We start from the raw sequence: 245793 nt of genomic DNA, 5'->3' as shown, positions 1-245793 counted from the left end.
TAAGATAAAGCCATAAACATGTTTGTCTGAGTCTTCTATCAAAAGTTACAGCGATTTATATGAAGTTGTTCAAAAACGCTTTATTTCGCCAAGACAATGCGTTTCTCACTGTTACATGCATTTGAATGGGAAACTCGCCTGAAACAAAGTATAGGTTTTCATTATGTGAATAATTTTAAAATCTTAGCTCAAACGGCTGCAAAACCTGTTTGCCCAGCACGGGGATATTGAGTTCTATAAGATAAAGCCATATGTTTGTCTGAGTCTTCTATCAAAAGTTACAGCGATTTATATGAAGTTGTTCAAAAACGCTTTATTTCGCCAAGACAATGCGTTTCTCACTGTTACATGCATTTGAATGGGAAACTCGCCTGAAACAAAGTATAGGTTTTCATTATGTGAATAATTTTAAAATCTTAGCTCAAACGGCTGCAAAACCTGTTCTGTTTGCCCAGCACGGGGATATTGAGTTCTATAAGATAAAGCCATAAACATGTTTGTCTGAGTCTTCTATCAAAAGTTACAGCGATTTATATGAAGTTGTTCAAAAACGCTTTATTTCGCCAAGACAATGCGTTTCTCACTGTTACATGCATTTGAATGGGAAACTCGCCTGAAACAAAGTATAGGTTTTCATTATGTGAATAATTTTAAAATCTTAGCTCAAACGGCTGCAAAACCTGTTTGCCCAGCACGGGGATATTGAGTTCTATAAGATAAAGCCATAAACATGTTTGTCTGAGTCTTCTATCAAAAGTTACAGCGATTTATATGAAGTTGTTCAAAAACGCTTTATTTCGCCAAGACAGTGTGTTTCTCACTGTTACATGCATTTGAATGGGAAACTCGCCTGAAACAAAGTATAGGTTTTCATTATGTGAATAATTTTAAAATCTTAGCTCAAACGGCTGCAAAACCTGTTTGCCCAGCACGGGGATATTGAGTTCTATAAGATAAAGCCATAAACATGTTTGTCTGAGTCTTCTATCAAAAGTTACAGCGATTTATATGAAGTTGTTCAAAAACGCTTTATTTCGCCAAGACAATGCGTTTCTCACTGTTACATGCATTTGAATGGGAAACTCGCCTGAAACAAAGTATAGGTTTTCATTATGTGAATAATTTTAAAATCTTAGCTCAAACGGCTGCAAAACCTGTTTGCCCAGCACGGGGATATTGAGTTCTATAAGATAAAGCCATAAACATGTTTGTCTGAGTCTTCTATCAAAAGTTACAGCGATTTATATGAAGTTGTTCAAAAACGCTTTATTTCGCCAAGACAATGCGTTTCTCACTGTTACATGCATTTGAATGGGAAACTCGCCTGAAACAAAGTATAGGTTTTCATTATGTGAATAATTTTAAAATCTTAGCTCAAACGGCTGCAAAACCTGTTTGCCCAGCACGGGGATATTGAGTTCTATAAGATAAAGCCATAAACATGTTTGTCTGAGTCTTCTATCAAAAGTTACAGCGATTTATATGAAGTTGTTCAAAAACGCTTTATTTCGCCAAGACAATGCGTTTCTCACTGTTACATGCATTTGAATGGGAAACTCGCCTGAAACAAAGTATAGGTTTTCATTATGTGAATAATTTTAAATCTTAGCTCAAACGGCTGCAAAACCTGTTTGCCCAGCACGGGGATATTGAGTTCTATAAGATAAAGCCATAAACATGTTTGTCTGAGTCTTCTATCAAAAGTTACAGCGATTTATATGAAGTTGTTCAAAAAAAACTTTATTTCGCCAAGACAATGCGTTTCTCACTGTTACATGCATTTGAATGGGAAACTCGCCTGAGACAAAGTATAGGTTTTCATTATGTGAATAATTTTAAAATCTTAGCTCAAACGGCTGCAAAACCTGTTTGCCCAGCACGGGGATATTGAGTTCTATAAGATAAAGCCATAAACATGTTTGTCTGAGTCTTCTATCAAAAGTTACAGCGATTTATATGAAGTTGTTCAAAAACGCTTTATTTCGCCAAGACAATGCGTTTCTCACTGTTACATGCATTTGAATGGGAAACTCGCCTGAAACAAAGTATAGGTTTTCATTATGTGAATAATTTTAAAATCTTAGCTCAAACGGCTGCAAAACCTGTTTGCCCAGCACGGGGATATTGAGTTCTATAAGATAAAGCCATATGTTTGTCTGAGTCTTCTATCAAAAGTTACAGCGATTTATATGAAGTTGTTCAAAAACGCTTTATTTCGCCAAGACAATGCGTTTCTCACTGTTACATGCATTTGAATGGGAAACTCGCCTGAAACAAAGTATAGGTTTTCATTATGTGAATAATTTTAAAATCTTAGCTCAAACGGCTGCAAAACCTGTTTGCCCAGCACGGGGATATTGAGTTCTATAAGATAAAGCCATAAACATGTTTGTCTGAGTCTTCTATCAAAAGTTACAGCGATTTATATGAAGTTGTTCAAAAACGCTTTATTTCGCCAAGACAATGCGTTTCTCACTGTTACATGCATTTGAATGGGAAACTCGCCTGAAACAAAGTATAGATTTTCATTATGTGAATAATTTTAAAATCTTAGCTCAAACGGCTGCAAAACCTGTTTGCCCAGCACGCCGATATTGAGTTCTATAAGATAAAGCCATAAACATGTTTGTCTGAGTCTTCTATCAAAAGTTACAGCGATTTATATGAAGTTGTTCAAAAACGCTTTATTTCGCCAAGACAATGCGTTTCTCACTGTTACATGCATTTGAATGGGAAACTCGCCTGAAACAAAGTATAGGTTTTCATTATGTGAATAATTTTAAAATCTTAGCTCAAACGGCTGCAAAACCTGTTTGCCCAGCACGGGGATATTGAGTTCTATAAGATAAAGCCATAAACATGTTTGTCTGAGTCTTCTATCAAAAGTTACAGCGATTTATATGAAGTTGTTCAAAAAAAACTTTATTTCGCCAAGACAATGCGTTTCTCACTGTTACATGCATTTGAATGGGAAACTCGCCTGAAACAAAGTATAGGTTTTCATTATGTGAATAATTTTAAAATCTTAGCTCAAACGGCTGCAAAACCTGTTTGCCCAGCACGGGGATATTGAGTTCTATAAGATAAAGCCATATGTTTGTCTGAGTCTTCTATCAAAAGTTACAGCGATTTATATGAAGTTGTTCAAAAAAAACTTTATTTCGCCAAGACAATGCGTTTCTCACTGTTACATGCATTTGAATGGGAAACTCGCCTGAGACAAAGTATAGGTTTTCATTATGTGAATAATTTTAAAATCTTAGCTCAAACGGCTGCAAAACCTGTTTGCCCAGCACGGGGATATTGAGTTCTATAAGATAAAGCCATAAACATGTTTGTCTGAGTCTTCTATCAAAAGTTACAGCGATTTATATGAAGTTGTTCAAAAACGCTTTATTTCGCCAAGACAATGCGTTTCTCACTGTTACATGCATTTGAATGGGAAACTCGCCTGAAACAAAGTATAGGTTTTCATTATGTGAATAATTTTAAAATCTTAGCTCAAACGGCTGCAAAACCTGTTTGCCCAGCACGGGGATATTGAGTTCTATAAGATAAAGCCATATGTTTGTCTGAGTCTTCTATCAAAAGTTACAGCGATTTATATGAAGTTGTTCAAAAACGCTTTATTTCGCCAAGACAATGCGTTTCTCACTGTTACATGCATTTGAATGGGAAACTCGCCTGAAACAAAGTATAGGTTTTCATTATGTGAATAATTTTAAAATCTTAGCTCAAACGGCTGCAAAACCTGTTTGCCCAGCACGGGGATATTGAGTTCTATAAGATAAAGCCATAAACATGTTTGTCTGAGTCTTCTATCAAAAGTTACAGCGATTTATATGAAGTTGTTCAAAAACGCTTTATTTCGCCAAGACAATGCGTTTCTCACTGTTACATGCATTTGAATGGGAAACTCGCCTGAAACAAAGTATAGGTTTTCATTATGTGAATAATTTTAAAATCTTAGCTCAAACGGCTGCAAAACCTGTTTGCCCAGCACGGGGATATTGAGTTCTATAAGATAAAGCCATAAACATGTTTGTCTGAGTCTTCTATCAAAAGTTACAGCGATTTATATGAAGTTGTTCAAAAACGCTTTATTTCGCCAAGACAATGCGTTTCTCACTGTTACATGCATTTGAATGGGAAACTCGCCTGAAACAAAGTATAGGTTTTCATTATGTGAATAATTTTAAAATCTTAGCTCAAACGGCTGCAAAACCTGTTTGCCCAGCACGGGGATATTGAGTTCTATAAGATAAAGCCATAAACATGTTTGTCTGAGTCTTCTATCAAAAGTTACAGCGATTTATATGAAGTTGTTCAAAAACGCTTTATTTCGCCAAGACAATGCGTTTCTCACTGTTACATGCATTTGAATGGGAAACTCGCCTGAAACAAAGTATAGGTTTTCATTATGTGAATAATTTTAAAATCTTAGCTCAAACGGCTGCAAAACCTGTTTGCCCAGCACGGGGATATTGAGTTCTATAAGATAAAGCCATAAACATGTTTGTCTGAGTCTTCTATCAAAAGTTACAGCGATTTATATGAAGTTGTTCAAAAACGCTTTATTTCGCCAAGACAGTGTGTTTCTCACTGTTACATGCATTTGAATGGGAAACTCGCCTGAAACAAAGTATAGGTTTTCATTATGTGAATAATTTTAAAATCTTAGCTCAAACGGCTGCAAAACCTGTTTGCCCAGCACGGGGATATTGAGTTCTATAAGATAAAGCCATAAACATGTTTGTCTGAGTCTTCTATCAAAAGTTACAGCGATTTATATGAAGTTGTTCAAAAACGCTTTATTTCGCCAAGACAATGCGTTTCTCACTGTTACATGCATTTGAATGGGAAACTCGCCTGAAACAAAGTATAGGTTTTCATTATGTGAATAATTTTAAAATCTTAGCTCAAACGGCTGCAAAACCTGTTTGCCCAGCACGGGGATATTGAGTTCTATAAGATAAAGCCATAAACATGTTTGTCTGAGTCTTCTATCAAAAGTTACAGCGATTTATATGAAGTTGTTCAAAAACGCTTTATTTCGCCAAGACAATGCGTTTCTCACTGTTACATGCATTTGAATGGGAAACTCGCCTGAAACAAAGTATAGATTTTCATTATGTGAATAATTTTAAAATCTTAGCTCAAACGGCTGCAAAACCTGTTTGCCCAGCACGGGGATATTGAGTTCTATAAGATAAAGCCATAAACATGTTTGTCTGAGTCTTCTATCAAAAGTTACAGCGATTTATATGAAGTTGTTCAAAAACGCTTTATTTCGCCAAGACAATGCGTTTCTCACTGTTACATGCATTTGAATGGGAAACTCGCCTGAAACAAAGTATAGGTTTTCATTATGTGAATAATTTTAAAATCTTAGCTCAAACGGCTGCAAAACCTGTTTGCCCAGCACGGGGATATTGAGTTCTATAAGATAAAGCCATAAACATGTTTGTCTGAGTCTTCTATCAAAAGTTACAGCGATTTATATGAAGTTGTTCAAAAACGCTTTATTTCGCCAAGACAATGCGTTTCTCACTGTTACATGCATTTGAATGGGAAACTCGCCTGAAACAAAGTATAGGTTTTCATTATGTGAATAATTTTAAAATCTTAGCTCAAACGGCTGCAAAACCTGTTTGCCCAGCACGGGGATATTGAGTTCTATAAGATAAAGCCATAAACATGTTTGTCTGAGTCTTCTATCAAAAGTTACAGCGATTTATATGAAGTTGTTCAAAAACGCTTTATTTCGCCAAGACAATGCGTTTCTCACTGTTACATGCATTTGAATGGGAAACTCGCCTGAAACAAAGTATAGGTTTTCATTATGTGAATAATTTTAAAATCTTAGCTCAAACGGCTGCAAAACCTGTTTGCCCAGCACGGGGATATTGAGTTCTATAAGATAAAGCCATAAACATGTTTGTCTGAGTCTTCTATCAAAAGTTACAGCGATTTATATGAAGTTGTTCAAAAACGCTTTATTTCGCCAAGACAATGCGTTTCTCACTGTTACATGCATTTGAATGGGAAACTCGCCTGAAACAAAGTATAGGTTTTCATTATGTGAATAATTTTAAAATCTTAGCTCAAACGGCTGCAAAACCTGTTTGCCCAGCACGGGGATATTGAGTTCTATAAGATAAAGCCATAAACATGTTTGTCTGAGTCTTCTATCAAAAGTTACAGCGATTTATATGAAGTTGTTCAAAAACGCTTTATTTCGCCAAGACAATGCGTTTCTCACTGTTACATGCATTTGAATGGGAAACTCGCCTGAAACAAAGTATAGGTTTTCATTATGTGAATAATTTTAAAATCTTAGCTCAAACGGCTGCAAAACCTGTTTGCCCAGCACGGGGATATTGAGTTCTATAAGATAAAGCCATAAACATGTTTGTCTGAGTCTTCTATCAAAAGTTACAGCGATTTATATGAAGTTGTTCAAAAACGCTTTATTTCGCCAAGACAATGCGTTTCTCACTGTTACATGCATTTGAATGGGAAACTCGCCTGAAACAAAGTATAGGTTTTCATTATGTGAATAATTTTAAAATCTTAGCTCAAACGGCTGCAAAACCTGTTTGCCCAGCACGGGGATATTGAGTTCTATAAGATAAAGCCATAAACATGTTTGTCTGAGTCTTCTATCAAAAGTTACAGCGATTTATATGAAGTTGTTCAAAAACGCTTTATTTCGCCAAGACAATGCGTTTCTCACTGTTACATGCATTTGAATGGGAAACTCGCCTGAAACAAAGTATAGGTTTTCATTATGTGAATAATTTTAAAATCTTAGCTCAAACGGCTGCAAAACCTGTTTGCCCAGCACGGGGATATTGAGTTCTATAAGATAAAGCCATAAACATGTTTGTCTGAGTCTTCTATCAAAAGTTACAGCGATTTATATGAAGTTGTTCAAAAACGCTTTATTTCGCCAAGACAATGCGTTTCTCACTGTTACATGCATTTGAATGGGAAACTCGCCTGAAACAAAGTATAGGTTTTCATTATGTGAATAATTTTAAAATCTTAGCTCAAACGGCTGCAAAACCTGTTTGCCCAGCACGGGGATATTGAGTTCTATAAGATAAAGCCATAAACATGTTTGTCTGAGTCTTCTATCAAAAGTTACAGCGATTTATATGAAGTTGTTCAAAAACGCTTTATTTCGCCAAGACAATGCGTTTCTCACTGTTACATGCATTTGAATGGGAAACTCGCCTGAAACAAAGTATAGGTTTTCATTATGTGAATAATTTTAAAATCTTAGCTCAAACGGCTGCAAAACCTGTTTGCCCAGCACGGGGATATTGAGTTCTATAAGATAAAGCCATAAACATGTTTGTCTGAGTCTTCTATCAAAAGTTACAGCGATTTATATGAAGTTGTTCAAAAACGCTTTATTTCGCCAAGACAATGCGTTTCTCACTGTTACATGCATTTGAATGGGAAACTCGCCTGAAACAAAGTATAGGTTTTCATTATGTGAATAATTTTAAAATCTTAGCTCAAACGGCTGCAAAACCTGTTTGCCCAGCACGGGGATATTGAGTTCTATAAGATAAAGCCATAAACATGTTTGTCTGAGTCTTCTATCAAAAGTTACAGCGATTTATATGAAGTTGTTCAAAAACGCTTTATTTCGCCAAGACAATGCGTTTCTCACTGTTACATGCATTTGAATGGGAAACTCGCCTGAAACAAAGTATAGGTTTTCATTATGTGAATAATTTTAAAATCTTAGCTCAAACGGCTGCAAAACCTGTTTGCCCAGCACGGGGATATTGAGTTCTATAAGATAAAGCCATAAACATGTTTGTCTGAGTCTTCTATCAAAAGTTACAGCGATTTATATGAAGTTGTTCAAAAACGCTTTATTTCGCCAAGACAATGCGTTTCTCACTGTTACATGCATTTGAATGGGAAACTCGCCTGAAACAAAGTATAGGTTTTCATTATGTGAATAATTTTAAAATCTTAGCTCAAACGGCTGCAAAACCTGTTTGCCCAGCACGGGGATATTGAGTTCTATAAGATAAAGCCATAAACATGTTTGTCTGAGTCTTCTATCAAAAGTTACAGCGATTTATATGAAGTTGTTCAAAAACGCTTTATTTCGCCAAGACAATGCGTTTCTCACTGTTACATGCATTTGAATGGGAAACTCGCCTGAAACAAAGTATAGGTTTTCATTATGTGAATAATTTTAAAATCTTAGCTCAAACGGCTGCAAAACCTGTTTGCCCAGCACGGGGATATTGAGTTCTATAAGATAAAGCCATAAACATGTTTGTCTGAGTCTTCTATCAAAAGTTACAGCGATTTATATGAAGTTGTTCAAAAACGCTTTATTTCGCCAAGACAATGCGTTTCTCACTGTTACATGCATTTGAATGGGAAACTCGCCTGAAACAAAGTATAGGTTTTCATTATGTGAATAATTTTAAAATCTTAGCTCAAACGGCTGCAAAACCTGTTTGCCCAGCACGGGGATATTGAGTTCTATAAGATAAAGCCATAAACATGTTTGTCTGAGTCTTCTATCAAAAGTTACAGCGATTTATATGAAGTTGTTCAAAAACGCTTTATTTCGCCAAGACAATGCGTTTCTCACTGTTACATGCATTTGAATGGGAAACTCGCCTGAAACAAAGTATAGGTTTTCATTATGTGAATAATTTTAAAATCTTAGCTCAAACGGCTGCAAAACCTGTTTGCCCAGCACGGGGATATTGAGTTCTATAAGATAAAGCCATAAACATGTTTGTCTGAGTCTTCTATCAAAAGTTACAGCGATTTATATGAAGTTGTTCAAAAACGCTTTATTTCGCCAAGACAATGCGTTTCTCACTGTTACATGCATTTGAATGGGAAACTCGCCTGAAACAAAGTATAGGTTTTCATTATGTGAATAATTTTAAAATCTTAGCTCAAACGGCTGCAAAACCTGTTTGCCCAGCACGGGGATATTGAGTTCTATAAGATAAAGCCATAAACATGTTTGTCTGAGTCTTCTATCAAAAGTTACAGCGATTTATATGAAGTTGTTCAAAAACGCTTTATTTCGCCAAGACAATGCGTTTCTCACTGTTACATGCATTTGAATGGGAAACTCGCCTGAAACAAAGTATAGGTTTTCATTATGTGAATAATTTTAAAATCTTAGCTCAAACGGCTGCAAAACCTGTTTGCCCAGCACGGGGATATTGAGTTCTATAAGATAAAGCCATAAACATGTTTGTCTGAGTCTTCTATCAAAAGTTACAGCGATTTATATGAAGTTGTTCAAAAACGCTTTATTTCGCCAAGACAATGCGTTTCTCACTGTTACATGCATTTGAATGGGAAACTCGCCTGAAACAAAGTATAGATTTTCATTATGTGAATAATTTTAAAATCTTAGCTCAAACGGCTGCAAAACCTGTTTGCCCAGCACGGGGATATTGAGTTCTATAAGATAAAGCCATAAACATGTTTGTCTGAGTCTTCTATCAAAAGTTACAGCGATTTATATGAAGTTGTTCAAAAACGCTTTATTTCGCCAAGACAATGCGTTTCTCACTGTTACATGCATTTGAATGGGAAACTCGCCTGAAACAAAGTATAGGTTTTCATTATGTGAATAATTTTAAAATCTTAGCTCAAACGGCTGCAAAACCTGTTTGCCCAGCACGGGGATATTGAGTTCTATAAGATAAAGCCATAAACATGTTTGTCTGAGTCTTCTATCAAAAGTTACAGCGATTTATATGAAGTTGTTCAAAACGCTTTATTTCGCCAAGACAGTGTGTTTCTCACTGTTACATGCATTTGAATGGGAAACTCGCCTGAAACAAAGTATAGGTTTTCATTATGTGAATAATTTTAAAATCTTAGCTCAAACGGCTGCAAAACCTGTTTGCCCAGCACGGGGATATTGAGTTCTATAAGATAAAGCCATAAACATGTTTGTCTGAGTCTTCTATCAAAAGTTACAGCGATTTATATGAAGTTGTTCAAAAACGCTTTATTTCGCCAAGACAATGCGTTTCTCACTGTTACATGCATTTGAATGGGAAACTCGCCTGAAACAAAGTATAGGTTTTCATTATGTGAATAATTTTAAAATCTTAGCTCAAACGGCTGCAAAACCTGTTTGCCCAGCACGGGGATATTGAGTTCTATAAGATAAAGCCATAAACATGTTTGTCTGAGTCTTCTATCAAAAGTTACAGCGATTTATATGAAGTTGTTCAAAAACGCTTTATTTCGCCAAGACAGTGTGTTTCTCACTGTTACATGCATTTGAATGGGAAACTCGCCTGAAACAAAGTATAGGTTTTCATTATGTGAATAATTTTAAAATCTTAGCTCAAACGGCTGCAAAACCTGTTTGCCCAGCACGGGGATATTGAGTTCTATAAGATAAAGCCATAAACATGTTTGTCTGAGTCTTCTATCAAAAGTTACAGCGATTTATATGAAGTTGTTCAAAAACGCTTTATTTCGCCAAGACAATGCGTTTCTCACTGTTACATGCATTTGAATGGGAAACTCGCCTGAAACAAAGTATAGGTTTTCATTATGTGAATAATTTTAAAATCTTAGCTCAAACGGCTGCAAAACCTGTTTGCCCAGCACGGGGATATTGAGTTCTATAAGATAAAGCCATAAACATGTTTGTCTGAGTCTTCTATCAAAAGTTACAGCGATTTATATGAAGTTGTTCAAAAACGCTTTATTTCGCCAAGACAATGCGTTTCTCACTGTTACATGCATTTGAATGGGAAACTCGCCTGAAACAAAGTATAGATTTTCATTATGTGAATAATTTTAAAATCTTAGCTCAAACGGCTGCAAAACCTGTTTGCCCAGCACGGGGATATTGAGTTCTATAAGATAAAGCCATAAACATGTTTGTCTGAGTCTTCTATCAAAAGTTACAGCGATTTATATGAAGTTGTTCAAAAACGCTTTATTTCGCCAAGACAATGCGTTTCTCACTGTTACATGCATTTGAATGGGAAACTCGCCTGAAACAAAGTATAGGTTTTCATTATGTGAATAATTTTAAAATCTTAGCTCAAACGGCTGCAAAACCTGTTTGCCCAGCACGGGGATATTGAGTTCTATAAGATAAAGCCATAAACATGTTTGTCTGAGTCTTCTATCAAAAGTTACAGCGATTTATATGAAGTTGTTCAAAAACGCTTTATTTCGCCAAGACAATGCGTTTCTCACTGTTACATGCATTTGAATGGGAAACTCGCCTGAAACAAAGTATAGGTTTTCATTATGTGAATAATTTTAAAATCTTAGCTCAAACGGCTGCAAAACCTGTTTGCCCAGCACGGGGATATTGAGTTCTATAAGATAAAGCCATAAACATGTTTGTCTGAGTCTTCTATCAAAAGTTACAGCGATTTATATGAAGTTGTTCAAAAACGCTTTATTTCGCCAAGACAATGCGTTTCTCACTGTTACATGCATTTGAATGGGAAACTCGCCTGAAACAAAGTATAGGTTTTCATTATGTGAATAATTTTAAAATCTTAGCTCAAACGGCTGCAAAACCTGTTCTGTTTGCCCAGCACGGGGATATTGAGTTCTATAAGATAAAGCCATAAACATGTTTGTCTGAGTCTTCTATCAAAAGTTACAGCGATTTATATGAAGTTGTTCAAAAACGCTTTATTTCGCCAAGACAATGCGTTTCTCACTGTTACATGCATTTGAATGGGAAACTCGCCTGAAACAAAGTATAGGTTTTCATTATGTGAATAATTTTAAAATCTTAGCTCAAACGGCTGCAAAACCTGTTCTGTTTGCCCAGCACGGGGATATTGAGTTCTATAAGATAAAGCCATAAACATGTTTGTCTGAGTCTTCTATCAAAAGTTACAGCGATTTATATGAAGTTGTTCAAAAACGCTTTATTTCGCCAAGACAATGCGTTTCTCACTGTTACATGCATTTGAATGGGAAACTCGCCTGAAACAAAGTATAGGTTTTCATTATGTGAATAATTTTAAAATCTTAGCTCAAACGGCTGCAAAACCTGTTCTGTTTGCCCAGAACGGGGATATTGAGTTCTGTAAGATAAAGCCATAAACATGTTTGTCTGAGTCTTCTATCAAAAGTTACAGCGATTTATATGAAGTTGTTCAAAAACGCTTTATTTCGCCAAGACAATGCGTTTCTCACTGTTACATGCATTTGAATGGGAAACTCGCCTGAAACAACGTATAGGTTTTCATTATGTGAATAATTTTAAAATCTTAGCTCAAACGGCTGCAAAACCTGTTTGCCCAGCATGGGGATATTGAGTTCTATAAGATAAAGCCATAAACATGTTTGTCTGAGTCTTCTATCAAAAGTTACAGCGATTTATATGAAGTTGTTCAAAAACGCTTTATTTCGCCAAGACAGTGGGTTTTAGAGTCTTCATCATTAAATCTCTGGTTGCTTCATTTTTCTATCCTATATCAGATATTTTAAAGGTTATCTTAGGTAAAGTTCCATTCTCATGGTGAGGCAAAGTGCTTTATGTGTGTGTGTGCCCGTGTCATGAACGGCTATAAAAGGCCTATAATTAAAGAACAAAGCGGGGTTTGAGTTCGAGTTGCGGCAGACTGTCACTACTTGTAAATGGAACGCAGCCTTCCTACGGCGGACAGCTAATAACAGGAATCGGACGCGGTCCAGCCAAGTCCACAGCAACCACCATAGCAACCGCCTAGCATGACCTTAAAAACATATTCTGTCTTCATAACTATCAAAATCGTGAAATGATTTGCAAAGTGTGAAAGTGTTACAGCTGCAGAGAGCTATGGCGGTATCTATGGAAGCTGTTTACATAGCTAATAATATACGATGTAACCATGGAGACAGTCAGTCACTTGAGCTAGCGGTGCATGTTTACTACAGTGAATAAGGTGATTGAGTGCACAGCGTCCACACTCTGCAGGGGGTAAAGACATTACTTCAATATTGTTTTATATTGATATATATTAGCCTTCTGTTGACCATCACCTCAGGTTCACCATTACAGTTTCAGATTACAGATGCACACTGTCTAAACACATTCAAAAACTCATGTCTCAGAAATAAGCACAGCTGTTCATGTTTGTCATTAGAGTTTTATTTGTAAGAAAATTATGAACTTCATATTGTGCATTAAATAAAAGAACATTTCACAACTCTGAGTCAACAGAAACAGGTAACAGAAATGTCTCTAATGTGTACAGTGTAGTGTAAGCATTAAAAGATCATAAAGGAAAAACTAACATTTATGTGAAACTAATTGTAATAAAAAATGAGCAGGTGCTTTATAGATTTAAAAGAAAGAATCTGAAAACAACACTTTTTTGGTCTAAGTGATCAAAGTAGAAAACAGAACTGATGTTCAAGAACAAACCGTAGCTGCACTAATATTACACATCTCGATCGTTGTACTGAACAGACATGTTGCTTTTAAAACCACATGCAGTGTGTGACCATGACTGTTCACTGAGACCATGAACGCCACTTCGCTGAAGCATTCTTCTTCTTCTTCTTGCCATTAAATTGGAAGCAGAAGCAGCACGAGCTGATTTGATCTACTGAAAGGAAAAAGCAGAACATCTGAGTTGAAACCAGTCAGCTGAAATCATTAAGACAGGAACAAATTCAATGCAGTGTCTCAAGTGGCTTAGCCTGTTACAACTGTTGATACAAGCTAAATACGGTTAACACACAGTGTCAGGGAGCTCCAGTGTGGGAACTAGTGGCTTTAGGTTTGTAGTCATTTAACTTTCATCCATTCATTCGTTTAATTCAGGAGGAAGAAATGCCAGGTTGGTGCAGGCTGGTTACATGCATTTGGTCCCATGCTGTCTTTAATTAAATGACTTGGTTCATTTTATGGCTGGGCTGTATGTGGGGTTATATCATGTTATTTGGGCAGGAGTACCTGTCCCCTGTTAGACTTAGAAAGTTTCTCCATAAGTAGAGTTTCTAACTCTTCTAGCACATCTGTGGCTGACAGCTTTTTGGTGGCTCTTTTTACCCCACACTGGTTGTGAGTGTGTAAATAGCCCCACTAGTTATTTTGGGTTGCAGTTAACTAGGGAGGAAGGGGTGGGTATGCCATGATTAGGTGAATAACAATTATATGTGATACATAAATTTCACAATGCATGCATATATCTCTATCAATTAAACCTGGCCTGAGGGCTGCCATTTTTTACATTCAGTTATTTCTCTTAGAAATGTTGGAACTAAATAATGAATGTGTTACAGTTAAAGTGAAACACTGGTCAGTGTAAATGGCTCATTGGGACACAGAAACCTTTAAATTAAACCTGATATCTAGTGTCAAACAATATCAAAGCTGTAAAAGATGTTTACATTCAGAATTTATAAAACTATTATTGTAAATAAATTCAAACAAGTGAGCTTTTCTCTTTGTGCTGAATATCAACACTGTGGTTTCTTAGACTGTAAGCTGTACTTTAGTGCAACCAGTTGCAGAAGCTGCCACTCCAAATGTCTTTTGATAACAAGAAAAAAATACCTTTTCAGTACACGGCCTGAAGTTCTTCTCCGAAATCTTCTGCAATCGGCTTTGTCTGCTGGTTTGAAGACAATAAACCATAAAAAAGATGATTTAGTCACTTTGTCTGTGTCATGCAGCTCTAGCTCCTGTAATAGAAATTTTATGTTATTCTCATTTAAAGCATTTAAGTGCTTATGCATATGCTTAGTTGTGACACTGTTATAGACTGTTCAATGAAGGTTTCTAAAACTAGATGAACTTACTTCAGCAGTTTGAGAAAACAACTCCCTTTACAGGTGCTGATAACGTCAAGGGCACAAAACAGCATAACCATTGATCCGTTAGGTTTCATAGCGAGACACGTGAAGTGGCAGAGCTGACATGACTGAACTGTGATGTTTGATGTGTGTTTGCTCTCCTGTGCACAGTAATAAATAGCATGATCACAGCTCTTTCTGTGTTGCAGACTTTATTAAAAAAATTCCATGACATCTACTATAACTGAACCAACCTGGTGCTCTTCATTTATGGAGGCTGTTGAGTCTGAATGTTGGATGTTGTGTATCTCGTGTTCTCTGGGCTTTGTTGTCCTCAGTCTTTTTGCAGGATCAGAAAACAAAACCGGGAGGCGCGTAAATGTTTCTTCTCCATGATGTTTCTTCAAATGTTTCTTCTGGATGATGATATGACCGTGACACGGGATGCCACCTTTGGTCTTGTGACGAAGCAAAGCTCAGGAAGAAGTGTGATTAAATGGTACCCACATGTTGAGAAGGATGTACAGGGCACCTGCAGCCAAATCCAAGCTTCAGCTTAGTTGTAGTTGCAGAATGCTATAGGACTGAGACATCTAAGGCATCAAATGTTTGATTAAACGGATGAAAAAGAGAAGTTTTTTCCCTATAATTATCACTTCTTAAAATCTGTAGCAACTTCAAGTCTGTCAGCATGCTGAGCATGCTCAGAATGTGACAATATATTTTTGTTCAATATTTAATTTCTTTCAGTTGCAATTGTTAAATGAAAAAATATATATTCTTATAATTTAGCAAACGAATTTATAAAAAAAAAAATACATATATCTGTATTAGTTTTAGTAAATTAATTTGACACCTGTATTGAAAATACCATATTGTATTCATACAGAATCAGTATGGTATCATTGTTTGTCTGTTCACTGATTGTTGAAGCTAAGAGCTACTTTGATCTGTTTAGATCTAAAGTATCCAAAGTTGAGTTCTAATGTTTCTTCACCCCTGTGTGTGTGATATGTGATTTCCTACATGCTGGCAGAGCAGAGCAGCAGTTTGTGCTCACAGATGGTGACGGTGTGGAGAGACGGTGGTATTTCCTCAGAAGAACCAGCAGAGTCACAAAGGACACCAGTCCATCTCACCACCTTGACTTGCTGACTGATGTTCGTCTACACTGCACAGAGGAAATCAACTGACCGAGGTTTGTCCAGTGACGTGTTATGAAATGTATATTTGTTTTATGCTTACAGATATGTTTTTCTTGACAGAGGCTCTGCAGAGGTTAGACAAAGCAGAGAAAACATGTGCTTTACATTTTACTGTGATTTATTGAGATATTTGTTGCCTGATGTTCAGCAGGAATGGAGAAATAGAATCAAAGGGAGATGTTTTTCCTGTTTTTGTAATGATGTAAGTAAATTTTCAATATTATTTATTTGCTTGGTTATATTAGGAGCGTTTCTGAGTGAGGGGGAGAGGAGTCATCATCCAGGTAAAGTGACGTGGATCAGTGGATACACTTGTCTCCCCTTTAAAGGAGACGATCCAAGTCATCCTTAAATGTTAGCGCTTTCAAATACACAAACATTTTTAAAGGACAAAAATGAACATCCAACTTTGACTGTAATACAAAATAAATCTTTGCATGTGTGTTTTCAAACTCTCAGATGGGCAGTATATCAGTCTTGGACTGTCTAACCTGCCGGAGCAGCACTGAATGACCACCGCACGAGCATGTTCCTGCAACATTCAGCATCTGATCCTTCATCTGTGTGCTTCTGCTTTTGGTAAGTAGAGTTACCCAACTCCAGTAACTCTAAACACATGCCATCCATTTCTAACGGCCTGGTTACTTCCTGTCAGTTACTTTAGAAACCATGTGGTCACCTGACCTAACACTGTTTCTTCTTCTTCTCCTTAATGTTGAAGTGTCAAATGTCAAACAGCTGGAGAGGAAACTACACCAGTGTACTGGGATGTTTCAGCAACACGTGCCAGATGCTGTTCCTTCATGGTGACATCACCAGAGACAGTCCCGCCCACCTCAGGACCCATTGATTATGATGATCTGATCCATCAAACCCCCAGCAGGTGAACTTTATTCATGACATAACACCGCAACAATGTAAAAAATTAAACAGCAACAGTCTAAATGTAAAGTGCATTCTAAAGTCCTCTTCAATAAATTGTATGCAAAGAGTCATTCAGGTCACTACAGAACCCAGCTTTTCTCTTTGTGCTGAATATCAACACTGTGGTTTCTTAGACTGTAAGCTGTACTTTAGTGCAACCAGTTGCAGAAGCTGCCACTCCAAATGTCTTTTGATAACAAGAAAAAAATACCTTTTCAGTACACGGCCTGAAGTTCTTCTCCGAAATCTTCTGCAATCGGCTTTGTCTGCTGGTTTGAAGACAATAAACCATAAAAAAGATGATTTAGTCACTTTGTCTGTGTCATGCAGCTCGAATGTGTCGTGTAACGATGTTGAATAGCCGTCGTTATCCCTCTGCTGCGTCAGTAGGATTGTACTGTACAGCATCTCATTGATATGTGAGGAATGCTAATGTAACACGATAACAGACTTACATCATTAAAATATAAAGTGCAGGAGATATTTAGATATTTTTTATATTTATATTACATTTTATAGCTGACGGATATTACTAAATAGATAGAATTTACTAAATAGCTGGATGAACATGAAAAATATGTCTATAATAACAAATGACCATGAGAGCCAGTAGAATTAATTCAGCTGGACACTCAAAAGACGTCCTTAAATGCTCTTTAAGTGGCAGAACAGATGAACAAACAGTTAATCGCTTACTTGAGATGAAATCTGCTCAGCTACTTTGAAAACAGCTTCTAACTGGTTCCTCCTTTAACAGGATGACTGCTCAGGGGTAAGGCCATCATGCAATCCAGCAACCTTTATGGTTCTGCTTTGATTCACCAGGAACTATTAGGGAAACCTTCCAGCGCCTCCTGTGAAAGACACAGGCATAAACACACAAACATTTATTAACATGTTCCACAGTGTTCCAGTTTGATTTTCTTATCCTGTGGACAACAACGTACATGGATGCAGGTTTATTGTTAACTTTTGTAAGGTTTATTTAATGAACATATCCAGCTGCAGCTCCACTGTGATCCTGAACTGGATAAGCACTTAAGAAAATGTGTCAATAAATGGACAAACATCAACTTACTATATTTATCCAAACAGACGGGACCAATAATGCTTCGCTGAGTTAGAGACTTTAACAGACTCTTCTATGTAAGAATGTCTCGTGCTGATATACCTGCAAACTTGACAACAAAGGTTTTTCAGACTACATGTAGCTGTCCTCTATGTCAGCTAACACATTTACATTTATGTCACACTTATTTCTGCTTTCCCATTTTATAATTATTACTTACATTTTGATTAGATACCTTGAGTTTGTAAATGATCAGATTACATAATTGGAATACAATGTATCCAATTCAGGGTTGCGGGAGGATGAAGCCTATCCCAGCTGATACAGGACAAAGACAGGCTGCCAGTTTATTGCAGGGCTAATACAATATGTGTAACAGAAAATCCACTTAAATGTTTGATATTTCTTATAATAATCATAATTATGACTATTATTTAAAGGTTTCTTCATAAATACATTTTGATTTTTTATAACCCCTAAAATATAAACCTGAGCTGTTTCAGATTCTGACCTCTGACCTCAGTGACCTGGCTGTGTCCTCACTGCAGCTCCCTCTTGGAAGTACGTCTGCTTCTTGTCTTCCCCCAGTGTTGACCGCCTGATATCAAGATATCACGTACTGTAACTGAGGAACAAAAAAGGACAAACACTTGCCTTCATTTAAAAGTACATTCATACAGAGATAATCTATGGAAACACACTAGTTCACAGTTTGGGAGGAACCAGTTCCTGTGAAACATTTCTGTATATGAACATCATGTGGAGAATGAATGAAATGAGTTCTTCAGGTGACTCAGCAGTCCCACACTGACAAATGAAATCTAGTTAAACTATTAAGCATATTTGCTCTTCTGAAATCTGTGTTAAACAACAACAAACATAAATTAGTAACAAAAACTACAGCTGAGTATAGGCTTTACAAACCACCAGCAGCCATAATGCTAAATTTTAATCTTCAAATGTTTCTGAGCTGTCTTCAACCTGCTTTTAGCACATTAAAGTCTCAATAAATAAAGTCAATGCAGACTCAATCCTAAATGTTCAGCACACAGAGACACAGAGGTACTGTTTAAAGTTTAGTGTTAACTTGAGTCACTGATCATTCACAGTATTACAGAGTCTGGCAGTCTTTGCATGATGTCCACGTCACTGTAAGTTTCTAGCTGACTCTCAGGTGTGCCAGCAGGAAAGAGTAATAATAACCTGCATCCTGAGGTTTGTCATGCAGGATTAAAGGAGCCAAGCTTTGTTCACACAGCTAGGATTGTATTTTACACTGACCCTGGGTCAGTATCAACTTCAAGAAGACAGCTGTAACTGTTGATAGAAGAATCACACACACATATTTATGGCTTTGCCTTATAGAATTCAGCATCTCAGTGCTCAGGAAATAGGTTTTGCAGCTGTTTGAGCTAAGATTTTCAAGTTATTCACAAATTAAAACCTATACTTTGTGTCGGGCAAGAACTAAATTCAAATGCATGTAACAGTGAGAAACGCGTTTCTCATCAACTTCATAGAGCTTGCTGTAACTTTTGATAGAAGACTCAGACAAACATATTCATGGCTTTATCTTATAGACTTCAATATCCCCCCAATGTGTGTGTGAGTCTTCTCTCAAAATTTACAGCTGTCTTTATGAAGTTTATGGAAAAACACTTTATTTCACCACGTTAGTGCGTTTCTCGCTATTACATGCATTTGAATGGAGTTCTCGCCCGACACAAAGTATAGGTTTTCAATTTGTGAATAACTTGAAAATCTTAGCTCAAACAGCTGCAAAACCTATTTCCTCAGCACGGAGATGCTGAATTCTATAAGGCAAAGCCATAAATATGTGTGTGTGTGAGTCCTCTATCAAAAGTTACAGCTGTCTTCATGAAGTTGATACTGACCCAGGGTCAGTGTAAAATACAAGTTATTCACATAATGAAAACTTATACTTTGTTTCGTGCAAGAACTCCATTCAAATGCATGTAATAGTCAGAAACGCACTGTCTCGGCGAAATGAAGCCTTTTTGTACAACTTCATGAAGTTAGCTGTAACTTTTGATAAAAGGCTCAAAGCAGAGGGATAACGACGGCTATTCAACATCGTTACACGACACATTCGAGCTGCATGACGCAGACAAAGTGACTAAATCATCTTTTTTGTGGTTTATTGTCTTCAAACCAGCAGACAAAGCCGATTGCAGAAGATGTCGGAGAAGAACTTCAGGCCGTGTACTGAAAAGGTATTTTTTTCTTGTTATCAAAAGACATTTGGAGTGGCAGCTTCTGCAACTGGTTGCACTAAAGTACAGCTTACAGTCTAAGAAACCACAGTGTTGATATTCAGCACAAAGAGAAAAGCTCACTTGTTTGAATTTATTTACAATAATAGTTTTATAAATTCTGAATGTAAACATCTTTTACAGCTTTGATATTGTTTGACACTAGATATCAGGTTTAATTTAAAGGTTTCTGTGTCCCAATGAGCCATTTACACTGACCAGTGTTTCACTTTAACTGTAACACATTCATTATTTAGTTCCAACATTTCTAAGAGAAATAACTGAATGTAAAAAATGGCAGCCCTCAGGCCAGGTTTAATTGATAGAGATATATGCATGCATTGTGAAATTTATGTATCACATATAATTGTTATTCACCTAATCATGGCATACCCACCCCTTCCTCCCTAGTTAACTGCAACCCAAAATAACTAGTGGGGCTATTTACACACTCACAACCAGTGTGGGGTAAAAAGAGCCACCAAAAAGCTGTCAGCCACAGATGTGCTAGAAGAGTTAGAAACTCTACTTATGGAGAAACTTTCTAAGTCTAACAGGGGACAGGTACTCCTGCCCAAATAACATGATATAACCCCACATACAGCCCAGCCATAAAATGAACCAAGTCATTTAATTAAAGACAGCATGGGACCAAATGCATGTAACCAGCCTGCACCAACCTGGCATTTCTTCCTCCTGAATTAAACGAATGAATGGATGAAAGTTAAATGACTACAAACCTAAAGCCACTAGTTCCCACACTGGAGCTCCCTGACACTGTGTGTTAACCGTATTTAGCTTGTATCAACAGTTGTAACAGGCTAAGCCACTTGAGACACTGCATTGAATTTGTTCCTGTCTTAATGATTTCAGCTGACTGGTTTCAACTCAGATGTTCTGCTTTTTCCTTTCAGTAGATCAAATCAGCTCGTGCTGCTTCTGCTTCCAATTTAATGGCAAGAAGAAGAAGAAGAATGCTTCAGCGAAGTGGCGTTCATGGTCTCAGTGAACAGTCATGGTCACACACTGCATGTGGTTTTAAAAGCAACATGTCTGTTCAGTACAACGATCGAGATGTGTAATATTAGTGCAGCTACGGTTTGTTCTTGAACATCAGTTCTGTTTTCTACTTTGATCACTTAGACCAAAAAAGTGTTGTTTTCAGATTCTTTCTTTTAAATCTATAAAGCACCTGCTCATTTTTTATTACAATTAGTTTCACATAAATGTTAGTTTTTCCTTTATGATCTTTTAATGCTTACACTACACTGTACACATTAGAGACATTTCTGTTACCTGTTTCTGTTGACTCAGAGTTGTGAAATGTTCTTTTATTTAATGCACAATATGAAGTTCATAATTTTCTTACAAATAAAACTCTAATGACAAACATGAACAGCTGTGCTTATTTCTGAGACATGAGTTTTTGAATGTGTTTAGACAGTGTGCATCTGTAATCTGAAACTGTAATGGTGAACCTGAGGTGATGGTCAACAGAAGGCTAATATATATCAATATAAAACAATATTGAAGTAATGTCTTTACCCCCTGCAGAGTGTGGACGCTGTGCACTCAATCACCTTATTCACTGTAGTAAACATGCACCGCTAGCTCAAGTGACTGACTGTCTCCATGGTTACATCGTATATTATTAGCTATGTAAACAGCTTCCATAGATACCGCCATAGCTCTCTGCAGCTGTAACACTTTCACACTTTGCAAATCATTTCACGATTTTGATAGTTATGAAGACAGAATATGTTTTTAAGGTCATGCTAGGCGGTTGCTATGGTGGTTGCTGTGGACTTGGCTGGACCGCGTCCGATTCCTGTTATTAGCTGTCCGCCGTAGGAAGGCTGCGTTCCATTTACAAGTAGTGACAGTCTGCCGCAACTCGAACTCAAACCCCGCTTTGTTCTTTAATTATAGGCCTTTTATAGCCGTTCATGACACGGGCACACACACACATAAAGCACTTTGCCTCACCATGAGAATGGAACTTTACCTAAGCTAACCTTTAAAATATCTGATATAGGATAGAAAAAATGAAGCAACCAGAGATTTAATGATGAAGACTCTGGGTTCTGTAGTGACCTGAATGACTCTTTGCATACAATTTATTGAAGAGGACTTTAGAATGCACTTTACATTTAGACTGTTGCTGTTTAATTTTTTACATTGTTGCGGTGTTATGTCATGAATAAAGTTCACCTGCTGGGGGTTTGATGGATCAGATCATCATAATCAATGGGTCCTGAGGTGGGCGGGACTGTCTCTGGTGATGTCACCATGAAGGAACAGCATCTGGCACGTGTTGCTGAAACATCCCAGTACACTGGTGTAGTTTCCTCTCCAGCTGTTTGACATTTGACACTTCAACATTAAGGAGAAGAAGAAGAAACAGTGTTAGGTCAGGTGACCACATGGTTTCTAAAGTAACTGACAGGAAGTAACCAGGCCGTTAGAAATGGATGGCATGTGTTTAGAGTTACTGGAGTTGGGTAACTCTACTTACCAAAAGCAGAAGCACACAGATGAAGGATCAGATGCTGAATGTTGCAGGAACATGCTCGTGCGGTGGTCATTCAGTGCTGCTCCGGCAGGTTAGACAGTCCAAGACTGATATACTGCCCATCTGAGAGTTTGAAAACACACATGCAAAGATTTATTTTGTATTACAGTCAAAGTTGGATGTTCATTTTTGTCCTTTAAAAATGTTTGTGTATTTGAAAGCGCTAACATTTAAGGATGACTTGGATCGTCTCCTTTAAAGGGGAGACAAGTGTATCCACTGATCCACGTCACTTTACCTGGATGATGACTCCTCTCCCCCTCACTCAGAAACGCTCCTAATATAACCAAGCAAATAAATAATATTGAAAATTTACTTACATCATTACAAAAACAGGAAAAACATCTCCCTTTGATTCTATTTCTCCATTCCTGCTGAACATCAGGCAACAAATATCTCAATAAATCACAGTAAAATGTAAAGCACATGTTTTCTCTGCTTTGTCTAACCTCTGCAGAGCCTCTGTCAAGAAAAACATATCTGTAAGCATAAAACAAATATACATTTCATAACACGTCACTGGACAAACCTCGGTCAGTTGATTTCCTCTGTGCAGTGTAGACGAACATCAGTCAGCAAGTCAAGGTGGTGAGATGGACTGGTGTCCTTTGTGACTCTGCTGGTTCTTCTGAGGAAATACCACCGTCTCTCCACACCGTCACCATCTGTGAGCACAAACTGCTGCTCTGCTCTGCCAGCATGTAGGAAATCACATATCACACACACAGGGGTGAAGAAACATTAGAACTCAACTTTGGATACTTTAGATCTAAACAGATCAAAGTAGCTCTTAGCTTCAACAATCAGTGAACAGACAAACAATGATACCATACTGATTCTGTATGAATACAATATGGTATTTTCAATACAGGTGTCAAATTAATTTACTAAAACTAATACAGATATATGTATTTTTTTTTTTATAAATTCGTTTGCTAAATTATAAGAATATATATTTTTTCATTTAACAATTGCAACTGAAAGAAATTAAATATTGAACAAAAATATATTGTCACATTCTGAGCATGCTCAGCATGCTGACAGACTTGAAGTTGCTACAGATTTTAAGAAGTGATAATTATAGGGAAAAAACTTCTCTTTTTCATCCGTTTAATCAAACATTTGATGCCTTAGATGTCTCAGTCCTATAGCATTCTGCAACTACAACTAAGCTGAAGCTTGGATTTGGCTGCAGGTGCCCTGTACATCCTTCTCAACATGTGGGTACCATTTAATCACACTTCTTCCTGAGCTTTGCTTCGTCACAAGACCAAAGGTGGCATCCCGTGTCACGGTCATATCATCATCCAGAAGAAACATTTGAAGAAACATCATGGAGAAGAAACATTTACGCGCCTCCCGGTTTTGTTTTCTGATCCTGCAAAAAGACTGAGGACAACAAAGCCCAGAGAACACGAGATACACAACATCCAACATTCAGACTCAACAGCCTCCATAAATGAAGAGCACCAGGTTGGTTCAGTTATAGTAGATGTCATGGAATTTTTTTAATAAAGTCTGCAACACAGAAAGAGCTGTGATCATGCTATTTATTACTGTGCACAGGAGAGCAAACACACATCAAACATCACAGTTCAGTCATGTCAGCTCTGCCACTTCACGTGTCTCGCTATGAAACCTAACGGATCAATGGTTATGCTGTTTTGTGCCCTTGACGTTATCAGCACCTGTAAAGGGAGTTGTTTTCTCAAACTGCTGAAGTAAGTTCATCTAGTTTTAGAAACCTTCATTGAACAGTCTATAACAGTGTCACAACTAAGCATATGCATAAGCACTTAAATGCTTTAAATGAGAATAACATAAAATTTCTATTACAGGAGCTAGAGCCTGTCCCAGTAGTCATAGGTAGAGCACACCTGGACAGGTCACCAGTCTGTCAGAGGACTAACACAGATGCAGCCTGACTCAATCCTAAATGTTCAGCACACAGAGACACAGAGGTACCGTTTAAAGTTTAGTGTTAACTTGAGTCACTGATCATTTGCAGTATTACAGAGTCTGGCAGTCTTTGCATGATGTCCACGTCACTGTAAGTTTCTAGCTGACTCTCAGGTGTGACAGGTGTGCCAGCAGGAAAGAGTAATAATAGCCTGCATCCTGAGGTTTTTCATGCAGGATTAAAGGAGCCAGGCTTTGTTCACACAGCTAGGATTGTATTTTACACTGACCCTGGGTCAGTATAAGTATCATACAGTTTAAACGAAGCACTGAAACTTGCACATATTTATTACAGATGCACTGAAGCTAATCGAGATATTTGCTGTCAGTCTGTGGCTGCGATTAAACACTTTACTGGAAACTTTATTAACTAGTAACTTCGTCAGTCATGACAGAAGCTAATATTTCTGTGCTAACATCGTTTAAACAGTAACAGCTTTACTCCAATATAAGCTAACGTTTACACCGTAACTTTAAGCTAGCACCATAAAGACGGTAAAACACGTAATAACATCTACAAATGCATCTTAAAGCTGTTATATTAGCACTCGGTGTATTACTAACATAACCACATTAACATTATTGACACTCGCTGGTCTGACTTTTAATAGTCATTCTATAAATGCTGTCCGTTTAAACGGTCTTACCTGTACACACTCCTGTATCCACCGGATTGCAGCCAGAGTGGATTCTGGAGTCTTCCCACGCTCCTGTTAGTGATCCTCCATCTGGATGGATGATAACAACCTTCTGAACAATCTAGCAGGAGATGGTCCATATCTAGGGGATATGGACTGACAACAGCCGAAGCGGGTGAATAAAGTCACCCAGTCGCTAGCTGTGCGATTACCCAGCATACACCAGCACAATATTAGGCACAGCACCACCATAGACATTTTCAGTGGTTTTGAATGCAGGACATGGTTATCTTACCTTGTAAAATGCATGACAATAAAACAGCTAACCACCATAAAATGGTATTGTGTATGTATGTATGTGCATGTGTGTGTGTGTGTGTGTGAGAGAGAGAGAGAGAGAGAGGGGGGGGGGGGGGGGAGAGATCAAAGGCGTGCGCTTATGTTTTTTCTTGATCAAGAGTGTGCCTCCTCTCTCTTATTGGATGTATGGTATAGCATGTTTATTCAGGTGCACCTTTGAAGTCTATGAGAATACTTTGCAGCCTGGTCTGAGTGGTCATTTCTGCACAGACACAATGAAGCGTGCACTCAGTTTAGAGGAGGCTGTTGCTGCAGTTTTGCACTCTCCACAAGCAGTGGAGATACTTCTGACAGCGAAGAAGAATTTTTGCCAGGCACCGAGGAGCTTTGCAGCTCATGTGCGGAGGAGGAGAAGGAGAAGGAGGAAGAAGAGCAGGAGGAAGAGACAAGACTGGAGGATGGCCAGTGGAGATCTAAAAATGGAGAAATCATGTGGCAACCCACACACGAAGAGGTCCTGCCATTTTTTCCTCCCCCCATTTTAACCCCAGGACCAACCCATTATGCAATTCGTATAGGATCAGCAGCCCTGTGAGCACTTTCCATCTTTTTTTTTGCAGAGGACATTATGCAGCTAATCCTGCATTTCACCAACCTGCAGGGGCAACAGGTCAGTAAAAGACTGGAAGATGAGGAGTTGCAGGCTTACATGGGGCTTGTGATGCTGGCTGGCCTGTACAGGTCTCAACATGAAACGACAACAAGCCTGTGAAATGGGGAGACAGGGCTCTTCTGTTTCATGCTACCATGTCAAAAAAAAAATGATTTGAGCAAATTAATCGGGCAGTAAGATTCGATGATCGTCTCTCCCGTCCAGGTCGCTACAGGGGGGGCAAGGCTGTGGTTTCCTACATCCCCAAGCAAAGAAAAAAGGTTGTCTTATTGAGCACCAGGCACCGTGAGCTACAAGTCCAGGACTCTGGGAAGAGAAAGCCCCACATCATCCTGGATTATAACAAATGCAAAGGGACTGTGGATCATTTGGACCAGGTAAGCACAATTATAAGTAATTTATTTGCCAAATTGTTTACCGTTTCTCATTGTTATAACTGATAAAGTCAGATAATGTGATTATAATAGTTTTGATATGAGATGATAGTTTTAGACTATGATAGTTTTGATAGTTACAGTAAGGAGGGGGGGGGGGGGGGGTCCAGTTTGACGCCCACAGGCAGGAAGAATCTCTTGCTTATGGCTGTATAAATCTGTTCATGTCACCTGATCATTTCTTTTTGTTTTGCAGGTTTGTGGCAACTACTCCTGCCGTAGAAGGACACGTAGGTGGCCCATGTGTCTGTTCTACCACATGATCGAGGTAAGCTGCTATAATGCTTTCATTCAAGACAGCTGTAACTTTTGATAGAAGACGCATATAAACATATTTATGGCTTTATCTTTTAAAGTTCGATATCCCCGTGTTGGGCAAACAGGTTTTGCAGCTGTTTGATCTAAGATTTTCAAGTTATTCACAAAATGAATACCTATACTTTGTTTCGTGCGACAACTCCATTCAAATGCATGTAATAGTCAGAAACGCACTGTCTTGGCGAAATAAAGCGTTTACAACTTCATGAAGACAGCTCTAACTTTTGATAGGAGACTCAGATATGCGTATTTATGGCTTTATCTGATCGAATTCAATATCCCCGTGTTGAGCAAACAGTTTTAAAGCTATGTGAGCTAAGATTTTCAAGTTATTCACAAGATGAAAACCTATACTTTGTTTCGTGCGAGAACTCCATTCAAATGCATGTAATAGTCAGAAACGCACGGTCTCGGCGAAATAAGGTGTTTTTGTACAGCTTGAAGTTACCTGTAACTTTTGATAGAAGGCTCAGACACACATCAATATGGCTTGGCCTTATACAATTCAGCATCTCCGTGCTGGGGAAACAGGTTTTGCAGCTGTTTGAGCCAAGAGCTTCCAGTTATTGAAAAAATGAAAGCCTATACTTTGTTTCGTGCGAGAACTCCATTCAAATGCATGTAAAAGTCAGAAACGCACTGTCTCGGCGAAATAAAGGGTTTACAACTTCATGAAGACAGCTGTAACTTTTGATAGGAAACTCAGATATACGTATTTATGGCTTTATCTTATAGAATTCAATATCCCCGTTGAGCAAACAGTTTTAAAGCTATGTGAGCTAAGATTTTTAAGTTATTCACAAAATAAAAAGCTATACTTTGTTTCGTGTGAGAACTCCATTTATGTTACGCCCCTAATCTAGGCGTGTAGGGACGCACATAAGGTTGGAGGAGAGAGATACAAATCCCCGCCCTGGTTCCCAAGCCAAACATCCAAACCAGTTGTGAGTAAAAAAAAGGTGATTTTATTTAAGGACAAGAAGCATAGCTCCAGGGTGAGCCCAGGCCAAAATAATAAACAAAACCAACTAAGACCCACCAGCAAAGACTAACTAAACCCTAGGAAAGAAAAAGAACAAACAAATGACAGAGCTATCCCTCGCTCCCTGACCAAGAAAACAGGAGAAAACGATTCCAAAAGAAAAGGCAGCTCACCCCTTCCGCTTCAGCCCACGAGTGCCTAAGCTCTCAGCTAATGCACTAGGAGCGGCTTTTACAATTCACCCTCACACAAATACACAAAATAAGCACAGGCTGGGAAAACCATGGTCAGGACCGCGACGGCTTTCAGGCTACTCGCTCGTTGCACACACTCTCTCCCTCTCTCCCCTCTGGAGCTGTCAGAGCGGCTTTTTGAACGTGGTCACCTGTTCCATGGTCCAATCAGCTGCTCACTACTCTTCATTAGGGGAGGGACCTGTAAAGTGTCTTAAACACAGTAAAGAGACACGTCTCGCATGTAATAGTCAGAAACGCACTATCTTTGCAAAATAAAGCCTTTTTGTACAACTTCATGAAGTTAGCTGTAACTTTTGATAGAAGATTCAGATTTACGTAGTTATGGCTTTATCTTATAATATTCAGTATCCCCGTGTTGAGCAAACAGGTTTGAGCTAAGATTTTCGAGTTATTCACATAATGAAAACCTATACTTTGTTTCGTGCGAGAACTGCATTCAAATGCATGTAATAGTCAGAAACGCACTGTCTCGGCGAAATAAAGTGTTTTTGTACAGCTTCATGAAGACAGCTGTAACTTTTGATAGAAGGCTCAGATTGATGTATTTATGGTTTTATCTTATAGAATTCAATATCCCCGTGCTGGGAAAACAGATTTTGCAGCTGTGTGAGCTAAGATTTCCAAGTTATACACATAATGAAAATCTATACTTTGTTTCGGTCGAGTTCCCCATTCAAATGCATGTAACAGTGAGAAACGCACTGTCTTGGCGAAAGAAAGCGTTTTTGTACAACTTCATATAAATAGCTGTAACTTTTGATAGAAGACTCGGATACACATGTTTATGGCTTTATCTTATAGAACTCAAGGTCCCCGTGCTGGGAAAACAGGTTTTGCAGCCGTTTGAGCTAAGATTTCCAAGTTATACACATAATGAAAACCTATACTTTGTTTCGGTCGAGTTCGGTCGAGTTTCGGTCCCCATGCTGGGAAAACAGGTTTTGCAGCTGTTGGATCTAAGATTTTCAAGTTATACACATAATGAAAACCTATACTTTGTTTCGGTCGAGTTCCCCATTCAAATGCATGTAACAGTGAGAAACGCACTGTCTTGGCGAAAGAAAGCGTTTTTGTACAACTTCATATAAATAGCTGTAACTTTTGATAGAAGACTCAGACAAACATGTTTATGGCTTTATCTTATAGAACTCAAGGTCCCCGTGCTGGGAAAACAGGATTTGCAGCTGTTGGAGCTAAGATTTTCAAGTTATACACATAATGAAAACCTATACTTTGTTTCGGTCGAGTTCCCCATTCAAATGCATGTAACAGTGAGAAACGCACTGTCTTGGCGAAAGAAAGCGTTTTTGTACAACTTCATATAAATAGCTGTAACTTTTGATAGAAGACTCAGACAAACATGTTTATGGCTTTATCTTATAGAACTCAAGGTCCCCGTGCTGGGAAAACAGGATTTGCAGCTGTTGGAGCTAAGATTTTCAAGTTATACACATAATGAAAACCTATACTTTGTTTCGGTCGAGTTCGGTCGAGTTTCGGTCCCCATGCTGGGAAAACAGGATTTGCAGCTGTTGGAGCTAAGATTTTCAAGTTATACACATAATGAAAACCTATACTTTGTTTCGGTCGAGTTCCCCATTCAAATGCATGTAACAGTGAGAAACGCACTGTCTTGGCGAAAGAAAGCGTTTTTGTACACTGAAAAAAAGGGACTGGCCATCTCTTGGATTTATGTAAGCATCTTGCATGTATTTAACACAATTGCCTCATGTTTTAAAGTTAAATGTAAATATATAGTGTAAAAACTACATGATATGCAGAAAGGGTGTATTAAATTGTTCATATAATGTTCAGGTGAAGTAAGTCAATAAGATAGCAACGTTAAATCTCGTGAAACCACGCGTGATTTCATCTCGCGGGCTTTGGATCGTGGTTTAAAAAAGGCATCCATCTCAGTCAAGTCGAGCAGCCAACTCTACGTTTTTGGTATGTCTTGATTTTTTGAATTAATATTTACCATATTTCAGACAAATGTAGTTAAACGTCTAGAGTGTCGCCATGTAACATGCTAAAAAAGAGCCGTTAGCTTATTTGCTGTTTTATCTGTTGTCAAAGAATTGGCGCTTTTTCATTTGAATTTGTCTTTGGCACAAGAGCCGTAATATCACATTAAACCTAATTACGAGGCACTCATAACATAATTTGTGTGTGAATAGATTTGCCAACTGACTCTTCAGTTACATTGTGTATTTACTGCACCGTGGTGTTAGTGAGATTTTGGACATTGAACAGCTTTAGCTAATATCATCAGCGGCATTATGCTAGCTTACATCCCTACCCCTCCTGGCCTCACCTGCTGTCCTTTTGTTTTTGTTTTTTTTTGCTGCACATTGAGAGACGACCTCTATTCTGCATTTCACCAGGAGTCAGCTGATGGATTGTGGGTTCAAGGTGTTATGGTAAGAAAGTATATTCTATTTTCGTTTCTGTAACTTAATTATAATGGGTTTTTTATAATTATTAGGTGCATGCATACTCACCCTATTAATACAACTGAGAAATCCAAAATCTGCCATAGGTTTAACTTATACCTGTATGTATTGCCAGAAAGGTGATTACTGGACTCGCATTAATGCACACTTGAACTGAAATGAGGTTGTAACTTGTGGGTTGTTGGGTTGCAAATCAGAAACAAACATCTTTGGATTTTTTTTTAATCCCATAAGATCTGGAAACACAGTTTTTATTCAACAAAACATTACTGATTAACCAAGCACAGTGCCTGCTGTTATTTCAAAATAATTTTATGTCATTTCAGATAAAATGCAGCATTCCAGTGCATCCCAACCATGCCTTTGCAGTCAAGGTTTCTGACGGAGCTGAGTTTCTCTCTGACAGTCTGCTGAAAGTGTTTGCAAAGTGATCGGGGGAACAGGGCACAAAGCTAAAGGATGTAGCTGCCATTATGACAGTAAGAACTTTAAAATTCTTTAACTACAAAGTGTATATGTATTGCATTAGGTCAGTAAAATTTTTATGCTACATCCATTGAAACAGTCAACTATTACCTGTGAGTAATGATTCCACTAAAAGGATGCCATAATTTTCGTCATGCATTTACTGGCCCACTGAGAAAAATTTATCTTTTTTTAAAAATAAATGTTCTGGAAACTATATATCCATAAAGTTGATGTCAAACAGGAACTTTTGATATTGCTTTGTAGATGCTGGTGTTGCATGTTGACTGGTTTAAAAAGTCAAGAGTTTTTGTCTGGGATCATTTTCTTCTGTGCTACTGAAAAGTTCACAAATCTCTGTTTTCTTTGTTATAATAGTCAAGGATGACATTAATGCTCGGAGTCCCTCATCAAAGTGCTCCGCATCTGTGTGAAAGACAATTGCAACATCTTGGTGCAGGAGTTCATGGTGAGTGTTTTATGAGTAGATTGTGGCTTTGCAACCTTTAAAAATGCATTTAGTTATCCACTTGATCCTCATTGGACTGGTTAGGACCAGTAGTCCTCTTTAATAATTTGAAGTTCACATGAGGCCTGGTAGTGAACTCGGCCGCCGGCCCTTGAGGCCCCACCCCCACCCCTGTATTAGGGGTCACATCAGTGTGAAAAAAACTTTAAATTTGTCATTCTAATGAACAAAGGAAAATCCCACCAATATTTACATTAGCTTTTGTTTGAAAAAAAAAAAAAAAAAAAAGACCAACTGACCAACAGCTAACCAAATTGTGGGGCTGAAAGTCTAAATTCTAACATCTTCTGAGTGACATAACCTGGATTTCTGATGGGCCGGTGTCTTTCTAACAAAAACTAATGTAAAGCATTTGAAATTATTATGTTTTTCACCCTCTCTTAGAAACTCTGTTAGACCATGAATGGCAGCATGGCAGGCCACTCTTTGGCTATAGCTATTTACTATGTTGCTTGCATTGGTTTAAATTACTCTAACATTAGAACTGGTAGATTCAAAAGAGATGAGTTTAAAAAGGAATCTTAAAGAAATGTTTTGTGTTTAACCAGGACTTGACTGAGGCCACTGCACAGATTGAGAAAACCACAATGAACATCTGTCTCCAGAGATGCGCCAGGCAATGACTTTTCTGATGTTGTTCTTCAAGATCTGGATAACGTGACCTTTGCAGTAGCCATGCTGTTTGGACCTTTTTTATTCCTTCAACATGAGTTACCCATCACAACTCTGCTACACTTTTGAGGTGATTCAATGGGTGGTAATGGAGTTGGATGCAACTCAGCTCTCAAGAAAAGCTCACAACTAAGACAAAACTGCTCCTGCAACGAAGCTCACTGTTATGCATGTGAGGTGACCAGCTCTAGGTGAGAGGACATTTAAATCTCACACTTGTTCTGCTGCATTTTTGAAGCTCAATTCCAGGAACGGATCGCAGGGTTCATTTTTATATACTCTGCAACTGCCATGAGGACGAGCTGTTTTTTGTTGTTGTTTGTTTTTCCTTTTGCTCTGTACAAGTTCTCTGTCTGTTTGGCAGCATTTTTAAATTTCTCTTTGTATTTTTTCTTTCTTTTACTAGTGAAGAGATGTAGCGTGAACAGTTATACAGTCTAAATATCCCATATGGGTCGTGTGAAATGGTATTTTCAGTTTCATTCAGTTGAAGTAAAGAACGTTGAATATTTCTAAGTGTGCTGTTTTGAACCAAGACTGTAATTTTTGACAGTCACTGTATCAATGTTATTTTTGCGTCTTTTGAATAAAGTTTTTGACCTGCAAGTGCTAATTTCTTTAGTTATTGGGGTAAAATGGGTAGTGTCAATAGGAAGGTGTTTGCCAATTCAGTAACCTAATTTAATGTTAATGGAAACTAACATTACCTCAAATTGTTTAGTTATAATTGTTGTTTAACTGAATCTTGACGTCAGAGGCCTTAAATAGAATGTTTTGTATTGTTCTTTCCCAACATTTTTCAAAAGAAACAGTCTAATTTCTTTGCTGCGATTGATTCCAGAGAACACGGAAGAACTGACATTATTTAACTGTTGATTTATATAGATTCAGTAGAGGAGTAATGTCAGTTTAATTCTTTACCTACTGCAGTGAAATTAGACATGTTGTTTTGAAAGGTTACTGGTGGATGCCAGCAACCATCTTGGAAGAGAACAATACAATCTGTTATAAGGCCTCCATTTGAAAATTGTGTATTTGATACTAGAATATAATAGCAAAATGTAATTTGAAGATAACATGTAGTATTTAAGTGACCAAGTAGTATTGGGTAAAAGTTATTGAATCGTGTTGGGATAACGTGAGAAAATTGTGAAGGATTAAAATATTCCAAGAGCTCAAATTACTTCATCAAAACATGTTTAAGTCACATTTTATCAACACAAATTGCACAGGTTTATTGAACATGAATAAATTGTGTTAATTTAACTCAATGGTTTAAGTTGCTGCCAAAGCAAAACATCTGTGTGCAACAAATGTCCACCATTGAATTAAGTAAATCCAACAACATATTTTTTTCAGTGTACAACTTCATATAAATAGCTGTAACTTTTGATAGAAGACTCAGACAAACATGTTTATGGCTTTATCTTATAGAACTCAAGGTCCCCGTGCTGGGAAAACAGGATTTGCAGCTGTTGGAGCTAAGATTGTCAAGTTATACACATAATGAAAACCTATAATTTGTTTCGGTCGAGTTCCCCATTCAAATGCATGTAACAGTGAGAAACGCACTGTCTTGGCGAAAGAAAGCGTTTTTGTACAACTTCATATAAATAGCTGTAACTTTTGATAGAAGACTCAGACAAACATGTTTATGGCTTTATCTTATAGAACTCAAGGTCCCCGTGCTGGGAAAACAGGATTTGCAGCTGTTGGATCTAAGATTTTCAAGTTATACACATAATGAAAACCTATACTTTGTTTCGGTCGAGTTCCCCATTCAAATGCATGTAACAGTGAGAAACGCACTGTCTTGGCGAAAGAAAGCGTTTTTGTACAACTTCATATAAATAGCTGTAACTTTTGATAGAAGACTCAGACAAACATGTTTATAGCTTTATCTTATAGAACTCAAGGTCCCCGTGCTGGGAAAACAGGATTTGCAGCTGTTGGAGCTAAGATTTTCAAGTTATACACATAATGAAAACCTATACTTTGTTTCGGTCGAGTTCCCCATTCAAATGCATGTAACAGTGAGAAACGCACTGTCTTGGCGAAAGAAAGCGTTTTTGTACAACTTCATATAAATAGCTGTAACTTTTGATAGAAGACTCAGACAAACATGTTTATGGCTTTATCTTATAGAACTCAAGGTCCCCGTGCTGGGAAAATAGGATTTGCAGCTGTTGGAGCTAAGATTTTCAAGTTATACACATAATGAAAACCTATACTTTGTTTCGGTCGAGTTCCCCATTCAAATGCATGTAACAGTGAGAAACGCACTGTCTTGGCGAAAGAAAGCGTTTTTGTACAACTTCATATAAATAGCTGTAACTTTTGATAGAAGACTCAGACAAACATGTTTATGGCTTTATCTTATAAAACTCAAGGTCCCCGTGCTGGGAAAACAGGTTTTGCAGCTGTTTGAGCTAAGATTTCCAAGTTATACACATAATGAAAACCTATACTTTGTTTCGGTCGAGTTCCCCATTCAAATGCATGTAACAGTGAGAAACGCACTATCTTGGCGAAGGAAAGCGTTTTTGTACAACTTCATATAAATAGCTGTAACTTTTGATAGAAGACTCAGACAAACATGTTTATGGCTTTATCTTATAGAACTCAATATCCCCGTGCTGGGCAAACAGGTTTTGCAGCCGTTTGAGCTAAGATTTTAAAATTATTCACATAATGAAAACCTATACTTTGTTTCGGTCGAGTTCCCCATTTAAATGCATGTAACAGTGAGAAACGCACTGTCTTGGCGAAAGAAAGCGTTTTTGTACAACTTCATATAAATAGCTGTAACTTTTGATAGAAGACTCAGACAAACATGTTTATGGCTTTATCTTATAGAACTCAAGGTCCCCGTGCTGGGAAAACAGGATTTGCAGCTGTTGGAGCTAAGATTTTCAAGTTATACACATAATGAAAACCTATACTTTGTTTCGGTCGAGTTCCCCATTCAAATGCATGTAACAGTGAGAAACGCACTGTCTTGGCGAAAGAAAGCGTTTTTGTACAACTTCATATAAATAGCTGTAACTTTTGATAGAAGACTCAGACAAACATGTTTATGGCTTTATCTTATAGAACTCAAGGTCCCCGTGCTGGGAAAACAGGTTTTGCAGCCGTTTGAGCTAAGATTTTAAAATTATTCACATAATGAAAACCTATACTTTGTTTCGGTCGAGTTCCCCATTCAAATGCATGTAACAGTGAGAAACGCACTGTCTTGGCGAAAGAAAGCGTTTTTGTACAACTTCATATAAATAGCTGTAACTTTTGATAGAAGACTCAGACAAACATGTTTATAGCTTTATCTTATAGAACTCAAGGTCCCCGTGCTGGGAAAACAGGATTTGCAGCTGTTGGAGCTAAGATTTTCAAGTTATACACATAATGAAAACCTATACTTTGTTTCGGTCGAGTTCCCCATTCAAATGCATGTAACAGTGAGAAACGCACTGTCTTGGCGAAAGAAAGCGTTTTTGTACAACTTCATATAAATAGCTGTAACTTTTGATAGAAGACTCAGACAAACATGTTTATGGCTTTATCTTATAGAACTCAAGGTCCCCGTGCTGGGAAAATAGGATTTGCAGCTGTTGGAGCTAAGATTTTCAAGTTATACACATAATGAAAACCTATACTTTGTTTCGGTCGAGTTCTCCATTCAAATGCATGTAACAGTGAGAAACGCACTGTCTTGGCGAAAGAAAGCGTTTTTGTACAACTTCATAGAAATAGCTGTAACTTTTGATAGAAGACTCAGACAAACATGTTTATGGCTTTATCTTATAGAACTCAAGGTCCCCGTGCTGGGCAAACAGGTTTTGCAGCTGTTTGAGCTAAGATTTCCAAGTTATACACATAATGAAAACCTATACTTTGTTTCGGTCGAGTTCCCCATTCAAATGCATGTAACAGTGAGAAACGCACTGTCTTGGCGAAAGAAAGCGTTTTTGTACAACTTCATAGAAATAGCTGTAACTTTTGATAGAAGACTCAGACAAACATGTTTATGGCTTTATCTTATAGAACTCAAGGTCCCCGTGCTGGGAAAACAGGTTTTGCAGCTGTTTGAGCTAAGATTTCCAAGTTATACACATAATGAAAACCTATACTTTGTTTCGGTCGAGTTTCCCATTCAAATGCATGTAACAGTGAGAAACGCACTATCTTGGCGAAAGAAAGCGTTTTTGTACAACTTCATATAAATAGCTGTAACTTTTGATAGAAGACTCAGACAAACATGTTTATGGCTTTATCTTATAGAACTCAATATCCCCGTGCTGGGCACACAGGTTTTGCAGCCGTTTGAGCTAAGATTTTAAAATTATTCACATAATGAAAACCTATACTTTGTTTCGGTCGAGTTCCCCATTTAAATGCATGTAACAGTGAGAAACGCACTGTCTTGGCGAAAGAAAGCGTTTTTGTACAACTTCATATAAATAGCTGTAACTTTTGATAGAAGACTCAGACAAACATGTTTATGGCTTTATCTTATAGAACTCAAGGTCCCCGTGCTGGGAAAACAGGTTTTGCAGCCGTTTGAGCTAAGAGTTTAAAATTATTCACATAATGAAAACCTATACTTTGTTTCAGGCGAGTTTCCCATTCAAATGCATGTAACAGTGAGAAACGCACTGTCTTGGCGAAAGAAAGCGTTTTTGTACAACTTCATATAAATAGCTGTAACTTTTGATAGAAGACTCAGACAAACATGTTTATGGCTTTATCTTATAGAACTCAAGGTCCCCGTGCTGGGAAAACAGGATTTGCAGCTGTTGGAGCTAAGATTTTCAAGTTATACACATAATGAAAACCTATACTTTGTTTCGGTCGAGTTCCCCATTCAAATGCATGTAACAGTGAGAAACGCACTGTCTTGGCGAAAGAAAGCGTTTTTGTACAACTTCATATAAATAGCTGTAACTTTTGATAGAAGACTCAGACAAACATGTTTATGGCTTTATCTTATAGAACTCAAGGTCCCCGTGCTGGGAAAACAGGATTTGCAGCCGTTTGAGCTAAGATTTTAAAATTATTCACATAATGAAAACCTATACTTTGTTTCGGTCGAGTTCCCCATTTAAATGCATGTAACAGTGAGAAACGCACTGTCTTGGCGAAAGAAAGCGTTTTTGTACAACTTCATAGAAATAGCTGTAACTTTTGATAGAAGACTCAGACAAACATGTTTATGGCTTTATCTTATAGAACTCAAGGTCCCCGTGCTGGGAAAACAGGATTTGCAGCTGTTGGAGCTAAGATTTTCAAGTTATACACATAATGAAAACCTATACTTTGTTTCGGTCGAGTTCCCCATTCAAATGCATGTAACAGTGAGAAACGCACTGTCTTGGCGAAAGAAAGCGTTTTTGTACAACTTCATATAAATAGCTGTAACTTTTGATAGAAGACTCAGACAAACATGTTTATGGCTTTATCTTATAGAACTCAAGGTCCCCGTGCTGGGAAAACAGGATTTGCAGCTGTTGGAGCTAAGATTTTCAAGTTATACACATAATGAAAACCTATAATTTGTTTCGGTCGAGTTCCCCATTCAAATGCATGTAACAGTGAGAAACGCACTGTCTTGGCGAAAGAAAGCGTTTTTGTACAACTTCATATAAATAGCTGTAACTTTTGATAGAAGACTCAGACAAACATGTTTATGGCTTTATCTTATAGAACTCAAGGTCCCCGTGCTGGGCAAACAGGTTTTGCAGCTGTTTGAGCTAAGATTTCCAAGTTATACACATAATGAAAACCTATACTTTGTTTCGGTCGAGTTCCCCATTCAAATGCATGTAACAGTGAGAAACGCACTGTCTTGGCGAAAGAAAGCGTTTTTGTACAACTTCATATAAATAGCTGTAACTTTTGATAGAAGACTCAGACAAACATGTTTATGGCTTTATCTTATAGAACTCAAGGTCCCCGTGCTGGGAAAACAGGATTTGCAGCCGTTTGAGCTAAGATTTTAAAATTATTCACATAATGAAAACCTATACTTTGTTTCGGTCGAGTTCCCCATTTAAATGCATGTAACAGTGAGAAACGCACTGTCTTGGCGAAAGAAAGCGTTTTTGTACAACTTCATAGAAATAGCTGTAACTTTTGATAGAAGACTCAGACAAACATGTTTATGGCTTTATCTTATAGAACTCAAGGTCCCCGTGCTGGGAAAACAGGATTTGCAGCCGTTTGAGCTAAGAGTTTAAAATTATTCACATAATGAAAACCTATACTTTGTTTCAGGCGAGTTTCCCATTCAAATGCATGTAACAGTGAGAAACGCACTGTCTTGGCGAAAGAAAGCGTTTTTGTACAACTTCATATAAATAGCTGTAACTTTTGATAGAAGACTCAGACAAACATGTTTATGGCTTTATCTTATAGAACTCAAGGTCCCCGTGCTGGGAAAACAGGATTTGCAGCTGTTGGAGCTAAGATTTTCAAGTTATACACATAATGAAAACCTATACTTTGTTTCGGTCGAGTTCCCCATTCAAATGCATGTAACAGTGAGAAACGCACTGTCTTGGCGAAAGAAAGCATTTTTGTACAACTTCATATAAATAGCTGTAACTTTTGATAGAAGACTGGGATACACATGTTTATGGCTTTATCTTATAGAACTCAAGGTCCCCGTGCTGGGAAAACAGGATTTGCAGCTGTTGGAGCTAAGATTTTCAAGTTATACACATAATGAAAACCTATAATTTGTTTCGGTCGAGTTCCCCATTCAAATGCATGTAACAGTGAGAAACGCACTGTCTTGGCGAAAGAAAGCGTTTTTGTACAACTTCATATAAATAGCTGTAACTTTTGATAGAAGACTCAGACAAACATGTTTATGGCTTTATCTTATAGAACTTGCAGCTGTTTGAGCTAAGATTTCCAAGTTATACACATAATGAAAACCTATACTTTGTTTCGGTCGAGTTCCCCATTCAAATGCATGTAACAGTGAGAAACGCACTATCTTGGCGAAAGAAAGCGTTTTTGTACAACTTCATATAAATAGCTGTAACTTTTGATAGAAGACTCAGACAAACATGTTTATGGCTTTATCTTATAGAACTCAATATCCCCGTGCTGGGCACACAGGTTTTGCAGCCGTTTGAGCTAAGATTTTAAAATTATTCACATAATGAAAACCTATACTTTGTTTCGGGCGAGTTCCCCATTTAAATGCATGTAACAGTGAGAAACGCACTGTCTTGGCGAAAGAAAGCATTTTTGTACAACTTCATATAAATAGCTGTAACTTTTGATAGAAGACTGGGATACACATGTTTATGGCTTTATCTTATAGAACTCAAGGTCCCCGTGCTGGGAAAACAGGATTTGCAGCTGTTGGAGCTAAGATTTTCAAGTTATACACATAATGAAAACCTATAATTTGTTTCGGTCGAGTTCCCCATTCAAATGCATGTAACAGTGAGAAACGCACTGTCTTGGCGAAAGAAAGCGTTTTTGTACAACTTCATATAAATAGCTGTAACTTTTGATAGAAGACTCAGACAAACATGTTTATGGCTTTATCTTATAGAACTCAAGGTCCCCGTGCTGGGCAAACAGGTTTTGCAGCTGTTTGAGCTAAGATTTCCAAGTTATACACATAATGAAAACCTATACTTTGTTTCGGTCGAGTTCCCCATTCAAATGCATGTAACAGTGAGAAACGCACTGTCTTGGCGAAAGAAAGCGTTTTTGTACAACTTCATATAAATAGCTGTAACTTTTGATAGAAGACTCAGACAAACATGTTTATGGCTTTATCTTATAGAACTCAAGGTCCCCGTGCTGGGAAAACAGGTTTTGCAGCTGTTTGAGCTAAGATTTCCAAGTTATACACATAATGAAAACCTATACTTTGTTTCGGTCGAGTTCCCCATTCAAATGCATGTAACAGTGAGAAACGCACTGTCTTGGCGAAAGAAAGCATTTTTGTACAACTTCATATAAATAGCTGTAACTTTTGATAGAAGACTGGGATACACATGTTTATGGCTTTATCTTATAGAACTCAAGGTCCCCGTGCTGGGAAAACAGGATTTGCAGCTGTTGGATCTAAGATTTTCAAGTTATACACATAATGAAAACCTATAATTTGTTTCGGTCGAGTTCCCCATTCAAATGCATGTAACAGTGAGAAACGCACTGTCTTGGCGAAAGAAAGCGTTTTTGTTCAACTTCATATAAATAGCTGTAACTTTTGATAGAAGACTCAGACAAACATGTTTATGGCTTTATCTTATAGAACTCAAGGTCCCCGTGCTGGGCAAACAGGTTTTGCAGCTGTTTGAGCTAAGATTTCCAAGTTATACACATAATGAAAACCTATACTTTGTTTCGGTCGAGTTCCCCATTCAAATGCATGTAACAGTGAGAAACGCACTGTCTTGGCGAAAGAAAGCGTTTTTGTACAACTTCATATAAATAGCTGTAACTTTTGATAGAAGACTCAGACAAACATGTTTATGGCTTTATCTTATAGAACTCAAGGTCCCCGTGCTGGGAAAACAGGTTTTGCAGCTGTTTGAGCTAAGATTTCCAAGTTATACACATAATGAAAACCTATACTTTGTTTCGGTCGAGTTCCCCATTCAAATGCATGTAACAGTGAGAAACGCACTATCTTGGCGAAAGAAAGCGTTTTTGTACAACTTCATATAAATAGCTGTAACTTTTGATAGAAGACTCAGACAAACATGTTTATGGCTTTATCTTATAGAACTCAATATCCCCGTGCTGGGCACACAGGTTTTGCAGCCGTTTGAGCTAAGATTTTAAAATTATTCACATAATGAAAACCTATACTTTGTTTCGGGCGAGTTCCCCATTTAAATGCATGTAACAGTGAGAAACGCACTGTCTTGGCGAAAGAAAGCATTTTTGTACAACTTCATATAAATAGCTGTAACTTTTGATAGAAGACTGGGATACACATGTTTATGGCTTTATCTTATAGAACTCAAGGTCCCCGTGCTGGGAAAACAGGATTTGCAGCTGTTGGAGCTAAGATTTTCAAGTTATACACATAATGAAAACCTATAATTTGTTTCGGTCGAGTTCCCCATTCAAATGCATGTAACAGTGAGAAACGCACTGTCTTGGCGAAAGAAAGCGTTTTTGTACAACTTCATATAAATAGCTGTAACTTTTGATAGAAGACTCAGACAAACATGTTTATGGCTTTATCTTATAGAACTCAAGGTCCCCGTGCTGGGCAAACAGGTTTTGCAGCTGTTTGAGCTAAGATTTCCAAGTTATACACATAATGAAAACCTATACTTTGTTTCGGTCGAGTTCCCCATTCAAATGCATGTAACAGTGAGAAACGCACTGTCTTGGCGAAAGAAAGCGTTTTTGTACAACTTCATATAAATAGCTGTAACTTTTGATAGAAGACTCAGACAAACATGTTTATGGCTTTATCTTATAGAACTCAAGGTCCCCGTGCTGGGAAAACAGGTTTTGCAGCTGTTTGAGCTAAGATTTCCAAGTTATACACATAATGAAAACCTATACTTTGTTTCGGTCGAGTTCCCCATTCAAATGCATGTAACAGTGAGAAACGCACTGTCTTGGCGAAAGAAAGCATTTTTGTACAACTTCATATAAATAGCTGTAACTTTTGATAGAAGACTGGGATACACATGTTTATGGCTTTATCTTATAGAACTCAAGGTCCCCGTGCTGGGAAAACAGGATTTGCAGCTGTTGGAGCTAAGATTTTCAAGTTATACACATAATGAAAACCTATAATTTGTTTCGGTCGAGTTCCCCATTCAAATGCATGTAACAGTGAGAAACGCACTGTCTTGGCGAAAGAAAGCGTTTTTGTACAACTTCATATAAATAGCTGTAACTTTTGATAGAAGACTCAGACAAACATGTTTATGGCTTTATCTTATAGAACTCAAGGTCCCCGTGCTGGGCAAACAGGTTTTGCAGCTGTTTGAGCTAAGATTTCCAAGTTATACACATAATGAAAACCTATACTTTGTTTCGGTCGAGTTCCCCATTCAAATGCATGTAACAGTGAGAAACGCACTGTCTTGGCGAAAGAAAGCGTTTTTGTACAACTTCATATAAATAGCTGTAACTTTTGATAGAAGACTCAGACAAACATGTTTATGGCTTTATCTTATAGAACTCAAGGTCCCCGTGCTGGGAAAACAGGTTTTGCAGCTGTTTGAGCTAAGATTTCCAAGTTATACACATAATGAAAACCTATACTTTGTTTCGGTCGAGTTCCCCATTCAAATGCATGTAACAGTGAGAAACGCACTATCTTGGCGAAAGAAAGCGTTTTTGTACAACTTCATATAAATAGCTGTAACTTTTGATAGAAGACTCAGACAAACATGTTTATGGCTTTATCTTATAGAACTCAATATCCCCGTGCTGGGCACACAGGTTTTGCAGCCGTTTGAGCTAAGATTTTAAAATTATTCACATAATGAAAACCTATACTTTGTTTCGGGCGAGTTCCCCATTTAAATGCATGTAACAGTGAGAAACGCACTGTCTTGGCGAAAGAAAGCATTTTTGTACAACTTCATATAAATAGCTGTAACTTTTGATAGAAGACTGGGATACACATGTTTATGGCTTTATCTTATAGAACTCAAGGTCCCCGTGCTGGGAAAACAGGATTTGCAGCTGTTGGAGCTAAGATTTTCAAGTTATACACATAATGAAAACCTATAATTTGTTTCGGTCGAGTTCCCCATTCAAATGCATGTAACAGTGAGAAACGCACTGTCTTGGCGAAAGAAAGCGTTTTTGTACAACTTCATATAAATAGCTGTAACTTTTGATAGAAGACTCAGACAAACATGTTTATGGCTTTATCTTATAGAACTCAAGGTCCCCGTGCTGGGCAAACAGGTTTTGCAGCTGTTTGAGCTAAGATTTCCAAGTTATACACATAATGAAAACCTATACTTTGTTTCGGTCGAGTTCCCCATTCAAATGCATGTAACAGTGAGAAACGCACTGTCTTGGCGAAATAAAGCGTTTTTGTACAACTTCATATAAATAGCTGTAACTTTTGATAGAAGACTCAGACAAACATGTTTATGGCTTTATCTTATAGAACTCAAGGTCCCCGTGCTGGGAAAACAGGTTTTGCAGCTGTTTGAGCTAAGATTTCCAAGTTATACACATAATGAAAACCTATACTTTGTTTCGGTCGAGTTCCCCATTCAAATGCATGTAACAGTGAGAAACGCACTGTCTTGGCGAAAGAAAGCGTTTTTGTACAACTTCATATAAATAGCTGTAACTTTTGATAGAAGACTCAGACAAACATGTTTATAGCTTTATCTTATAGAACTCAAGGTCCCCGTGCTGGGAAAACAGGATTTGCAGCTGTTGGAGCTAAGATTTTCAAGTTATACACATAATGAAAACCTATACTTTGTTTCGGTCGAGTTCCCCATTCAAATGCATGTAACAGTGAGAAACGCACTGTCTTGGCGAAAGAAAGCGTTTTTGTACAACTTCATATAAATAGCTGTAACTTTTGATAGAAGACTCAGACAAACATGTTTATGGCTTTATCTTATAGAACTCAAGGTCCCCGTGCTGGGAAAACAGGTTTTGCAGCCGTTTGAGCTAAGAGTTTAAAATTATTCACATAATGAAAACCTATACTTTGTTTCAGGCGAGTTTCCCATTCAAATGCATGTAACAGTGAGAAACGCACTGTCTTGGCGAAAGAAAGCGTTTTTGTACAACTTCATATAAATAGCTGTAACTTTTGATAGAAGACTCAGACAAACATGTTTATGGCTTTATCTTATAGAACTCAAGGTCCCCGTGCTGGGAAAACAGGATTTGCAGCTGTTGGAGCTAAGATTTTCAAGTTATACACATAAAGAAAACCTATACTTTGTTTCGGTCGAGTTCCCCATTCAAATGCATGTAACAGTGAGAAACGCATTGTCTTGGCGAAAGAAAGCGTTTTTGTACAACTTCATATAAATAGCTGTAACTTTTGATAGAAGACTCAGACAAACATGTTTATGGCTTTATCTTATAGAACTCAAGGTCCCCGTGCTGGGAAAATAGGATTTGCAGCTGTTGGAGCTAAGATTTTCAAGTTATACACATAATGAAAACCTATACTTTGTTTCGGTCGAGTTCCCCATTCAAATGCATGTAACAGTGAGAAACGCACTGTCTTGGCGAAAGAAAGCGTTTTTGTACAACTTCATATAAATAGCTGTAACTTTTGATAGAAGACTCAGACAAACATGTTTATGGCTTTATCTTATAGAACTCAAGGTCCCCGTGCTGGGAAAACAGGTTTTGCAGCCGTTTGAGCTAAGAGTTTAAAATTATTCACATAATGAAAACCTATACTTTGTTTCAGGCGAGTTTCCCATTCAAATGCACGTAACAGTGAGAAACGCACTGTCTTTGCGAAAGAAAGCGTTTTTGTACAACTTCATATAAATAGCTGTAACTTTTGATAGAAGACTCAGACAAACATGTTTATGGCTTTATCTTATAGAACTCAAGGTCCCCGTGCTGGGAAAACAGGATTTGCAGCTGTTGGAGCTAAGATTTTAAAATTATTCACATAATGAAAACCTATACTTTGTTTCGGTCGAGTTCCCCATTCAAATGCATGTAACAGTGAGAAACGCACTGTCTTGGCGAAAGAAAGCGTTTTTGTACAACTTCATATAAATAGCTGTAACTTTTGATAGAAGACTCAGACAAACATGTTTATGGCTTTATCTTATAGAACTCAAGGTCCCCGTGCTGGGAAAACAGATTTTGCAGCTGTTTGAGCTAAGATTTCCAAGTTATACACATAATGAAAACCTATACTTTGTTTCGGTCGAGTTCCCCATTCAAATGCATGTAACAGTGAGAAACGCACTGTCTTGGCGAAAGAAAGCGTTTTTGTACAACTTCATATAAATAGCTGTAACTTTTGATAGAAGACTCAGACAAACATGTTTATGGCTTTATCTTATAGAACTCAAGGTCCCCGTGCTGGGAAAACAGATTTTGCAGCTGTTTGAGCTAAGATTTCCAAGTTATACACATAATGAAAACCTATACTTTGTTTCGGTCGAGTTCCCCATTCAAATGCATGTAACAGTGAGAAACGCACTGTCTTGGCGAAAGAAAGCGTTTTTGTACAACTTCATATAAATAGCTGTAACTTTTGATAGAAGACTCAGACAAACATGTTTATGGCTTTATCTTATAGAACTCAAGGTCCCCGTGCTGGGAAAACAGGATTTGCAGCTGTTGGAGCTAGGATTTTCAAGTTATACACATAATGAAAACCTATAATTTGTTTCGGTCGAGTTCCCCATTCAAATGCATGTAACAGTGAGAAACGCACTGTCTTGGCGAAATAAAGCGTTTTTGTACAACTTCATATAAATAGCTGTAACTTTTGATAGAAGACTCAGACAAACATGTTTATGGCTTTATCTTATAGAACTCAAGGTCCCCGTGCTGGGAAAACAGGATTTGCAGCTGTTGGAGCTAAGATTTTCAAGTTATACACATAATGAAAACCTATACTTTGTTTCGGTCGAGTTCCCCATTCAAATGCATGTAACAGTGAGAAACGCACTGTCTTGGCGAAAGAAAGCGTTTTTGTACAACTTCATATAAATAGCTGTAACTTTTGATAGAAGACTCAGACAAACATGTTTATGGCTTTATCTTATAGAACTCAAGGTCCCCGTGCTGGGAAAATAGGATTTGCAGCTGTTGGAGCTAAGATTTTCAAGTTATACACATAATGAAAACCTATACTTTGTTTCGGTCGAGTTCCCCATTCAAATGCATGTAACAGTGAGAAACGCACTGTCTTGGCGAAAGAAAGCGTTTTTGTACAACTTCATATAAATAGCTGTAACTTTTGATAGAAGACTCAGACAAACATGTTTATGGCTTTATCTTATAGAACTCAAGGTCCCCGTGCTGGGAAAACAGGTTTTGCAGCTGTTTGAGCTAAGATTTCCAAGTTATACACATAATGAAAACCTATACTTTGTTTCGGTCGAGTTCCCCATTCAAATGCATGTAACAGTGAGAAACGCACTATCTTGGCGAAAGAAAGCGTTTTTGTACAACTTCATATAAATAGCTGTAACTTTTGATAGAAGACTCAGACAAACATGTTTATGGCTTTATCTTATAGAACTCAATATCCCCGTGCTGGGCACACAGGTTTTGCAGCCGTTTGAGCTAAGATTTTAAAATTATTCACATAATGAAAACCTATACTTTGTTTCGGTCGAGTTCCCCATTTAAATGCATGTAACAGTGAGAAACGCACTGTCTTGGCGAAAGAAAGCGTTTTTGTACAACTTCATATAAATAGCTGTAACTTTTGATAGAAGACTCAGACAAACATGTTTATGGCTTTATCTTATAGAACTCAAGGTCCCCGTGCTGGGAAAACAGGTTTTGCAGCCGTTTGAGCTAAGAGTTTAAAATTATTCACATAATGAAAACCTATACTTTGTTTCAGGCGAGTTTCCCATTCAAATGCACGTAACAGTGAGAAACGCACTGTCTTTGCGAAAGAAAGCGTTTTTGTACAACTTCATATAAATAGCTGTAACTTTTGATAGAAGACTCAGACAAACATGTTTATGGCTTTATCTTATAGAACTCAAGGTCCCCGTGCTGGGAAAACAGGATTTGCAGCTGTTGGAGCTAAGATTTTCAAGTTATACACATAATGAAAACCTATAATTTGTTTCGGTCGAGTTCCCCATTCAAATGCATGTAACAGTGAGAAACGCACTGTCTTGGCGAAATAAAGCGTTTTTGTACAACTTCATATAAATAGCTGTAACTTTTGATAGAAGACTCAGACAAACATGTTTATGGCTTTATCTTATAGAACTCAAGGTCCCCGTGCTGGGAAAACAGGATTTGCAGCTGTTGGAGCTAAGATTTTCAAGTTATACACATAATGAAAACCTATACTTTGTTTCGGTCGAGTTCCCCATTCAAATGCATGTAACAGTGAGAAACGCACTGTCTTGGCGAAAGAAAGCGTTTTTGTACAACTTCATATAAATAGCTGTAACTTTTGATAGAAGACTCAGACAAACATGTTTATGGCTTTATCTTATAGAACTCAAGGTCCCCGTGCTGGGAAAATAGGATTTGCAGCTGTTGGAGCTAAGATTTTCAAGTTATACACATAATGAAAACCTATACTTTGTTTCGGTCGAGTTCCCCATTCAAATGCATGTAACAGTGAGAAACGCACTGTCTTGGCGAAAGAAAGCGTTTTTGTACAACTTCATATAAATAGCTGTAACTTTTGATAGAAGACTCAGACAAACATGTTTATGGCTTTATCTTATAGAACTCAAGGTCCCCGTGCTGGGAAAACAGGTTTTGCAGCCGTTTGAGCTAAGAGTTTAAAATTATTCACATAATGAAAACCTATACTTTGTTTCAGGCGAGTTTCCCATTCAAATGCATGTAACAGTGAGAAACGCACTGTCTTGGCGAAAGAAAGCGTTTTTGTACAACTTCATATAAATAGCTGTAACTTTTGATAGAAGACTCAGACAAACATGTTTATGGCTTTATCTTATAGAACTCAAGGTCCCCGTGCTGGGAAAACAGGATTTGCAGCTGTTGGAGCTAAGATTTTAAAATTATTCACATAATGAAAACCTATACTTTGTTTCGGTCGAGTTCCCCATTCAAATGCATGTAACAGTGAGAAACGCACTGTCTTGGTGAAAGAAAGCGTTTTTGTACAACTTCATATAAATAGCTGTAACTTTTGATAGAAGACTCAGACAAACATGTTTATGGCTTTATCTTATAGAACTCAAGGTCCCCGTGCTGGGAAAACAGGATTTGCAGCTGTTGGAGCTAAGATTTTCAAGTTATACACATAATGAAAACCTATACTTTGTTTCGGTCGAGTTCCCCATTCAAATGCATGTAACAGTGAGAAACGCACTGTCTTGGCGAAAGAAAGCGTTTTTGTACAACTTCATATAAATAGCTGTAACTTTTGATAGAAGACTCAGACAAACATGTTTATGGCTTTATCTTATAGAACTCAAGGTCCCCGTGCTGGGAAAACAGGTTTTGCAGCTGTTTGAGCTAAGATTTCCAAGTTATACACATAATGAAAACCTATACTTTGTTTCGGTCGAGTTCCCCATTCAAATGCATGTAACAGTGAGAAACGCACTGTCTTGGCGAAAGAAAGCGTTTTTGTACAACTTCATATAAATAGCTGTAACTTTTGATAGAAGACTCAGACAAACATGTTTATGGCTTTATCTTATAGAACTCAAGGTCCCCGTGCTGGGCAAACAGGTTTTGCAGCTGTTTGAGCTAAGATTTCCAAGTTATACACATAATGAAAACCTATACTTTGTTTCGGTCGAGTTCCCCATTCAAATGCATGTAACAGTGAGAAACGCACTGTCTTGGCGAAAGAAAGCGTTTTTGTACAACTTCATATAAATAGCTGTAACTTTTGATAGAAGACTCAGACAAACATGTTTATGGCTTTATCTTATAGAACTCAAGGTCCCCGTGCTGGGAAAACAGGATTTGCAGCCGTTTGAGCTAAGATTTTAAAATTATTCACATAATGAAAACCTATACTTTGTTTCGGTCGAGTTCCCCATTTAAATGCATGTAACAGTGAGAAACGCACTGTCTTGGCGAAAGAAAGCGTTTTTGTACAACTTCATAGAAATAGCTGTAACTTTTGATAGAAGACTCAGACAAACATGTTTATGGCTTTATCTTATAGAACTCAAGGTCCCCGTGCTGGGAAAACAGGATTTGCAGCCGTTTGAGCTAAGAGTTTAAAATTATTCACATAATGAAAACCTATACTTTGTTTCAGGCGAGTTTCCCATTCAAATGCATGTAACAGTGAGAAACGCACTGTCTTGGCGAAAGAAAGCGTTTTTGTACAACTTCATATAAATAGCTGTAACTTTTGATAGAAGACTCAGACAAACATGTTTATGGCTTTATCTTATAGAACTCAAGGTCCCCGTGCTGGGAAAACAGGATTTGCAGCTGTTGGAGCTAAGATTTTCAAGTTATACACATAATGAAAACCTATACTTTGTTTCGGTCGAGTTCCCCATTCAAATGCATGTAACAGTGAGAAACGCACTGTCTTGGCGAAAGAAAGCATTTTTGTACAACTTCATATAAATAGCTGTAACTTTTGATAGAAGACTGGGATACACATGTTTATGGCTTTATCTTATAGAACTCAAGGTCCCCGTGCTGGGAAAACAGGATTTGCAGCTGTTGGAGCTAAGATTTTCAAGTTATACACATAATGAAAACCTATAATTTGTTTCGGTCGAGTTCCCCATTCAAATGCATGTAACAGTGAGAAACGCACTGTCTTGGCGAAAGAAAGCGTTTTTGTACAACTTCATATAAATAGCTGTAACTTTTGATAGAAGACTCAGACAAACATGTTTATGGCTTTATCTTATAGAACTTGCAGCTGTTTGAGCTAAGATTTCCAAGTTATACACATAATGAAAACCTATACTTTGTTTCGGTCGAGTTCCCCATTCAAATGCATGTAACAGTGAGAAACGCACTATCTTGGCGAAAGAAAGCGTTTTTGTACAACTTCATATAAATAGCTGTAACTTTTGATAGAAGACTCAGACAAACATGTTTATGGCTTTATCTTATAGAACTCAATATCCCCGTGCTGGGCACACAGGTTTTGCAGCCGTTTGAGCTAAGATTTTAAAATTATTCACATAATGAAAACCTATACTTTGTTTCGGTCGAGTTCCCCATTTAAATGCATGTAACAGTGAGAAACGCACTGTCTTGGCGAAAGAAAGCGTTTTTGTACAACTTCATATAAATAGCTGTAACTTTTGATAGAAGACTCAGACAAACATGTTTATGGCTTTATCTTATAGAACTCAAGGTCCCCGTGCTGGGAAAACAGGTTTTGCAGCCGTTTGAGCTAAGAGTTTAAAATTATTCACATAATGAAAACCTATACTTTGTTTCAGGCGAGTTTCCCATTCAAATGCACGTAACAGTGAGAAACGCACTGTCTTTGCGAAAGAAAGCGTTTTTGTACAACTTCATATAAATAGCTGTAACTTTTGATAGAAGACTCAGACAAACATGTTTATGGCTTTATCTTATAGAACTCAAGGTCCCCGTGCTGGGAAAACAGGATTTGCAGCTGTTGGAGCTAAGATTTTCAAGTTATACACATAATGAAAACCTATAATTTGTTTCGGTCGAGTTCCCCATTCAAATGCATGTAACAGTGAGAAACGCACTGTCTTGGCGAAATAAAGCGTTTTTGTACAACTTCATATAAATAGCTGTAACTTTTGATAGAAGACTCAGACAAACATGTTTATGGCTTTATCTTATAGAACTCAAGGTCCCCGTGCTGGGAAAACAGGATTTGCAGCTGTTGGAGCTAAGATTTTCAAGTTATACACATAATGAAAACCTATACTTTGTTTCGGTCGAGTTCCCCATTCAAATGCATGTAACAGTGAGAAACGCACTGTCTTGGCGAAAGAAAGCGTTTTTGTACAACTTCATATAAATAGCTGTAACTTTTGATAGAAGACTCAGACAAACATGTTTATGGCTTTATCTTATAGAACTCAAGGTCCCCGTGCTGGGAAAATAGGATTTGCAGCTGTTGGAGCTAAGATTTTCAAGTTATACACATAATGAAAACCTATACTTTGTTTCGGTCGAGTTCCCCATTCAAATGCATGTAACAGTGAGAAACGCACTGTCTTGGCGAAAGAAAGCGTTTTTGTACAACTTCATATAAATAGCTGTAACTTTTGATAGAAGACTCAGACAAACATGTTTATGGCTTTATCTTATAGAACTCAAGGTCCCCGTGCTGGGAAAACAGGTTTTGCAGCCGTTTGAGCTAAGAGTTTAAAATTATTCACATAATGAAAACCTATACTTTGTTTCAGGCGAGTTTCCCATTCAAATGCATGTAACAGTGAGAAACGCACTGTCTTGGCGAAAGAAAGCGTTTTTGTACAACTTCATATAAATAGCTGTAACTTTTGATAGAAGACTCAGACAAACATGTTTATGGCTTTATCTTATAGAACTCAAGGTCCCCGTGCTGGGAAAACAGGATTTGCAGCTGTTGGAGCTAAGATTTTAAAATTATTCACATAATGAAAACCTATACTTTGTTTCGGTCGAGTTCCCCATTCAAATGCATGTAACAGTGAGAAACGCACTGTCTTGGTGAAAGAAAGCGTTTTTGTACAACTTCATATAAATAGCTGTAACTTTTGATAGAAGACTCAGACAAACATGTTTATGGCTTTATCTTATAGAACTCAAGGTCCCCGTGCTGGGAAAACAGGTTTTGCAGCTGTTTGAGCTAAGATTTCCAAGTTATACACATAATGAAAACCTATACTTTGTTTCGGTCGAGTTCCCCATTCAAATGCATGTAACAGTGAGAAACGCACTGTCTTGGCGAAAGAAAGCGTTTTTGTACAACTTCATATAAATAGCTGTAACTTTTGATAGAAGACTCAGACAAACATGTTTATGGCTTTATCTTATAGAACTCAAGGTCCCCGTGCTGGGAAAACAGGATTTGCAGCTGTTGGAGCTAAGATTTTCAAGTTATACACATAATGAAAACCTATACTTTGTTTCGGTCGAGTTCCCCATTCAAATGCATGTAACAGTGAGAAACGCACTGTCTTGGCGAAAGAAAGCGTTTTTGTACAACTTCATATAAATAGCTGTAACTTTTGATAGAAGACTCAGACAAACATGTTTATGGCTTTATCTTATAGAACTCAAGGTCCCCGTGCTGGGAAAACAGGTTTTGCAGCTGTTTGAGCTAAGATTTCCAAGTTATACACATAATGAAAACCTATACTTTGTTTCGGTCGAGTTCCCCATTCAAATGCATGTAACAGTGAGAAACGCACTGTCTTGGCGAAAGAAAGCGTTTTTGTACAACTTCATATAAATAGCTGTAACTTTTGATAGAAGACTCAGACAAACATGTTTATGGCTTTATCTTATAGAACTCAAGGTCCCCGTGCTGGGCAAACAGGTTTTGCAGCTGTTTGAGCTAAGATTTCCAAGTTATACACATAATGAAAACCTATACTTTGTTTCGGTCGAGTTCCCCATTCAAATGCATGTAACAGTGAGAAACGCACTGTCTTGGCGAAAGAAAGCGTTTTTGTACAACTTCATATAAATAGCTGTAACTTTTGATAGAAGACTCAGACAAACATGTTTATGGCTTTATCTTATAGAACTCAAGGTCCCCGTGCTGGGAAAACAGGATTTGCAGCCGTTTGAGCTAAGATTTTAAAATTATTCACATAATGAAAACCTATACTTTGTTTCGGTCGAGTTCCCCATTTAAATGCATGTAACAGTGAGAAACGCACTGTCTTGGCGAAAGAAAGCGTTTTTGTACAACTTCATAGAAATAGCTGTAACTTTTGATAGAAGACTCAGACAAACATGTTTATGGCTTTATCTTATAGAACTCAAGGTCCCCGTGCTGGGAAAACAGGATTTGCAGCCGTTTGAGCTAAGAGTTTAAAATTATTCACATAATGAAAACCTATACTTTGTTTCAGGCGAGTTTCCCATTCAAATGCATGTAACAGTGAGAAACGCACTGTCTTGGCGAAAGAAAGCGTTTTTGTACAACTTCATATAAATAGCTGTAACTTTTGATAGAAGACTCAGACAAACATGTTTATGGCTTTATCTTATAGAACTCAAGGTCCCCGTGCTGGGAAAACAGGATTTGCAGCTGTTGGAGCTAAGATTTTCAAGTTATACACATAATGAAAACCTATACTTTGTTTCGGTCGAGTTCCCCATTCAAATGCATGTAACAGTGAGAAACGCACTGTCTTGGCGAAAGAAAGCATTTTTGTACAACTTCATATAAATAGCTGTAACTTTTGATAGAAGACTGGGATACACATGTTTATGGCTTTATCTTATAGAACTCAAGGTCCCCGTGCTGGGAAAACAGGATTTGCAGCTGTTGGAGCTAAGATTTTCAAGTTATACACATAATGAAAACCTATAATTTGTTTCGGTCGAGTTCCCCATTCAAATGCATGTAACAGTGAGAAACGCACTGTCTTGGCGAAAGAAAGCGTTTTTGTACAACTTCATATAAATAGCTGTAACTTTTGATAGAAGACTCAGACAAACATGTTTATGGCTTTATCTTATAGAACTTGCAGCTGTTTGAGCTAAGATTTCCAAGTTATACACATAATGAAAACCTATACTTTGTTTCGGTCGAGTTCCCCATTCAAATGCATGTAACAGTGAGAAACGCACTATCTTGGCGAAAGAAAGCGTTTTTGTACAACTTCATATAAATAGCTGTAACTTTTGATAGAAGACTCAGACAAACATGTTTATGGCTTTATCTTATAGAACTCAATATCCCCGTGCTGGGCACACAGGTTTTGCAGCCGTTTGAGCTAAGATTTTAAAATTATTCACATAATGAAAACCTATACTTTGTTTCGGGCGAGTTCCCCATTTAAATGCATGTAACAGTGAGAAACGCACTGTCTTGGCGAAAGAAAGCATTTTTGTACAACTTCATATAAATAGCTGTAACTTTTGATAGAAGACTGGGATACACATGTTTATGGCTTTATCTTATAGAACTCAAGGTCCCCGTGCTGGGAAAACAGGATTTGCAGCTGTTGGAGCTAAGATTTTCAAGTTATACACATAATGAAAACCTATAATTTGTTTCGGTCGAGTTCCCCATTCAAATGCATGTAACAGTGAGAAACGCACTGTCTTGGCGAAAGAAAGCGTTTTTGTACAACTTCATATAAATAGCTGTAACTTTTGATAGAAGACTCAGACAAACATGTTTATGGCTTTATCTTATAGAACTCAAGGTCCCCGTGCTGGGCAAACAGGTTTTGCAGCTGTTTGAGCTAAGATTTCCAAGTTATACACATAATGAAAACCTATACTTTGTTTCGGTCGAGTTCCCCATTCAAATGCATGTAACAGTGAGAAACGCACTGTCTTGGCGAAAGAAAGCGTTTTTGTACAACTTCATATAAATAGCTGTAACTTTTGATAGAAGACTCAGACAAACATGTTTATGGCTTTATCTTATAGAACTCAAGGTCCCCGTGCTGGGAAAACAGGTTTTGCAGCTGTTTGAGCTAAGATTTCCAAGTTATACACATAATGAAAACCTATACTTTGTTTCGGTCGAGTTCCCCATTCAAATGCATGTAACAGTGAGAAACGCACTGTCTTGGCGAAAGAAAGCATTTTTGTACAACTTCATATAAATAGCTGTAACTTTTGATAGAAGACTGGGATACACATGTTTATGGCTTTATCTTATAGAACTCAAGGTCCCCGTGCTGGGAAAACAGGATTTGCAGCTGTTGGATCTAAGATTTTCAAGTTATACACATAATGAAAACCTATAATTTGTTTCGGTCGAGTTCCCCATTCAAATGCATGTAACAGTGAGAAACGCACTGTCTTGGCGAAAGAAAGCGTTTTTGTTCAACTTCATATAAATAGCTGTAACTTTTGATAGAAGACTCAGACAAACATGTTTATGGCTTTATCTTATAGAACTCAAGGTCCCCGTGCTGGGCAAACAGGTTTTGCAGCTGTTTGAGCTAAGATTTCCAAGTTATACACATAATGAAAACCTATACTTTGTTTCGGTCGAGTTCCCCATTCAAATGCATGTAACAGTGAGAAACGCACTGTCTTGGCGAAAGAAAGCGTTTTTGTACAACTTCATATAAATAGCTGTAACTTTTGATAGAAGACTCAGACAAACATGTTTATGGCTTTATCTTATAGAACTCAAGGTCCCCGTGCTGGGAAAACAGGTTTTGCAGCTGTTTGAGCTAAGATTTCCAAGTTATACACATAATGAAAACCTATACTTTGTTTCGGTCGAGTTCCCCATTCAAATGCATGTAACAGTGAGAAACGCACTATCTTGGCGAAAGAAAGCGTTTTTGTACAACTTCATATAAATAGCTGTAACTTTTGATAGAAGACTCAGACAAACATGTTTATGGCTTTATCTTATAGAACTCAATATCCCCGTGCTGGGCACACAGGTTTTGCAGCCGTTTGAGCTAAGATTTTAAAATTATTCACATAATGAAAACCTATACTTTGTTTCGGGCGAGTTCCCCATTTAAATGCATGTAACAGTGAGAAACGCACTGTCTTGGCGAAAGAAAGCATTTTTGTACAACTTCATATAAATAGCTGTAACTTTTGATAGAAGACTGGGATACACATGTTTATGGCTTTATCTTATAGAACTCAAGGTCCCCGTGCTGGGAAAACAGGATTTGCAGCTGTTGGAGCTAAGATTTTCAAGTTATACACATAATGAAAACCTATAATTTGTTTCGGTCGAGTTCCCCATTCAAATGCATGTAACAGTGAGAAACGCACTGTCTTGGCGAAAGAAAGCGTTTTTGTACAACTTCATATAAATAGCTGTAACTTTTGATAGAAGACTCAGACAAACATGTTTATGGCTTTATCTTATAGAACTCAAGGTCCCCGTGCTGGGCAAACAGGTTTTGCAGCTGTTTGAGCTAAGATTTCCAAGTTATACACATAATGAAAACCTATACTTTGTTTCGGTCGAGTTCCCCATTCAAATGCATGTAACAGTGAGAAACGCACTGTCTTGGCGAAAGAAAGCGTTTTTGTACAACTTCATATAAATAGCTGTAACTTTTGATAGAAGACTCAGACAAACATGTTTATGGCTTTATCTTATAGAACTCAAGGTCCCCGTGCTGGGAAAACAGGTTTTGCAGCTGTTTGAGCTAAGATTTCCAAGTTATACACATAATGAAAACCTATACTTTGTTTCGGTCGAGTTCCCCATTCAAATGCATGTAACAGTGAGAAACGCACTGTCTTGGCGAAAGAAAGCATTTTTGTACAACTTCATATAAATAGCTGTAACTTTTGATAGAAGACTGGGATACACATGTTTATGGCTTTATCTTATAGAACTCAAGGTCCCCGTGCTGGGAAAACAGGATTTGCAGCTGTTGGAGCTAAGATTTTCAAGTTATACACATAATGAAAACCTATAATTTGTTTCGGTCGAGTTCCCCATTCAAATGCATGTAACAGTGAGAAACGCACTGTCTTGGCGAAAGAAAGCGTTTTTGTACAACTTCATATAAATAGCTGTAACTTTTGATAGAAGACTCAGACAAACATGTTTATGGCTTTATCTTATAGAACTCAAGGTCCCCGTGCTGGGCAAACAGGTTTTGCAGCTGTTTGAGCTAAGATTTCCAAGTTATACACATAATGAAAACCTATACTTTGTTTCGGTCGAGTTCCCCATTCAAATGCATGTAACAGTGAGAAACGCACTGTCTTGGCGAAAGAAAGCGTTTTTGTACAACTTCATATAAATAGCTGTAACTTTTGATAGAAGACTCAGACAAACATGTTTATGGCTTTATCTTATAGAACTCAAGGTCCCCGTGCTGGGAAAACAGGTTTTGCAGCTGTTTGAGCTAAGATTTCCAAGTTATACACATAATGAAAACCTATACTTTGTTTCGGTCGAGTTCCCCATTCAAATGCATGTAACAGTGAGAAACGCACTATCTTGGCGAAAGAAAGCGTTTTTGTACAACTTCATATAAATAGCTGTAACTTTTGATAGAAGACTCAGACAAACATGTTTATGGCTTTATCTTATAGAACTCAATATCCCCGTGCTGGGCACACAGGTTTTGCAGCCGTTTGAGCTAAGATTTTAAAATTATTCACATAATGAAAACCTATACTTTGTTTCGGGCGAGTTCCCCATTTAAATGCATGTAACAGTGAGAAACGCACTGTCTTGGCGAAAGAAAGCATTTTTGTACAACTTCATATAAATAGCTGTAACTTTTGATAGAAGACTGGGATACACATGTTTATGGCTTTATCTTATAGAACTCAAGGTCCCCGTGCTGGGAAAACAGGATTTGCAGCTGTTGGAGCTAAGATTTTCAAGTTATACACATAATGAAAACCTATAATTTGTTTCGGTCGAGTTCCCCATTCAAATGCATGTAACAGTGAGAAACGCACTGTCTTGGCGAAAGAAAGCGTTTTTGTACAACTTCATATAAATAGCTGTAACTTTTGATAGAAGACTCAGACAAACATGTTTATGGCTTTATCTTATAGAACTCAAGGTCCCCGTGCTGGGCAAACAGGTTTTGCAGCTGTTTGAGCTAAGATTTCCAAGTTATACACATAATGAAAACCTATACTTTGTTTCGGTCGAGTTCCCCATTCAAATGCATGTAACAGTGAGAAACGCACTGTCTTGGCGAAATAAAGCGTTTTTGTACAACTTCATATAAATAGCTGTAACTTTTGATAGAAGACTCAGACAAACATGTTTATGGCTTTATCTTATAGAACTCAAGGTCCCCGTGCTGGGAAAACAGGTTTTGCAGCTGTTTGAGCTAAGATTTCCAAGTTATACACATAATGAAAACCTATACTTTGTTTCGGTCGAGTTCCCCATTCAAATGCATGTAACAGTGAGAAACGCACTGTCTTGGCGAAAGAAAGCGTTTTTGTACAACTTCATATAAATAGCTGTAACTTTTGATAGAAGACTCAGACAAACATGTTTATAGCTTTATCTTATAGAACTCAAGGTCCCCGTGCTGGGAAAACAGGATTTGCAGCTGTTGGAGCTAAGATTTTCAAGTTATACACATAATGAAAACCTATACTTTGTTTCGGTCGAGTTCCCCATTCAAATGCATGTAACAGTGAGAAACGCACTGTCTTGGCGAAAGAAAGCGTTTTTGTACAACTTCATATAAATAGCTGTAACTTTTGATAGAAGACTCAGACAAACATGTTTATGGCTTTATCTTATAGAACTCAAGGTCCCCGTGCTGGGAAAACAGGTTTTGCAGCCGTTTGAGCTAAGAGTTTAAAATTATTCACATAATGAAAACCTATACTTTGTTTCAGGCGAGTTTCCCATTCAAATGCATGTAACAGTGAGAAACGCACTGTCTTGGCGAAAGAAAGCGTTTTTGTACAACTTCATATAAATAGCTGTAACTTTTGATAGAAGACTCAGACAAACATGTTTATGGCTTTATCTTATAGAACTCAAGGTCCCCGTGCTGGGAAAACAGGATTTGCAGCTGTTGGAGCTAAGATTTTCAAGTTATACACATAAAGAAAACCTATACTTTGTTTCGGTCGAGTTCCCCATTCAAATGCATGTAACAGTGAGAAACGCATTGTCTTGGCGAAAGAAAGCGTTTTTGTACAACTTCATATAAATAGCTGTAACTTTTGATAGAAGACTCAGACAAACATGTTTATGGCTTTATCTTATAGAACTCAAGGTCCCCGTGCTGGGAAAATAGGATTTGCAGCTGTTGGAGCTAAGATTTTCAAGTTATACACATAATGAAAACCTATACTTTGTTTCGGTCGAGTTCCCCATTCAAATGCATGTAACAGTGAGAAACGCACTGTCTTGGCGAAAGAAAGCGTTTTTGTACAACTTCATATAAATAGCTGTAACTTTTGATAGAAGACTCAGACAAACATGTTTATGGCTTTATCTTATAGAACTCAAGGTCCCCGTGCTGGGAAAACAGGTTTTGCAGCCGTTTGAGCTAAGAGTTTAAAATTATTCACATAATGAAAACCTATACTTTGTTTCAGGCGAGTTTCCCATTCAAATGCACGTAACAGTGAGAAACGCACTGTCTTTGCGAAAGAAAGCGTTTTTGTACAACTTCATATAAATAGCTGTAACTTTTGATAGAAGACTCAGACAAACATGTTTATGGCTTTATCTTATAGAACTCAAGGTCCCCGTGCTGGGAAAACAGGATTTGCAGCTGTTGGAGCTAAGATTTTAAAATTATTCACATAATGAAAACCTATACTTTGTTTCGGTCGAGTTCCCCATTCAAATGCATGTAACAGTGAGAAACGCACTGTCTTGGCGAAAGAAAGCGTTTTTGTACAACTTCATATAAATAGCTGTAACTTTTGATAGAAGACTCAGACAAACATGTTTATGGCTTTATCTTATAGAACTCAAGGTCCCCGTGCTGGGAAAACAGATTTTGCAGCTGTTTGAGCTAAGATTTCCAAGTTATACACATAATGAAAACCTATACTTTGTTTCGGTCGAGTTCCCCATTCAAATGCATGTAACAGTGAGAAACGCACTGTCTTGGCGAAAGAAAGCGTTTTTGTACAACTTCATATAAATAGCTGTAACTTTTGATAGAAGACTCAGACAAACATGTTTATGGCTTTATCTTATAGAACTCAAGGTCCCCGTGCTGGGAAAACAGATTTTGCAGCTGTTTGAGCTAAGATTTCCAAGTTATACACATAATGAAAACCTATACTTTGTTTCGGTCGAGTTCCCCATTCAAATGCATGTAACAGTGAGAAACGCACTGTCTTGGCGAAAGAAAGCGTTTTTGTACAACTTCATATAAATAGCTGTAACTTTTGATAGAAGACTCAGACAAACATGTTTATGGCTTTATCTTATAGAACTCAAGGTCCCCGTGCTGGGAAAACAGGATTTGCAGCTGTTGGAGCTAGGATTTTCAAGTTATACACATAATGAAAACCTATAATTTGTTTCGGTCGAGTTCCCCATTCAAATGCATGTAACAGTGAGAAACGCACTGTCTTGGCGAAATAAAGCGTTTTTGTACAACTTCATATAAATAGCTGTAACTTTTGATAGAAGACTCAGACAAACATGTTTATGGCTTTATCTTATAGAACTCAAGGTCCCCGTGCTGGGAAAACAGGATTTGCAGCTGTTGGAGCTAAGATTTTCAAGTTATACACATAATGAAAACCTATACTTTGTTTCGGTCGAGTTCCCCATTCAAATGCATGTAACAGTGAGAAACGCACTGTCTTGGCGAAAGAAAGCGTTTTTGTACAACTTCATATAAATAGCTGTAACTTTTGATAGAAGACTCAGACAAACATGTTTATGGCTTTATCTTATAGAACTCAAGGTCCCCGTGCTGGGAAAATAGGATTTGCAGCTGTTGGAGCTAAGATTTTCAAGTTATACACATAATGAAAACCTATACTTTGTTTCGGTCGAGTTCCCCATTCAAATGCATGTAACAGTGAGAAACGCACTGTCTTGGCGAAAGAAAGCGTTTTTGTACAACTTCATATAAATAGCTGTAACTTTTGATAGAAGACTCAGACAAACATGTTTATGGCTTTATCTTATAGAACTCAAGGTCCCCGTGCTGGGAAAACAGGTTTTGCAGCTGTTTGAGCTAAGATTTCCAAGTTATACACATAATGAAAACCTATACTTTGTTTCGGTCGAGTTCCCCATTCAAATGCATGTAACAGTGAGAAACGCACTATCTTGGCGAAAGAAAGCGTTTTTGTACAACTTCATATAAATAGCTGTAACTTTTGATAGAAGACTCAGACAAACATGTTTATGGCTTTATCTTATAGAACTCAATATCCCCGTGCTGGGCACACAGGTTTTGCAGCCGTTTGAGCTAAGATTTTAAAATTATTCACATAATGAAAACCTATACTTTGTTTCGGTCGAGTTCCCCATTTAAATGCATGTAACAGTGAGAAACGCACTGTCTTGGCGAAAGAAAGCGTTTTTGTACAACTTCATATAAATAGCTGTAACTTTTGATAGAAGACTCAGACAAACATGTTTATGGCTTTATCTTATAGAACTCAAGGTCCCCGTGCTGGGAAAACAGGTTTTGCAGCCGTTTGAGCTAAGAGTTTAAAATTATTCACATAATGAAAACCTATACTTTGTTTCAGGCGAGTTTCCCATTCAAATGCACGTAACAGTGAGAAACGCACTGTCTTTGCGAAAGAAAGCGTTTTTGTACAACTTCATATAAATAGCTGTAACTTTTGATAGAAGACTCAGACAAACATGTTTATGGCTTTATCTTATAGAACTCAAGGTCCCCGTGCTGGGAAAACAGGATTTGCAGCTGTTGGAGCTAAGATTTTCAAGTTATACACATAATGAAAACCTATAATTTGTTTCGGTCGAGTTCCCCATTCAAATGCATGTAACAGTGAGAAACGCACTGTCTTGGCGAAATAAAGCGTTTTTGTACAACTTCATATAAATAGCTGTAACTTTTGATAGAAGACTCAGACAAACATGTTTATGGCTTTATCTTATAGAACTCAAGGTCCCCGTGCTGGGAAAACAGGATTTGCAGCTGTTGGAGCTAAGATTTTCAAGTTATACACATAATGAAAACCTATACTTTGTTTCGGTCGAGTTCCCCATTCAAATGCATGTAACAGTGAGAAACGCACTGTCTTGGCGAAAGAAAGCGTTTTTGTACAACTTCATATAAATAGCTGTAACTTTTGATAGAAGACTCAGACAAACATGTTTATGGCTTTATCTTATAGAACTCAAGGTCCCCGTGCTGGGAAAATAGGATTTGCAGCTGTTGGAGCTAAGATTTTCAAGTTATACACATAATGAAAACCTATACTTTGTTTCGGTCGAGTTCCCCATTCAAATGCATGTAACAGTGAGAAACGCACTGTCTTGGCGAAAGAAAGCGTTTTTGTACAACTTCATATAAATAGCTGTAACTTTTGATAGAAGACTCAGACAAACATGTTTATGGCTTTATCTTATAGAACTCAAGGTCCCCGTGCTGGGAAAACAGGTTTTGCAGCCGTTTGAGCTAAGAGTTTAAAATTATTCACATAATGAAAACCTATACTTTGTTTCAGGCGAGTTTCCCATTCAAATGCATGTAACAGTGAGAAACGCACTGTCTTGGCGAAAGAAAGCGTTTTTGTACAACTTCATATAAATAGCTGTAACTTTTGATAGAAGACTCAGACAAACATGTTTATGGCTTTATCTTATAGAACTCAAGGTCCCCGTGCTGGGAAAACAGGATTTGCAGCTGTTGGAGCTAAGATTTTAAAATTATTCACATAATGAAAACCTATACTTTGTTTCGGTCGAGTTCCCCATTCAAATGCATGTAACAGTGAGAAACGCACTGTCTTGGTGAAAGAAAGCGTTTTTGTACAACTTCATATAAATAGCTGTAACTTTTGATAGAAGACTCAGACAAACATGTTTATGGCTTTATCTTATAGAACTCAAGGTCCCCGTGCTGGGAAAACAGGTTTTGCAGCTGTTTGAGCTAAGATTTCCAAGTTATACACATAATGAAAACCTATACTTTGTTTCGGTCGAGTTCCCCATTCAAATGCATGTAACAGTGAGAAACGCACTGTCTTGGCGAAAGAAAGCGTTTTTGTACAACTTCATATAAATAGCTGTAACTTTTGATAGAAGACTCAGACAAACATGTTTATGGCTTTATCTTATAGAACTCAAGGTCCCCGTGCTGGGAAAACAGGATTTGCAGCTGTTGGAGCTAAGATTTTCAAGTTATACACATAATGAAAACCTATACTTTGTTTCGGTCGAGTTCCCCATTCAAATGCATGTAACAGTGAGAAACGCACTGTCTTGGCGAAAGAAAGCGTTTTTGTACAACTTCATATAAATAGCTGTAACTTTTGATAGAAGACTCAGACAAACATGTTTATGGCTTTATCTTATAGAACTCAAGGTCCCCGTGCTGGGAAAACAGGTTTTGCAGCTGTTTGAGCTAAGATTTCCAAGTTATACACATAATGAAAACCTATACTTTGTTTCGGTCGAGTTCCCCATTCAAATGCATGTAACAGTGAGAAACGCACTGTCTTGGCGAAAGAAAGCGTTTTTGTACAACTTCATATAAATAGCTGTAACTTTTGATAGAAGACTCAGACAAACATGTTTATGGCTTTATCTTATAGAACTCAAGGTCCCCGTGCTGGGCAAACAGGTTTTGCAGCTGTTTGAGCTAAGATTTCCAAGTTATACACATAATGAAAACCTATACTTTGTTTCGGTCGAGTTCCCCATTCAAATGCATGTAACAGTGAGAAACGCACTGTCTTGGCGAAAGAAAGCGTTTTTGTACAACTTCATATAAATAGCTGTAACTTTTGATAGAAGACTCAGACAAACATGTTTATGGCTTTATCTTATAGAACTCAAGGTCCCCGTGCTGGGAAAACAGGATTTGCAGCCGTTTGAGCTAAGATTTTAAAATTATTCACATAATGAAAACCTATACTTTGTTTCGGTCGAGTTCCCCATTTAAATGCATGTAACAGTGAGAAACGCACTGTCTTGGCGAAAGAAAGCGTTTTTGTACAACTTCATAGAAATAGCTGTAACTTTTGATAGAAGACTCAGACAAACATGTTTATGGCTTTATCTTATAGAACTCAAGGTCCCCGTGCTGGGAAAACAGGATTTGCAGCCGTTTGAGCTAAGAGTTTAAAATTATTCACATAATGAAAACCTATACTTTGTTTCAGGCGAGTTTCCCATTCAAATGCATGTAACAGTGAGAAACGCACTGTCTTGGCGAAAGAAAGCGTTTTTGTACAACTTCATATAAATAGCTGTAACTTTTGATAGAAGACTCAGACAAACATGTTTATGGCTTTATCTTATAGAACTCAAGGTCCCCGTGCTGGGAAAACAGGATTTGCAGCTGTTGGAGCTAAGATTTTCAAGTTATACACATAATGAAAACCTATACTTTGTTTCGGTCGAGTTCCCCATTCAAATGCATGTAACAGTGAGAAACGCACTGTCTTGGCGAAAGAAAGCATTTTTGTACAACTTCATATAAATAGCTGTAACTTTTGATAGAAGACTGGGATACACATGTTTATGGCTTTATCTTATAGAACTCAAGGTCCCCGTGCTGGGAAAACAGGATTTGCAGCTGTTGGAGCTAAGATTTTCAAGTTATACACATAATGAAAACCTATAATTTGTTTCGGTCGAGTTCCCCATTCAAATGCATGTAACAGTGAGAAACGCACTGTCTTGGCGAAAGAAAGCGTTTTTGTACAACTTCATATAAATAGCTGTAACTTTTGATAGAAGACTCAGACAAACATGTTTATGGCTTTATCTTATAGAACTTGCAGCTGTTTGAGCTAAGATTTCCAAGTTATACACATAATGAAAACCTATACTTTGTTTCGGTCGAGTTCCCCATTCAAATGCATGTAACAGTGAGAAACGCACTATCTTGGCGAAAGAAAGCGTTTTTGTACAACTTCATATAAATAGCTGTAACTTTTGATAGAAGACTCAGACAAACATGTTTATGGCTTTATCTTATAGAACTCAATATCCCCGTGCTGGGCACACAGGTTTTGCAGCCGTTTGAGCTAAGATTTTAAAATTATTCACATAATGAAAACCTATACTTTGTTTCGGGCGAGTTCCCCATTTAAATGCATGTAACAGTGAGAAACGCACTGTCTTGGCGAAAGAAAGCATTTTTGTACAACTTCATATAAATAGCTGTAACTTTTGATAGAAGACTGGGATACACATGTTTATGGCTTTATCTTATAGAACTCAAGGTCCCCGTGCTGGGAAAACAGGATTTGCAGCTGTTGGAGCTAAGATTTTCAAGTTATACACATAATGAAAACCTATAATTTGTTTCGGTCGAGTTCCCCATTCAAATGCATGTAACAGTGAGAAACGCACTGTCTTGGCGAAAGAAAGCGTTTTTGTACAACTTCATATAAATAGCTGTAACTTTTGATAGAAGACTCAGACAAACATGTTTATGGCTTTATCTTATAGAACTCAAGGTCCCCGTGCTGGGCAAACAGGTTTTGCAGCTGTTTGAGCTAAGATTTCCAAGTTATACACATAATGAAAACCTATACTTTGTTTCGGTCGAGTTCCCCATTCAAATGCATGTAACAGTGAGAAACGCACTGTCTTGGCGAAAGAAAGCGTTTTTGTACAACTTCATATAAATAGCTGTAACTTTTGATAGAAGACTCAGACAAACATGTTTATGGCTTTATCTTATAGAACTCAAGGTCCCCGTGCTGGGAAAACAGGTTTTGCAGCTGTTTGAGCTAAGATTTCCAAGTTATACACATAATGAAAACCTATACTTTGTTTCGGTCGAGTTCCCCATTCAAATGCATGTAACAGTGAGAAACGCACTGTCTTGGCGAAAGAAAGCATTTTTGTACAACTTCATATAAATAGCTGTAACTTTTGATAGAAGACTGGGATACACATGTTTATGGCTTTATCTTATAGAACTCAAGGTCCCCGTGCTGGGAAAACAGGATTTGCAGCTGTTGGATCTAAGATTTTCAAGTTATACACATAATGAAAACCTATAATTTGTTTCGGTCGAGTTCCCCATTCAAATGCATGTAACAGTGAGAAACGCACTGTCTTGGCGAAAGAAAGCGTTTTTGTTCAACTTCATATAAATAGCTGTAACTTTTGATAGAAGACTCAGACAAACATGTTTATGGCTTTATCTTATAGAACTCAAGGTCCCCGTGCTGGGCAAACAGGTTTTGCAGCTGTTTGAGCTAAGATTTCCAAGTTATACACATAATGAAAACCTATACTTTGTTTCGGTCGAGTTCCCCATTCAAATGCATGTAACAGTGAGAAACGCACTGTCTTGGCGAAAGAAAGCGTTTTTGTACAACTTCATATAAATAGCTGTAACTTTTGATAGAAGACTCAGACAAACATGTTTATGGCTTTATCTTATAGAACTCAAGGTCCCCGTGCTGGGAAAACAGGTTTTGCAGCTGTTTGAGCTAAGATTTCCAAGTTATACACATAATGAAAACCTATACTTTGTTTCGGTCGAGTTCCCCATTCAAATGCATGTAACAGTGAGAAACGCACTATCTTGGCGAAAGAAAGCGTTTTTGTACAACTTCATATAAATAGCTGTAACTTTTGATAGAAGACTCAGACAAACATGTTTATGGCTTTATCTTATAGAACTCAATATCCCCGTGCTGGGCACACAGGTTTTGCAGCCGTTTGAGCTAAGATTTTAAAATTATTCACATAATGAAAACCTATACTTTGTTTCGGGCGAGTTCCCCATTTAAATGCATGTAACAGTGAGAAACGCACTGTCTTGGCGAAAGAAAGCATTTTTGTACAACTTCATATAAATAGCTGTAACTTTTGATAGAAGACTGGGATACACATGTTTATGGCTTTATCTTATAGAACTCAAGGTCCCCGTGCTGGGAAAACAGGATTTGCAGCTGTTGGAGCTAAGATTTTCAAGTTATACACATAATGAAAACCTATAATTTGTTTCGGTCGAGTTCCCCATTCAAATGCATGTAACAGTGAGAAACGCACTGTCTTGGCGAAAGAAAGCGTTTTTGTACAACTTCATATAAATAGCTGTAACTTTTGATAGAAGACTCAGACAAACATGTTTATGGCTTTATCTTATAGAACTCAAGGTCCCCGTGCTGGGCAAACAGGTTTTGCAGCTGTTTGAGCTAAGATTTCCAAGTTATACACATAATGAAAACCTATACTTTGTTTCGGTCTAGTTCCCCATTCAAATGCATGTAACAGTGAGAAACGCACTGTCTTGGCGAAAGAAAGCGTTTTTGTACAACTTCATATAAATAGCTGTAACTTTTGATAGAAGACTCAGACAAACATGTTTATGGCTTTATCTTATAGAACTCAAGGTCCCCGTGCTGGGAAAACAGGTTTTGCAGCTGTTTGAGCTAAGATTTCCAAGTTATACACATAATGAAAACCTATACTTTGTTTCGGTCGAGTTCCCCATTCAAATGCATGTAACAGTGAGAAACGCACTGTCTTGGCGAAAGAAAGCATTTTTGTACAACTTCATATAAATAGCTGTAACTTTTGATAGAAGACTGGGATACACATGTTTATGGCTTTATCTTATAGAACTCAAGGTCCCCGTGCTGGGAAAACAGGATTTGCAGCTGTTGGAGCTAAGATTTTCAAGTTATACACATAATGAAAACCTATAATTTGTTTCGGTCGAGTTCCCCATTCAAATGCATGTAACAGTGAGAAACGCACTGTCTTGGCGAAAGAAAGCGTTTTTGTACAACTTCATATAAATAGCTGTAACTTTTGATAGAAGACTCAGACAAACATGTTTATGGCTTTATCTTATAGAACTCAAGGTCCCCGTGCTGGGCAAACAGGTTTTGCAGCTGTTTGAGCTAAGATTTCCAAGTTATACACATAATGAAAACCTATACTTTGTTTCGGTCGAGTTCCCCATTCAAATGCATGTAACAGTGAGAAACGCATTGTCTTGGCGAAATAAAGTTTTTTTTGAACAACTTCATATAAATCGCTGTAACTTTTGATAGAAGACTCAGACAAACATGTTTATGGCTTTATCTTATAGAACTCAAGGTCCCCGTGCTGGGAAAACAGGATTTGCAGCTGTTGGAGCTAAGATTTTCAAGTTATACACATAATGAAAACCTATACTTTGTTTCGGTCGAGTTCCCCATTCAAATGCATGTAACAGTGAGAAACGCACTGTCTTGGCGAAAGAAAGCGTTTTTGTACAACTTCATATAAATAGCTGTAACTTTTGATAGAAGACTCAGACAAACATGTTTATGGCTTTATCTTATAGAACTCAAGGTCCCCGTGCTGGGAAAACAGGTTTTGCAGCCGTTTGAGCTAAGAGTTTAAAATTATTCACATAATGAAAACCTATACTTTGTTTCAGGCGAGTTTCCCATTCAAATGCATGTAACAGTGAGAAACGCACTGTCTTGGCGAAAGAAAGCGTTTTTGTACAACTTCATATAAATAGCTGTAACTTTTGATAGAAGACTCAGACAAACATGTTTATGGCTTTATCTTATAGAACTCAAGGTCCCCGTGCTGGGAAAACAGGATTTGCAGCTGTTGGAGCTAAGATTTTCAAGTTATACACATAAAGAAAACCTATACTTTGTTTCGGTCGAGTTCCCCATTCAAATGCATGTAACAGTGAGAAACGCATTGTCTTGGCGAAAGAAAGCGTTTTTGTACAACTTCATATAAATAGCTGTAACTTTTGATAGAAGACTCAGACAAACATGTTTATGGCTTTATCTTATAGAACTCAAGGTCCCCGTGCTGGGAAAATAGGATTTGCAGCTGTTGGAGCTAAGATTTTCAAGTTATACACATAATGAAAACCTATACTTTGTTTCGGTCGAGTTCCCCATTCAAATGCATGTAACAGTGAGAAACGCACTGTCTTGGCGAAAGAAAGCGTTTTTGTACAACTTCATATAAATAGCTGTAACTTTTGATAGAAGACTCAGACAAACATGTTTATGGCTTTATCTTATAGAACTCAAGGTCCCCGTGCTGGGAAAACAGGTTTTGCAGCCGTTTGAGCTAAGAGTTTAAAATTATTCACATAATGAAAACCTATACTTTGTTTCAGGCGAGTTTCCCATTCAAATGCACGTAACAGTGAGAAACGCACTGTCTTTGCGAAAGAAAGCGTTTTTGTACAACTTCATATAAATAGCTGTAACTTTTGATAGAAGACTCAGACAAACATGTTTATGGCTTTATCTTATAGAACTCAAGGTCCCCGTGCTGGGAAAACAGGATTTGCAGCTGTTGGAGCTAAGATTTTAAAATTATTCACATAATGAAAACCTATACTTTGTTTCGGTCGAGTTCCCCATTCAAATGCATGTAACAGTGAGAAACGCACTGTCTTGGCGAAAGAAAGCGTTTTTGTACAACTTCATATAAATAGCTGTAACTTTTGATAGAAGACTCAGACAAACATGTTTATGGCTTTATCTTATAGAACTCAAGGTCCCCGTGCTGGGAAAACAGATTTTGCAGCTGTTTGAGCTAAGATTTCCAAGTTATACACATAATGAAAACCTATACTTTGTTTCGGTCGAGTTCCCCATTCAAATGCATGTAACAGTGAGAAACGCACTGTCTTGGCGAAAGAAAGCGTTTTTGTACAACTTCATATAAATAGCTGTAACTTTTGATAGAAGACTCAGACAAACATGTTTATGGCTTTATCTTATAGAACTCAAGGTCCCCGTGCTGGGAAAACAGGATTTGCAGCTGTTGGAGCTAGGATTTTCAAGTTATACACATAATGAAAACCTATAATTTGTTTCGGTCGAGTTCCCCATTCAAATGCATGTAACAGTGAGAAACGCACTGTCTTGGCGAAATAAAGCGTTTTTGTACAACTTCATATAAATAGCTGTAACTTTTGATAGAAGACTCAGACAAACATGTTTATGGCTTTATCTTATAGAACTCAAGGTCCCCGTGCTGGGAAAACAGGATTTGCAGCTGTTGGAGCTAAGATTTTCAAGTTATACACATAATGAAAACCTATACTTTGTTTCGGTCGAGTTCCCCATTCAAATGCATGTAACAGTGAGAAACGCACTGTCTTGGCGAAAGAAAGCGTTTTTGTACAACTTCATATAAATAGCTGTAACTTTTGATAGAAGACTCAGACAAACATGTTTATGGCTTTATCTTATAGAACTCAAGGTCCCCGTGCTGGGAAAATAGGATTTGCAGCTGTTGGAGCTAAGATTTTCAAGTTATACACATAATGAAAACCTATACTTTGTTTCGGTCGAGTTCCCCATTCAAATGCATGTAACAGTGAGAAACGCACTGTCTTGGCGAAAGAAAGCGTTTTTGTACAACTTCATATAAATAGCTGTAACTTTTGATAGAAGACTCAGACAAACATGTTTATGGCTTTATCTTATAGAACTCAAGGTCCCCGTGCTGGGAAAACAGGTTTTGCAGCTGTTTGAGCTAAGATTTCCAAGTTATACACATAATGAAAACCTATACTTTGTTTCGGTCGAGTTCCCCATTCAAATGCATGTAACAGTGAGAAACGCACTATCTTGGCGAAAGAAAGCGTTTTTGTACAACTTCATATAAATAGCTGTAACTTTTGATAGAAGACTCAGACAAACATGTTTATGGCTTTATCTTATAGAACTCAATATCCCCGTGCTGGGCACACAGGTTTTGCAGCCGTTTGAGCTAAGATTTTAAAATTATTCACATAATGAAAACCTATACTTTGTTTCGGTCGAGTTCCCCATTTAAATGCATGTAACAGTGAGAAACGCACTGTCTTGGCGAAAGAAAGCGTTTTTGTACAACTTCATATAAATAGCTGTAACTTTTGATAGAAGACTCAGACAAACATGTTTATGGCTTTATCTTATAGAACTCAAGGTCCCCGTGCTGGGAAAACAGGTTTTGCAGCCGTTTGAGCTAAGAGTTTAAAATTATTCACATAATGAAAACCTATACTTTGTTTCAGGCGAGTTTCCCATTCAAATGCACGTAACAGTGAGAAACGCACTGTCTTTGCGAAAGAAAGCGTTTTTGTACAACTTCATATAAATAGCTGTAACTTTTGATAGAAGACTCAGACAAACATGTTTATGGCTTTATCTTATAGAACTCAAGGTCCCCGTGCTGGGAAAACAGGATTTGCAGCTGTTGGAGCTAAGATTTTCAAGTTATACACATAATGAAAACCTATAATTTGTTTCGGTCGAGTTCCCCATTCAAATGCATGTAACAGTGAGAAACGCACTGTCTTGGCGAAATAAAGCGTTTTTGTACAACTTCATATAAATAGCTGTAACTTTTGATAGAAGACTCAGACAAACATGTTTATGGCTTTATCTTATAGAACTCAAGGTCCCCGTGCTGGGAAAACAGGATTTGCAGCTGTTGGAGCTAAGATTTTCAAGTTATACACATAATGAAAACCTATACTTTGTTTCGGTCGAGTTCCCCATTCAAATGCATGTAACAGTGAGAAACGCACTGTCTTGGCGAAAGAAAGCGTTTTTGTACAACTTCATATAAATAGCTGTAACTTTTGATAGAAGACTCAGACAAACATGTTTATGGCTTTATCTTATAGAACTCAAGGTCCCCGTGCTGGGAAAATAGGATTTGCAGCTGTTGGAGCTAAGATTTTCAAGTTATACACATAATGAAAACCTATACTTTGTTTCGGTCGAGTTCCCCATTCAAATGCATGTAACAGTGAGAAACGCACTGTCTTGGCGAAAGAAAGCGTTTTTGTACAACTTCATATAAATAGCTGTAACTTTTGATAGAAGACTCAGACAAACATGTTTATGGCTTTATCTTATAGAACTCAAGGTCCCCGTGCTGGGAAAACAGGTTTTGCAGCCGTTTGAGCTAAGAGTTTAAAATTATTCACATAATGAAAACCTATACTTTGTTTCAGGCGAGTTTCCCATTCAAATGCATGTAACAGTGAGAAACGCACTGTCTTGGCGAAAGAAAGCGTTTTTGTACAACTTCATATAAATAGCTGTAACTTTTGATAGAAGACTCAGACAAACATGTTTATGGCTTTATCTTATAGAACTCAAGGTCCCCGTGCTGGGAAAACAGGATTTGCAGCTGTTGGAGCTAAGATTTTAAAATTATTCACATAATGAAAACCTATACTTTGTTTCGGTCGAGTTCCCCATTCAAATGCATGTAACAGTGAGAAACGCACTGTCTTGGTGAAAGAAAGCGTTTTTGTACAACTTCATATAAATAGCTGTAACTTTTGATAGAAGACTCAGACAAACATGTTTATGGCTTTATCTTATAGAACTCAAGGTCCCCGTGCTGGGAAAACAGGTTTTGCAGCTGTTTGAGCTAAGATTTCCAAGTTATACACATAATGAAAACCTATACTTTGTTTCGGTCGAGTTCCCCATTCAAATGCATGTAACAGTGAGAAACGCACTGTCTTGGCGAAAGAAAGCGTTTTTGTACAACTTCATATAAATAGCTGTAACTTTTGATAGAAGACTCAGACAAACATGTTTATGGCTTTATCTTATAGAACTCAAGGTCCCCGTGCTGGGAAAACAGGATTTGCAGCTGTTGGAGCTAAGATTTTCAAGTTATACACATAATGAAAACCTATACTTTGTTTCGGTCGAGTTCCCCATTCAAATGCATGTAACAGTGAGAAACGCACTGTCTTGGCGAAAGAAAGCGTTTTTGTACAACTTCATATAAATAGCTGTAACTTTTGATAGAAGACTCAGACAAACATGTTTATGGCTTTATCTTATAGAACTCAAGGTCCCCGTGCTGGGAAAACAGGTTTTGCAGCTGTTTGAGCTAAGATTTCCAAGTTATACACATAATGAAAACCTATACTTTGTTTCGGTCGAGTTCCCCATTCAAATGCATGTAACAGTGAGAAACGCACTGTCTTGGCGAAAGAAAGCGTTTTTGTACAACTTCATATAAATAGCTGTAACTTTTGATAGAAGACTCAGACAAACATGTTTATGGCTTTATCTTATAGAACTCAAGGTCCCCGTGCTGGGCAAACAGGTTTTGCAGCTGTTTGAGCTAAGATTTCCAAGTTATACACATAATGAAAACCTATACTTTGTTTCGGTCGAGTTCCCCATTCAAATGCATGTAACAGTGAGAAACGCACTGTCTTGGCGAAAGAAAGCGTTTTTGTACAACTTCATATAAATAGCTGTAACTTTTGATAGAAGACTCAGACAAACATGTTTATGGCTTTATCTTATAGAACTCAAGGTCCCCGTGCTGGGAAAACAGGATTTGCAGCCGTTTGAGCTAAGATTTTAAAATTATTCACATAATGAAAACCTATACTTTGTTTCGGTCGAGTTCCCCATTTAAATGCATGTAACAGTGAGAAACGCACTGTCTTGGCGAAAGAAAGCGTTTTTGTACAACTTCATAGAAATAGCTGTAACTTTTGATAGAAGACTCAGACAAACATGTTTATGGCTTTATCTTATAGAACTCAAGGTCCCCGTGCTGGGAAAACAGGATTTGCAGCCGTTTGAGCTAAGAGTTTAAAATTATTCACATAATGAAAACCTATACTTTGTTTCAGGCGAGTTTCCCATTCAAATGCATGTAACAGTGAGAAACGCACTGTCTTGGCGAAAGAAAGCGTTTTTGTACAACTTCATATAAATAGCTGTAACTTTTGATAGAAGACTCAGACAAACATGTTTATGGCTTTATCTTATAGAACTCAAGGTCCCCGTGCTGGGAAAACAGGATTTGCAGCTGTTGGAGCTAAGATTTTCAAGTTATACACATAATGAAAACCTATACTTTGTTTCGGTCGAGTTCCCCATTCAAATGCATGTAACAGTGAGAAACGCACTGTCTTGGCGAAAGAAAGCATTTTTGTACAACTTCATATAAATAGCTGTAACTTTTGATAGAAGACTGGGATACACATGTTTATGGCTTTATCTTATAGAACTCAAGGTCCCCGTGCTGGGAAAACAGGATTTGCAGCTGTTGGAGCTAAGATTTTCAAGTTATACACATAATGAAAACCTATAATTTGTTTCGGTCGAGTTCCCCATTCAAATGCATGTAACAGTGAGAAACGCACTGTCTTGGCGAAAGAAAGCGTTTTTGTACAACTTCATATAAATAGCTGTAACTTTTGATAGAAGACTCAGACAAACATGTTTATGGCTTTATCTTATAGAACTTGCAGCTGTTTGAGCTAAGATTTCCAAGTTATACACATAATGAAAACCTATACTTTGTTTCGGTCGAGTTCCCCATTCAAATGCATGTAACAGTGAGAAACGCACTATCTTGGCGAAAGAAAGCGTTTTTGTACAACTTCATATAAATAGCTGTAACTTTTGATAGAAGACTCAGACAAACATGTTTATGGCTTTATCTTATAGAACTCAATATCCCCGTGCTGGGCACACAGGTTTTGCAGCCGTTTGAGCTAAGATTTTAAAATTATTCACATAATGAAAACCTATACTTTGTTTCGGGCGAGTTCCCCATTTAAATGCATGTAACAGTGAGAAACGCACTGTCTTGGCGAAAGAAAGCATTTTTGTACAACTTCATATAAATAGCTGTAACTTTTGATAGAAGACTGGGATATACATGTTTATGGCTTTATCTTATAGAACTCAAGGTCCCCGTGCTGGGAAAACAGGATTTGCAGCTGTTGGAGCTAAGATTTTCAAGTTATACACATAATGAAAACCTATAATTTGTTTCGGTCGAGTTCCCCATTCAAATGCATGTAACAGTGAGAAACGCACTGTCTTGGCGAAAGAAAGCGTTTTTGTACAACTTCATATAAATAGCTGTAACTTTTGATAGAAGACTCAGACAAACATGTTTATGGCTTTATCTTATAGAACTCAAGGTCCCCGTGCTGGGCAAACAGGTTTTGCAGCTGTTTGAGCTAAGATTTCCAAGTTATACACATAATGAAAACCTATACTTTGTTTCGGTCGAGTTCCCCATTCAAATGCATGTAACAGTGAGAAACGCACTGTCTTGGCGAAAGAAAGCGTTTTTGTACAACTTCATATAAATAGCTGTAACTTTTGATAGAAGACTCAGACAAACATGTTTATGGCTTTATCTTATAGAACTCAAGGTCCCCGTGCTGGGAAAACAGGTTTTGCAGCTGTTTGAGCTAAGATTTCCAAGTTATACACATAATGAAAACCTATACTTTGTTTCGGTCGAGTTCCCCATTCAAATGCATGTAACAGTGAGAAACGCACTGTCTTGGCGAAAGAAAGCATTTTTGTACAACTTCATATAAATAGCTGTAACTTTTGATAGAAGACTGGGATACACATGTTTATGGCTTTATCTTATAGAACTCAAGGTCCCCGTGCTGGGAAAACAGGATTTGCAGCTGTTGGATCTAAGATTTTCAAGTTATACACATAATGAAAACCTATAATTTGTTTCGGTCGAGTTCCCCATTCAAATGCATGTAACAGTGAGAAACGCACTGTCTTGGCGAAAGAAAGCGTTTTTGTTCAACTTCATATAAATAGCTGTAACTTTTGATAGAAGACTCAGACAAACATGTTTATGGCTTTATCTTATAGAACTCAAGGTCCCCGTGCTGGGCAAACAGGTTTTGCAGCTGTTTGAGCTAAGATTTCCAAGTTATACACATAATGAAAACCTATACTTTGTTTCGGTCGAGTTCCCCATTCAAATGCATGTAACAGTGAGAAACGCACTGTCTTGGCGAAAGAAAGCGTTTTTGTACAACTTCATATAAATAGCTGTAACTTTTGATAGAAGACTCAGACAAACATGTTTATGGCTTTATCTTATAGAACTCAAGGTCCCCGTGCTGGGAAAACAGGTTTTGCAGCTGTTTGAGCTAAGATTTCCAAGTTATACACATAATGAAAACCTATACTTTGTTTCGGTCGAGTTCCCCATTCAAATGCATGTAACAGTGAGAAACGCACTATCTTGGCGAAAGAAAGCGTTTTTGTACAACTTCATATAAATAGCTGTAACTTTTGATAGAAGACTCAGACAAACATGTTTATGGCTTTATCTTATAGAACTCAATATCCCCGTGCTGGGCACACAGGTTTTGCAGCCGTTTGAGCTAAGATTTTAAAATTATTCACATAATGAAAACCTATACTTTGTTTCGGGCGAGTTCCCCATTTAAATGCATGTAACAGTGAGAAACGCACTGTCTTGGCGAAAGAAAGCATTTTTGTACAACTTCATATAAATAGCTGTAACTTTTGATAGAAGACTGGGATACACATGTTTATGGCTTTATCTTATAGAACTCAAGGTCCCCGTGCTGGGAAAACAGGATTTGCAGCTGTTGGAGCTAAGATTTTCAAGTTATACACATAATGAAAACCTATAATTTGTTTCGGTCGAGTTCCCCATTCAAATGCATGTAACAGTGAGAAACGCACTGTCTTGGCGAAAGAAAGCGTTTTTGTACAACTTCATATAAATAGCTGTAACTTTTGATAGAAGACTCAGACAAACATGTTTATGGCTTTATCTTATAGAACTCAAGGTCCCCGTGCTGGGCAAACAGGTTTTGCAGCTGTTTGAGCTAAGATTTCCAAGTTATACACATAATGAAAACCTATACTTTGTTTCGGTCGAGTTCCCCATTCAAATGCATGTAACAGTGAGAAACGCACTGTCTTGGCGAAAGAAAGCGTTTTTGTACAACTTCATATAAATAGCTGTAACTTTTGATAGAAGACTCAGACAAACATGTTTATGGCTTTATCTTATAGAACTCAAGGTCCCCGTGCTGGGAAAACAGGTTTTGCAGCTGTTTGAGCTAAGATTTCCAAGTTATACACATAATGAAAACCTATACTTTGTTTCGGTCGAGTTCCCCATTCAAATGCATGTAACAGTGAGAAACGCACTGTCTTGGCGAAAGAAAGCATTTTTGTACAACTTCATATAAATAGCTGTAACTTTTGATAGAAGACTGGGATACACATGTTTATGGCTTTATCTTATAGAACTCAAGGTCCCCGTGCTGGGAAAACAGGATTTGCAGCTGTTGGAGCTAAGATTTTCAAGTTATACACATAATGAAAACCTATAATTTGTTTCGGTCGAGTTCCCCATTCAAATGCATGTAACAGTGAGAAACGCACTGTCTTGGCGAAAGAAAGCGTTTTTGTACAACTTCATATAAATAGCTGTAACTTTTGATAGAAGACTCAGACAAACATGTTTATGGCTTTATCTTATAGAACTCAAGGTCCCCGTGCTGGGCAAACAGGTTTTGCAGCTGTTTGAGCTAAGATTTCCAAGTTATACACATAATGAAAACCTATACTTTGTTTCGGTCGAGTTCCCCATTCAAATGCATGTAACAGTGAGAAACGCACTGTCTTGGCGAAAGAAAGCGTTTTTGTACAACTTCATATAAATAGCTGTAACTTTTGATAGAAGACTCAGACAAACATGTTTATGGCTTTATCTTATAGAACTCAAGGTCCCCGTGCTGGGAAAACAGGTTTTGCAGCTGTTTGAGCTAAGATTTCCAAGTTATACACATAATGAAAACCTATACTTTGTTTCGGTCGAGTTCCCCATTCAAATGCATGTAACAGTGAGAAACGCACTATCTTGGCGAAAGAAAGCGTTTTTGTACAACTTCATATAAATAGCTGTAACTTTTGATAGAAGACTCAGACAAACATGTTTATGGCTTTATCTTATAGAACTCAATATCCCCGTGCTGGGCACACAGGTTTTGCAGCCGTTTGAGCTAAGATTTTAAAATTATTCACATAATGAAAACCTATACTTTGTTTCGGGCGAGTTCCCCATTTAAATGCATGTAACAGTGAGAAACGCACTGTCTTGGCGAAAGAAAGCATTTTTGTACAACTTCATATAAATAGCTGTAACTTTTGATAGAAGACTGGGATACACATGTTTATGGCTTTATCTTATAGAACTCAAGGTCCCCGTGCTGGGAAAACAGGATTTGCAGCTGTTGGAGCTAAGATTTTCAAGTTATACACATAATGAAAACCTATAATTTGTTTCGGTCGAGTTCCCCATTCAAATGCATGTAACAGTGAGAAACGCACTGTCTTGGCGAAAGAAAGCGTTTTTGTACAACTTCATATAAATAGCTGTAACTTTTGATAGAAGACTCAGACAAACATGTTTATGGCTTTATCTTATAGAACTCAAGGTCCCCGTGCTGGGCAAACAGGTTTTGCAGCTGTTTGAGCTAAGATTTCCAAGTTATACACATAATGAAAACCTATACTTTGTTTCGGTCGAGTTCCCCATTCAAATGCATGTAACAGTGAGAAACGCACTGTCTTGGCGAAATAAAGCGTTTTTGTACAACTTCATATAAATAGCTGTAACTTTTGATAGAAGACTCAGACAAACATGTTTATGGCTTTATCTTATAGAACTCAAGGTCCCCGTGCTGGGAAAACAGGTTTTGCAGCTGTTTGAGCTAAGATTTCCAAGTTATACACATAATGAAAACCTATACTTTGTTTCGGTCGAGTTCCCCATTCAAATGCATGTAACAGTGAGAAACGCACTGTCTTGGCGAAAGAAAGCGTTTTTGTACAACTTCATATAAATAGCTGTAACTTTTGATAGAAGACTCAGACAAACATGTTTATAGCTTTATCTTATAGAACTCAAGGTCCCCGTGCTGGGAAAACAGGATTTGCAGCTGTTGGAGCTAAGATTTTCAAGTTATACACATAATGAAAACCTATACTTTGTTTCGGTCGAGTTCCCCATTCAAATGCATGTAACAGTGAGAAACGCACTGTCTTGGCGAAAGAAAGCGTTTTTGTACAACTTCATATAAATAGCTGTAACTTTTGATAGAAGACTCAGACAAACATGTTTATGGCTTTATCTTATAGAACTCAAGGTCCCCGTGCTGGGAAAACAGGTTTTGCAGCCGTTTGAGCTAAGAGTTTAAAATTATTCACATAATGAAAACCTATACTTTGTTTCAGGCGAGTTTCCCATTCAAATGCATGTAACAGTGAGAAACGCACTGTCTTGGCGAAAGAAAGCGTTTTTGTACAACTTCATATAAATAGCTGTAACTTTTGATAGAAGACTCAGACAAACATGTTTATGGCTTTATCTTATAGAACTCAAGGTCCCCGTGCTGGGAAAACAGGATTTGCAGCTGTTGGAGCTAAGATTTTCAAGTTATACACATAAAGAAAACCTATACTTTGTTTCGGTCGAGTTCCCCATTCAAATGCATGTAACAGTGAGAAACGCATTGTCTTGGCGAAAGAAAGCGTTTTTGTACAACTTCATATAAATAGCTGTAACTTTTGATAGAAGACTCAGACAAACATGTTTATGGCTTTATCTTATAGAACTCAAGGTCCCCGTGCTGGGAAAATAGGATTTGCAGCTGTTGGAGCTAAGATTTTCAAGTTATACACATAATGAAAACCTATACTTTGTTTCGGTCGAGTTCCCCATTCAAATGCATGTAACAGTGAGAAACGCACTGTCTTGGCGAAAGAAAGCGTTTTTGTACAACTTCATATAAATAGCTGTAACTTTTGATAGAAGACTCAGACAAACATGTTTATGGCTTTATCTTATAGAACTCAAGGTCCCCGTGCTGGGAAAACAGGTTTTGCAGCCGTTTGAGCTAAGAGTTTAAAATTATTCACATAATGAAAACCTATACTTTGTTTCAGGCGAGTTTCCCATTCAAATGCACGTAACAGTGAGAAACGCACTGTCTTTGCGAAAGAAAGCGTTTTTGTACAACTTCATATAAATAGCTGTAACTTTTGATAGAAGACTCAGACAAACATGTTTATGGCTTTATCTTATAGAACTCAAGGTCCCCGTGCTGGGAAAACAGGATTTGCAGCTGTTGGAGCTAAGATTTTAAAATTATTCACATAATGAAAACCTATACTTTGTTTCGGTCGAGTTCCCCATTCAAATGCATGTAACAGTGAGAAACGCACTGTCTTGGCGAAAGAAAGCGTTTTTGTACAACTTCATATAAATAGCTGTAACTTTTGATAGAAGACTCAGACAAACATGTTTATGGCTTTATCTTATAGAACTCAAGGTCCCCGTGCTGGGAAAACAGATTTTGCAGCTGTTTGAGCTAAGATTTCCAAGTTATACACATAATGAAAACCTATACTTTGTTTCGGTCGAGTTCCCCATTCAAATGCATGTAACAGTGAGAAACGCACTGTCTTGGCGAAAGAAAGCGTTTTTGTACAACTTCATATAAATAGCTGTAACTTTTGATAGAAGACTCAGACAAACATGTTTATGGCTTTATCTTATAGAACTCAAGGTCCCCGTGCTGGGAAAACAGGATTTGCAGCTGTTGGAGCTAGGATTTTCAAGTTATACACATAATGAAAACCTATAATTTGTTTCGGTCGAGTTCCCCATTCAAATGCATGTAACAGTGAGAAACGCACTGTCTTGGCGAAAGAAAGCGTTTTTGTACAACTTCATATAAATAGCTGTAACTTTTGATAGAAGACTCAGACAAACATGTTTATGGCTTTATCTTATAGAACTCAAGGTCCCCGTGCTGGGAAAATAGGATTTGCAGCTGTTGGAGCTAAGATTTTCAAGTTATACACATAATGAAAACCTATACTTTGTTTCGGTCGAGTTCCCCATTCAAATGCATGTAACAGTGAGAAACGCACTGTCTTGGCGAAAGAAAGCGTTTTTGTACAACTTCATATAAATAGCTGTAACTTTTGATAGAAGACTCAGACAAACATGTTTATGGCTTTATCTTATAGAACTCAAGGTCCCCGTGCTGGGAAAACAGGTTTTGCAGCCGTTTGAGCTAAGAGTTTAAAATTATTCACATAATGAAAACCTATACTTTGTTTCAGGCGAGTTTCCCATTCAAATGCATGTAACAGTGAGAAACGCACTGTCTTGGCGAAAGAAAGCGTTTTTGTACAACTTCATATAAATAGCTGTAACTTTTGATAGAAGACTCAGACAAACATGTTTATGGCTTTATCTTATAGAACTCAAGGTCCCCGTGCTGGGAAAACAGGATTTGCAGCTGTTGGAGCTAAGATTTTAAAATTATTCACATAATGAAAACCTATACTTTGTTTCGGTCGAGTTCCCCATTCAAATGCATGTAACAGTGAGAAACGCACTGTCTTGGTGAAAGAAAGCGTTTTTGTACAACTTCATATAAATAGCTGTAACTTTTGATAGAAGACTCAGACAAACATGTTTATGGCTTTATCTTATAGAACTCAAGGTCCCCGTGCTGGGAAAACAGGTTTTGCAGCTGTTTGAGCTAAGATTTCCAAGTTATACACATAATGAAAACCTATACTTTGTTTCGGTCGAGTTCCCCATTCAAATGCATGTAACAGTGAGAAACGCACTGTCTTGGCGAAAGAAAGCGTTTTTGTACAACTTCATATAAATAGCTGTAACTTTTGATAGAAGACTCAGACAAACATGTTTATGGCTTTATCTTATAGAACTCAAGGTCCCCGTGCTGGGAAAACAGGATTTGCAGCTGTTGGAGCTAAGATTTTCAAGTTATACACATAATGAAAACCTATACTTTGTTTCGGTCGAGTTCCCCATTCAAATGCATGTAACAGTGAGAAACGCACTGTCTTGGCGAAAGAAAGCGTTTTTGTACAACTTCATATAAATAGCTGTAACTTTTGATAGAAGACTCAGACAAACATGTTTATGGCTTTATCTTATAGAACTCAAGGTCCCCGTGCTGGGAAAACAGGTTTTGCAGCTGTTTGAGCTAAGATTTCCAAGTTATACACATAATGAAAACCTATACTTTGTTTCGGTCGAGTTCCCCATTCAAATGCATGTAACAGTGAGAAACGCACTGTCTTGGCGAAAGAAAGCGTTTTTGTACAACTTCATATAAATAGCTGTAACTTTTGATAGAAGACTCAGACAAACATGTTTATGGCTTTATCTTATAGAACTCAAGGTCCCCGTGCTGGGAAAACAGGATTTGCAGCTGTTTGAGCTAAGATTTTAAAATTATTCACATAATGAAAACCTATACTTTGTTTCGGTCGAGTTCCCCATTCAAATGCATGTAACAGTGAGAAACGCACTGTCTTGGCGAAAGAAAGCGTTTTTGTACAACTTCATATAAATAGCTGTAACTTTTGATAGAAGACTCAGACAAACATGTTTATGGCTTTTTCTTATAGAACTCAAGGTCCCCGTGCTGGGAAAACAGGATATGCAGCTGTTGGAGCTAAGATTTTCAAGTTATACACATAATGAAAACCTATACTTTGTTTCGGTCGAGTTCCCCATTCAAATGCATGTAACAGTGAGAAACGCACTGTCTTGGCGAAAGAAAGCGTTTTTGTACAACTTCATATAAATAGCTGTAACTTTTGATAGAAGACTCAGACAAACATGTTTATGGCTTTATCTTATAGAACTCAAGGTCCCCGTGCTGGGAAAACAGGATTTGCAGCTGTTTGAGCTAAGATTTCCAAGTTATACACATAATGAAAACCTATACTTTGTTTCGGTCGAGTTCCCCATTCAAATGCATGTAACAGTGAGAAACGCACTGTCTTGGCGAAAGAAAGCGTTTTTGTACAACTTCATATAAATAGCTGTAACTTTTGATAGAAGACTCAGACAAACATGTTTATGGTTTTATCTTATAGAACTCAAGGTCCCCGTGCTGGGAAAACAGGATTTGCAGCTGTTGGAGCTAAGATTTTCAAGTTATACACATAATGAAAACCTATACTTTGTTTCGGTCGAGTTCCCCATTCAAATGCATGTAACAGTGAGAAACGCACTGTCTTGGCGAAAGAAAGCGTTTTTGTACAACTTCATATAAATAGCTGTAACTTTTGATAGAAGATTCAGACTCACATATTTATGGCTTTATCTTATAGAATTCAATATCCCCGTGCTGGGCAAATAGGTTTTGCAGCTGTTTGAGCTAAGATTTTCAAGTTATTCACAAAATGAAAAGTACTTTGTTTCGGTCGAGTTCCCCATTCAAATGCATGTAACAGTGAGAAACGCACTGTCTTGGCGAAAGAAAGCGTTTTTGTACAACTTCATATAAATAGCTGTAACTTTTGATAGAAGACTCAGACAAACATGTTTATGGCTTTATCTTATAGAACTCAAGGTCCCCGTGCTGGGCAAATAGGTTTTGCAGCTGTTTGAGCTAAGATTTTCAAGTTATACACATAATGAAAACCTATACTTTGTTTCGGTCGAGTTCCCCATTCAAATGCATGTAACAGTGAGAAACGCACTGTCTTGGCGAAAGAAAGCGTTTTTGTACAACTTCATATAAATAGCTGTAACTTTTGATAGAAGACTCAGACAAACATGTTTATGGCTTTATCTTATAGAACTCAAGGTCCCCGTGCTGGGAAAACAGGTTTTGCAGCTGTTTGAGCTAAGATTTCCAAGTTATACACATAATGAAAACCTATACTTTGTTTCGGTCGAGTTCCCCATTCAAATGCATGTAACAGTGAGAAACGCACTGTCTTGGCGAAAGAAAGCGTTTTTGTACAACTTCATATAAATAGCTGTAACTTTTGATAGAAGACTCAGACAAACATGTTTATGGCTTTATCTTATAGAACTCAAGGTCCCCGTGCTGGGAAAACAGGATTTGCAGCTGTTGGAGCTAAGATTTTCAAGTTATACACATAATGAAAACCTATACTTTGTTTCGGTCGAGTTCCCCATTCAAATGCATGTAACAGTGAGAAACGCACTGTCTTGGCGAAAGAAAGCGTTTTTGTACAACTTCATATAAATAGCTGTAACTTTTGATAGAAGACTCAGACAAACATGTTTATGGCTTTATCTTATAGAACTCAAGGTCCCCGTGCTGGGAAAACAGGATTTGCAGCTGTTTGAGCTAAGATTTTCAAGTTATACACATAATGAAAACCTATAATTTGTTTCGGTCGAGTTCCCCATTCAAATGCATGTAACAGTGAGAAACGCACTGTCTTGGCGAAAGAAAGCGTTTTTGTACAACTTCATATAAATAGCTGTAACTTTTGATAGAAGACTCAGACAAACATGTTTATGGCTTTATCTTATAGAACTCAAGGTCCCCGTGCTGGGAAAACAGGATTTGCAGCTGTTGGAGCTAAAATTTCCAAGTTATACACATAATGAAAACCTATACTTTGTTTCGGTCGAGTTCCCCATTCAAATGCATGTAACAGTGAGAAACGCACTGTCTTGGCGAAAGAAAGCGTTTTTGTACAACTTCATATAAATAGCTGTAACTTTTGATAGAAGACTCAGACAAACATGTTTATGGCTTTATCTTATAGAACTCAAGGTCCCCGTGCTGGGAAAACAGGTTTTGCAGCTGTTTGAGCTAAGATTTTCAAGTTATACACATAATGAAAACCTATACTTTGTTTCGGTCGAGTTCCCCATTCAAATGCATGTAACAGTGAGAAACGCACTGTCTTGGCGAAAGAAAGCGTTTTTGTACAACTTCATATAAATAGCTGTAACTTTTGATAGAAGACTCAGACAAACATGTTTATGGCTTTATCTTATAGAACTCAAGGTCCCCGTGCTGGGAAAACAGGATTTGCAGCTGTTGGAGCTAAGATTTCCAAGTTATACACATAATGAAAACCTATACTTTGTTTCGGTCGAGTTCCCCATTCAAATGCATGTAACAGTGAGAAACGCACTGTCTTGGCGAAAGAAAGCGTTTTTGTACAACTTCATATAAATAGCTGTAACTTTTGATAGAAGACTCAGACAAACATGTTTATGGCTTTATCTTATAGAACTCAAGGTCCCCGTGCTGGGAAAACAGGTTTTGCAGCTGTTTGAGCTAAGATTTCCAAGTTATACACATAATGAAAACCTATACTTTGTTTCGGTCGAGTTCCCCATTCAAATGCATGTAACAGTGAGAAACGCACTGTCTTGGCGAAAGAAAGCGTTTTTGTACAACTTCATATAAATAGCTGTAACTTTTGATAGAAGACTCAGACAAACATGTTTATGGCTTTATCTTATAGAACTCAAGGTCCCCGTGCTGGGAAAACAGGATTTGCAGCTGTTGGAGCTAAGATTTTCAAGTTATACACATAATGAAAACCTATACTTTGTTTCGGTCGAGTTCCCCATTCAAATGCATGTAACAGTGAGAAACGCACTGTCTTGGCGAAAGAAAGCGTTTTTGTACAACTTCATATAAATAGCTGTAACTTTTGATAGAAGACTCAGACGAACATGTTTATGGCTTTATCTTATAGAACTCAAGGTCCCCGTGCTGGGAAAACAGGATTTGCAGCTGTTGGAGCTAAGATTTCCAAGTTATACACATAATGAAAACCTATACTTTGTTTCGGTCGAGTTCCCCATTCAAATGCATGTAACAGTGAGAAACGCACTGTCTTGGCGAAAGAAAGCGTTTTTGTACAACTTCATATAAATAGCTGTAACTTTTGATAGAAGACTCAGACGAACATGTTTATGGCTTTATCTTATAGAACTCAAGGTCCCCGTGCTGGGAAAACAGGATTTGCAGCTGTTTGAGCTAAGATTTCCAAGTTATACACATAATGAAAACCTATACTTTGTTTCGGTCGAGTTCCCCATTCAAATGCATGTAACAGTGAGAAACGCACTGTCTTGGCGAAAGAAAGCGTTTTTGTACAACTTCATATAAATAGCTGTAACTTTTGATAGAAGACTCAGACAAACATGTTTATGGCTTTATCTTATAGAACTCAAGGTCCCCGTGCTGGGAAAACAGGATTTGCAGCTGTTGGAGCTAAGATTTCCAAGTTATACACATAATGAAAACCTATACTTTGTTTCGGTCGAGTTCCCCATTCAAATGCATGTAACAGTGAGAAACGCACTGTCTTGGCGAAAGAAAGCGTTTTTGTACAACTTCATATAAATAGCTGTAACTTTTGATAGAAGACTCAGACAAACATGTTTATGGCTTTATCTTATAGAACTCAAGGTCCCCGTGCTGGGAAAACAGGATTTGCAGCTGTTGGAGCTAAGATTTCCAAGTTATACACATAATGAAAACCTATACTTTGTTTCGGTCGAGTTCCCCATTCAAATGCATGTAACAGTGAGAAACGCACTGTCTTGGCGAAAGAAAGCGTTTTTGTACAACTTCATATAAATAGCTGTAACTTTTGATAGAAGACTCAGACAAACATGTTTATGGCTTTATCTTATAGAACTCAAGGTCCCCGTGCTGGGAAAACAGGTTTTGCAGCTGTTTGAGCTAAGATTTCCAAGTTATACACATAATGAAAACCTATACTTTGTTTCGGTCGAGTTCCCCATTCAAATGCATGTAACAGTGAGAAACGCACTGTCTTGGCGAAAGAAAGCGTTTTTGTACAACTTCATATAAATAGCTGTAACTTTTGATAGAAGACTCAGACAAACATGTTTATGGCTTTATCTTATAGAACTCAAGGTCCCCGTGCTGGGAAAACAGGATTTGCAGCTGTTGGAGCTAAGATTTCCAAGTTATACACATAATGAAAACCTATACTTTGTTTCGGTCGAGTTCCCCATTCAAATGCATGTAACAGTGAGAAACGCACTGTCTTGGCGAAAGAAAGCGTTTTTGTACAACTTCATATAAATAGCTGTAACTTTTGATAGAAGACTCAGACAAACATGTTTATGGCTTTATCTTATAGAACTCAAGGTCCCCGTGCTGGGAAAACAGGATTTGCAGCTGTTGGAGCTAAGATTTTCAAGTTATACACATAATGAAAACCTATACTTTGTTTCGGTCGAGTTCCCCATTCAAATGCATGTAACAGTGAGAAACGCACTGTCTTGGCGAAAGAAAGCGTTTTTGTACAACTTCATATAAATAGCTGTAACTTTTGATAGAAGACTCAGACAAACATGTTTATGGCTTTATCTTATAGAACTCAAGGTCCCCGTGCTGGGAAAACAGGATTTGCAGCTGTTGGAGCTAAGATTTCCAAGTTATACACATAATGAAAACCTATACTTTGTTTCGGTCGAGTTCCCCATTCAAATGCATGTAACAGTGAGAAACGCACTGTCTTGGCGAAAGAAAGCGTTTTTGTTCAACTTCATATAAATAGCTGTAACTTTTGATAGAAGACTCAGACAAACATGTTTATGGCTTTATCTTATAGACCTCAAGGTCCCCGTGCTGGGAAAACAGGATTTGCAGCTGTTGGAGCTAAGATTTCCAAGTTATACACATAATGAAAACCTATACTTTGTTTCGGTCGAGTTCCCCATTCAAATGCATGTAACAGTGAGAAACGCACTGTCTTGGCGAAAGAAAGCGTTTTTGTACAACTTCATATAAATAGCTGTAACTTTTGATAGAAGACTCAGACAAACATGTTTATGGCTTTATCTTATAGAACTCAAGGTCCCCGTGCTGGGAAAACAGGTTTTGCAGCTGTTTGAGCTAAGATTTCCAAGTTATACACATAATGAAAACCTATACTTTGTTTCGGTCGAGTTCCCCATTCAAATGCATGTAACAGTGAGAAACGCACTGTCTTGGCGAAAGAAAGCGTTTTTGTACAACTTCATATAAATAGCTGTAACTTTTGATAGAAGACTCAGACAAACATGTTTATGGCTTTATCTTATAGAACTCAAGGTCCCCGTGCTGGGAAAACAGGATTTGCAGCTGTTGGAGCTAAGATTTCCAAGTTATACACATAATGAAAACCTATACTTTGTTTCGGTCGAGTTCCCCATTCAAATGCATGTAACAGTGAGAAACGCACTGTCTTGGCGAAAGAAAGCGTTTTTGTACAACTTCATATAAATCGCTGTAACTTTTGATAGAAGACTCAGACAAACATGTTTATGGCTTTATCTTATAGAACTCAAGGTCCCCGTGCTGGGAAAACAGGTTTTGCAGCTGTTTGAGCTAAGATTTTCAAGATATACACATAATGAAAACCTATACTTTGTTTCGGTCGAGTTCCCCATTCAAATGCATGTAACAGTGAGAAACGCACTGTCTTGGCGAAAGAAAGCGTTTTTGTACAACTTCATATAAATAGCTGTAACTTTTGATAGAAGACTCAGACAAACATGTTTATGGCTTTATCTTATAGAACTCAAGGTCCCCGTGCTGGGAAAACAGGATTTGCAGCTGTTGGAGCTAAGATTTCCAAGTTATACACATAATGAAAACCTATACTTTGTTTCGGTCGAGTTCCCCATTCAAATGCATGTAACAGTGAGAAACGCACTGTCTTGGCGAAAGAAAGCGTTTTTGTACAACTTCATATAAATAGCTGTAACTTTTGATAGAAGACTCAGACAAACATGTTTATGGCTTTATCTTATAGAACTCAAGGTCCCCGTGCTGGGAAAATAGGATTTGCAGCTGTTTGAGCTAAGATTTCCAAGTTATACACATAATGAAAACCTATACTTTGTTTCGGTCGAGTTCCCCATTCAAATGCATGTAACAGTGAGAAACGCACTGTCTTGGCGAAAGAAAGCGTTTTTGTACAACTTCATATAAATAGCTGTAACTTTTGATAGAAGACTCAGACAAACATGTTTATGGCTTTATCTTATAGAACTCAAGGTCCCCGTGCTGGGAAAACAGGATTTGCAGCTGTTTGAGCTAAGATTTCCAAGTTATACACATAATGAAAACCTATACTTTGTTTCGGTCGAGTTCCCCATTCAAATGCATGTAACAGTGAGAAACGCACTGTCTTGGCGAAAGAAAGCGTTTTTGTACAACTTCATATAAATAGCTGTAACTTTTGATAGAAGACTCAGACAAACATGTTTATCACTGGAATTCCCAGCTTCTACCGTTCTACCTTTAAAAGCCGGAGAGCAGTCAAGTCAAGAAGGCTTCTACCTGAGACCCCCGCGGAGTCATCATTTTGCGTTTCTACCTTTAAAAGCCGGAGAGCAGTCAAATGCTGGAAGTGGAAGCTAAATTGGCTAGTCATTCATATGTATATTGGGTCGTTACCTAGGAATTCTGGAGGGAGGGGATTGGGGGAGAAATCAACACACATGAGTCTAGGTCCTTTGTTGCTGACATTTATTGATAAAAACAGTAGTTTCATTTCATGTTATTTCCTTTTTCATTTCAAGCAAGGAAGTGGATGTAGTTAGTAAGTAAGATATTTCAGACATTATTCTGACACAGAGGAGGAGATACTGGAATTATAATTAGTATCTATGCATGCATTTGTGATTTTGTTTGACCTTCCCATTGCTCACAATTTGAATTTGTTCACACTGCAGATGAGTGTCTCAGTCCCCAAACAAGCTCTCTTTTTCGGTGGAGAAGCAGTCTCCTCATCCGCAGTGAGTGTGGAGAAATCAACACACATGAGTCTAGGTCCTTTGTTGCTGACATTTATTGATAAAAACAGTAGTTTCATTTCATGTTATTTCCTTTTTCATTTCAAGCAAGGAAGTGGATGTAGTTAGTAAGTAAGATATTTCAGACATTATTCTGACACAGAGGAGGAGATACTGGAATTATAATTAGTATCTATGCATGCATTTGTGATTTTGTTTGACCTTCCCATTGCTCACAATTTGAATTTGTTCACACTGCAGATGAGTGTCTCAGTCCCCAAACAAGCTCTCTTTTTCGGTGGAGAAGCAGTCTCCTCATCCGCAGTGAGTGTGGAGAAATCAACACACATGAGTCTAGGTCCTTTGTTGCTGACATTTATTGATAAAAACAGTAGTTTCATTTCATGTTATTTCCTTTTTCATTTCAAGCAAGGAAGTGGATGTAGTTAGTAAGTAAGATATTTCAGACATTATTCTGACACAGAGGAGGAGATACTGGAATTATAATTAGTATCTATGCATGCATTTGTGATTTTGTTTGACCTTCCCATTGCTCACAATTTGAATTTGTTCACACTGCAGATGAGGAGACTGCTTCTCCACCGAAAAAGAGAGCTTGTTTGGGGACTGAGACAGCGAAAGATGGCACAGTGTGGCGTGAAGAACATGTGGGGACCCGTCTCCCTTTCACCCCTATAGAACCGTACGCTGCAGATGGAGAGCCAACGGCTAAGGCCAGGAGAAGTATCTTGAGTCGCCTTCAGAGCTTCCTGTGTTTCATCACTCTTGACATGCTTCGTAGCATTCAAGAATGGACTATTCAACATGCACAGCAAACGGAGCATGTTTGTTGGTTCATGGACCTCCCTGAACTAATGGCATTTATTGCTATTGTCATCTTGCGGGGGGTTTACAGGGTTCCATCTGTAAATGACTGCTGGTCAGCAAACCTGGGAAACCCACAGATAATTGGAACTATGGCACGAAACCGCTTCCAAGACATCATGCAACACCTACGCTTTGATGACAAGTCCACCCGCTGTGATCGAGCAAAGACTGATAAGTTCGCAGCAATTTCCAGTGTGTGGGGATCATTTGTCACCAACTGCATCACGTGCTACAACCCTGGTCTACATATCACCGTTGATGAACAGCTTTTCCCATCAAAAACTCGGTGCAGTTTCCTGCAGTATATTGCCAGTAAACCGGACAAGTTTGGGATCAAGTTTTGGGTGGCTTGCGACCTAAAATCCAAGTACATTTGCAATGTCTTCCCATATCTTGGCAAGGACCCCAATCGTCCCACTGGGGAGAGACTTTCCGAAAATGTAGTTATGAGGCTGATGGAACCATTCCTGGACAAGGGCAGAAATGTTACCACTGACAATTTTTTCACATCGCTTTCACTTGCGCAAAAACTTCTTAGACGGAAAACCACCATCCTCGGCACAGTCAACAAGATTCGCAGGGAAATTCCTCAATCCACTAGACAGACAGATCGCAATGAATTCACCACTCAGGTATGTTGCAGGTCTTTTGTGGTTCTATGTTTATGTGTTTCATTGTGTGTAAAAGGGCTATGGAATTAACAATTTATCTTATTTCTTAGGTGTTTTCAACCTCTGCTGCCACGCTGACGGCGTATGCGGCCAAACGGAAGAAGACAGTATATATTCTTAGCAGCATGCACAGCGTGGTTCAGACCGAAAACACTACCAAAAGGAAGCCAAACACTGTCACCCTTTACAACAAGACAAAGTGTGGCGTGGATGTGATGGACCAGATGGTTCGGGAGTACACTGTCCGCAAAGGAACACGGCGCTGGCCAGTTGCCGTGTTTTATAACATGATTGACATGGCAGCACTGAATGCACATGTGCTGTATCAAGAATGCACCGGGACGAAGGAAAGACGGGTGGACTTCCTGGTAGCCCTTGCAACCGAATTGGCTCACTCTCATGTAGCTGCGAAGAAGGAAAGAAAAGAACAGTTGCTTCGGACACAACCCTCCACACCGAGCCCTGGAAAAAGGGCCACGTGTCAGGTCAAACACAGATGCAAAAAAAATCAGGCCACTGTGCGATGTGTTCACTGCTACAGGTACACATGTGGTAAATGCAGGCGACAGATACCGTGGCAGTGCCAGGATTGTGAGTGATTGCTGAAAATGTTGTAATGTACTCACTCAATTTTTGTTATTATTTGTAAACATGTGTACAAACGGTTGGTTTTTTTTCTATTTTCATCAATAAATGTCAGCAACAAAGGACCTACATGTGTGTTGAGTTCTCCCTAAGATGGCATACTGAAACACTCCAAGTGTTTGCAAGTAAACCTGACAAGTTTGGGATCAAGTTTTGGGTGGCTTGCAACCTAAAATCCAAGTACATTTGCAATGTCTTCCCATATCTTGCTGGTACTATTGTACCAGTGCTCTGAATGGTGCCACAATGGACCACTGATCAACGACCACTGAACGACGGGGTGACGGGTTGCAGTGTTGCACTCACTTTTTATTATTATTAGTACATATGTGTACAAATGGTTGGTTTTTTGTACTGTAAGCAATGGGAAGGTCAAACAAAATCACAAATGCATGCATAGATACTAATTATAATTCCAGTATCTCCTCCTCTGTGTCAGAATAATGTCTGAAATATCTTACTTACTAACTACATCCACTTCCTTGCTTGAAATGAAAAAGGAAATAACATGAAATGAAACTACTGTTTTTATCAATAAATGTCAGCAACAAAGGACCTAGACTCATGTGTGTTGATTTCTCCACACTCACTGCGGATGAGGAGACTGCTTCTCCACCGAAAAAGAGAGCTTGTTTGGGGACTGAGACACTCATCTGCAGTGTGAACAAATTCAAATTGTGAGCAATGGGAAGGTCAAACAAAATCACAAATGCATGCATAGATACTAATTATAATTCCAGTATCTCCTCCTCTGTGTCAGAATAATGTCTGAAATATCTTACTTACTAACTACATCCACTTCCTTGCTTGAAATGAAAAAGGAAATAACATGAAATGAAACTACTGTTTTTATCAATAAATGTCAGCAACAAAGGACCTAGACTCATGTGTGTTGATTTCTCCCCCAATCCCCTCCCTCCAGAATTCCTAGGTAACGACCCAATATACATATGAATGACTAGCCAATTTAGCTTCCACTTCCAGCATTTGACTGCTCTCCGGCTTTTAAAGGTAGAAACGCAAAATGATGACTCCGCGGGGGTCTAAGGTACTACCCCGAAATGACTGCTCTCCGGGGGTGTAAGTGTTATGGCTTTATCTTATAGAACTCAAGGTCCCCGTGCTGGGAAAATAGGATTTGCAGCTGTTTGAGCTAAGATTTTCAAGTTATACACATAATGAAAACCTATACTTTGTTTCGGTCGAGTTCCCCATTCAAATGCATGTAACAGTGAGAAACGCACTGTCTTGGCGAAAGAAAGCGTTTTTGTACAACTTCATATAAATAGCTGTAACTTTTGATAGAAGACTCAGACAAACATGTTTATGGCTTTATCTTATAGAACTCAAGGTCCCCGTGCTGGGAAAACAGGATTTGCAGCTGTTGGAGCTAAGATTTCCAAGTTATACACATAATGAAAACCTATACTTTGTTTCGGTCGAGTTCCCCATTCAAATGCATGTAACAGTGAGAAACGCACTGTCTTGGCGAAAGAAAGCGTTTTTGTACAACTTCATATAAATCGCTGTAACTTTTGATAGAAGACTCAGACAAACATGTTTATGGCTTTATCTTATAGAACTCAAGGTCCCCGTGCTGGGAAAACAGGTTTTGCAGCTGTTTGAGCTAAGATTTTCAAGATATACACATAATGAAAACCTATACTTTGTTTCGGTCGAGTTCCCCATTCAAATGCATGTAACAGTGAGAAACGCACTGTCTTGGCGAAAGAAAGCGTTTTTGTACAACTTCATATAAATAGCTGTAACTTTTGATAGAAGACTCAGACAAACATGTTTATGGCTTTATCTTATAGAACTCAAGGTCCCCGTGCTGGGAAAATAGGATTTGCAGCTGTTTGAGCTAAGATTTTCAAGTTATACACATAATGAAAACCTATACTTTGTTTCGGTCGAGTTCCCCATTCAAATGCATGTAACAGTGAGAAACGCACTGTCTTGGCGAAAGAAAGCGTTTTTGTACAACTTCATATAAATAGCTGTAACTTTTGATAGAAGACTCAGACAAACATGTTTATGGCTTTATCTTATAGAACTCAAGGTCCCCGTGCTGGGAAAACAGGATTTGCAGCTGTTGGAGCTAAGATTTCCAAGTTATACACATAATGAAAACCTATACTTTGTTTCGGTCGAGTTCCCCATTCAAATGCATGTAACAGTGAGAAACGCACTGTCTTGGCGAAAGAAAGCGTTTTTGTACAACTTCATATAAATCGCTGTAACTTTTGATAGAAGACTCAGACAAACATGTTTATGGCTTTATCTTATAGAACTCAAGGTCCCCGTGCTGGGAAAACAGGTTTTGCAGCTGTTTGAGCTAAGATTTTCAAGATATACACATAATGAAAACCTATACTTTGTTTCGGTCGAGTTCCCCATTCAAATGCATGTAACAGTGAGAAACGCACTGTCTTGGCGAAAGAAAGCGTTTTTGTACAACTTCATATAAATAGCTGTAACTTTTGATAGAAGACTCAGACAAACATGTTTATGGCTTTATCTTATAGAACTCAAGGTCCCCGTGCTGGGCAAACAGGATTTGCAGCTGTTGGAGCTAAGATTTCCAAGTTATACACATAATGAAAACCTATACTTTGTTTCGGTCGAGTTCCCCATTCAAATGCATGTAACAGTGAGAAACGCACTGTCTTGGCGAAAGAAAGCGTTTTTGTACAACTTCATATAAATAGCTGTAACTTTTGATAGAAGACTCAGACAAACATGTTTATGGCTTTATCTTATAGAACTCAAGGTCCCCGTGCTGGGAAAACAGGATTTGCAGCTGTTGGAGCTAAGATTTCCAAGTTATACACATAATGAAAACCTATACTTTGTTTCGGTCGAGTTCCCCATTCAAATGCATGTAACAGTGAGAAACGCACTGTCTTGGCGAAAGAAAGCGTTTTTGTACAACTTCATATAAATAGCTGTAACTTTTGATAGAAGACTCAGACAAACATGTTTATGGCTTTATCTTATAGAACTCAAGGTCCCCGTGCTGGGAAAACAGGATTTGCAGCTGTTGGAGCTAAGATTTCCAAGTTATACACATAATGAAAACCTATACTTTGTTTCGGTCGAGTTCCCCATTCAAATGCATGTAACAGTGAGAAACGCACTGTCTTGGCGAAAGAAAGCGTTTTTGTACAACTTCATATAAATAGCTGTAACTTTTGATAGAAGACTCAGACAAACATGTTTATGGCTTTATCTTATAGAACTCAAGGTCCCCGTGCTGGGAAAACAGGATTTGCAGCTGTTGGAGCTAAGATTTTCAAGTTATACACATAATGAAAACCTATACTTTGTTTCGGTCGAGTTCCCCATTCAAATGCATGTAACAGTGAGAAACGCACTGTCTTGGCGAAAGAAAGCGTTTTTGTACAACTTCATATAAATAGCTGTAACTTTTGATAGAAGACTCAGACAAACATGTTTATGGCTTTATCTTATAGAACTCAAGGTCCCCGTGCTGGGAAAACAGGTTTTGCAGCTGTTTGAGCTAAGATTTCCAAGTTATACACATAATGAAAACCTATACTTTGTTTCGGTCGAGTTCCCCATTCAAATGCATGTAACAGTGAGAAACGCACTGTCTTGGCGAAAGAAAGCGTTTTTGTACAACTTCATATAAATAGCTGTAACTTTTGATAGAAGACTCAGACAAACATGTTTATGGCTTTATCTTATAGAACTCAAGGTCCCCGTGCTGGGAAAACAGGATTTGCAGCTGTTGGAGCTAAGATTTCCAAGTTATACACATAATGAAAACCTATACTTTGTTTCGGTCGAGTTCCCCATTCAAATGCATGTAACAGTGAGAAACGCACTGTCTTGGCGAAAGAAAGCGTTTTTGTACAACTTCATATAAATAGCTGTAACTTTTGATAGAAGACTCAGACAAACATGTTTATGGCTTTATCTTATAGAACTCAAGGTCCCCGTGCTGGGAAAACAGGATTTGCAGCTGTTGGAGCTAAGATTTTCAAGTTATACACATAATGAAAACCTATACTTTGTTTCGGTCGAGTTCCCCATTCAAATGCATGTAACAGTGAGAAACGCACTGTCTTGGCGAAAGAAAGCGTTTTTGTACAACTTCATATAAATAGCTGTAACTTTTGATAGAAGACTCAGACAAACATGTTTATGGCTTTATCTTATAGAACTCAAGGTCCCCGTGCTGGGAAAACAGGATTTGCAGCTGTTGGAGCTAAGATTTCCAAGTTATACACATAATGAAAACCTATACTTTGTTTCGGTCGAGTTCCCCATTCAAATGCATGTAACAGTGAGAAACGCACTGTCTTGGCGAAAGAAAGCGTTTTTGTACAACTTCATATAAATAGCTGTAACTTTTGATAGAAGACTCAGACAAACATGTTTATGGCTTTATCTTATAGACCTCAAGGTCCCCGTGCTGGGAAAACAGGATTTGCAGCTGTTGGAGCTAAGATTTCCAAGTTATACACATAATGAAAACCTATACTTTGTTTCGGTCGAGTTCCCCATTCAAATGCATGTAACAGTGAGAAACGCACTGTCTTGGCGAAAGAAAGCGTTTTTGTACAACTTCATATAAATAGCTGTAACTTTTGATAGAAGACTCAGACAAACATGTTTATGGCTTTATCTTATAGAACTCAAGGTCCCCGTGCTGGGAAAACAGGTTTTGCAGCTGTTTGAGCTAAGATTTCCAAGTTATACACATAATGAAAACCTATACTTTGTTTCGGTCGAGTTCCCCATTCAAATGCATGTAACAGTGAGAAACGCACTGTCTTGGCGAAATAAAGCGTTTTTGTACATCTTCATATAAATAGCTGTAACTTTTGATAGAAGACTCAGACAAACATGTTTATGGCTTTATCTTATAGAACTCAAGGTCCCCGTGCTGGGAAAATAGGATTTGCAGCTGTTTGAGCTAAGATTTTCAAGTTATACACATAATGAAAACCTATACTTTGTTTCGGTCGAGTTCCCCATTCAAATGCATGTAACAGTGAGAAACGCACTGTCTTGGCGAAAGAAAGCGTTTTTGTACAACTTCATATAAATAGCTGTAACTTTTGATAGAAGACTCAGACAAACATGTTTATGGCTTTATCTTATAGAACTCAAGGTCCCCGTGCTGGGAAAACAGGATTTGCAGCTGTTGGAGCTAAGATTTCCAAGTTATACACATAATGAAAACCTATACTTTGTTTCGGTCGAGTTCCCCATTCAAATGCATGTAACAGTGAGAAACGCACTGTCTTGGCGAAAGAAAGCGTTTTTGTACAACTTCATATAAATAGCTGTAACTTTTGATAGAAGACTCAGACAAACATGTTTATGGCTTTATCTTATAGAACTCAAGGTCCCCGTGCTGGGAAAACAGGTTTTGCAGCTGTTTGAGCTAAGATTTCCAAGTTATACACATAATGAAAACCTATACTTTGTTTCGGTCGAGTTCCCCATTCAAATGCATGTAACAGTGAGAAACGCACTGTCTTGGCGAAAGAAAGCGTTTTTGTACAACTTCATATAAATAGCTGTAACTTTTGATAGAAGACTCAGACAAACATGTTTATGGCTTTATCTTATAGAACTCAAGGTCCCCGTGCTGGGAAAACAGGATTTGCAGCTGTTGGAGCTAAGATTTTCAAGTTATACACATAATGAAAACCTATACTTTGTTTCGGTCGAGTTCCCCATTCAAATGCATGTAACAGTGAGAAACGCACTGTCTTGGCGAAAGAAAGCGTTTTTGTACAACTTCATATAAATAGCTGTAACTTTTGATAGAAGACTCAGACGAACATGTTTATGGCTTTATCTTATAGAACTCAAGGTCCCCGTGCTGGGAAAACAGGATTTGCAGCTGTTGGAGCTAAGATTTCCAAGTTATACACATAATGAAAACCTATACTTTGTTTCGGTCGAGTTCCCCATTCAAATGCATGTAACAGTGAGAAACGCACTGTCTTGGCGAAAGAAAGCGTTTTTGTACAACTTCATATAAATAGCTGTAACTTTTGATAGAAGACTCAGACGAACATGTTTATGGCTTTATCTTATAGAACTCAAGGTCCCCGTGCTGGGAAAACAGGATTTGCAGCTGTTTGAGCTAAGATTTCCAAGTTATACACATAATGAAAACCTATACTTTGTTTCGGTCGAGTTCCCCATTCAAATGCATGTAACAGTGAGAAACGCACTGTCTTGGCGAAAGAAAGCGTTTTTGTACAACTTCATATAAATAGCTGTAACTTTTGATAGAAGACTCAGACAAACATGTTTATGGCTTTATCTTATAGAACTCAAGGTCCCCGTGCTGGGAAAACAGGATTTGCAGCTGTTGGAGCTAAGATTTCCAAGTTATACACATAATGAAAACCTATACTTTGTTTCGGTCGAGTTCCCCATTCAAATGCATGTAACAGTGAGAAACGCACTGTCTTGGCGAAAGAAAGCGTTTTTGTACAACTTCATATAAATAGCTGTAACTTTTGATAGAAGACTCAGACAAACATGTTTATGGCTTTATCTTATAGAACTCAAGGTCCCCGTGCTGGGCAAACAGGATTTGCAGCTGTTGGAGCTAAGATTTCCAAGTTATACACATAATGAAAACCTATACTTTGTTTCGGTCGAGTTCCCCATTCAAATGCATGTAACAGTGAGAAACGCACTGTCTTGGCGAAAGAAAGCGTTTTTGTACAACTTCATATAAATAGCTGTAACTTTTGATAGAAGACTCAGACAAACATGTTTATGGCTTTATCTTATAGAACTCAAGGTCCCCGTGCTGGGAAAACAGGTTTTGCAGCTGTTTGAGCTAAGATTTCCAAGTTATACACATAATGAAAACCTATACTTTGTTTCGGTCGAGTTCCCCATTCAAATGCATGTAACAGTGAGAAACGCACTGTCTTGGCGAAAGAAAGCGTTTTTGTACAACTTCATATAAATAGCTGTAACTTTTGATAGAAGACTCAGACGAACATGTTTATGGCTTTATCTTATAGAACTCAAGGTCCCCGTGCTGGGAAAACAGGATTTGCAGCTGTTTGAGCTAAGATTTCCAAGTTATACACATAATGAAAACCTATACTTTGTTTCGGTCGAGTTCCCCATTCAAATGCATGTAACAGTGAGAAACGCACTGTCTTGGCGAAAGAAAGCGTTTTTGTACAACTTCATATAAATAGCTGTAACTTTTGATAGAAGACTCAGACAAACATGTTTATGGCTTTATCTTATAGAACTCAAGGTCCCCGTGCTGGGCAAACAGGATTTGCAGCTGTTGGAGCTAAGATTTCCAAGTTATACACATAATGAAAACCTATACTTTGTTTCGGTCGAGTTCCCCATTCAAATGCATGTAACAGTGAGAAACGCACTGTCTTGGCGAAAGAAAGCGTTTTTGTACAACTTCATATAAATAGCTGTAACTTTTGATAGAAGACTCAGACAAACATGTTTATGGCTTTATCTTATAGAACTCAAGGTCCCCGTGCTGGGAAAACAGGTTTTGCAGCTGTTTGAGCTAAGATTTCCAAGTTATACACATAATGAAAACCTATACTTTGTTTCGGTCGAGTTCCCCATTCAAATGCATGTAACAGTGAGAAACGCACTGTCTTGGCGAAAGAAAGCGTTTTTGTACAACTTCATATAAATAGCTGTAACTTTTGATAGAAGACTCAGACAAACATGTTTATGGCTTTATCTTATAGAACTCAAGGTCCCCGTGCTGGGAAAACAGGATTTGCAGCTGTTGGAGCTAAGATTTCCAAGTTATACACATAATGAAAACCTATACTTTGTTTCGGTCGAGTTCCCCATTCAAATGCATGTAACAGTGAGAAACGCACTGTCTTGGCGAAAGAAAGCGTTTTTGTACAACTTCATATAAATAGCTGTAACTTTTGATAGAAGACTCAGACAAACATGTTTATGGCTTTATCTTATAGAACTCAAGGTCCCCGTGCTGGGAAAACAGGATTTGCAGCTGTTGGAGCTAAGATTTTCAAGTTATACACATAATGAAAACCTATACTTTGTTTCGGTCGAGTTCCCCATTCAAATGCATGTAACAGTGAGAAACGCACTGTCTTGGCGAAAGAAAGCGTTTTTGTACAACTTCATATAAATAGCTGTAACTTTTGATAGAAGACTCAGACAAACATGTTTATGGCTTTATCTTATAGAACTCAAGGTCCCCGTGCTGGGAAAACAGGATTTGCAGCTGTTGGAGCTAAGATTTCCAAGTTATACACATAATGAAAACCTATACTTTGTTTCGGTCGAGTTCCCCATTCAAATGCATGTAACAGTGAGAAACGCACTGTCTTGGCGAAAGAAAGCGTTTTTGTACAACTTCATATAAATAGCTGTAACTTTTGATAGAAGACTCAGACAAACATGTTTATGGCTTTATCTTATAGAACTCAAGGTCCCCGTGCTGGGAAAACAGGATTTGCAGCTGTTGGAGCTAAGATTTTCAAGTTATACACATAATGAAAACCTATACTTTGTTTCGGTCGAGTTCCCCATTCAAATGCATGTAACAGTGAGAAACGCACTGTCTTGGCGAAAGAAAGCGTTTTTGTACAACTTCATATAAATAGCTGTAACTTTTGATAGAAGACTCAGACAAACATGTTTATGGCTTTATCTTATAGAACTCAAGGTCCCCGTGCTGGGAAAACAGGATTTGCAGCTGTTGGAGCTAAGATTTTCAAGTTATACACATAATGAAAACCTATACTTTGTTTCGGTCGAGTTCCCCATTCAAATGCATGTAACAGTGAGAAACGCACTGTCTTGGCGAAAGAAAGCGTTTTTGTACAACTTCATATAAATAGCTGTAACTTTTGATAGAAGACTCAGACAAACATGTTTATGGCTTTATCTTATAGACCTCAAGGTCCCCGTGCTGGGAAAACAGGATTTGCAGCTGTTGGAGCTAAGATTTCCAAGTTATACACATAATGAAAACCTATACTTTGTTTCGGTCGAGTTCCCCATTCAAATGCATGTAACAGTGAGAAACGCACTGTCTTGGCGAAAGAAAGCGTTTTTGTACAACTTCATATAAATAGCTGTAACTTTTGATAGAAGACTCAGACAAACATGTTTATGGCTTTATCTTATAGAACTCAAGGTCCCCGTGCTGGGAAAATAGGATTTGCAGCTGTTTGAGCTAAGATTTTCAAGTTATACACATAATGAAAACCTATACTTTGTTTCGGTCGAGTTCCCCATTCAAATGCATGTAACAGTGAGAAACGCACTGTCTTGGCGAAAGAAAGCGTTTTTGTACAACTTCATATAAATAGCTGTAACTTTTGATAGAAGACTCAGACAAACATGTTTATGGCTTTATCTTATAGAACTCAAGGTCCCCGTGCTGGGAAAACAGGATTTGCAGCTGTTGGAGCTAAGATTTCCAAGTTATACACATAATGAAAACCTATACTTTGTTTCGGTCGAGTTCCCCATTCAAATGCATGTAACAGTGAGAAACGCACTGTCTTGGCGAAAGAAAGCGTTTTTGTACAACTTCATATAAATCGCTGTAACTTTTGATAGAAGACTCAGACAAACATGTTTATGGCTTTATCTTATAGAACTCAAGGTCCCCGTGCTGGGAAAACAGGTTTTGCAGCTGTTTGAGCTAAGATTTTCAAGATATACACATAATGAAAACCTATACTTTGTTTCGGTCGAGTTCCCCATTCAAATGCATGTAACAGTGAGAAACGCACTGTCTTGGCGAAATAAAGCGTTTATGTACCGAAACAAAGTATAGGTTTTCATTATGTGTATAACTTGAAAATCTTAGCTCCAACAGCTGCAAATCCTGTTTGCCCAGCACGGGGACCTTGAGTTCTATAAGATAAAGTCATAAACATGTTTGTCTGAGTCTTCTATCAAAAGTTACAGCGATTTATATGAAGTTGTACAAAAACGCTTTATTTCGCCAAGACAGTGCGTTTCTCACTGTTACATGCATTTGAATGGGGAACTCGACCGAAACAAAGTATAGTTTTTCATTATGTGTATAACTTGAAAATCTTAGCTCCAACAGCTGCAAATCCTTTTTGCCAGCACGGGGACCTTGAGTTCTATAAGATAAAGCCATAAACATGTGTATCCGAGTCTTCTATCAAAAGTTACAGCTATTTATATGAAGTTGTACAAAAACGCTTTCTTTCGCCAAGACAGTGCGTTTCTCACTGTTACATGCATTTGAATGGGGAACTCGACCGAAACAAAGTATAGGTTTTCATTATGTGTATAACTTGGAAATCTTAGCTCAAACAGCTGCAAATCCTGTTTTCCCAGCACGGGGACCTTGAGTTTTATAAGATAAAGCCATAAACATGTTTGTCTGAGTCTTCTATCAAAAGTTACAGCGATTTATATGAAGTTGTACAAAAACGCTTTCTTTCGCCAAGACAGTGCGTTTCTCACTGTTACATGCATTTGAATGGGGAACTCGACCGAAACAAAGTATAGGTTTTCATTATGTGTATAACTTGGAAATCTTAGCTCAAACAGCTGCAAATCCTGTTTTCCCAGCACGGGGACCTTGAGTTCTATAAGATAAAGCCATAAACATGTTTGTCTGAGTCTTCTATCAAAAGTTACAGCTATTTATATGAAGTTGTACAAAAACGCTTTCTTTCGCCAAGACAGTGCGTTTCTCACTGTTACATGCATTTGAATGGGGAACTCGACCGAAACAAAGTATAGGTTTTCATTATGTGTATAACTTGAAAATCTTAGCTCCAACAGCTGCAAATCCTGTTTGCCCAGCACGGGGACCTTGAGTTCTATAAGATAAAGTCATAAACATGTTTGTCTGAGTCTTCTATCAAAAGTTACAGCTATTTATATGAAGTTGTACAAAAACGCTTTCTTTCGCCAAGACAGTGCGTTTCTCACTGTTACATGCATTTGAATGGGGAACTCGACCGAAACAAAGTATAGGTTTTCATTATGTGTATAACTTGGAAATCTTAGCTCAAACAGCTGCAAATCCTGTTTTCCCAGCACGGGGACCTTGAGTTCTATAAGATAAAGCCATAAACATGTTTGTCTGAGTCTTCTATCAAAAGTTACAGCTATTTATATGAAGTTGTACAAAAACGCTTTCTTTCGCCAAGACAGTGCGTTTCTCACTGTTACATGCATTTGAATGGGGAACTCGACCGAAACAAAGTATAGGTTTTCATTATGTGTATAACTTGAAAATCTTAGCTCCAACAGCTGCAAATCCTGTTTGCCCAGCACGGGGACCTTGAGTTCTATAAGATAAAGTCATAAACATGTTTGTCTGAGTCTTCTATCAAAAGTTACAGCTATTTATATGAAGTTGTACAAAAACGCTTTCTTTCGCCAAGACAGTGCGTTTCTCACTGTTACATGCATTTGAATGGGGAACTCGACCGAAACAAAGTATAGGTTTTCATTATGTGTATAACTTGAAAATCTTAGCTCCAACAGCTGCAAATCCTTTTTTCCCAGCACGGGGACCTTGAGTTCTATAAGATAAAGCCATAAACATGTGTATCCGAGTCTTCTATCAAAAGTTACAGCTATTTATATGAAGTTGTACAAAAACGCTTTATTTCGCCAAGACAGTGCGTTTCTCACTGTTACATGCATTTGAATGGGGAACTCGACCGAAACAAAGTATAGGTTTTCATTATGTGTATAACTTGAAAATCTTAGCTCCAACAGCTACAAAACCTGTTTTCCCAGCACGGGGACCTTGAGTTCTATAAGATAAAGCCATAAACATGTTTGTCTGAGTCTTCTATCAAAAGTTACAGCTATTTATATGAAGTTGTACAAAAACGCTTTCTTTCGCCAAGACAGTGCGTTTCTCACTGTTACATGCATTTGAATGGGGAACTCGACCGAAACAAAGTATAGGTTTTCATTATGTGTATAACTTGAAAATCTTAGCTCCAACAGCTGCAAATCCTGTTTGCCCAGCACGGGGACCTTGAGTTCTATAAGATAAAGCCATAAACATGTTTGTCTGAGTCTTCTATCAAAAGTTACAGCTATTTATATGAAGTTGTTCAAAAACGCTTTATTTCGCCAAGACAGTGCGTTTCTCACTGTTACATGCATTTGAATGGGGAACTCGACCGAAACAAAGTATAGGTTTTCATTATGTGTATAACTTGAAAATCTTAGCTCCAACAGCTGCAAAACCTGTTTTCCCAGCACGGGGACCTTGAGTTCTATAAGATAAAGCCATAAACATGTTTGTCTGAGTCTTCTATCAAAAGTTACAGCGATTTATATGAAGTTGTACAAAAACGCTTTATTTCGCCAAGACAGTGCGTTTCTCACTGTTACATGCATTTGAATGGGGAACTCGACCGAAACAAAGTATAGGTTTTCATTATGTGTATAACTTGAAAATCTTAGCTCCAACAGCTACAAATCCTGTTTTCCCAGCACGGGGACCGTGAGTTCTATAAGATAAAGCCATAAACATGTTTGTCTGAGTCTTCTATCAAAAGTTACAGCTATTTATATGAAGTTGTACAAAAACGCTTTCTTTCGCCAAGACAGTGCGTTTCTCACTGTTACATGCATTTGAATGGGGAACTCGACCGAAACAAAGTATAGGTTTTCATTATGTGTATAACTTGGAAATCTTAGCTCAAACAGCTGCAAATCCTGTTTTCCCAGCACGGGGACCTTGAGTTCTATAAGATAAAGCCATAAACATGTTTGTCTGAGTCTTCTATCAAAAGTTACAGCTATTTATATGAAGTTGTACAAAAACGCTTTCTTTCGCCAAGACAGTGCGTTTCTCACTGTTACATGCATTTGAATGGGGAACTCGACCGAAACAAAGTATAGGTTTTCATTATGTGTATAACTTGAAAATCTTAGCTCCAACAGCTGCAAATCCTGTTTGCCCAGCACGGGGACCTTGAGTTCTATAAGATAAAGTCATAAACATGTTTGTCTGAGTCTTCTATCAAAAGTTACAGCGATTTATATGAAGTTGTACAAAAACGCTTTATTTCGCCAAGACAGTGCGTTTCTCACTGTTACATGCATTTGAATGGGGAACTCGACCGAAACAAAGTATAGTTTTTCATTATGTGTATAACTTGAAAATCTTAGCTCCAACAGCTGCAAATCCTTTTTTCCCAGCACGGGGACCTTGAGTTCTATAAGATAAAGCCATAAACATGTGTATCCGAGTCTTCTATCAAAAGTTACAGCTATTTATATGAAGTTGTACAAAAACGCTTTCTTTCGCCAAGACAGTGCGTTTCTCACTGTTACATGCATTTGAATGGGGAACTCGACCGAAACAAAGTATAGGTTTTCATTATGTGTATAACTTGGAAATCTTAGCTCAAACGGCTGCAAATCCTGTTTTCCCAGCACGGGGACCTTGAGTTTTATAAGATAAAGCCATAAACATGTTTGTCTGAGTCTTCTATCAAAAGTTACAGCTATTTATATGAAGTTGTACAAAAACGCTTTCTTTCGCCAAGACAGTGCGTTTCTCACTGTTACATGCATTTGAATGGGGAACTCGACCGAAACAAAGTATAGGTTTTCATTATGTGTATAACTTGAAAATCTTAGCTCCAACAGCTGCAAATCCTGTTTGCCCAGCACGGGGACCTTGAGTTCTATAAGATAAAGTCATAAACATGTTTGTCTGAGTCTTCTATCAAAAGTTACAGCGATTTATATGAAGTTGTACAAAAACGCTTTATTTCGCCAAGACAGTGCGTTTCTCACTGTTACATGCATTTGAATGGGGAACTCGACCGAAACAAAGTATAGTTTTTCATTATGTGTATAACTTGAAAATCTTAGCTCCAACAGCTGCAAATCCTTTTTTCCCAGCACGGGGACCTTGAGTTCTATAAGATAAAGCCATAAACATGTGTATCCGAGTCTTCTATCAAAAGTTACAGCTATTTATATGAAGTTGTACAAAAACGCTTTCTTTCGCCAAGACAGTGCGTTTCTCACTGTTACATGCATTTGAATGGGGAACTCGACCGAAACAAAGTATAGGTTTTCATTATGTGTATAACTTGGAAATCTTAGCTCAAACGGCTGCAAATCCTGTTTTCCCAGCACGGGGACCTTGAGTTTTATAAGATAAAGCCATAAACATGTTTGTCTGAGTCTTCTATCAAAAGTTACAGCGATTTATATGAAGTTGTACAAAAACGCTTTCTTTCGCCAAGACAGTGCGTTTCTCACTGTTACATGCATTTGAATGGGGAACTCGACCGAAACAAAGTATAGGTTTTCATTATGTGTATAACTTGGAAATCTTAGCTCAAACAGCTGCAAATCCTGTTTTCCCAGCACGGGGACCTTGAGTTCTATAAGATAAAGCCATAAACATGTTTGTCTGAGTCTTCTATCAAAAGTTACAGCTATTTATATGAAGTTGTACAAAAACGCTTTCTTTCGCCAAGACAGTGCGTTTCTCACTGTTACATGCATTTGAATGGGGAACTCGACCGAAACAAAGTATAGGTTTTCATTATGTGTATAACTTGAAAATCTTAGCTCCAACAGCTGCAAATCCTGTTTGCCCAGCACGGGGACCTTGAGTTCTATAAGATAAAGTCATAAACATGTTTGTCTGAGTCTTCTATCAAAAGTTACAGCGATTTATATGAAGTTGTACAAAAACGCTTTATTTCGCCAAGACAGTGCGTTTCTCACTGTTACATGCATTTGAATGGGGAACTCGATCGAAACAAAGTATAGTTTTTCATTATGTGTATAACTTGAAAATCTTAGCTCCAACAGCTGCAAATCCTTTTTTCCCAGCACGGGGACCTTGAGTTCTATAAGATAAAGCCATAAACATGTTTGTCTGAGTCTTCTATCAAAAGTTACAGCTATTTATATGAAGTTGTACAAAAACGCTTTATTTCGCCAAGACAGTGCGTTTCTCACTGTTACATGCATTTGAATGGGGAACTCGACCGAAACAAAGTATAGGTTTTCATTATGTGTATAACTTGGAAATCTTAGCTCAAACAGCTGCAAAACCTGTTTTCCAGCACGGGATCCTTGAGTTCTATAAGATAAAGCCATAAACATGTTTGTCTGAGTCTTCTATCAAAAGTTACAGCTATTTATATGAAGTTGTTCAAAAACGCTTTCTTTCGCCAAGACAGTGCGTTTCTCACTGTTACATGCATTTGAATGGGGAACTCGACCGAAACAAAGTATAGGTTTTCATTATGTGTATAACTTGAAAATCTTAGCTCCAACAGCTGCAAATCCTGTTTGCCCAGCACGGGGACCTTGAGTTCTATAAGATAAAGCCATAAACATGTTTGTCTGAGTCTTCTATCAAAAGTTACAGCTATTTATATGAAGTTGTTCAAAAACGCTTTATTTCGCCAAGACAGTGCGTTTCTCACTGTTACATGCATTTGAATGGGGAACTCGACCGAAACAAAGTATAGGTTTTCATTATGTGTATAACTTGAAAATCTTAGCTCCAACAGCTGCAAAACCTGTTTTCCCAGCACGGGGACCTTGAGTTCTATAAGATAAAGCCATAAACATGTTTGTCTGAGTCTTCTATCAAAAGTTACAGCGATTTATATGAAGTTGTACAAAAACGCTTTATTTCGCCAAGACAGTGCGTTTCTCACTGTTACATGCATTTGAATGGGGAACTCGACCGAAACAAAGTATAGGTTTTCATTATGTGTATAACTTGAAAATCTTAGCTCCAACAGCTGCAAATCCTGTTTGCCCAGCACGGGGACCTTGAGTTCTATAAGATAAAGCCATAAACATGTTTGTCTGAGTCTTCTATCAAAAGTTACAGCTATTTATATGAAGTTGTTCAAAAACGCTTTATTTCGCCAAGACAGTGCGTTTCTCACTGTTACATGCATTTGAATGGGGAACTCGACCGAAACAAAGTATAGGTTTTCATTATGTGTATAACTTGAAAATCTTAGCTCCAACAGCTGCAAAACCTGTTTTCCCAGCACGGGGACCTTGAGTTCTATAAGATAAAGCCATAAACATGTTTGTCTGAGTCTTCTATCAAAAGTTACAGCTATTTATATGAAGTTGTACAAAAACGCTTTCTTTCGCCAAGACAGTGCGTTTCTCAATGTTACATGCATTTGAATGGGGAACTCGACCGAAACAAAGTATAGGTTTTCATTATGTGTATAACTTGGAAATCTTAGCTCAAACAGCTGCAAATCCTGTTTTCCCAGCACGGGGACCTTGAGTTCTATAAGATAAAGCCATAAACATGTTTGTCTGAGTCTTCTATCAAAAGTTACAGCTATTTATATGAAGTTGTTCAAAAACGCTTTCTTTCGCCAAGACAGTGCGTTTCTCACTGTTACATGCATTTGAATGGGGAACTCGACCGAAACAAAGTATAGGTTTTCATTATGTGTATAACTTGGAAATCTTAGCTCAAACAGCTGCAAATCCTGTTTGCCCAGCACGGGGACCTTGAGTTCTATAAGATAAAGCCATAAACATGTGTATCCGAGTCTTCTATCAAAAGTTACAGCGATTTATATGAAGTTGTACAAAAACGCTTTCTTTCGCCAAGACAGTGCGTTTCTCACTGTTACATGCATTTGAATGGGGAACTCGACCGAAACAAAGTATAGGTTTTCATTATGTGTATAACTTGGAAATCTTAGCTCAAACAGCTGCAAATCCTGTTTTCCCAGCACGGGGACCTTGAGTTCTATAAGATAAAGCCATAAACATGTGTATCCGAGTCTTCTATCAAAAGTTACAGCGATTTATATGAAGTTGTACAAAAACGCTTTCTTTCGCCAAGACAGTGCGTTTCTCACTGTTACATGCATTTGAATGGGGAACTCGACCGAAACAAAGTATAGGTTTTCATTATGTGTATAACTTGGAAATCTTAGCTCAAACAGCTGCAAATCCTGTTTTCCCAGCACGGGGACCTTGAGTTCTATAAGATAAAGCCATAAACATGTTTGTCTGAGTCTTCTATCAAAAGTTACAGCTATTTATATGAAGTTGTTCAAAAACGCTTTATTTCGCCAAGACAGTGCGTTTCTCACTGTTACATGCATTTGAATGGGGAACTCGACCGAAACAAAGTATAGGTTTTCATTATGTGTATAACTTGAAAATCTTAGCTCCAACAGCTGCAAAACCTGTTTTCCCAGCACGGGGACCTTGAGTTCTATAAGATAAAGCCATAAACATGTTTGTCTGAGTCTTCTATCAAAAGTTACAGCTATTTATATGAAGTTGTACAAAAACGCTTTCTTTCGCCAAGACAGTGCGTTTCTCACTGTTACATGCATTTGAATGGGGAACTCGACCGAAACAAAGTATAGGTTTTCATTATGTGTATAACTTGGAAATCTTAGCTCAAACAGCTGCAAATCCTGTTTTCCCAGCACGGGGACCTTGAGTTCTATAAGATAAAGCCATAAACATGTTTGTCTGAGTCTTCTATCAAAAGTTACAGCTATTTATATGAAGTTGTTCAAAAACGCTTTCTTTCGCCAAGACAGTGCGTTTCTCACTGTTACATGCATTTGAATGGGGAACTCGACCGAAACAAAGTATAGGTTTTCATTATGTGTATAACTTGAAAATCTTAGCTCCAACAGCTGCAAATCCTGTTTGCCCAGCACGGGGACCTTGAGTTCTATAAGATAAAGCCATAAACATGTTTGTCTGAGTCTTCTATCAAAAGTTACAGCGATTTATATGAAGTTGTACAAAAACGCTTTCTTTCGCCAAGACAGTGCGTTTCTCACTGTTACATGTATTTGAATGGGGAACTCGACCGAAACAAAGTATAGGTTTTCATTATGTGTATAACTTGAAAATCTTAGCTCCAACAGCTGCAAATCCTGTTTGCCCAGCACGGGAACCTTGAGTTCTATAAGATAAAGCCATAAACATGTTTGTCTGAGTCTTCTATCAAAAGTTACAGCTATTTATATGAAGTTGTTCAAAAACGCTTTCTTTCGCCAAGACAGTGCGTTTCTCACTGTTACATGCATTTGAATGGGGAACTCGACCGAAACAAAGTATAGGTTTTCATTATGTGTATAACTTGGAAATCTTAGCTCAAACAGCTGCAAATCCTGTTTGCCCAGCACGGGGACCTTGAGTTCTATAAGATAAAGCCATAAACATGTGTATCCGAGTCTTCTATCAAAAGTTACAGCGATTTATATGAAGTTGTACAAAAACGCTTTCTTTCGCCAAGACAGTGCGTTTCTCACTGTTACATGCATTTGAATGGGGAACTCGACCGAAACAAAGTATAGGTTTTCATTATGTGTATAACTTGGAAATCTTAGCTCCAACAGCTGCAAATCCTTTTTTCCCAGCACGGGGACCTTGAGTTCTATAAGATAAAGCCATAAACATGTTTGTCTGAGTCTTCTATCAAAAGTTACAGCTATTTATATGAAGTTGTACAAAAACGCTTTATTTCGCCAAGACAGTGCGTTTCTCACTGTTACATGCATTTGAATGGGGAACTCGACCGAAACAAAGTATAGGTTTTCATTATGTGTATAACTTGGAAATCTTAGCTCAAACAGCTGCAAAACCTGTTTTCCAGCACGGGATCCTTGAGTTCTATAAGATAAAGCCATAAACATGTTTGTCTGAGTCTTCTATCAAAAGTTACAGCTATTTATATGAAGTTGTTCAAAAACGCTTTCTTTCGCCAAGACAGTGCGTTTCTCACTGTTACATGCATTTGAATGGGGAACTCGACCGAAACAAAGTATAGGTTTTCATTATGTGTATAACTTGAAAATCTTAGCTCCAACAGCTGCAAATCCTGTTTGCCCAGCACGGGGACCTTGAGTTCTATAAGATAAAGCCATAAACATGTTTGTCTGAGTCTTCTATCAAAAGTTACAGCTATTTATATGAAGTTGTTCAAAAACGCTTTATTTCGCCAAGACAGTGCGTTTCTCACTGTTACATGCATTTGAATGGGGAACTCGACCGAAACAAAGTATAGGTTTTCATTATGTGTATAACTTGAAAATCTTAGCTCCAACAGCTGCAAAACCTGTTTTCCCAGCACGGGGACCTTGAGTTCTATAAGATAAAGCCATAAACATGTTTGTCTGAGTCTTCTATCAAAAGTTACAGCGATTTATATGAAGTTGTACAAAAACGCTTTATTTCGCCAAGACAGTGCGTTTCTCACTGTTACATGCATTTGAATGGGGAACTCGACCGAAACAAAGTATAGGTTTTCATTATGTGTATAACTTGAAAATCTTAGCTCCAACAGCTGCAAATCCTGTTTGCCCAGCACGGGGACCTTGAGTTCTATAAGATAAAGCCATAAACATGTTTGTCTGAGTCTTCTATCAAAAGTTACAGCTATTTATATGAAGTTGTTCAAAAACGCTTTATTTCGCCAAGACAGTGCGTTTCTCACTGTTACATGCATTTGAATGGGGAACTCGACCGAAACAAAGTATAGGTTTTCATTATGTGTATAACTTGAAAATCTTAGCTCCAACAGCTGCAAAACCTGTTTTCCCAGCACGGGGACCTTGAGTTCTATAAGATAAAGCCATAAACATGTTTGTCTGAGTCTTCTATCAAAAGTTACAGCTATTTATATGAAGTTGTACAAAAACGCTTTCTTTCGCCAAGACAGTGCGTTTCTCAATGTTACATGCATTTGAATGGGGAACTCGACCGAAACAAAGTATAGGTTTTCATTATGTGTATAACTTGGAAATCTTAGCTCAAACAGCTGCAAATCCTGTTTTCCCAGCACGGGGACCTTGAGTTCTATAAGATAAAGCCATAAACATGTTTGTCTGAGTCTTCTATCAAAAGTTACAGCTATTTATATGAAGTTGTTCAAAAACGCTTTCTTTCGCCAAGACAGTGCGTTTCTCACTGTTACATGCATTTGAATGGGGAACTCGACCGAAACAAAGTATAGGTTTTCATTATGTGTATAACTTGGAAATCTTAGCTCAAACAGCTGCAAATCCTGTTTGCCCAGCACGGGGACCTTGAGTTCTATAAGATAAAGCCATAAACATGTGTATCCGAGTCTTCTATCAAAAGTTACAGCGATTTATATGAAGTTGTACAAAAACGCTTTCTTTCGCCAAGACAGTGCGTTTCTCACTGTTACATGCATTTGAATGGGGAACTCGACCGAAACAAAGTATAGGTTTTCATTATGTGTATAACTTGGAAATCTTAGCTCAAACAGCTGCAAATCCTGTTTTCCCAGCACGGGGACCTTGAGTTCTATAAGATAAAGCCATAAACATGTGTATCCGAGTCTTCTATCAAAAGTTACAGCGATTTATATGAAGTTGTACAAAAACGCTTTCTTTCGCCAAGACAGTGCGTTTCTCACTGTTACATGCATTTGAATGGGGAACTCGACCGAAACAAAGTATAGGTTTTCATTATGTGTATAACTTGGAAATCTTAGCTCAAACAGCTGCAAATCCTGTTTTCCCAGCACGGGGACCTTGAGTTCTATAAGATAAAGCCATAAACATGTTTGTCTGAGTCTTCTATCAAAAGTTACAGCTATTTATATGAAGTTGTTCAAAAACGCTTTATTTCGCCAAGACAGTGCGTTTCTCACTGTTACATGCATTTGAATGGGGAACTCGACCGAAACAAAGTATAGGTTTTCATTATGTGTATAACTTGAAAATCTTAGCTCCAACAGCTGCAAAACCTGTTTTCCCAGCACGGGGACCTTGAGTTCTATAAGATAAAGCCATAAACATGTTTGTCTGAGTCTTCTATCAAAAGTTACAGCTATTTATATGAAGTTGTACAAAAACGCTTTCTTTCGCCAAGACAGTGCGTTTCTCACTGTTACATGCATTTGAATGGGGAACTCGACCGAAACAAAGTATAGGTTTTCATTATGTGTATAACTTGGAAATCTTAGCTCAAACAGCTGCAAATCCTGTTTTCCCAGCACGGGGACCTTGAGTTCTATAAGATAAAGCCATAAACATGTTTGTCTGAGTCTTCTATCAAAAGTTACAGCTATTTATATGAAGTTGTTCAAAAACGCTTTCTTTCGCCAAGACAGTGCGTTTCTCACTGTTACATGCATTTGAATGGGGAACTCGACCGAAACAAAGTATAGGTTTTCATTATGTGTATAACTTGAAAATCTTAGCTCCAACAGCTGCAAATCCTGTTTGCCCAGCACGGGGACCTTGAGTTCTATAAGATAAAGCCATAAACATGTTTGTCTGAGTCTTCTATCAAAAGTTACAGCGATTTATATGAAGTTGTACAAAAACGCTTTCTTTCGCCAAGACAGTGCGTTTCTCACTGTTACATGTATTTGAATGGGGAACTCGACCGAAACAAAGTATAGGTTTTCATTATGTGTATAACTTGAAAATCTTAGCTCCAACAGCTGCAAATCCTGTTTGCCCAGCACGGGAACCTTGAGTTCTATAAGATAAAGCCATAAACATGTTTGTCTGAGTCTTCTATCAAAAGTTACAGCTATTTATATGAAGTTGTTCAAAAACGCTTTCTTTCGCCAAGACAGTGCGTTTCTCACTGTTACATGCATTTGAATGGGGAACTCGACCGAAACAAAGTATAGGTTTTCATTATGTGTATAACTTGGAAATCTTAGCTCAAACAGCTGCAAATCCTGTTTGCCCAGCACGGGGACCTTGAGTTCTATAAGATAAAGCCATAAACATGTGTATCCGAGTCTTCTATCAAAAGTTACAGCGATTTATATGAAGTTGTACAAAAACGCTTTCTTTCGCCAAGACAGTGCGTTTCTCACTGTTACATGCATTTGAATGGGGAACTCGACCGAAACAAAGTATAGGTTTTCATTATGTGTATAACTTGGAAATCTTAGCTCAAACAGCTGCAAATCCTGTTTTCCCAGCACGGGGACCTTGAGTTCTATAAGATAAAGCCATAAACATGTTTGTCTGAGTCTTCTATCAAAAGTTACAGCTATTTATATGAAGTTGTTCAAAAACGCTTTATTTCGCCAAGACAGTGCGTTTCTCACTGTTACATGCATTTGAATGGGGAACTCGACCGAAACAAAGTATAGGTTTTCATTATGTGTATAACTTGAAAATCTTACCTCCAACAGCTGCAAAACCTGTTTTCCCAGCACGGGGACCTTGAGTTCTATAAGATAAAGCCATAAACATGTTTGTCTGAGTCTTCTATCAAAAGTTACAGCTATTTATATGAAGTTGTACAAAAACGCTTTCTTTCGCCAAGACAGTGCGTTTCTCACTGTTACATGCATTTGAATGGGGAACTCGACCGAAACAAAGTATAGGTTTTCATTATGTGTATAACTTGGAAATCTTAGCTCAAACAGCTGCAAATCCTGTTTTCCCAGCACGGGGACCTTGAGTTCTATAAGATAAAGCCATAAACATGTTTGTCTGAGTCTTCTATCAAAAGTTACAGCTATTTATATGAAGTTGTTCAAAAACGCTTTCTTTCGCCAAGACAGTGCGTTTCTCACTGTTACATGCATTTGAATGGGGAACTCGACCGAAACAAAGTATAGGTTTTCATTATGTGTATAACTTGGAAATCTTAGCTCAAACAGCTGCAAATCCTGTTTGCCCAGCACGGGGACCTTGAGTTCTATAAGATAAAGCCATAAACATGTGTATCCGAGTCTTCTATCAAAAGTTACAGCGATTTATATGAAGTTGTACAAAAACGCTTTCTTTCGCCAAGACAGTGCGTTTCTCACTGTTACATGCATTTGAATGGGGAACTCGACCGAAACAAAGTATAGGTTTTCATTATGTGTATAACTTGGAAATCTTAGCTCAAACAGCTGCAAATCCTGTTTTCCCAGCACGGGGACCTTGAGTTCTATAAGATAAAGCCATAAACATGTTTGTCTGAGTCTTCTATCAAAAGTTACAGCTATTTATATGAAGTTGTTCAAAAACGCTTTCTTTCGCCAAGACAGTGCGTTTCTCACTGTTACATGCATTTGAATGGGGAACTCGACCGAAACAAAGTATAGGTTTTCATTATGTGTATAACTTGGAAATCTTAGCTCAAACAGCTGCAACACCTGTTTTCCCAGCACGGGGACCTTGAGTTCTATAAGATAAAGCCATAAACATGTGTATCCGAGTCTTCTATCAAAAGTTACAGCTATTTATATGAAGTTGTACAAAAACGCTTTCTTTCGCCAAGACAATGCGTTTCTCACTGTTACATGCATTTGAATGGGGAACTCGACCGAAACAAAGTATAGGTTTTCATTATGTGTATAACTTGAAAATCTTAGCTCCAACAGCTGCAAATCCTGTTTGCCCAGCACGGGGACCTTGAGTTCTATAAGATAAAGCCATAAACATGTTTGTCTGAGTCTTCTATCAAAAGTTACAGCGATTTATATGAAGTTGTACAAAAACGCTTTATTTCGCCAAGACAGTGCGTTTCTCACTGTTACATGCATTTGAATGGGGAACTCGACCGAAACAAAGTATAGGTTTTCATTATGTGTATAACTTGGAAATCTTAGCTCAAACAGCTGCAAAACCTATTTTGCCAGCACGGGGACCTTGAGTTCTATAAGATAAAGCCATAAACATGTTTGTCTGAGTCCTCTATCAAAAGTTACAGCTATTTATATGAAGTTGTTCAAAAACGCTTTCTTTCGCCAAGACAGTGCGTTTCTCACTGTTACATGCATTTGAATGGGGAACTCGACCGAAACAAAGTATAGGTTTTCATTATGTGTATAACTTGAAAATCTTAGCTCCAACAGCTGCAAATCCTGTTTGCCCAGCACGGGGACCTTGAGTTCTATAAGATAAAGTCATAAACATGTTTGTCTGAGTCTTCTATCAAAAGTTACAGCGATTTATATGAAGTTGTACAAAAACGCTTTATTTCGCCAAGACAGTGCGTTTCTCACTGTTACATGCATTTGAATGGGGAACTCGACCGAAACAAAGTATAGGTTTTCATTATGTGTATAACTTGAAAATCTTAGCTCCAACAGCTGCAAATCCTTTTTTCCCAGCACGGGGACCTTGAGTTCTATAAGATAAAGCCATAAACATGTGTATCCGAGTCTTCTATCAAAAGTTACAGCTATTTATATGAAGTTGTACAAAAACGCTTTCTTTCGCCAAGACAGTGCGTTTCTCACTGTTACATGCATTTGAATGGGGAACTCGACCGAAACAAAGTATAGGTTTTCATTATGTGTATAACTTGAAAATCTTAGCTCCAACAGCTGCAAATCCTGTTTGCCCAGCACGGGGACCTTGAGTTCTATAAGATAAAGCCATAAACATGTTTGTCTGAGTCTTCTATCAAAAGTTACAGCTATTTATATGAAGTTGTTCAAAAACGCTTTATTTCGCCAAGACAGTGCGTTTCTCACTGTTACATGCATTTGAATGGGGAACTCGACCGAAACAAAGTATAGGTTTTCATTATGTGTATAACTTGAAAATCTTAGCTCCAACAGCTGCAAAACCTGTTTTCCCAGCACGGGGACCTTGAGTTCTATAAGATAAAGCCATAAACATGTTTGTCTGAGTCTTCTATCAAAAGTTACAGCGATTTATATGAAGTTGTACAAAAACGCTTTATTTCGCCAAGACAGTGCGTTTCTCACTGTTACATGCATTTGAATGGGGAACTCGACCGAAACAAAGTATAGGTTTTCATTATGTGTATAACTTGAAAATCTTAGCTCCAACAGCTACAAATCCTGTTTTCCCAGCACGGGGACCGTGAGTTCTATAAGATAAAGCCATAAACATGTTTGTCTGAGTCTTCTATCAAAAGTTACAGCTATTTATATGAAGTTGTACAAAAACGCTTTCTTTCGCCAAGACAGTGCGTTTCTCACTGTTACATGCATTTGAATGGGGAACTCGACCGAAACAAAGTATAGGTTTTCATTATGTGTATAACTTGGAAATCTTAGCTCAAACAGCTGCAAATCCTGTTTTCCCAGCACGGGGACCTTGAGTTCTATAAGATAAAGCCATAAACATGTTTGTCTGAGTCTTCTATCAAAAGTTACAGCTATTTATATGAAGTTGTACAAAAACGCTTTCTTTCGCCAAGACAGTGCGTTTCTCACTGTTACATGCATTTGAATGGGGAACTCGACCGAAACAAAGTATAGGTTTTCATTATGTGTATAACTTGAAAATCTTAGCTCCAACAGCTGCAAATCCTGTTTGCCCAGCACGGGGACCTTGAGTTCTATAAGATAAAGTCATAAACATGTTTGTCTGAGTCTTCTATCAAAAGTTACAGCGATTTATATGAAGTTGTACAAAAACGCTTTATTTCGCCAAGACAGTGCGTTTCTCACTGTTACATGCATTTGAATGGGGAACTCGACCGAAACAAAGTATAGTTTTTCATTATGTGTATAACTTGAAAATCTTAGCTCCAACAGCTGCAAATCCTTTTTTCCCAGCACGGGGACCTTGAGTTCTATAAGATAAAGCCATAAACATGTGTATCCGAGTCTTCTATCAAAAGTTACAGCTATTTATATGAAGTTGTACAAAAACGCTTTCTTTCGCCAAGACAGTGCGTTTCTCACTGTTACATGCATTTGAATGGGGAACTCGACCGAAACAAAGTATAGGTTTTCATTATGTGTATAACTTGGAAATCTTAGCTCAAACGGCTGCAAATCCTGTTTTCCCAGCACGGGGACCTTGAGTTTTATAAGATAAAGCCATAAACATGTTTGTCTGAGTCTTCTATCAAAAGTTACAGCGATTTATATGAAGTTGTACAAAAACGCTTTCTTTCGCCAAGACAGTGCGTTTCTCACTGTTACATGCATTTGAATGGGGAACTCGACCGAAACAAAGTATAGGTTTTCATTATGTGTATAACTTGGAAATCTTAGCTCAAACAGCTGCAAATCCTGTTTTCCCAGCACGGGGACCTTGAGTTCTATATGATAAAGCCATAAACATGTTTGTCTGAGTCCTCTATCAAAAGTTACAGCTATTTATATGAAGTTGTTCAAAAACGCTTTCTTTCGCCAAGACAGTGCGTTTCTCACTGTTACATGCATTTGAATGGGGAACTCGACCGAAACAAAGTATAGGTTTTCATTATGTGTATAACTTGGAAATCTTAGCTCAAACAGCTGCAAATCCTGTTTGCCCAGCACGGGGACCTTGAGTTCTATAAGATAAAGCCATAAACATGTGTATCCGAGTCTTCTATCAAAAGTTACAGCGATTTATATGAAGTTGTACAAAAACGCTTTCTTTCGCCAAGACAGTGCGTTTCTCACTGTTACATGCATTTGAATGGGGAACTCGACCGAAACAAAGTATAGGTTTTCATTATGTGTATAACTTGGAAATCTTAGCTCAAACAGCTGCAAATCCTGTTTTCCCAGCACGGGGACCTTGAGTTCTATAAGATAAAGCCATAAACATGTTTGTCTGAGTCTTCTATCAAAAGTTACAGCTATTTATATGAAGTTGTTCAAAAACGCTTTCTTTCGCCAAGACAGTGCGTTTCTCACTGTTACATGCATTTGAATGGGGAACTCGACCGAAACAAAGTATAGGTTTTCATTATGTGTATAACTTGGAAATCTTAGCTCAAACAGCTGCAACACCTGTTTTCCCAGCACGGGGACCTTGAGTTCTATAAGATAAAGCCATAAACATGTGTATCCGAGTCTTCTATCAAAAGTTACAGCTATTTATATGAAGTTGTACAAAAACGCTTTCTTTCGCCAAGACAATGCGTTTCTCACTGTTACATGCATTTGAATGGGGAACTCGACCGAAACAAAGTATAGGTTTTCATTATGTGTATAACTTGAAAATCTTAGCTCCAACAGCTGCAAATCCTGTTTGCCCAGCACGGGGACCTTGAGTTCTATAAGATAAAGCCATAAACATGTTTGTCTGAGTCTTCTATCAAAAGTTACAGCGATTTATATGAAGTTGTACAAAAACGCTTTATTTCGCCAAGACAGTGCGTTTCTCACTGTTACATGCATTTGAATGGGGAACTCGACCGAAACAAAGTATAGGTTTTCATTATGTGTATAACTTGAAAATCTTAGCTCCAACAGCTGCAAATCCTTTTTTCCCAGCACGGGGACCTTGAGTTCTATAAGATAAAGCCATAAACATGTGTATCCGAGTCTTCTATCAAAAGTTACAGCTATTTATATGAAGTTGTACAAAAACGCTTTCTTTCGCCAAGACAGTGCGTTTCTCACTGTTACATGCATTTGAATGGGGAACTCGACCGAAACAAAGTATAGGTTTTCATTATGTGTATAACTTGAAAATCTTAGCTCCAACAGCTGCAAATCCTGTTTGCCCAGCACGGGGACCTTGAGTTCTATAAGATAAAGCCATAAACATGTTTGTCTGAGTCTTCTATCAAAAGTTACAGCTATTTATATGAAGTTGTTCAAAAACGCTTTATTTCGCCAAGACAGTGCGTTTCTCACTGTTACATGCATTTGAATGGGGAACTCGACCGAAACAAAGTATAGGTTTTCATTATGTGTATAACTTGAAAATCTTAGCTCCAACAGCTGCAAAACCTGTTTTCCCAGCACGGGGACCTTGAGTTCTATAAGATAAAGCCATAAACATGTTTGTCTGAGTCTTCTATCAAAAGTTACAGCGATTTATATGAAGTTGTACAAAAACGCTTTATTTCGCCAAGACAGTGCGTTTCTCACTGTTACATGCATTTGAATGGGGAACTCGACCGAAACAAAGTATAGGTTTTCATTATGTGTATAACTTGAAAATCTTAGCTCCAACAGCTACAAATCCTGTTTTCCCAGCACGGGGACCGTGAGTTCTATAAGATAAAGCCATAAACATGTTTGTCTGAGTCTTCTATCAAAAGTTACAGCTATTTATATGAAGTTGTACAAAAACGCTTTCTTTCGCCAAGACAGTGCGTTTCTCACTGTTACATGCATTTGAATGGGGAACTCGACCGAAACAAAGTATAGGTTTTCATTATGTGTATAACTTGGAAATCTTAGCTCAAACAGCTGCAAATCCTGTTTTCCCAGCACGGGGACCTTGAGTTCTATAAGATAAAGCCATAAACATGTTTGTCTGAGTCTTCTATCAAAAGTTACAGCTATTTATATGAAGTTGTACAAAAACGCTTTCTTTCGCCAAGACAGTGCGTTTCTCACTGTTACATGCATTTGAATGGGGAACTCGACCGAAACAAAGTATAGGTTTTCATTATGTGTATAACTTGAAAATCTTAGCTCCAACAGCTGCAAATCCTGTTTGCCCAGCACGGGGACCTTGAGTTCTATAAGATAAAGTCATAAACATGTTTGTCTGAGTCTTCTATCAAAAGTTACAGCGATTTATATGAAGTTGTACAAAAACGCTTTATTTCGCCAAGACAGTGCGTTTCTCACTGTTACATGCATTTGAATGGGGAACTCGACCGAAACAAAGTATAGTTTTTCATTATGTGTATAACTTGAAAATCTTAGCTCCAACAGCTGCAAATCCTTTTTTCCCAGCACGGGGACCTTGAGTTCTATAAGATAAAGCCATAAACATGTGTATCCGAGTCTTCTATCAAAAGTTACAGCTATTTATATGAAGTTGTACAAAAACGCTTTCTTTCGCCAAGACAGTGCGTTTCTCACTGTTACATGCATTTGAATGGGGAACTCGACCGAAACAAAGTATAGGTTTTCATTATGTGTATAACTTGGAAATCTTAGCTCAAACGGCTGCAAATCCTGTTTTCCCAGCACGGGGACCTTGAGTTTTATAAGATAAAGCCATAAACATGTTTGTCTGAGTCTTCTATCAAAAGTTACAGCGATTTATATGAAGTTGTACAAAAACGCTTTCTTTCGCCAAGACAGTGCGTTTCTCACTGTTACATGCATTTGAATGGGGAACTCGACCGAAACAAAGTATAGGTTTTCATTATGTGTATAACTTGGAAATCTTAGCTCAAACAGCTGCAAATCCTGTTTTCCCAGCACGGGGACCTTGAGTTCTATATGATAAAGCCATAAACATGTTTGTCTGAGTCCTCTATCAAAAGTTACAGCTATTTATATGAAGTTGTTCAAAAACGCTTTCTTTCGCCAAGACAGTGCGTTTCTCACTGTTACATGCATTTGAATGGGGAACTCGACCGAAACAAAGTATAGGTTTTCATTATGTGTATAACTTGAAAATCTTAGCTCCAACAGCTGCAAATCCTGTTTGCCCAGCACGGGGACCTTGAGTTCTATAAGATAAAGTCATAAACATGTTTGTCTGAGTCTTCTATCAAAAGTTACAGCGATTTATATGAAGTTGTACAAAAACGCTTTATTTCGCCAAGACAGTGCGTTTCTCACTGTTACATGCATTTGAATGGGGAACTCGACCGAAACAAAGTATAGGTTTTCATTATGTGTATAACTTGAAAATCTTAGCTCCAACAGCTGCAAATCCTTTTTTCCCAGCACGGGGACCTTGAGTTCTATAAGATAAAGCCATAAACATGTGTATCCGAGTCTTCTATCAAAAGTTACAGCTATTTATATGAAGTTGTACAAAAACGCTTTCTTTCGCCAAGACAGTGCGTTTCTCACTGTTACATGCATTTGAATGGGGAACTCGACCGAAACAAAGTATAGGTTTTCATTATGTGTATAACTTGAAAATCTTAGCTCCAACAGCTGCAAATCCTGTTTGCCCAGCACGGGGACCTTGAGTTCTATAAGATAAAGCCATAAACATGTTTGTCTGAGTCTTCTATCAAAAGTTACAGCTATTTATATGAAGTTGTTCAAAAACGCTTTATTTCGCCAAGACAGTGCGTTTCTCACTGTTACATGCATTTGAATGGGGAACTCGACCGAAACAAAGTATAGGTTTTCATTATGTGTATAACTTGAAAATCTTAGCTCCAACAGCTGCAAAACCTGTTTTCCCAGCACGGGGACCTTGAGTTCTATAAGATAAAGCCATAAACATGTTTGTCTGAGTCTTCTATCAAAAGTTACAGCGATTTATATGAAGTTGTACAAAAACGCTTTATTTCGCCAAGACAGTGCGTTTCTCACTGTTACATGCATTTGAATGGGGAACTCGACCGAAACAAAGTATAGGTTTTCATTATGTGTATAACTTGAAAATCTTAGCTCCAACAGCTACAAATCCTGTTTTCCCAGCACGGGGACCGTGAGTTCTATAAGATAAAGCCATAAACATGTTTGTCTGAGTCTTCTATCAAAAGTTACAGCTATTTATATGAAGTTGTACAAAAACGCTTTCTTTCGCCAAGACAGTGCGTTTCTCACTGTTACATGCATTTGAATGGGGAACTCGACCGAAACAAAGTATAGGTTTTCATTATGTGTATAACTTGGAAATCTTAGCTCAAACAGCTGCAAATCCTGTTTTCCCAGCACGGGGACCTTGAGTTCTATAAGATAAAGCCATAAACATGTTTGTCTGAGTCTTCTATCAAAAGTTACAGCTATTTATATGAAGTTGTACAAAAACGCTTTCTTTCGCCAAGACAGTGCGTTTCTCACTGTTACATGCATTTGAATGGGGAACTCGACCGAAACAAAGTATAGGTTTTCATTATGTGTATAACTTGAAAATCTTAGCTCCAACAGCTGCAAATCCTGTTTGCCCAGCACGGGGACCTTGAGTTCTATAAGATAAAGTCATAAACATGTTTGTCTGAGTCTTCTATCAAAAGTTACAGCGATTTATATGAAGTTGTACAAAAACGCTTTATTTCGCCAAGACAGTGCGTTTCTCACTGTTACATGCAGTTGAATGGGGAACTCGACCGAAACAAAGTATAGTTTTTCATTATGTGTATAACTTGAAAATCTTAGCTCCAACAGCTGCAAATCCTTTTTTCCCAGCACGGGGACCTTGAGTTCTATAAGATAAAGCCATAAACATGTGTATCCGAGTCTTCTATCAAAAGTTACAGCTATTTATATGAAGTTGTACAAAAACGCTTTCTTTCGCCAAGACAGTGCGTTTCTCACTGTTACATGCATTTGAATGGGGAACTCGACCGAAACAAAGTATAGGTTTTCATTATGTGTATAACTTGGAAATCTTAGCTCAAACAGCTGCAAATCCTGTTTTCCCAGCACGGGGACCTTGAGTTCTATAAGATAAAGCCATAAACATGTTTGTCTGAGTCTTCTATCAAAAGTTACAGCTATTTATATGAAGTTGTACAAAAACGCTTTCTTTCGCCAAGACAGTGCGTTTCTCACTGTTACATGCATTTGAATGGGGAACTCGACCGAAACAAAGTATAGGTTTTCATTATGTGTATAACTTGGAAATCTTAGCTCAAACAGCTGCAAAACCTGTTTTCCAGCACGGGATCCTTGAGTTCTATAAGATAAAGCCATAAACATGTTTGTCTGAGTCTTCTATCAAAAGTTACAGCTATTTATATGAAGTTGTTCAAAAACGCTTTCTTTCGCCAAGACAGTGCGTTTCTCACTGTTACATGCATTTGAATGGGGAACTCGACCGAAACAAAGTATAGGTTTTCATTATGTGTATAACATGAAAATCTTAGCTCCAACAGCTGCAAATCCTGTTTGCCCAGCACGGGGACCTTGAGTTCTATAAGATAAAGCCATAAACATGTTTGTCTGAGTCTTCTATCAAAAGTTACAGCTATTTATATGAAGTTGTTCAAAAACGCTTTATTTCGCCAAGACAGTGCGTTTCTCACTGTTACATGCATTTGAATGGGGAACTCGACCGAAACAAAGTATAGGTTTTCATTATGTGTATAACTTGAAAATCTTAGCTCCAACAGCTGCAAAACCTGTTTTCCCAGCACGGGGACCTTGAGTTCTATAAGATAAAGCCATAAACATGTTTGTCTGAGTCTTCTATCAAAAGTTACAGCGATTTATATGAAGTTGTACAAAAACGCTTTATTTCGCCAAGACAGTGCGTTTCTCACTGTTACATGCATTTGAATGGGGAACTCGACCGAAACAAAGTATAGGTTTTCATTATGTGTATAACTTTAAAATCTTAGCTCCAACAGCTGCAAAACCTGTTTGCCCAGCACGGGGACCTTGAGTTCTATAAGATAAAGCCATAAACATGTTTGTCTGAGTCTTCTATCAAAAGTTACAGCTATTTATATGAAGTTGTACAAAAACGCTTTCTTTCGCCAAGACAGTGCGTTTCTCACTGTTACATGCATTTGAATGGGGAACTCGACCGAAACAAAGTATAGGTTTTCATTATGTGTATAACTTGGAAATCTTAGCTCAAACAGCTGCAAATCCTGTTTTCCCAGCACGGGGACCTTGAGTTCTATAAGATAAAGCCATAAACATGTTTGTCTGAGTCTTCTATCAAAAGTTACAGCTATTTATATGAAGTTGTTCAAAAACGCTTTCTTTCGCCAAGACAGTGCGTTTCTCACTGTTACATGCATTTGAATGGGGAACTCGACCGAAACAAAGTATAGGTTTTCATTATGTGTATAACTTGGAAATCTTAGCTCAAACAGCTGCAAATCCTGTTTGCCCAGCACGGGGACCTTGAGTTCTATAAGATAAAGCCATAAACATGTGTATCCGAGTCTTCTATCAAAAGTTACAGCGATTTATATGAAGTTGTACAAAAACGCTTTCTTTCGCCAAGACAGTGCGTTTCTCATTGTTACATGCATTTGAATGGGGAACTCGACCGAAACAAAGTATAGGTTTTCATTATGTGTATAACTTGGAAATCTTAGCTCAAACAGCTGCAAATCCTGTTTTCCCAGCACGGGGACCTTGAGTTCTATAAGATAAAGCCATAAACATGTTTGTCTGAGTCTTCTATCAAAAGTTACAGCTATTTATATGAAGTTGTTCAAAAACGCTTTCTTTCGCCAAGACAGTGCGTTTCTCACTGTTACATGCATTTGAATGGGGAACTCGACCGAAACAAAGTATAGGTTTTCATTATGTGTATAACTTGAAAATCTTAGCTCCAACAGCTGCAAATCCTGTTTGCCCAGCACGGGAACCTTGAGTTCTATAAGATAAAGCCATAAACATGTTTGTCTGAGTCTTCTATCAAAAGTTACAGCTATTTATATGAAGTTGTTCAAAAACGCTTTCTTTCGCCAAGACAGTGCGTTTCTCACTGTTACATGCATTTGAATGGGGAACTCGACCGAAACAAAGTATAGGTTTTCATTATGTGTATAACTTGGAAATCTTAGCTCAAACAGCTGCAAAACCTGTTTTCCCAGCACGGGGACCTTGAGTTCTATAAGATAAAGCCATAAACATGTGTATCCGAGTCTTCTATCAAAAGTTACAGCTATTTATATGAAGTTGTACAAAAACGCTTTCTTTCGCCAAGACAATGCGTTTCTCACTGTTACATGCATTTGAATGGGGAACTCGACCGAAACAAAGTATAGGTTTTCATTATGTGTATAACTTGAAAATCTTAGCTCCAACAGCTGCAAATCCTGTTTGCCCAGCACGGGGACCTTGAGTTCTATAAGATAAAGCCATAAACATGTTTGTCTGAGTCTTCTATCAAAAGTTACAGCGATTTATATGAAGTTGTACAAAAACGCTTTATTTCGCCAAGACAGTGCGTTTCTCACTGTTACATGCATTTGAATGGGGAACTCGACCGAAACAAAGTATAGGTTTTCATTATGTGTATAACTTGGAAATCTTAGCTCAAACAGCTGCAAAACCTATTTTGCCAGCACGGGGACCTTGAGTTCTATAAGATAAAGCCATAAACATGTTTGTCTGAGTCCTCTATCAAAAGTTACAGCTATTTATATGAAGTTGTTCAAAAACGCTTTCTTTCGCCAAGACAGTGCGTTTCTCACTGTTACATGCATTTGAATGGGGAACTCGACCGAAACAAAGTATAGGTTTTCATTATGTGTATAACTTGGAAATCTTAGCTCAAACAGCTGCAAAACCTATTTTGCCAGCACGGGGACCTTGAGTTCTATATGATAAAGCCATAAACATGTTTGTCTGAGTCTTCTATCAAAAGTTACAGCTATTTATATGAAGTTGTACAAAAACGCTTTCTTTCGCCAAGACAGTGCGTTTCTCACTGTTACATGCATTTGAATGGGGAACTCGACCGAAACAAAGTATAGGTTTTCATTATGTGTATAACTTGGAAATCTTAGCTCAAACAGCTGCAAAACCTGTTTTCCCAGCACGGGGACCTTGAGTTCTATAAGATAAAGCCATAAACATGTGTATCCGAGTCTTCTATCAAAAGTTACAGCTATTTATATGAAGTTGTACAAAAACGCTTTCTTTCGCCAAGACAGTGCGTTTCTCACTGTTACATGCATTTGAATGGGGAACTCGACCGAAACAAAGTACAGGTTTTCATTATGTGTATAACTTGAAAATCTTAGCTCAAACAGCTGCAAAACCTATTTTGCCAGCACGGGGACCTTGAGTTCTATAAGATAAAGCCATAAACATGTTTGTCTGAGTCTTCTATCAAAAGTTACAGCTATTTATATGAAGTTGTTCAAAAACGCTTTCTTTCGCCAAGACAGTGCGTTTCTCACTGTTACATGCATTTGAATGGGGAACTCGACCGAAACAAAGTATAGGTTTTCATTATGTGTATAACTTGGAAATCTTAGCTCAAACAGCTGCAAAACCTATTTTCCCAGCACGGGGACCTTGAGTTCTATAAGATAAAGCCATAAACATGTGTATCCGAGTCTTCTATCAAAAGTTACAGCGATTTATATGAAGTTGTACAAAAACGCTTTCTTTCGCCAAGACAGTGCGTTTCTCACTGTTACATGCATTTGAATGGGGAACTCGACCGAAACAAAGTATAGGTTTTCATTATGTGTATAACTTGGAAATCTTAGCTCAAACAGCTGCAAAACCTATTTTGCCAGCACGGGGACCTTGAGTTCTATATGATAAAGCCATAAACATGTTTGTCTGAGTCTTCTATCAAAAGTTACAGCTATTTATATGAAGTTGTACAAAAACGCTTTCTTTCGCCAAGACAGTGCGTTTCTCACTGTTACATGCATTTGAATGGGGAACTCGACCGAAACAAAGTATAGGTTTTCATTATGTGTATAACTTGGAAATCTTAGCTCAAACAGCTGCAAAACCTATTTTGCCAGCACGGGGACCTTGAGTTCTATATGATAAAGCCATAAACATGTTTGTCTGAGTCTTCTATCAAAAGTTACAGCGATTTATATGAAGTTGTACAAAAACGCTTTATTTCGCCAAGACAGTGCGTTTCTCACTGTTACATGCATTTGAATGGGGAACTCGACCGAAACAAAGTATAGGTTTTCATTATGTGTATAACTTGGAAATCTTAGCTCAAACAGCTGCAAAACCTGTTTTCCAGCACGGGATCCTTGAGTTCTATAAGATAAAGCCATAAACATGTTTGTCTGAGTCTTCTATCAAAAGTTACAGCTATTTATATGAAGTTGTACAAAAACGCTTTCTTTCGCCAAGACAGTGCGTTTCTCACTGTTACATGCATTTGAATGGGGAACTCGACCGAAACAAAGTATAGGTTTTCATTATGTGTATAACTTGAAAATCTTAGCTCAAACAGCTGCAAATTCTGTTTTCCCAGCACGGGGACCTTGAGTTCTATAAGATAAAGCCATAAATATGTTTGTCTGAGTCTTCTATCAAAAGTTACAGCTATTTATATGAAGTTGTTCAAAAACGCTTTCTTTCGCCAAGACAGTGCGTTTCTCACTGTTACATGCATTTGAATGGGGAACTCGACCGAAACAAAGTATAGGTTTTCATTATGTGTATAACTTGGAAATCTTAGCTCAAACAGCTGCAAAACCTGTTTTCCCAGCACGGGGACCTTGAGTTCTATAAGATAAAGCCATAAACATGTGTATCCGAGTCTTCTATCAAAAGTTACAGCTATTTATATGAAGTTGTACAAAAACGCTTTATTTCGCCAAGACAGTGCGTTTCTCACTGTTACATGCATTTGAATGGGGAACTCGACCGAAACAAAGTATAGGTTTTCATTATGTGTATAACTTGGAAATCTTAGCTCAAACAGCTGCAAAACCTATTTTGCCAGCACGGGGACCTTGAGTTCTATAAGATAAAGCCATAAACATGTTTGTCTGAGTCTTCTATCAAAAGTTACAGCTATTTATATGAAGTTGTTCAAAAACGCTTTCTTTCGCCAAGACAGTGCGTTTCTCACTGTTACATGCATTTGAATGGGGAACTCGACCGAAACAAAGTATAGGTTTTCATTATGTGTATAACTTGAAAATCTTAGCTCCAACAGCTGCAAATCCTTTTTTCCCAGCACGGGGACCTTGAGTTCTATAAGATAAAGCCATAAACATGTGTATCCGAGTCTTCTATCAAAAGTTACAGCTATTTATATGAAGTTGTACAAAAACGCTTTATTTCGCCAAGACAGTGCGTTTCTCACTGTTACATGCATTTGAATGGGGAACTCGACCGAAACAAAGTATAGGTTTTCATTATGTGTATAACTTGGAAATCTTAGCTCAAACAGCTGCAAAACCTGTTTTCCAGCACGGGATCCTTGAGTTCTATAAGATAAAGCCATAAACATGTTTGTCTGAGTCTTCTATCAAAAGTTACAGCTATTTATATGAAGTTGTTCAAAAACGCTTTCTTTCGCCAAGACAGTGCGTTTCTCACTGTTACATGCATTTGAATGGGGAACTCGACCGAAACAAAGTATAGGTTTTCATTATGTGTATAACTTGAAAATCTTAGCTCCAACAGCTGCAAATCCTGTTTGCCCAGCACGGGGACCTTGAGTTCTATAAGATAAAGCCATAAACATGTTTGTCTGAGTCTTCTATCAAAAGTTACAGCTATTTATATGAAGTTGTACAAAAACGCTTTCTTTCGCCAAGACAGTGCGTTTCTCACTGTTACATGCATTTGAATGGGGAACTCGACCGAAACAAAGTATAGGTTTTCATTATGTGTATAACTTGGAAATCTTAGCTCAAACAGCTGCAAATCCTGTTTTCCCAGCACGGGGACCTTGAGTTCTATAAGATAAAGCCATAAACATGTTTGTCTGAGTCTTCTATCAAAAGTTACAGCTATTTATATGAAGTTGTTCAAAAACGCTTTCTTTCGCCAAGACAGTGCGTTTCTCACTGTTACATGCATTTGAATGGGGAACTCGACCGAAACAAAGTATAGGTTTTCATTATGTGTATAACTTGGAAATCTTAGCTCAAACAGCTGCAAATCCTGTTTGCCCAGCACGGGGACCTTGAGTTCTATAAGATAAAGCCATAAACATGTGTATCCGAGTCTTCTATCAAAAGTTACAGCGATTTATATGAAGTTGTACAAAAACGCTTTCTTTCGCCAAGACAGTGCGTTTCTCACTGTTACATGCATTTGAATGGGGAACTCGACCGAAACAAAGTATAGGTTTTCATTATGTGTATAACTTGGAAATCTTAGCTCAAACAGCTGCAAATCCTGTTTTCCCAGCACGGGGACCTTGAGTTCTATAAGATAAAGCCATAAACATGTTTGTCTGAGTCTTCTATCAAAAGTTACAGCTATTTATATGAAGTTGTTCAAAAACGCTTTCTTTCGCCAAGACAGTGCGTTTCTCACTGTTACATGCATTTGAATGGGGAACTCGACCGAAACAAAGTATAGGTTTTCATTATGTGTATAACTTGAAAATCTTAGCTCCAACAGCTGCAAATCCTGTTTGCCCAGCACGGGGACCTTGAGTTCTATAAGATAAAGCCATAAACATGTTTGTCTGAGTCTTCTATCAAAAGTTACAGCGATTTATATGAAGTTGTTCAAAAACGCTTTCTTTCGCCAAGACAGTGCGTTTCTCACTGTTACATGTATTTGAATGGGGAACTCGACCGAAACAAAGTATAGGTTTTCATTATGTGTATAACTTGAAAATCTTAGCTCCAACAGCTGCAAAACCTGTTTTCCCAGCACGGGGACCTTGAGTTCTATAAGATAAAGCCATAAACATGTGTATCCGAGTCTTCTATCAAAAGTTACAGCGATTTATATGAAGTTGTTCAAAAACGCTTTATTTCGCCAAGACAGTGCGTTTCTCACTGTTACATGCATTTGAATGGGGAACTCGACCGAAACAAAGTATAGGTTTTCATTATGTGTATAACTTGGAAATCTTAGCTCAAACAGCTGCAAAACCTATTTTGCCAGCACGGGGACCTTGAGTTCTATAAGATAAAGCCATAAACATGTTTGTCTGAGTCCTCTATCAAAAGTTACAGCTATTTATATGAAGTTGTTCAAAAACGCTTTCTTTCGCCAAGACAGTGCGTTTCTCACTGTTACATGCATTTGAATGGGGAACTCGACCGAAACAAAGTATAGGTTTTCATTATGTGTATAACTTGGAAATCTTAGCTCAAACAGCTGCAAAACCTATTTTGCCAGCACGGGGACCTTGAGTTCTATATGATACAGCCATAAACATGTTTGTCTGAGTCTTCTATCAAAAGTTACAGCTATTTATATGAAGTTGTACAAAAACGCTTTCTTTCGCCAAGACAGTGCGTTTCTCACTGTTACATGCATTTGAATGGGGAACTCGACCGAAACAAAGTATAGGTTTTCATTATGTGTATAACTTGGAAATCTTAGCTCAAACAGCTGCAAAACCTGTTTTCCCAGCACGGGGACCTTGAGTTCTATAAGATAAAGCCATAAACATGTTTGTCTGAGTCTTCTATCAAAAGTTACAGCTATTTATATGAAGTTGTACAAAAACGCTTTATTTCGCCAAGACAGTGCGTTTCTCACTGTTACATGCATTTGAATGGGGAACTCGACCGAAACAAAGTATAGGTTTTCATTATGTGTATAACTTGAAAATCTTAGCTCAAACAGCTGCAAAACCTGTTTTCCCAGCACGGGGACCTTGAGTTCTATAAGATAAAGCCATAAACATGTGTATCCGAGTCTTCTATCAAAAGTTACAGCTATTTATATGAAGTTGTACAAAAACGCTTTCTTTCGCCAAGACAGTGCGTTTCTCACTGTTACATGCATTTGAATGGGGAACTCGACCGAAACAAAGTACAGGTTTTCATTATGTGTATAACTTGAAAATCTTAGCTCAAACAGCTGCAAAACCTATTTTGCCAGCACGGGGACCTTGAGTTCTATAAGATAAAGCCATAAACATGTTTGTCTGAGTCTTCTATCAAAAGTTACAGCTATTTATATGAAGTTGTACAAAAACGCTTTCTTTCGCCAAGACAGTGCGTTTCTCACTGTTACATGCATTTGAATGGGGAACTCGACCGAAACAAAGTATAGGTTTTCATTATGTGTATAACTTGAAAATCTTAGCTCCAACAGCTGCAAAACCTGTTTTCCCAGCACGGGGACCTTGAGTTCTATAAGATAAAGCCATAAACATGTTTGTCTGAGTCTTCTATCAAAAGTTACAGCTATTTATATGAAGTTGTACAAAAACGCTTTATTTCGCCAAGACAGTGCGTTTCTCACTGTTACATGCATTTGAATGGGGAACTCGACCGAAACAAAGTATAGGTTTTCATTATGTGTATAACTTGAAAATCTTAGCTCCAACAGCTGCAAATCCTGTTTGCCCAGCACGGGGACCTTGAGTTCTATATGATAAAGCCATAAACATGTTTGTCTGAGTCTTCTATCAAAAGTTACAGCTATTTATATGAAGTTGTACAAAAACGCTTTCTTTCGCCAAGACAGTGCGTTTCTCACTGTTACATGCATTTGAATGGGGAACTCGACCGAAACAAAGTATAGGTTTTCATTATGTGTATAACTTGGAAATCTTAGCTCAAACAGCTGCAAAACCTATTTTGCCAGCACGGGGACCTTGAGTTCTATAAGATAAAGCCATAAACATGTTTGTCTGAGTCTTCTATCAAAAGTTACAGCGATTTATATGAAGTTGTACAAAAACGCTTTATTTCGCCAAGACAGTGCGTTTCTCACTGTTACATGCATTTGAATGGGGAACTCGACCGAAACAAAGTATAGGTTTTCATTATGTGTATAACTTGGAAATCTTAGCTCAAACAGCTGCAAAACCTATTTTGCCAGCACGGGGACCTTGAGTTCTATATGATAAAGCCATAAACATGTTTGTCTGAGTCTTCTATCAAAAGTTACAGCTATTTATATGAAGTTGTACAAAAACGCTTTCTTTCGCCAAGACAGTGCGTTTCTCACTGTTACATGCATTTGAATGGGGAACTCGACCGAAACAAAGTATATGTTTTCATTATGTGTATAACTTGAAAATCTTAGCTCAAACAGCTGCAAATCCTGTTTTCCCAGCACGGGGACCTTGAGTTCTATAAGATAAAGCCATAAATATGTTTTTCTGAGTCTTCTATCAAAAGTTACAGCTATTTATATGAAGTTGTTCAAAAACGCTTTCTTTCGCCAAGACAGTGCGTTTCTCACTGTTACATGCATTTGAATGGGGAACTCGACCGAAACAAAGTATAGGTTTTCATTATGTGTATAACTTGGAAATCTTAGCTCAAACAGCTGCAAAACCTGTTTTCCCAGCACGGGGACCTTGAGTTCTATAAGATAAAGCCATAAACATGTGTATCCGAGTCTTCTATCAAAAGTTACAGCTATTTATATGAAGTTGTACAAAAACGCTTTATTTCGCCAAGACAGTGCGTTTCTCACTGTTACATGCATTTGAATGGGGAACTCGACCGAAACAAAGTATAGGTTTTCATTATGTGTATAACTTGGAAATCTTAGCTCAAAGAGCTGCAAAACCTATTTTGCCAGCACGGGGACCTTGAGTTCTATATGATAAAGCCATAAACATGTTTGTCTGAGTCTTCTATCAAAAGTTACAGCTATTTATATGAAGTTGTACAAAAACGCTTTCTTTCGCCAAGACAGTGCGTTTCTCACTGTTACATGCATTTGAATGGGGAACTCGACCGAAACAAAGTATAGGTTTTCATTATGTGTATAACTTGGAAATCTTAGCTCAAACAGCTGCAAAACCTATTTTGCCAGCACGGGGACCTTGAGTTCTATAAGATAAAGCCATAAACATGTGTATCCGAGTCTTCTATCAAAAGTTACAGCTATTTATATGAAGTTGTACAAAAACGCTTTCTTTCGCCAAGACAGTGCGTTTCTCACTGTTACATGCATTTGAATGGGGAACTCGACCGAAACAAAGTATAGGTTTTCATTATGTGTATAACTTGGAAATCTTAGCTCAAACAGCTGCAAAACCTATTTCGCCAGCACGGGGACCTTGAGTTCTATATGATAAAGCCATAAACATGTTTGTCTGAGTCTTCTATCAAAAGTTACAGCTATTTATATGAAGTTGTACAAAAACGCTTTCTTTCGCCAAGACAGTGCGTTTCTCACTGTTACATGCATTTGAATGGGGAACTCGACCGAAACAAAGTATAGGTTTTCATTATGTGTATAACTTGGAAATCTTAGCTCAAACAGCTGCAAAACCTATTTTGCCAGCACGGGGACCTTGAGTTCTATATGATAAAGCCATAAACATGTTTGTCTGAGTCTTCTATCAAAAGTTACAGCTATTTATATGAAGTTGTACAAAAACGCTTTCTTTCGCCAAGACAGTGCGTTTCTCACTGTTACATGCATTTGAATGGGGAACTCGACCGAAACAAAGTATAGGTTTTTATTATGTGAATAACTTGAAAATCTTAGCTCAAACAGCTGCAAAACCTGTTTTCCCAGCACGGGGACTTTGAGTTCTATAAGATAAAGCCATAAACATGTGTATCCGAGTCTTCTATCAAAAGTTACAGCTATTTATATGAAGTTGTACAAAAACGCTTTCTTTCGCCAAGACAGTGCGTTTCTCACTGTTACATGCATTTGAATGGGGAACTCGCCCGAAACAAAGTATAGGTTTTCATTATGTGTATAACTTGAAAATCTTAGCTCCAACAGCTGCAAATCCTGTTTGCCCAGCACGGGGACCTTGAGTTCTATAAGATAAAGCCATAAACATGTTTGTCTGAGTCTTCTATCAAAAGTTACAGCTATTTATATGAAGTTGTTCAAAAACGCTTTATTTCGCCAAGACAGTGCGTTTCTCACTGTTACATGCATTTGAATGGGGAACTCGACCGAAACAAAGTATAGGTTTTCATTATGTGTATAACTTGGAAATCTTAGCTCAAACAGCTGCAAAACCTGGTTTCCCAGCACGGGGACCTTGAGTTCTATATGATAAAGCCATAAACATGTTTGTCTGAGTCTTCTATCAAAAGTTACAGCTATTTATATGAAGTTGTACAAAAACGCTTTCTTTCGCCAAGACAGTGCGTTTCTCACTGTTACATGCATTTGAATGGGGAACTCGACCGAAACAAAGTATAGGTTTTCATTATGTGTATAACTTGGAAATCTTAGCTCAAACAGCTGCAAATCCTGTTTTTCCAGCACGGGGACCTTGAGTTCTATAAGATAAAGCCATAAACATGTTTGTCTGAGTCTTCTATCAAAAGTTACAGCTATTTATATGAAGTTGTTCAAAAACGCTTTCTTTCGCCAAGACAGTGCGTTTCTCACTGTTACATGCATTTGAATGGGGAACTCGACCGAAACAAAGTATAGGTTTTCATTATGTGTATAACTTGAAAATCTTAGCTCCAACAGCTGCAAATCCTGTTTGCCCAGCACGGGGACCTTGAGTTCTATAAGATAAAGCCATAAACATGTTTGTCTGAGTCTTCTATCAAAAGTTACAGCTATTTATATGAAGTTGTTCAAAAACGCTTTCTTTCGCCAAGACAGTGCGTTTCTCACTGTTACATGCATTTGAATGGGGAACTCGACCGAAACAAAGTATAGGTTTTCATTATGTGTATAACTTGAAAATCTTAGCTCCAACAGCTGCAAATCCTGTTTGCCCAGCACGGGGACCTTGAGTTCTATAAGATAAAGCCATAAACATGTTTGTCTGAGTCTTCTATCAAAAGTTACAGCTATTTATATGAAGTTGTTCAAAAACGCTTTCTTTCGCCAAGACAGTGCGTTTCTCACTGTTACATGCATTTGAATGGGGAACTCGACCGAAACAAAGTATAGGTGTTCATTATGTGTATAACTTGGAAATCTTAGCTCAAACAGCTGCAAAACCTGTTTTCCCAGCACGGGGACCTTGAGTTCTATAAGATAAAGCCATAAACATGTGTATCCGAGTCTTCTATCAAAAGTTACAGCTATTTATATGAAGTTGTACAAAAACGCTTTCTTTCGCCAAGACAGTGCGTTTCTCACTGTTACATGCATTTGAATGGGGAACTCGACCGAAACAAAGTATAGGTTTTCATTATGTGTATAACTTGAAAATCTTAGCTCCAACAGCTGCAAATCCTGTTTGCCCAGCACGGGGACCTTGAGTTCTATAAGATAAAGTCATAAACATGTTTGTCTGAGTCTTCTATCAAAAGTTACAGCGATTTATATGAAGTTGTACAAAAACGCTTTATTTCGCCAAGACAGTGCGTTTCTCACTGTTACATGCATTTGAATGGGGAACTCGACCGAAACAAAGTATAGGTTTTCATTATGTGTATAACTTGGAAATCTTAGCTCAAACAGCTGCAAAACCTGTTTTCCCAGCACGGGGACCTTGAGTTCTATAAGATAAAGCCATAAACATGTGTATCCGAGTCTTCTATCAAAAGTTACAGCTATTTATATGAAGTTGTACAAAAACGCTTTATTTCGCCAAGACAGTGCGTTTCTCACTGTTACATGCATTTGAATGGGGAACTCGACCGAAACAAAGTATAGGTTTTCATTATGTGTATAACTTGAAAATCTTAGCTCCAACAGCTGCAAATCCTGTTTGCCCAGCACGGGGACCTTGAGTTCTATAAGATAAAGCCATAAACATGTTTGTCTGAGTCTTCTATCAAAAGTTACAGCTATTTATATGAAGTTGTTCAAAAACGCTTTCTTTCGCCAAGACAGTGCGTTTCTCACTGTTACATGCATTTGAATGGGGAACTCGACCGAAACAAAGTATAGGTGTTCATTATGTGTATAACTTGGAAATCTTAGCTCAAACAGCTGCAAAACCTGTTTTCCCAGCACGGGGACCTTGAGTTCTATAAGATAAAGCCATAAACATGTGTATCCGAGTCTTCTATCAAAAGTTACAGCTATTTATATGAAGTTGTACAAAAACGCTTTCTTTCGCCAAGACAGTGCGTTTCTCACTGTTACATGCATTTGAATGGGGAACTCGACCGAAACAAAGTATAGGTTTTCATTATGTGTATAACTTGGAAATCTTAGCTCAAACAGCTGCAAAACCTATTTACCCAGCACGGGGACCTTGAGTTCTATAAGATAAAGCCATAAACATGTGTATCCGAGTCTTCTATCAAAAGTTACAGCGATTTATATGAAGTTGTACAAAAACGCTTTCTTTCGCCAAGACAGTGCGTTTCTCACTGTTACATGCATTTGAATGGGGAACTCGACTGAAACAAAGTATAGGTTTTCATTATGTGTATAACTTGGAAATCTTAGCTCAAACAGCTGCAAAACCTATTTTGCCAGCACGGGGACCTTGAGTTCTATATGATAAAGCCATAAACATGTTTGTCTGAGTCTTCTATCAAAAGTTACAGCTATTTATATGAAGTTGTTCAAAAACGCTTTCTTTCGCCAAGACAGTGCGTTTCTCACTGTTACATGCATTTGAATGGGGAACTCGACCGAAACAAAGTATAGGTTTTCATTATGTGTATAACTTGGAAATCTTAGCTCAAACAGCTGCAAAACCTATTTTCCCAGCACGGGGACCTTGAGTTCTATAAGATAAAGCCATAAACATGTGTATCCGAGTCTTCTATCAAAAGTTACAGCGATTTATATGAAGTTGTACAAAAACGCTTTCTTTCGCCAAGACAGTGCGTTTCTCACTGTTACATGCATTTGAATGGGGAACTCGACCGAAACAAAGTATAGGTTTTCATTATGTGTATAACTTGGAAATCTTAGCTCAAACAGCTGCAAAACCTATTTTGCCAGCACGGGGACCTTGAGTTCTATATGATAAAGCCATAAACATGTTTGTCTGAGTCTTCTATCAAAAGTTACAGCTATTTATATGAAGTTGTACAAAAACGCTTTCTTTCGCCAAGACAGTGCGTTTCTCACTGTTACATGCATTTGAATGGGGAACTCGACCGAAACAAAGTATAGGTTTTCATTATGTGTATAACTTGGAAATCTTAGCTCAAACAGCTGCAAAACCTATTTTGCCAGCACGGGGACCTTGAGTTCTATATGATAAAGCCATAAACATGTTTGTCTGAGTCTTCTATCAAAAGTTACAGCTATTTATATGAAGTTGTACAAAAACGCTTTCTTTCGCCAAGACAGTGCGTTTCTCACTGTTACATGCATTTGAATGGGGAACTCGACCGAAACAAAGTATAGGTTTTCATTATGTGTATAACTTGAAAATCTTAGCTCCAACAGCTGCAAATCCTGTTTTCCCAGCACGGGATCCTTGAGTTCTATAAGATAAAGCCATAAACATGTTTGTCTGAGTCTTCTATCAAAAGTTACAGCTATTTATATGAAGTTGTACAAAAACGCTTTCTTTCGCCAAGACAGTGCGTTTCTCACTGTTACATGCATTTGAATGGGGAACTCGACCGAAACAAAGTATAGGTTTTCATTATGTGTATAACTTGAAAATCTTAGCTCAAACAGCTGCAAATCCTGTTTTCCCAGCACGGGGACCTTGAGTTCTATAAGATAAAGCCATAAACATGTTTGTCTGAGTCTTCTATCAAAAGTTACAGCTATTTATATGAAGTTTTACAAAAACGCTTTCTTTCGCCAAGACAGTGCGTTTCTCACTGTTACATGCATTTGAATGGGGAACTCGACCGAAACAAAGTATAGGTTTTCATTATGTGTATAACTTGAAAATCTTAGCTCCAACAGCTGCAAATCCTGTTTTCCCAGCACGGGGACCTTGAGTTCTATAAGATAAAGCCATAAACATGTGTATCCGAGTCTTCTATCAAAAGTTACAGCTATTTATATGAAGTTGTACAAAAACGCTTTCTTTCGCCAAGACAGTGCGTTTCTCACTGTTACATGCATTTGAATGGGGAACTCGACCGAAACAAAGTATAGGTTTTCATTATGTGTATAACTTGGAAATCTTAGCTCAAACAGCTGCAAAACCTGTTTTCCCAGCACGGGGACCTTGAGTTCTATAAGATAAAGCCATAAACATGTTTGTCTGAGTCTTCTATCAAAAGTTACAGCTATTTATATGAAGTTGTACAAAAACGCTTTCTTTCGCCAAGACAGTGCGTTTCTCACTGTTACATGCATTTGAATGGGGAACTCGACCGAAACAAAGTATAGGTTTTCATTATGTGTATAACTTGGAAATCTTAGCTCAAACAGCTGCAAAACCTGTTTTCCCAGCACGGGGACCTTGAGTTCTATAAGATAAAGCCATAAACATGTTTGTCTGAGTCTTCTATCAAAAGTTACAGCTATTTATATGAAGTTGTACAAAAACGCTTTCTTTCGCCAAGACAGTGCGTTTCTCACTGTTACATGCATTTGAATGGGGAACTCGACCGAAACAAAGTATAGGTTTTCATTATGTGTATAACTTGAAAATCTTAGCTCCAACAGCTGCAAATCCTGTTTGCCCAGCACGGGGACCTTGAGTTCTATAAGATAAAGCCATAAACATGTTTGTCTGAGTCTTCTATCAAAAGTTACAGCTATTTATATGAAGTTGTTCAAAAACGCTTTATTTCGCCAAGACAGTGCGTTTCTCACTGTTACATGCATTTGAATGGGGAACTCGACCGAAACAAAGTATAGGTTTTCATTATGTGTATAACTTGGAAATCTTAGCTCAAACAGCTGCAAAACCTGGTTTCCCAGCACGGGGACCTTGAGTTCTATATGATAAAGCCATAAACATGTTTGTCTGAGTCTTCTATCAAAAGTTACAGCTATTTATATGAAGTTGTACAAAAACGCTTTCTTTCGCCAAGACAGTGCGTTTCTCACTGTTACATGCATTTGAATGGGGAACTCGACCGAAACAAAGTATAGGTTTTCATTATGTGTATAACTTGGAAATCTTAGCTCAAACAGCTGCAAATCCTGTTTTTCCAGCACGGGGACCTTGAGTTCTATAAGATAAAGCCATAAACATGTTTGTCTGAGTCTTCTATCAAAAGTTACAGCTATTTATATGAAGTTGTTCAAAAACGCTTTCTTTCGCCAAGACAGTGCGTTTCTCACTGTTACATGCATTTGAATGGGGAACTCGACCGAAACAAAGTATAGGTTTTCATTATGTGTATAACTTGAAAATCTTAGCTCCAACAGCTGCAAATCCTGTTTGCCCAGCACAGGGACCTTGAGTTCTATAAGATAAAGCCATAAACATGTTTGTCTGAGTCTTCTATCAAAAGTTACAGCGATTTATATGAAGTTGTACAAAAACGCTTTCTTTCGCCAAGACAGTGCGTTTCTCACTGTTACATGTATTTGAATGGGGAACTCGACCGAAACAAAGTATAGGTTTTCATTATGTGTATAACTTGAAAATCTTAGCTCCAACAGCTGCAAATCCTGTTTGCCCAGCACGGGAACCTTGAGTTCTATAAGATAAAGCCATAAACATGTTTGTCTGAGTCTTCTATCAAAAGTTACAGCTATTTATATGAAGTTGTTCAAAAACGCTTTCTTTCGCCAAGACAGTGCGTTTCTCACTGTTACATGCATTTGAATGGGGAACTCGACCGAAACAAAGTATAGGTTTTCATTATGTGTATAACTTGGAAATCTTAGCTCAAACAGCTGCAAAACCTGTTTTCCCAGCACGGGGACCTTGAGTTCTATAAGATAAAGCCATAAACATGTGTATCCGAGTCTTCTATCAAAAGTTACAGCTATTTATATGAAGTTGTACAAAAACGCTTTCTTTCGCCAAGACAGTGCGTTTCTCACTGTTACATGCATTTGAATGGGGAACTCGACCGAAACAAAGTATAGGTTTTCATTATGTGTATAACTTGAAAATCTTAGCTCCAACAGCTGCAAATCCTGTTTGCCCAGCACGGGGACCTTGAGTTCTATAAGATAAAGCCATAAACATGTTTGTCTGAGTCTTCTATCAAAAGTTACAGCGATTTATATGAAGTTGTACAAAAACGCTTTATTTCGCCAAGACAGTGCGTTTCTCACTGTTACATGCATTTGAATGGGGAACTCGACCGAAACAAAGTATAGGTTTTCATTATGTGTATAACTTGGAAATCTTAGCTCAAACAGCTGCAAAACCTGTTTTCCAGTACGGGATCCTTGAGTTCTATAAGATAAAGCCATAAATATGTTTGTCTGAGTCTTCTATCAAAAGTTACAGCTATTTATATGAAGTTGTTCAAAAACGCTTTCTTTCGCCAAGACAGTGCGTTTCTCACTGTTACATGCATTTGAATGGGGAACTCGACCGAAACAAAGTATAGGTTTTCATTATGTGTATAACTTGGAAATCTTAGCTCAAACAGCTGCAAAACCTGTTTTCCCAGCACGGGGACCTTGAGTTCTATAAGATAAAGCCATAAACATGTTTGTCTGAGTCTTCTATCAAAAGTTACAGCGATTTATATGAAGTTGTACAAAAACGCTTTCTTTCGCCAAGACAGTGCGTTTCTCACTGTTACATGCATTTGAATGGGGAACTCGACCGAAACAAAGTATAGGTTTTCATTATGTGTATAACTTGAAAATCTTAGCTCCAACAGCTGCAAATCCTGTTTGCCCAGCACGGGGACCTTGAGTTCTATAAGATAAAGCCATAAACATGTTTGTCTGAGTCTTCTATCAAAAGTTACAGCGATTTATATGAAGTTGTACAAAAACGCTTTATTTCGCCAAGACAGTGCGTTTCTCACTGTTACATGCATTTGAATGGGGAACTCGACCGAAACAAAGTATAGGTTTTCATTATGTGTATAACTTGGAAATCTTAGCTCAAACAGCTGCAAAACCTGTTTTCCAGTACGGGATCCTTGAGTTCTATAAGATAAAGCCATAAATATGTTTGTCTGAGTCTTCTATCAAAAGTTACAGCTATTTATATGAAGTTGTTCAAAAACGCTTTCTTTCGCCAAGACAGTGCGTTTCTCACTGTTACATGCATTTGAATGGGGAACTCGACCGAAACAAAGTATAGGTTTTCATTATGTGTATAACTTGGAAATCTTAGCTCAAACAGCTGCAAAACCTGTTTTCCCAGCACGGGGACCTTGAGTTCTATAAGATAAAGCCATAAACATGTTTGTCTGAGTCTTCTATCAAAAGTTACAGCGATTTATATGAAGTTGTACAAAAACGCTTTCTTTCGCCAAGACAGTGCGTTTCTCACTGTTACATGCATTTGAATGGGGAACTCGACCGAAACAAAGTATAGGTTTTCATTATGTGTATAACTTGAAAATCTTAGCTCCAACAGCTGCAAATCCTGTTTGCCCAGCACGGGGACCTTGAGTTCTATAAGATAAAGCCATAAACATGTTTGTCTGAGTCTTCTATCAAAAGTTACAGCTATTTATATGAAGTTGTTCAAAAACGCTTTCTTTCGCCAAGACAGTGCGTTTCTCACTGTTACATGCATTTGAATGGGGAACTCGACCGAAACAAAGTATAGGTGTTCATTATGTGTATAACTTGGAAATCTTAGCTCAAACAGCTGCAAAACCTGTTTTCCCAGCACGGGGACCTTGAGTTCTATAAGATAAAGCCATAAACATGTGTATCCGAGTCTTCTATCAAAAGTTACAGCTATTTATATGAAGTTGTACAAAAACGCTTTCTTTCGCCAAGACAGTGCGTTTCTCACTGTTACATGCATTTGAATGGGGAACTCGACCGAAACAAAGTATAGGTTTTCATTATGTGTATAACTTGAAAATCTTAGCTCCAACAGCTGCAAATCCTGTTTGCCCAGCACGGGGACCTTGAGTTCTATAAGATAAAGTCATAAACATGTTTGTCTGAGTCTTCTATCAAAAGTTACAGCGATTTATATGAAGTTGTACAAAAACGCTTTATTTCGCCAAGACAGTGCGTTTCTCACTGTTACATGCATTTGAATGGGGAACTCGACCGAAACAAAGTATAGGTTTTCATTATGTGTATAACTTGGAAATCTTAGCTCAAACAGCTGCAAAACCTGTTTTCCCAGCACGGGGACCTTGAGTTCTATAAGATAAAGCCATAAACATGTGTATCCGAGTCTTCTATCAAAAGTTACAGCTATTTATATGAAGTTGTACAAAAACGCTTTATTTCGCCAAGACAGTGCGTTTCTCACTGTTACATGCATTTGAATGGGGAACTCGACCGAAACAAAGTATAGGTTTTCATTATGTGTATAACTTGAAAATCTTAGCTCCAACAGCTGCAAATCCTGTTTGCCCAGCACGGGGACCTTGAGTTCTATAAGATAAAGCCATAAACATGTTTGTCTGAGTCTTCTATCAAAAGTTACAGCTATTTATATGAAGTTGTTCAAAAACGCTTTCTTTCGCCAAGACAGTGCGTTTCTCACTGTTACATGCATTTGAATGGGGAACTCGACCGAAACAAAGTATAGATGTTCATTATGTGTATAACTTGGAAATCTTAGCTCAAACAGCTGCAAAACCTGTTTTCCCAGCACGGGGACCTTGAGTTCTATAAGATAAAGCCATAAACATGTGTATCCGAGTCTTCTATCAAAAGTTACAGCTATTTATATGAAGTTGTACAAAAACGCTTTCTTTCGCCAAGACAGTGCGTTTCTCACTGTTACATGCATTTGAATGGGGAACTCGACCGAAACAAAGTATAGGTTTTCATTATGTGTATAACTTGGAAATCTTAGCTCAAACAGCTGCAAAACCTATTTACCCAGCACGGGGACCTTGAGTTCTATAAGATAAAGCCATAAACATGTGTATCCGAGTCTTCTATCAAAAGTTACAGCGATTTATATGAAGTTGTACAAAAACGCTTTCTTTCGCCAAGACAGTGCGTTTCTCACTGTTACATGCATTTGAATGGGGAACTCGACTGAAACAAAGTATAGGTTTTCATTATGTGTATAACTTGGAAATCTTAGCTCAAACAGCTGCAAAACCTATTTTGCCAGCACGGGGACCTTGAGTTCTATATGATAAAGCCATAAACATGTTTGTCTGAGTCTTCTATCAAAAGTTACAGCTATTTATATGAAGTTGTTCAAAAACGCTTTCTTTCGCCAAGACAGTGCGTTTCTCACTGTTACATGCATTTGAATGGGGAACTCGACCGAAACAAAGTATAGGTTTTCATTATGTGTATAACTTGGAAATCTTAGCTCAAACAGCTGCAAAACCTATTTTCCCAGCACGGGGACCTTGAGTTCTATAAGATAAAGCCATAAACATGTGTATCCGAGTCTTCTATCAAAAGTTACAGCGATTTATATGAAGTTGTACAAAAACGCTTTCTTTCGCCAAGACAGTGCGTTTCTCACTGTTACATGCATTTGAATGGGGAACTCGACCGAAACAAAGTATAGGTTTTCATTATGTGTATAACTTGGAAATCTTAGCTCAAACAGCTGCAAAACCTATTTTGCCAGCACGGGGACCTTGAGTTCTATATGATAAAGCCATAAACATGTTTGTCTGAGTCTTCTATCAAAAGTTACAGCTATTTATATGAAGTTGTACAAACACGCTTTCTTTCGCCAAGACAGTGCGTTTCTCACTGTTACATGCATTTGAATGGGGAACTCGACCGAAACAAAGTATAGGTTTTCATTATGTGTATAACTTGGAAATCTTAGCTCAAACAGCTGCAAAACCTATTTTGCCAGCACGGGGACCTTGAGTTCTATATGATAAAGCCATAAACATGTTTGTCTGAGTCTTCTATCAAAAGTTACAGCTATTTATATGAAGTTGTACAAAAACGCTTTCTTTCGCCAAGACAGTGCGTTTCTCACTGTTACATGCATTTGAATGGGGAACTCGACCGAAACAAAGTATAGGTTTTCATTATGTGTATAACTTGAAAATCTTAGCTCCAACAGCTGCAAATCCTGTTTTCCCAGCACGGGATCCTTGAGTTCTATAAGATAAAGCCATAAACATGTTTGTCTGAGTCTTCTATCAAAAGTTACAGCTATTTATATGAAGTTGTACAAAAACGCTTTCTTTCGCCAAGACAGTGCGTTTCTCACTGTTACATGCATTTGAATGGGGAACTCGACCGAAACAAAGTATAGGTTTTCATTATGTGTATAACTTGAAAATCTTAGCTCAAACAGCTGCAAATCCTGTTTTCCCAGCACGGGGACCTTGAGTTCTATAAGATAAAGCCATAAACATGTTTGTCTGAGTCTTCTATCAAAAGTTACAGCTATTTATATGAAGTTTTACAAAAACGCTTTCTTTCGCCAAGACAGTGCGTTTCTCACTGTTACATGCATTTGAATGGGGAACTCGACCGAAACAAAGTATAGGTTTTCATTATGTGTATAACTTGAAAATCTTAGCTCCAACAGCTGCAAATCCTGTTTTCCCAGCACGGGGACCTTGAGTTCTATAAGATAAAGCCATAAACATGTGTATCCGAGTCTTCTATCAAAAGTTACAGCTATTTATATGAAGTTGTACAAAAACGCTTTCTTTCGCCAAGACAGTGCGTTTCTCACTGTTACATGCATTTGAATGGGGAACTCGACCGAAACAAAGTATAGGTTTTCATTATGTGTATAACTTGGAAATCTTAGCTCAAACAGCTGCAAAACCTGTTTTCCCAGCACGGGGACCTTGAGTTCTATAAGATAAAGCCATAAACATGTTTGTCTGAGTCTTCTATCAAAAGTTACAGCTATTTATATGAAGTTGTACAAAAACGCTTTCTTTCGCCAAGACAGTGCGTTTCTCACTGTTACATGCATTTGAATGGGGAACTCGACCGAAACAAAGTATAGGTTTTCATTATGTGTATAACTTGGAAATCTTAGCTCAAACAGCTGCAAAACCTGTTTTCCCAGCACGGGGACCTTGAGTTCTATAAGATAAAGCCATAAACATGTTTGTCTGAGTCTTCTATCAAAAGTTACAGCTATTTATATGAAGTTGTACAAAAACGCTTTCTTTCGCCAAGACAGTGCGTTTCTCACTGTTACATGCATTTGAATGGGGAACTCGACCGAAACAAAGTATAGGTTTTCATTATGTGTATAACTTGAAAATCTTAGCTCCAACAGCTGCAAATCCTGTTTTCCCAGCACGGGGACCTTGAGTTCTATAAGATAAAGCCATAAACATGTTTGTCTGAGTCTTCTATCAAAAGTTACAGCTATTTATATGAAGTTGTTCAAAAACGCTTTCTTTCGCCAAGACAGTGCGTTTCTCACTGTTACATGCATTTGAATGGGGAACTCGACCGAAACAAAGTATAGGTTTTCATTATGTGTATAACTTGGAAATCTTAGCTCAAACAGCTGCAAATCCTGTTTTTCCAGCACGGGGACCTTGAGTTCTATAAGATAAAGCCATAAACATGTTTGTCTGAGTCTTCTATCAAAAGTTACAGCTATTTATATGAAGTTGTTCAAAAACGCTTTCTTTCGCCAAGACAGTGCGTTTCTCACTGTTACATGCATTTGAATGGGGAACTCGACCGAAACAAAGTATAGGTTTTCATTATGTGTATAACTTGAAAATCTTAGCTCCAACAGCTGCAAATCCTGTTTGCCCAGCACGGGGACCTTGAGTTCTATAAGATAAAGCCATAAACATGTTTGTCTGAGTCTTCTATCAAAAGTTACAGCGATTTATATGAAGTTGTACAAAAACGCTTTCTTTCGCCAAGACAGTGCGTTTCTCACTGTTACATGTATTTGAATGGGGAACTCGACCGAAACAAAGTATAGGTTTTCATTATGTGTATAACTTGAAAATCTTAGCTCCAACAGCTGCAAATCCTATTTGCCCAGCACGGGAACCTTGAGTTCTATAAGATAAAGCCATAAACATGTTTGTCTGAGTCTTCTATCAAAAGTTACAGCTATTTATATGAAGTTGTTCAAAAACGCTTTCTTTCGCCAAGACAGTGCGTTTCTCACTGTTACATGCATTTGAATGGGGAACTCGACCGAAACAAAGTATAGGTTTTCATTATGTGTATAACTTGGAAATCTTAGCTCAAACAGCTGCAAAACCTGTTTTCCCAGCACGGGGACCTTGAGTTTAATAAGATAAAGCCATAAACATGTTTGTCTGAGTCTTCTATCAAAAGTTACAGCGATTTATATGAAGTTGTACAAAAACGCTTTATTTCGCCAAGACAGTGCGTTTCTCACTGTTACATGCATTTGAATGGGGAACTCGACCGAAACAAAGTATAGGTTTTCATTATGTGTATAACTTGGAAATCTTAGCTCAAACAGCTGCAAAACCTATTTTGCCAGCACGGGGACTTTGAGTTCTATAAGATAAAGCCATAAACATGTTTGTCTGAGTCTTCTATCAAAAGTTACAGCTATTTATATGAAGTTGTTCAAAAACGCTTTCTTTCGCCAAGACAGTGCGTTTCTCACTGTTACATGCATTTGAATGGGGAACTCGACCGAAACAAAGTATAGGTTTTCATTATGTGTATAACTTGGAAATCTTAGCTCAAACAGCTGCAAAACCTATTTACCCAGCACGGGGACCTTGAGTTCTATAAGATAAAGCCATAAACATGTGTATCCGAGTCTTCTATCAAAAGTTACAGCGATTTATATGAAGTTGTACAAAAACGCTTTCTTTCGCCAAGACAGTGCGTTTCTCACTGTTACATGCATTTGAATGGGGAACTCGACCGAAACAAAGTATAGGTTTTCATTATGTGTATAACTTGGAAATCTTAGCTCAAACAGCTGCAAAACCTATTTTGCCAGCACGGGGACCTTGAGTTCTATATGATAAAGCCATAAACATGTTTGTCTGAGTCTTCTATCAAAAGTTACAGCTATTTATATGAAGTTGTTCAAAAACGCTTTCTTTCGCCAAGACAGTGCGTTTCTCACTGTTACATGCATTTGAATGGGGAACTCGACCGAAACAAAGTATAGGTTTTCATTATGTGTATAACTTGGAAATCTTAGCTCAAACAGCTGCAAAACCTATTTTCCCAGCACGGGGACCTTGAGTTCTATAAGATAAAGCCATAAACATGTGTATCCGAGTCTTCTATCAAAAGTTACAGCGATTTATATGAAGTTGTACAAAAACGCTTTCTTTCGCCAAGACAGTGCGTTTCTCACTGTTACATGCATTTGAATGGGGAACTCGACCGAAACAAAGTATAGGTTTTCATTATGTGTATAACTTGGAAATCTTAGCTCAAACAGCTGCAAAACCTATTTTGCCAGCACGGGGACCTTGAGTTCTATATGATAAAGCCATAAACATGTTTGTCTGAGTCTTCTATCAAAAGTTACAGCTATTTATATGAAGTTGTACAAAAACGCTTTCTTTCGCCAAGACAGTGCGTTTCTCACTGTTACATGCATTTGAATGGGGAACTCGACCGAAACAAAGTATAGGTTTTCATTATGTGTATAACTTGAAAATCTTAGCTCCAACAGCTGCAAATCCTGTTTTCCCAGCACGGGATCCTTGAGTTCTATAAGATAAAGCCATAAACATGTTTGTCTGAGTCTTCTATCAAAAGTTACAGCTATTTATATGAAGTTGTTCAAAAACGCTTTCTTTCGCCAAGACAGTGCGTTTCTCACTGTTACATGCATTTGAATGGGGAACTCGACCGAAACAAAGTATAGGTTTTCATTATGTGTATAACTTGGAAATCTTAGCTCAAACAGCTGCAAATCCTGTTTTTCCAGCACGGGGACCTTGAGTTCTATAAGATAAAGCCATAAACATGTTTGTCTGAGTCTTCTATCAAAAGTTACAGCTATTTATATGAAGTTGTTCAAAAACGCTTTCTTTCGCCAAGACAGTGCGTTTCTCACTGTTACATGCATTTGAATGGGGAACTCGACCGAAACAAAGTATAGGTTTTCATTATGTGTATAACTTGAAAATCTTAGCTCCAACAGCTGCAAATCCTGTTTGCCCAGCACGGGGACCTTGAGTTCTATAAGATAAAGCCATAAACATGTTTGTCTGAGTCTTCTATCAAAAGTTACAGCGATTTATATGAAGTTGTACAAAAACGCTTTCTTTCGCCAAGACAGTGCGTTTCTCACTGTTACATGTATTTGAATGGGGAACTCGACCGAAACAAAGTATAGGTTTTCATTATGTGTATAACTTGAAAATCTTAGCTCCAACAGCTGCAAATCCTGTTTGCCCAGCACGGGAACCTTGAGTTCTATAAGATAAAGCCATAAACATGTTTGTCTGAGTCTTCTATCAAAAGTTACAGCTATTTATATGAAGTTGTTCAAAAACGCTTTCTTTCGCCAAGACAGTGCGTTTCTCACTGTTACATGCATTTGAATGGGGAACTCGACCGAAACAAAGTATAGGTTTTCATTATGTGTATAACTTGGAAATCTTAGCTCAAACGGCTGCAAAACCTGTTTTCCCAGCACGGGGACCTTGAGTTTAATAAGATAAAGCCATAAACATGTTTGTCTGAGTCTTCTATCAAAAGTTACAGCGATTTATATGAAGTTGTACAAAAACGCTTTATTTCGCCAAGACAGTGCGTTTCTCACTGTTACATGCATTTGAATGGGGAACTCGACCGAAACAAAGTATAGGTTTTCATTATGTGTATAACTTGGAAATCTTAGCTCAAACAGCTGCAAAACCTGTTTTCCAGCACGGGATCCTTGAGTTCTATAAGATAAAGCCATAAACATGTTTGTCTGAGTCTTCTATCAAAAGTTACAGCTATTTATATGAAGTTGTACAAAAACGCTTTCTTTCGCCAAGACAGTGCGTTTCTCACTGTTACATGCATTTGAATGGGGAACTCGACCGAAACAAAGTATAGGTTTTCATTATGTGTATAACTTGGAAATCTTAGCTCAAACAGCTGCAAAACCTATTTTGCCAGCACGGGGACTTTGAGTTCTATAAGATAAAGCCATAAACATGTTTGTCTGAGTCTTCTATCAAAAGTTACAGCTATTTATATGAAGTTGTTCAAAAACGCTTTCTTTCGCCAAGACAGTGCGTTTCTCACTGTTACATGCATTTGAATGGGGAACTCGACCGAAACAAAGTATAGGTTTTCATTATGTGTATAACTTGGAAATCTTAGCTCAAACAGCTGCAAAACCTATTTACCCAGCACGGGGACCTTGAGTTCTATAAGATAAAGCCATAAACATGTGTATCCGAGTCTTCTATCAAAAGTTACAGCGATTTATATGAAGTTGTACAAAAACGCTTTCTTTCGCCAAGACAGTGCGTTTCTCACTGTTACATGCATTTGAATGGGGAACTCGACCGAAACAAAGTATAGGTTTTCATTATGTGTATAACTTGGAAATCTTAGCTCAAACAGCTGCAAAACCTATTTTGCCAGCACGGGGACCTTGAGTTCTATATGATAAAGCCATAAACATGTTTGTCTGAGTCTTCTATCAAAAGTTACAGCTATTTATATGAAGTTGTTCAAAAACGCTTTCTTTCGCCAAGACAGTGCGTTTCTCACTGTTACATGCATTTGAATGGGGAACTCGACCGAAACAAAGTATAGGTTTTCATTATGTGTATAACTTGGAAATCTTAGCTCAAACAGCTGCAAAACCTATTTTCCCAGCACGGGGACCTTGAGTTCTATAAGATAAAGCCATAAACATGTGTATCCGAGTCTTCTATCAAAAGTTACAGCGATTTATATGAAGTTGTACAAAAACGCTTTCTTTCGCCAAGACAGTGCGTTTCTCACTGTTACATGCATTTGAATGGGGAACTCGACCGAAACAAAGTATAGGTTTTCATTATGTGTATAACTTGGAAATCTTAGCTCAAACAGCTGCAAAACCTATTTTGCCAGCACGGGGACCTTGAGTTCTATATGATAAAGCCATAAACATGTTTGTCTGAGTCTTCTATCAAAAGTTACAGCTATTTATATGAAGTTGTACAAAAACGCTTTCTTTCGCCAAGACAGTGCGTTTCTCACTGTTACATGCATTTGAATGGGGAACTCGACCGAAACAAAGTATAGGTTTTCATTATGTGTATAACTTGGAAATCTTAGCTCAAACAGCTGCAAAACCTATTTTGCCAGCACGGGGACCTTGAGTTCTATATGATAAAGCCATAAACATGTTTGTCTGAGTCTTCTATCAAAAGTTACAGCTATTTATATGAAGTTGTACAAAAACGCTTTCTTTCGCCAAGACAGTGCGTTTCTCACTGTTACATGCATTTGAATGGGGAACTCGACCGAAACAAAGTATAGGTTTTCATTATGTGTATAACTTGAAAATCTTAGCTCCAACAGCTGCAAATCCTGTTTTCCCAGCACGGGATCCTTGAGTTCTATAAGATAAAGCCATAAACATGTTTGTCTGAGTCTTCTATCAAAAGTTACAGCTATTTATATGAAGTTGTACAAAAACGCTTTCTTTCGCCAAGACAGTGCGTTTCTCACTGTTACATGCATTTGAATGGGGAACTAGACCGAAACAAAGTATAGGTTTTCATTATGTGTATAACTTGAAAATCTTAGCTCAAACAGCTGCAAATCCTGTTTTCCCAGCACGGGGACCTTGAGTTCTATAAGATAAAGCCATAAATATGTTTGTCTGAGTCTTCTATCAAAAGTTACAGCTATTTATATGAAGTTGTTCAAAAACGCTTTCTTTCGCCAAGACAGTGCGTTTCTCACTGTTACATGCATTTGAATGGGGAACTCGACCGAAACAAAGTATAGGTTTTCATTATGTGTATAACTTGGAAATCTTAGCTCAAACAGCTGCAAAACCTGTTTTCCCAGCACGGGGACCTTGAGTTCTATAAGATAAAGCCATAAACATGTGTATCCGAGTCTTCTATCAAAAGTTACAGCTATTTATATGAAGTTGTACAAAAACGCTTTATTTCGCCAAGACAGTGCGTTTCTCACTGTTACATGCATTTGAATGGGGAACTCGACCGAAACAAAGTATAGGTTTTCATTATGTGTATAACTTGGAAATCTTAGCTCAAACAGCTGCAAAACCTATTTTGCCAGCACGGGGACCTTGAGTTCTATATGATAAAGCCATAAACATGTTTGTCTGAGTCTTCTATCAAAAGTTACAGCTATTTATATGAAGTTGTACAAAAACGCTTTCTTTCGCCAAGACAGTGCGTTTCTCACTGTTACATGCATTTGAATGGGGAACTCGACCGAAACAAAGTATAGGTTTTCATTATGTGTATAACTTGGAAATCTTAGCTCAAACAGCTGCAAAACCTATTTTGCCAGCACGGGGACCTTGAGTTCTATAAGATAAAGCCATAAACATGTTTGTCTGAGTCTTCTATCAAAAGTTACAGCTATTTATATGAAGTTGTACAAAAACGCTTTCTTTCGCCAAGACAGTGCGTTTCTCACTGTTACATGCATTTGAATGGGGAACTCGACCGAAACAAAGTATAGGTTTTCATTATGTGTATAACTTGGAAATCTTAGCTCCAACAGCTGCAAATCCTGTTTTCCCAGCACGGGGACCTTGAGTTCTATAAGATAAAGCCATAAACATGTGTATCCGAGTCTTCTATCAAAAGTTACAGCTATTTATATGAAGTTGTACAAAAACGCTTTATTTCGCCAAGACAGTGCGTTTCTCACTGTTACATGCATTTGAATGGGGAACTCGACCGAAACAAAGTATAGGTTTTCATTATGTGTATAACATGGAAATCTTAGCTCAAACAGCTGCAAAACCTGTTTTCCCAGCACGGGGACCTTGAGTTTAATAAGATAAAGCCATAAACATGTTTGTCTGAGTCTTCTATCAAAAGTTACAGCGATTTATATGAAGTTGTACAAAAACGCTTTATTTCGCCAAGACAGTGCGTTTCTCACTGTTACATGCATTTGAATGGGGAACTCGACCGAAACAAAGTATAGGTTTTCATTATGTGTATAACTTGGAAATCTTAGCTCAAACAGCTGCAAAACCTGTTTTCCAGCACGGGATCCTTGAGTTCTATAAGATAAAGCCATAAACATGTTTGTCTGAGTCTTCTATCAAAAGTTACAGCTATTTATATGAAGTTGTACAAAAAAACTTTATTTCGCCAAGACAATGCGTTTCTCACTGTTACATGCATTTGAATGGGAAACTCGCCTGAAACAAAGTATAGGTTTTCATTATGTGAATAATTTTAAAATCTTAGCTCAAACGGCTGCAAATCCTGTTTGCCCAGCACGGGGATATTGAGTTCTATAAGATAAAGCCATAAACATGTTTGTCTGAGTCTTCTATCAAAAGTTACAGCGATTTATATGAAGTGGTTGAAAAACGCTTTATTTCGCCAAGACAGTGCGTTTCTCACTGTTACATGCATTTGAATGGGGAACTCGACCGAAACAAAGTATAGGTTTTCATTATGTGTATAACTTGGAAATCTTAGCTCAAACGGCTGCAAATCCTGTTTTCCCAGCACGGGGACCTTGAGTTCTATAAGATAAAGCCATAAACATGTTTGTCTGAGTCTTCTATCAAAAGTTACAGCTATTTATATGAAGTTGTTCAAAAACGCTTTCTTTCGCCAAGACAGTGCGTTTCTCACTGTTACATGCATTTGAATGGGGAACTCGACCGAAACAAAGTATAGGTTTTCATTATGTGTATAACTTGGAAATCTTAGCTCAAACAGCTGCAAAACCTGTTTTCCCAGCACGGGGACCTTGAGTTCTATAAGATAAAGCCATAAACATGTGTATCCGAGTCTTCTATCAAAAGTTACAGCTATTTATATGAAGTTGTACAAAAACGCTTTCTTTCGCCAAGACAGTGCGTTTCTCACTGTTACATGCATTTGAATGGGGAACTCGACCGAAACAAAGTATAGGTTTTCATTATGTGTATAACTTGGAAATCTAAGCTCCAACAGCTGCAAATCCTGTTTTCCCAGCACGGGGACCTTGAGTTCTATAAGATAAAGCCATAAACATGTGTATCCCAGTCTTCTATCAAAAGTTACAGCTATTTATATGACGTTGTACAAAAACGCTTTCTTCCGCCAAGACAGTGCGTTTCTCACTGTTACATGCATTTGAATGGGGAACTCGCCCGAAACAAAGTATAGGTTTTCATTATGTGAATAATTTTAAAATCTTAGCTCAAACGGCTGCAAAACCTGTTCTTTTTTCCCAGCACGGGGACCTTGAGTTCTATAAGATAAAGCCATAAACATGTGTATCCCAGTCTTCTATCAAAAGTTACAGCTATTTATATGAAGTTGTACAAAAACGCTTTATTTCGCCAAGACAGTGCGTTTCTCACTGTTACATGCATTTGAATGGGGAACTCGACCGAAACAAAGTATAGGTTTTCATTATGTGTATAACTTGGAAATCTTAGCTCAAACAGCTGCAAAACCTGTTTTCCCAGCACGGGGACCTTGAGTTTAATAAGATAAAGCCATAAACATGTTTGTCTGAGTCTTCTATCAAAAGTTACAGCTATTTATATGAAGTTGTACAAAAACGCTTTCTTTCGCCAAGACAGTGCGTTTCTCACTGTTGCATGCATTTGAATGGGGAACTCGCCCGAAACAAAGTATAGGTTTTCATTATGTGAATAATTTTAAAATCTTAGCTCAAACGGCTGCAAAACCTGTTCTTTTTTCCCAGCACGGGGACCTTGAGTTCTATAAGATAAAGCCATAAACATGTGTATCCGAGTCTTCTATCAAAAGTTACAGCTATTTATATGAAGTTGTACAAAAACGCTTTCTTTCGCCAAGACAGTGCGTTTCTCACTGTTGCATGCATTTGAATGGGGAACTCGCCCGAAACAAAGTATAGGTTTTCATTATGTGTATAACTTGGAAATCTTAGCTCAAATAGCTGCAAAACCTGTTTTCCCAGCACGGGGACCTTGAGTTCTATAAGATAAAGCCATAAACATGTGTATCCGAGTCTTCTATCAAAAGTTACAGCTATTTATATGAAGTTGTACAAAAACGCTTTCTTCCGCCAAGACAGTGCGTTTCTCACTGTTACATGCATTTGAATGGGGAACTCGAACGAAACAAAGTATAGGTTTTCATTATGTGTATAACTTGGAAATCTAAGCTCCAACAGCTGCAAATCCTGTTTTCCCAGCACGGGGACCTTGAGTTCTATAAGATAAAGCCATAAACATGTGTATCCCAGTCTTCTATCAAAAGTTACAGCTATTTATATGAAGTTGTACAAAAATGCTTTCTTTCGCCAAGACAGTGCGTTTCTCACTGTTGCATGCATTTGAATGGGGAACTCGCCCGAAACAAAGTATAGGTTTTCATTATGTGAATAATTTTAAAATCTTAGCTCAAACGGCTGCAAAACCTGTTCTTTTTTCCCAGCACGGGGACCTTGAGTTCTATAAGATAAAGCCATAAACATGTTTGTCTGAGTCTTCTATCAAAAGTTACAGCTATTTATATGAAGTTGTACAAAAACGCTTTCTTTCGCCAAGACAGTGCGTTTCTCACTGTTGCATGCATTTGAATGGGGAACTCACCCGAAACAAAGTATAGGTTTTCATTATGTGAATAATTTTAAAATCTTAGCTCAAACGGCTGCAAAACCTGTTCTTTTTTCCCAGCACGGGGACCTTGAGTTCTATAAGATAAAGCCATAAACATGTGTATCCGAGTCTTCTATCAAAAGTTACAGCTATTTATATGAAGTTGTACAAAAACGCTTTATTTCGCCAAGACAGTGCGTTTCTCACTGTTACATGCATTTGAATGGGGAACTCGACCGAAACAAAGTATAGGTTTTCATTATGTGTATAACTTGGAAATCTTAGCTCAAACAGCTGCAAAAGCTGTTTTCCCAGCACGGGGACCTTGAGTTCTATAAGATAAAGCCATAAACATGTGTATCCGAGTCTTCTATCAAAAGTTACAGCTATTTATATGAAGTTGTACAAAAACGCTTTCTTCCGCCAAGACAGTGCGTTTCTCACTGTTGCATGCATTTGAATGGGGAACTCGAACGAAACAAAGTATAGGTTTTCATTATGTGTATAACTTGGAAATCTAAGCTCCAACAGCTGCAAATCCTGTTTTCCCAGCACGGGGACCTTGAGTTCTATAAGATAAAGCCATAAACATGTGTATCCCAGTCTTCTATCAAAAGTTACAGCTATTTATATGAAGTTGTACAAAAATGCTTTCTTTCGCCAAGACAGTGCGTTTCTCACTGTTGCATGCATTTGAATGGGGAACTCGCCCGAAACAAAGTATAGGTTTTCATTATGTGAATAATTTTAAAATCTTAGCTCAAACGGCTGCAAAACCTGTTCTTTTTTCCCAGCACGGGGACCTTGAGTTCTATAAGATAAAGCCATAAACATGTTTGTCTGAGTCTTCTATCAAAAGTTACAGCTATTTATATGAAGTTGTACAAAAATGCTTTCTTTCGCCAAGACAGTGCGTTTCTCACTGTTGCATGCATTTGAATGGGGAACTCGCCCGAAACAAAGTATAGGTTTTCATTATGTGAATAATTTTAAAATCTTAGCTCAAACGGCTGCAAAACCTGTTCTTTTTTCCCAGCACGGGGACCTTGAGTTCTATAAGATAAAGCCATAAACATGTTTGTCTGAGTCTTCTATCAAAAGTTACAGCTATTTATATGAAGTTGTACAAAAACGCTTTCTTTCGCCAAGACAGTGCGTTTCTCACTGTTGCATGCATTTGAATGGGGAACTCACCCGAAACAAAGTATAGGTTTTCATTATGTGAATAATTTTAAAATCTTAGCTCAAACGGCTGCAAAACCTGTTCTTTTTTCCCAGCACGGGGACCTTGAGTTCTATAAGATAAAGCCATAAACATGTGTATCCGAGTCTTCTATCAAAAGTTACAGCTATTTATATGAAGTTGTACAAAAACGCTTTATTTCGCCAAGACAGTGCGTTTCTCACTGTTACATGCATTTGAATGGGGAACTCGACCGAAACAAAGTATAGGTTTTCATTATGTGTATAACTTGGAAATCTTAGCTCAAACAGCTGCAAAAGCTGTTTTCCCAGCACGGGGACCTTGAGTTCTATAAGATAAAGCCATAAACATGTGTATCCGAGTCTTCTATCAAAAGTTACAGCTATTTATATGAAGTTGTACAAAAACGCTTTCTTCCGCCAAGACAGTGCGTTTCTCACTGTTACATGCATTTGAATGGGGAACTCGAACGAAACAAAGTATAGGTTTTCATTATGTGTATAACTTGGAAATCTAAGCTCCAACAGCTGCAAATCCTGTTTTCCCAGCACGGGGACCTTGAGTTCTATAAGATAAAGCCATAAACATGTGTATCCCAGTCTTCTATCAAAAGTTACAGCTATTTATATGAAGTTGTACAAAAATGCTTTCTTTCGCCAAGACAGTGCGTTTCTCACTGTTGCATGCATTTGAATGGGGAACTCGCCCGAAACAAAGTATAGGTTTTCATTATGTGAATAATTTTAAAATCTTAGCTCAAACGGCTGCAAAACCTGTTCTTTTTTCCCAGCACGGGGACCTTGAGTTCTATAAGATAAAGCCATAAACATGTTTGTCTGAGTCTTCTATCAAAAGTTACAGCTATTTATATGAAGTTGTACAAAAACGCTTTCTTTCGCCAAGACAGTGCGTTTCTCACTGTTGCATGCATTTGAATGGGGAACTCACCCGAAACAAAGTATAGGTTTTCATTATGTGAATAATTTTAAAATCTTAGCTCAAACGGCTGCAAAACCTGTTCTTTTTTCCCAGCACGGGGACCTTGAGTTCTATAAGATAAAGCCATAAACATGTGTATCCGAGTCTTCTATCAAAAGTTACAGCTATTTATATGAAGTTGTACAAAAACGCTTTATTTCGCCAAGACAGTGCGTTTCTCACTGTTACATGCATTTGAATGGGGAACTCGACCGAAACAAAGTATAGGTTTTCATTATGTGTATAACTTGGAAATCTTAGCTCAAACAGCTGCAAAAGCTGTTTTCCCAGCACGGGGACCTTGAGTTTAATAAGATAAAGCAATAAACATGTTTGTCTGAGTCTTCTATCAAAAGTTACACCGATTTATATGACGTTGAACAAAAAAGCTTTATTTCGCCAAGACAGTGCGTTTCTCACTGTTACACGCATTTGAATGGGGAACTCGACCGAAACAAAGTATAGGTTTTCATTATGTGTATAACTTGGAAATCTTAGCTCAAACAGCTGCAAAACCTGTTTTCCCAGCACGGGGACCTTGAGTTTAATAAGATAAAGCCATAAACATGTTTGTCTGAGTCTTCTATCAAAAGTTACAGCTATTTATATGAAGTTGTACAAAAACGCTTTATTTCGCCAAGACAGTGCGTTTCTCACTGTTACATGCATTTGAATGGGGAACTCGACCGAAACAACGTATAGGTTTTCATTATGTGAATAATTTTAAAATCTTAGCTCAAACAGCTGCAAAACCTGTTTTCCCAGCACGGGGACCTTGAGTTCTATAAGATAAAGCCATAAACATGTGTATCCGAGTCTTCTATCAAAAGTTACAGCTATTTATATGAAGTTGTACAAAAACGCTTTCTTCCACCAAGACAGTGCGTTTCTCACTGTTACATGCATTTGAATGGGGAACTCGAACGAAACAAAGTATAGGTTTTCATTATGTGTATAACTTGGAAATCTAAGCTCCAACAGCTGCAAAACCTGTTTTCCCAGCACGGGGACCTTGAGTTTAATAAGATAAAGCCATAAACATGTTTGTCTGAGTCTTCTATCAAAAGTTACAGCGATTTATATGAAGTTGTACAAAAACGCTTTATTTCGCCAAGACAGTGCGTTTCTCACTGTTACATGCATTTGAATGGGGAACTCGACCGAAACAAAGTATAGGTTTTCATTATGTGTATAGCTTGGAAATCTTAGCTCAAACAGCTGCAAAACCTGTTTTCCAGCACGGGATCCTTGAGTTCTATAAGATAAAGCCATAAACATGTTTGTCTGAGTCTTCTATCAAAAGTTACAGCTATTTATATGACGTTGTACAAAAACGCTTTCTTTCGCCAAGACAGTGCGTTTCTCACTGTTACATGCATTTGAATGGGGAACTCGACCGAAACAAAGTATAGGTTTTCATTATGTGTATAACTTGGAAATCTTAGCTCAAACAGCTGCAAAACCTATTTTGCCAGCACGGGGACTTTGAGTTCTATAAGATAAAGCCATAAACATGTTTGTCTGAGTCTTCTATCAAAAGTTACAGCGATTTATATGAAGTTGTACAAAAACGCTTTATTTCGCCAAGACAGTGCGTTTCTCACTGTTACATGCATTTGAATGGGGAACTCGACCGAAACAAAGTATAGGTTTTCATTATGTGTATAACTTGGAAATCTTAGCTCAAACAGCTGCAAAACCTGTTTTCCAGCACGGGATCCTTGAGTTCTATAAGATAAAGCCATAAACATGTTTGTCTGAGTCTTCTATCAAAAGTTACAGCTATTTATATGAAGTTGTACAAAAACGCTTTCTTTCGCCAAGACAGTGCGTTTCTCACTGTTACATGCATTTGAATGGGGAACTCGACCGAAACAAAGTATAGGTTTTCATTATGTGTATAACTTGGAAATCTTAGCTCAAACAGCTGCAAAACCTGTTTTCCAGCACGGGATCCTTGAGTTCTATAAGATAAAGCCATAAACATGTTTGTCTGAGTCTTCTATCAAAAGTTACAGCTATTTATATGAAGTTGTTCAAAAACGCTTTCTTTCGCCAAGACAGTGCGTTTCTCACTGTTACATGCATTTGAATGGGGAACTCGACCGAAACAAAGTATAGGTTTTCATTATGTGTATAACTTGGAAATCTTAGCTCAAACAGCTGCAAAACCTATTTACCCAGCACGGGGACCTTGAGTTCTATAAGATAAAGCCATAAACATGTGTATCCGAGTCTTCTATCAAAAGTTACAGCGATTTATATGAAGTTGTACAAAAACGCTTTCTTTCGCCAAGACAGTGCGTTTCTCACTGTTACATGCATTTGAATGGGGAACTCGACCGAAACAAAGTATAGGTTTTCATTATGTGTATAACTTGGAAATCTTAGCTCAAACAGCTGCAAAACCTATTTTGCCAGCACGGGGACCTTGAGTTCTATATGATAAAGCCATAAACATGTTTGTCTGAGTCTTCTATCAAAAGTTACAGCTATTTATATGAAGTTGTTCAAAAACGCTTTCTTTCGCCAAGACAGTGCGTTTCTCACTGTTACATGCATTTGAATGGGGAACTCGACCGAAACAAAGTATAGGTTTTCATTATGTGTATAACTTGGAAATCTTAGCTCAAACAGCTGCAAAACCTATTTTCCCAGCACGGGGACCTTGAGTTCTATAAGATAAAGCCATAAACATGTGTATCCGAGTCTTCTATCAAAAGTTACAGCGATTTATATGAAGTTGTACAAAAACGCTTTCTTTCGCCAAGACAGTGCGTTTCTCACTGTTACATGCATTTGAATGGGGAACTCGACCGAAACAAAGTATAGGTTTTCATTATGTGTATAACTTGGAAATCTTAGCTCAAACAGCTGCAAAACCTATTTTGCCAGCACGGGGACCTTGAGTTCTATATGATAAAGCCATAAACATGTTTGTCTGAGTCTTCTATCAAAAGTTACAGCTATTTATATGAAGTTGTACAAAAACGCTTTCTTTCGCCAAGACAGTGCGTTTCTCACTGTTACATGCATTTGAATGGGGAACTCGACCGAAACAAAGTATAGGTTTTCATTATGTGTATAACTTGGAAATCTTAGCTCAAACAGCTGCAAAACCTATTTTGCCAGCACGGGGACCTTGAGTTCTATATGATAAAGCCATAAACATGTTTGTCTGAGTCTTCTATCAAAAGTTACAGCTATTTATATGAAGTTGTACAAAAACGCTTTCTTTCGCCAAGACAGTGCGTTTCTCACTGTTACATGCATTTGAATGGGGAACTCGACCGAAACAAAGTATAGGTTTTCATTATGTGTATAACTTGAAAATCTTAGCTCCAACAGCTGCAAATCCTGTTTTCCCAGCACGGGATCCTTGAGTTCTATAAGATAAAGCCATAAACATGTTTGTCTGAGTCTTCTATCAAAAGTTACAGCTATTTATATGAAGTTGTACAAAAACGCTTTCTTTCGCCAAGACAGTGCGTTTCTCACTGTTACATGCATTTGAATGGGGAACTAGACCGAAACAAAGTATAGGTTTTCATTATGTGTATAACTTGAAAATCTTAGCTCAAACAGCTGCAAATCCTGTTTTCCCAGCACGGGGACCTTGAGTTCTATAAGATAAAGCCATAAATATGTTTGTCTGAGTCTTCTATCAAAAGTTACAGCTATTTATATGAAGTTGTACAAAAACGCTTTCTTTCGCCAAGACAGTGCGTTTCTCACTGTTACATGCATTTGAATGGGGAACTCGACCGAAACAAAGTATAGGTTTTCATTATGTGTATAACTTGAAAATCTTAGCTCCAACAGCTGCAAATCCTGTTTTCCCAGCACGGGGACCTTGAGTTCTATAAGATAAAGCCATAAACATGTGTATCCGAGTCTTCTATCAAAAGTTACAGCTATTTATATGAAGTTGTACAAAAACGCTTTATTTCGCCAAGACAGTGCGTTTCTCACTGTTACATGCATTTGAATGGGGAACTCGACCGAAACAAAGTATAGGTTTTCATTATGTGTATAACATGGAAATCTTAGCTCAAACAGCTGCAAAACCTGTTTTCCCAGCACGGGGACCTTGAGTTTAATAAGATAAAGCCATAAACATGTTTGTCTGAGTCTTCTATCAAAAGTTACAGCGATTTATATGAAGTTGTACAAAAACGCTTTATTTCGCCAAGACAGTGCGTTTCTCACTGTTACATGCATTTGAATGGGGAACTCGACCGAAACAAAGTATAGGTTTTCATTATGTGTATAACTTGGAAATCTTAGCTCAAACAGCTGCAAAACCTGTTTTCCAGCACGGGATCCTTGAGTTCTATAAGATAAAGCCATAAACATGTTTGTCTGAGTCTTCTATCAAAAGTTACAGCTATTTATATGAAGTTGTACAAAAAAACTTTATTTCGCCAAGACAATGCGTTTCTCACTGTTACATGCATTTGAATGGGAAACTCGCCTGAAACAAAGTATAGGTTTTCATTATGTGAATAATTTTAAAATCTTAGCTCAAACGGCTGCAAATCCTGTTTGCCCAGCACGGGGACCTTGAGTTCTATAAGATAAAGCCATAAACATGTTTGTCTGAGTCTTCTATCAAAAGTTACAGCGATTTATATGAAGTGGTTGAAAAACGCTTTATTTCGCCAAGACAGTGCGTTTCTCACTGTTACATGCATTTGAATGGGGAACTCGACCGAAACAAAGTATAGGTTTTCATTATGTGTATAACTTGGAAATCTTAGCTCAAACGGCTGCAAATCCTGTTTGCCCAGCACGGGGACCTTGAGTTCTATAAGATAAAGCCATAAACATGTGTATCCGAGTCTTCTATCAAAAGTTACAGCTATTTATATGAAGTTGTACAAAAACGCTTTCTTCCGCCAAGACAGTGCGTTTCTCACTGTTACATGCATTTGAATGGGGAACTCGAACGAAACAAAGTATAGGTTTTCATTATGTGTATAACTTGGAAATCTAAGCTCCAACAGCTGCAAATCCTGTTTTCCCAGCACGGGGACCTTGAGTTCTATAAGATAAAGCCATAAACATGTGTATCCCAGTCTTCTATCAAAAGTTACAGCTATTTATATGAAGTTGTACAAAAATGCTTTCTTTCGCCAAGACAGTGCGTTTCTCACTGTTGCATGCATTTGAATGGGGAACTCGCCCGAAACAAAGTATAGGTTTTCATTATGTGAATAATTTTAAAATCTTAGCTCAAACGGCTGCAAAACCTGTTCTTTTTTCCCAGCACGGGGACCTTGAGTTCTATAAGATAAAGCCATAAACATGTTTGTCTGAGTCTTCTATCAAAAGTTACAGCTATTTATATGAAGTTGTACAAAAACGCTTTCTTTCGCCAAGACAGTGCGTTTCTCACTGTTGCATGCATTTGAATGGGGAACTCGCCCGAAACAAAGTATAGGTTTTCATTATGTGAATAATTTTAAAATCTTAGCTCAAACGGCTGCAAAACCTGTTCTTTTTTCCCAGCACGGGGACCTTGAGTTCTATAAGATAAAGCCATAAACATGTGTATCCGAGTCTTCTATCAAAAGTTACAGCTATTTATATGAAGTTGTACAAAAACGCTTTATTTCGCCAAGACAGTGCGTTTCTCACTGTTACATGCATTTGAATGGGGAACTCGACCGAAACAAAGTATAGGTTTTCATTATGTGTATAACTTGGAAATCTTAGCTCAAACAGCTGCAAAAGCTGTTTTCCCAGCACGGGGACCTTGAGTTCTATAAGATAAAGCCATAAACATGTGTATCCGAGTCTTCTATCAAAAGTTACAGCTATTTATATGAAGTTGTACAAAAACGCTTTCTTCCGCCAAGACAGTGCGTTTCTCACTGTTACATGCATTTGAATGGGGAACTCGAACGAAACAAAGTATAGGTTTTCATTATGTGTATAACTTGGAAATCTAAGCTCCAACAGCTGCAAATCCTGTTTTCCCAGCACGGGGACCTTGAGTTCTATAAGATAAAGCCATAAACATGTGTATCCCAGTCTTCTATCAAAAGTTACAGCTATTTATATGAAGTTGTACAAAAATGCTTTCTTTCGCCAAGACAGTGCGTTTCTCACTGTTGCATGCATTTGAATGGGGAACTCGCCCGAAACAAAGTATAGGTTTTCATTATGTGAATAATTTTAAAATCTTAGCTCAAACGGCTGCAAAACCTGTTCTTTTTTCCCAGCACGGGGACCTTGAGTTCTATAAGATAAAGCCATAAACATGTTTGTCTGAGTCTTCTATCAAAAGTTACAGCTATTTATATGAAGTTGTACAAAAACGCTTTCTTTCGCCAAGACAGTGCGTTTCTCACTGTTGCATGCATTTGAATGGGGAACTCACCCGAAACAAAGTATAGGTTTTCATTATGTGAATAATTTTAAAATCTTAGCTCAAACGGCTGCAAAACCTGTTCTTTTTTCCCAGCACGGGGACCTTGAGTTCTATAAGATAAAGCCATAAACATGTGTATCCGAGTCTTCTATCAAAAGTTACAGCTATTTATATGAAGTTGTACAAAAACGCTTTCTTCCGCCAAGACAGTGCGTTTCTCACTGTTACATGCATTTGAATGGGGAACTCGAACGAAACAAAGTATAGGTTTTCATTATGTGTATAACTTGGAAATCTAAGCTCCAACAGCTGCAAATCCTGTTTTCCCAGCACGGGGACCTTGAGTTCTATAAGATAAAGCCATAAACATGTGTATCCCAGTCTTCTATCAAAAGTTACAGCTATTTATATGAAGTTGTACAAAAACGCTTTATTTCGCCAAGACAGTGCGTTTCTCACTGTTACATGCATTTGAATGGGGAACTCGACCGAAACAAAGTATAGGTTTTCATTATGTGTATAACTTGGAAATCTTAGCTCAAACAGCTGCAAAAGCTGTTTTCCCAGCACGGGGACCTTGAGTTCTATAAGATAAAGCCATAAACATGTGTATCCGAGTCTTCTATCAAAAGTTACAGCTATTTATATGAAGTTGTACAAAAACGCTTTCTTCCGCCAAGACAGTGCGTTTCTCACTGTTACATGCATTTGAATGGGGAACTCGAACGAAACAAAGTATAGGTTTTCATTATGTGTATAACTTGGAAATCTAAGCTCCAACAGCTGCAAATCCTGTTTTCCCAGCACGGGGACCTTGAGTTCTATAAGATAAAGCCATAAACATGTGTATCCCAGTCTTCTATCAAAAGTTACAGCTATTTATATGAAGTTGTACAAAAATGCTTTCTTTCGCCAAGACAGTGCGTTTCTCACTGTTGCATGCATTTGAATGGGGAACTCGCCCGAAACAAAGTATAGGTTTTCATTATGTGAATAATTTTAAAATCTTAGCTCAAACGGCTGCAAAACCTGTTCTTTTTTCCCAGCACGGGGACCTTGAGTTCTATAAGATAAAGCCATAAACATGTTTGTCTGAGTCTTCTATCAAAAGTTACAGCTATTTATATGAAGTTGTACAAAAACGCTTTCTTTCGCCAAGACAGTGCGTTTCTCACTGTTGCATGCATTTGAATGGGGAACTCACCCGAAACAAAGTATAGGTTTTCATTATGTGAATAATTTTAAAATCTTAGCTCAAACGGCTGCAAAACCTATTCTTTTTTCCCAGCACGGGGACCTTGAGTTCTATAAGATAAAGCCATAAACATGTTTGTCTGAGTCTTCTATCAAAAGTTACAGCTATTTATATGAAGTTGTACAAAAACGCTTTATTTCGCCAAGACAGTGCGTTTCTCACTGTTACATGCATTTGAATGGGGAACTCGACCGAAACAAAGTATAGGTTTTCATTATGTGTATAACTTGGAAATCTTAGCTCAAACAGCTGCAAAAGCTGTTTTCCCAGCACGGGGACCTTGAGTTTAATAAGATAAAGCCATAAACATGTTTGTCTGAGTCTTCTATCAAAAGTTACAGCGATTTATATGACGTTGAACAAAAAAGCTTTATTTCGCCAAGACAGTGCGTTTCTCACTGTTACACGCATTTGAATGGGGAACTCGACCGAAACAAAGTATAGGTTTTCATTATGTGTATAACTTGGAAATCTTAGCTCAAACAGCTGCAAAACCTGTTTTCCCAGCACGGGGACCTTGAGTTTAATAAGATAAAGCCATAAACATGTTTGTCTGAGTCTTCTATCAAAAGTTACAGCTATTTATATGAAGTTGTACAAAAACGCTTTATTTCGCCAAGACAGTGCGTTTCTCACTGTTACATGCATTTGAATGGGGAACTCGACCGAAACAACGTATAGGTTTTCATTATGTGAATAATTTTAAAATCTTAGCTCAAACAGCTGCAAAACCTGTTTTCCCAGCACGGGGACCTTGAGTTCTATAAGATAAAGCCATAAACATGTGTATCCGAGTCTTCTATCAAAAGTTACAGCTATTTATATGAAGTTGTACAAAAACGCTTTCTTCCACCAAGACAGTGCGTTTCTCACTGTTACATGCATTTGAATGGGGAACTCGAACGAAACAAAGTATAGGTTTTCATTATGTGTATAACTTGGAAATCTAAGCTCCAACAGCTGCAAATCCTGTTTTCCCAGCACGGGGACCTTGAGTTCTATAAGATAAAGCCATAAACATGTGTATCCCAGTCTTCTATCAAAAGTTACAGCTATTTATATGAAGTTGTACAAAAACGCTTTCTTCCGCCAAGACAGTGCGTTTCTCACTGTTACATGCATTTGAATGGGGAACTCGCCCGAAACAAAGTATAGGTTTTCATTATGTGAATAATTTTAAAATCTTAGCTCAAACGGCTGCAAAACCTGTTCTTTTTTCCCAGCACGGGGACCTTGAGTTCTATAAGATAAAGCCATAAACATGTGTATCCGAGTCTTCTATCAAAAGTTACAGCTATTTATATGAAGTTGTACAAAAACACTTTCTTTCGCCAAGACAGTGCGTTTCTCACTGTTACATGCATTTGAATGGGGAACTCGCCCGAAACAAAGTATAGGTTTTCATTATGTGAATAATTTTAAAATCTTAGCTCAAACGGCTGCAAAACCTGTTCTTTTTTCCCAGCACGGGGACCTTGAGTTCTATAAGATAAAGCCATAAACATGTGTATCCGAGTCTTCTATCAAAAGTTACAGCTATTTATATGAAGTTGTACAAAAACGCTTTATTTCGCCAAGACAGTGCGTTTCTCACTGTTACATGCATTTGAATGGGGAACTCGACCGAAACAAAGTATAGGTTTTCATTATGTGTATAACTTGGAAATCTTAGCTCAAACAGCTGCAAAACCTATTTTGCCAGCACGGGGACCTTGAGTTCTATATGATAAAGCCATAAACATGTTTGTCTGAGTCTTCTATCAAAAGTTACAGCTATTTATATGAAGTTGTACAAAAACGCTTTCTTTCGCCAAGACAGTGCGTTTCTCACTGTTACATGCATTTGAATGGGGAACTCGACCGAAACAAAGTATAGGTTTTCATTATGTGTATAACTTGGAAATCTTAGCTCAAACAGCTGCAAAACCTATTTTGCCAGCACGGGGACCTTGAGTTCTATAAGATAAAGCCATAAACATGTTTGTCTGAGTCTTCTATCAAAAGTTACAGCTATTTATATGAAGTTGTACAAAAACGCTTTCTTTCGCCAAGACAGTGCGTTTCTCACTGTTACATGCATTTGAATGGGGAACTCGACCGAAACAAAGTATAGGTTTTCATTATGTGTATAACTTGAAAATCTTAGCTCCAACAGCTGCAAATCCTGTTTTCCCAGCACGGGGACCTTGAGTTCTATAAGATAAAGCCATAAACACGTGTATCCGAGTCTTCTATCAAAAGTTACAGCTATTTATATGAAGTTGTACAAAAACGCTTTATTTCGCCAAGACAGTGCGTTTCTCACTGTTACATGCATTTGAATGGGGAACTCGACCGAAACAAAGTATAGGTTTTCATTATGTGTATAACATGGAAATCTTAGCTCAAACAGCTGCAAAACCTGTTTTCCCAGCACGGGGACCTTGAGTTTAATAAGATAAAGCCATAAACATGTTTGTCTGAGTCTTCTATCAAAAGTTACAGCGATTTATATGAAGTTGTACAAAAACGCTTTATTTCGCCAAGACAGTGCGTTTCTCACTGTTACATGCATTTGAATGGGGAACTCGACCGAAACAAAGTATAGGTTTTCATTATGTGTATAACTTGGAAATCTTAGCTCAAACAGCTGCAAAACCTGTTTTCCAGCACGGGATCCTTGAGTTCTATAAGATAAAGCCATAAACATGTTTGTCTGAGTCTTCTATCAAAAGTTACAGCTATTTATATGAAGTTGTACAAAAAAACTTTATTTCGCCAAGACAATGCGTTTCTCACTGTTACATGCATTTGAATGGGAAACTCGCCTGAAACAAAGTATAGGTTTTCATTATGTGAATAATTTTAAAATCTTAGCTCAAACGGCTGCAAATCCTGTTTGCCCAGCACGGGGACCTTGAGTTCTATAAGATAAAGCCATAAACATGTTTGTCTGAGTCTTCTATCAAAAGTTACAGCGATTTATATGAAGTGGTTGAAAAACGCTTTATTTCGCCAAGACAGTGCGTTTCTCACTGTTACATGCATTTGAATGGGGAACTCGCCCGAAACAAAGTATAGGTTTTCATTATGTGAATAATTTTAAAATCTTAGCTCAAACGGCTGCAAAACCTGTTCTTTTTTCCCAGCACGGGGACCTTGAGTTCTATAAGATAAAGCCATAAACATGTGTATCCGAGTCTTCTATCAAAAGTTACAGCTATTTATATGAAGTTGTACAAAAACACTTTCTTTCGCCAAGACAGTGCGTTTCTCACTGTTACATGCATTTGAATGGGGAACTCGCCCGAAACAAAGTATAGGTTTTCATTATGTGAATAATTTTAAAATCTTAGCTCAAACGGCTGCAAAACCTGTTCTTTTTTCCCAGCACGGGGACCTTGAGTTCTATAAGATAAAGCCATAAACATGTGTATCCGAGTCTTCTATCAAAAGTTACAGCTATTTATATGAAGTTGTACAAAAACGCTTTATTTCGCCAAGACAGTGCGTTTCTCACTGTTACATGCATTTGAATGGGGAACTCGACCGAAACAAAGTATAGGTTTTCATTATGTGTATAACTTGGAAATCTTAGCTCAAACAGCTGCAAAACCTATTTTGCCAGCACGGGGACCTTGAGTTCTATATGATAAAGCCATAAACATGTTTGTCTGAGTCTTCTATCAAAAGTTACAGCTATTTATATGAAGTTGTACAAAAACGCTTTCTTTCGCCAAGACAGTGCGTTTCTCACTGTTACATGCATTTGAATGGGGAACTCGACCGAAACAAAGTATAGGTTTTCATTATGTGTATAACTTGGAAATCTTAGCTCAAACAGCTGCAAAACCTATTTTGCCAGCACGGGGACCTTGAGTTCTATAAGATAAAGCCATAAACATGTTTGTCTGAGTCTTCTATCAAAAGTTACAGCTATTTATATGAAGTTGTACAAAAACGCTTTCTTTCGCCAAGACAGTGCGTTTCTCACTGTTACATGCATTTGAATGGGGAACTCGACCGAAACAAAGTATAGGTTTTCATTATGTGTATAACATGGAAATCTTAGCTCAAACAGCTGCAAAACCTGTTTTCCCAGCACGGGGACCTTGAGTTTAATAAGATAAAGCCATAAACATGTTTGTCTGAGTCTTCTATCAAAAGTTACAGCGATTTATATGAAGTTGTACAAAAACGCTTTATTTCGCCAAGACAGTGCGTTTCTCACTGTTACATGCATTTGAATGGGGAACTCGACCGAAACAAAGTATAGGTTTTCATTATGTGTATAACTTGGAAATCTTAGCTCAAACAGCTGCAAAACCTGTTTTCCAGCACGGGATCCTTGAGTTCTATAAGATAAAGCCATAAACATGTTTGTCTGAGTCTTCTATCAAAAGTTACAGCTATTTATATGAAGTTGTACAAAAAAACTTTATTTCGCCAAGACAATGCGTTTCTCACTGTTACATGCATTTGAATGGGAAACTCGCCTGAAACAAAGTATAGGTTTTCATTATGTGAATAATTTTAAAATCTTAGCTCAAACGGCTGCAAATCCTGTTTGCCCAGCACGGGGACCTTGAGTTCTATAAGATAAAGCCATAAACATGTTTGTCTGAGTCTTCTATCAAAAGTTACAGCGATTTATATGAAGTGGTTGAAAAACGCTTTATTTCGCCAAGACAGTGCGTTTCTCACTGTTACATGCATTTGAATGGGGAACTCGACCGAAACAAAGTATAGGTTTTCATTATGTGTATAACTTGGAAATCTTAGCTCAAACGGCTGCAAATCCTGTTTTCCCAGCACGGGGACCTTGAGTTCTATAAGATAAAGCCATAAACATGTTTGTCTGAGTCTTCTATCAAAAGTTACAGCTATTTATATGAAGTTGTTCAAAAACGCTTTCTTTCGCCAAGACAGTGCGTTTCTCACTGTTACATGCATTTGAATGGGGAACTCGACCGAAACAAAGTATAGGTTTTCATTATGTGTATAACTTGGAAATCTTAGCTCAAACAGCTGCAAAACCTGTTTTCCCAGCACGGGGACCTTGAGTTCTATAAGATAAAGCCATAAACATGTGTATCCGAGTCTTCTATCAAAAGTTACAGCTATTTATATGAAGTTGTACAAAAACGCTTTCTTTCGCCAAGACAGTGCGTTTCTCACTGTTACATGCATTTGAATGGGGAACTCGACCGAAACAAAGTATAGGTTTTCATTATGTGTATAACTTGGAAATCTTAGCTCAAACAGCTGCAAAACCTATTTTGCCAGCACGGGGACCTTGAGTTCTATAAGATAAAGCCATAAACATGTGTATCCGAGTCTTCTATCAAAAGTTACAGCTATTTATATGAAGTTGTACAAAAACGCTTTCTTTCGCCAAGACAGTGCGTTTCTCACTGTTACATGCATTTGAATGGGGAACTCGACCGAAACAAAGTATAGGTTTTCATTATGTGTATAACTTGGAAATCTAAGCTCCAACAGCTGCAAATCCTGTTTTCCCAGCACGGGGACCTTGAGTTCTATAAGATAAAGCCATAAACATGTGTATCCCAGTCTTCTATCAAAAGTTACAGCTATTTATATGACGTTGTACAAAAACGCTTTCTTCCGCCAAGACAGTGCGTTTCTCACTGTTACATGCATTTGAATGGGGAACTCGCCCGAAACAAAGTATAGGTTTTCATTATGTGAATAATTTTAAAATCTTAGCTCAAACGGCTGCAAAACCTGTTCTTTTTTCCCAGCACGGGGACCTTGAGTTCTATAAGATAAAGCCATAAACATGTGTATCCCAGTCTTCTATCAAAAGTTACAGCTATTTATATGAAGTTGTACAAAAACGCTTTATTTCGCCAAGACAGTGCGTTTCTCACTGTTACATGCATTTGAATGGGGAACTCGACCGAAACAAAGTATAGGTTTTCATTATGTGTATAACTTGGAAATCTTAGCTCAAACAGCTGCAAAACCTGTTTTCCCAGCACGGGGACCTTGAGTTTAATAAGATAAAGCCATAAACATGTTTGTCTGAGTCTTCTATCAAAAGTTACAGCGATTTATATGACGTTGAACAAAAAAGCTTTATTTCGCCAAGACAGTGCGTTTCTCACTGTTACACGCATTTGAATGGGGAACTCGACCGAAACAAAGTATAGGTTTTCATTATGTGTATAACTTGGAAATCTTAGCTCAAACAGCTGCAAAACCTGTTTTCCCAGCACGGGGACCTTGAGTTTAATAAGATAAAGCCATAAACATGTTTGTCTGAGTCTTCTATCAAAAGTTACAGCTATTTATATGAAGTTGTACAAAAACGCTTTCTTTCGCCAAGACAGTGCGTTTCTCACTGTTGCATGCATTTGAATGGGGAACTCGCCCGAAACAAAGTATAGGTTTTCATTATGTGAATAATTTTAAAATCTTAGCTCAAACGGCTGCAAAACCTGTTCTTTTTTCCCAGCACGGGGACCTTGAGTTCTATAAGATAAAGCCATAAACATGTGTATCCGAGTCTTCTATCAAAAGTTACAGCTATTTATATGAAGTTGTACAAAAACGCTTTCTTTCGCCAAGACAGTGCGTTTCTCACTGTTACATGCATTTGAATGGGGAACTCGCCCGAAACAAAGTATAGGTTTTCATTATGTGTATAACTTGGAAATCTTAGCTCAAATAGCTGCAAAACCTGTTTTCCCAGCACGGGGACCTTGAGTTCTATAAGATAAAGCCATAAACATGTGTATCCGAGTCTTCTATCAAAAGTTACAGCTATTTATATGAAGTTGTACAAAAACGCTTTCTTCCGCCAAGACAGTGCGTTTCTCACTGTTACATGCATTTGAATGGGGAACTCGAACGAAACAAAGTATAGGTTTTCATTATGTGTATAACTTGGAAATCTAAGCTCCAACAGCTGCAAATCCTGTTTTCCCAGCACGGGGACCTTGAGTTCTATAAGATAAAGCCATAAACATGTGTATCCCAGTCTTCTATCAAAAGTTACAGCTATTTATATGAAGTTGTACAAAAATGCTTTCTTTCGCCAAGACAGTGCGTTTCTCACTGTTGCATGCATTTGAATGGGGAACTCGCCCGAAACAAAGTATAGGTTTTCATTATGTGAATAATTTTAAAATCTTAGCTCAAACGGCTGCAAAACCTGTTCTTTTTTCCCAGCACGGGGACCTTGAGTTCTATAAGATAAAGCCATAAACATGTTTGTCTGAGTCTTCTATCAAAAGTTACAGCTATTTATATGAAGTTGTACAAAAACGCTTTCTTTCGCCAAGACAGTGCGTTTCTCACTGTTGCATGCATTTGAATGGGGAACTCACCCGAAACAAAGTATAGGTTTTCATTATGTGAATAATTTTAAAATCTTAGCTCAAACGGCTGCAAAACCTGTTCTTTTTTCCCAGCACGGGGACCTTGAGTTCTATAAGATAAAGCCATAAACATGTGTATCCGAGTCTTCTATCAAAAGTTACAGCTATTTATATGAAGTTGTACAAAAACGCTTTCTTTCGCCAAGACAGTGCGTTTCTCACTGTTACATGCATTTGAATGGGGAACTCGCCCGAAACAAAGTATAGGTTTTCATTATGTGTATAACTTGGAAATCTTAGCTCAAATAGCTGCAAAACCTGTTTTCCCAGCACGGGGACCTTGAGTTCTATAAGATAAAGCCATAAACATGTGTATCCGAGTCTTCTATCAAAAGTTACAGCTATTTATATGAAGTTGTACAAAAACGCTTTCTTCCGCCAAGACAGTGCGTTTCTCACTGTTACATGCATTTGAATGGGGAACTCGAACGAAACAAAGTATAGGTTTTCATTATGTGTATAACTTGGAAATCTAAGCTCCAACAGCTGCAAATCCTGTTTTCCCAGCACGGGGACCTTGAGTTCTATAAGATAAAGCCATAAACATGTGTATCCCAGTCTTCTATCAAAAGTTACAGCTATTTATATGAAGTTGTACAAAAATGCTTTCTTTCGCCAAGACAGTGCGTTTCTCACTGTTGCATGCATTTGAATGGGGAACTCGCCCGAAACAAAGTATAGGTTTTCATTATGTGAATAATTTTAAAATCTTAGCTCAAACGGCTGCAAAACCTGTTCTTTTTTCCCAGCACGGGGACCTTGAGTTCTATAAGATAAAGCCATAAACATGTTTGTCTGAGTCTTCTATCAAAAGTTACAGCTATTTATATGAAGTTGTACAAAAACGCTTTCTTTCGCCAAGACAGTGCGTTTCTCACTGTTGCATGCATTTGAATGGGGAACTCACCCGAAACAAAGTATAGGTTTTCATTATGTGAATAATTTTAAAATCTTAGCTCAAACGGCTGCAAAACCTGTTCTTTTTTCCCAGCACGGGGACCTTGAGTTCTATAAGATAAAGCCATAAACATGTGTATCCGAGTCTTCTATCAAAAGTTACAGCTATTTATATGAAGTTGTACAAAAACGCTTTATTTCGCCAAGACAGTGCGTTTCTCACTGTTACATGCATTTGAATGGGGAACTCGACCGAAACAAAGTATAGGTTTTCATTATGTGTATAACTTGGAAATCTTAGCTCAAACAGCTGCAAAAGCTGTTTTCCCAGCACGGGGACCTTGAGTTCTATAAGATAAAGCCATAAACATGTGTATCCGAGTCTTCTATCAAAAGTTACAGCTATTTATATGAAGTTGTACAAAAACGCTTTCTTCCGCCAAGACAGTGCGTTTCTCACTGTTACATGCATTTGAATGGGGAACTCGAACGAAACAAAGTATAGGTTTTCATTATGTGTATAACTTGGAAATCTAAGCTCCAACAGCTGCAAATCCTGTTTTCCCAGCACGGGGACCTTGAGTTCTATAAGATAAAGCCATAAACATGTGTATCCCAGTCTTCTATCAAAAGTTACAGCTATTTATATGAAGTTGTACAAAAATGCTTTCTTTCGCCAAGACAGTGCGTTTCTCACTGTTGCATGCATTTGAATGGGGAACTCGCCCGAAACAAAGTATAGGTTTTCATTATGTGAATAATTTTAAAATCTTAGCTCAAACGGCTGCAAAACCTGTTCTTTTTTCCCAGCACGGGGACCTTGAGTTCTATAAGATAAAGCCATAAACATGTTTGTCTGAGTCTTCTATCAAAAGTTACAGCTATTTATATGAAGTTGTACAAAAACGCTTTCTTTCGCCAAGACAGTGCGTTTCTCACTGTTGCATGCATTTGAATGGGGAACTCACCCGAAACAAAGTATAGGTTTTCATTATGTGAATAATTTTAAAATCTTAGCTCAAACGGCTGCAAAACCTGTTCTTTTTTCCCAGCACGGGGACCTTGAGTTCTATAAGATAAAGCCATAAACATGTGTATCCGAGTCTTCTATCAAAAGTTACAGCTATTTATATGAAGTTGTACAAAAACGCTTTATTTCGCCAAGACAGTGCGTTTCTCACTGTTACATGCATTTGAATGGGGAACTCGACCGAAACAAAGTATAGGTTTTCATTATGTGTATAACTTGGAAATCTTAGCTCAAACGGCTGCAAAACCTGTTTTCCCAGCACGGGGACCTTGAGTTCTATAAGATAAAGCCATAAACATGTGTATCCGAGTCTTCTATCAAAAGTTACAGCTATTTATATGAAGTTGTACAAAAACGCTTTCTTCCGCCAAGACAGTGCGTTTCTCACTGTTACATGCATTTGAATGGGGAACTCGAACGAAACAAAGTATAGGTTTTCATTATGTGTATAACTTGGAAATCTAAGCTCCAACAGCTGCAAATCCTGTTTTCCCAGCACGGGGACCTTGAGTTCTATAAGATAAAGCCATAAACATGTGTATCCCAGTCTTCTATCAAAAGTTACAGCTATTTATATGAAGTTGTACAAAAATGCTTTCTTTCGCCAAGACAGTGCGTTTCTCACTGTTGCATGCATTTGAATGGGGAACTCGCCCGAAACAAAGTATAGGTTTTCATTATGTGAATAATTTTAAAATCTTAGCTCAAACGGCTGCAAAACCTGTTCTTTTTTCCCAGCACGGGGACCTTGAGTTCTATAAGATAAAGCCATAAACATGTTTGTCTGAGTCTTCTATCAAAAGTTACAGCTATTTATATGAAGTTGTACAAAAACGCTTTCTTTCGCCAAGACAGTGCGTTTCTCACTGTTGCATGCATTTGAATGGGGAACTCACCCGAAACAAAGTATAGGTTTTCATTATGTGAATAATTTTAAAATCTTAGCTCAAACGGCTGCAAAACCTGTTCTTTTTTCCCAGCACGGGGACCTTGAGTTCTATAAGATAAAGCCATAAACATGTGTATCCGAGTCTTCTATCAAAAGTTACAGCTATTTATATGAAGTTGTACAAAAACGCTTTATTTCGCCAAGACAGTGCGTTTCTCACTGTTACATGCATTTGAATGGGGAACTCGACCGAAACAAAGTATAGGTTTTCATTATGTGTATAACTTGGAAATCTTAGCTCAAACAGCTGCAAAAGCTGTTTTCCCAGCACGGGGACCTTGAGTTCTATAAGATAAAGCCATAAACATGTGTATCCGAGTCTTCTATCAAAAGTTACAGCTATTTATATGAAGTTGTACAAAAACGCTTTCTTCCGCCAAGACAGTGCGTTTCTCACTGTTACATGCATTTGAATGGGGAACTCGAACGAAACAAAGTATAGGTTTTCATTATGTGTATAACTTGGAAATCTAAGCTCCAACAGCTGCAAATCCTGTTTTCCCAGCACGGGGACCTTGAGTTCTATAAGATAAAGCCATAAACATGTGTATCCCAGTCTTCTATCAAAAGTTACAGCTATTTATATGAAGTTGTACAAAAATGCTTTCTTTCGCCAAGACAGTGCGTTTCTCACTGTTGCATGCATTTGAATGGGGAACTCGCCCGAAACAAAGTATAGGTTTTCATTATGTGAATAATTTTAAAATCTTAGCTCAAACGGCTGCAAAACCTGTTCTTTTTTCCCAGCACGGGGACCTTGAGTTCTATAAGATAAAGCCATAAACATGTTTGTCTGAGTCTTCTATCAAAAGTTACAGCTATTTATATGAAGTTGTACAAAAACGCTTTCTTTCGCCAAGACAGTGCGTTTCTCACTGTTGCATGCATTTGAATGGGGAACTCACCCGAAACAAAGTATAGGTTTTCATTATGTGAATAATTTTAAAATCTTAGCTCAAACGGCTGCAAAACCTGTTCTTTTTTCCCAGCACGGGGACCTTGAGTTCTATAAGATAAAGCCATAAACATGTGTATCCGAGTCTTCTATCAAAAGTTACAGCTATTTATATGAAGTTGTACAAAAACGCTTTATTTCGCCAAGACAGTGCGTTTCTCACTGTTACATGCATTTGAATGGGGAACTCGACCGAAACAAAGTATAGGTTTTCATTATGTGTATAACTTGGAAATCTTAGCTCAAACAGCTGCAAAACCTGTTTTCCCAGCACGGGGACCTTGAGTTTAATAAGATAAAGCCATAAACATGTTTGTCTGAGTCTTCTATCAAAAGTTACAGCTATTTATATGAAGTTGTACAAAAACGCTTTATTTCGCCAAGACAGTGCGTTTCTCACTGTTACATGCATTTGAATGGGGAACTCGACCGAAACAACGTATAGGTTTTCATTATGTGAATAATTTTAAAATCTTAGCTCAAACAGCTGCAAAACCTGTTTTCCCAGCACGGGGACCTTGAGTTCTATAAGATAAAGCCATAAACATGTGTATCCGAGTCTTCTATCAAAAGTTACAGCTATTTATATGAAGTTGTACAAAAACGCTTTCTTCCACCAAGACAGTGCGTTTCTCACTGTTACATGCATTTGAATGGGGAACTCGAACGAAACAAAGTATAGGTTTTCATTATGTGTATAACTTGGAAATCTAAGCTCCAACAGCTGCAAATCCTGTTTTCCCAGCACGGGGACCTTGAGTTCTATAAGATAAAGCCATAAACATGTGTATCCCAGTCTTCTATCAAAAGTTACAGCTATTTATATGAAGTTGTACAAAAACGCTTTCTTCCGCCAAGACAGTGCGTTTCTCACTGTTACATGCATTTGAATGGGGAACTCGCCCGAAACAAAGTATAGGTTTTCATTATGTGAATAATTTTAAAATCTTAGCTCAAACGGCTGCAAAACCTGTTCTTTTTTCCCAGCACGGGGACCTTGAGTTCTATAAGATAAAGCCATAAACATGTGTATCCGAGTCTTCTATCAAAAGTTACAGCTATTTATATGAAGTTGTACAAAAACACTTTCTTTCGCCAAGACAGTGCGTTTCTCACTGTTACATGCATTTGAATGGGGAACTCGCCCGAAACAAAGTATAGGTTTTCATTATGTGAATAATTTTAAAATCTTAGCTCAAACGGCTGCAAAACCTGTTCTTTTTTCCCAGCACGGGGACCTTGAGTTCTATAAGATAAAGCCATAAACATGTTTGTCTGAGTCTTCTATCAAAAGTTACAGCTATTTATATGAAGTTGTACAAAAACGCTTGCTTTCGCCAAGACAGTGCGTTTCTCACTGTTACATGCATTTGAATGGGGAACTCGACCGAAACAAAGTATAGGTTTTCATTATGTGTATAACTTGGAAATCTTAGCTCAAACAGCTGCAAAACCTGTTTTCCCAGCACGGGGACCTTGAGTTCTATAAGATAAAGCCATAAACATGTTTGTCTGAGTCTTCTATCAAAAGTTACAGCTATTTATATGAAGTTGTACAAAAACGCTTGCTTTCGCCAAGACAGTGCGTTTCTCACTGTTACATGCATTTGAATGGGGAACTCGACCGAAACAAAGTATAGGTTTTCATTATGTGTATAACTTGGAAATCTTAGCTCAAACAGCTGCAAAACCTGTTTGCCCAGCACGGGGATATTGAGTTCTATAAGATAAAGCCATAAACATGTGTATCCGAGTCTTCTATCAAAAGTTACAGCTATTTATATGAAATTGTACAAAAAAACTTTATTTCGCCAAGACAATGCGTTTCTCACTGTTACATGCATTTGAATGGGAAACTCGCCTGAAACAAAGTATAGGTTTTCATTATGTGAATAATTTTAAAATCTTAGCTCAAACGGCTGCAAATCCTGTTTGCCCAGCACGGGGACCTTGAGTTCTATAAGATAAAGCCATAAACATGTTTGTCTGAGTCTTCTATCAAAAGTTACAGCGATTTATATGAAGTGGTTGAAAAACGCTTTATTTCGCCAAGACAGTGCGTTTCTCACTGTTACATGCATTTGAATGGGGAACTCGACCGAAACAAAGTATAGGTTTTCATTATGTGTATAACTTGGAAATCTTAGCTCAAACGGCTGCAAATCCTGTTTTCCCAGCACGGGGACCTTGAGTTCTATAAGATAAAGCCATAAACATGTTTGTCTGAGTCTTCTATCAAAAGTTACAGCTATTTATATGAAGTTGTTCAAAAACGCTTTCTTTCGCCAAGACAGTGCGTTTCTCACTGTTACATGCATTTGAATGGGGAACTCGACCGAAACAAAGTATAGGTTTTCATTATGTGTATAACTTGGAAATCTTAGCTCAAACAGCTGCAAAACCTGTTTTCCCAGCACGGGGACCTTGAGTTCTATAAGATAAAGCCATAAACATGTGTATCCGAGTCTTCTATCAAAAGTTACAGCTATTTATATGAAGTTGTACAAAAACGCTTTCTTTCGCCAAGACAGTGCGTTTCTCACTGTTACATGCATTTGAATGGGGAACTCGACCGAAACAAAGTATAGGTTTTCATTATGTGTATAACTTGGAAATCTTAGCTCAAACAGCTGCAAAACCTATTTTGCCAGCACGGGGACCTTGAGTTCTATAAGATAAAGCCATAAACATGTGTATCCGAGTCTTCTATCAAAAGTTACAGCTATTTATATGAAGTTGTACAAAAACGCTTTCTTTCGCCAAGACAGTGCGTTTCTCACTGTTACATGCATTTGAATGGGGAACTCGACCGAAACAAAGTATAGGTTTTCATTATGTGTATAACTTGGAAATCTAAGCTCCAACAGCTGCAAATCCTGTTTTCCCAGCACGGGGACCTTGAGTTCTATAAGATAAAGCCATAAACATGTGTATCCCAGTCTTCTATCAAAAGTTACAGCTATTTATATGACGTTGTACAAAAACGCTTTCTTCCGCCAAGACAGTGCGTTTCTCACTGTTACATGCATTTGAATGGGGAACTCGCCCGAAACAAAGTATAGGTTTTCATTATGTGAATAATTTTAAAATCTTAGCTCAAACGGCTGCAAAACCTGTTCTTTTTTCCCAGCACGGGGACCTTGAGTTCTATAAGATAAAGCCATAAACATGTGTATCCCAGTCTTCTATCAAAAGTTACAGCTATTTATATGAAGTTGTACAAAAACGCTTTATTTCGCCAAGACAGTGCGTTTCTCACTGTTACATGCATTTGAATGGGGAACTCGACCGAAACAAAGTATAGGTTTTCATTATGTGTATAACTTGGAAATCTTAGCTCAAACAGCTGCAAAACCTGTTTTCCCAGCACGGGGACCTTGAGTTTAATAAGATAAAGCCATAAACATGTTTGTCTGAGTCTTCTATCAAAAGTTACAGCGATTTATATGACGTTGAACAAAAAAGCTTTATTTCGCCAAGACAGTGCGTTTCTCACTGTTACACGCATTTGAATGGGGAACTCGACCGAAACAAAGTATAGGTTTTCATTATGTGTATAACTTGGAAATCTTAGCTCAAACAGCTGCAAAACCTGTTTTCCCAGCACGGGGACCTTGAGTTTAATAAGATAAAGCCATAAACATGTTTGTCTGAGTCTTCTATCAAAAGTTACAGCTATTTATATGAAGTTGTACAAAAACGCTTTCTTTCGCCAAGACAGTGCGTTTCTCACTGTTGCATGCATTTGAATGGGGAACTCGCCCGAAACAAAGTATAGGTTTTCATTATGTGAATAATTTTAAAATCTTAGCTCAAACGGCTGCAAAACCTGTTCTTTTTTCCCAGCACGGGGACCTTGAGTTCTATAAGATAAAGCCATAAACATGTGTATCCGAGTCTTCTATCAAAAGTTACAGCTATTTATATGAAGTTGTACAAAAACGCTTTCTTTCGCCAAGACAGTGCGTTTCTCACTGTTACATGCATTTGAATGGGGAACTCGCCCGAAACAAAGTATAGGTTTTCATTATGTGTATAACTTGGAAATCTTAGCTCAAATAGCTGCAAAACCTGTTTTCCCAGCACGGGGACCTTGAGTTCTATAAGATAAAGCCATAAACATGTGTATCCGAGTCTTCTATCAAAAGTTACAGCTATTTATATGAAGTTGTACAAAAACGCTTTCTTCCGCCAAGACAGTGCGTTTCTCACTGTTACATGCATTTGAATGGGGAACTCGAACGAAACAAAGTATAGGTTTTCATTATGTGTATAACTTGGAAATCTAAGCTCCAACAGCTGCAAATCCTGTTTTCCCAGCACGGGGACCTTGAGTTCTATAAGATAAAGCCATAAACATGTGTATCCCAGTCTTCTATCAAAAGTTACAGCTATTTATATGAAGTTGTACAAAAATGCTTTCTTTCGCCAAGACAGTGCGTTTCTCACTGTTGCATGCATTTGAATGGGGAACTCGCCCGAAACAAAGTATAGGTTTTCATTATGTGAATAATTTTAAAATCTTAGCTCAAACGGCTGCAAAACCTGTTCTTTTTTCCCAGCACGGGGACCTTGAGTTCTATAAGATAAAGCCATAAACATGTTTGTCTGAGTCTTCTATCAAAAGTTACAGCTATTTATATGAAGTTGTACAAAAACGCTTTCTTTCGCCAAGACAGTGCGTTTCTCACTGTTGCATGCATTTGAATGGGGAACTCACCCGAAACAAAGTATAGGTTTTCATTATGTGAATAATTTTAAAATCTTAGCTCAAACGGCTGCAAAACCTGTTCTTTTTTCCCAGCACGGGGACCTTGAGTTCTATAAGATAAAGCCATAAACATGTGTATCCGAGTCTTCTATCAAAAGTTACAGCTATTTATATGAAGTTGTACAAAAACGCTTTATTTCGCCAAGACAGTGCGTTTCTCACTGTTACATGCATTTGAATGGGGAACTCGACCGAAACAAAGTATAGGTTTTCATTATGTGTATAACTTGGAAATCTTAGCTCAAACAGCTGCAAAAGCTGTTTTCCCAGCACGGGGACCTTGAGTTCTATAAGATAAAGCCATAAACATGTGTATCCGAGTCTTCTATCAAAAGTTACAGCTATTTATATGAAGTTGTACAAAAACGCTTTCTTCCGCCAAGACAGTGCGTTTCTCACTGTTACATGCATTTGAATGGGGAACTCGAACGAAACAAAGTATAGGTTTTCATTATGTGTATAACTTGGAAATCTAAGCTCCAACAGCTGCAAATCCTGTTTTCCCAGCACGGGGACCTTGAGTTCTATAAGATAAAGCCATAAACATGTGTATCCCAGTCTTCTATCAAAAGTTACAGCTATTTATATGAAGTTGTACAAAAATGCTTTCTTTCGCCAAGACAGTGCGTTTCTCACTGTTGCATGCATTTGAATGGGGAACTCGCCCGAAACAAAGTATAGGTTTTCATTATGTGAATAATTTTAAAATCTTAGCTCAAACGGCTGCAAAACCTGTTCTTTTTTCCCAGCACGGGGACCTTGAGTTCTATAAGATAAAGCCATAAACATGTTTGTCTGAGTCTTCTATCAAAAGTTACAGCTATTTATATGAAGTTGTACAAAAACGCTTTCTTTCGCCAAGACAGTGCGTTTCTCACTGTTGCATGCATTTGAATGGGGAACTCACCCGAAACAAAGTATAGGTTTTCATTATGTGAATAATTTTAAAATCTTAGCTCAAACGGCTGCAAAACCTGTTCTTTTTTCCCAGCACGGGGACCTTGAGTTCTATAAGATAAAGCCATAAACATGTGTATCCGAGTCTTCTATCAAAAGTTACAGCTATTTATATGAAGTTGTACAAAAACGCTTTATTTCGCCAAGACAGTGCGTTTCTCACTGTTACATGCATTTGAATGGGGAACTCGACCGAAACAAAGTATAGGTTTTCATTATGTGTATAACTTGGAAATCTTAGCTCAAACAGCTGCAAAAGCTGTTTTCCCAGCACGGGGACCTTGAGTTCTATAAGATAAAGCCATAAACATGTGTATCCGAGTCTTCTATCAAAAGTTACAGCTATTTATATGAAGTTGTACAAAAACGCTTTCTTCCGCCAAGACAGTGCGTTTCTCACTGTTACATGCATTTGAATGGGGAACTCGAACGAAACAAAGTATAGGTTTTCATTATGTGTATAACTTGGAAATCTAAGCTCCAACAGCTGCAAATCCTGTTTTCCCAGCACGGGGACCTTGAGTTCTATAAGATAAAGCCATAAACATGTGTATCCCAGTCTTCTATCAAAAGTTACAGCTATTTATATGAAGTTGTACAAAAATGCTTTCTTTCGCCAAGACAGTGCGTTTCTCACTGTTGCATGCATTTGAATGGGGAACTCGCCCGAAACAAAGTATAGGTTTTCATTATGTGAATAATTTTAAAATCTTAGCTCAAACGGCTGCAAAACCTGTTCTTTTTTCCCAGCACGGGGACCTTGAGTTCTATAAGATAAAGCCATAAACATGTTTGTCTGAGTCTTCTATCAAAAGTTACAGCTATTTATATGAAGTTGTACAAAAACGCTTTCTTTCGCCAAGACAGTGCGTTTCTCACTGTTGCATGCATTTGAATGGGGAACTCACCCGAAACAAAGTATAGGTTTTCATTATGTGAATAATTTTAAAATCTTAGCTCAAACGGCTGCAAAACCTGTTCTTTTTTCCCAGCACGGGGACCTTGAGTTCTATAAGATAAAGCCATAAACATGTGTATCCGAGTCTTCTATCAAAAGTTACAGCTATTTATATGAAGTTGTACAAAAACGCTTTATTTCGCCAAGACAGTGCGTTTCTCACTGTTACATGCATTTGAATGGGGAACTCGACCGAAACAAAGTATAGGTTTTCATTATGTGTATAACTTGGAAATCTTAGCTCAAACAGCTGCAAAAGCTGTTTTCCCAGCACGGGGACCTTGAGTTCTATAAGATAAAGCCATAAACATGTGTATCCGAGTCTTCTATCAAAAGTTACAGCTATTTATATGAAGTTGTACAAAAACGCTTTCTTCCGCCAAGACAGTGCGTTTCTCACTGTTACATGCATTTGAATGGGGAACTCGAACGAAACAAAGTATAGGTTTTCATTATGTGTATAACTTGGAAATCTAAGCTCCAACAGCTGCAAATCCTGTTTTCCCAGCACGGGGACCTTGAGTTCTATAAGATAAAGCCATAAACATGTGTATCCCAGTCTTCTATCAAAAGTTACAGCTATTTATATGAAGTTGTACAAAAATGCTTTCTTTCGCCAAGACAGTGCGTTTCTCACTGTTGCATGCATTTGAATGGGGAACTCGCCCGAAACAAAGTATAGGTTTTCATTATGTGAATAATTTTAAAATCTTAGCTCAAACGGCTGCAAAACCTGTTCTTTTTTCCCAGCACGGGGACCTTGAGTTCTATAAGATAAAGCCATAAACATGTTTGTCTGAGTCTTCTATCAAAAGTTACAGCTATTTATATGAAGTTGTACAAAAACGCTTTCTTTCGCCAAGACAGTGCGTTTCTCACTGTTGCATGCATTTGAATGGGGAACTCACCCGAAACAAAGTATAGGTTTTCATTATGTGAATAATTTTAAAATCTTAGCTCAAACGGCTGCAAAACCTGTTCTTTTTTCCCAGCACGGGGACCTTGAGTTCTATAAGATAAAGCCATAAACATGTGTATCCGAGTCTTCTATCAAAAGTTACAGCTATTTATATGAAGTTGTACAAAAACGCTTTATTTCGCCAAGACAGTGCGTTTCTCACTGTTACATGCATTTGAATGGGGAACTCGACCGAAACAAAGTATAGGTTTTCATTATGTGTATAACTTGGAAATCTTAGCTCAAACAGCTGCAAAACCTGTTTTCCCAGCACGGGGACCTTGAGTTTAATAAGATAAAGCCATAAACATGTTTGTCTGAGTCTTCTATCAAAAGTTACAGCTATTTATATGAAGTTGTACAAAAACGCTTTATTTCGCCAAGACAGTGCGTTTCTCACTGTTACATGCATTTGAATGGGGAACTCGACCGAAACAACGTATAGGTTTTCATTATGTGAATAATTTTAAAATCTTAGCTCAAACAGCTGCAAAACCTGTTTTCCCAGCACGGGGACCTTGAGTTCTATAAGATAAAGCCATAAACATGTGTATCCGAGTCTTCTATCAAAAGTTACAGCTATTTATATGAAGTTGTACAAAAACGCTTTCTTCCACCAAGACAGTGCGTTTCTCACTGTTACATGCATTTGAATGGGGAACTCGAACGAAACAAAGTATAGGTTTTCATTATGTGTATAACTTGGAAATCTAAGCTCCAACAGCTGCAAATCCTGTTTTCCCAGCACGGGGACCTTGAGTTCTATAAGATAAAGCCATAAACATGTGTATCCCAGTCTTCTATCAAAAGTTACAGCTATTTATATGAAGTTGTACAAAAACGCTTTCTTCCGCCAAGACAGTGCGTTTCTCACTGTTACATGCATTTGAATGGGGAACTCGCCCGAAACAAAGTATAGGTTTTCATTATGTGAATAATTTTAAAATCTTAGCTCAAACGGCTGCAAAACCTGTTCTTTTTTCCCAGCACGGGGACCTTGAGTTCTATAAGATAAAGCCATAAACATGTGTATCCGAGTCTTCTATCAAAAGTTACAGCTATTTATATGAAGTTGTACAAAAACACTTTCTTTCGCCAAGACAGTGCGTTTCTCACTGTTACATGCATTTGAATGGGGAACTCGCCCGAAACAAAGTATAGGTTTTCATTATGTGAATAATTTTAAAATCTTAGCTCAAACGGCTGCAAAACCTGTTCTTTTTTCCCAGCACGGGGACCTTGAGTTCTATAAGATAAAGCCATAAACATGTTTGTCTGAGTCTTCTATCAAAAGTTACAGCTATTTATATGAAGTTGTACAAAAACGCTTGCTTTCGCCAAGACAGTGCGTTTCTCACTGTTACATGCATTTGAATGGGGAACTCGACCGAAACAAAGTATAGGTTTTCATTATGTGTATAACTTGGAAATCTTAGCTCAAACAGCTGCAAAACCTGTTTTCCCAGCACGGGGACCTTGAGTTCTATAAGATAAAGCCATAAACATGTTTGTCTGAGTCTTCTATCAAAAGTTACAGCTATTTATATGAAGTTGTACAAAAACGCTTGCTTTCGCCAAGACAGTGCGTTTCTCACTGTTACATGCATTTGAATGGGGAACTCGACCGAAACAAAGTATAGGTTTTCATTATGTGTATAACTTGGAAATCTTAGCTCAAACAGCTGCAAAACCTGTTTGCCCAGCACGGGGATATTGAGTTCTATAAGATAAAGCCATAAACATGTGTATCCGAGTCTTCTATCAAAAGTTACAGCTATTTATATGAAGTTGTACAAAAACGCTTTCTTTCGCCAAGACAGTGCGTTTCTCACTGTTACATGCATTTGAATGGGGAACTCACCGAAACAAAGTATAGGTTTTCATTATGTGTATAACTTGAAAATCTTAGCTCAAACAGCTGCAAAACCTGTTTTGTTTTCCCAGCACGGGGACCTTGAGTTCTATAAGATAAAGCCATAAACATGTTTGTCTGAGTCTTCTATCAAAAGTTACAGCTATTTATATGAAGTTGTTCAAAAACGCTTTATTTCGCCAAGACAGTGCGTTTCTCACTGTTGCATGCATTTGAATGGGGAACTCGCCTGAAACAAAGTATAGGTTTTCATTATGTGTATAACTTGGAAATCTTGGCTCAAACAGCTGCAAAACCTGTTCTTTTTTCCCAGCACGGGGACCTTGCGTTCTATAAGATAAAGCCATAAACATGTGTATCCGAGTCTTCTGTCAAAAGTTACAGCTATTTATATGAAGTAGTACAAAAACGCTTTCTTTCGCCAAGACAGTGCGTTTCTCACTGTTACATGTATTTGAATGGGGAACTCACCGAAACAAAGTATAGGTTTTCATTATGTGTATAACTTGAAAATCTTAGCTCAAACAGCTGCAAAACCTGTTTTGTTTTCCCAGCACGGGGACCTTGAGTTCTATAAGATAAAGCCATAAACATGTGTATCCGAGTCTTCTATCAAAAGTTACAGCTATTTATATGAAGTTGTACAAAAACGCTTTCTTTCGCCAAGACAGTGCGTTTCTCACTGTTGCATGCATTTGAATGGGGAACTCGCCCGAAACAAAGTATAGGTTTTCATTATGTGAATAATTTTAAAATCTTAGCTCAAACGGCTGCAAAACCTGTTTTGTTTGCCCAGCATGGGGACCTTGAGTTCTATAAGATAAAGCCATAAACATGTGTATCCGAGTCTTCTATCAAAAGTTACAGCTATTTATATGAAGTTGTACAAAAACGCTTTCTTTCGCCAAGACAGTGCGTTTCTCACTGTTACATGCATTTGAATGGGGAACTCGACCGAAACAAAGTATAGATTTTCATTATGTGTATAACTTGGAAATCTTAGCTCACACAGCTGCAAAATCTGTTTTCCCAGCACGGGGATATTGAATTCTATAAGATAAAACCATAAATACATCAATCTGAGCCTTCTATCAAAAGTTACAGCTGTCTTCATGAAGCTGTACAAAAACACTTTATTTCGCCGAGACAGTGCGTTTCTGACTATTACATGCATTTGAATGCAGTTCTCGCACGAAACAAAGTATAGGTTTTCATTATGTGAATAACTCGAAAATCTTAGCTCAAACCTGTTTGCTCAACACGGGGATACTGAATATTATAAGATAAAGCCATAACTACGTAAATCTGAATCTTCTATCAAAAGTTACAGCTAACTTCATGAAGTTGTACAAAAAGGCTTTATTTTGCAAAGATAGTGCGTTTCTGACTATTACATGCGAGACGTGTCTCTTTACTGTGTTTAAGACACTTTACAGGTCCCTCCCCTAATGAAGAGTAGTTAGCAGCTGATTGGACGATGGAACAGGTGACCACGTTCAAAAAGCCGCTCTGACAGCTCCAGAGGGGAGAGAGGGAGAGAGTGTGTGCAACGAGCGAGTAGCCTGACAGCCGTCGCGGTCCTGACCATGGTTTTCCCAGCCTGTGCTTATCTTGTGTATTTGTGTGAGGGTGAATTGTAAAAGCCGCTCCTAGTGCATTAGCTGAGAGCTTAGGCACTCGTGGGCTGAAGCGGAAGGGGTGAGCTGCCTTTTCTTTTGGAATCGTTTTCTCCTGTTTTCTTGGTCAGGGAGCGAGGGATAGCTCTGTCATTTGTTTGTTCTTTTTCTTTCCTAGAGTTTAGTTAGTCTTTGCTGGTGGGTCTTAGTTGGTTTTGTTTATTATTTTGGCTTGGGCTCACCCTGGAGCTATGCTTCTTGTCCTTAAATAAAATCACCTTTTTTTTACTCACAACTGGTTTGGATGTTTGGCTTGGGAACCAGGGCGGGGATTTGTATCTCTCTCCTCCAACCTTATGTGCGTCCCTACACGCCTAGATTAGGGGCGTAACATAAATGGAGTTCTCACACGAAACAAAGTATAGCTTTTTATTTTGTGAATAACTTAAAAATCTTAGCTCACATAGCTTTAAAACTGTTTGCTCAACGGGGATATTGAATTCTATAAGATAAAGCCATAAATACATATATCTGAGTTTCCTATCAAAAGTTACAGCTGTCTTCATGAAGTTGTAAACCCTTTATTTCGCCGAGACCGTGCGTTTCTGACTATTACATGCATTTGAATGGAGTTCTCGCACGAAACAAAGTATAGGTTTTCATCTTGTGAATAACTTGAAAATCTTAGCTCACATAGCTTTAAAACTGTTTGCTCAACACGGGGATATTGAATTCGATCAGATAAAGCCATAAATACGCATATCTGAGTCTCCTATCAAAAGTTAGAGCTGTCTTCATGAAGTTGTAAACGCTTTATTTCGCCAAGACAATGCGTTTCTGACTATTACATGCATTTGAATGGAGTTGTCGCACGAAACAAAGTATAGGTATTCATTTTGTGAATAACTTGAAAATCTTAGATCAAACAGCTGCAAAACCTGTTTGCCCAACACGGGGATATCGAACTTTAAAAGATAAAGCCATAAATATGTTTATATGCGTCTTCTATCAAAAGTTACAGCTGTCTTGAATGAAAGCATTATAGCAGCTTACCTCGATCATGTGGTAGAACAGACACATGGGCCACCTACGTGTCCTTCTACGGCAGGAGTAGTTGCCACAAACCTGCAAAACAAAAAGAAATGATCAGGTGACATGAACAGATTTATACAGCCATAAGCAAGAGATTCTTCCTGCCTGTGGGCGTCAAACTGGACCCCCCCCCCCCCCCCCCTCCTTACTGTAACTATCAAAACTATCATAGTCTAAAACTATCATCTCATATCAAAACTATTATAATCACATTATCTGACTTTATCAGTTATAACAATGAGAAACGGTAAACAATTTGGCAAATAAATTACTTATAATTGTGCTTACCTGGTCCAAATGATCCACAGTCCCTTTGCATTTGTTATAATCCAGGATGATGTGGGGCTTTCTCTTCCCAGAGTCCTGGACTTGTAGCTCACGGTGCCTGGTGCTCAATAAGACAACCTTTTTTCTTTGCTTGGGGATGTAGGAAACCACAGCCTTGCCCCCCCTGTAGCGACCTGGACGGGAGAGACGATCATCGAATCTTACTGCCCGATTAATTTGCTCAAATCATTTTTTTTTTGACATGGTAGCATGAAACAGAAGAGCCCTGTCTCCCCATTTCACAGGCTTGTTGTCGTTTCATGTTGAGACCTGTACAGGCCAGCCAGCATCACAAGCCCCATGTAAGCCTGCAACTCCTCATCTTCCAGTCTTTTACTGACCTGTTGCCCCTGCAGGTTGGTGAAATGCAGGATTAGCTGCATAATGTCCTCTGCAAAAAAAAAGATGGAAAGTGCTCACAGGGCTGCTGATCCTATACGAATTGCATAATGGGTTGGTCCTGGGGTTAAAATGGGGGGAGGAAAAAATGGCAGGACCTCTTCGTGTGTGGGTTGCCACATGATTTCTCCATTTTTAGATCTCCACTGGCCATCCTCCAGTCTTGTCTCTTCCTCCTGCTCTTCTTCCTCCTTCTCCTTCTCCTCCTCCGCACATGAGCTGCAAAGCTCCTCGGTGCCTGGCAAAAATTCTTCTTCGCTGTCAGAAGTATCTCCACTGCTTGTGGAGAGTGCAAAACTGCAGCAACAGCCTCCTCTAAACTGAGTGCACGCTTCATTGTGTCTGTGCAGAAATGACCACTCAGACCAGGCTGCAAAGTATTCTCATAGACTTCAAAGGTGCACCTGAATAAACATGCTATACCATACATCCAATAAGAGAGAGGAGGCACACTCTTGATCAAGAAAAAACATAAGCGCACGCCTTTGATCTCTCCCCCCCCCCCCTCTCTCTCTCTCTCTCTCTCACACACACACACACACACATGCACATACATACATACACAATACCATTTTATGGTGGTTAGCTGTTTTATTGTCATGCATTTTACAAGGTAAGATAACCATGTCCTGCATTCAAAACCACTGAAAATGTCTATGGTGGTGCTGTGCCTAATATTGTGCTGGTGTATGCTGGGTAATCGCACAGCTAGCGACTGGGTGACTTTATTCACCCGCTTCGGCTGTTGTCAGTCCATATCCCCTAGATATGGACCATCTCCTGCTAGATTGTTCAGAAGGTTGTTATCATCCATCCAGATGGAGGATCACTAACAGGAGCGTGGGAAGACTCCAGAATCCACTCTGGCTGCAATCCGGTGGATACAGGAGTGTGTACAGGTAAGACCGTTTAAACGGACAGCATTTATAGAATGACTATTAAAAGTCAGACCAGCGAGTGTCAATAATGTTAATGTGGTTATGTTAGTAATACACCGAGTGCTAATATAACAGCTTTAAGATGCATTTGTAGATGTTATTACGTGTTTTACCGTCTTTATGGTGCTAGCTTAAAGTTACGGTGTAAACGTTAGCTTATATTGGAGTAAAGCTGTTACTGTTTAAACGATGTTAGCACAGAAATATTAGCTTCTGTCATGACTGACGAAGTTACTAGTTAATAAAGTTTCCAGTAAAGTGTTTAATCGCAGCCACAGACTGACAGCAAATATCTCGATTAGCTTCAGTGCATCTGTAATAAATATGTGCAAGTTTCAGTGCTTCGTTTAAACTGTATGATACTTATACTGACCCAGGGTCAGTGTAAAATACAATCCTAGCTGTGTGAACAAAGCCTGGCTCCTTTAATCCTGCATGAAAAACCTCAGGATGCAGGCTATTATTACTCTTTCCTGCTGGCACACCTGTCACACCTGAGAGTCAGCTAGAAACTTACAGTGACGTGGACATCATGCAAAGACTGCCAGACTCTGTAATACTGCAAATGATCAGTGACTCAAGTTAACACTAAACTTTAAACGGTACCTCTGTGTCTCTGTGTGCTGAACATTTAGGATTGAGTCAGGCTGCATCTGTGTTAGTCCTCTGACAGACTGGTGACCTGTCCAGGTGTGCTCTACCTATGACTACTGGGACAGGCTCTAGCTCCTGTAATAGAAATTTTATGTTATTCTCATTTAAAGCATTTAAGTGCTTATGCATATGCTTAGTTGTGACACTGTTATAGACTGTTCAATGAAGGTTTCTAAAACTAGATGAACTTACTTCAGCAGTTTGAGAAAACAACTCCCTTTACAGGTGCTGATAACGTCAAGGGCACAAAACAGCATAACCATTGATCCGTTAGGTTTCATAGCGAGACACGTGAAGTGGCAGAGCTGACATGACTGAACTGTGATGTTTGATGTGTGTTTGCTCTCCTGTGCACAGTAATAAATAGCATGATCACAGCTCTTTCTGTGTTGCAGACTTTATTTAAAAAATTCCATGACATCTACTATAACTGAACCAACCTGGTGCTCTTCATTTATGGAGGCTGTTGAGTCTGAATGTTGGATGTTGTGTATCTCGTGTTCTCTGGGCTTTGTTGTCCTCAGTCTTTTTGCAGGATCAGAAAACAAAACCGGGAGGCGCGTAAATGTTTCTTCTCCATGATGTTTCTTCAAATGTTTCTTCTGGATGATGATATGACCGTGACACGGGATGCCACCTTTGGTCTTGTGACGAAGCAAAGCTCAGGAAGAAGTGTGATTAAATGGTACCCACATGTTGAGAAGGATGTACAGGGCACCTGCAGCCAAATCCAAGCTTCAGCTTAGTTGTAGTTGCAGAATGCTATAGGACTGAGACATCTAAGGCATCAAATGTTTGATTAAACGGATGAAAAAGAGAAGTTTTTTCCCTATAATTATCACTTCTTAAAATCTGTAGCAACTTCAAGTCTGTCAGCATGCTGAGCATGCTCAGAATGTGACAATATATTTTTGTTCAATATTTAATTTCTTTCAGTTGCAATTGTTAAATGAAAAAATATATATTCTTATAATTTAGCAAACGAATTTATAAAAAAAAAAATACATATATCTGTATTAGTTTTAGTAAATTAATTTGACACCTGTATTGAAAATACCATATTGTATTCATACAGAATCAGTATGGTATCATTGTTTGTCTGTTCACTGATTGTTGAAGCTAAGAGCTACTTTGATCTGTTTAGATCTAAAGTATCCAAAGTTGAGTTCTAATGTTTCTTCACCCCTGTGTGTGTGATATGTGATTTCCTACATGCTGGCAGAGCAGAGCAGCAGTTTGTGCTCACAGATGGTGACGGTGTGGAGAGACGGTGGTATTTCCTCAGAAGAACCAGCAGAGTCACAAAGGACACCAGTCCATCTCACCACCTTGACTTGCTGACTGATGTTCGTCTACACTGCACAGAGGAAATCAACTGACCGAGGTTTGTCCAGTGACGTGTTATGAAATGTATATTTGTTTTATGCTTACAGATATGTTTTTCTTGACAGAGGCTCTGCAGAGGTTAGACAAAGCAGAGAAAACATGTGCTTTACATTTTACTGTGATTTATTGAGATATTTGTTGCCTGATGTTCAGCAGGAATGGAGAAATAGAATCAAAGGGAGATGTTTTTCCTGTTTTTGTAATGATGTAAGTAAATTTTCAATATTATTTATTTGCTTGGTTATATTAGGAGCGTTTCTGAGTGAGGGGGAGAGGAGTCATCATCCAGGTAAAGTGACGTGGATCAGTGGATACACTTGTCTCCCCTTTAAAGGAGACGATCCAAGTCATCCTTAAATGTTAGCGCTTTCAAATACACAAACATTTTTAAAGGACAAAAATGAACATCCAACTTTGACTGTAATACAAAATAAATCTTTGCATGTGTGTTTTCAAACTCTCAGATGGGCAGTATATCAGTCTTGGACTGTCTAACCTGCCGGAGCAGCACTGAATGACCACCGCACGAGCATGTTCCTGCAACATTCAGCATCTGATCCTTCATCTGTGTGCTTCTGCTTTTGGTAAGTAGAGTTACCCAACTCCAGTAACTCTAAACACATGCCATCCATTTCTAACGGCCTGGTTACTTCCTGTCAGTTACTTTAGAAACCATGTGGTCACCTGACCTAACACTGTTTCTTCTTCTTCTCCTTAATGTTGAAGTGTCAAATGTCAAACAGCTGGAGAGGAAACTACACCAGTGTACTGGGATGTTTCAGCAACACGTGCCAGATGCTGTTCCTTCATGGTGACATCACCAGAGACAGTCCCGCCCACCTCAGGACCCATTGATTATGATGATCTGATCCATCAAACCCCCAGCAGGTGAACTTTATTCATGACATAACACCGCAACAATGTAAAAAATTAAACAGCAACAGTCTAAATGTAAAGTGCATTCTAAAGTCCTCTTCAATAAATTGTATGCAAAGAGTCATTCAGGTCACTACAGAACCCAGAGTCTTCATCATTAAATCTCTGGTTGCTTCATTTTTTCTATCCTATATCAGATATTTTAAAGGTTAGCTTAGGTAAAGTTCCATTCTCATGGTGAGGCAAAGTGCTTTATGTGTGTGTGTGCCCGTGTCATGAACGGCTATAAAAGGCCTATAATTAAAGAACAAAGCGGGGTTTGAGTTCGAGTTGCGGCAGACTGTCACTACTTGTAAATGGAACGCAGCCTTCCTACGGCGGACAGCTAATAACAGGAATCGGACGCGGTCCAGCCAAGTCCACAGCAACCACCATAGCAACCGCCTAGCATGACCTTAAAAACATATTCTGTCTTCATAACTATCAAAATCGTGAAATGATTTGCAAAGTGTGAAAGTGTTACAGCTGCAGAGAGCTATGGCGGTATCTATGGAAGCTGTTTACATAGCTAATAATATACGATGTAACCATGGAGACAGTCAGTCACTTGAGCTAGCGGTGCATGTTTACTACAGTGAATAAGGTGATTGAGTGCACAGCGTCCACACTCTGCAGGGGGTAAAGACATTACTTCAATATTGTTTTATATTGATATATATTAGCCTTCTGTTGACCATCACCTCAGGTTCACCATTACAGTTTCAGATTACAGATGCACACTGTCTAAACACATTCAAAAACTCATGTCTCAGAAATAAGCACAGCTGTTCATGTTTGTCATTAGAGTTTTATTTGTAAGAAAATTATGAACTTCATATTGTGCATTAAATAAAAGAACATTTCACAACTCTGAGTCAACAGAAACAGGTAACAGAAATGTCTCTAATGTGTACAGTGTAGTGTAAGCATTAAAAGATCATAAAGGAAAAACTAACATTTATGTGAAACTAATTGTAATAAAAAATGAGCAGGTGCTTTATAGATTTAAAAGAAAGAATCTGAAAACAACACTTTTTTGGTCTAAGTGATCAAAGTAGAAAACAGAACTGATGTTCAAGAACAAACCCTAGCTGCACTAATATTACACATCTCGATCGTTGTACTGAACAGACATGTTGCTTTTAAAACCACATGCAGTGTGTGACCATGACTGTTCACTGAGACCATGAACGCCACTTCGCTGAAGCATTCTTCTTCTTCTTCTTGCCATTAAATTGGAAGCAGAAGCAGCACGAGCTGATTTGATCTACTGAAAGGAAAAAGCAGAACATCTGAGTTGAAACCAGTCAGCTGAAATCATTAAGACAGGAACAAATTCAATGCAGTGTCTCAAGTGGCTTAGCCTGTTACAACTGTTGATACAAGCTAAATACGGTTAACACACAGTGTCAGGGAGCTCCAGTGTGGGAACTAGTGGCTTTAGGTTTGTAGTCATTTAACTTTCATCCATTCATTCATTTAATTCAGGAGGAAGAAATGCCAGGTTGGTGCAGGCTGGTTACATGCATTTGGTCCCATGCTGTCTTTAATTAAATGACTTGGTTCATTTTATGGCTGGGCTGTATGTGGGGTTATATCATGTTATTTGGGCAGGAGTACCTGTCCCCTGTTAGACTTAGAAAGTTTCTCCATAAGTAGAGTTTCTAACTCTTCTAGCACATCTGTGGCTGACAGCTTTTTGGTGGCTCTTTTTACCCCACACTGGTTGTGAGTGTGTAAATAGCCCCACTAGTTATTTTGGGTTGCAGTTAACTAGGGAGGAAGGGGTGGGTATGCCATGATTAGGTGAATAACAATTATATGTGATACATAAATTTCACAATGCATGCATATATCTCTATCAATTAAACCTGGCCTGAGGGCTGCCATTTTTTACATTCAGTTATTTCTCTTAGAAATGTTGGAACTAAATAATGAATGTGTTACAGTTAAAGTGAAACACTGGTCAGTGTAAATGGCTCACACAGAAACCTTTAAATTAAACCTGATATCTAGTGTCAAACAATATCAAAGCTGTAAAAGATGTTTACATTCAGAATTTATAAAACTATGATTGTAAATAAATTCAAACAAGTGAGCTTTTCTCTTTGTGCTGAATATCAACACTGTGGTTTCTTAGACTGTAAGCTGTACTTTAGTGCAACCAGTTGCAGAAGCTGCCACTCCAAATGTCTTTTGATAACAAGAAAAAAATACCTTTTCAGTACACGGCCTGAAGTTCTTCTCCGACATCTTCTGCAATCGGCTTTGTCTGCTGGTTTGAAGACAATAAACCATAAAAAAGATGATTTAGTCACTTTGTCTGTGTCATGCAGCTCGAATGTGTCGTGTAACGATGTTGAATAGCCGTCGTTATCCCTCTGCTGCGTCAGTAGGATTGTACTATACAGCATCTCATTGATATGTGAGGAATGCTAATGTAACACGATAACAGACTTACATCATTAAAATATAAAGTGCAGGAGATATTTAGATATTTTTTATATTTATATTACATTTTATCCCTCTGCTTTGAGCCTTTTATCAAAAGTTACAGCTAACTTCATGAAGTTGTACAAAAAGGCTTCATTTCGCCGAGACAGTGCGTTTCTGACTATTACATGCATTTGAATGGAGTTCTTGCACGAAACAAAGTATAAGTTTTCATTATGTGAATAACTTGTATTTTACACTGACCCTGGGTCAGTATCAACTTCATGAAGACAGCTGTAACTTTTGATAGAGGACTCACACACACACATATTTATGGCTTTGCCTTATAGAATTCAGCATCTCCGTGCTGAGGAAATAGGTTTTGCAGCTGTTTGAGCTAAGATTTTCAAGTTATTCACAAATTGAAAACCTATACTTTGTGTCGGGCGAGAACTCCATTCAAATGCATGTAATAGCGAGAAACGCACTAACGTGGTGAAATAAAGCGTTTTTCCATAAACTTCATAAAGACAGCTGTAAATTTTGAGAGAAGACTCACACACACATTGGGGGGATATTGAAGTCTATAAGATAAAGCCATGAATATGTTTGTCTGAGTCTTCTATCAAAAGTTACAGCAAGCTCTATGAAGTTGATGAGAAACGCGTTTCTCACTGTTACATGCATTTGAATTTAGTTCTTGCCCGACACAAAGTATAGGTTTTAATTTGTGAATAACTTGAAAATCTTAGCTCAAACAGCTGCAAAACCTATTTCCTGAGCACTGAGATGCTGAATTCTATAAGGCAAAGCCATAAATATGTGTGTGTGATTCTTCTATCAACAGTTACAGCTGTCTTCTTGAAGTTGATACTGACCCAGGGTCAGTGTAAAATACAATCCTAGCTGTGTGAACAAAGCTTGGCTCCTTTAATCCTGCATGACAAACCTCAGGATGCAGGTTATTATTACTCTTTCCTGCTGGCACACCTGAGAGTCAGCTAGAAACTTACAGTGACGTGGACATCATGCAAAGACTGCCAGACTCTGTAATACTGTGAATGATCAGTGACTCAAGTTAACACTAAACTTTAAACAGTACCTCTGTGTCTCTGTGTGCTGAACATTTAGGATTGAGTCTGCATTGACTTTATTTATTGAGACTTTAATGTGCTAAAAGCAGGTTGAAGACAGCTCAGAAACATTTGAAGATTAAAATTTAGCATTATGGCTGCTGGTGGTTTGTAAAGCCTATACTCAGCTGTAGTTTTTGTTACTAATTTATGTTTGTTGTTGTTTAACACAGATTTCAGAAGAGCAAATATGCTTAATAGTTTAACTAGATTTCATTTGTCAGTGTGGGACTGCTGAGTCACCTGAAGAACTCATTTCATTCATTCTCCACATGATGTTCATATACAGAAATGTTTCACAGGAACTGGTTCCTCCCAAACTGTGAACTAGTGTGTTTCCATAGATTATCTCTGTATGAATGTACTTTTAAATGAAGGCAAGTGTTTGTCCTTTTTTGTTCCTCAGTTACAGTACGTGATATCTTGATATCAGGCGGTCAACACTGGGGGAAGACAAGAAGCAGACGTACTTCCAAGAGGGAGCTGCAGTGAGGACACAGCCAGGTCACTGAGGTCAGAGGTCAGAATCTGAAACAGCTCAGGTTTATATTTTAGGGGTTATAAAAAATCAAAATGTATTTATGAAGAAACCTTTAAATAATAGTCATAATTATGATTATTATAAGAAATATCAAACATTTAAGTGGATTTTCTGTTACACATGTTGTATTAGCCCTGCAATAAACTGGCAGCCTGTCTTTGTCCTGTATCAGCTGGGATAGGCTTCATCCTCCCGCAACCCTGAATTGGATACATTGTATTCCAATTATGTAATCTGATCATTTACAAACTCAAGGTATCTAATCAAAATGTAAGTAATAATTATAAAATGGGAAAGCAGAAATAAGTGTGACATAAATGTAAATGTGTTAGCTGACATAGAGGACAGCTACATGTAGTCTGAAAAACCTTTGTTGTCAAGTTTGCAGGTATATCAGCACGAGACATTCTTACATAGAAGAGTCTGTTAAAGTCTCTAACTCAGCGAAGCATTATTGGTCCCGTCTGTTTGGATAAATATAGTAAGTTGATGTTTGTCCATTTATTGACACATTTTCTTAAGTGCTTATCCAGTTCAGGATCACAGTGGAGCTGCAGCTGGATATGTTCATTAAATAAACCTTACAAAAGTTAACAATAAACCTGCATCCATGTACGTTGTTGTCCACAGGATAAGAAAATCAAACTGGAACACTGTGGAACATGTTAATAAATGTTTGTGTGTTTATGCCTGTGTCTTTCACAGGAGGCGCTGGAAGGTTTCCCTAATAGTTCCTGGTGAATCAAAGCAGAACCATAAAGGTTGCTGGATTGCATGATGGCCTTACCCCTGAGCAGTCATCCTGTTAAAGGAGGAACCAGTTAGAAGCTGTTTTCAAAGTAGCTGAGCAGATTTCATCTCAAGTAAGCGATTAACTGTTTGTTCATCTGTTCTGCCACTTAAAGAGCATTTAAGGACGTCTTTTGAGTGTCCAGCTGAATTAATTCTACTGGCTCTCATGGTCATTTGTTATTATAGACATATTTTTCATGTTCATCCAGCTATTTAGTAAATTCTATCTATTTAGTAATATCCGTCAGCTATAAAATGTAATATAAATATAAAAAATATCTAAATATCTCCTGCACTTTATATTTTAATGATGTAAGTCTGTTATCGTGTTACATTAGCATTCCTCACATATCAATGAGATGCTGTACAGTACAATCCTACTGACGCAGCAGAGGGATAACGACGGCTATTCAACATCGTTACACGACACATTCGAGCTGCATGACACAGACAAAGTGACTAAATCATCTTTTTTATGGTTTATTGTCTTCAAACCAGCAGACAAAGCCGATTGCAGAAGATTTCGGAGAAGAACTTCAGGCCGTGTACTGAAAAGGTATTTTTTTCTTGTTATCAAAAGACATTTGGAGTGGCAGCTTCTGCAACTGGTTGCACTAAAGTACAGCTTACAGTCTAAGAAACCACAGTGTTGATATTCAGCACAAAGAGAAAAGCTCACTTGTTTGAATTTATTTACAATAATAGTTTTATAAATTCTGAATGTAAACATCTTTTACAGCTTTGATATTGTTTGACACTAGATATCAGGTTTAATTTAAAGGTTTCTGTGTCCCAATGAGCCATTTACACTGACCAGTGTTTCACTTTAACTGTAACACATTCATTATTTAGTTCCAACATTTCTAAGAGAAATAACTGAATGTAAAAAATGGCAGCCCTCAGGCCAGGTTTAATTGATAGAGATATATGCATGCATTGTGAAATTTATGTATCACATATAATTGTTATTCACCTAATCATGGCATACCCACCCCTTCCTCCCTAGTTAACTGCAACCCAAAATAACTAGTGGGGCTATTTACACACTCACAACCAGTGTGGGGTAAAAAGAGCCACCAAAAAGCTGTCAGCCACAGATGTGCTAGAAGAGTTAGAAACTCTACTTATGGAGAAACTTTCTAAGTCTAACAGGGGACAGGTACTCCTGCCCAAATAACATGATATAACCCCACATACAGCCCAGCCATAAAATGAACCAAGTCATTTAATTAAAGACAGCATGGGACCAAATACATGTAACCAGCCTGCACCAACCTGGCATTTCTTCCTCCTGAATTAAATGAATGAATGGATGAAAGTTAAATGACTACAAACCTAAAGCCACTAGTTCCCACACTGGAGCTCCCTGACACTGTGTGTTAACCGTATTTAGCTTGTATCAACAGTTGTAACAGGCTAAGCCACTTGAGACACTGCATTGAATTTGTTCCTGTCTTAATGATTTCAGCTGACTGGTTTCAACTCAGATGTTCTGCTTTTTCCTTTCAGTAGATCAAATCAGCTCGTGCTGCTTCTGCTTCCAATTTAATGGCAAGAAGAAGAAGAAGAATGCTTCAGCGAAGTGGCGTTCATGGTCTCAGTGAACAGTCATGGTCACACACTGCATGTGGTTTTAAAAGCAACATGTCTGTTCAGTACAACGATCGAGATGTGTAATATTAGTGCAGCTACGGTTTGTTCTTGAACATCAGTTCTGTTTTCTACTTTGATCACTTAGACCAAAAAAGTGTTGTTTTCAGATTCTTTCTTTTAAATCTATAAAGCACCTGCTCATTTTTTATTACAATTAGTTTCACATAAATGTTAGTTTTTCCTTTATGATCTTTTAATGCTTACACTACACTGTACACATTAGAGACATTTCTGTTACCTGTTTCTGTTGACTCAGAGTTGTGAAATGTTCTTTTATTTAATGCACAATATGAAGTTCATAATTTTCTTACAAATAAAACTCTAATGACAAACATGAACAGCTGTGCTTATTTCTGAGACATGAGTTTTTGAATGTGTTTAGACAGTGTGCATCTGTAATCTGAAACTGTAATGGTGAACCTGAGGTGATGGTCAACAGAAGGCTAATATATATCAATATAAAACAATATTGAAGTAATGTCTTTACCCCCTGCAGAGTGTGGACGCTGTGCACTCAATCACCTTATTCACTGTAGTAAACATGCACCGCTAGCTCAAGTGACTGACTGTCTCCATGGTTACATCGTATATTATTAGCTATGTAAACAGCTTCCATAGATACCGCCATAGCTCTCTGCAGCTGTAACACTTTCACACTTTGCAAATCATTTCACGATTTTGATAGTTATGAAGACAGAATATGTTTTTAAGGTCATGCTAGGCGGTTGCTATGGTGGTTGCTGTGGACTTGGCTGGACCGCGTCCGATTCCTGTTATTAGCTGTCCGCCGTAGGAAGGCTGCGTTCCATTTACAAGTAGTGACAGTCTGCCGCAACTCGAACTCAAACCCCGCTTTGTTCTTTAATTATAGGCCTTTTATAGCCGTTCATGACACGGGCACACACACACATAAAGCACTTTGCCTCACCATGAGAATGGAACTTTACCTAAGATAACCTTTAAAATATCTGATATAGGATAGAAAAATGAAGCAACCAGAGATTTAATGATGAAGACTCTAAAACCCACTGTCTTGGCGAAATAAAGCGTTTTTGAACAACTTCATATAAATCGCTGTAACTTTTGATAGAAGACTCAGACAAACATGTTTATGGCTTTATCTTATAGAACTCAATATCCCTGTGCTGGGCAAACAGGTTTTGCAGCCGTTTGAGCTAAGATTTTAAAATTATTCACATAATGAAAACCTATACTTTGTTTCAGGCGAGTTTCCCATTCAAATGCATGTAACAGTGAGAAACACACTGTCTTGGCGAAATAAAGCGTTTTTGAACAACTTCATATAAATCGCTGTAACTTTTGATAGAAGACTCAGACAAACATGTTTATGGCTTTATCTTATAGAACTCAATATCCCCGTGCTGGGCAAACAGGTTTTGCAGCCGTTTGAGCTAAGATTTTAAAATTATTCACATAATGAAAACCTATACTTTGTTTCAGGCGAGTTTCCCATTCAAATGCATGTAACAGTGAGAAACGCATTGTCTTGGCGAAATAAAGCGTTTTTGAACAACTTCATATAAATCGCTGTAACTTTTGATAGAAGACTCAGACAAACATGTTTATGGCTTTATCTTATAGAACTCAATATCCCCGTGCTGGGCAAACAGGTTTTGCAGCCGTTTGAGCTAAGATTTTAAAATTATTCACATAATGAAAACCTATACTTTGTTTCAGGCGAGTTTCCCATTCAAATGCATGTAACAGTGAGAAACGCATTGTCTTGGCGAAATAAAGCGTTTTTGAACAACTTCATATAAATCGCTGTAACTTTTGATAGAAGACTCAGACAAACATGTTTATGGCTTTATCTTATAGAACTCAATATCCCCGTGCTGGGCAAACAGGTTTTGCAGCCGTTTGAGCTAAGATTTTAAAATTATTCACATAATGAAAACCTATACGTTGTTTCAGGCGAGTTTCCCATTCAAATGCATGTAACAGTGAGAAACGCATTGTCTTGGCGAAATAAAGCGTTTTTGAACAACTTCATATAAATCGCTGTAACTTTTGATAGAAGACTCAGACAAACATGTTTATGGCTTTATCTTATAGAACTCAATATCCCCGTGCTGGGCAAACAGAACAGGTTTTGCAGCCGTTTGAGCTAAGATTTTAAAATTATTCACATAATGAAAACCTATACTTTGTTTCAGGCGAGTTTCCCATTCAAATGCATGTAACAGTGAGAAACGCATTGTCTTGGCGAAATAAAGCGTTTTTGAACAACTTCATATAAATCGCTGTAACTTTTGATAGAAGACTCAGACAAACATGTTTATGGCTTTATCTTATAGAACTCAATATCCCCGTGCTTGGGCAAACAGGTTTTGCAGCCGTTTGAGCTAAGATTTTAAAATTATTCACATAATGAAAACCTATACTTTGTTTCAGGCGAGTTTCCCATTCAAATGCATGTAACAGTGAGAAACGCATTGTCTTGGCGAAATAAAGCGTTTTTGAACAACTTCATATAAATCGCTGTAACTTTTGATAGAAGACTCAGACAAACATGTTTATGGCTTTATCTTATAGAACTCAATATCCCTGTGCTGGGCAAACAGGTTTTGCAGCCGTTTGAGCTAAGATTTTAAAATTATTCACATAATGAAAACCTATACGTTGTTTCAGGCGAGTTTCCCATTCAAATGCATGTAACAGTGAGAAACGCATTGTCTTGGCGAAATAAAGCGTTTTTGAACAACTTCATATAAATCGCTGTAACTTTTGATAGAAGACTCAGACAAACATGTTTATGGCTTTATCTTATAGAACTCAATATCCCCGTGCTTGGGCAAACAGGTTTTGCAGCCGTTTGAGCTAAGATTTTAAAATTATTCACATAATGAAAACCTATACTTTGTTTCAGGCGAGTTTCCCATTCAAATGCATGTAACAGTGAGAAACGCACTGTCTTGGCGAAATAAAGTTTTTTTTGAACAACTTCATATAAATCGCTGTAACTTTTGATAGAAGACTCAGACAAACATGTTTATGGCTTTATCTTATAGAACTCAATATCCCCGTGCTTGGGCAAACAGGTTTTGCAGCCGTTTGAGCTAAGATTTTAAAATTATTCACATAATGAAAACCTATACTTTGTTTCAGGCGAGTTTCCCATTCAAATGCATGTAACAGTGAGAAACGCATTGTCTTGGCGAAATAAAGCGTTTTTGAACAACTTCATATAAATCGCTGTAACTTTTGATAGAAGACTCAGACAAACATGTTTATGGCTTTATCTTATAGAACTCAATATCCCCGTGCTGGGCAAACAGGTTTTGCAGCCGTTTGAGCTAAGATTTTAAAATTATTCACATAATGAAAACCTATACTTTGTTTCAGGCGAGTTTCCCATTCAAATGCATGTAACAGTGAGAAACGCATTGTCTTGGCGAAATAAAGCGTTTTTGAACAACTTCATATAAATCGCTGTAACTTTTGATAGAAGACTCAGACAAACATGTTTATGTCTTTATCTTATAGAACTCAATATCCCCGTGCTGGGCAAACAGGTTTTGCAGCCGTTTGAGCTAAGATTTTAAAATTATTCACATAATGAAAACCTATACTTTGTTTCAGGCGAGTTTCCCATTCAAATGCATGTAACAGTGAGAAACGCATTGTCTTGGCGAAATAAAGCGTTTTTGAACAACTTCATATAAATCGCTGTAACTTTTGATAGAAGACTCAGACAAACATGTTTATGGCTTTATCTTATAGAACTCAATATCCCCGTGCTGGGCAAACAGAACAGGTTTTGCAGCCGTTTGAGCTAAGATTTTAAAATTATTCACATAATGAAAACCTATACGTTGTTTCAGGCGAGTTTCCCATTCAAATGCATGTAACAGTGAGAAACGCACTGTCTTGGCGAAATAAAGTTTTTTTTGAACAACTTCATATAAATCGCTGTAACTTTTGATAGAAGACTCAGACAAACATGTTTATGGCTTTATCTTATAGAACTCAATATCCCCGTGCTTGGGCAAACAGGTTTTGCAGCCGTTTGAGCTAAGATTTTAAAATTATTCACATAATGAAAACCTATACTTTGTTTCAGGCGAGTTTCCCATTCAAATGCATGTAACAGTGAGAAACGCATTGTCTTGGCGAAATAAAGCGTTTTTGAACAACTTCATATAAATCGCTGTAACTTTTGATAGAAGACTCAGACAAACATGTTTATGGCTTTATCTTATAGAACTCAATATCCCCGTGCTGGGCAAACAGAACAGGTTTTGCAGCCGTTTGAGCTAAGATTTTAAAATTATTCACATAATGAAAACCTATACTTTGTTTCAGGCGAGTTTCCCATTCAAATGCATGTAACAGTGAGAAACGCATTGTCTTGGCGAAATAAAGCGTTTTTGAACAACTTCATATAAATCGCTGTAACTTTTGATAGAAGACTCAGACAAACATGTTTATGGCTTTATCTTATAGAACTCAATATCCCCGTGCTGGGCAAACAGAACAGGTTTTGCAGCCGTTTGAGCTAAGATTTTAAAATTATTCACATAATGAAAACCTATACGTTGTTTCAGGCGAGTTTCCCATTCAAATGCATGTAACAGTGAGAAACGCATTGTCTTGGCGAAATAAAGCGTTTTTGAACAACTTCATATAAATCGCTGTAACTTTTGATAGAAGACTCAGACAAACATGTTTATGGCTTTATCTTATAGAACTCAATATCCCCGTGCTTGGGCAAACAGGTTTTGCAGCCGTTTGAGCTAAGATTTTAAAATTATTCACATAATGAAAACCTATACTTTGTTTCAGGCGAGTTTCCCATTCAAATGCATGTAACAGTGAGAAACGCATTGTCTTGGCGAAATAAAGCGTTTTTGAACAACTTCATATAAATCGCTGTAACTTTTGATAGAAGACTCAGACAAACATGTTTATGGCTTTATCTTATAGAACTCAATATCCCCGTGCTGGGCAAACAGGTTTTGCAGCCGTTTGAGCTAAGATTTTAAAATTATTCACATAATGAAAACCTATACGTTGTTTCAGGCGAGTTTCCCATTCAAATGCATGTAACAGTGAGAAACGCATTGTCTTGGCGAAATAAAGCGTTTTTGAACAACTTCATATAAATCGCTGTAACTTTTGATAGAAGACTCAGACAAACATGTTTATGGCTTTATCTTATAGAACTCAATATCCCCGTGCTGGGCAAACAGAAGAGGTTTTGCAGCCGTTTGAGCTAAGATTTTAAAATTATTCACATAATGAAAACCTATACTTTGTTTCAGGCGAGTTTCCCATTCAAATGCATGTAACAGTGAGAAACGCATTGTCTTGGCGAAATAAAGCGTTTTTGAACAACTTCATATAAATCGCTGTAACTTTTGATAGAAGACTCAGACAAACATGTTTATGGCTTTATCTTATAGAACTCAATATCCCCGTGCTGGGCAAACAGGTTTTGCAGCCGTTTGAGCTAAGATTTTAAAATTATTCACATAATGAAAACCTATACGTTGTTTCAGGCGAGTTTCCCATTCAAATGCATGTAACAGTGAGAAACGCATTGTCTTGGCGAAATAAAGCGTTTTTGAACAACTTCATATAAATCGCTGTAACTTTTGATAGAAGACTCAGACAAACATGTTTATGGCTTTATCTTATAGAACTCAATATCCCCGTGCTGGGCAAACAGGTTTTGCAGCCGTTTGAGCTAAGATTTTAAAATTATTCACATAATGAAAACCTATACTTTGTTTCAGGCGAGTTTCCCATTCAAATGCATGTAACAGTGAGAAACACACTGTCTTGGCGAAATAAAGCGTTTTTGAACAACTTCATATAAATCGCTGTAACTTTTGATAGAAGACTCAGACAAACATGTTTATGGCTTTATCTTATAGAACTCAATATCCCCGTGCTGGGCAAACAGGTTTTGCAGCCGTTTGAGCTAAGATTTTAAAATTATTCACATAATGAAAACCTATACTTTGTTTCAGGCGAGTTTCCCATTCAAATGCATGTAACAGTGAGAAACGCATTGTCTTGGCGAAATAAAGCGTTTTTGAACAACTTCATATAAATCGCTGTAACTTTTGATAGAAGACTCAGACAAACATGTTTATGGCTTTATCTTATAGAACTCAATATCCCCGTGCTGGGCAAACAGAACAGGTTTTGCAGCCGTTTGAGCTAAGATTTTAAAATTATTCACATAATGAAAACCTATACTTTGTTTCAGGCGAGTTTCCCATTCAAATGCATGTAACAGTGAGAAACGCATTGTCTTGGCGAAATAAAGCGTTTTTGAACAACTTCATATAAATCGCTGTAACTTTTGATAGAAGACTCAGACAAACATGTTTATGGCTTTATCTTATAGAACTCAATATCCCCGTGCTGGGCAAACAGGTTTTGCAGCCGTTTGAGCTAAGATTTTAAAATTATTCACATAATGAAAACCTATACTTTGTTTCAGGCGAGTTTCCCATTCAAATGCATGTAACAGTGAGAAACGCATTGTCTTGGCGAAATAAAGCGTTTTTGAACAACTTCATATAAATCGCTGTAACTTTTGATAGAAGACTCAGACAAACATGTTTATGGCTTTATCTTATAGAACTCAATATCCCCGTGCTGGGCAAACAGAACAGGTTTTGCAGCCGTTTGAGCTAAGATTTTAAAATTATTCACATAATGAAAACCTATACTTTGTTTCAGGCGAGTTTCCCATTCAAATGCATGTAACAGTGAGAAACGCATTGTCTTGGCGAAATAAAGCGTTTTTGAACAACTTCATATAAATCGCTGTAACTTTTGATAGAAGACTCAGACAAACATGTTTATGGCTTTATCTTATAGAACTCAATATCCCCGTGCTGGGCAAACAGGTTTTGCAGCCGTTTGAGCTAAGATTTTAAAATTATTCACATAATGAAAACCTATACTTTGTTTCAGGCGAGTTTCCCATTCAAATGCATGTAACAGTGAGAAACGCATTGTCTTGGCGAAATAAAGCGTTTTTGAACAACTTCATATAAATCGCTGTAACTTTTGATAGAAGACTCAGACAAACATGTTTATGGCTTTATCTTATAGAACTCAATATCCCCGTGCTGGGCAAACAGGTTTTGCAGCCGTTTGAGCTAAGATTTTAAAATTATTCACATAATGAAAACCTATACTTTGTTTCAGGCGAGTTTCCCATTCAAATGCATGTAACAGTGAGAAACGCATTGTCTTGGCAAAATAAAGCGTTTTTGAACAACTTCATATAAATCGCTGTAACTTTTGATAGAAGACTCAGACAAACATGTTTATGGCTTTATCTTATAGAACTCAATATCCCCGTGCTGGGCAAACAGGTTTTGCAGCCGTTTGAGCTAAGATTTTAAAATTATTCACATAATGAAAACCTATACTTTGTTTCAGGCGAGTTTCCCATTCAAATGCATGTAACAGTGAGAAACGCATTGTCTTGGCGAAATAAAGCGTTTTTGAACAACTTCATATAAATCGCTGTAACTTTTGATAGAAGACTCAGACAAACATGTTTATGGCTTTATCTTATAGAACTCAATATCCCCGTGCTGGGCAAACAGAACAGGTTTTGCAGCCGTTTGAGCTAAGATTTTAAAATTATTCACATAATGAAAGCCTATACGTTGTTTCAGGCGAGTTTCCCATTCAAATGCATGTAACAGTGAGAAACGCATTGTCTTGGCGAAATAAAGCGTTTTTGAACAACTTCATATAAATCGCTGTAACTTTTGATAGAAGACTCAGACAAACATGTTTATGGCTTTATCTTATAGAACTCAATATCCCTGTGCTGGGCAAACAGGTTTTGCAGCCGTTTGAGCTAAGATTTTAAAATTATTCACATAATGAAAACCTATACTTTGTTTCAGGCGAGTTTCCCATTCAAATGCATGTAACAGTGAGAAACACACTGTCTTGGCGAAATAAAGCGTTTTTGAACAACTTCATATAAATCGCTGTAACTTTTGATAGAAGACTCAGACAAACATGTTTATGGCTTTATCTTATAGAACTCAATATCCCCGTGCTGGGCAAACAGGTTTTGCAGCCGTTTGAGCTAAGATTTTAAAATTATTCACATAATGAAAACCTATACTTTGTTTCAGGCGAGTTTCCCATTCAAATGCATGTAACAGTGAGAAACGCATTGTCTTGGCGAAATAAAGCGTTTTTGAACAACTTCATATAAATCGCTGTAACTTTTGATAGAAGACTCAGACAAACATGTTTATGGCTTTATCTTATAGAACTCAATATCCCCGTGCTGGGCAAACAGAACAGGTTTTGCAGCCGTTTGAGCTAAGATTTTAAAATTATTCACATAATGAAAACCTATACGTTGTTTCAGGCGAGTTTCCCATTCAAATGCATGTAACAGTGAGAAACGCATTGTCTTGGCGAAATAAAGCGTTTTTGAACAACTTCATATAAATCGCTGTAACTTTTGATAGAAGACTCAGACAAACATGTTTATGGCTTTATCTTATAGAACTCAATATCCCCGTGCTGGGCAAACAGGTTTTGCAGCCGTTTGAGCTAAGATTTTAAAATTATTCACATAATGAAAACCTATACGTTGTTTCAGGCGAGTTTCCCATTCAAATGCATGTAACAGTGAGAAACGCATTGTCTTGGCGAAATAAAGCGTTTTTGAACAACTTCATATAAATCGCTGTAACTTTTGATAGAAGACTCAGACAAACATGTTTATGGCTTTATCTTATAGAACTCAATATCCCCGTGCTGGGCAAACAGGTTTTGCAGCCGTTTGAGCTAAGATTTTAAAATTATTCACATAATGAAAACCTATACTTTGTTTCAGGCGAGTTTCCCATTCAAATGCATGTAACAGTGAGAAACGCATTGTCTTGGCGAAATAAAGCGTTTTTGAACAACTTCATATAAATCGCTGTAACTTTTGATAGAAGACTCAGACAAACATGTTTATGGCTTTATCTTATAGAACTCAATATCCCCGTGCTGGGCAAACAGGTTTTGCAGCCGTTTGAGCTAAGATTTTAAAATTATTCACATAATGAAAACCTATACTTTGTTTCAGGCGAGTTTCCCATTCAAATGCATGTAACAGTGAGAAACACACTGTCTTGGCGAAATAAAGCGTTTTTGAACAACTTCATATAAATCGCTGTAACTTTTGATAGAAGACTCAGACAAACATGTTTATGGCTTTATCTTATAGAACTCAATATCCCCGTGCTGGGCAAACAGGTTTTGCAGCCGTTTGAGCTAAGATTTTAAAATTATTCACATAATGAAAACCTATACTTTGTTTCAGGCGAGTTTCCCATTCAAATGCATGTAACAGTGAGAAACGCATTGTCTTGGCGAAATAAAGCGTTTTTGAACAACTTCATATAAATTTTTGATAGAAGACTCAGACAAACATGTTTATGGCTTTATCTTATAGAACTCAATATCCCCGTGCTGGGCAAACAGGTTTTGCAGCCGTTTGAGCTAAGATTTTAAAATTATTCACATAATGAAAACCTATACTTTGTTTCAGGCGAGTTTCCCATTCAAATGCATGTAACAGTGAGAAACGCATTGTCTTGGCGAAATAAAGCGTTTTTGAACAACTTCATATAAATCGCTGTAACTTTTGATAGAAGACTCAGACAAACATGTTTATGGCTTTATCTTATAGAACTCAATATCCCCGTGCTGGGCAAACAGGTTTTGCAGCCGTTTGAGCTAAGATTTTAAAATTATTCACATAATGAAAACCTATACTTTGTTTCAGGCGAGTTTCCCATTCAAATGCATGTAACAGTGAGAAACGCATTGTCTTGGCGAAATAAAGCGTTTTTGAACAACTTCATATAAATCGCTGTAACTTTTGATAGAAGACTCAGACAAACATGTTTATGGCTTTATCTTATAGAACTCAATATCCCTGTGCTGGGCAAACAGGTTTTGCAGCCGTTTGAGCTAAGATTTTAAAATTATTCACATAATGAAAACCTATACTTTGTTTCAGGCGAGTTTCCCATTCAAATGCATGTAACAGTGAGAAACGCATTGTCTTGGCGAAATAAAGCGTTTTTGAACAACTTCATATAAATCGCTGTAACTTTTGATAGAAGACTCAGACAAACATGTTTATGGCTTTATCTTATAGAACTCAATATCCCCGTGCTGGGCAAACAGGTTTTGCAGCCGTTTGAGCTAAGATTTTAAAATTATTCACATAATGAAAACCTATACTTTGTTTCAGGCGAGTTTCCCATTCAAATGCATGTAACAGTGAGAAACGCATTGTCTTGGCGAAATAAAGCGTTTTTGAACAACTTCATATAAATCGCTGTAACTTTTGATAGAAGACTCAGACAAACATGTTTATGGCTTTATCTTATAGAACTCAATATCCCCGTGCTGGGCAAACAGGTTTTGCAGCCGTTTGAGCTAAGATTTTAAAATTATTCACATAATGAAAACCTATACGTTGTTTCAGGCGAGTTTCCCATTCAAATGCATGTAACAGTGAGAAACGCATTGTCTTGGCGAAATAAAGCGTTTTTGAACAACTTCATATAAATCGCTGTAACTTTTGATAGAAGACTCAGACAAACATGTTTATGGCTTTATCTTATAGAACTCAATATCCCCGTGCTGGGCAAACAGGTTTTGCAGCCATTTGAGCTAAGATTTTAAAATTATTCACATAATGAAAACCTATACTTTGTTTCAGGCGAGTTTCCCATTCAAATGCATGTAACAGTGAGAAACGCATTGTCTTGGCGAAATAAAGCGTTTTTGAACAACTTCATATAAATCGCTGTAACTTTTGATAGAAGACTCAGACAAACATGTTTATGGCTTTATCTTATAGAACTCAATATCCCCGTGCTGGGCAAACAGGTTTTGCAGCCATTTGAGCTAAGATTTTAAAATTATTCACATAATGAAAACCTATACTTTGTTTCAGGCGAGTTTCCCATTCAAATGCATGTAACAGTGAGAAACGCATTGTCTTGGCGAAATAAAGCGTTTTTGAACAACTTCATATAAATCGCTGTAACTTTTGATAGAAGACTCAGACAAACATGTTTATGGCTTTATCTTATAGAACTCAATATCCCCGTGCTGGGCAAACAGGTTTTGCAGCCGTTTGAGCTAAGATTTTAAAATTATTCACATAATGAAAACCTATACTTTGTTTCAGGCGAGTTTCCCATTCAAATGCATGTAACAGTGAGAAACGCATTGTCTTGGCCAAATAAAGCGTTTTTGAACAACTTCATATAAATCGCTGTAACTTTTGATAGAAGACTCAGACAAACATGTTTATGGCTTTATCTTATAGAACTCAATATCCCCGTGCTGGGCAAACAGGTTTTGCAGCCGTTTGAGCTAAGATTTTAAAATTATTCACATAATGAAAACCTATACTTTGTTTCAGGCGAGTTTCCCATTCAAATGCATGTAACAGTGAGAAACGCATTGTCTTGGCGAAATAAAGCGTTTTTGAACAACTTCATATAAATCGCTGTAACTTTTGATAGAAGACTCAGACAAACATGTTTATGGCTTTATCTTATAGAACTCAATATCCCCGTGCTGGGCAAACAGGTTTTGCAGCCGTTTGAGCTAAGATTTTAAAATTATTCACATAATGAAAACCTATACTTTGTTTCAGGCGAGTTTCCCATTCAAATGCATGTAACAGTGAGAAACGCATTGTCTTGGCGAAATAAAGCGTTTTTGAACAACTTCATATAAATCGCTGTAACTTTTGATAGAAGACTCAGACAAACATGTTTATGGCTTTATCTTATAGAACTCAATATCCCTGTGCTGGGCAAACAGGTTTTGCAGCCGTTTGAGCTAAGATTTTAAAATTATTCACATAATGAAAACCTATACTTTGTTTCAGGCGAGTTTCCCATTCAAATGCATGTAACAGTGAGAAACGCATTGTCTTGGCGAAATAAAGCGTTTTTGAACAACTTCATATAAATCGCTGTAACTTTTGATAGAAGACTCAGACAAACATGTTTATGGCTTTATCTTATAGAACTCAATATCCCCGTGCTGGGCAAACAGGTTTTGCAGCCGTTTGAGCTAAGATTTTAAAATTATTCACATAATGAAAACCTATACGTTGTTTCAGGCGAGTTTCCCATTCAAATGCATGTAACAGTGAGAAACGCATTGTCTTGGCGAAATAAAGCGTTTTTGAACAACTTCATATAAATCGCTGTAACTTTTGATAGAAGACTCAGACAAACATGTTTATGGCTTTATCTTATAGAACTCAATATCCCCGTGCTGGGCAAACAGGTTTTGCAGCCATTTGAGCTAAGATTTTAAAATTATTCACATAATGAAAACCTATACTTTGTTTCAGGCGAGTTTCCCATTCAAATGCATGTAACAGTGAGAAACGCATTGTCTTGGCGAAATAAAGCGTTTTTGAACAACTTCATATAAATCGCTGTAACTTTTGATAGAAGACTCAGACAAACATGTTTATGGCTTTATCTTATAGAACTCAATATCCCCGTGCTGGGCAAACAGGTTTTGCAGCCATTTGAGCTAAGATTTTAAAATTATTCACATAATGAAAACCTATACTTTGTTTCAGGCGAGTTTCCCATTCAAATGCATGTAACAGTGAGAAACGCATTGTCTTGGCGAAATAAAGCGTTTTTGAACAACTTCATATAAATCGCTGTAACTTTTGATAGAAGACTCAGACAAACATGTTTATGGCTTTATCTTATAGAACTCAATATCCCCGTGCTGGGCAAACAGGTTTTGCAGCCGTTTGAGCTAAGATTTTAAAATTATTCACATAATGAAAACCTATACTTTGTTTCAGGCGAGTTTCCCATTCAAATGCATGTAACAGTGAGAAACGCATTGTCTTGGCGAAATAAAGCGTTTTTGAACAACTTCATATAAATCGCTGTAACTTTTGATAGAAGACTCAGACAAACATGTTTATGGCTTTATCTTATAGAACTCAATATCCCCGTGCTGGGCAAACAGGTTTTGCAGCCGTTTGAGCTAAGATTTTAAAATTATTCACATAATGAAAACCTATACTTTGTTTCAGGCGAGTTTCCCATTCAAATGCATGTAACAGTGAGAAACCCATTGTCTTGGCGAAATAAAGCGTTTTTGAACAACTTCATATAAATCGCTGTAACTTTTGATAGAAGACTCAGACAAACATGTTTATGGCTTTATCTTATAGAACTCAATATCCCCGTGCTGGGCAAACAGGTTTTGCAGCCGTTTGAGCTAAGATTTTAAAATTATTCACATAATGAAAACCTATACGTTGTTTCAGGCGAGTTTCCCATTCAAATGCATGTAACAGTGAGAAACGCATTGTCTTGGCGAAATAAAGCGTTTTTGAACAACTTCATATAAATCGCTGTAACTTTTGATAGAAGACTCAGACAAACATGTTTATGGCTTTATCTTATAGAACTCAATATCCCCGTGCTGGGCAAACAGGTTTTGCAGCCATTTGAGCTAAGATTTTAAAATTATTCACATAATGAAAACCTATACTTTGTTTCAGGCGAGTTTCCCATTCAAATGCATGTAACAGTGAGAAACGCATTGTCTTGGCGAAATAAAGCGTTTTTGAACAACTTCATATAAATCGCTGTAACTTTTGATAGAAGACTCAGACAAACATGTTTATGGCTTTATCTTATAGAACTCAATATCCCTGTGCTGGGCAAACAGGTTTTGCAGCCGTTTGAGCTAAGATTTTAAAATTATTCACATAATGAAAACCTATACTTTGTTTCAGGCGAGTTTCCCATTCAAATGCATGTAACAGTGAGAAACACACTGTCTTGGCGAAATAAAGCGTTTTTGAACAACTTCATATAAATCGCTGTAACTTTTGATAGAAGACTCAGACAAACATGTTTATGGCTTTATCTTATAGAACTCAATATCCCCGTGCTGGGCAAACAGGTTTTGCAGCCGTTTGAGCTAAGATTTTAAAATTATTCACATAATGAAAACCTATACTTTGTTTCAGGCGAGTTTCCCATTCAAATGCATGTAACAGTGAGAAACCCATTGTCTTGGCGAAATAAAGCGTTTTTGAACAACTTCATATAAATCGCTGTAACTTTTGATAGAAGACTCAGACAAACATGTTTATGGCTTTATCTTATAGAACTCAATATCCCTGTGCTGGGCAAACAGGTTTTGCAGCCGTTTGAGCTAAGATTTTAAAATTATTCACATAATGAAAACCTATACTTTGTTTCAGGCGAGTTTCCCATTCAAATGCATGTAACAGTGAGAAACACACTGTCTTGGCGAAATAAAGCGTTTTTGAACAACTTCATATAAATCGCTGTAACTTTTGATAGAAGACTCAGACAAACATGTTTATGGCTTTATCTTATAGAACTCAATATCCCCGTGCTGGGCAAACAGGTTTTGCAGCCGTTTGAGCTAAGATTTTAAAATTATTCACATAATGAAAACCTATACTTTGTTTCAGGCGAGTTTCCCATTCAAATGCATGTAACAGTGAGAAACGCATTGTCTTGGCGAAATAAAGCGTTTTTGAACAACTTCATATAAATCGCTGTAACTTTTGATAGAAGACTCAGACAAACATGTTTATGGCTTTATCTTATAGAACTCAATATCCCCGTGCTGGGCAAACAGGTTTTGCAGCCGTTTGAGCTAAGATTTTAAAATTATTCACATAATGAAAACCTATACGTTGTTTCAGGCGAGTTTCCCATTCAAATGCATGTAACAGTGAGAAACGCATTGTCTTGGCGAAATAAAGCGTTTTTGAACAACTTCATATAAATCGCTGTAACTTTTGATAGAAGACTCAGACAAACATGTTTATGGCTTTATCTTATAGAACTCAATATCCCCGTGCTGGGCAAACAGGTTTTGCAGCCGTTTGAGCTAAGATTTTAAAATTATTCACATAATGAAAACCTATACTTTGTTTCAGGCGAGTTTCCCATTCAAATGCATGTAACAGTGAGAAACGCATTGTCTTGGCGAAATAAAGCGTTTTTGAACAACTTCATATAAATCGCTGTAACTTTTGATAGAAGACTCAGACAAACATGTTTATGGCTTTATCTTATAGAACTCAATATCCCCGTGCTGGGCAAACAGGTTTTGCAGCCATTTGAGCTAAGATTTTAAAATTATTCACATAATGAAAACCTATACTTTGTTTCAGGCGAGTTTCCCATTCAAATGCATGTAACAGTGAGAAACCCATTGTCTTGGCGAAATAAAGCGTTTTTGAACAACTTCATATAAATCGCTGTAACTTTTGATAGAAGACTCAGACAAACATGTTTATGGCTTTATCTTATAGAACTCAATATCCCCGTGCTGGGCAAACAGGTTTTGCAGCCATTTGAGCTAAGATTTTAAAATTATTCACATAATGAAAACCTATACTTTGTTTCAGGCGAGTTTCCCATTCAAATGCATGTAACAGTGAGAAACGCATTGTCTTGGCCAAATAAAGCGTTTTTGAACAACTTCATATAAATCGCTGTAACTTTTGATAGAAGACTCAGACAAACATGTTTATGGCTTTATCTTATAGAACTCAATATCCCCGTGCTGGGCAAACAGGTTTTGCAGCCGTTTGAGCTAAGATTTTAAAATTATTCACATAATGAAAACCTATACTTTGTTTCAGGCGAGTTTCCCATTCAAATGCATGTAACAGTGAGAAACGCATTGTCTTGGCGAAATAAAGCGTTTTTGAACAACTTCATATAAATCGCTGTAACTTTTGATAGAAGACTCAGACAAACATGTTTATGGCTTTATCTTATAGAACTCAATATCCCCGTGCTGGGCAAACAGGTTTTGCAGCCGTTTGAGCTAAGATTTTAAAATTATTCACATAATGAAAACCTATACTTTGTTTCAGGCGAGTTTCCCATTCAAATGCATGTAACAGTGAGAAACGCATTGTCTTGGCGAAATAAAGCGTTTTTGAACAACTTCATATAAATCGCTGTAACTTTTGATAGAAGACTCAGACAAACATGTTTATGGCTTTATCTTATAGAACTCAATATCCCCGTGCTGGGCAAACAGGTTTTGCAGCCGTTTGAGCTAAGATTTTAAAATTATTCACATAATGAAAACCTATACTTTGTTTCAGGCGAGTTTCCCATTCAAATGCATGTAACAGTGAGAAACCCATTGTCTTGGCGAAATAAAGCGTTTTTGAACAACTTCATATAAATCGCTGTAACTTTTGATAGAAGACTCAGACAAACATGTTTATGGCTTTATCTTATAGAACTCAATATCCCCGTGCTGGGCAAACAGGTTTTGCAGCCGTTTGAGCTAAGATTTTAAAATTATTCACATAATGAAAACCTATACTTTGTTTCAGGCGAGTTTCCCATTCAAATGCATGTAACAGTGAGAAACGCATTGTCTTGGCGAAATAAAGCGTTTTTGAACAACTTCATATAAATCGCTGTAACTTTTGATAGAAGACTCAGACAAACATGTTTATGGCTTTATCTTATAGAACTCAATATCCCCGTGCTGGGCAAACAGGTTTTGCAGCCGTTTGAGCTAAGATTTTAAAATTATTCACATAATGAAAACCTATACTTTGTTTCAGGCGAGTTTCCCATTCAAATGCATGTAACAGTGAGAAACGCATTGTCTTGGCGAAATAAAGCGTTTTTGAACAACTTCATATAAATCGCTGTAACTTTTGATAGAAGACTCAGACAAACATGTTTATGGCTTTATCTTATAGAACTCAATATCCCCGTGCTGGGCAAACAGGTTTTGCAGCCGTTTGAGCTAAGATTTTAAAATTATTCACATAATGAAAGCCTATACTTTGTTTCAGGCGAGTTTCCCATTCAAATGCATGTAACAGTGAGAAACGCATTGTCTTGGCGAAATAAAGCGTTTTTGAACAACTTCATATAAATCGCTGTAACTTTTGATAGAAGACTCAGACAAACATGTTTATGGCTTTATCTTATAGAACTCAATATCCCCGTGCTGGGCAAACAGGTTTTGCAGCCGTTTGAGCTAAGATTTTAAAATTATTCACATAATGAAAACCTATACTTTGTTTCAGGCGAGTTTCCCATTCAAATGCATGTAACAGTGAGAAACCCATTGTCTTGGCGAAATAAAGCGTTTTTGAACAACTTCATATAAATCGCTGTAACTTTTGATAGAAGACTCAGACAAACATGTTTATGGCTTTATCTTATAGAACTCAATATCCCCGTGCTGGGCAAACAGGTTTTGCAGCCGTTTGAGCTAAGATTTTAAAATTATTCACATAATGAAAACCTATACTTTGTTTCAGGCGAGTTTCCCATTCAAATGCATGTAACAGTGAGAAACGCATTGTCTTGGCGAAATAAAGCGTTTTTGAACAACTTCATATAAATCGCTGTAACTTTTGATAGAAGACTCAGACAAACATGTTTATGGCTTTATCTTATAGAACTCAATATCCCCGTGCTGGGCAAACAGGTTTTGCAGCCGTTTGAGCTAAGATTTTAAAATTATTCACATAATGAAAACCTATACTTTGTTTCAGGCGAGTTTCCCATTCAAATGCATGTAACAGTGAGAAACGCATTGTCTTGACGAAATAAAGCGTTTTTGAACAACTTCATATAAATCGCTGTAACTTTTGATAGAAGACTCAGACAAACATGTTTATGGCTTTATCTTATAGAACTCAATATCCCCGTGCTGGGCAAACAGGTTTTGCAGCCGTTTGAGCTAAGATTTTAAAATTATTCACATAATGAAAGCCTATACGTTGTTTCAGGCAAGTTTCCCATTCAAATGCATGTAACAGTGAGAAACGCATTGTCTTGGCGAAATAAAGCGTTTTTGAACAACTTCATATAAATCGCTGTAACTTTTGATAGAAGACTCAGACAAACATATGGCTTTATCTTATAGAACTCAATATCCCTGTGCTGGGCAAACAGGTTTTGCAGCCGTTTGAGCTAAGATTTTAAAATTATTCACATAATGAAAACCTATACTTTGTTTCAGGCGAGTTTCCCATTCAAATGCATGTAACAGTGAGAAACACACTGTCTTGGCGAAATAAAGCGTTTTTGAACAACTTCATATAAATCGCTGTAACTTTTGATAGAAGACTCAGACAAACATGTTTATGGCTTTATCTTATAGAACTCAATATCCCCGTGCTGGGCAAACAGAAGAGGTTTTGCAGCCGTTTGAGCTAAGATTTTAAAATTATTCACATAATGAAAACCTATACTTTGTTTCAGGCGAGTTTCCCATTCAAATGCATGTAACAGTGAGAAACACACTGTCTTGGCGAAATAAAGCGTTTTTGAACAACTTCATATAAATCGCTGTAACTTTTGATAGAAGACTCAGACAAACATGTTTATGGCTTTATCTTATAGAACTCAATATCCCCGTGCTGGGCAAACAGGTTTTGCAGCCGTTTGAGCTAAGATTTTAAAATTATTCACATAATGAAAACCTATACTTTGTTTCAGGCGAGTTTCCCATTCAAATGCATGTAACAGTGAGAAACGCATTGTCTTGGCGAAATAAAGCGTTTTTGAACAACTTCATATAAATCGCTGTAACTTTTGATAGAAGACTCAGACAAACATGTTTATGGCTTTATCTTATAGAACTCAATATCCCCGTGCTGGGCAAACAGGTTTTGCAGCCATTTGAGCTAAGATTTTAAAATTATTCACATAATGAAAACCTATACTTTGTTTCAGGCGAGTTTCCCATTCAAATGCATGTAACAGTGAGAAACGCATTGTCTTGACGAAATAAAGCGTTTTTGAACAACTTCATATAAATCGCTGTAACTTTTGATAGAAGACTCAGACAAACATGTTTATGGCTTTATCTTATAGAACTCAATATCCCCGTGCTGGGCAAACAGGTTTTGCAGCCGTTTGAGCTAAGATTTTAAAATTATTCACATAATGAAAGCCTATACGTTGTTTCAGGCAAGTTTCCCATTCAAATGCATGTAACAGTGAGAAACGCATTGTCTTGGCGAAATAAAGCGTTTTTGAACAACTTCATATAAATCGCTGTAACTTTTGATAGAAGACTCAGACAAACATATGGCTTTATCTTATAGAACTCAATATCCCTGTGCTGGGCAAACAGGTTTTGCAGCCGTTTGAGCTAAGATTTTAAAATTATTCACATAATGAAAACCTATACTTTGTTTCAGGCGAGTTTCCCATTCAAATGCATGTAACAGTGAGAAACACACTGTCTTGGCGAAATAAAGCGTTTTTGAACAACTTCATATAAATCGCTGTAACTTTTGATAGAAGACTCAGACAAACATGTTTATGGCTTTATCTTATAGAACTCAATATCCCCGTGCTGGGCAAACAGGTTTTGCAGCCGTTTGAGCTAAGATTTTAAAATTATTCACATAATGAAAACCTATACTTTGTTTCAGGCGAGTTTCCCATTCAAATGCATGTAACAGTGAGAAACGCATTGTCTTGGCGAAATAAAGCGTTTTTGAACAACTTCATATAAATCGCTGTAACTTTTGATAGAAGACTCAGACAAACATGTTTATGGCTTTATCTTATAGAACTCAATATCCCCGTGCTGGGCAAACAGGTTTTGCAGCCATTTGAGCTAAGATTTTAAAATTATTCACATAATGAAAACCTATACTTTGTTTCAGGCGAGTTTCCCATTCAAATGCATGTAACAGTGAGAAACGCATTGTCTTGACGAAATAAAGCGTTTTTGAACAACTTCATATAAATCGCTGTAACTTTTGATAGAAGACTCAGACAAACATGTTTATGGCTTTATCTTATAGAACTCAATATCCCCGTGCTGGGCAAACAGGTTTTGCAGCCGTTTGAGCTAAGATTTTAAAATTATTCACATAATGAAAGCCTATACGTTGTTTCAGGCAAGTTTCCCATTCAAATGCATGTAACAGTGAGAAACGCATTGTCTTGGCGAAATAAAGCGTTTTTGAACAACTTCATATAAATCGCTGTAACTTTTGATAGAAGACTCAGACAAACATATGGCTTTATCTTATAGAACTCAATATCCCTGTGCTGGGCAAACAGGTTTTGCAGCCGTTTGAGCTAAGATTTTAAAATTATTCACATAATGAAAACCTATACTTTGTTTCAGGCGAGTTTCCCATTCAAATGCATGTAACAGTGAGAAACACACTGTCTTGGCGAAATAAAGCGTTTTTGAACAACTTCATATAAATCGCTGTAACTTTTGATAGAAGACTCAGACAAACATGTTTATGGCTTTATCTTATAGAACTCAATATCCCCGTGCTGGGCAAACAGGTTTTGCAGCCGTTTGAGCTAAGATTTTAAAATTATTCACATAATGAAAACCTATACTTTGTTTCAGGCGAGTTTCCCATTCAAATGCATGTAACAGTGAGAAACGCATTGTCTTGGCGAAATAAAGCGTTTTTGAACAACTTCATATAAATCGCTGTAACTTTTGATAGAAGACTCAGACAAACATGTTTATGGCTTTATCTTATAGAACTCAATATCCCCGTGCTGGGCAAACAGGTTTTGCAGCCATTTGAGCTAAGATTTTAAAATTATTCACATAATGAAAACCTATACTTTGTTTCAGGCGAGTTTCCCATTCAAATGCATGTAACAGTGAGAAACGCATTGTCTTGGCGAAATAAAGCGTTTTTGAACAACTTCATATAAATCGCTGTAACTTTTGATAGAAGACTCAGACAAACATGTTTATGGCTTTATCTTATAGAACTCAATATCCCCGTGCTGGGCAAACAGGTTTTGCAGCCGTTTGAGCTAAGATTTTAAAATTATTCACATAATGAAAACCTATACTTTGTTTCAGGCGAGTTTCCCATTCAAATGCATGTAACAGTGAGAAACGCATTGTCTTGGCGAAATAAAGCGTTTTTGAACAACTTCATATAAATCGCTGTAACTTTTGATAGAAGACTCAGACAAACATGTTTATGGCTTTATCTTATAGAACTCAATATCCCCGTGCTGGGCAAACAGGTTTTGCAGCCATTTGAGCTAAGATTTTAAAATTATTCACATAATGAAAACCTATACTTTGTTTCAGGCGAGTTTCCCATTCAAATGCATGTAACAGTGAGAAACGCATTGTCTTGGCGAAATAAAGCGTTTTTGAACAACTTCATATAAATCGCTGTAACTTTTGATAGAAGACTCAGACAAACATGTTTATGGCTTTATCTTATAGAACTCAATATCCCCGTGCTGGGCAAACAGGTTTTGCAGCCGTTTGAGCTAAGATTTTAAAATTATTCACATAATGAAAACCTATACGTTGTTTCAGGCGAGTTTCCCATTCAAATGCATGTAACAGTGAGAAACGCATTGTCTTGGCGAAATAAAGCGTTTTTGAACAACTTCATATAAATCGCTGTAACTTTTGATAGAAGACTCAGACAAACATGTTTATGGCTTTATCTTATAGAACTCAATATCCCCGTGCTGGGCAAACAGGTTTTGCAGCCGTTTGAGCTAAGATTTTAAAATTATTCACATAATGAAAACCTATACTTTGTTTCAGGCGAGTTTCCCATTCAAATGCATGTAACAGTGAGAAACGCATTGTCTTGGCGAAATAAAGCGTTTTTGAACAACTTCATATAAATCGCTGTAACTTTTGATAGAAGACTCAGACAAACATGTTTATGGCTTTATCTTATAGAACTCAATATCCCCGTGCTGGGCAAACAGAACAGGTTTTGCAGCCGTTTGAGCTAAGATTTTAAAATTATTCACATAATGAAAACCTATACTTTGTTTCAGGCGAGTTTCCCATTCAAATGCATGTAACAGTGAGAAACGCATTGTCTTGGCGAAATAAAGCGTTTTTGAACAACTTCATATAAATCGCTGTAACTTTTGATAGAAGACTCAGACAAACATGTTTATGGCTTTATCTTATAGAACTCAATATCCCCGTGCTGGGCAAACAGAACAGGTTTTGCAGCCGTTTGAGCTAAGATTTTAAAATTATTCACATAATGAAAACCTATACGTTGTTTCAGGCGAGTTTCCCATTCAAATGCATGTAACAGTGAGAAACGCATTGTCTTGGCGAAATAAAGCGTTTTTGAACAACTTCATATAAATCGCTGTAACTTTTGATAGAAGACTCAGACAAACATGTTTATGGCTTTATCTTATAGAACTCAATATCCCCGTGCTGGGCAAACAGGTTTTGCAGCCGTTTGAGCTAAGATTTTAAAATTATTCACATAATGAAAACCTATACTTTGTTTCAGGCGAGTTTCCCATTCAAATGCATGTAACAGTGAGAAACGCATTGTCTTGGCGAAATAAAGCGTTTTTGAACAACTTCATATAAATCGCTGTAACTTTTGATAGAAGACTCAGACAAACATGTTTATGGCTTTATCTTATAGAACTCAATATCCCCGTGCTGGGCAAACAGGTTTTGCAGCCGTTTGAGCTAAGATTTTAAAATTATTCACATAATGAAAACCTATACTTTGTTTCAGGCGAGTTTCCCATTCAAATGCATGTAACAGTGAGAAACGCATTGTCTTGGCGAAATAAAGCGTTTTTGAACAACTTCATATAAATCGCTGTAACTTTTGATAGAAGACTCAGACAAACATGTTTATGGCTTTATCTTATAGAACTCAATATCCCCGTGCTGGGCAAACAGGTTTTGCAGCCGTTTGAGCTAAGATTTTAAAATTATTCACATAATGAAAGCCTATACTTTGTTTCAGGCGAGTTTCCCATTCAAATGCATGTAACAGTGAGAAACGCATTGTCTTGGCGAAATAAAGCGTTTTTGAACAACTTCATATAAATCGCTGTAACTTTTGATAGAAGACTCAGACAAACATGTTTATGGCTTTATCTTATAGAACTCAATATCCCCGTGCTGGGCAAACAGGTTTTGCAGCCGTTTGAGCTAAGATTTTAAAATTATTCACATAATGAAAACCTATACTTTGTTTCAGGCGAGTTTCCCATTCAAATGCATGTAACAGTGAGAAACGCATTGTCTTGGCGAAATAAAGCGTTTTTGAACAACTTCATATAAATCGCTGTAACTTTTGATAGAAGACTCAGACAAACATGTTTATGGCTTTATCTTATAGAACTCAATATCCCCGTGCTGGGCAAACAGGTTTTGCAGCCGTTTGAGCTAAGATTTTAAAATTATTCACATAATGAAAACCTATACTTTGTTTCAGGCGAGTTTCCCATTCAAATGCATGTAACAGTGAGAAACGCATTGTCTTGGCGAAATAAAGCGTTTTTGAACAACTTCATATAAATCGCTGTAACTTTTGATAGAAGACTCAGACAAACATGTTTATGGTTTTATCTTATAGAACTCAATATCCCCGTGCTTGGGCAAACAGGTTTTGCAGCCGTTTGAGCTAAGATTTTAAAATTATTCACATAATGAAAACCTATACTTTGTTTCAGGCGAGTTTCCCATTCAAATGCATGTAACAGTGAGAAACGCATTGTCTTGGCGAAATAAAGCGTTTTTGAACAACTTCATATAAATCGCTGTAACTTTTGATAGAAGACTCAGACAAACATGTTTATGGCTTTATCTTATAGAACTCAATATCCCCGTGCTGGGCAAACAGAACAGGTTTTGCAGCCGTTTGAGCTAAGATTTTAAAATTATTCACATAATGAAAACCTATACTTTGTTTCAGGCGAGTTTCCCATTCAAATGCATGTAACAGTGAGAAACGCATTGTCTTGGCGAAATAAAGCGTTTTTGAACAACTTCATATAAATCGCTGTAACTTTTGATAGAAGACTCAGACAAACATGTTTATGGCTTTATCTTATAGAACTCAATATCCCCGTGCTGGGCAAACAGGTTTTGCAGCCGTTTGAGCTAAGATTTTAAAATTATTCACATAATGAAAACCTATACTTTGTTTCAGGCGAGTTTCCCATTCAAATGCATGTAACAGTGAGAAACGCATTGTCTTGGCGAAATAAAGCGTTTTTGAACAACTTCATATAAATCGCTGTAACTTTTGATAGAAGACTCAGACAAACATGTTTATGGCTTTATCTTATAGAACTCAATATCCCCGTGCTGGGCAAACAGGTTTTGCAGCCGTTTGAGCTAAGATTTTAAAATTATTCACATAATGAAAACCTATACTTTGTTTCAGGCGAGTTTCCCATTCAAATGCATGTAACAGTGAGAAACGCATTGTCTTGGCGAAATAAAGCGTTTTTGAACAACTTCATATAAATCGCTGTAACTTTTGATAGAAGACTCAGACAAACATGTTTATGGCTTTATCTTATAGAACTCAATATCCCCGTGCTGGGCAAACAGGTTTTGCAGCCGTTTGAGCTAAGATTTTAAAATTATTCACATAATGAAAACCTATACTTTGTTTCAGGCGAGTTTCCCATTCAAATGCATGTAACAGTGAGAAACGCATTGTCTTGGCGAAATAAAGCGTTTTTGAACAACTTCATATAAATCGCTGTAACTTTTGATAGAAGACTCAGACAAACATGTTTATGGCTTTATCTTATAGAACTCAATATCCCCGTGCTGGGCAAACAGGTTTTGCAGCCGTTTGAGCTAAGATTTTAAAATTATTCACATAATGAAAACCTATACTTTGTTTCAGGCGAGTTTCCCATTCAAATGCATGTAACAGTGAGAAACGCATTGTCTTGGCGAAATAAAGCGTTTTTGAACAACTTCATATAAATCGCTGTAACTTTTGATAGAAGACTCAGACAAACATGTTTATGGCTTTATCTTATAGAACTCAATATCCCCGTGCTGGGCAAACAGAACAGGTTTTGCAGCCGTTTGAGCTAAGATTTTAAAATTATTCACATAATGAAAACCTATACTTTGTTTCAGGCGAGTTTCCCATTCAAATGCATGTAACAGTGAGAAACGCATTGTCTTGGCGAAATAAAGCGTTTTTGAACAACTTCATATAAATCGCTGTAACTTTTGATAGAAGACTCAGACAAACATGTTTATGGTTTTATCTTATAGAACTCAATATCCCCGTGCTGGGCAAACAGGTTTTGCAGCCGTTTGAGCTAAGATTTTAAAATTATTCACATAATGAAAACCTATACTTTGTTTCAGGCGAGTTTCCCATTCAAATGCATGTAACAGTGAGAAACACACTGTCTTGGCGAAATAAAGCGTTTTTGAACAACTTCATATAAATCGCTGTAACTTTTGATAGAAGACTCAGACAAACATGTTTATGGCTTTATCTTATAGAACTCAATATCCCCGTGCTGGGCAAACAGAACAGGTTTTGCAGCCGTTTGAGCTAAGATTTTAAAATTATTCACATAATGAAAACCTATACTTTGTTTCAGGCGAGTTTCCCATTCAAATGCATGTAACAGTGAGAAACGCATTGTCTTGGCGAAATAAAGCGTTTTTGAACAACTTCATATAAATCGCTGTAACTTTTGATAGAAGACTCAGACAAACATGTTTATGGCTTTATCTTATAGAACTCAATATCCCCGTGCTGGGCAAACAGGTTTTGCAGCCATTTGAGCTAAGATTTTAAAATTATTCACATAATGAAAACCTATACTTTGTTTCAGGCGAGTTTCCCATTCAAATGCATGTAACAGTGAGAAACGCATTGTCTTGGCGAAATAAAGCGTTTTTGAACAACTTCATATAAATCGCTGTAACTTTTGATAGAAGACTCAGACAAACATGTTTATGGCTTTATCTTATAGAACTCAATATCCCCGTGCTGGGCAAACAGGTTTTGCAGCCGTTTGAGCTAAGATTTTAAAATTATTCACATAATGAAAACCTATACGTTGTTTCAGGCGAGTTTCCCATTCAAATGCATGTAACAGTGAGAAACGCATTGTCTTGGCGAAATAAAGCGTTTTTGAACAACTTCATATAAATCGCTGTAACTTTTGATAGAAGACTCAGACAAACATGTTTATGGCTTTATCTTATAGAACTCAATATCCCCGTGCTGGGCAAACAGAACAGGTTTTGCAGCCGTTTGAGCTAAGATTTTAAAATTATTCACATAATGAAAACCTATACTTTGTTTCAGGCGAGTTTCCCATTCAAATGCATGTAACAGTGAGAAACGCATTGTCTTGGCGAAATAAAGCGTTTTTGAACAACTTCATATAAATCGCTGTAACTTTTGATAGAAGACTCAGACAAACATGTTTATGGCTTTATCTTATAGAACTCAATATCCCCGTGCTGGGCAAACAGAACAGGTTTTGCAGCCGTTTGAGCTAAGATTTTAAAATTATTCACATAATGAAAACCTATACGTTGTTTCAGGCGAGTTTCCCATTCAAATGCATGTAACAGTGAGAAACGCATTGTCTTGGCGAAATAAAGCGTTTTTGAACAACTTCATATAAATCGCTGTAACTTTTGATAGAAGACTCAGACAAACATGTTTATGGCTTTATCTTATAGAACTCAATATCCCCGTGCTGGGCAAACAGGTTTTGCAGCCGTTTGAGCTAAGATTTTAAAATTATTCACATAATGAAAACCTATACTTTGTTTCAGGCGAGTTTCCCATTCAAATGCATGTAACAGTGAGAAACGCATTGTCTTGGCGAAATAAAGCGTTTTTGAACAACTTCATATAAATCGCTGTAACTTTTGATAGAAGACTCAGACAAACATGTTTATGGCTTTATCTTATAGAACTCAATATCCCCGTGCTGGGCAAACAGGTTTTGCAGCCGTTTGAGCTAAGATTTTAAAATTATTCACATAATGAAAACCTATACTTTGTTTCAGGCGAGTTTCCCATTCAAATGCATGTAACAGTGAGAAACGCATTGTCTTGGCGAAATAAAGCGTTTTTGAACAACTTCATATAAATCGCTGTAACTTTTGATAGAAGACTCAGACAAACATGTTTATGGCTTTATCTTATAGAACTCAATATCCCCGTGCTGGGCAAACAGGTTTTGCAGCCGTTTGAGCTAAGATTTTAAAATTATTCACATAATGAAAGCCTATACTTTGTTTCAGGCGAGTTTCCCATTCAAATGCATGTAACAGTGAGAAACGCATTGTCTTGGCGAAATAAAGCGTTTTTGAACAACTTCATATAAATCGCTGTAACTTTTGATAGAAGACTCAGACAAACATGTTTATGGCTTTATCTTATAGAACTCAATATCCCCGTGCTGGGCAAACAGGTTTTGCAGCCGTTTGAGCTAAGATTTTAAAATTATTCACATAATGAAAACCTATACTTTGTTTCAGGCGAGTTTCCCATTCAAATGCATGTAACAGTGAGAAACGCATTGTCTTGGCGAAATAAAGCGTTTTTGAACAACTTCATATAAATCGCTGTAACTTTTGATAGAAGACTCAGACAAACATGTTTATGGCTTTATCTTATAGAACTCAATATCCCCGTGCTGGGCAAACAGGTTTTGCAGCCGTTTGAGCTAAGATTTTAAAATTATTCACATAATGAAAACCTATACTTTGTTTCAGGCGAGTTTCCCATTCAAATGCATGTAACAGTGAGAAACGCATTGTCTTGGCGAAATAAAGCGTTTTTCAACAACTTCATATAAATCGCTGTAACTTTTGATAGAAGACTCAGACAAACATGTTTATGGTTTTATCTTATAGAACTCAATATCCCCGTGCTTGGGCAAACAGGTTTTGCAGCCGTTTGAGCTAAGATTTTAAAATTATTCACATAATGAAAACCTATACTTTGTTTCAGGCGAGTTTCCCATTCAAATGCATGTAACAGTGAGAAACGCATTGTCTTGGCGAAATAAAGCGTTTTTGAACAACTTCATATAAATCGCTGTAACTTTTGATAGAAGACTCAGACAAACATGTTTATGGCTTTATCTTATAGAACTCAATATCCCCGTGCTGGGCAAACAGGTTTTGCAGCCGTTTGAGCTAAGATTTTAAAATTATTCACATAATGAAAACCTATACTTTGTTTCAGGCGAGTTTCCCATTCAAATGCATGTAACAGTGAGAAACGCATTGTCTTGGCGAAATAAAGCGTTTTTGAACAACTTCATATAAATCGCTGTAACTTTTGATAGAAGACTCAGACAAACATGTTTATGGCTTTATCTTATAGAACTCAATATCCCCGTGCTGGGCAAACAGGTTTTGCAGCCGTTTGAGCTAAGATTTTAAAATTATTCACATAATGAAAACCTATACTTTGTTTCAGGCGAGTTTCCCATTCAAATGCATGTAACAGTAAGAAACGCATTGTCTTGGCGAAATAAAGTTTTTTTTGAACAACTTCATATAAATCGCTGTAACTTTTGATAGAAGACTCAGACAAACATGTTTATGGCTTTATCTTATAGAACTCAATATCCCCGTGCTGGGCAAACAGGTTTTGCAGCCGTTTGAGCTAAGATTTTAAAATTATTCACATAATGAAAACCTATACTTTGTTTCAGGCGAGTTTCCCATTCAAATGCATGTAACAGTGAGAAACGCATTGTCTTGGCGAAATAAAGCGTTTTTGAACAACTTCATATAAATCGCTGTAACTTTTGATAGAAGACTCAGACAAACATGTTTATGGCTTTATCTTATAGAACTCAATATCCCCGTGCTGGGCAAACAGGTTTTGCAGCCGTTTGAGCTAAGATTTTAAAATTATTCACATAATGAAAACCTATACGTTGTTTCAGACGAGTTTCCCATTCAAATGCATGTAACAGTGAGAAACGCATTGTCTTGGCGAAATAAAGCGTTTTTGAACAACTTCATATAAATCGCTGTAACTTTTGATAGAAGACTCAGACAAACATGTTTATGGCTTTATCTTATAGAACTCAATATCCCCGTGCTGGGCAAACAGGTTTTGCAGCCGTTTGAGCTAAGATTTTAAAATTATTCACATAATGAAAACCTATACGTTGTTTCAGGCGAGTTTCCCATTCAAATGCATGTAACAGTGAGAAACGCATTGTCTTGGCGAAATAAAGCGTTTTTGAACAACTTCATATAAATCGCTGTAACTTTTGATAGAAGACTCAGACAAACATGTTTATGGCTTTATCTTATAGAACTCAATATCCCCGTGCTTGGGCAAACAGGTTTTGCAGCCGTTTGAGCTAAGATTTTAAAATTATTCACATAATGAAAACCTATACTTTGTTTCAGGCGAGTTTCCCATTCAAATGCATGTAACAGTGAGAAACGCATTGTCTTGGCGAAATAAAGCGTTTTTGAACAACTTCATATAAATCGCTGTAACTTTTGATAGAAGACTCAGACAAACATGTTTATGGCTTTATCTTATAGAACTCAATATCCCCGTGCTGGGCAAACAGGTTTTGCAGCCGTTTGAGCTAAGATTTTAAAATTATTCACATAATGAAAACCTATACTTTGTTTCAGGCGAGTTTCCCATTCAAATGCATGTAACAGTGAGAAACGCATTGTCTTGGCGAAATAAAGCGTTTTTGAACAACTTCATATAAATCGCTGTAACTTTTGATAGAAGACTCAGACAAACATGTTTATGGCTTTATCTTATAGAACTCAATATCCCCGTGCTGGGCAAACAGGTTTTGCAGCCGTTTGAGCTAAGATTTTAAAATTATTCACATAATGAAAACCTATACTTTGTTTCAGGCGAGTTTCCCCATTCAAATGCATGTAACAGTGAGAAACGCATTGTCTTGGCGAAATAAAGCGTTTTTGAACAACTTCATATAAATCGCTGTAACTTTTGATAGAAGACTCAGACAAACATGTTTATGGCTTTATCTTATAGAACTCAATATCCCCGTGCTTGGGCAAACAGGTTTTGCAGCCGTTTGAGCTAAGATTTTAAAATTATTCACATAATGAAAACCTATACTTTGTTTCAGGCGAGTTTCCCATTCAAATGCATGTAACAGTGAGAAACGCATTGTCTTGGCGAAATAAAGCGTTTTTGAACAACTTCATATAAATCGCTGTAACTTTTGATAGAAGACTCAGACAAACATGTTTATGGCTTTATCTTATAGAACTCAATATCCCCGTGCTGGGCAAACAGGTTTTGCAGCCGTTTGAGCTAAGATTTTAAAATTATTCACATAATGAAAACCTATACTTTGTTTCAGGCGAGTTTCCCATTCAAATGCATGTAACAGTGAGAAACGCATTGTCTTGGCGAAATAAAGCGTTTTTGAACAACTTCATATAAATCGCTGTAACTTTTGATAGAAGACTCAGACAAACATGTTTATGGCTTTATCTTATAGAACTCAATATCCCGGTGCTGGGCAAACAGGTTTTGCAGCCGTTTGAGCTAAGATTTTAAAATTATTCACATAATGAAAACCTATACGTTGTTTCAGGCGAGTTTCCCATTCAAATGCATGTAACAGTGAGAAACGCATTGTCTTGGCGAAATAAAGCGTTTTTGAACAACTTCATATAAATCGCTGTAACTTTTGATAGAAGACTCAGACAAACATGTTTATGGCTTTATCTTATAGAACTCAATATCCCCGTGCTTGGGCAAACAGGTTTTGCAGCCGTTTGAGCTAAGATTTTAAAATTATTCACATAATGAAAACCTATACTTTGTTTCAGGCGAGTTTCCCATTCAAATGCATGTAACAGTGAGAAACGCATTGTCTTGGCGAAATAAAGCGTTTTTGAACAACTTCATATAAATCGCTGTAACTTTTGATAGAAGACTCAGACAAACATGTTTATGGCTTTATCTTATAGAACTCAATATCCCCGTGCTGGGCAAACAGGTTTTGCAGCCGTTTGAGCTAAGATTTTAAAATTATTCACATAATGAAAACCTATATGTTGTTTCAGGCGAGTTTCCCATTCAAATGCATGTAACAGTGAGAAACGCATTGTCTTGGCGAAATAAAGCGTTTTTGAACAACTTCATATAAATCGCTGTAACTTTTGATAGAAGACTCAGACAAACATGTTTATGGCTTTATCTTATAGAACTCAATATCCCCGTGCTGGGCAAACAGAACAGGTTTTGCAGCCGTTTGAGCTAAGATTTTAAAATTATTCACATAATGAAAACCTATACTTTGTTTCAGGCGAGTTTCCCATTCAAATGCATGTAACAGTGAGAAACGCATTGTCTTGGCGAAATAAAGCGTTTTTGAACAACTTCATATAAATCGCTGTAACTTTTGATAGAAGACTCAGACAAACATGTTTATGGCTTTATCTTATAGAACTCAATATCCCGGTGCTGGGCAAACAGGTTTTGCAGCCGTTTGAGCTAAGATTTTAAAATTATTCACATAATGAAAACCTATACGTTGTTTCAGGCGAGTTTCCCATTCAAATGCATGTAACAGTGAGAAACGCATTGTCTTGGCGAAATAAAGCGTTTTTGAACAACTTCATATAAATCACTGTAACTTTTGATAGAAGACTCAGACAAACATGTTTATGGCCTTATCTTATAGAACTCAATATCCCCGTGCTGGGCAAACAGGTTTTGCAGCCGTTTGAGCTAAGATTTTAAAATTATTCACATAATGAAAACCTATACGTTGTTTCAGGCGAGTTTCCCATTCAAATGCATGTAACAGTGAGAAACGCATTGTCTTGGCGAAATAAAGCGTTTTTGAACAACTTCATATAAAGCGCTGTAACTTTTGATAGAAGACTCAGACAAACATGTTTATGGCTTTATCTTATAGAACTCAATATCCCCGTGCTGGGCAAACAGAACAGGTTTTGCAGCCGTTTGAGCTAAGATTTTAAAATTATTCACATAATGAAAACCTATACGTTGTTTCAGGCGAGTTTCCCATTCAAATGCATGTAACAGTGAGAAACGCATTGTCTTGGCGAAATAAAGCGTTTTTGAACAACTTCATATAAATCGCTGTAACTTTTGATAGAAGACTCAGACAAACATGTTTATGGCTTTATCTTATAGAACTCAATATCCCTGTGCTGGGCAAACAGGTTTTGCAGCCGTTTGAGCTAAGATTTTAAAATTATTCACATAATGAAAACCTATACTTTGTTTCAGGCGAGTTTCCCATTCAAATGCATGTAACAGTGAGAAACACACTGTCTTGGCGAAATAAAGCGTTTTTGAACAACTTCATATAAAGCGCTGTAACTTTTGATAGAAGACTCAGACAAACATGTTTATGGCTTTATCTTATAGAACTCAATATCCCCGTGCTGGGCAAACAGAACAGGTTTTGCAGCCGTTTGAGCTAAGATTTTAAAATTATTCACATAATGAAAACCTATACTTTGTTTCAGGCGAGTTTCCCATTCAAATGCATGTAACAGTGAGAAACGCATTGTCTTGGCGAAATAAAGCGTTTTTGAACAACTTCATATAAATCGCTGTAACTTTTGATAGAAGACTCAGACAAACATGTTTATGGCTTTATCTTATAGAACTCAATATCCCCGTGCTGGGCAAACAGGTTTTGCAGCCGTTTGAGCTAAGATTTTAAAATTATTCACATAATGAAAACCTATACGTTGTTTCAGGCGAGTTTCCCATTCAAATGCATGTAACAGTGAGAAACGCATTGTCTTGGCGAAATAAAGCGTTTTTGAACAACTTCATATAAATCGCTGTAACTTTTGATAGAAGACTCAGACAAACATGTTTATGGCTTTATCTTATAGAACTCAATATCCCCGTGCTGGGCAAACAGAACAGGTTTTGCAGCCATTTGAGCTAAGATTTTAAAATTATTCACATAATGAAAACCTATACTTTGTTTCAGGCGAGTTTCCCATTCAAATGCATGTAACAGTGAGAAACGCATTGTCTTGGCGAAATAAAGCGTTTTTGAACAACTTCATATAAATCGCTGTAACTTTTGATAGAAGACTCAGACAAACATGTTTATGGCTTTATCTTATAGAACTCAATATCCCCGTGCTGGGCAAACAGGTTTTGCAGCCGTTTGAGCTAAGATTTTAAAATTATTCACATAATGAAAACCTATACGTTGTTTCAGGCGAGTTTCCCATTCTGTGTTGTGTGTGTGTGTGTGTGTGTGTGTGTGTGTGTGTGTGTGTGTGTGTGTGTGTGTGTGTGTGTGTGTGTGTGTGTGTGTGTGTGTGTGTGTGTGTGTGTGTGTTATGGCTTTATCTTATAGAACTCAATATCCCCGTGCTGGGCAAACAGAACAGGTTTTGCAGCCGTTTGAGCTAAGATTTTAAAATTATTCACATAATGAAAACCTATACTTTGTTTCAGGCGAGTTTCCCATTCAAATGCATGTAACAGTGAGAAACGCATTGTCTTGGCGAAATAAAGCGTTTTTGAACAACTTCATATAAATCGCTGTAACTTTTGATAGAAGACTCAGACAAACATGTTTATGGCTTTATCTTATAGAACTCAATATCCCCGTGCTGGGCAAACAGGTTTTGCAGCCGTTTGAGCTAAGATTTTAAAATTATTCACATAATGAAAACCTATACGTTGTTTCAGGCGAGTTTCCCATTCAAATGCATGTAACAGTGAGAAACGCATTGTCTTGGCGAAATAAAGCGTTTTTGAACAACTTCATATAAATCGCTGTAACTTTTGATAGAAGACTCAGACAAACATGTTTATGGCTTTATCTTATAGAACTCAATATCCCCGTGCTGGGCAAACAGAACAGGTTTTGCAGCCGTTTGAGCTAAGATTTTAAAATTATTCACATAATGAAAACCTATACTTTGTTTCAGGCGAGTTTCCCATTCAAATGCATGTAACAGTGAGAAACGCATTGTCTTGGCGAAATAAAGCGTTTTTGAACAACTTCATATAAATCGCTGTAACTTTTGATAGAAGACTCAGACAAACATGTTTATGGCTTTATCTTATAGAACTCAATATCCCTGTGCTGGGCAAACAGGTTTTGCAGCCGTTTGAGCTAAGATTTTAAAATTATTCACATAATGAAAACCTATACTTTGTTTCAGGCGAGTTTCCCATTCAAATGCATGTAACAGTGAGAAACACACTGTCTTGGCGAAATAAAGCGTTTTTGAACAACTTCATATAAATCGCTGTAACTTTTGATAGAAGACTCAGACAAACATGTTTATGGCTTTATCTTATAGAACTCAATATCCCCGTGCTGGGCAAACAGAACAGGTTTTGCAGCCGTTTGAGCTAAGATTTTAAAATTATTCACATAATGAAAACCTATACTTTGTTTCAGGCGAGTTTCCCATTCAAATGCATGTAACAGTGAGAAACGCATTGTCTTGGCGAAATAAAGCGTTTTTGAACAACTTCATATAAATCGCTGTAACTTTTGATAGAAGACTCAGACAAACATGTTTATGGCTTTATCTTATAGAACTCAATATCCCCGTGCTGGGCAAACAGGTTTTGCAGCCGTTTGAGCTAAGATTTTAAAATTATTCACATAATGAAAACCTATACTTTGTTTCAGGCGAGTTTCCCATTCAAATGCATGTAACAGTGAGAAACGCATTGTCTTGGCGAAATAAAGCGTTTTTGAACAACTTCATATAAATCGCTGTAACTTTTGATAGAAGACTCAGACAAACATGTTTATGGCTTTATCTTATAGAACTCAATATCCCCGTGCTGGGCAAACAGGTTTTGCAGCCGTTTGAGCTAAGATTTTAAAATTATTCACATAATGAAAACCTATACTTTGTTTCAGGCGAGTTTCCCATTCAAATGCATGTAACAGTGAGAAACACACTGTCTTGGCGAAATAAAGCGTTTTTGAACAACTTCATATAAATCGCTGTAACTTTTGATAGAAGACTCAGACAAACATGTTTATGGCTTTATCTTATAGAACTCAATATCCCCGTGCTGGGCAAACAGAACAGGTTTTGCAGCCGTTTGAGCTAAGATTTTAAAATTATTCACATAATGAAAACCTATACTTTGTTTCAGGCGAGTTTCCCATTCAAATGCATGTAACAGTGAGAAAGCATTGTCTGGCGAAATAAAGCGTTTTTGAACAACTTCATATAAATCGCTGTAACTTTTGATAGAAGACTCAGACAAACATGTTTATGGCTTTATCTTATAGAACTCAATATCCCCGTGCTGGGCAAACAGGTTTTGCAGCCGTTTGAGCTAAGATTTTAAAATTATTCACATAATGAAAACCTATACGTTGTTTCAGGCGAGTTTCCCATTCAAATGCATGTAACAGTGAGAAACGCATTGTCTTGGCAAAATAAAGCGTTTTTGAACAACTTCATATAAATCGCTGTAACTTTTGATAGAAGACTCAAACAAACATGTTTATGGCTTTATCTTATAGAACTCAATATCCCCGTGCTGGGCAAACAGGTTTTGCAGCCGTTTGAGCTAAGATTTTAAAATTATTCACATAATGAAAACCTATACGTTGTTTCAGGCGAGTTTCCCATTCAAATGCATGTAACAGTGAGAAACGCATTGTCTTGGCGAAATAAAGCGTTTTTGAACAACTTCATATAAATCGCTGTAACTTTTGATAGAAGACTCAGACAAACATGTTTATGGCTTTATCTCATAGAACTCAATATCCCCGTGCTGGGCAAACAGAACAGGTTTTGCAGCCGTTTGAGCTAAGATTTTAAAATTATTCACATAATGAAAACCTATACGTTGTTTCAGGCGAGTTTCCCATTCAAATGCATGTAACAGTGAGAAACGCATTGTCTTGGCGAAATAAAGCGTTTTTGAACAACTTCATATAAATCGCTGTAACTTTTGATAGAAGACTCAGACAAACATGTTTATGGCTTTATCTTATAGAACTCAATATCCCCGTGCTGGGCAAACAGAACAGGTTTTGCAGCCGTTTGAGCTAAGATTTTAAAATTATTCACATAATGAAAACCTATACTTTGTTTCAGGCGAGTTTCCCATTCAAATGCATGTAACAGTGAGAAACGCATTGTCTTGGCGAAATAAAGCGTTTTTGAACAACTTCATATAAATCGCTGTAACTTTTGATAGAAGACTCAGACAAACATGTTTATGGCTTTATCTTATAGAACTCAATATCCCCGTGCTGGGCAAACAGGTTTTGCAGCCGTTTGAGCTAAGATTTTAAAATTATTCACATAATGAAAACCTATACGTTGTTTCAGGCGAGTTTCCCATTCAAATGCATGTAACAGTGAGAAACGCATTGTCTTGGCGAAATAAAGCGTTTTTGAACAACTTCATATAAATCGCTGTAACTTTTGATAGAAGACTCAGACAAACATGTTTATGGCTTTATCTTATAGAACTCAATATCCCCGTGCTGGGCAAACAGAACAGGTTTTGCAGCCGTTTGAGCTAAGATTTTAAAATTATTCACATAATGAAAACCTATACTTTGTTTCAGGCGAGTTTCCCATTCAAATGCATGTAACAGTGAGAAACGCATTGTCTTGGCGAAATAAAGCGTTTTTGAACAACTTCATATAAATCGCTGTAACTTTTGATAGAAGACTCAGACAAACATGTTTATGGCTTTATCTTATAGAACTCAATATCCCCGTGCTGGGCAAACAGGTTTTGAAGCCGTTTGAGCTAAGATTTTAAAATTATTCACATAATGAAAACCTATACGTTGTTTCAGGCGAGTTTCCCATTCAAATGCATGTAACAGTGAGAAACGCATTGTCTTGGCGAAATAAAGCGTTTTTGAACAACTTCATATAAATCGCTGTAACTTTTGATAGAAGACTCAGACAAACATGTTTATGGCTTTATCTTATAGAACTCAATATCCCCGTGCTGGGTAAACAGGTTTTGAAGCCGTTTGAGCTAAGATTTTAAAATTATTCACATAATGAAAACCTATACTTTGTTTCAGGCGAGTTTTCCATTCAAATGCATGTAACAGTGAGAAACGCATTGTCTTGGCGAAATAAAGCGTTTTTGAACAACTTCATATAAATCCCTGTAACTTTTGATAGAAGACTCAGACAAACATGTTTATGGCTTTATCTTATAGAACTCAATATCCCCGTGCTGGGCAAACAGGTTTTGCAGCCGTTTGAGCTAAGATTTTAAAATTATTCACATAATGAAAACCTATACGTTGTTTCAGGCGAGTTTCCCATTCAAATGCATGTAACAGTGAGAAACGCATTGTCTTGGCGAAATAAAGCGTTTTTGAACAACTTCATATAAATCGCTGTAACTTTTGATAGAAGACTCAGACAAACATGTTTATGGCTTTATCTTATAGAACTCAATATCCCCGTGCTGGGCAAACAGGTTTTGCAGCCGTTTGAGCTAAGATTTTAAAATTATTCACATAATGAAAACCTATACTTTGTTTCAGGCGAGTTTCCCATTCATATGCATGTAACAGTGAGAAACGCATTGTCTTGGCGAAATAAAGCGTTTTTGAACAACTTCATATAAATCGCTGTAACTTTTGATAGAAGACTCAGACAAACATGTTTATGGCTTTATCTTATAGAATTCAATATCCCTGTGCTGGGCAAACAGGTTTTGCAGCCGTTTGAGCTAAGATTTTAAAATTATTCACATAATGAAAACCTATACGTTGTTTCAGGCGAGTTTCCCATTCAAATGCATGTAACAGTGAGAAACGCATTGTCTTGGCGAAATAAAGCGTTTTTGAACAACTTCATATAAATCGCTGTAACTTTTGATAGAAGACTCAGACAAACATGTTTATGGCTTTATCTTATAGAACTCAATATCCCCGTGCTGGGCAAACAGAACAGGTTTTGCAGCCGTTTGAGCTAAGATTTTAAAATTATTCACATAATGAAAACCTATACGTTGTTTCAGGCGAGTTTCCCATTCAAATGCATGTAACAGTGAGAAACGCATTGTCTTGGCGAAATAAAGCGTTTTTGAACAACTTCATATAAATCGCTGTAACTTTTGATAGAAGACTCAGACAAACATGTTTATGGCTTTATCTTATAGAACTCAATATCCCCGTGCTTGGGCAAACAGGTTTTGCAGCCGTTTGAGCTAAGATTTTAAAATTATTCACATAATGAAAACCTATACTTTGTTTCAGGCGAGTTTCCCATTCAAATGCATGTAACAGTGAGAAACGCATTGTCTTGGCGAAATAAAGCGTTTTTGAACAACTTCATATAAATCGCTGTAACTTTTGATAGAAGACTCAGACAAACATGTTTATGGCTTTATCTTATAGAATTCAATATCCCTGTGCTGGGCAAACAGGTTTTGCAGCCGTTTGAGCTAAGATTTTAAAATTATTCACATAATGAAAACCTATACGTTGTTTCAGGCGAGTTTCCCATTCAAATGCATGTAACAGTGAGAAACGCATTGTCTTGGCGAAATAAAGCGTTTTTGAACAACTTCATATAAATCCCTGTAACTTTTGATAGAAGACTCAGACAAACATGTTTATGGCTTTATCTTATAGAACTCAATATCCCCGTGCTGGGCAAACAGGTTTTGCAGCCGTTTGAGCTAAGATTTTAAAATTATTCACATAATGAAAACCTATACGTTGTTTCAGGCGAGTTTCCCATTCAAATGCATGTAACAGTGAGAAACGCATTGTCTTGGCGAAATAAAGCGTTTTTGAACAACTTCATATAAATCGCTGTAACTTTTGATAGAAGACTCAGACAAACATGTTTATGGCTTTATCTTATAGAACTCAATATCCCCGTGCTGGGCAAACAGGTTTTGCAGCCGTTTGAGCTAAGATTTTAAAATTATTCACATAATGAAAACCTATACGTTGTTTCAGGCGAGTTTCCCATTCAAATGCATGTAACAGTGAGAAACGCATTGTCTTGGCGAAATAAAGCGTTTTTGAACAACTTCATATAAATCGCTGTAACTTTTGATAGAAGACTCAGACAAACATGTTTATGGCTTTATCTTATAGAACTCAATATCCCCGTGCTGGGCAAACAGGTTTTGCAGCCGTTTGAGCTAAGATTTTAAAATTATTCACATAATGAAAACCTATACTTTGTTTCAGGCGAGTTCCCCATTCAAATGCATGTAACAGTGAGAAACGCATTGTCTTGGCGAAATAAAGCGTTTTTGAACAACTTCATATAAATCCCTGTAACTTTTGATAGAAGACTCAGACAAACATGTTTATGGCTTTATCTTATAGAACTCAATATCCCCGTGCTGGGCAAACAGGTTTTGCAGCCGTTTGAGCTAAGATTTTAAAATTATTCACATAATGAAAACCTATACGTTGTTTCAGGCGAGTTTCCCATTCAAATGCATGTAACAGTGAGAAACGCATTGTCTTGGCGAAATAAAGCGTTTTTGAACAACTTCATATAAATCCCTGTAACTTTTGATAGAAGACTCAGACAAACATGTTTATGGCTTTATCTTATAGAACTCAATATCCCCGTGCTGGGCAAACAGGTTTTGCAGCCGTTTGAGCTAAGATTTTAAAATTATTCACATAATGAAAACCTATACGTTGTTTCAGGCGAGTTTCCCATTCAAATGCATGTAACAGTGAGAAACGCATTGTCTTGGCGAAATAAAGCGTTTTTGAACAACTTCATATAAATCGCTGTAACTTTTGATAGAAGACTCAGACAAACATGTTTATGGCTTTATCTTATAGAACTCAATATCCCCGTGCTGGGCAAACAGGTTTTGCAGCCGTTTGAGCTAAGATTTTAAAATTATTCACATAATGAAAACCTATACGTTGTTTCAGGCGAGTTTCCCATTCAAATGCATGTAACAGTGAGAAACGCATTGTCTTGGCGAAATAAAGCGTTTTTGAACAACTTCATATAAATCGCTGTAACTTTTGATAGAAGACTCAGACAAACATGTTTATGGCTTTATCTTATAGAACTCAATATCCCCGTGCTGGGCAAACAGGTTTTGCAGCCGTTTGAGCTAAGATTTTAAAATTATTCACATAATGAAAACCTATACTTTGTTTCAGGCGAGTTCCCCATTCAAATGCATGTAACAGTGAGAAACGCATTGTCTTGGCGAAATAAAGCGTTTTTGAACAACTTCATATAAATCCCTGTAACTTTTGATAGAAGACTCAGACAAACATGTTTATGGCTTTATCTTATAGAACTCAATATCCCCGTGCTGGGCAAACAGGTTTTGCAGCCGTTTGAGCTAAGATTTTAAAATTATTCACATAATGAAAACCTATACTTTGTTTCAGGCGAGTTCCCCATTCAAATGCATGTAACAGTGAGAAACGCATTGTCTTGGCGAAATAAAGCGTTTTTGAACAACTTCATATAAATCCCTGTAACTTTTGATAGAAGACTCAGACAAACATGTTTATGGCTTTATCTTATAGAACTCAATATCCCCGTGCTGGGCAAACAGGTTTTGCAGCCGTTTGAGCTAAGATTTTAAAATTATTCACATAATGAAAACCTATACGTTGTTTCAGGCGAGTTTCCCATTCAAATGCATGTAACAGTGAGAAACGCATTGTCTTGGCGAAATAAAGCGTTTTTGAACAACTTCATATAAATCGCTGTAACTTTTGATAGAAGACTCAGACAAACATGTTTATGGCTTTATCTTATAGAACTCAATATCCCCGTGCTGGGCAAACAGGTTTTGCAGCCGTTTGAGCTAAGATTTTAAAATTATTCACATAATGAAAACCTATACGTTGTTTCAGGCGAGTTTCCCATTCAAATGCATGTAACAGTGAGAAACGCATTGTCTTGGCGAAATAAAGCGTTTTTGAACAACTTCATATAAATCGCTGTAACTTTTGATAGAAGACTCAGACAAACATGTTTATGGCTTTATCTTATAGAACTCAATATCCCCGTGCTGGGCAAACAGGTTTTGCAGCCGTTTGAGCTAAGATTTTAAAATTATTCACATAATGAAAACCTATACGTTGTTTCAGGCGAGTTTCCCATTCAAATGCATGTAACAGTGAGAAACGCATTGTCTTGGCGAAATAAAGCGTTTTTGAACAACTTCATATAAATCGCTGTAACTTTTGATAGAAGACTCAGACAAACATGTTTATGGCTTTATCTTATAGAACTCAATATCCCCGTGCTGGGCAAACAGGTTTTGCAGCCGTTTGAGCTAAGATTTTAAAATTATTCACATAATGAAAACCTATACTTTGTTTCAGGCGAGTTCCCCATTCAAATGCATGTAACAGTGAGAAACGCATTGTCTTGGCGAAATAAAGCGTTTTTGAACAACTTCATATAAATCCCTGTAACTTTTGATAGAAGACTCAGACAAACATGTTTATGGCTTTATCTTATAGAACTCAATATCCCCGTGCTGGGCAAACAGGTTTTGCAGCCGTTTGAGCTAAGATTTTAAAATTATTCACATAATGAAAACCTATACGTTGTTTCAGGCGAGTTTCCCATTCAAATGCATGTAACAGTGAGAAACGCATTGTCTTGGCGAAATAAAGCGTTTTTGAACAACTTCATATAAATCGCTGTAACTTTTGATAGAAGACTCAGACAAACATGTTTATGGCTTTATCTTATAGAACTCAATATCCCCGTGCTGGGCAAACAGGTTTTGCAGCCGTTTGAGCTAAGATTTTAAAATTATTCACATAATGAAAACCTATACTTTGTTTCAGGCGAGTTTCCCATTCAAATGCATGTAACAGTGAGAAACGCATTGTCTTGGCGAAATAAAGCGTTTTTGTACAACTTCATATAAATCGCTGTAACTTTTGATAGAAGACTCAGACAAACATGTTTATGGCTTTATCTTATAGAACTCAATATCCCTGTGCTGGGCAAACAGGTTTTGCAGCCGTTTGAGCTAAGATTTTTAAATTATTCACATAATGAAAACCTATACTTTGTTTCAGGCGAGTTCCCCATTCAAATGCATGTAACAGTGAGAAACGCATTGTCTTGGCGAAATAAAGCGTTTTTGAACAACTTCATATAAATCCCTGTAACTTTTGATAGAAGACTCAGACAAACATGTTTATGGCTTTATCTTATAGAACTCAATATCCCCGTGCTGGGCAAACAGGTTTTGCAGCCGTTTGAGCTAAGATTTTAAAATTATTCACATAATGAAAACCTATACGTTGTTTCAGGCGAGTTTCCCATTCAAATGCATGTAACAGTGAGAAACGCATTGTCTTGGCGAAATAAAGCGTTTTTGAACAACTTCATATAAATCGCTGTAACTTTTGATAGAAGACTCAGACAAACATGTTTATGGCTTTATCTTATAGAACTCAATATCCCCGTGCTGGGCAAACAGGTTTTGCAGCCGTTTGAGCTAAGATTTTAAAATTATTCACATAATGAAAACCTATACTTTGTTTCAGGCGAGTTTCCCATTCAAATGCATGTAACAGTGAGAAACGCATTGTCTTGGCGAAATAAAGCGTTTTTGTACAACTTCATATAAATCGCTGTAACTTTTGATAGAAGACTCAGACAAACATGTTTATGGCTTTATCTTATAGAACTCAATATCCCTGTGCTGGGCAAACAGGTTTTGCAGCCGTTTGAGCTAAGATTTTTAAATTATTCACATAATGAAAACCTATACTTTGTTTCAGGCGAGTTTCCCATTCAAATGCATGTAACAGTGAGAAACGCATTGTCTTGGCGAAATAAAGCGTTTTTGAACAACTTCATATAAATCGCTGTAACTTTTGATAGAAGACTCAGACAAACATGTTTATGGCTTTATCTTATAGAACTCAATATCCCCGTGCTGGGCAAACAGGTTTTGCAGCCGTTTGAGCTAAGATTTTAAAATTATTCACATAATGAAAACCTATACTTTGTTTCAGGCGAGTTTCCCATTCAAATGCATGTAACAGTGAGAAACGCATTGTCTTGGCGAAATAAAGCGTTTTTGTACAACTTCATATAAATCCCTGTAACTTTTGATAGAAGACTCAGACAAACATGTTTATGGCTTTATCTTATAGAACTCAATATCCCCGTGCTGGGCAAACAGGTTTTGCAGCCGTTTGAGCTAAGATTTTAAAATTATTCACATAATGAAAACCTATACTTTGTTTCAGGCGAGTTCCCCATTCAAATGCATGTAACAGTGAGAAACGCATTGTCTTGGCGAAATAAAGCGTTTTTGAACAACTTCATATAAATCCCTGTAACTTTTGATAGAAGACTCAGACAAACATGTTTATGGCTTTATCTTATAGAACTCAATATCCCCGTGCTGGGCAAACAGGTTTTGCAGCCGTTTGAGCTAAGATTTTAAAATTATTCACATAATGAAAACCTATACGTTGTTTCAGGCGAGTTTCCCATTCAAATGCATGTAACAGTGAGAAACGCATTGTCTTGGCGAAATAAAGCGTTTTTGAACAACTTCATATAAATCGCTGTAACTTTTGATAGAAGACTCAGACAAACATGTTTATGGCTTTATCTTATAGAACTCAATATCCCCGTGCTAGGGCAAACAGGTTTTGCAGCCGTTTGAGCTAAGATTTTAAAATTATTCACATAATGAAAACCTATACGTTGTTTCAGGCGAGTTTCCCATTCAAATGCATGTAACAGTGAGAAACGCATTGTCTTGGCGAAATAAAGCGTTTTTGAACAACTTCATATAAATCGCTGTAACTTTTGATAGAAGACTCAGACAAACATGTTTATGGCTTTATCTTATAGAACTCAATATCCCCGTGCTGGGCAAACAGGTTTTGCAGCCGTTTGAGCTAAGATTTTAAAATTATTCACATAATGAAAACCTATACGTTGTTTCAGGCGAGTTTCCCATTCAAATGCATGTAACAGTGAGAAACGCATTGTCTTGGCGAAATAAAGCGTTTTTGAACAACTTCATATAAATCGCTGTAACTTTTGATAGAAGACTCAGACAAACATGTTTATGGCTTTATCTTATAGAACTCAATATCCCCGTGCTGGGCAAACAGGTTTTGCAGCCGTTTGAGCTAAGATTTTAAAATTATTCACATAATGAAAACCTATACTTTGTTTCAGGCGAGTTCCCCATTCAAATGCATGTAACAGTGAGAAACGCATTGTCTTGGCGAAATAAAGCGTTTTTGAACAACTTCATATAAATCCCTGTAACTTTTGATAGAAGACTCAGACAAACATGTTTATGGCTTTATCTTATAGAACTCAATATCCCCGTGCTGGGCAAACAGGTTTTGCAGCCGTTTGAGCTAAGATTTTAAAATTATTCACATAATGAAAACCTATACGTTGTTTCAGGCGAGTTTCCCATTCAAATGCATGTAACAGTGAGAAACGCATTGTCTTGGCGAAATAAAGCGTTTTTGAACAACTTCATATAAATCGCTGTAACTTTTGATAGAAGACTCAGACAAACATGTTTATGGCTTTATCTTATAGAACTCAATATCCCCGTGCTGGGCAAACAGGTTTTGCAGCCGTTTGAGCTAAGATTTTAAAATTATTCACATAATGAAAACCTATACTTTGTTTCAGGCGAGTTTCCCATTCAAATGCATGTAACAGTGAGAAACGCATTGTCTTGGCGAAATAAAGCGTTTTTGTACAACTTCATATAAATCGCTGTAACTTTTGATAGAAGACTCAGACAAACATGTTTATGGCTTTATCTTATAGAACTCAATATCCCTGTGCTGGGCAAACAGGTTTTGCAGCCGTTTGAGCTAAGATTTTTAAATTATTCACATAATGAAAACCTATACTTTGTTTCAGGCGAGTTCCCCATTCAAATGCATGTAACAGTGAGAAACGCATTGTCTTGGCGAAATAAAGCGTTTTTGAACAACTTCATATAAATCGCTGTAACTTTTGATAGAAGACTCAGACAAACATGTTTATGGCTTTATCTTATAGAACTCAATATCCCCGTGCTGGGCAAACAGGTTTTGCAGCCGTTTGAGCTAAGATTTTAAAATTATTCACATAATGAAAACCTATACGTTGTTTCAGGCGAGTTTCCCATTCAAATGCATGTAACAGTGAGAAACGCATTGTCTTGGCGAAATAAAGCGTTTTTGAACAACTTCATATAAATCGCTGTAACTTTTGATAGAAGACTCAGACAAACATGTTTATGGCTTTATCTTATAGAACTCAATATCCCCGTGCTGGGCAAACAGGTTTTGCAGCCGTTTGAGCTAAGATTTTAAAATTATTCACATAATGAAAACCTATACGTTGTTTCAGGCGAGTTTCCCATTCAAATGCATGTAACAGTGAGAAACGCATTGTCTTGGCGAAATAAAGCGTTTTTGAACAACTTCATATAAATCGCTGTAACTTTTGATAGAAGACTCAGACAAACATGTTTATGGCTTTATCTTATAGAACTCAATATCCCAGTGCTGGGCAAACAGGTTTTGCAGCAGTTTGAGCTAAGATTTTAAAATTATTCACATAATGAAAACCTATACGTTGTTTCAGGCGAGTTTCCCATTCAAATGCATGTAACAGTGAGAAACGCATTGTCTTGGCGAAATAAAGCGTTTTTGAACAACTTCATATAAATCGCTGTAACTTTTGATAGAAGACTCAGAAAAACATGTTTATGGCTTTATCTTATAGAACTTAATATCCCCGTGCTGGGCAAACAGAACAGGTTTTGCAGCCGTTTGAGCTAAGATTTTAAAATTATTCACATAATGAAAACCTATACTTTGTTTCAGGCGAGTTTCCCATTCAAATGCATGTAACAGTGAGAAACGCATTGTCTTGGCGAAATAAAGCGTTTTTGAACAACTTCATATAAATCGCTGTAACTTTTGATAGAAGACTCAGACAAACATGTTTATGGCTTTATCTTATAGAACTCAATATCCCTGTGCTGGGCAAACAGGTTTTGCAGCCGTTTGAGCTAAGATTTTAAAATTATTCACATAATGAAAACCTATACTTTGTTTCAGGCGAGTTTCCCATTCAAATGCATGTAACAGTGAGAAACGCATTGTCTTGGCGAAATAAAGCGTTTTTGAACAACTTCATATAAATCGCTGTAACTTTTGATAGAAGACTCAGACAAACATGTTTATGGCTTTATCTTATAGAACTCAATATCCCCGTGCTGGGCAAACAGAACAGGTTTTGCAGCCGTTTGAGCTAAGATTTTAAAATTATTCACATAATGAAAACCTATACTTTGTTTCAGGCGAGTTTCCCATTCAAATGCATGTAACAGTGAGAAACGCATTGTCTTGGCGAAATAAAGCGTTTTTGAACAACTTCATATAAATCGCTGTAACTTTTGATAGAAGACTCAGACAAACATGTTTATGGCTTTATCTTATAGAACTCAATATCCCTGTGCTGGGCAAACAGGTTTTGCAGCCGTTTGAGCTAAGATTTTAAAATTATTCACATAATGAAAACCTATACGTTGTTTCAGGCGAGTTTCCCATTCAAATGCATGTAACAGTGAGAAACGCATTGTCTTGGCGAAATAAAGCGTTTTTGAACAACTTCATATAAATCGCTGTAACTTTTGATAGAAGACTCAGACAAACATGTTTATGGCTTTATCTTATAGAACTTAATATCCCCGTGCTGGGCAAACAGAACAGGTTTTGCAGCCGTTTGAGCTAAGATTTTAAAATTATTCACATAATGAAAACCTATACGTTGTTTCAGGCGAGTTTCCCATTCAAATGCATGTAACAGTGAGAAACGCATTGTCTTGGCGAAATAAAGCGTTTTTGAACAACTTCATATAAATCGCTGTAACTTTTGATAGAAGACTCAGACAAACATGTTTATGGCTTTATCTTATAGAACTCAATATCCCCGTGCTGGGCAAACAGAACAGGTTTTGCAGCCGTTTGAGCTAAGATTTTAAAATTATTCACATAATGAAAACCTATACGTTGTTTCAGGCGAGTTTCCCATTCAAATGCATGTAACAGTGAGAAACGCATTGTCTTGGCGAAATAAAGCGTTTTTGAACAACTTCATA

At 37.6% G+C, this 245793-nt stretch overlaps 5 long non-coding RNA genes across 32 annotated transcripts; 3 read left to right on the top strand and 2 right to left on the bottom strand.

The window, feature by feature from the left end:
* Positions 1 to 13116: 13116 nt before the first annotated feature.
* Positions 13117 to 25797, bottom strand: LOC113029213 (uncharacterized). Of its 15 annotated transcripts, XR_013910836.1 has the most exons (10): positions 25726 to 25781; positions 25440 to 25520; positions 23363 to 24222; positions 23072 to 23110; positions 22777 to 22896; positions 22473 to 22634; positions 18500 to 18613; positions 17616 to 17773; positions 14552 to 14609; positions 13117 to 13598 (listed from the first exon to the last, which is right to left on the bottom strand). It is a non-coding gene; the product is annotated as an uncharacterized LOC113029213 (long non-coding RNA). The 15 variants fall into 15 exon arrangements; XR_013910831.1 differs by having other exon boundaries at positions 23363 to 25520; positions 25726 to 25797; XR_013910834.1 differs by lacking the exon at positions 25726 to 25781 and having other exon boundaries at positions 25440 to 25696.
* Positions 14690 to 199165, top strand: LOC145430330 (uncharacterized). 14 transcript variants are annotated; one of them, XR_013910818.1, is made up of 13 exons: positions 14690 to 15289; positions 15832 to 15988; positions 16241 to 16279; positions 16455 to 16574; positions 16717 to 16878; positions 191202 to 191358; positions 191611 to 191649; positions 191825 to 191944; positions 192087 to 192248; positions 196248 to 196361; positions 197088 to 197245; positions 197673 to 197730; positions 198684 to 199165. It is a non-coding gene; the product is annotated as an uncharacterized LOC145430330 (long non-coding RNA). The 14 variants fall into 14 exon arrangements; XR_013910822.1 differs by having other exon boundaries at positions 15827 to 15988; positions 196248 to 196354; XR_013910824.1 differs by having other exon boundaries at positions 15827 to 15988; positions 197676 to 197730.
* On the top strand, positions 19712 to 21657 carry LOC145430331 (uncharacterized). Its single transcript, XR_013910844.1, has 2 exons — positions 19712 to 20222; positions 21176 to 21657. It is a non-coding gene; the product is annotated as an uncharacterized LOC145430331 (long non-coding RNA).
* LOC145430493 (uncharacterized) lies at positions 30204 to 32530 on the top strand. The gene is made up of 5 exons (XR_013911067.1): positions 30204 to 30341; positions 30779 to 30814; positions 31174 to 31326; positions 31691 to 31781; positions 32390 to 32530. It is a non-coding gene; the product is annotated as an uncharacterized LOC145430493 (long non-coding RNA).
* LOC145430332 (uncharacterized) lies at positions 193064 to 194648 on the bottom strand. The gene is made up of 2 exons (XR_013910845.1): positions 194493 to 194648; positions 193064 to 193545 (listed from the first exon to the last, which is right to left on the bottom strand). It is a non-coding gene; the product is annotated as an uncharacterized LOC145430332 (long non-coding RNA).
* Positions 199166 to 245793: the final 46628 nt, after the last annotated feature.

Source organism: Astatotilapia calliptera, chromosome 8 (assembly GCF_964374335.1).
Source record: "Astatotilapia calliptera chromosome 8, fAstCal68.1, whole genome shotgun sequence".
In the NCBI taxonomy this organism is placed as follows: Eukaryota; Metazoa; Chordata; class Actinopteri; order Cichliformes; family Cichlidae; genus Astatotilapia; species Astatotilapia calliptera.
The sequence above is the reverse complement of the archived record's forward strand: the minus strand, read 5'-3'. Positions and strand labels throughout refer to the sequence as shown.